General features: G+C 41.9%; 7 protein-coding genes across 15 annotated transcripts in view; 2 read left to right on the forward strand and 5 right to left on the reverse strand.

Annotated features, from left to right (window-relative positions):
* The window catches only part of GEM (GTP binding protein overexpressed in skeletal muscle), an 8,895-nt gene extending 6,541 nt beyond the window's left edge, over positions 1-2,354 (reverse strand). The window contains exons 1-2 of the mRNA XM_038129488.1: positions 2,202-2,354; positions 147-489 (exon numbers count right to left, since the gene is read on the reverse strand). Of these exons, the coding sequence (XP_037985416.1) occupies positions 147-480 (334 nt within the window). The 5' untranslated portion in view covers positions 481-489; positions 2,202-2,354. The remainder of the gene's footprint in view (positions 1-146; positions 490-2,201) is intronic.
* Positions 2,355-36,898: 34,544 nt separating this feature from the next.
* Positions 36,899-98,986, reverse strand: RAD54B (RAD54 homolog B). Of its 3 annotated transcripts, XM_038127788.1 has the most exons (15): positions 98,864-98,986; positions 95,766-95,919; positions 94,916-95,087; positions 61,070-61,270; positions 57,581-57,868; positions 55,001-55,163; positions 54,094-54,319; positions 47,809-48,016; positions 47,151-47,290; positions 46,274-46,564; positions 44,729-44,904; positions 42,285-42,546; positions 40,902-40,968; positions 40,379-40,579; positions 36,899-37,725 (listed from the first exon to the last, which is right to left on the reverse strand). In XM_038127788.1, exons 2-15 carry the CDS (start codon positions 95,901-95,903, stop codon positions 37,499-37,501), a joined length of 2,760 nt encoding a protein of 919 aa, XP_037983716.1. In that variant the 5' UTR covers positions 95,904-95,919; positions 98,864-98,986; the 3' UTR covers positions 36,899-37,498. The 3 variants fall into 3 exon arrangements, with proteins under 3 accessions (XP_037983716.1, XP_037983717.1, XP_037983718.1); XM_038127789.1 differs by lacking the exons at positions 94,916-95,087; positions 95,766-95,919; positions 98,864-98,986 and adding an exon at positions 75,899-76,032; XM_038127790.1 differs by lacking the exons at positions 94,916-95,087; positions 95,766-95,919; positions 98,864-98,986 and adding an exon at positions 62,108-62,390.
* Positions 76,353-82,527, reverse strand: LOC119697252 (fibrinogen silencer binding protein). Its single transcript, XM_038127791.1, has 2 exons — positions 82,081-82,527; positions 76,353-77,829 (listed from the first exon to the last, which is right to left on the reverse strand). The coding sequence occupies exons 1-2, from the start codon at positions 82,449-82,451 to the stop codon at positions 77,304-77,306; spliced, it is 897 nt and encodes a 298-aa protein (XP_037983719.1). The 5' UTR covers positions 82,452-82,527; the 3' UTR covers positions 76,353-77,303.
* Positions 98,987-99,024: 38 nt separating the features above from the next.
* LOC119697253 (RING finger protein 151-like) lies at positions 99,025-110,971 on the forward strand. Its single transcript, XM_038127792.1, has 7 exons — positions 99,025-99,168; positions 103,316-103,429; positions 104,389-104,605; positions 105,839-105,978; positions 107,769-107,931; positions 109,290-109,410; positions 110,375-110,971. The coding sequence occupies exons 3-7, from the start codon at positions 104,400-104,402 to the stop codon at positions 110,606-110,608; spliced, it is 864 nt and encodes a 287-aa protein (XP_037983720.1). The 5' UTR covers positions 99,025-99,168; positions 103,316-103,429; positions 104,389-104,399; the 3' UTR covers positions 110,609-110,971.
* Positions 110,972-120,891: 9,920 nt separating this feature from the next.
* VIRMA (vir like m6A methyltransferase associated) lies at positions 120,892-146,030 on the reverse strand. Of its 3 annotated transcripts, XM_038128037.1 has the most exons (25): positions 145,901-146,030; positions 143,180-143,295; positions 142,849-142,935; positions 142,412-142,460; positions 141,771-141,939; positions 140,719-140,841; positions 139,586-139,888; positions 137,712-138,864; positions 136,163-136,654; positions 135,255-135,409; positions 133,220-133,302; positions 132,681-132,774; positions 132,000-132,544; positions 131,202-131,437; positions 130,217-130,469; positions 128,470-128,687; positions 127,170-127,302; positions 126,438-126,590; positions 124,599-124,759; positions 124,249-124,345; positions 123,177-123,343; positions 122,687-123,018; positions 122,527-122,607; positions 121,700-121,843; positions 120,892-121,244 (listed from the first exon to the last, which is right to left on the reverse strand). In XM_038128037.1, exons 1-25 carry the CDS (start codon positions 145,961-145,963, stop codon positions 121,087-121,089), a joined length of 5,565 nt encoding a protein of 1,854 aa, XP_037983965.1. In that variant the 5' UTR covers positions 145,964-146,030; the 3' UTR covers positions 120,892-121,086. The 3 variants fall into 3 exon arrangements, with proteins under 3 accessions (XP_037983965.1, XP_037983966.1, XP_037983967.1); XM_038128038.1 differs by lacking the exon at positions 122,527-122,607; XM_038128039.1 differs by lacking the exons at positions 120,892-121,244; positions 121,700-121,843; positions 122,527-122,607; ... (5 more) ...; positions 127,170-127,302; positions 128,470-128,687 and adding an exon at positions 128,717-129,342.
* A 6,731-nt stretch (positions 146,031-152,761) lies between these two features.
* On the forward strand, positions 152,762-186,718 carry ESRP1 (epithelial splicing regulatory protein 1). 5 transcript variants are annotated; one of them, XM_038129387.1, is made up of 15 exons: positions 152,762-153,441; positions 153,648-153,776; positions 154,607-154,720; positions 157,163-157,277; positions 164,499-164,597; positions 164,700-164,754; positions 166,595-166,705; positions 166,792-166,924; positions 167,011-167,053; positions 168,482-168,783; positions 170,129-170,347; positions 172,267-172,465; positions 174,315-174,483; positions 183,440-183,545; positions 185,064-186,718. In XM_038129387.1, the coding sequence occupies exons 1-14, from the start codon at positions 153,310-153,312 to the stop codon at positions 183,528-183,530; spliced, it is 1,911 nt and encodes a 636-aa protein (XP_037985315.1). In that variant the 5' UTR covers positions 152,762-153,309; the 3' UTR covers positions 183,531-183,545; positions 185,064-186,718. The 5 variants fall into 5 exon arrangements, with proteins under 5 accessions (XP_037985315.1, XP_037985317.1, XP_037985316.1 ...); XM_038129389.1 differs by having other exon boundaries at positions 172,267-172,453; XM_038129388.1 differs by lacking the exon at positions 185,064-186,718 and adding an exon at positions 184,401-185,029.
* Positions 186,719-204,236: 17,518 nt separating this feature from the next.
* On the reverse strand, positions 204,237-206,086 carry LOC119698189 (GSK-3-binding protein-like). The gene has a single exon (XM_038129833.1). The coding sequence runs from the start codon at positions 205,799-205,801 to the stop codon at positions 205,196-205,198; it is 606 nt and encodes a 201-aa protein (XP_037985761.1). The 5' UTR covers positions 205,802-206,086; the 3' UTR covers positions 204,237-205,195.
* Between the last annotated feature and the right edge of the window lie 50,601 nt (positions 206,087-256,687).

Raw genomic sequence — 256,687 nt, forward strand, 5'->3', positions numbered from 1 at the left:
CTTGAGTTCAATCAGTTTTGATAATCAGACCCAAACACTTGTTACCTCTGGTTTACATTAAACAGCCTCTCTCTTTTTCTGTGCCAGTTACTACAGGCCGAGCTGACTGCAAGCAAACACCAACACCCCAGGACATAATTACCTACCTCCCAGCACCTCACAGTCACTGTCAATGCTGTCGTGCACCCCTGCAAAGATGTTGGCTAGCGAGGACTTCCCCACGCCGTGCTCCCCGATCAGCACCACCCGGTAGCAGCTGCTGCCAGACTCGGAGGAGATGACGGAGTCGGATGACTCCGAGGACCAGCTCCTTCTGTAATATTCATCAGGACTGATGGTGTATCGCTTCTGTGGGTTGTACTCATTGGAGTCTTTCTGGACCAGCAGATTCTTTCCATCAGCAGGGATGCTCCATCGCTGCTGCTGCTGGTGCAGACTGCTGTTGTGGGTGCGACGCATGGTAACATTGTTGAGAGTCATTTTTAACCCCTAGTGAAAAACAGGGAAATCACAAATGTTACCCACAAAATATTTAGAAATGCTCTTTTACTTTCAAGGGGCCACGTCATGCTCCTCTGTAGGGACCTAATATGTGAGAAAAGAAAAATTAGTTTTTCTGCACTCTAGTGTACTTGGTGATGCACAAATAAATATTTTAGTTATTAGCTAGTGAGACAGAGCCTGTTTCCCAGGGATCATACCACCCTCACATGCTGAATCCTATCTTTTTTAGCCTTTACTGTCTCATGGCTGTGCTGGGTGCAGCCCAGTCCTGGAAAGAAGGAGGCATTGCTGTGTCCCAGGAGGGGAAGGAGGGGACAGGGCTCACCACACCAGTGCTACACAGCAGCTGCAGCCCTGCCGAGAGACTGCCTGTGGTACAGGCAATGTTCACCTCCTTTTGGCACCCTGGTCTCAGTTGCCTCCAACTGCTGGTGCAGCTGGGTGTACAGCATCTTTCTCATTGACTCAGCTAAGAGCTAGCTGAAACTTTTGGGAAAGCAATAAGTCATAATTCACTGCACTCTTGAGACAACCCTGGTACAAAAAGTCATGCAAGCAAGTCTTGCTGTGATGGGGTGGATTTGGGTCTTGTCTGTGGCCAGGTAAACAAAGAATTATTCTGCCCCAGACAGTGACTTTTTGGCTGGTAAGAGAGAGAATGTAGTGAAATCCAACAGCTTTTCTGAGGAGGTACAAATCATAGCTTCTATAGGAGATACAACTGGGAGAAAAGGCTCATTAATTTATAGATATTAAATCAATAACTTCATTACTGCACAATTAATTAGATAGGTTCACTCTTCTTACATAAGCATAGCTCTTAATTACATTTGACTCAGCAAACTCTATTTTGCCTTGCTTGGAGGCAGAGAAGAGTGAGGTCATTCTCACAGGCCAATACCTACCATTTTTAGGAAAGTTACTTTGATGCATTCCAGCTCCCAAAGTGACCATTATTTAGACATTTTTCTTTTTTGCCCTATATATGGTGTTTCTTAGCTCTCTCCTCCATATCAATAAATAGGAAAATTGTCCATAAAATTCACCCAACCACTTTCAAACCTCAATAATAGGTCATGAACAATAAAAAGAACAGTAAAGCAACATGTACAAATTGTTATTCTTCTTCATACAAAACTGTCTGAAAACTTCTGTGAATAAATTCCCAGCAGGACCTTGGACAAATATATAAAAAAAGCACTGTCTGGATTTACTACAGAATACACAATATTTTCTCTGTGATGTGCAGTACTTTGGGGCAAAAGGAGATCATTTACATGGTCCTGGTCACAGTAACTTTGTCAGCAAGAAGTACATCTAAAGAAGAAATCACACACTAAGCAAAGGCTTCTTCACAAACAAAATTAAATATTTACTGCGGTTGAATTCTAAAATGCACTTTTTCCTTGCAGTATGCCCATTGAAAAGACCAGATGAAAAAAGCCAGATCTGATGCAGTCAAACAACAGAGAGTAACTCACAACCTGCAACAAGCAGTCACTCACAAAACCATGACAAACAGAGACATTTTACAATTTAGCCTCTAACAAATTGCCATCCCTCATTAAAAAAAGCCAAACGAGTCCCTGTCACACACTGTGCTCCAAGTTCAAACTGGTTTTGCCACCCCATACTGCATTTAGCTGCCTGGGTCTCCAGCACCTCCAGGAAAAGACTGGGTCCAAATCCACTCTTACTTGTGCCAGGCTCCCGCAGCCAGCGCAGTCCTTTGTTCCCTGCCCTTGTCTCTCGCTGGGCTGTGACACACTGAGCAGCTCTGCCGAAGTAAATCCTCCCCTGCTTTGGGACTGCCTCTTTAATTCTTTCTCAGCAAACCTGGTTTATATTAAGCCCATCTGATCAGAGACAGGGCTTTTCCGTGACGTGGCTGGACTTTCCATACAACAGCCAGCCCCCAGCTGGGGGAAAGTAGACATGCAGAAGAGAAAAACTTGCAAACAATCTCAAAAGACTTACTCAAAATCATGTGATTGTTTTAACATTGCCAGTAAAATAAACACTTTTGGTTCTTGCATGATGAAAACAGGAAAGTGGAACAAAAATAAATAATACATGTCATTTAGCCTCAGAGAGCTTTTAATTCAAATGTTATCAAAATTAATGACGATTTAAAATTTATCTAAGTTTATTTAATGCATGAAATTCTGTAAATGTATTATGTATCTGTTCTCTGTCTGCAAAACACACTTAACCCCCTGCTGGACAAAACATTTCTCTGGAATAAAATATCTGAATGTTATTTTGAAATTTTTTAGAAGTAGGAATATTATTCTAGGGGCTTTGTTTGGGTTTTGTTTGTTTCTTTGTTTTTAAAGCTCCGATATTAACAAATCTGTTATTCTCTGTCAGCCTCCAAGTGACTGTAGCCAGTCTCCAGAACTGCATAACCATCTCTCTCTCACTTCTGCTTCAATATTTTACTACCAAGGGCTTGAAAAGACATCCAACTATGAATTCAGTGTTACTGCAGCTGGATGTTGGCAAAGATGCACCCGAACACGCAAAGTCTGCACAAAGTCACACAGTGTTGACACTGTGCACAGGAACAATCACTATATAGTGTACATGCCACAAACCCAGGGTCTGGTCCTTACATTTTTATAGACTCATAGCTGATTGGCAGAAGAAATTTTGCCAGAAGGCAAGAAATCCAAACCTGTTGAAACTTGTAACAACATACTTCTTCATTAGCAAAGGAAGAGTGAGAAACTGTGGCAGAACTACTTGCTAGGGCTACCACAACTTTTAAATACGTATACACAAACCCTGTAGTCAGCTCCCAATTATCCAGACTCTGGATTAACTATAATGAGGTCCTACACCTTTCTTTTATATTTACATTTTAAATTTACATTTATATTTACAATCTCCTGGTCCCTGAATCTAATAGGACAAGTTCTTATCCTAGAAAGTCTGAACAACTTTGGCTTTAAACAGGGGGAATATTTTTTTTCCCATGCTACAGGCAAGCAAATCTTTAACTGACAATGTACCTTTATTGAAGGGAACACTGATGTGCAGGAAACATCTCTTGTCAACACTGCAATTGAAATCTCCTTGCTTTGCTTCCCCTTTGACTTTATTGCAGTCCTGTGTCTTTCATGAGGGTTTTCAGGGACCTCCTGAGCCAATCTCAAGTTTTAAAAGCCCAGAGCTTTTCACAAAGTAATAGGTACTCATCAACGTACATGAAAATTATGCAGATCTACCGAGGGCAGAATTGAGCAAAAATATGCTCTGATTTTCCTTCACGTGTATTTCAGTGCTTGGCAGCAGCTAAACTGGCCCCAGGTCCTGCATCTTCACCTCACCATCTCTTACTCATCAGGCTCTGGGCCTCCGCTGCTGAGTGATAATCCCAAAAAGCACAAAGTGCCACATCCCTCTGTGTAGGTTGTGCAGAGGGCTTGTAGTACTTACTGCACAAAATGTAACTACATCTCTATCCAGTAGGGTTTGTGGCAGGGGCAGCACTTTGCAAAATACCTTTCCTGTTGGCATACCCAACTGTAGCTGCTTGGTTTTGAAACATGCTGGAAACCATGAAGGTGAGTGGGTGGTTGGAGTACTATGGACCTCAGGTTTGCATAGCTCTCTGTAAGTTGTCTGTAATTTGTCACTGCTGAGTAAAAAAGCAAAACCTGTCCACTGCAGGACCAGAAGAGATTTATGGCGAGTGATTGCAGCAGAACTGCAGGCTCTAACATCTCACCCAAATGTTTAACATATATCACAGCAGAAAGTGAAGACAGAAGAAACAAACCAAAGTCAGAAAAGCCTTTGTGTTTAGTTGTAGTTACTGTAAGATTAGGAATTGCTAGATGTCATCTTTCATATCCTCTTCATAAAATTCAGGACAGACAAAGAAAACACGTCTCCCCAGAGGCACACAATATATCTCTTCCCTAAAGCCATCCAGAAGAGTTGTCCCACCATGGCATGAAGTGCTTGTACTTGGGGAACTTGCACGTGTGTTTTCCTTTGTAGTGTCTCTTCTGAGCCTACTCTGGTTTTCCAACTGGCCAATTAACTCTCCAGGTCCCATTCTGCACTACACACCCACAGGATGTGGCGTTGTTGCTCCTCAGGGAATGCCATCATTCCTCATGAACTTCACTCACTCTCTCTGTGAGAGAAACACTTTCTTAACTGTTTTTAAAGCTGGGGAGAGATGCAGCCTTTTTAGCCTCTGGGTACTTACTTACAAGGGATAACAGCAGGTCGATCACTGAAATATATGAACTGAGTCCTTCTCAGGGACAAAAACAACCCCCCAGATTGATGGAGATTGGTGCAGTCCTGATCTGTTCAGCCCTTTTGCACTCTTTGCCGGTCAACACTTCTGCAAGTCTGGTGCCTGCCCAAGACACCGGCACGAGAAGAGACAAACCATAAGGCCAGTGCTGTCGCAAAGCACACGAGTGCTTCAACGTAACTGCCTCGTGCAATACGAAAAGTCAGGGGCATTGTTTTTCTTCCATCTTATCCACTCTCTGTTTCATTAATCACATCTTAAAGGAATTCTCCCTGCAGCCAGGATGAAGTAAACATTGCAGAGTAGCAGCTCTGCAATCCTTCCCCAGCCAATTACAATTAGACCAGGTGATGCCCGGAGCAATTAGGCAGAAATTTTCCATTGGATATAAAAGCAGTGCTTTTTAGCTGACACCTAATTAGCCAGTTTGAATTTATGTATATGATGGCAAAAGTAGTTCCTCAAACCTTCTGGTGTAAGGGTTGTCCACAGAGAGGACATAAATCATCTCGGAGTGGGAGGGAAATTCAAGGGAGGAAAAAAATTTTTAAAAAAGCAGGGAAAAAAATTCAGATTTCTTTCAATGAAAACTGAATGCAGCATGTTTGAAAGTGCACTTTCTCCCTATACATCCAGCAGAGAAGTTCACCTTTATCTTTCCCTTCAGAAGGCCAGTCTGCCTTAGCAGACTGTTCCCAGCAGTGAGTTGCCTGCACAAGCAATGAATGAGGTCTGCCTCTCCTCCAGACCATTGTGGCATTTCACATTTTGCTCTGCTTCTCACATCTGGCAGTGCTGGCAGGCCCCTGGCTATTCTCAGCCTTACCTACAACAGCAGCTATGGACAGAAATTCATTTGGGTGCTGGGCTGGATGGTGCTGGACACACTGGGAGTGCCCACAGTCACTGCATGCCCTCCCTAGGGAAGCTGCTCCATTGTCACCATTCATTCCTACTGCACAGGCAGCCACAGGCAGCCACAGGCAGCTTGGTGAGCAAATGTAGAACAAAAGGCAAAAACAGATGCGGGATAAAGCAGCACTGGGCCCACAGCAGTGGGACCATTGGATTACTTACACCAGCTTATGTCCACAGCTTTGCCTATCCCAATTCACATCCGATGACTCGGTGTGAAGTTTCGTACTGACTGAAAAGGTACAAGGGATCAAACACTCTGAGACTGGGATGTATGAGGTAGGGAAATGAAGGATTATATGCCTTAAGTAAATTACTGAGAGTCTTAAGAGGGGGACAGGGCAGACTAAGACACTGAGAAATTAAGGAATACTAAAACATTGATTCATTTTAAGGGAAGCACCTGAAAGTGCCAGCATCCAATCTAAAAAATAGCCATTGCTTTTTTCAGTGGAGTAGATTTGGTGGGCCCTGTTTCTAGAGCTGCTTGCAGGGAGTACTGGATTTGTTCCGCCAGCTCCTTTCCTTCCATATTACAGCAGCATTTTTACAATTCTTTAACTGAGCACTAAAAGTAGAACATGTCCCTTTGGTGATGAGCACAAGGATAGGGAAGAAGCACCGAACTGCACAAGTTAGCTGTGAAAGCCAGCATTAGAGTTCTCAGGGAATAGGATTGCCTTTGATCAGCTGACTCATTGGAGAAGCTCTCATTAGTCTATTACTTGCAGATAATCTGGATTCTGATGTACCAAAAGGAATGTGTGTTCTATATCTGTGCACTGCAGAGCTTTGTTGACTATAACCGGGGTCCAAAGGTATTTTCCTCATTAATGCATTAAGCCAGCACAGTGGAAGAGTCAGCAGAAAATGAGAAATGAGCAGCCAGGGGAAGCAATGCAGCTCAGTTCATAATAAAATAAAAGTTACTTTTTAGTCTAGTTGACTGAAAAGAAGTGAAAACAACTGTCAGCTTTGAGGGGAGCAAAAAGAGCAATGATAAAGAGTAAATGGCCAAACTGGATTATTTCAGTAAGAGTTACTTAGCAAAAGTACTGCCTTTTCCCCACTCTTGCACTCAATGACGTTAATGAATTCTGCCAATAATTGTCCAGGGAATGGGATTAAGTCAGATATGACATAAATAAATGTGCTTTTCAATGCAAATTTTAAAAAATCGCAATATACTAATAATAGTAGGATGTGAGCTAGCCATAAATGTTCTTCAAATACTGAGCTAAAAAAACCTTTAAATGAATGGCACCAGCACAGAAGATTTTTTTGTAGCTGGGATCCTTGTAGTATTCCACAGTACTCAGTGCAATCAGGTTCAGGAGCCACTGTGTCCTTTGCAGCTACAGGATTCACAGAATTTTATACCTTGATTTTATACCACTAAGTGAAGTTAGTAATTTAACAATAGGCAACTGCTGCATCAGCAAACCATAGGTTAGAAACTTCAGCAGAACAATGATCTTATTCTGATCTTCAGACCTGTTGAAGAGAGATCCAGAAAAAGGTCTTTTGCTCCAAATGCAATTTCTTCTTCACTGTACCTTCCAAGACTTTTACACTGAGTGCAGCCAACAATAATTATCAATACTCAGACATACTGACACAGAAATACAAAGGAAGCCCTGCCAATAGAAGCAAATCTACTTTAAAAATATTCCACATGGTGGCCAGATCTTTACTTTCAGGTCCTGATTGCATTCATCTACACAACAAGCCATCCTGGGATGGCAAGAGAGCGCCACTGAGCTCTCTGACCCACCTTGGCTTGCAAAACACCTTTTGTTTTGCATAATCAAAAAATGTTTTGGACTTGTTGTCTGAGTGGAGGAGTCCCACTTCGGGGTCAAGGCTGGCGTGGGCAGGGTGGAGGAGCCCTTGGAGGGTGGGCAGGGCTGCGGGTGTCTTCAGGACCCCAACCCCCACTTGGTGCACTCCTTGAGGAAAGGTGATGCCACATGGTTGAGGCAGAGCTGGGTTTGCTTGGGCTGGTTCAGTCCAGGTCACACCAGGTCTTTCACTCACATTTGCACCTGGAGAAAAGTGTCACAGAAAAGTACATCACACAAAACACATGGCAGTGGTTAAACCAGCTCTTGCACCAAAACATTGGGTCACAGCTGGGGTGTGGTGTCTGGGTGTCATATCCTTCCCCAGCTCTCTGTATTGTGCACTCAACCAGCAGTAACAAGACCACAGCTAAATATGGTCTTCTTGGAGGGAGCTCTGATCTCTCCCCGTTTACAGTATCGTCCACCCAGTGTCCCTGGTTCAGCATTCAGCTGCCTGCTTGCCACACTAGCACCTAGTAAAGTGATGCTTCATGTGATTGCTCAGTGATTCACTGCCTTGTTTGGATTTTCTGGCTCCTGGACTCATGTTTATCAGCAAAACACACACTCTCCAGTGTCAGGCTTTAAGCGGATTGGAGCCATACAAAATGCCTTTGAGCAAGATGCGCTACACAGTCAGGCATAAATAATGTCTACTTAATTGAACAACAGCATCTCTTTTATTTACATGGCTTTACCCTTATGTCATTTATCATGTACTTTCCACTTTCCAAAATGTAAGATGTGATAATGAACATATAACTGAAGATACGTTGTTTATTTTCTTTTTGAAGATCTAATTCTTCACCTCTCTTGTACTGTGTTCATGGCAGGTCAGCTGAGCACTGGCCTCTGCAGGTAGGATTTATTTATTTATTTATTTATTATTCATTTAAACTGCTTACCTTGTTTCCAGAGCGATTCAGACAGGGTTAAGCAAGTAGCTCCAGGGTGATTCATCTAACACAGGTTGATGAATCATGGAGATGCCTCTCTCCCCACTGACAACAGAGGATTGGAGAGATGAGTCTCTCTGTACTTATGCTGATTTTAAACTGCACTGTCTGAAAGCTGTACTGGCAGTCAAGTGAAATGAAGAAATCCCTAATGACCTAAAGGCTAATTTTTATGATGAGTTTTACTGATGTCCTATTCAGGTGGGCAATAAGTAAGACAAGGTTTAAGATTTAATCATTGCACATGGTTAGAACTTTCCTCCTCTCATACAGAAGGTGCATAAATACACAAAGCAACTTGGGTATAAAACAGGAGAAACCCATACAGGTGCCATGTTTACCTCGGGTGGCAACAGGGGCCTTTTCCCAGTAGCTGTTGAGACACTTCTGGGGATGAATTACTTCTGCTGCCATCCCCAGTGACCAAGAACCAACTGCTGTTTCTTCACAGCCTCAGACATATGGCAACATGGCTTGTGGAGTTTTCTGCCCTGCTTCTGCAAGCCAGTGCATGCTGTCGGCGCATCACTACAGACACATCCTGCTCCATCCAGCAGGCCTCCTGGAAAAGGGAGATCACAGCCAGCATGTTTTTCAGGGAACATACTCAGTAAAACAGCAGCAGTTACAATGCTGTCAGCTGCAATCTTATGCTGTGAAGCCAGTTCCTTGGCACTGAAGGCTCTTGGATTCTGTGGGAGGCATAGCTGCAGCAGGATCTTCTTGAGCCCTCTAGCTAGACACACACATGCACACGTGTATGATGATGCTCGGGCATGTAGAGTGACCTCCTACAACAACTGCTAGTTTGTCTTTTGCTTTCTCTCTCTTGTTTTAATCAAATTTATTCATTTTGAAAGCAGGCAGTAAAAAGAGGAGCTGAGCATAGAAAAAAAGGCATCATTAATAACTCAAATCAACCATCTTGATGACTAGCAGAACTTTCAATAATTGCACTGCATTGTGCTCCAGTGCAAATCACATTTCTGCAAAATGTGCCTCTCTGTGATAATGTGTGGGATGACACCATCCTTCTCAGCAATGGACTCTGCAAGGTCTCTGTCATGTTCTCCCTCCTTCACAGCAATTAACACATATTTTAATACTTTCTGAGCATTTTCTACACTAAAATTTCCCATGAATAAGAGAGGACTTTTTCTCATCATCTCACTGAGAGTGCTACTGATTAAAAGATGTAAGTGACTAGAAAAGAAAATGTGTCACTTGTGTGTCAAGCCCATTTCTCAGGTGAGCTGCTCTGAACTGGGTACCTGACATGCATTGTTCTCGTGAAGTACAAAATTTGAGAAACTGGTAGGAAAAAGTTTTGATTTTTTGAGGCTGTGGAAGTAGCCCTGTTTTTCACTAATCCTCTGTGTTACTGGAAGTTTACTCAAAGGTCAAGCTGGCAATTTGAGAAGCTAAAAGCAAAACAGCTAATTCAAAGTCACAAGCTCAAGGAATGTATTTCTAGCGTGACTTATAAACTAGATCTGATTGTTGATGCTCTACAAATCTCAGTTCTGTAAGCCCCCCTTTGGAGCTGAGCAGGCGAGGCAGCTGCACAGCCCCACCACACTGTGCCCTCTCTGCAGCCCTGCTCTGACAGATTTTAAACAATTCTGTCATGCTGTCAAGTAAGGCCCACAAACATGAACTGAGATGATAAAACATATCAGAGTGAACAGAGAGAGAAGCAAGGGGGAACAATACAGACACGTCCCTTTGCAAAAGGCAGAGAAAATATTTTGATCTCCTAGTTACAAGCCCACTCCTGGTTGACTTCTGACCCAAGACTCTGCTGCTGACAATTACATCACCACTGCTGGCCAGTATAACTCTGCCTCCAGTAGCTCTTTGCCTCGTTAGCAGGGTATGCAGAAGAGCAACTTCACCTCAGTGAGTCAGTGGAGGGAAATGGGTTCCTTCAGCAAGGAGAGGAGAGCAGCTAAGGCAGGATTTGGCATTGGATTGCTTCCCATACTGTCCCTCAGTCACAGCTTAAGGAAAAGATAAAGCTAAAATGAGAAGCACCCTAAGGGTGCAAAGCATTCTTTGGTTAGAGGATCACATGGAAAAACTGTCTGACAGCATACTTGATCTTCAAATATCTGCTCCTATGAAATACCTTTCTTCTCTCACACTGGCATACATCAGAAGCCACCCTTAAATTTAGTCAGAGTCAAGCATAACTGAGATTTAAAAACGTTCAAATTATGGAAAGGCAAAACAGCAGTAAACGTCCATATGTTCCACAGGGGATGAATGAAGACTCTGTGCCCCATATACCTGCACATCTCTGGTTTAACAATATTGCACAGCACCTGTGCTGGATGCTCACACTCCTCACAGAGAACAGAACATTTCTACTGCCTTCACTACCCTGGACTCGCTCTGCTGTCTTCACTTGCCTCATTGGAGGCCTTCAACATCACTGCTGGATTATTTTCTGATTACATTGCATGTAGCTTATTGACTTTCTGTCCTGGGGAGACTTTATGATGCTGAATTGTATCCCCATTCATCTGTTTAGCTCAGAAATAAATTCTGCACCTTTAAAACTAGACCTGAGAGCAGAGGTGGGGGAGGAGGAAAAGCAGTGGAATTTTTTTTGCGGCTGTATTCAAAGCATAGAGATAAGCAGTGCCCTCGGAGTTCTCCGCTCTGCAGACAGATGGGGAGTTTTCCCTTGCTGTTTTTGCTGGTTCTTCTCGCGTTAGCTGAGGCCAGAAGGTTTTTTTGGAACTCTTCAGCTACTGTTCTGTCCGGGAACACCGGGACTGTCGTCTGTGGGGCCCCCAAACTGCGGAGAGACTGAGGCGCCCCATTCACGGACACACCCACGAAAAGGACTCTGACCTGCAAAAGGACTGTCTTGGAATTTGCCATCTCTTCAGAACAAAACAATGAAGGGTTCTATTGTTTAATGTTATTAATTTTCTCATGTTTGTGAATACTTTGCTTATTAAATAAACTGTTTTTTCCATTTTTCTCAAAGGAGGTTTATCTCCCAAACAGGTAGGGGGGAAGAGCTGCTTGAATTTGCTTTTTAGAGGGAACCTTTCGGAGGTTTGCTTCCAAATTTGCCCTAAACCTGGACACTTGTTAACCTTCTATTTGAATAAAAAAAGAAAAACTGATGAGAGAAAGAGGTCAAGAGACAGAGTGTCAGAGACACATATCCTACTCATGGAATAGACTTCTTGAGACCATGTAGATTCAAGTGTTGAATTTGCGGATAGCATATCATTTGCAGAGTGTCATTCACACTTTTTACATTGCCAGGATCCCAGGAAAGTGCTCTCTTTGGAGGCCCTTAGACTCCCAGTGCCTCAGTCTCCTATTGCTACAGTCATGTGACTATACTAAGGAACTAAGACTTCTGAGCCCAAAGGAACAAAGAGACATCTAAGTGCTGCAGCACTTCAGCTTTCCAAGGTGTTCCTCAACCATCACTAACAGAACAGTCCCTTTTCACCTTGCATACAGGCAGGGGAGTTATTTCTTCAGCTTTACAATAAACCAGAAGTTTCTCTGTGGGTGCCCTTGCACTGGCTGACTCCAAAACCCCTACAGATCCACCTGAAGGGATCATCAGCTGCTCTGCTCACGTCAGAGGCTGTGGAGCAAATGTACAAAGTCATGTGTGGGCTTGTTCAAATTCAACAGAAAAGGGAACCTGCACATTCGATTAACTTGAGCTTAAAGTCTGTGGAACTGGGATAAAGTGGGGCTGAGGATGTGGAGATGAGGACAGCCTTCATCAACAGTATTTTATCAGTGATGAGAGTTGAAAGAAGATGAGGTTACTTCTCCCTCACCCAGGATGCAGTCAAGTTTTGGAGGTATCAGACACATAGTGCAACTTTCTGTGAAGGACATGCCTGGCTTGCATGCCACTGGTTTTTGGATTTTTTGTTTCCCCATGTCTGAAGAACACTGGAAAACATTTTGCTCAGTGAGGAGAAAAGTTCCTGAATTTTAGAAAAGTGCAGTAACAAGTTGTGGAAGTGAAAGGGCAGATAACAACAAGCGAGAAGTGAGCTACTTTATGGGTCGCTCCATATCTTGAATGCACTCAGCAACACTCTGCTACTGGCCTTACCACTCTAATTTCACCTCCAGACCATACCACTGCCATCTCAGTGGCAGCTGCATGGATCACTGGTCCCTGCTGAAGATGCCTCTCCACTTTCACCAATTCAGCACCCAACACTAAGGGACCTGCCTTATCTTGGTCCTGGCTTGGTCTAGAAGCAATGGAAGTAGCAATCACATGTCATTTAAAAAAAAAATTAAATCCAGTGACAGTGACAGTCATAGTCATGCATGAAGACTGACAGCCACACCAGCTCTGTGCATTCTGTAGCAATGCAAAGGACAGAATAAACCCAACCTCCGACACAAGAAAGTAAGACATAGTGCCTTGAAGAGTCAAATGCAATGCACTGTCTCTAAAATGAATTACTAATTATATTAGAGCTGTACAAATCACCTGGTGCTGACCTTTTTATTTATTTAAAGTCTGCGTCACTACTTTAGTTACTGTCTTTCCATGATGCACTTGAGGAGTGTATACTTTCCTGCAAATGGAGCAGCAAGTTCCCAAAACCCACCTGTTTAAATACACAAACTCTCCTATATGCATTTGAGGGAAAAGTGATTTATCAAACACCAACATACACGGAGGAATTCCTGAGCAGGTTGAACAGACCCTCCTGCTTGCTGTCACCTTGCCAGCTGCAGTGGAGGGAAGGAGCTGCCAAATTCAAAGCTTCATGAAAACACTCACGGCTGCCACAGGAGCTGTGTCCTGCAGGGCTCAGGCAAGCCACGTACTTCAGCTGCCACCCCAGCCAGGGAACGTGCAGGAGGTTGCAGCTGAGCCAGGCCAGCCCAGAAAATTTGGGGGTCATCATCACATTGTTACATATTCAAGCCAATGTGGCTGTGACAGCAAACATAAAAAAGCTCAGTATAAGCTTTTATTTAATGCAGAAGTCTAAAACATCTCAACGACATAAATAACTACTGCTAATACTTGGTGTTACCCAACAGCTGAACTAGGTTATGCTATTTTCTGGTTTGATTGGGGATAGCCCAATATATAAATAGATTGTTGTTATGTTTAGCAGGGAACAAGGATTAGAGACTGGCTAAGTACAGAAGTAGATCCTGATTTCCTCTTAGGAAATAGAAAGAGATTAACTTGACAAAAACAGCAGAGCTCACACACAGTGACGAACGAGTGCGTCGTGGATTTCCCTGCTCAGGGATGTTTTCCAATGACATCTCTGCTGTTTGTGTCATTTCCTGTGCTTAAAAAAGGGCATCCCTTAAGTACTACGAGACAGGTAAATCCTCCAAGGGAATAATGCTGAAGATTAATTATTGCTGGCACTGAGTGCACACGCCAGGTATTAGAAGGCACCTGCTGAACTCCTTGTGCTGCCTCTCACAAGCAAAGCACTCCCTTCACAGCAGCAGCACTTGGTCTTCAGTGGTTGCACTGTGCAGTTTTACTCAGACATCTGGAGCAGATCTTTGTATCATTAGGTCTTTGGCTTTAAATCAGTAAAATGACACAGGCATAACACAGTTCTTGAGAGGAGTATTGGAAAAAGCACTTAAATTATTTAAAGAAATCATAACTGATGTGGAAAATATTGTTTAAATAATAATTTGCTTCAAACTGTTTAAAAGAGGACTTCTGAAATAGTTACAAAGCTGAAGACTGAAACAATTGGAAACAACATCATTATTGGTTGACATACACAGTCAGAGACCAAGCTGCATTGTGCCAAGCGCTATACAAACATATATCAAAAACATAGCCATTGTCCCAGGCAACTGTCAACTTCATTATTAAACTGGAGGCATGGGAAACAGAAGGAAACAAAGAGAGAGCACTGGTCAACAGGAAAGGCAACGGCCAGAGCAAATCAACATCACAACAGGCATCAAGTATATGCAGAAAAGTCAATTACTTTTATGCAAACTAACAGAGAATTAAATAGCTCTGTGACATTGTAGTGATCTTTTAGGCACAAAGGACAGCAGACAAAAAGATATGGAAGAATGAAAACTGTAGATAAATTCTCCTTCATAGCTACAGATAAGAGATTTTTTTGGTGGGGGAGCAGATTTGAGTACATTTTCTAGCAGAATTCTAAATAGTTTTGGGGCTTTTAGGGAAAGCCCCAAAGCTTTTACACTACTTATAGAATTTATCATCCAGTTTCAGGCCATGCTTGTAATATAACATTTGGCCTCAGACAGTCTGTTAGTCTGAGTCATGCTTGGATTTCTCAGAAATCACAGAAAAGAACACCTTGCCACTACTTAGATTTTGTCCTTTTTTATTTATTTAAAAGAAAGATTTAGAACACCTTAATCTAGGTTTCCAGAACTTAATAATTTATTAATACTATTGTACTTTAATATTTTCTTTAATTCCTTTCTTAAATCTTGTACCATAGAAAAAGGAGTGTCAAAAAAACTAGTTTCTTACCAAGCCTATTGAGCTAGGCACAAAAACCTGTGCCTGGAAACATAAAATCTCTTCTATTAAAAGACCAAAGACTTTCCTATGTAAGAGCACAATGAAACATAAAAACAACCACAGTGGAAAAAATGGAATAGATTTACAGTTTTAAAATAGCATGCATGATACAAAAGTTCATGGATCTATTTAAATTTCAACAAAAAAGTTGGAGTTTTTTTCATTACTGCAGAATGCATTCATTGTGGGTTTTTAAGTGCCTCGATTTAGAAGTTGAAGGCAATTTTTATTAATAGCACATGTAATCCCAATACAAGAGATTCCTGTGGCAGATTCATTGGCTCCTTAAAACAGACATCCTTGGCATCAGTAGAAAAAAGGGCTGGAAAGAACTGCTTGGCAAGGGGGAATCCCCATGGCAGTGGGGTCCCTGCTGGCAGTGCCACCTCACTGCTCTCCCACAGGCAGCACAGGCTGGAAACTTCCTGAGGACAAGGCACGGATGTGCATCCCCTCCCATGTGGAAGGAGATTCCACACAGAGATACTCATGAGCCACGAGGTTTCCTGGGTCTAAAACACCTGGGGCACGAAGACCTCAGGATGCTGTGCTCCTCAATAGGACAGACTGAGCCACCTGGAGGCTGAGAGAGCACAACACTCAGTGGGATGGGAGAAAGAACAGGCCACCTTGTTGGCTGTCACCGGCTGTAGCTGACAGCTGCAATCTCTTTTGAATAAACTGTGTTTATTCTAAGAACACTGACACACAGCATGTGCTGGCAGAATAGGACTGACACCATCACTGCAGTCCCTCTGGTTACTATGCATCAATTCAATTTGTGTCTGCCTTTTCATGGAAATAGTTCTTGTGAGCCAAGCAAGAAGAGAAAATATACTCTTCCCACCTTCTTGGGAAGGCAAATAGCCACCAGGAAAACCCTCTGTCCAGTAGAGCTTGACATTATGGTAAAGGTGTAATCAAAAGAGATGTCCCACAATCCACCTTATCAGAAGCCCTGGGAGATGTGTTTCCTGAACTCACAGATCCCCAAACTCCCCATCTCAGAGAAAGCTTCCTTCCACTGCACAGCCACCAAAACAGCAAACCAGCTCAGGAGCTGCAGTGGGCTGCCAAGGGTAGTCACACCTCCAAGGCAGCTGACACCTTCAAAAAAAAAACCACACAGATTTTATTAGGGAGCCCTGAGGTTAAAAGGTAGCTGTTGGTCCATGAGGCACCAGAAAACTCCTGGGTAAAATCTTTAGACAGGCAAGGAAGAGTGAAAAAAGCAAAGGCAAGGTTTCAAGAAGAGCATCACGCAATTACAGAGCAGGGGTGGAAGAGAGCCCAGAGCTGCAATGACACATCTGTCCCTCTGACTGTCCTTTGAAGGAATTTAAAGAATGCCAAAAATGGGCCTGATACTATACTAAATGGTTATTTTTCTTCTCATTATAAACTTGGTGCTAGAGTGATTTCTGGCCCTAAGAGATGAATTCCAAGCTGTCCTGAAGGTAAAAGGGCAAGAGCTGTCATTACCAGTGGAGTCTCTAAAATGAGCTACATAAAGACTAAGACTAACAGATGATAAATTCCAGCTGCTGATGCTCCCAGTACACAGCACAGAGTTGTCATGAGCTACAACAGCTCTCAGGAGAGGGGAGAGAAACAGGATTGCAGAGCCAGGATTGCAGAGCCCCTTCACATCAATAATTTTATATAAAGTTTCCAGTGGAAACATTTTGGCACATCTACCCTTGGAAATGTCCATAAAAACCTTGCATGAAATATGTTTATGCTTTTCAAACTTTCCTTTCTTTGTATATTCTCCTGATATCTTGATAATTGCCGGTGACCTAACCCCAAGGCCATTCCAGTGTTCCATAAACCAGCAAGCAGTGGGAGTGAGGGAGGCTTTCTGTTGCTGTTATCACAAAGAGAATTCAAGGTAACTGCAACTCCCTGGTAGGGATCTGAATTAAAGTGGAATTCTTTTACCTATGCTTGCTTCCCAGGCATCCTCTGCTCCTCAGCAGCACAGTTGCCTGCTCTGGTATGGCATGTATGGGCATACATATTGGTTCTTGCTTCTGAAAAGCCAGTTCTTAAAACCTGCTTTGGAGGGCCTGAAGGCACAGGATGCCCTTGTGACAGAGGGGGCTTGGGGAGAAGTCGCCCTGCAGCCAGGTCTGCAGCAGGGTGACAGAGACTGGAAAGAAGTGACAGCATAGGGAGCCCCAGGGGCTTGCTTGGCAAACGGGACATGGCGGAAGGAAAAAAGCAAACAGCTAATGGAAAAGGCCCCTCCTGCAAACTTAGCATTGCTAAGCATGGAATAGTATGGAGGGCAGTCCCTCCTCACCCAGTGCAAGAACTGGGCAGGGTCAGGGAGGGCCCTGCAGCCAGAGCACACAGCAGGGATCTTGTAGACATGACAAAAGCTCAATACATGCCAGATAAGGCCTGCAAGCAGAATAAAAGATCCACAGTGTCATGAGCATGACGCTATACTAAATGCATGCATCATTCTCCAAAGCCTTTCCAAAAATGACAAATGATCTCAATGCAGATGTTTCTTTATGTATTATTCCCTTTTCATATGTCTACTTTTCCTCTTACAGGCATTTTCAGTCACTTAGGTAAATGATTAAGTAGACTGCAGAACTGTCAAAGGCCCAGGCAGTTGTCATGATAATAGAGATTACAGATATTACATATTCTTTCATTACACAGATGGTCCTCATGGACCTCGCTGGTGAGATGAGTGTAAAAAGAATTACTGCACAATAAAACTAACTGTAAAAGAACAAAAAAATGGAGGCTGACAGAAGGTCAGAATAAATTATGTGGAACATCAATAAAATGTCACAACAGAAACACTTTTCTGTGTTTGTCTTTTTATCAACAAACATTTTTACAGGCAGTGAAATGTTGCATCCCCTGGCTGCTTCTGAACCAGTGCTTGAGCATATGGGCTTTGCATGAATTTACACGTGCAGCAGTGAATGTGTAAAATGAGATTTACACACAGAGCTATATTAGTAGCTTTTTTGGGTTTTGGGGGGATTTTTTTGGAAGGCATCTTTTTTTCCATAGTGCTAAAAGACAAGCAGAAGAGTCTGTTGGAATTATAAAATGAGACATGTAAGTGAGCTCAAAGATCTAAAAGCTGCAACTGTGGGCCAGAGGCTGGAACATATGCAAAAAAATATTTGTGTATTCATGTAGACACAGTCAAGTTTCCATTCTAACTTTTCCTATGTCAGAAAATAAAGAATTTCAACCAATTATATAGGCATTTCAATAGCTGTGCACTTCATAGCTTTACATTTTCTGTGGTCTTGCTTTATTTCATGTATGCCATTTACCACCTCCCGTTGCCAATGGTTTGGAACCCAGTTCTAGGAGCTTTCTAGTAGTTCACTGCTGCAGCAGGCACCAAGCAACAATGTTGGCTGTAACAGCACGTACACTCTAGTCATGATTCATTATTTTTGGTTCCTAAGAGTATACATGATCCTAATCAAATTCATCTGTAAGTGAGTCAAGTGTGCTTGATTAATGCTAACGAGGAAAATCTGAGGGCAGATAGGCATGTAATTTCTGCTTCATTTAAAAACATGTTGGAAACTGAAAACCTATATTGGTGCAAAGCCTATTTCTAAAACATTAACTATATTTTGCCTTTCTGCATCTGTCAGCTGTAAGTACTGACAGGCTAGGAGCACAGTTTCTCCATTGCTGCTGCAATGTGATTTTTCTTGTGGAGATGTATGCGTGCCTAGTTTTGCAGCCACATTACAGTTTGTCCCTGAGGCCCTGAAATATTTATAGGAATCCTTCTATGTATTTGAATTGCAGCAAGCAGAACAGCCCCACCTTCTGAAAAAATTAAATTTAGACATTATGTCCCCACAGATTTCAGTAGCAGGAACCTAAATAACTTGCAGAATCAGGGCTACTATCACTCACTGAAGAGGTACAAAGTAAAAGCCAGTTTGCAACCGTCTGCATTGAAAGCCACCATTACCAGTGGCTAATGGACCTCAGCAGCAGCACTGATCAGACTTCCACAAGCCCCAGCTTTGCCATGACCCTGGCAGGCAGCTGATGTCTGGGCAGATGGGCATACAGAAACAACCCAGTAGGTGCAGGTAACCACAGATGTGAAATAGAAGCTTGTACAGTAACAACTCTCTTATGCAAACCTTTTGCTAGAACCGCAGTGCCCAGAGAGAGGTGCCAGCACCAGTGGGGAAATGTGTTATTCTGGCATCAGCATAACCTTCTTCTCCTGGAAGTGCACGCGTGACTCCACAGCCTAATTTACTGCAGCTCCAGTGTCTGCTCTGCAGGTCTGTGGCTGCTGTCTCGAGATATTCCAGTAACTATTCATTACAAATAGCAGGGAGTGTCGCTGCAGGCTGAGAAACAGCTTATCACAGGAGCAACACTGCTACTCCAGTGCTGAGAGCAGTGAGAGCAGCAGCTGGGACATGATCCTGCAGTGCTTGGCTCAAAGCCCTTGGAGGGAACAAAACAAAACCTGCTCGGCCTTCCCCTCTCAGCTTTAGGCAGGGAGTGTTCTGCACTGAGGCTGCTGGGGAAGCATGCAGGAAGGGAGGTTACTGGGGTCACATCTAGCACCTGTAACCTGTGCATGACTGTGAGTGCAGAAAAGGCAGCGACTGTCCAACCTCATGTCTAGCAATGGTGCAAGGGAGAAAAATGTGTGCGTGAGTTCTGAAGTGCAATCCAATGGGAATTTGGGTGATCAACACTAGCAAAACAAGCTAGCAAACCACACCAGAATGACAGTACATCTGAGGGGTTATAGGCATATAGGATTTTGCCTTAACAATGTTCTCAGGTGTTTAACATTCTGCACTATGTGTGCCCTCAAGTGCTACTGCTGTGGGTGAGATTATCATAACTCTTCTGCTGAGAATCACAAACTGGTCACTTGTCTGACAGCCTGGTCCCTTAGGGACTTCTAGCACACATCTAAAGTACTCAGCAATATCCATTTGACAAAAAAAAAAAAAAAAAAAAAAAAAACAAAAACCAAACAAAAAAAAAAAACCCAAAAAAACCAAAACCACCCCAAACAGAAGTCATTTCTGTCCTGAAATTAATTCCAAGCGTTTTCATAGCAGTCTTGTGGACTGCAGGAAAGGGAAAGCAGTAGGTATTCCTCTCTTTCCCTGCAATGTACTCAGAGCCATGTACGCCCTGGGCTGCTGCGCTGTATCCCCAAGGAAATGACACAGGCCCCAAAGAGGAAGCTCGTGTCCTCCCTTCCAAACCAAATCTTTTGACCACTACTGTACATTCCTGCTTTCATACATCAGATCGTTTCCATGAAGATCATCAGCCCTGAGCGTGAGTTTTGGCATGCAGCTGCTCTCAGTCACCTGCAATCCTTCTATGAGCCAGAGGGTCAGGCATGCTCCTGAGAAGAGGAAGCTGCAGAGCTGAATTCCTTCAGAATATGGAGCTCCCCTATGGAAGAATGGTGAAAGGAACTGACTATTAACCAAAAGGGTGCCTTACCTTCCATTCAGGTCCCTCTTTTCATAGCTGAGAGAGAGAGAAAGATAACAGAACAGAGTGCCCAGAGGCATTAGGTGTGATCTTGTGGGTCGTTCTATTAAGGCTAGGCCCCCATGCTTCCCCTACAGTGCAGCAGAAGAGTTCACTTCATGTTCATTTTTGGATCCAACCTTCTCCCTTTCTGACACCCCCAACAAGTGCTGGACATGTTGCTGTGATTGCACTGACTTAGCTCTTCAGTCACCAGACAATACTGGAGGGGGACTCAGTGTGAACCCCAGTCTCACACAGCACTAACCAGGCATCAGTTCTGAGAAGCGTTAGGGAATTAGAGCACTCATCCCTGGTTAGGGTCATACTGAGTACAGCAACCTTGAGGCCAGTTGTCTTGAAGTTCCTCATGCAGAGTCACCTGCAAAGGGCTTTGGGAATCTGAACACTGTGCCTGCCTTCCTTTTGCACTCTTCTCAAAGAGCTGAGCAAACACCTGGCTTCAACTGAGGGAAAACTAAATATTTTTGTTTGCATAGTACACTAGCAGCAAGCTTGCTTGTCCAATGAATTTAGTCTTAAAATCATTTACAAGCTGTGTGGATTCAGTCCTCTGTGTGCATGTGATGCAGACTGTCTTGTGTCTACTACAGTTTGGAGCTTTGGGCACTCACTGCTGTCCAGTTGAAGAGACTGCTCCAAGCTCCATTAGGTTTTATCACTCTCTTCATGGATTTTCTGTTTTGTCTCCTGACTTACTGTTATCCCATCTCCTGTTGCCTTAAACCACATGGGTGGCACTGCATCAGAAAGTGACCATCTGGGCAGCTCAAACAGATACATAAAGGAGATGAAACCTGAGGTAGCATCCCCTGCTCTTGCAAGGGACAAGCCAAATCTCTTACTTGTGCACTAAGTTTAGGATGTTGCTCCAAAACCAGACCAAAAATCTATGAGCTAAATATCAGCCTTTTTAACCCATTTAGTGCAACAGGGAAGTGTTTTGGTTCAGCAGTCTCAGCTGTTTCAGTGTTGCGGCTGCCCGTGACAATGTGGACAGAGGAGCAGCCCAGAGAAGACAGAGCCTCTTGTGGGCCTCACAGTTCAGCTTTTTCCCTGTGCAGCATTTTGCAATGACTAACTTTTGCCACAACTGCCTTAATGTGTGTTTCTATATGCAAATCTGTCAGGTTGACAAGAGTCCATCACAGCCTTTGGCTTTGAAAACCTCTCCTCTGTATCAGCAATGATGGCAAACAGAAGGCACAGCCATCCTGATTAATTAATCCCCACACAGCACCTCCTAGCAACCCAAGGCTGTTATGCTAACACTTCTAGCCAGAGCTTGTAAGTGTATAACTTAAGCACATGGGAATGCACTATCTCACTCTCATGAGCTCAGAGGGCTTTAAAGGAAACCTTACCTACCTCAGCGCTTTCTCTGAGATGCCATCACTGTCTGGACACACTGCATGACCAACAGACAGTCACAGCAGGCAGGAAGAGAAGGTCTGATAATAAAATATGTAGTTAATTAGCAAGTTTTCCATTCTCCTAAAAGGCTGATGAAGCCACACACTCAGGCTTTAGTTCTGTGTCCACTACAGCAAATGACAAGGAATTCCGGAGATGATTTGCCTTCTTGGAAGACACCTAAACCATTGAACTTGTGTCAGTGAGTTTGTATAGTGTTAAGTGCTGATAAACAACTGGAGAAGAGCTCATCCAGGGTGCAGGACAATTCACAACTTCCATGGATTTTTGTCACTCTGACATACACTATCTGTTGAGAGCAATCCTCAGGCTCCATATTCCAACACCACTGGAGCTTCCACCACTGAATCTTCTCAGATGCACTGGTGAGGGCAATGTCACATCCCACCACTTGCTGCAATATTACATTACATCCCTCTGCCTGACTTGGCATCGACAGGTTTTTGAGGTGCTACTTCAGAATGTCTGTAACCTTGTGGTTTTAAAATATAACTTTTACTAGAAAATACTAGTCAAGAAAAATTAGCAGACAGAGGCATCCCAGCCATCCTGAAGTCTGAGGAGAAAAGTATCTGTCTGCAGCATTTACACTTGAGACAAACCAGGAGACTCTGCCACCAATGCTGTTGATTTGCCTCCAGTAGCTGCTTTACGTTGGTGTGCACATCCACCTGCAGTGCTGCCCCAGCTGCTGGGGGTCAGTTTACACGTTCTCTGCTGGAATTAATTCACATGAGGAGCAGAAATTTAAATAGTAATTAGTTCAGCTTCAACATGTAACATTACCAGAAAGCCCAACGAATGTTTATAACCAAGGGATCTCCAGGAAATAAGAATATACACAGAGAATATTCAAGATTAAGGCTCCTGCCTGGCACCACATACTGAAGCATGAAATTGCACCTGGTAGACTGGGACAACTGGAACAGCTGCAGATTAATTCTGTGGGCCCAGAGTGCATAAAAGGGTGTATCAGGATAAAACCACTGGTTATAAATTGATGTTCCTGTTTGAACACTTGCAAATCATTTTTGAATTCTAGAAATCTGTTTTTTTCAGTTTTTCATTTAAACATAAAAAAATGCATTTTATTGTCACTAAACTCTTCTCTGGTAATGAGAGGCATGTCAAAGTGATCTGGGAAGTGCTGGCACTCCTCCCTCCAGGCTGCACTACCTACTTAGGAGATTGGCATGGCTCCTCATCAGACTTGTCTTCCCTGAGCAGCGCATCACACCAGTAGCTGTAACGTCATCTTCTCTGCAGGTCTCCTCTCACACACATTTGCAGCAGCACAAATGTGTGTCTCCCCTCCTAAAAAATGCAGAGACACCCTTTATTGAGGATAGCCAGCCAAAAGACCGAGGAAAGTTGTTCTTTCCCACTAAGTCTAACCACTCACAGCAGCATTAGGTGGAAAACTCGAGGTGGGAGTGGGAAGATACTGGGGTGGGTTTTCACAGCGGGGTGTCAGAAAGCAGCAGCCACTGCACCTGGGCTGGGGTTGCACCAGCAGCACCCCCATGCTGCCCCCCGTCCACTGCCACGGCCACAGATGCACTGGGACATCCTCAGCAGCTGGGCTGGGGGACAAGGGGCTGCTGCCCGTGCTCCAAGGCAGTGCAAGATCAGAGCTCCTTATCAGCACAACTCACCAGCAGAACTGTTGTTCATTGCAAATCACATTCTGAATTCTTTCCATCGGATTCCCTAAGGACAAAGGTCCATATATTTCCTGGCCTCACAAATCATGTGGGAAGCTGGAGGAGGAGGGGAGAAAATACTTTGAATATTGTCTGATTGAAAGGAAGCCATTACCCTTCCTACCCTGCCCTACTCTGCCATGCCCAGGGCTGGCCTGGGTCTCCACACCCTGACCTGGGTGCAGCTCCTTGCTGGCCATGGCCACAGGCAGGAGGGGTGCTCCCACAGCCAGAGAGGGAACTGGAGAGTGTCAAAGGAGCTCAGCACTGAAACTGCATAATTTCCAGTCTAAGAGGAGCACGTTCTCACTGGAGAAACTTCTCATCCTCCTTTTCAGCTCCTGATTTTTTCCTTCCTGACCTATTTCCTTGTAAGAAAGGACAAAGGAGAGAGAAAGGGTTCCTATTGCAGACATTCTGCAGGGCTCAGCAGAAGCCTGTAGTGGGTCCAGACACATCTCCTGCCTCTCTGGCAGCAAAACCACCCTCAGCCACACCAAAACAGGACCTGCTGTTGACAGCTGCTGGTAGCAGCCAGGGGCTGGACATTGGGTAATTAATTTTTAACTTTTCATTAAACTAGTCTGTGCATCAGCCCCATTGGCAGAGACTGTCTAAAAGCTGTACTCGTTCAAACACAAGCTCTCATCAATCCCAGCTCCCCTCAGCTCAGCAGGTTCTCAGAGGTTTGGGCAAAGCAGAGCAGCACACAGCTTTGGCTAATAATGAACAACTTCTGCAAGGGATTTCTGGTCAGCAGAAGTTATCAGCCCAGCATACTGCCAAATGAAAAGGAAACAGCACCCACTTTTGTTGTGATGCACCAAATAGTTATTTGGATGCTGCACTGGGTGTTGTGTTGCATGGGCAGTTCCCCTTTCCCTCGGGTGGTCTGTTCCCTTGGTAAGGTGGTCTGTCCCTTGTAGCCTCTCCCTTTGCCCCTCCTCACTGGTGTCCCATTGGCTGCGGCCCTCCGTCCCCGCCTCCCATTCCGCGGGTATAAATGTCCCTTGGGATGGGAATTCGGTCTGTTTTTTCACCTGGATGGTCTCTGATGCAGGTGTCCCTTTCCAGCTAATAAAACAGGACATCAGAACCACGTGGAGAAAGAGCGCTTCTCATCCTTTGCTTCGTCTATGTAGGATCGGTGCGGGTTTAAATCCCAAGCTACCTGGGGGGATTTACAGCTCGAAACCCACGGATCCTTCACACTTTGACAGGCAGTTATCAGTGAGGCAAGAGGATGTTTCCCCCTGTTTAACCAGACTTTTCCCCGTGACCTTTCTCAGGTGGTCCTTCCTCAGTTCTTACAAATGTGCTTCAGATACCCTCACATTGGGATCAACCCAGTCAGTTCTGGTTTGGATGCCGCAGAAGATGTGTCTTGGTGGGAAGTGTACTGATCACATGGTGAGCACTTGAAGGTGGAGTAAAGTGGTCATATCTGAAGAGACTAAACAAGCAAGACACAATAGTTTCAGATACCTTCCACAGTAGATCAGCTGCCTGTATCTTGAATTCTGTTCTATTTGCATCTGAGCGCTCCTAAGGTGTAATGGTTCACAAGCAACAGGAAAAAAAACGTCTGGAGAATGCCAGGCTTGCTTGAGCTGACTCTGGGCACACTCATGATTCAGCGAAAGAACAAAAGGCCAAACTTGAAGCGTTGATCCTCTTCAGCTCAGTTCTTGCCCAAGGATTTCAGGAGAAGTGTGGCCTGAAAGAAATTTTGTGTGTGGTCTCCAGATTTTATTACCTAACTGTAATGCAGTAAGAATTAATTAAGTCCCATGGGACTCTGACCCTCCCAAATGAAATTCCAAGATCCTGGATCCTGATAGAATGATGCAAAGTGGCCAAATTTGGTAATGGGTAGAGGTGGGACCATCCATGGTCTTAACCACCACTGAGGGAAGGTTTGAAGGTTATAACGTCGTGATGGAACAACTTCTTCAAACTGAGACATTGTAATTTTTATAAGTGCTCAGGCTTAAATCACCTACAAGATACTACTGACTTCTGCTGGCACTGGAAATGAAAGGAACAGAGCAGCTCTATGCAGTCATTTCTACTTTTTCCTCTTGGCTTGTAACCAAACCTTGGAGAAGGATGCCAGCATCAGCCAGATGTGCAGAGACACAGATGCTCTGAAACTCAGTATTATGGCATGAAGTTTTTCAGTGTTCTCCCCATGTTCAGAAATCACAGCCCCAAGCTGAGTGCACAGGCATACTCTGCAATGCCTGCAGAGAGCTGAGCACCTTAGCTGGGGTCCACAAATGCCTACAGCATGAGCAGAAAGGAAAGACACAAGGGCATTTAAATCATGGTGCTACGTCTTTGACAACTAAACACCAACCTGAGATTATCCTCAGGGAATTTATTGGTTGGGGTAGGTGTTTAGTGTGTTCAGATGTCTGACAGCTCAGCCTGCAGCTGCAAAGGGGTTTCAGGACTCAGAGTATTTCAGTGCCTGTAGGAGAACTAGGGCAGTACTTAGGTACCCAAATTCCTTTGCTTCTGTAACCCACAGTGTCTGGACTTGTTTCCTGGAGATGTCAGCTGGCCCTGGTCAGGTGTCAGCTGCAGCTTTGATTTACAGACTCTGGTCATTGCCATCAGTTACCAACCTGCGTGGCTGGACTGTTCCTCGCCGGGAGGTATGATCCCATCATCCCATCATAGCTCAGGACAGAGCCAGTCACCACACCCAGATACCACTGATTTCAATGCAGAAACAGAGACACTGTGCTTTATCGCTGCCCGTAAGGAGCGATCAGATTCACTCAAAGTCGCCTTCCTGGTAATAGGCGCTCCCGATGCATGACTGACCTTCTGTCGCCTTTGCGAGTCCCCCGGACCAGCGCTCCGTGACCCGGGCCAGCGCTCCGTGACCCGGGCCAGCGCTCCGTGACCCGGGCCGGCTCTCCGTGACCCGGGCCGGCGCTCCGTGACCCGGGCCGGCTCTCTGTGACCCGGGCCGGCTCTCCGTGACCCGGGCCGGCTCTCCGTGACCCGGGCCGGCGCTCCGTGACCCGGGCCGGCTCTCTGTGACCCGGGCCGGCTCTCCGTGACCCAGGCCGGCTCTCCGTGACCCGGGCCAGCGCTCCGTGACCCGGGCCGGCTCTCCGTGACCCGGGCCAGCGCTCCGTGACCCGGGCCAGCTCTCTGTGACCCGGGCCGGCTCTCCGTGACCCGGGCCAGCTCTCCGTGACCCGGGCCAGCGCTCCGTGACCCGGGCCAGCGCTCCGTGACCCGGCGCTCCCGGCCAAGGCTCCGCAGCCTCCGAGCTCGCAGCGCCGGGACCGACGGACCGTGAGCAGCTGCTGCCACCCTCAGGTCACCCTCTGAGGAAACCTCGCTTTCTGCCTTCGCTGCAGGCGCTCTGGAAAGAAAGGAAATGGAAAGCGAGCACAGCAGGGCTGCTGCTGATGGGCTCCCGCCCCTTAATGGCGTGTGGGCATTGCTTACCGAGGATGTGCCACCAGGTTTCATCGAACATGTTCCATGCAAGAGCAGCAGCTGGGGGTCCTCTGACATAAAAGGGCAGAGGAGGAGGACCAGCAGGGCCACAGTCATAGAATCATGGAATTGTTTAGGTTGGAAAGACCTCCAAGATCATAAATTCCAACTATTAATCTGGCACTACCAGATACAGCAACAATAATGTCCCCAAGTGCCTCTCCATCCCTTTTCCAGGCAGACTGTTCCAGTGCTTGAGTATCCTCACGACTGAGTTTGAGGTCCAGAAATGGGGCTGCAGTGCAGACCTGCAGGCAGGGAGCAGCACAGAGTCCCTCTCTGCTGCATGATGCCTCAGCTCTCCCAAAACCAGCCCAGCACTCCTGGGCAGCCAGACAGGCAACTGCATCCAGCCTGCAGGAACACACAGCTCAAAACAAGCTGTGCCTGCCCCAGGAGCGTGATATCTGCAGGGACTGGAACTACAGGAGGGAAACTGGAAACCAGAGCTGAAGAAGAAGGTCCCAAGTCACCTTAATTCCCCACTACCAACACCCCAGATAAATCCCCAGCTGAAATTAGACACTCACACCCTTGCCCTTCTTTTCACAGCTAGAAACACTGCTGCAGCCAAAGCTGGACAAAAGCACAGCATCAAGCAACCCAAATTGCTTTTTAACAAGTGTTTTGATTGCATTTGTGCCACCAGGCACCACCTACATCAGCTTGTACCAGCTGAAGGGCAGAGGCCTTGACAAAGGTGAGATCAGAGAGCAACAGGGGAGAGAACTTCCAGTGCTGTGAGGCAGGGTATCACTCCAACGGCAAGCAACGTGCCTTCTCACTTCCAGAGCTGCTGCACTGCAGGAGGAGGGATGAGCTTGGTGGAGAGAACTTGGCTTATGGCTGTCCTTTGCAGCCAGGACTTTTACTGCTTAGCCAGTTAAACAAAAAACAACTTGAAGCCAAATCTTTGCTGTTATTGCTCTCCTGCTATACCTGTGGTCTTTTTAGCACTGTGATAGCTCTGCAATTCTCCTAAGAAGAGGAAAAGAAATTGTCTGAGGATAACTTTTACAGGCACATCTCAGTGCAGAACTAAATAAGCCAAGTCCTGGGGGAAATTTCATGTCCTCTTGATGATGTATGCTCAAGGTGAATGCTGATGAGTAAGATTTTTCTTGGAAACATCTTTCCAGAAGTTGCTTGCATGCCCAAGTAGGGGGAAAGCAGAAATTATTTTCCAAACAAGTTTTGTTCATAGGAGTGTCAAGTTCAGCAATATTTTCACTTTCAGCGTGTTCTTCCCTTCTATTACAGTGTCTGTTGGTTTCTGAGACCATCAAGGTAATTTCTGGGCTTTAGCTTTCAAATCAAAGGTGAGATTTTTTTTGCAACACTTCAGCAGCTTCTTCAACAGCTTCTCAGACCATTAAACCTTGCAACATCTTTGGGAGGAGATGCACAGATTACTATTGCTTTTGAGTTAAGCTTTTCTTTATTGTACAGCTATGCAAAACAACATAGTTTGTCAATGGCTAGACAAAGAGTAGAGTCATTGCTAAAAGCATCTTGATGAAAGCTGGTGCTACTATTTCAAGTGGCTTTTGGGTTTAGGCAATCTTCCACTCTTCATCTGCATGCCGCAGGCTCCTTGGTTAACTCTGGCTTCTGGAAGCTGCCAACACACAGTTAGTAAAAGACCTCACAACTCTTTTCAGCCTGCTGATTTCATCCTGGTCATATCCTCCACAAAGCAGGATTTCTGAGCTCTTTCATCATATCAGGTTTTAAAACCTCACTGCTCCTGAGCAGATTCTTTTGTTCTACATTTATCACAGGTTTTAGACCCCAAGGAACCCTTGACAATAGTTGGTGGCCATTAGTCAGTCACATGCCTCACAGATCTGTACTTTCTCTACATTCCTAATACGGGCCAGGAGATCACTTACATTGGAAGGAGCCTTAGGAGGTCCTCTAGTTTAACCTTCTACTGAGAAAAGCACCAACTTCAATGTTAGATCAGGTTACTTGGGATTTTGTTTCAGTCTGGTTTCAAAAACTGCTAAGGATAGAGCTTCCACAGACTTCTGGGAGGCCTTTTTCAATGTTAATCTCTTTTGCTGTGTGGGGTGGTTGTTATTATTATTTATTATCATTATTATTTCCAGTCAGATTTCAGATTTTCTCATTCTACAGTCAGTCAATAACTGTCTCCTCTTACTCTTTTGTTGTGCGCCTTTGATAAGAGCTCAGAGCCACTTTCTGTCTAAACCTCAGGTTGGATTACTGATTTCTCCCATAAACAGACAAGTGTTGCACAGAATTTGACCAATTTATCTTCACAACACTGCTATCTGATCAAGAGTTCCTCACTGCACTTATGAGGTGGAGCATAGACACTAGAGACAGCAATTAAAAGCCACAGAATCACAGAATAAGCTGAGTTGGAAGTGAGCATCAAGATCAGCGAGTCCAACTCCCAGCTCTGCACAGGGCCATCCCCAAGAGTCACACCTTGTGCCTGAGAGTGTTTTCACTTTTTGAACACTTTTTGAACTCTGTCAGGTTTGGTGCTGTGATTGCTTCCCTGGGGAGCCTGTTCCAGTGCCCAACCACCCTTTGGATAAAGAACCTCTTCCTGACATCCAACCTAAACCTCCCCTCAACAACTTCAGGCCATTCCCTTGGGTCCTGTCGCTGGTCACCACAGAGAAGGGATCAGTGCCTGCCCCTCCTCTTCTTATCATGAGGGAGTTGCAGGCTGCAATGAGGTCTCCCCTCAGTCTCCTCTTCTCCAGGCTGAAGAGACGAAGTGACCTCAGCTGCTCCTCATTCAGCTTCCCCTCAAGGCCCTTCACCATCTCTGTTGCCTTCTGGATGCTCTCTAATAATATATTGTTGTGACCACGATATTGGCTAATTTGGAATGGCTGCTATGAAATGATACCAGATTTCTGTATGTGTAGAAAACACCAATTCCATTCACATCAGCTGCAACACAATTTATTCCCAGGTTGCTGTCCATCCTCTTAGCCGGATGAAGCAAAGAAATAGAATACGTGCTCACACAAGACTTCACTGTGATGCATATGTACAAGGTCATTAAATGTCCACAAGGCAACACTAATCCTGAATGTCCACAGCTTGCAAAACAGTGTCTGTGTCCTTTAAGAGGTCATGCTGCAATGAAGGTCGCAAACTTTTTCATCTGGATTATACTTTCAAATTTCCAGTGATTCACAAATCAATAGCAAAGAAGTCAATGACGCTAGAAAGTTACAGACATGAGCTGAGAAGAAACAATTGCTTTGCCAGTGACTCCATGGGTGTATTGGGTTTGAATAGGAAGATTTTGGCAGCAGGGGGCTCCAGGTGTGGCTTCTGTGAGAAGCTGCTTAAAGCTTCCTCCATGTCTGATAGAGCCAATGCCAGCCAGCTCCAAGACAGACCCACAGATGGCCAAGGCTGAGTCAGTCAGGAATGGTGATCATACCTCTGGGCTAATGTGTTTAAGGGGGAGGCAGAAAGGAAGGGTCTGGAAATGTGGAACAGCAGCTGGAGGAGAGGAGTGAGAACATGGGAGAGAAACACATGGCAGAAAGGACAAGAAGGTGTTCCAAGTGCTGAAGCTGAGGCTCCCCTGGAACCCATGGTTCAGAACATGGAGGTCCAGAGCAGAGCAGAGATCCACCTGGAGTGCCCCAGGCCAGAGCAGGTGGGTCACTGAAGGAGACTGTGGCCACATGGAAGGCCCACATTGGAGCAGCCCCCTGGCAGAACCTCTGGGCCCATGGTGAGAGCAGCCCAGGTTTGCTGGCAGGACTTGTGACTCCGCAGGGGAACAACACTGGAGCAGCCTGTTCCTGAAGGACTGTACCCCAGGGAAGGGACCTACTCTACAGCCTGTGGGAAGGACTCATATTGGAGCAGTTTGTGGAGGACTGTGTCCCACGGGAGAGATCCCATGCTGAAAAAGGAGTCGAGTGTGAGCAGTTCTGTCTCTGAAGAGGAAGGAGAGGCATAGACAACCTGTGATGAACTGACTGCAACCCCCATTTCCTGTCCCCCTGCACTGCTGGGGAGAGGAAATTGAGCCCAGAAGAAATGAGGGTGCGGGATGTTGTTTTAAGATTTATTTCTCATTATCCTGCTTGGAATTTGATTTGCAATAAGGTAAACTGATTTCCCCAAGTCAAGTCTGTTTTGCCCATGATGGCAATCAGTGAGTGATTTCTTCCTGTCCTTATCTCAACCTGTGAGCCTTTTGTCATGTTTTCCCACCCGTCCAGCTGAGAAGGAGAGTGATAGAGCAGCTTTGGTGGGCACCTGGTCTCCAGTCAAGGTTAACCAACCACAATGAGCATTTACCGAAAGCAGAATGTGAGACCAGGAATCAGGGAGTCTATTACAAGACCTGGAGGAAAGCACTCTCAATCCTTTCATCAAACTCAATCCTTCTTTCTCTTTAGTAGTGGTATCTGATTCCAATCTTGATTTTTTTTTTTTTTTAACTTTTGTCCCCACACATCCTGCTCAGTCAGCAGGTCACCATTTAAGCCTTTGTTTTCCCAGTCTTGGTCCTCTCTCCTATCATCTCCTTGCTTTCCTGAGTTCTCTCCACTTCCTTTTCTCTCTCCATGACAATCCTGATCTCTCCAGTTTCCTTATCCCAAACCACCTTGGCTATGGTGTTACTGCAGTGAGTGGCATGGTTCTTTTTTCCTCCTGGAGGTGGATGGGATGGCTGATTTAGGACACGGATGAGACAGTTCCTTGCTGTCAACTGCGGCACTGTGGCCTGCCCAGCAGAGAGCAACTGGAATCAAGAATTGCAGAAAGAATCTCTTGCAACAACTCTGGTCAGACTTCATTTAGTCACTCTGTGGGATGTGGGGCATTCAGGGCCTGATCATTGGTCAAAGCTCTGAGGGAATGCAGCTTGCTCAAAGTGATAACACTTTGCAGCTCTGAGTCTCATAAAAGCCTAGTGTAGAAGCAATCAGGGGACATTTTAGCTGCTCGAAAGAAAGAATATTCCTACTGCCTGTTTTTTTTGCAAATATTTATAAACTGGTGCAGAAACTAAGGGGAACAGTGAAAAATATGTTAGTGCAGAAGCCATGCCTTTTCCTCCTATTTTTTCCCACCTCTATTTTAAGTCCTTATCCAAAATATAAAGGCAAGAAAGCATTTCAGCAGAAGGGTTTCCAGTTCTGGAATAAGGACAAAACAAAGTGTTTTCTCCTACCCTGTCTTAGGAACAGATCAGATATTTTTGCTGAAGGTTTTGATGCAACACAAACATTAATCAGCCTGGCAGCTAAAAATTGATGGGGGAAAAAGAGGAAAAGTTTCATAGTAGCAAAGGAAAGAGGAAAGTGGTGTATAGTAGGAAGTGCTGGCCAGCTTTAGCATTAGGAAGTACTGTTAACCCCTTCTACATTTGTAGTACATACATCAAATGTGACATTAGCATGAATAACACACAAACAAAGTAGATGAACAAAGGTTCATCTACTTAACTCATTGCTTTGGGAATTGAATTTAGATCTTGGGTCTGTGAAGTTTTGGCTAAGCCTTGATTCCTGCACAGAACTCTGACTGAAGGAGGCTGTGGAGACCCATTTGCGCAAACCACCTACAGGATGAAAACCCCTTTAAAGGCAACGTGTTCCAGGTGGAAGGAGGAAATTTCAGACTGCAATTCTATTGTTGAGCAAATCTATCCTTCAAAAGGAACCTTTAAAAGTCAAGGGTCAAGAGGGAGCTCCCTATTACATGTCATAACTCACACTCAAGGAAACTAAAATCTGGGCCAAGGTAGGGATACCTGAACAGAGGGAAAAGATCTGTGACTAACTGGCAGAAAACACCCAAAAAGCTAGCTCACAGGGGCCCAGGCTTTTGTCACACTGACTGACATTTTGCCTATTTGGAAGGAAATTAATTAGAGAATGAAGAGCATATGTTGTCAAGTGGGTGTAAATCAAGCTAAGCAAACAAAGGAGTACAGGGAGAACTCTGACATCAAGGCTGAGAGAGAAGAAAAGGCTGGAAGCAGCAACAGCTGCAGAGATGGGCATATTTCCTCCAAATCTGTTTATATTTCTACATGTTGATAAAAAGCCGGGAGAAAGGTAGCAGCAACCAATGCACCCAAGAAGGGACATTTCTAGCACAATACTCACAAGCTGGTTGCAGTGTTCAGGATTACTTCTCTGGTCCTGACTGGTGCTGCTTGTGCAAACACGTACCACCTCGCAGGAGTGGAACAGTGCATCATACATTCTAAGTCCTGTGAGTACCTGTGCCTACCAAAGCAGTCTTGCTTTTGAACCAAGGAGAAGCACACAAGGCTGCATTAAAAACCAATTCAGCTTATTCTTCAGTTACTCCATAAAGCCCAAAGTGGTTTTTCTCATTGTTCTTTATAGCCTTCCCAGATCTTCTGGCCACAAACACATAATTTATTTAAGCCACACATAAACAACCATGATTTACGTCAACTTTTCATTCAATGGAAAGCACATGAAAGAACTACTTTCCTTCTGTGTGTTACTTGCCTGCAAGGGCTGGAACATGTTTTTCCAAATTCCTGGTGGTAAACCCAAGCAGTTGTCAAAGCTTGTTCCATATTTGGCATTTTAAGCACATCCCATGATTTTTTTCCATTACAGAATCATTCAGTCACCGTTTGGCACTTCTCTGTACCAGATGACAAGTGAAAGAACTTTATGACCTCCGAAAAAGGCAGACCTTTAACTGGACTTGATGTCAACCTCTTGTCAGAGTGCAAGACATATCTATGGCAGTTGCCATACAAACTTGGATGACACCAAAGTGAATGGAGTTATAATTCAGCTTGTTATTCTTTAAGAGAATAATGATTAAGGGTCACCATCTCAGTGACAAGAAAACTTGTGCCAAGATGGTTAAAAGCTGAATCAACAAAAACAGTCACATGAAACCCATTAAAAAAAAAAAAAAAAAACTTTGCTGCAGTATACAGAAATAAATAAACCACTACTCCTTCTGCTTTTTAAAATCAGGGTTGGTCTCAGGCAGGAACACACAGTACACTTGTCTCTCTGGCAGCATGCCCTGTACCAGAAGTAATTGAAATTCTCCAAAATCCCCTCCTCCCATCTAAGGCCTGGCAAGAACAAACACAGTATTGATGGCTGTATCTGAGGGCTGGCTGACAGGCCTCCCTGCCCAGTGTGATTCAGAGACCTGCAGCAGCTATTCTAAGATTAGCAGTCTATTCCCTAAAGAGTGTGTCTTCCTGATCTCTCTTCTGACAGGGTAAGCACTTCTCACTGGGCCACTGGTGAAAACCAGTTCAAATCAGTGTTATTCCAGGGAGAGCCCTAAAACAGCCTCAGCTCAGATGGAGCACACCCTGACCTCATAAGCCTCAACATCTCACACCTATAAAGGCACTGGGTGTTCAGCTGGCACTGCACTCAGCACCTGCTGCCCCAGGCATACCCCTATACTGGTCCCATAGCACTAATAAATGTCAAATATTGGCAATCTGTGCTCAGCTGTTGTTGAAAGAATATGCTGCTTGCCACTGTGCTTACACCTGTAGTATCTGCTGCTCTTCGTGCTGCAATGAAGAGGCAATTTGAGACCTGTTGTTAGGCAGATTTGCCTTGCTCCTTGGCATCTGTCCATAAGAACTACCATTAGGTGGATTAATGCTTGCCTCCTTCAAAAACTGGAAAAGGCAACCAAGTACATTAATTAACATCAGGTATTTCAAGCATTGCACTAAAACACAGCCATTGCTTCAACATCCCTTGCCTCCCCCTTTCTGCAGAGCAAGTCTTTGATCTAAGACACTGATTTGTGAGACCGCGCAACATAAATTACATGGGGTTCTAGAGCTGGCAGCACTGGCAAGGAATCCAGAAGTTGCATTTGAGACCATCTGCTAGACCAAGCATCAGATGCTCCTGATATTTGTCTTTCAGCACCAGCCACCTTCCCCATTCTCTAGGGTTTCACACTTGTTAAGAGAAGGGGCAACATGGCACAGCTGGAGACTTGAAATCCCCAATATACCTTACTAGTCAACAGTTACATTAGGGTAAATTCACCACAGGGCCTTTTCCTAAGAGGCACTTCTCTCCTATGGGTGAAGGAATTCACATGTCCACTTGCTGCAGTCTGTATGGGAACACTGGTTATTATACTATGATAAAATGTGAGCAGGATGGGCTGGTCCCACTATGAGGGCTGTTGCAGATACTGTGAGAGAATCACAGATGGCACAGTAAATTAGAGTCTGCATTCATGCTTCCTATATTTTCCACAATGCATTCTTCCAGTGAGAAACATAATTTTTCAGGATAAATAAAATTTCTGAATCAGATTTTCAATCTGCATCACGTGTAATGCCATGTGCACCCTGTTACTGGGATAGTATTGTCTCACCCACACAACCAAGAAGCCCTGAAGTCGTGACAGGTGAAGGGGGAGACACACTTGGCTGGGAGTGACACACACTCTCAGGGTGGATGCAGGAGGAGCGTCACCTTGCAGCTCACCCTGAGCGTCACCTTGCAGCTGCCACTGCCAGAGGTCTGGGCAGCTTGGCACAGCTGGGCACAGGCAGGGAATCATACTGGAGCTGTGACTGGCATTGAGTGTGGTTGTACGGGCTGCTTTGGCCTTCTTGATTACTGTGGCTTCATCAGCAGAGGAGGTCAACACATGCTCCTGTAGACAAGGACAGGAACAAACTTAGAAAGATTTATGGTGCAGCACAGATCTAAGTATCATCAGTCTCAGATAATTATTAATTACAATAACCATCATTATACAGAGTGCCTGGAATGTCCACATTGAGATACAGAGCTGCAAACCTTGTCCTTGGTAAGTGAAATAAGCTGTGTGAACTTTGCTTGACAACAAGTGGGCACCACAGCAGCTGGATAAGCATGGCCACCACACCACCACTCACAGGGTGAAGAACGAGCTCTTTAGCAGCCAGCCTAAAATGTTAAAGATTTAAACTCTACCTATTAGCTTAATTCTAATTATTACCAAGCACACAATATGCATGCCAAAAAGATGTTCAGAATTTATGACTTTCTCAATCATTGTCTCACTTTGGTCTTCATTACTTCCAGGTGTCATCCCACATTAGAGTCGAAGGAAACTCAAAAAACCCTCTGAAATAAATATGGAAGGCAAATAGAGGTCAGTGCACATGGCTTCAAGTTCCAAAACTGCATCAAAATGCAAGGAGAATGTCTGATGATGGGTTAGGATGGGCTGTGAATTCAATACTAGTCTAGGGAAAGAGGCAGTACTAACAATAACACAGAGAATAATTTAAAATGCTTCTGAACTGTGGCCAGTTAGGATCTGTTGCCACATACACCATATATCATCATATCAAACACAATGAAGGATTATGACAATGGAGCCCTCTTCTTGCTCAAGGTTTTTCAAATTCTGTAAGTTTGTAGTATTTCTGAAAATTATCTATTCTTCTGCTCTTGTGGGCATTTCAAAGTACTTCACTTAAAAGCTACAAACTGATTTTGAATGTTTATGTCTTCACAGAAGGGTAATACAGTCATTAAAAAATATGCCATAAAAATGCTCAGTACTTCAGTTTGGCAGAACACATACTTAAAAGGAGTTAACAAAATGAAGATAATCCTGTACTATGTATGTCTGAGAAATAAAATTTATTTTCCCAAGTAAAAGCAAAAGGAGAATTTTAGAATATTTTGACACAGTATCAAGCTGTGCCCAAAGAATTCTGGACATTAGTGACTATTGCTCTGAATTTCATTAAATTGTAAATTCAACAGAAAAAAAATCTACCTTGTTATTAAGCTGCATTTATACAAACACATAACATTGTTATAACAAAATGCAACCAGTCTTGCTATATACATGTGTATAGCATTGCCTAATTTATAAAATTTGGCTGAAGATTTGCCAGCTTTACAAGCAATAAATTATTAGGATCAAATGAAAACTATAAACCAAAGTAGTAGTAATGTGCATAAAAATTAATGTGCATATTAATTATAAGCTCAAATGAACAGAATACTGGAAAGCAAAATTAGTTTTAAAAATCTGTAATATTATTACAGCAGGGATGATTGACTTAGTAATAACTGTAACTTTGTATAAACACCAGGAATCACATTTACTCAGAAACCTCACGAGAAACACACAAAACAGAACTGGGCAAAAAAAACAACAGGTAACCACACGTCAGTTGTTTACAAGGCCTATGACAAGGAGGATGCAGAAAAAGACACTCAAGTTTTATTAGGTGGGGAAGTAGGATAGGTTACATTCTGGAAAAAGAAAGAAACATTTTCTTTTATCCTTTCAAGGAAAGGATCAGCAAGAGTCTGATGTTGCCCAGAGAAATGCTTCCATTGCATCAGCTGTGACATGGAAAGTGGCTTCTTTGAATTAGGCTTCCCATGGTTTTGTTCAAGCTGGCAGCTTCTAGATAGGGGAGGCTTTTCTGAGGAAGTATCTGAAAAAAATGATGCAGTAGACTAATCAGAGAAAACTAAGACAGAAAATTTCAGTCTGAATCAATAAGACAGCTGGCGATAACAAACAAGAGAAAATAGAACAGCACATATAATCATTCTGTACCAACAAAATCCAAACATATATCCACAGTAAGAGAGGGAAGGCTGCTTCTCGCTCAGTGATTTAGGTTATCAAAATTACCACATGTTAGCATAAAGACAAATCCTTTTATACATGGATGGGAAAGGAAAGATCTTATTTGCCAACTTCCTTTCCTCTGTCTTCCTAATTCTGTGACATTTGGCCTGTTCTCATTCTTTGAGTAAATCTGAATCTAGATGTATGTTGCAGCAAAATTCATGCTAGCTTCAATTTCTTCCCAGAGCAATCACTCCAGCCAGCTAAGAATAATTTGAGTAGCTGTTTTATTGACTCAGCACACTAGATCTGTACAGTCTGTACATCCAGATTATGCCAAGTTGTTCATTATACACAATACTGTATATCACAGTAAGGAAAAGACTATTCCTGTGACATTAATTCACTTTTAAGAGAGGATTCTAAAGCCTCAAATAGCATCAGGTCATTGCAGTGCACATCACACATTGGTGGCTTTATGATTCACCTGATGCATGGAAAAAATGAAGAAATAATTTTGTATGAAAAAATTGCATCAGTACTGTTACTGGTTTAAAACATCAAATATTTTCATAGCAGTATTACGTGCTTGTTAGGAAAGACTAGTGATATGAGCAGCATGACTCAGACTATTCCTGGTATTTTTAAGTTTCTGAGAGCCCATAAAGACTCATAAACACAAAACTTTCCTTTTGACTGACACATGATGTTTGAAGTAGATTTGAAATACATTTTTTTACTGGCCAGAAGAAAATTTAGAATAAATGCATTTACAGATTCTGCCTTCCTAACTCCTAAAGTACACTATGGTCAGGTAAAACAGCAGGCTTATAGCTTTGCAGCTGATGTGAAGGGCAGCAGAATAGCAAGCAACCCATCTGCATGATCCATGCACAGGAAATATCCTCCTTTCAAGACCCCTGTAGCTTTCTAAAGATGACCCTCGTGTGAATGGACCACAGGAGATGATGGTTGTGAGACCTGTATTATATTGTTTGGATCCTCTTTAGTTTATCTTTTGAATCATACTTGCTAGAAATGGAGGAGACAAATCATTGAAAATTCTTGGCTTTTCTGTACAGCACAATCTATCCCCAGTAACCTGGAATCTAGTTCTCGATGCAGTCATTTGACAGTTTTCTGTTCTTGGGAAAGGCAAAGAGACCAGCTAGTGGTAGCTGCATTCTGGGGTGATCAAATTGAAGCCCATGACTCAGAACAATTTGACTAGGGAGACAAATCTGCCAGCTTGTCCTCTGCTCTTCAGGAAGTCAAACCTTCCCCTCACTCTATCATTACCACCACTTAAGTCTAATAATGGCCTTCAGGCTTTTCCTTGATTTACTGCCAAAAGGCTTTGTTCACTGGGAACAGGAACTACCCTTGAAAAAGTCACAGAACCCAAGAGGCCAATGTTGTGATTGAATTCATGAAACCAAAGTATGTTTAAAGCATAAGAATGCAAGATGCTAAGACAATTGCAAACTGATAAATAAAATTGCAAGCACCAGTGTTCATCACAGTAGCAACACTAAATTTCTCTGGATTTCTGCAATCTAGGAGCCACACATGCCTCACTGCATACCACTGGGAAAATGTGGCCAACATTTAACTCAGAAGGTGCCTTTCCCACACAGATCCTGTAATAGTACCTTAATGGAGGATGATAAATTTAGAAAATCACTTATGAAGAAACAGAAGGTCTAATTTTTCAGTCATTAAAGAAAGATACAAAGATGATTTGATCAGCATTTGGAGCAAAAATAAAGGAGAAAATCAAATTCTTATGTCTACAGAAGCCCTGTGCTATCACTAGCCAAATCTTCCTCATTTTGGGTAGAATGAGATGAGAAAGAAGTAAAGTCTAACCTATTACCTGGGAACATCAAGGAAAAAAGTACTGGGTCTGCATTACTTCTTTTCTTGGCCCTGTCTATTGAGAATACACACTCCTGTACACATTTCTTGAGCTCTTTTTATTGAGGTTTCTGTGTGCATTTAGAAGACATCAGTATTGGTACCACACTATCACTCCTGTAAACAGTGTACATGGATATTTCATGCCTCAAAAGAGAAACATACCAAGGCAATAGACACTCTTTCCTTTAAGAAACTAGATGAGCTATAAAAACTAAAATGGATAAGATGCAAAAATAACTTATGATCATTTATCTTTTTTATCCCTGTTTCCAACTTAAACCTATATACCTGTACACAGCAAAGTATGAAAACAACTTTGATATGCCAGAAGAACAGGAGACAGGTCCCTACAGAAAGGATAGCTGTGCTACTTGCATGATAAATGAACTGGTTGTTACTGCAAGGAATTAATCTTCTCTTTTCATGAAGGACTCCTATGGATTAGATAAATCAGCCAGTGTGTGGAAGATTCCATAATGAATCTCATTATTTCAATCCTCTTTTACTGAGAATCAAAGTTTTCTCCAGAGACAGACTATATATTAAGAATGGATTCCACAGCAGTGGCCAGAGATAATGAAAAACAAACTCACTTTGATGGTCAACCTTTCCCATACAGTCACAGTCAAGCAAGTCATGAGTAACACAGCTGGAATCTTCATGTAGAGTAAAGAGATTTTTAAGCTCCTCAATAGAAAAATGTGTGTGCTCAGATGTCTTGGAAAGGTCTACAACTGCCCCAGAAAGGTCTTGTTTGCTGATCTGTCTTTGATAAATCTTTTCTTCTATTGAACCTGTATTGAAAAGAAAAACAGATAAATTTGGATAATTTTTGACCAGTATTTACAAAGAAGTCAAATCCATTTCTTGATAACAATATACATAGGAAATGCTAAATCACTATTTTCAGTCATTTAAGAAAAAGCAAAGCAAAGGCAAGTGAATCAGTATGATATCTCCATCTTAAGTGAACACAGAACAAATATATATTTTTAAATAACAAATAATATATCTAATTTAAAGAAAAAAATATTTCCAAAAGCATTCCCTCTCTTTCTTTTATGGACAAAATGTAACATCTGTCTCACTCTGGGTAAGTTGAGCACCATGTCTGACCTGTGGTTAGCAGCCTGTAGATATGGACAGCATGTTTCTGACCATCTCTCCACACTCTAGCCATTGCCTGAGGAAAGCAAGAAGATGAAGAGCATTAACAGCCTGCTATACAAGGATACTCCACTAAAGCTTGTAGTCTTCACTGACCAAATTACCAGTTCTGCCCACTTCTTCAAAGAGATGTTGTCTGGATAATGCATTCCCCAATGACTCTCTGATTGTTTCTGTAAGTTTTCTGGTAATAATTGTAAACAGTTTTGAAAATATAATTTACTTTCTGCCATTTATGCTTCTCTTCCTTTCTGTACACTCAAGTAGGAAAATAGGTGTTTCAGTTATTTTGTGAAAGAAATCTCCTCTTCGTATTTGTTTTCCAAGCATTAACAATTATTTAATATTTCAGGAACACTAATCATTCTCCCCTGTCTCCAAAACCATGCGTTTTTTTCCACAATACATCTTTAAAAGTGACTTTTGCATTTCTATTGAAATTCTAAAAATGGTTGTTTGCACCTCCTTTATTTCTTGAACAAACAAAATGTAAAACTGAGTACTGCTATGTGATCTTTTTTATTGAAAATGTATGGGTTACACCTACATCCTCAGTATAAACACACACAACAGGCTGGCAGTCTCTGGCAACCTGTAGCAATTTTGTCTGATTTACCAGACTTTTTCAAGCAACAAGACAAGTGACCACATGAGGGTACTAATTCACCCTGGGAAGAGGAGCAAGGGCTTATTTCAGGTATTAAGGACACAGCATTACTCTACAATAAAAGGTTTCTTACTGAGTTCATAAAAATATTTTCTTAATTGTTATTTTTAAGGACTATTTTAACTGAAGACTCTTATGCCAACTAAATAATCCCCTGAGGCCAACAGTGCCCTTACAAGAATAGCATAGCATTGGCTTTCTTTTCTTTCTTTTGGCATCACTGACATGTGATTTTCTCATTCTTGCAATTCTGATCAGAGTCTCTCCCTTTTTCTCAGGGATTGCAAATCAACAGCAACGTTTGCTATGCAATCTAATCCCATTTTCCTTTTCTTTTTAGAAACACAGCAACTCTCCAGATAAAAAGACATCAAGAGACAAAGAGGATCCGTGGATCCGTGACTCACTCCTCTGAAGAAATTAGAATTTAATCTTTTTATTTTTTACTGCAAGAGGGCTTCTACTGATCACAATATATATAATATGACAGAGAAATATTTCTTCTTTTCTTCTCAGGAAGAGTTTTCCCTTGTTGTACTTGTCCAGACACAATGTGATAATTGGTAGCAGTAAGACATGTAAAGTCAGGCAATTCAAAATCAGTCAAGAATTCATTTGATGCCCATCCCAACCCACATGTACACAGTTGAACACATGTACCAGACCTGAATATCTGTAGCTGGGTTCCAGTCAATATCATACAGGATCAAATGAGATGCTCCAACCAGGTTCAGTCCCACTCCACCAGCCTTTGAACTCAGCAAAAAGATGAAAGCTGGGCTGAATTTGCTATTGAAAGTATCCACAATATGTTGTCTCTGGGAGACAGGAGTATGGCCATCAAGTCTAGTATAGGAGTATCCATAATGTTTGCATACACCTTGTAATACATTTAATGTCTGAGTGTAATTGGATACCAACACGACTCTGTCAAACAGTAAAACAAAGTCATCAACCTCGACCTCAGTAAAATTAAAGTCCAATAACAAATCACTGAAGACATCTAAGAAAACAAAATTAAGGTAAAAAAAATTACTTATCAACGTGGGGTAACTTTTACTTTCTACAAAATAAAACATTTCCAATTAGAAGCACATACCAGATCTGGATGCCTTATACTTACTGTCAAGCATTCAAGTGTTAAATAATTAATGTCTCCTTTTTCAACAGAATTTGGCATAATGCAGCTTGCAGGCATTCAGAACCAATCAAAAAGATAGATTTTTTTTTAAAAAATCTGTTTATACAAAATAACTGTTGTTAAGACAGCATTTGCAGAGGATGGTATAGGAGCTAATAAATTATATATATATATATATATATATATATATATGTATAAAACTCTACTTACTGAAAAAGCTACTATGAATTTCTACAGAAAACCTCAGAAAATTCTAACAAAAATCATAATGAAAGTTGAGTAGGACAGCAGAGATAATTTCGTACATTTTATGGCTGAGAAGAACAGGGATGAAGATTAGTGAAAGATAGACACTGATTTTTTTTTAGAAAGCAAAATCAGTCTGATCCTTTGCAGTAATGGTCCAAGCTATGTTGGTCTATTTTCTCTGAAATTTTGTCTAATTAGGTTTCAAAGCTTTGAAAATCTAGCATTCCTATCCGCCCAAATATTGAGGATGATTCTACTAAGTAGACAAATATCTTTTAAATGTAAGCCATAAGTAAAAGAACAGGGCATTTTCTGCCCAATCTCATTTGGAAGTCTTTATAGTCATCTAAACTAAATGTAATATATTTCATTTTTTTAAAAGTAATGATACATTTAATTATTTTTTAAAAATAATTTTGATTAAAAACAAGTTCTGAAGAACTAGACAAATCATTTCAGGGAAAAATGAAAATATTAACATTTTAGAAGTGTTTTAGAATATTTTTATTATTACACTTTACAGCTGAACTACATCCCTGACTTGTTTGTAAAGACTTTGCAAGACTTTTTTTTTTGTCAATCAACATAACATTCACATATTTTTCTGCACGCAAAAATAGAATATAAACTTAGATTAGGACTGAAATTGAGTCTGTGTATTGCAAAAACTACCCAGTACCAACGAAAGCAGAGAAACCAAAGAAAAATAAACATGAGCTGCACTGAATTAATGCAACAAAACTTACAGGCACAAAGTAATGCCTCAACTCAGCAGCCCCTAAAGTACTGCTACAGAGAGATACAGATTTTACTGACACTCCTGATTTTGCTGACCTACACGAAATAAGGCCAGTACATTTAGATATTCAGCTGTCACTGGTTTCAATGGATGCTAAATACATCGACTCCAGCCACAGGCTCAACTTTCTGATTTGTGAAAGTATGTTCAGATTCCATTGCATCAGTGTCAAGAGATCTGATGTGACTTCCCACTACTGAATTACAGTATGTTCTATTCAAACATCACTTGAAATAAAAGCTAAAAGTTAAAAACTTTTGGAACAGTTAGGCTTTAAGGCATGAGTCCATAAAAAATTATCCTGGGACACCAGGTCATGTGAGATTCCCACAAATCAGCAATTGCACAGAAATTAATCATGTGCACCCTATTACCCCGTGATAACCAGAAGTTTTCCTACATGTCAGGGGCATTTACCACAGGGGAAATAAGTGGTTGCTGGGCAAGTTCATCTGTGGAGAATGGTTGCCCTGAACTTTAGAAAAGGCAGCAAGCAGTGAGCAGTTAAGCATGACTAAAGAGGAAATAACTTATAATCTAGTAATAAAAATATTTCAGAGCAATTTCATAGATTAACACATCTTTTCATGAAGATACAAAACAGTGGAAAGCCTCTGCAAGTACAGGGTGCAGCACAAGGGCTGTAGCAAATGATCTTACTTGCTTTACAGTGTAAAAAATACAAGTATAACTACCTGGAGAAATTATGAAGAGTAACTTTTAAAATTATGTCAGCTGCAAATTCTAATTTCACAATTTAACAAGAAAGCCAGGACTACAATGCTTAAATTAATTTGGCACCCCTGCAAACAGCTGCAATACCTTTATTTGGAATGTTATACTCCCATGCATTTGAAAAGCAAATCAATATCCAGAAGGTCACTCCCATTACCTCCCTTCTACCTTTCTTTCACACTTGCCTTTCAGAAGAGTTGAGCTCATGGATTGCTGCCAACAACTTCACCAGCACCTGCAATTTTCCTGAATCAGTTTCACGGAAAGTGTCTGAAGTATAATCTTGTGGGAAGACATCTATTACACCTTCATAGAGGCTGGACTCATCATATTCTTCAGAGATAGGATCACAGCCTTTTTCCTGTTGAAAGTAAAATGACTAAAATTCCATATCCTCTCTAACATATTTTTTTTTAAGATTGCTATATTTTTATCACAAAGACAAAAGGAGTCATAAAAATTGCCACATAGCAATGTCTTATGTGAGCATAACAACCTTCCAACACGGGATTGAAAGCAAAGTTTTAAAATACTTATAATGTTTATTTTAGTTTACATTCTCTAATCTAAGACATTATCTGAAGCTAAGTAGAAAGATGAAATACTTAAAACTGAAAAATGTGAACAACTTCTCTACTTGAACAACCATGCAAATGTATTTCCACAGTAAAGATATATCTAAACATTGGGAGTGAGGAGAAAATCAATACATTGTGTATTCATTCTAAATCCCATAATATCTTATTATGAAACTTCCCAATCATTCACTCTGTTCAGGAAAATACTGTCATTAAGATTCAGTTATACTACAGAAATGAAGAAAAGCTGTCAAGCAAAACCAATAAAATAGTAGAAACACAAGTAATATTTTGCTATACATAGAAAATCAATGTTTCACAGGGAGGAGAAAGCCAGACCACTCAAATGCCAAAAGCACAATGGCAATAAATGATTTGCACATACAGTCCTCTCCATCCCTACATTTAATAAAGGCTTGTGTTTTTGCATATGAAAGGTTTCTAATGCTTATACTATGAAGTAAAGGCAATGAACTTTATTTGGCAGCGTTGAAAGTTACAGGGATACTGACTGTGGATATTCCACCAAAGTCATAAAGTACGAATTTTAAGGAAGATTTCTATTTCCACCCACCTTACTTGGACTTCAGCTAGTGGCCATAGAAGTTACTATTACCAAGTTCTAATTATCATACTATTTGCCTATAGGAATAAGAACATTTCTTTATGTACAATCCCAGCAGAAGTGGTAATGGAGACATCTGGCACAACTGACATCTTGAGCCTGCAGCTCCCAGTGTCATTATGCTTGAAAAAGTGAAAATATCATGTGGACAGGGAGGTTTCAGAGAAACCAGCAGACATACTAGTAATACTGGTAATATAGACTAGTAATCTCTAGTTACCAGTGTTCTTTGTAAAATTCCCATTTATATGTATTTTTACAAATATTTAGAGACAAGGTTAAGATGGAAAATACATTAAGAAAGAGAAAACAGCATAAGGCAATGGGAAACTGGTGAGATACCTTTCCTGAGAACATTCAGATTTCCTAACCCTCGTGCTTTTGAAAGCAAACTTCCTACAGCTCCTAAGTTGTATGTGAGAGTATGGAAATGACCTTAAGCAACATGCACTTTGATAACACAGTTTAGTGACCTGTGTCTGCTGAAATGACTAATTGCAAGCACACACCCCTATGCAAATAGATACCTTTATAGCTTTAAACAGAAGACATGGATGATTGCAAAGTTTTTTCAGAGCTCCTATACATATTAGGTGGGGACTGTTTTCCAGCCTGCCTTGCAGACACGATGTAATAACACGAGAACTAAGCAGTTTTCTATACAATTCAAGTTGCAGCGCTGTTGGTCGGCAGAAGATTATGCTCTCCTTTTTGGGGGGCAGAAATTTGTTTATAACCTCCTGTGTTCTTCTTAGAATAAAGAGTCCAGTGAGGCGTGTGAGTTCTGCTGCTCTTTTTTCTCCTAATTCCTTTTCCTCCTAAAAGAACAAAGCACAAAACTAATTATAATCTTGCATTTCATCAGAACAATGTTCTGTATGATTTTAATTAGGTATTTAAATAACCTTTTAAAAGTATGATACCACTTTCTGACATGGGACTGTAATGACCAATTCTCCTCCAATTAGTACCACTGCATTAGTTCTCTGTCTGGTTCCCAAAGTCTTAAACAAAGGAAAATAATGTCCCAGATGACATCCAAGGCTTGAATTATATTCTAGAATTCTATCCTTGAGATGCAGTGAAAGCATGCAGACCTCGCAGTACTGTGGAGAAGCTAAGAAGGGATGAAGTATCATCACATGGCAATGCATATGGCCTTTTGGGGAATGCAGGTTTTGGAGGCACAGTTGTTGCCTGATAATTAAGAGGTAGCTGAAATGAGGTGATTTTAACATGTGTGTCCTACTTCTGCTCTCTTTGAAAACAAGTGACTTCATGTCAAATAGGAAGGTGAAAAGCTTCAGCTACTGTTAGTAGTCTCATGCTTCACTTTGCTCCATAGAATGCAAATTTCACTTTACTATGAATTTTCTTCTATAACTGAATTTTTTAACCAAGTACCTCTGTTGCTGAAGGTTCTCTAGATCTGACAATTGGTTCCTCATATATCTTTCTATACGTGGATAAAGAACCAAGTATTCCTGGATTCACAAACTCTATTAATGCATAAAATTCTTGCAAGTCATTTTGGATCGGAGTACCTTGAAAGAGAAAAAAGATAATTCTGCAATTGGCTATTTTTTCTTGAAACTGATGGAAGTACATTGAATGCAGAGGATAATATTGACAATGTATCTTGAAAACAGATGTTTTATTTCAAGATTAATTACTCAGAGTCCTGAATTGATCTAAAACTTTACCATGAATAACAAAATACTGTGCTCCTAACTAAACAGACTGCAGATATAATTGTTCTGACAAAGGAATTTAAAAAGTCAAGTTCTAAATCAATTTTATTAAATAGCTAAAAAGGAAAACATTGAGTGTATGCAGAGTTCCAATTCACTTACAGAAGATCTAAGGCTCCTTGCTTGCCCCTGAAGACTGACATATTTTGCCTTTATGTTAAAAAAAAAAGGAAATAACCTGTTTTTACGACACCTGAGATTTCTTCATTTAATACCCATTGCCAAAATTCCAACTGATCTCATGCTTTTCTTTTACCCCAACCTAGCACTAACAACATTAAAAAATACTAAAAGTGACTATAGATACTGACCAGTAAGGATAATTCTTCTCTCACAAGACAGACTAGTAAGGGCTGTAGTTGTCTTAATAGTGCTATTTTTCAGACGATGTCCTTCATCACAGATGAGGAGGTTAAATTCTACAGCCTGAATTTGATCCAAAGATCGCAACAGCATCTCGTAACTGATTATCATAACAGAATAAAGTGGAGAACCAATGAATTCTTCTACTTTGTGGTCCTGCAGGCATAAAGGAAAATACATCATACAACTATTTCATGGGAGATCACATCCTTAAAAATCATCACATTCCTTAAAAATCCAGTAACTACAGAAATTTCTTCTTACATGACACAAGATATTTACTATGTCCTTCATGACTTTGGATTATTGATTGTTTCCTAATTTGTGAAAGAGATCTGATACAGCAATTTAGAATTTTACCACCTCATTAAAAGAAAATTTATTATTCTTTTAAGCCTTTAAATCCTCTGAGACACATTACCATGAAGGTGAAAAGCACAGAGCTCTTGTAATAGCTTCCCACTGATGGCATTTGGGTGAGCTTCAAATTAATAATTAAAGCCAAGATAATGAAGGGCCACAGGTAGCTCCTTGTACATCCACTTTGGATCTCAGCCTGGTAATGTCCAGTAGGAAGTCACCACAGTCTACCAGAATTCCCTTTGTAGATTTTAATTTAATTTTATATTATTGAATATTATATCATATTGGTATTATTTAACCTATTGAATTGGTTCTAGGTCTCAGATTGTAGAAGAACAAAGTTCAGCTTGCTGGGAGATCAGGTGGGAGGGATTCTGCAGGGAGCTTTCATGGAGGCTAAAGGAACTCCCAAGTGCTGGGAGTTTTTCAAGGATGCTCTTCTGGAAGCATGAAAATAGTTCATTCCCTTCAAAGATAAGTGAGACAGGTGAAGCAAGAGACCCCTTGGCTTAACTGAAAGCTTCTGAGGCAAAATCAAAAGCAAAGTGCACCAGCGATGGAAATGTGGAAAAGTACCTGTTGAGATCTACAAGGGCATTGCCAGGGCCTGCAGAGATGCAGACAGAGAAGCAAAAGCTCAGCTAGAAATTAATTTAGCCAGAGATGTTGAAAGCTGCAAGAAACGGTTCTCCAGGTACGTAAAAAAGAAGCGGAAACAGAAGGAAAATATTGGCCCACCAATAAACAGGAGAGGCGAATTAGTCACAGCACCTTCTTTATCTCTGTCTTCACCAGCACTGCTGGGTCCCCAGCCCTGGGAACAAAAATCCAGGCTAATTACAGACCCACCAGGGTCAGTGAAGGAAGGGTGGAGGTGAGCTCTTACAGGAGCTTGATCCCTATGGATTAACGGGCCCTGGCATTGCCCAGGGGTGTTAAGAGAGCTGAGTGACATCATTGCAAGGCCAATGCATAACTTTTGGAGAAGTCAAAGGAGAGCAAGGGATGTGCCAGAGGACTGGAAGGATAATACCCCCATCTACAAGTAGGGTTTAAAGGAGGAACTTCTAAATTATGGAATGAATCTTCATGGGAGCTATCACATGTCAGAGGAAGCAAGGGATTGGGAAAAGCCAACACAGACTCACCAAGGACAAATTGAGCTTGACAAACCTGGTCACTCTCTGTGACAAAGTAAGCTGCTTGGTTGGTGTGGGCTGGGAGGACATTGCCTCCTGGATTTCTCCAAGGCTTTCAGTATGGTTTCCAACAGCCTCCCTCTGGAGAAACACAGGGGCTGTGGTGTGGATGTGTGCTCCATGTGGTGGTGGGAACTGGCTGAGAGGCAGCGGCCAGAGGCTGCTGGTCAATGGCTCCTCTTCAAATGGGCAGCGTGGCACGAGTGGGGTCCCCCGGGATCGATGTCGAGCCCAGCACTGTTTAATGTCCTCATAAAGTGATCGGGAAGAGGGGATCAAGTGTACCACAATGACGTTTCCCAGTGATACCAAACTGAGTGGGAAAGTGGACACTTTGGAAGAGAGAGCCACCCTGCAGGAAGATTTGGGTAGGCTGGAGAGTGGCTAACAAGAATCTGATGAAGTCCAGCAAGGGCAACTGTCAGGTTTTGCACCTGGGAAAACATAACCCAGGCGTGCAGCACCATAGGGCTGGCATCTACCCAGCTGGGGAGCATCTCTGTGCAAAGGGATCTGGGGATCCAGGTGGACAATCAGATCAACACCAGCAAACAGTGCTGTGCTGGCACAGAAAGCCAATGGGGTGCTGGGCTGCATCCACAAGAGCATCACCAGCAGAGATCCAGAAGTCATTGTCCCACTCTGCTCAGAGCTCATCAGGCCACACTGGAATACTGTGCTCAGTTTTGGTCCCTGCTGTGCAGAAAAGATGTGAACAGGCTGGAGAAGGTCCAGAGAAGAGCCACAGACTGGGAAGCCTGTGACAGGGGCAAAGGCTGAGAGAACTGGGTTTGTTCAGCCTTGAGAAAAGAAGGCTTAGGGGAGACCTTATCACCATGTTCCACTATTTAAAGTGAAGATGGAGACTCCCTTTTTACAAGAAGTCACATGGAAAAGACAAGGGATAATGGGTACAAGGTTACTCCTGAGGAAGTTCCAATTGCCCAGGAGGAAAATGTTTCACAATGAGAATCACCAGCCATTGGAATAATCTCCCCAGGGGAGTGGTGGAGATTTTGCTGGAGAGGATGCTGGGCCATCTTGTCCAGACAGTGCTTTTGCCAAGAAAGGTTGGACTGCATGATCCTTGAGATCCATTTCAACAGGATATTTCATGATTATTCTGTAATTAACTTTGTTACTAGCCTTTAACATTGATGGGTTGGCCAACAAGTAAGGTCACCCTGGGATGCAGAAAATAAAGAGTCCATAACCAGCCCCAGAAAACATGTCTGTGTACTGATAGATTTCTAATCCCTGTATTACTGGTCAGAAAACGACTGCAACCATCTCCTCTCTTATATACCCCTCAAGCCCTTTTCCTTCAAAAGACACCAAGAATTTTCCTGTCTATTGAAGGAAATGCACACACTTAATAGTCACTGTAATGGGACAGAGAGCTTCCTCCAAAAAAGAAACAGCTGTATTTCTGTGCAGACTTGTAAATGTACTAGGGTTGTCTACCTGTCTTGCAATTATGCATAAAACTGGAAAAATCTACGGTGGGCATGTCCCTTACCTTTCCACTTGGCTCCAGATGCTAATTTCCTGAATGCTTCTTCCTATGTCCAAACAGTGGTCACTAACTTAGCAGGCTATAAGTGCAGCTGACAAGCTGCAACCTCTTTAATTTTGAAAACAAATCAGTCTAGAGCCTTAGAAGGTATTTTTATTTCCAAACAAGATCAGTTACTAAACACAGACAACTAAGTCTGGAGCCAGATGGTGTAATACATTGTAAAAGCAGCACAACTTAATTATCACAACCTGCCTCCTAGCAGGTGATTCAGATGAATCCATGGGATGAATCCAGCACATTAATCTCATAAAGTACCATGCAGCAGATCAGCCCACCACATGCTGCTCACAATGAGGCCCAGCACATCAGAGGAAGCAAAGAGTAGTAAGGACCAGGTAATAAGGACATGCACCCATTTCTCCAGGTGTTTGGGACTGGACTTGAGCTTTCCTGTTGTTTCCAGGACTGTAGTTAACTGCCCGTTTTCTTGTTGTATGTTTACTGCCATTTTCAAAACAGGAGCAGAGACACAGAGGAGCTCCGTAGGGAAGACCCAATGTTGTCCCAGCCCAGTATACAGGCTCCACATGACAGCCCTGAAGACAGAGGCAATGCCTCTCTGAACTTCTCCTGGCATGGTCAAGCATCAGAAGATGCCCAGGGTTCAGAAACCATTTTCTTTTTGTACACTTTCAGGCTGTGAGCTGAGATGGGGAAAGTGCTGAGGCACTGGGGAACAGCCACCAACATCCCTCCCCTGGAAAAATATCAAGTGCGCAGGACAGTTTGAACTCCTTAAAAAAAAATGGCAGAAGAGCCCCTTACAAGCCTCCTGCAGTCAAATATAATGTACTTCCTACTGAACGTAACAACAGCAGTGGTTGAAGGATGAAAAATTAAAATAAATTTACAAGCTAATTTGAAGTAATTAATTCATACTCTTAACTGGCTGCAAGATATGTCTATATTATAGCCTCCATTTTAACAATTATCCAAAGTGACTTGACAGATTTAAGTGAGCTGCCTGGAGCCACATATGGAGCAATTATCAATCAGTATTAGAGGTCCATAATGTCCCAGACTTCCTCTTTGAAGAGACCTTTCTTTGCACTAGTTCAAATCCAATGTAGCTGGTAAAGTGCAAATTCAAAAATGCTGAATCATAAAGCAATGCAGACCTGTAATTAATTTTTTTCCAGAAGTTTTGACTTAAAAACCAAATCAAAACAACTCCAGTAGGAAGTGATACTCTGCAGACAGATAAAGGATTTATTCTCTCAAACACATCGTAAATGCTTAAAATAGGAATTAACAAGACCTAAAAGCAACCTTTGTGAGGATGTCTGCAATTTAAAAGCAATGTTCTCTACATGGCATTTGCATATTAACATAATTAAACTGTAATCACATTTTAAAAGCAGATAATATCCTGGTGTTTTAAAAAGTCTGTTACTGAAGGGTTAGGATCATTTGGTGGCGTTCCAGTGTGAAAGTGAGGAAAACATTTTAAAAAGTCAACCAGTTCTTTGAATGCATTCCTCATAGACAAGAACAGAAGAAAATGCTTGAGACAAGCTCTTTCTTTTAAGTTATACTGGAGAAATAGCACTATGGTAATTGCTGTTTTTCTAGAGAAGATAGACAGTGAATTATTTTGAAATAACTTATTATACCCCAGACAAGTCATATTGTGTCTTCCTTTTGCATGACAGTGTATTCTGTGGTATTTGGGAGCACAGTTGTTAAAGCTGCTGAGCGTCCCCAGTCAAATAGGTCCAATGAGACGAGTAACAGTTTAAAAGTTATTTAAATTTAAAGAAAATGAAAGCTACTGTCATTTTGGGGCATAGAACTGTCATCCAATTCAGGCCTTCTCCCAACATTATTCATAAAAACTGCAAGAAAACATTTAATTATCTCTAACTAGCCTTTTAGGTTAAAATGTTGCCATATTGTATTTCACCTTGTATCCATTTCTTAAAGGAAATTTCGTATCTCCCATCCCAACCTATATTATATTACAGTTCCTGACAAGTCAGTTTGCTTCATTTCCACAACATGAAACAAGTTACTAAGAAAAACAAATGATGCACAATGCACCTATTATACATGCATTGTCTTCAGTGGAACATCAGCAGTTTCAAGAGTTTGGCAATACTGAGTTGAATTTAAAGAAATAATTATTGTTACAAAATTGTGAACAGTCTACCAAGAAGTAAACTCCCATTGAAAACTTCTGTTTCACCTGAAATATTAATTCTTTCAAGAAGGATAATTCAAGAAACTAAAGGCAAATCTGGTTGGTGTAAGAATTGGATAACCTTTAGAATGAAGTATTATTTGCTTCATCAGTCTACCTGTATGAAATTATTAGATTAAAAAATAATTTTGGAAGATGAATATCTTCATCTTTGTTGCAAGCACCAATGGAGGTACTACAAGCTCTCCACTTCCCTGGAACTTGTGAATGTTAATACCAGCAGGAACAGCTTCACAATAGGAGGGGACAGGGATCAGCATCATCCTGCTTCTTAATAAGATTTGTACTTGTCTGCATTCTTCTAGAGACCAGAGATAGTCTCATTACCTAACAGTGAGACTCTAGGCTTGGTAACTCTTGAGACTTTAAATCATCCCGACAGAGATCTAACTCTTGACTGTGACAGTAAAGGGAATAACCTTCTGAAGTACCCCAAAATAGGCAGCCAAAACAAATTAGAAGTTTCCAGTACAGAACAAAAGCAACTACCACAGAAACAGAGCACAAGGTAGATGCTTTGGTATGTAAACAGCGAAGGTGTGCACTTTGATATATAACAGAAAACTCCTTAAACTGAAGAGACACAGGGAGGAGCATGTCACCATTTACAATTTCAAAGGTGAAACCAGAAGAAAGGTGAGACAGACATATGCTGCATGTGAGCCTGGGTTATGACCAGTGACTGACAGCAAAATACCCATATGGACAATTATCTGAAGAAGAAATAAAGTATTACCAAATTAATATTAACAGAGAATTACTAGGCTTGGTCTCTAGCTAAAAAAAAAAAAAAAAAAAAAAAAAAAGAAGAAGAGGAAAAAACCCCATAACTCCTATATTCTGAGTCAATAATGAAATAATGACCTAATCCCCTTTTGGAAATAAATCTTACCTGATCAACTGTAAATACTTTGATCCTTTCACTTCCCAACCATTTCTGAAATTCTTTTTTCCAGTTTTTCACCAGACTCCCAGGGGTGACTACCAGTGCTCGCTTTAGTACAGGTCTGCATCCATAGGGCCCTTGGCGCAGGAGAGTCCAGACAAGGGCAATGCACTGCAGGGTTTTCCCTAAGCCCATCTCATCAGCCAGAATAGCTCCAGATCTGCCACTAACTCTGTAAGAGGTAATGAGGCGCTGGCATCATTTTCAAAGACATATCTATAACTATCCACAGCTGCTTTAGGGATTTGCTTCTGTGCTTGTTTTCTGAAGTATAAAGAACCTATTTATATTTACTATGTCTCCTGTAGGTTTTTATTCAGTTGTACTAGAAGATCTTAGAATGAAAATTCTCATTTTCTACAATAACTCATTAGTCCTCTAAAATTAAAGTTTAAATCTGCCTTTAGAACTAGAATTATCCAACACCTTAAGGAATCTATGACTTGGAAAAACACTTTTGAAAACAATGCTGTATTTTTTAACAGGTTGAAATAACATATTTTTAATTCTAAATGCCAGAATTATAAATTACATGAATAATTTTGAATTATATGAAATATAAATCCCAGATAGCAGTGGTTTTCATCATGGCTTTGATTATATCTATGTTTACAAAATTTGGTAGGTAGAAATGACAGGCCTTTTGGTGCACTAGCTTCTCATGACATCTGGCAAAATCATGGCAAGTATGATGCTACCTTTAGGTCAGAAAAAAATTTGCGCAGCTGCTTTCAGGAGAAAAGTACTAATATTAATTAACTGAACAATTGCTCAACACTTCCCAAGATGTCACATTTCAAACATGGGAAAATATTATAGGTATTAAAAGCCAAAAGGATAATTATTATCTTACCTCATTCCCATTACACATTCATATAGAAATGTAATTCCTTCTTTCTGATGCGGGCGGAGATTATTTGCAATGTAAGGATCTACAACTACATCCACCACAGGTAAACCAGCCTTATTGAACATCCTCTGATGACTTGCATTTGGTCGTGGCATAACCAGAGAATCTTCAAGTTCAAAGCATAATCAAGTATTACACCAAAGCATTACTTTTAGTCTGTTAGCAAAACCTATTAAAGTCAATGATCTAATTACTGTTAAAAATACTGTTTAATATATTGACCATTCTCAGACTGAAAATGCATTTATAAGTACCTAGATTGCCTTCTACATAAAAACATTCTATTAAAGAGGTTTTCCAAATAGTTTGTCTTTTTCTCAAAGGAAAAGGTGATAAACTGAGAAATATGAGGGTTTTTTTCTGATGAGGTGAAACTGCCTACCTAATAAAAGTTACTTGATGACTTTGAATTCATAGCGTTAAATTAGAAGAAGTTCCAAAATACTTTTGAATTGAAAGTCTAAGAAAAAAAACCCATAAACAATGACCTACATAAAATCTAAATACTCTAAATAGTACATTTCAAGGGGATATTCTTGCAGTAGCCCAGAAAGACTTCTCTGCCCAAGAAACAGAGATAAAAGCCACTGATTTGCTAAAGAAAAACAAGGGAGGATTGAGTGTAAGCTGACAAAGACTGCCACAGTGCATGAATAAAAGAAGTTGATGGGTTTGAAGACATACAGAGGCAAAGAGAGAATGAAGTATTGAGCAACATCTGAATAACAGTTTTGCTTGCCAAAATCTGTGTACAAACATTATGATTTTACTAGACAATGTCCATACTTGGGTTGCTCCTGCTGCTGCTACACACCTTCACTGAAAAATTGTATTGTCAGAGGGCAGAATGAGAAAGCAATTTATGGCTTCTGGTATTTTTATGTCACTAGAATAAAAATATACTGTCAATTTATTCATGGGAATAGGTTGGTTGAAGGCTTATGTCAGTCAGGGAGATTTTGTTTCCTACTGACAAAGGGTTGAGTTCTGATGAATTAAATCAAATTGCATGTGTATTTATTTAAAAGCCAGTGGTGACAAAAAGATAACTTTTCTGACCAAAATCTGCATGAAAATGAGGAAGAAACAAGGCTTGGATAAACACTGGACTAAAAGCTTAGAAACTGCAGGTGGAAGATGCAGCTTTACATCTTTGTCAGTGTGCTCTGTTATGCTGGCTTTCCATTCTGTAAAAGCTGCATTTTTATCAACTATAATCATAAACTTCATGATGAAGTGAAAACCTCTGACTGTTCCAATATCAAGGTCCCGGTCTTGTAAAGTATCTCAGTAACTTCTGCAAGAGGTTATGCAATCAGACATTAAATAACGTGATTCTCCTGTGTAAGTGAACCTAAAGACAGAGAGTCCAACCTATTGATGTGTTGAGAGCTCCCAAAATATGATACAAGGTATTCAAATTCTCCAGAAGTCACAGAAGACAACTGGAATAAAAAGCAACTCTTTAACAAACCAGTGCAGAAACAGCAAAGTTGTTAATTTATGTGCTGAATATATTGGCCTTTTTTGGTCAGATTTTCAGTTTGAATGCTAATGCAGCAACATCTTGCAATCTCAGGAAGGAACGTTCTTAGATAAAATGTAATCAGGCTAAATTAAGACCAGAAGTTGGTGTTAATAAGAACGCTCTTTTATAATTACCACTTGACTAAGATTTCATTGTTTATTTACATAGCAGCCAGGTAACAGCTTCAAAAAGTCTCATGGTATCAGGATATGATGTAAGAACTCGGATGGAGGTATCATAGTAAGAATGTAGAAAAAAAGCTGTATTTTTTTAAATAAGCATTGCTCTGCTTAGCAACATGTTTTTATGCTCATTTTTATCTTCCATCTGAAAGGTAGAGCTACCAGCAGAACATAGTCCCTACATGGTTTGTAGGCAAAAGAATAGCTCTGCTTAGATAATCAACACCACTCTTAAACAACTGCTTAAACAGCCTGTTCCTATACAACATGTGAACTCTCACGGCTCTTCAGCACATAATACTTCTAGCACTATAAAGCTAAACATTTATTCCAAAACATATCTGGTTGAGGTTTAGTTACACTCACCGACTGTGAACGATCAGGCATTGACAGAAGCAATTCTCTCAAAGTGGCACAACTTTTCTATTACTGATCCTCCACTGCAATTACTGTGCTGCCACGTTATGGCTGTATTTCACTGAGCCCAGTGGGAAGCTGGAACTCATCTAGAACTTCTAGTATGTGTCAGATTGTTTCAATGATCAGCAAACTAATTTTCCTTGGTAAAACTCTCAGAAACCACTCTAATGTGTTTCCACAGCCATCTGTAACAACTATGAAAAATATTATTCAGTGCAGAGTGTTTTACTTGTTAGAAACACATATGACAAAATCCTAGCATGGTTAGATACCAGTACTGTATGCCAGAAATACTTCAGTAATACATTGAGGAACACAAAAATTTTGGTTACACATTCAATATTTTTTGAGAGTCAGAGGATGTTTAAAGAAACTTTAAAATTTCAATCTTACTTGTAGCATTTGGATCATGGCGAGGTTTGCAGCTCTGAGAATCCCTGAGCATATTCTCTTTAGTACTGGGTTGACAGACATTTTTGAATGGCTTACAGAATGGTTTTGTATTAGTTTGAGATAATGCAGTTGCATCTGTGTCATGAGTCCCTATTCCAGCCTGAAAACACCTGCCACTGCTGAAATCATCTGCTGAAATTACACCCATCACTTCAATTTCTTTTCCGCCAACCATCAGTGTTTGGCCTTCATCGAGGCTGTCTAGCTCTTTAGCTTTATATCCAGTACCTAAAAGAACATAAAAACGAAATAATTAGGACAACACGGGAAGTATTTCTTCCTTAACACCAGTACTCATCTGCAGGAAGGAAAAACTGTGAAAAAGTTATTCATTCTGAAACATTTAATTGCTACACATAAACCCTTTCCCTCCTTAACAGAGTGATACATGAGTGCTAATAATCAGAATTAGATAGCAGAGTATATAAGCAAAGACTCAGTCATCCTCATCACCAACCAATCTCAAACAACTTTTCAAGACAGCTTTTAAAACATAGCTCCATGTGGTAAAATCCAGAAGTATCCCTTAATAACCATACTAAGTCCTTTTCCCTTTCTTTCATGCTCCCAAAAGAAGTCTCCTAACCCCTCTTGCTATTGATCTAAAAGTGTATCCTACTTTTTACATAATTCTACATTCGTTTTCTGACACTTAAAGATTCAGATGCCTCTGAAATCTTCACTTCTACATATGCTCTGGAACATGGTCTGATTACTGCCAAGACTTATGAGTAAGTTCAATAGTTGTTGGGCTTGGTCAGGGGAGCATTCTCACTGCAGCTACAAATACAATTACAAAACACAGCTACAGCTGGTCTCATTACAAAATACAGCTACAGCTGCCACTTCCTTTTAAGACAACAGTGTAGGCAAGAGTGGGGGTTCCCTGTTTTAGATAGAATTCTACTTGTTGAAGCTCTCACATAAGAAAGAAAGGACATATCATTTATTTTCTTAACTCAGAGAGGTCAAAGCCACATCTCTGTTTCAGAATTCTTTACCTCAGTTGTTGAATTTGTGTAAATTTGGATGAACAGGCTTGGATCCTTAGTGAGGCCAGCAGAAAACTTACAAACAAACAAACAACAATGATAAAAACAAAACCAAAAAAAAACAAATTAAAAAAAAAAAAAAAAAAACAAAACCAAAAAAAAAAAAAAAAAAAAAGAAGGCCTGACTGTGTAGCCCAGCAGTTAAATCACTCAGCTGTGAAGAAAGAAGCAGAAAGAAGCAAGGCCTCCCAAGGCACATTTTATCCAACAAAAACCATATATAAAGTATAAAGACTCCTGGAAGCTGTTTGCAAAGCTTGGGTCTGCTGCTTCTAGGAATGTGAAATATTGGAAGGTGAAGCTCCGCATTTGAATTCCTTTAAGAGGAAAAAATTACTGAGGTGTTTCACAGTCTAAGAGTCCAAGCAAGTGCTAAAAACCAGGCTGGCCAAAAGGGAAAGGGAGATACTTTTCTTCCTCTCCTCTGACAGTATTCAGAGAGCACACAGTGAACCTTCTTTGGCTCTTGAAGGAACACTTGCTTTCAGGAAAGAGCTAAAGATGCCTAAACACAAAAGAATACATGTGTCTTCCTAAATAGGATGCTTAGGGAGGGCATTTATGGTCCTCTTTGCTCTGCATTTTTATTTTCTGTTATTATCTCTAGATAGCTTCAGGCTGAACATACTGAATGCAGATGTATCCCTGTCAGAAGAGTCAGAAGAGTCTAATTCTAAGACTGGATGGGCTTTAAGGGTAGATGGAAACTGAGAAGGCAAAAAGCAAAACTACAAAGCTCAACTGTTTATGCAGCTACCAGAAATAACTGTTTCTGTAACATGCAGCAATTTACAAGAGAGCACGTCCTAAATTCTTTGCAATGCATTATTAAGGAATTAGGACATTGCAGAGGAGAACAGTAACATGTTCTGCTGCCTCAAAAATGAGCTATAAGCTGTGCTGATTTTAGGTTCCCTTGTGCCATCCTTGATCCTGCCCTGGTAAGCCTAAGGAAAAAAAGAAAAATTCTTCCTTTGCCTTTTTCTTCCTATTTAAAAATAATAATCCCAAGGGCTCATACACATTCACTATAAACTTCCCAGTATTACATACAATTTTGGAGGCAAGCACCACTGCTGGACCTTTCCTTCTCACTCAGTGAGTTAAATAATTGCAGAAATTTAAGACTCACACTGCTTAAATTGGTCAATTTATTATCTTCTTAGAATCAATATGAATTGAAAGCAACTCTGAATGGGCAAGTTAGCACTAATGGCATTGGTATTGCGCTCTCTGACATCATCAAACACGGTAAAAAAACTTTTAAGTTTTTTTTAAGTTTTAAGAGAAAATCACAATGTTCATTTTTCTATTGTGTTTGCTGCTAATTCAAGAAGACAGGACTTGAAAAAACACAAGAACAACAGGGTGGTGGCTGATGCATTCCAGGCATTACTCTCTTTCACTCTGCCTTTTTCAAAAACAAGCAAGTCTGTACATATATTGCTTTGCTATAAATAAATTCATATTAACTTCTAAATCACAGACTGATTTGCAAATCAAAACTGCCTGGTCCTAACAAGGCTCACAATGTCATGAGATCACAATGTCATGATTGTAACAAAAGAGCAGAGAAGCCATCTCTGACCTAAAATAAATCAAATTATGCTTTGCAAAAACATTGTCCAATCCTACTCCCTTACAGAGTATCTTTGGCTCCATTAGCAAAGTTAATTCTTGCTTTGCTTTCAGTAAAAAATTACTGCTTCAAGTTGATGGCAGCCTATGGTTTGCAAGTCTTATTTTTAACTCTGATATCAACCCAAACTATGTCTTACAGCAGCAGCTGCTGCTAAAACTACAAGACTAAAAATTGCTACGCAGTTGACTTTGGCTGGGCTGGAAAATGTTGCTGTTTGCCTGTCTTTCCAACAAAGATAATATTTTTAGCTGTTTGACTGGCTGAAAAGTAAAGATCCAACGTCTGAAATTCCTGATTGCCTTAGTGCTGTCCGGAATATCTACAAGAAACTCACCTGTGTCTTTTCCCCAAATTTTAACTCCTTCACTTCTGCATTATGTGAGCAATCAAAGCTGTCACTTAGCATTTCTGCTGAATTAGTACAGCCGTTCATTTCCAGATTCTCTCTTTGGACTAGCATTTGGTGTTTCTGTGAATTATGTTATTCAGCCTGCTCCAGCCTCCCCCATGCATCTGCCTTATATGTAATAAATATAAAGCTGTCTTGCAGTCTTCCCCCCACCCTGAGAAAAAAGACAAACCAAAAGCAAACCCAAAATCTCCACTGTTTTTTCATCCTGTGGTCAGCACTGGAATGAAGAACTAAAATATCTAAAGAGCTGGGTCTCTGTTAATTCAAAGCACAGTGATTTTCTGCCAGGTGTTCCTTTGAGCAAGTATGAAATTCTACAGTACCTCTGCCAATGTCTTTGCCTTCCATATCTTTCAATATTACTGACTTTCCTTTTGTAATAAGAATAGCATCGCCTTCCCACTTCTTGTGCTTTTTCTTTGATGCCTTACACCACACGACACTGAAATATTTCACAAGGCAGTCAGGTGCTTCCTGAGCTGCTTCTTCCTTTGCAGTCCCTGATGTTGGCAAATACAGTGCATCTAAAAGGGAAATAAAATAACAAAGAATATCTCAGGTTCTCCTGATAAAGTGTACAGTCTTTTGCATTTCAAAAAAATCAAGACCAATCTATAAATTTTGTCTTATAAAAACAAAGGGGTATATTTCCTGTCCTTATGGTAAATTTGGATTGAGATAGAACACCACACAAGGACTAATCCTGAAAAAAAACCAAAACCAAAACAACATTACATTGTTTCAGAAAGTATGTACTTCCAGGGAAATCAGATTATTTGTTGCATTAGTAAGTGACCTCCTAATTTGACATACATACAAAACGATACCAATGGAAAAAGAATAAAAGGAAAGGCTGAAAAAAAAAGCAAAAGGTTAATGACCACAGGAGAAAATGAAAACAGGGTCCTCATGAGATGGTGCTGGGCAATTTTCTGAAAGCAAGGACAGGAACACAGAACTCAGAAAAGGGAACAAAGGAGTCCAGGAACCAGATCTGGAGCTGAAGTCATCTGTACAAAGTAGCAGAATAACTATAACAGTAATAATACAAAATATCATTTCAATTTCTTTCCTTGCACCCTTCAAAAATAACTAATTGTGCAAATCTTGAAGCAGACCATCTCTTGAGTATGCACCAACTCAAACACTGTTACTAGGCTTAGATTGATTTAGATTTGTCAGCAGTTACCCAGTTCCAAGTGTCATGGATGTAAATATTAATAGGCAATATTTAAGTTAATAAGGTTAAGAAATGATAACAGAACAGACAGCAGTTGATTATAACACTGATTAAGAATAAACACATGCTTTCAAGAGTTAGCAATCTGAGACAAGTATGGCAGAGAAGTCACCAGCATTACCTAAAGGAGTATCTTTAGCATTCCTTTTCAGCACATGCACAGCTTCAAAAGGAGAATCAGACTAATTTTCATTAAAATACCCTTGCATGCTGGTTAAAAGCTTAAATAGGCTTGCTCCTTTGATTCCATCTGGGATTCAACACTATACAAATCTGTTACAAAAAAGCGCTTATGCCACAGACTAACTTTTCCAAAATTTGCAAGTGTGCTGGTATTTAAAGGAGAAGCAGCAAGAGGAAATTCTTGCTCACAGTAACAGACTGACAAAGAAGCAGCTTTACCACTTCTACATCAAGTCTACATATACCTAAAACTGCAAAATACTCCTAAGTTACACGCCTAAAATGAGTTCAATTTTTCAGAGTAGTGTTTACTAGAAAGGTATTATCTAAATGAATTTTCTTTCCAAAACACCCCAAAAGTTGTATTGTCTGTATAGAACTCTATGCTGACACAGTGCCTGAAGCAGACAGGATTTTCCCTCTGTAGATGTTTCTCCAGTGCATTAGCCAACATCTGTAGTTTCACGCAGCAGATGTGTCCCCATCTCCAAGGAATAACAGAGCAGCTACTGAACACTGGCATTTCACAGAAGGATAAGAATATGGAACACAGTAACCCTTTTTGAAATGTAGGGAATTCTTTGTAGAATCTTGGTAAATGAACCAGACAGTAACAAAAAAATCCTTGCAGCTCTGTAAAAGAGTTAAAAGGGTCTATTGGATCTTCAGTAATCACAAGTGGTAAGATTTAGAGAAGTGAAAGAAAGAGGGGGAAGAGAGGAAACCTGAACCCTGCAAAAGATTAATTTTATTCTATATTGAGCTTCTAATTGTAAATTGATTCAACAGAAAATGCAAGATGGTTTTCTTTTTGTTTTTCAAACTGATTCTCTTAGTTTAATCAACAACTACTTTCCTTATATTAAGATTTTAAGCTATTACTGCAAGAACTAGAGATTTCACTGCAAGATTTTCTTCTTCTCTCTTGAAGGATGGCCATCCATAAACAAATGACCACCTCTTTGTCTCCTTCACTGACCTCCCACATGAGTTTGGTGACCCCTGAGATCTGTGTTATGGTCATTGCTCTTTTGCTCAGGGCATCCCGGATGGTATTATCTGAATCATCAGTAGCTTAACTTTCATGTCAATAACAAGTGTTCAAACTTTTCTTATCCCTGCTTCATTTAAAATAATTGGAAAACAAATAATTTAGAAACAAAGCTGGAAATTGACCAGCCTCAGGAAGGTGATGATTTACAGAAATCAGGACGGGATCCAGGAGAGGGGACAGGGAGCATTCCAATGGCAAACCAGTTTAGCCTTTTGTTATAGTGACTTTTGCTGAAGATTTCCAAAGAATCCTGTCCCCAGTAAGAAGGAAACTGGGCATCAATATTCCATGCAATAATGCCATGTTTCTATGGGGAAAATGAAAAATTATAGCTTCTGCAATGTTCAGATTTCTTCCCTCAATTTGTCTTCTGAATTAACATAACTTCTTTTTACAGAAATATTCAATAACAATTTATTTCTATGCTACATAATTTATCTTCCTTTTACCAATAACTAAAGTATATTTTCAGATAAAAAATATAAGGGTTTTTTAATTAAACATTTTTATGTAAAAATAATTACATCCTCTCAAAATTATCTTTTACATAATTTCCTTGCATAGAAAACCTAAACCTGTTCACCAACAATGCTGATTAGGTACTTGCATTCAACCTTCTTTTATCTTATCAGCTTTGTTTGTATTCAGCTTCACACCTATTTAACTTTAAAGATTATTCCAGTGCAATAGCAGAATATTCAAATTCAATAAATACAGTGTCATGAGCTTTTCAGGAATTGAAATGAGAATGGTATGGTATGCACAGGAACTAAGTTCAGTGCTTGATATAGGGGTACAGTGAGCAGCAGATTCAACAGAATCCCCTTGCTGCTCAGAGACCATAGACAGTATCTGAAATAGAGCTAGGTTTGCTGAGACCCTGCAAGACAAACTGCAATTGTACCTTCTGGCTCTGTTAATCAGTTCAGAGTGAAAATAATAAGTAACAGCAACCAGGCATACCCTGTGGTATGAGAAACATCAGGAAATCATGCCCACTCGTTTCTCTCCCAAGCAGCCAAAAGCCCAGCCTGGCAGTGAGGTTTGCTTAACCATGAAGAAACAGTAGCAAGAGGCATGGCTTTCCTCCCAAAGGAAGGGCTTGGGAACTTTAAAGACATGGCTAACAAGGCTTTGAAAAGCTTCCACAAATAAGCTTTTCTCTGTGGTTGAGAAAACAAGGGCTTAGGTTTCAAGATATAAACCATAGCCTCGCTGATATGAGGAAAAGTTTCAGCAGCCTGGAAGGTGATGATTTACAGAAATCGGGACGGGATCCAGGAGAGGGGACGGGAGCATTCCAATGGCAAACCAGTTTAACCAGTTTCTGATGAGCAGGATGTAGAGAAAATGCATCGATTAAGTGCATTAGGTTACTCCCAATGCAGCAAGAAAGCAGCTGCACCATGAAAGACTAGCCAAGGTAACTCCAGTGTTCATTTCCAGGGCACTGGGCTGCAGCGCCGTAAGCGCGCGCGTTGCCCTGAGGAGCGAGGGGCACGCTCCAGTGAGCCAGGCACTGGCACCTTGGCCTGGGTGCGGTTTAATGGATGGCTCAACCCCATCCAACTGCAGGCTGCTGCCAAAGCCCGTGAGCTCACCTTTCCTTCCCTCTCCTGCTCTGCTTCTCATCCCCCAGCTGCAGGAAAGCCCATCACCATGAAATGAATCCCATCACCAACTACAGCCAATACAGGGAAGGGGTATGTGCAGTTTGGACCAAGGAGACTGGGGGGCTGCCCATCTTTTTGTAGCAGCTACAGTTAGGTTGGGGTGATTTTTAAACCACGGGTCCTGTGTTACCCATCACCTTCACACCCGAACTTCCACGACGTAAGCATGTATGAAATGACAGGCGAGTTTTCCCTCAAAGATTGCTCTGAATCTTCTCAAAAAAAAGCACTGTCACAATGCAAAAATTACAGCTTAGAGAGGACAATGTCGATTCAAGTTGCACTCTATAGCACTAAGGAACAATTAAGAAATAGAGGGAGGCAAATTAAAAAATCTGAACTGCAGTAAAAGAAGACTGGGGCTTTGAATGAATCACAGCCCAAACTTAATGCCAGTGCTCTGCTGTACCCTCTGCAGTGACTCTGCTCAGGTGCCATCAGTCTGCTCCATGGAGTCTGCACCATCTCCTTCTTCTGAGCAGAGGAAGCAATCGAAAAGCTCCTTAATTAATTTGTAACATTTTGAGAACAGACGTTTACATAGCAGTTAAATGTCTAGTTGCCTGTGGAAGATCTATATGTCACACACTCCTAAGATATCCCAGGAATATTTAAAGAAATATGAGTCAGATAGCATTATCTTTCACTTGCAAAGCTATTTCAGTCTAATAATAAACTTAATACTATGCTAGCATGTAAATGTATATCAGTGTGCCTCCAAGATGGAAAAAAAAATGTAATAACTGTTCCCATGGCACTTCTGTGAGACCTCAGGAGGAGTACAAACAGTAAGAGTCAAACTGGCTTGCCCTAAACCTACAGGAATCAATGACAGCTGGGATTACATTTCAGAGTAATTTGATTACAACCCAATGCTTTGTACCTCTCTTTCCAAGACAAAATGTATTAGTAATTCACTTCTCATGCATGAGCATAGATAACAAACTCACCTAAAGACTGATATTTCAAGCAGGAATATTTTCTTTGGAAAACACATCATTGTTCTAAATTCAAAATTATTTTTAAGGAAAAATACAAATGATTAAAAAAAATATTTTTAGACTTCTGTTTCAAAGTTTCTTAATAATCTGAAATGCCAATCAAACTAGCCTCTAGATTCCTGACCATGTGATACTATGGGGATTTCCTTTAGTAGATTTTATTATACAAAGCTAATAACTTTGCCAGGCCTCCATGAGTCCACAGTACATCTTCCATGCTAGCTGTCTCAGTTTAAGCACACATATTCACACACATGCACAATGTTCAGAAAAACTGGCAGTGATAGTAAAATCACTACTTATAAGAAAAAAAATCACAGATTAATCTAGTCTTAGCCACAATGAACTCTTACTTCTTGTAGAAGCTCTACTAACTCAATGCTCTGGCAAAGAATCTAAAAATCTGTGGAGGAGATAACACTTTTTTTTTTTTTGCTAAGCTAAAACTTTTTCCATTCCTGAAAGCTAAAAGCTTTTAGAAATAAATGCAGTTTGTACAGTATCTACAGCTTAATTTCTTGAGGATAACACACTGGACATGCTCTAACTGAGGTCGAGAACAGGTTTCTCTGTAGTCACAGCTTTCACTCCTCAGACCAAAGCTGAATTTCTTCCACAATTCCAGCAGGGAATTTTTCCACGGCCCTCTCCTTCAGACCATGGTCCTCTCTCTTGGCACCAAACAGGTAAGGATGGCAGAGGGGACACAGACCAGCTACAAGGAAAAGCAATTTTGGACATGAAGCCTGAAAACAAGAAAAGACTATTGCTGGAAAGGAAGGCTGAGGTTGAACCAGTGGAAAATTGGCAACTGGGTAAAAGACTGGAAGTCTGAGCTGGAAGCAGAGCATGAAGGGAAAGGCTAGAAACCAGACAGGGAGTAAAAGAGTAAGAAGACAACAGGACACGTTAGAAAAATGGTTAGGGAGAACCACTCAGGCAGACTGGGATTGGGGTCCAGCATAAGAGTCAAGGACGAGACAGAGCTGGAATTTTCTGAGTAGGAGGCGGTGCAAAAAAATCCCCAAAACTTACTGCATCTCATCTCTGACCCTCAAAATGCAAGATTCACTATGAAAATGTATAGCTGGAAAACACTGAGGGAAATCACAGGACACCTTGGGAGGAAAACATGAGAACAGGAGCTGATTAGGCAGTGATAGGGAAAATAGAAGTGGAAAATGACAACAGAAGAAACCAACTAAAGACAACATGGTCTTGTCACAGAAGGGCACTGACTGCACAAAGACATGAAGGCACTCAAACACAACGTCCTGGTAAACAGGGCAGACTCAGGTTTGGTAGCTGCTCTGCAGGTGAATAGGGCTGCAATGGAAGCTTTAGGTGCAATGTAAGAGATGGAGGTAATTAAGCTCCTGAACCAGATCCATTTCACAGATCATTCCCTGCAAGACAAACCCAAATGAATTCTGAGTTTAGGACCAGCAGAAGATCCAGAATCAGACAAATATCTTCTAGTGGACAAGTCCACATAGGCAAAGCAGGAGTTAGAGCTTGAATCATCGTATCACTTTCCCTGAAGTGCCCTCAGTACCTCCTGCTCTTCAACACAAAAAATTTTCGGTCTTTCAATTTCTTTGCTGTCATCAAACTTGGGCAAAACTCACCGGGCAAACCACTGCATGCCTTGATATTAATGGTGTACACTGAATTCAGTGATATCTTAATGCAGTCATTTGATTTATTACTTTAAAGGGGAAAAATAAGGTTTTCAACCCTGCCTTACATAGATGAAAATATCAAATTATATGGAATAATCTATTTAGAAATGTTAATTTGCTCCAAAACCCAAAAGATTAACAACCTCATGGTAAGAAATTATGCTACCTACCTGCCCATCACCCCTATGACCCATCTTCATCAAGCGAATAGTTCTAAGGTTGTGAAGTCAAGCAAAGTTTGAAGATGTCAGAAATAAGGTGCTCCAGTGACCTGATCTGCCCCACTGTGCATATACATCCATGATAAAGTCTTCAGTGAAAGCATGCTGCACTACACTGCCATGGAACCTCTTGTTCATTCAGTGCAGGGAACTGAACTGCTGGAAAGGCGGGAACAGGGGCAGGAAAAAAGGCTGCTGTTGCCTCTGCCATCCCTGCACTGCTTTATTGTAAATTGCAAAAGGTGTGGGATGGACAAGGCTGCAAGGACAGATATTCAAATCTTGTGGTTAGATAAGATGAATAATGCCTTAAAGAACTGGACTTTACTTGCAGGTCTTCTAGAGTTTCTCTGTGATGTAAAGAAAGTAATTTAACCCCAACTTTCAGCAATAAATATTTGTTTGAGCGCCTGACTTGTGATTCAGTCTCGTTTGTATTAATAGTGAACACTCATGGGTGTAACTGGAAGTTGTGGTTGGGAAAGATTAACTGTACAGTATCCTAAAGCACTGAGACAATGCAGTCCTCCATGATTCAGTCTGCACCATCCACAAAAGTAGGGCCTTTTGGTGTTATTCTCTCTGCCTCAACTCACGCTTTATCTCCTAGAAAGTGGAGGTTGCATCAACTTTTTGTCTCACAAGGATGTTGTGAAACGTAATTACATCTCGTAAGCACTCAGATACTATCACAATGAGCACCAGAGGAAAAAAAATTAGCTAATTAATTCAAAATAGTTTGAAAAATGTGCTGAGAACAAGGCGTAGCTCTGTAACTGAACAAAGAGGTTGAAAGAAAATACTGAATAATGACTCACTGAGTTGACACAGTCCGTTCTGTGAACTGGCAAGGAAGCCCACAGAAATACAGTTATTAATCATGTACCTAATGATGATACCCAACAGAATGTGAAAACTGGGTTCAGGTTGTTTTATTTGCGAATTTATGAACACTTGAGTAGTAACCTTTATTTTCAAATAGGAGCCTTCTATATACAATAACAGAGCTGGTAGATGTACTTAATTCAAACCTGTAGGAACAATCCTCTCATCACCATTTAATGAAACATTTACCTCTTAGGGGTATCAGCTGTAGAGGAGGATGGAGAGCACATACTTTCAAAATTACAGCTCCATGGCAGAAAACTATTCTTCCTAAACCTCTCAGCTGTCTAAAAATCCAACTGACTCCAGCTTTCACTGTAAAAATTTAATGAACTAAGCTGAAAGCTTCTGTCAGGTCTACAGAAATAGATGTGCAAGTCCTATTATCAAAGGAAAAAGCAGCATCATTGAGAATTCTGAAAGGCTGCAGGCATCATTCGGTGCAGTGAGCCAGATCAGCTTGGTAAAACACTGGAACCAGTCAAATGCCATCCAAATCGACTGTCTACTGTACTTTTTAATGTTGCCATCCACACTGAAAGTTGTTTTGATTAATTTGTCAAGTAAAGGAGTTTTTACTTCAAAAAATAAACGCAGAAGTGAGACCCAAAAGCAAAATTTATTCTTGGGTTCTGTAAATATTGAATGCTACTGCGATAAATTAGAGTGTAAATGTGATATAAAAATATTCCAAATATTTAAATTACCAAAACCCCCACATTACTAAAAAACAGTTAATAGACTATTACACAATCACAGGCTAATTGTAGCCTTCTCAAAAAGCAGTCATTTTTGGAAGCAGTTCGCAGAGATCTAAGTGTTCATCCTTTTGTGTTTAAATGTAAATGGAAGGTACTCAGCTAAACCCACATGTGGTACTTTGAAAATATGTGGTTTGGCATTCTTTTAAGCATTTCTTATTACTTCTGTCACTTTTTTAGAAAACTATTAAGACAACTATTTCTGTACTGTACAAAATCTCTGTTTCTGAAATGCAAAGACTTAGATCTGTAACAAAAAGCAAGCAGGCAGAAAGGGATTTATTAAGATTACACATCATGCATATTAACATCTGTTTTAGCACATACAGGAAGTAAAAACACTTTTAATGTCCTGTTTGTGTTTGTTAATGGCCATCTTTGATTTTCTTGGATTGTAGTAAAAAGTCCTTAAAATACAAGTAATCAACAAAACTTATGCCCACTGTCACAAGCATGAAACACAACATATTCCTGTCCTAAATTATTTAAACAGGACTGTTTAAAATTTATGATATTACCCTGGGAAGAGGCACACAAAGGATGAGTCATATTTTTTAGAATTTTCATGTGTTATGCAGCAATGATTACTTGCAGAGTGGCTGACGAAATATTTGGAAAGGGGAAAAGTAATCTTTCCAAATCAAGTTACATAACTTTGATTTACATAAATGTAATCCATTCAGTAGTCCTAGCAGAAAGTAATATTTATGGACCAAACATAAAAACCTAGAGCTTTAGTTGTAATTCTTACTAGGAAAGCAAAATAGAACTGAGAAAATGAAGGAGGGAACAGAAGAAACTCATCACTATGGAGAAACCAGGTGTTTACTGTGCTGCCTTTGTTGGCTCTGGATGTAAGAAAATTGAATACTACTTAAATTGCATAGAAATCCCAATGCAAATTAATAAGATGATTCCATGCAGGAAGCCTTAAATTCATGATGCCTTTAACAGACCCTACTTTATGTCAACCCTGCCTATTTTTGGTCCTGAGCTGACCACTTATATAAGGAAACGCTAGAAGACATGGAGATGTGGCAGCTTTCCATCAGCAGCCCAGCTCTACTTGCTATTCCCAAAGGACTGCTTTGACCCTTGGTGTCACTGGAAAGCTGCTGCAGCACGTGCAGCTCTTCTTCCCAACTGCCCCTATATGTACCTCGCTGGGTGTATGTGTGCCTACAAACCTAAGTGCACAGGCATGCTCATGAAAGAAGGATGAGATTTAGAAAAAGATTAAATTTATTTCCTCTGAAAACAAGCTTTAGAGATGCCCACTAGATCTTCAGAGCTGAAGTATCTGAAATTCTCCGAGTAGATTTAAGTTCTGCACTGCTGAAAAACATCTTTAGTGCCATCTCAGAAGTTCAGGAGATTGTGTATTTTCAAAACTCAAGTACAGCAAATTAGCACATACAGTTACATAACAAAAACTATTCTGAAAGGAATAGATTTTATCTAGCAGAAATAATTATAGCAAACAGCAAAGGCCAAATTCCCTAAACTAACTTCATCCAGTCCTTTTCTGCACACACACTATGCAGCACTCTGAATCACAGAGCTACAACCCACATTTTCCAGGCTATTGCCAGTCTTTCTGCAAAAGAGCTGGGCCATCACCCATCCAGCTGGACAGCCCAACAGCTCTGAAATCCTTACTGCCTGCCCCAAAAGAAGGGTACCTGCACTTGAGATCCTTGTCATCTGCAGCCCTCTGGATCTAAACAGTGAGCCACTCAGTGAGTGGCTTCCTCACTGAGGCTGTCTGTCCCATTATTGGCAGAACTACAGACACATTTTCTTGCTTTCACTCAAGGTGTTCACAGCTGAGAACTCCCTGATCCATCCTCAAGAGTGCAATGTGCTCAGGCTGGACAAGCTTTCCTAAGAATCAGTTGTTATGGACTACATCCAAAGTGTAACAAACTTGTTCTGAAAATGACCACCTTCTGCATTTGTTAATGACCTACAAATTAAGACAAACTTGAGTGAGGTTCTATAGGAATGGCTAAAGACCAGCTTGATGCCAAGTTTCAAGTACTTTTTCAAAAGCACAGAGAAACTGGAAGACGACAAAGGGAAGATGATAAAAATTCAATATATGCTGAACAGAGTATTCTCCCTGCAATTTGCTTCACAGGAAAAAGATGAGTCATCAACAAATACATATATAGAACACATACACTCTAGCCTGAGAGGAGGTAACAGCATAAAGTAGCTTGATCAAACTGACAGTTAATGCTGCTAAGGTCATCTTGTCATGTACAACCTACTGCCAAAGCCTCCTCACAGTGCAAAGCAGCGCAGACATTACTTGGGTGAAACCTGCAGAGCTTACAAGTCAATTTTGTTTGGGGCGGCTCACAGTGCAGCCCCATACACCAAACACCATATTACAATGGAGAACACCACAATAGCAATATAACATACTGGTTTTAATCCTGTATCTCTGTTACGTACCACACATAAAAGCTTTGACTTTATAAAATGGTATTCTTTATAGTATCAACAAGCGGCCTATGTAAAAAGTATCTGCAAACTGCTGCTGAGTTATGATAAATTACTTCTTTCACATGACATATTCAGTGATTAATAACAAATACAACTTGACACTACTGCAAGTTGTTATGTGATGCCATGCAGGACAAACAATCTTGTAGCAACTACCCAAAGGCAGTGCAACATCCCTTCTCCCCATCCCCAAACTAGATAAACACTTTGCCCAGTTGCTTCTGCTAAATGAAAGCTAAAAAAGTTTAAAAATCAGTCATTTATAAGCTGGTTTACTTAATTCAAGCATGTAGAAAGTTCCAAACTTTGAAAATGGACACATTTTGAGAAAGTATTAGCAATACAGACAAGACTTTCAACAACACACAAAGAAAGGAAATGGCAACACAGAATAGTGTAAACAAAATGACAGCCCTAACCAAACTGGGCCCTGAAGTCAACCAAATCTGGAGGGACAATGTAAGCCAGTGGAATTGTTTTTTCATTATATTTATGTCAAATTATGCTAATTATTGTGCCTAACTATAAATGAAAATCAAGAGCCAAAAGGGAATGGCCAGAAAACAATGACTCCATTTCAAAAAATATATAATTGCATGTGTAAAACACAAAAAAAAAATCAGTAGCATTTTCCAAGTCTGCAGTTTTGTTAAAGAGCAAATAGAAATCATAAACTATGTAGAGTAACTGCTGATTAAGTATTCAATTAAAATTACATTATATTCTTCTTGTGTGAGTAATACAGCGTCAAACAAGGTGTTATACTGAAGAAATATTTGGATACATCAACAAATGATTCTGTGTAATCACTGGGAAAAAACTGTGAAAACTCCACAGCATGGAAGAAAGGCACAGGTAGTGGGGAATGCCAATGCCTACAGATGGTTGAGCTTTCCTTGGGTTCTCTGACCCTCATTCACCTCCCCGCATACACAAATCAAAAGCAAGGTTTTCAACTATGTTAACACTGGACAACTGTAGGTTTTACAAGGAAGAACCCACATTTTGTTAGTTAGCATTTAATGGAACTTCAGGAAACTGCACCTTTAGCTGGAGAAAAACTACCCAGACAAACTGGATGCCATTCAAGAGCAAGCATCACTACACACAGGTTGACACCAAGGCAAATACTTTTGGTTTTACCAAGAGATAAAACACAGAAACAGAGGTCACAGAATGATTGATTGAAATTTAGTCCTGTATTATACAGACAGCTAACAGACATTATTTTAACCACTGTAAACAGCACTCTTTCTTTTTTTTTTTTTTTTTCCTCTAAGACACAGGCAGTAAGATTTCTCAAATTATTTAAGACCTGGATATTGAAAACAGAATAATGGCCTTACTTGTTAGGCCTACACACACTGAGAAGGTGTATTTAATGCATTTTAATGCTAAAAGTGTTCATTTTAGAGGCTTCTTTTTATTTTCATAAGCAAAATGGACAAGTAATCAACATCTTAGGAAAACATTTTATCATCTTCTTGAGTAACAGTTTTATTGTTTTAGTGAAGTTAAAATTGACATGGAAGCATCCTAAAGCACTTTAAAAAAAGACATAGGAAATTTTAAAAGACAGCTTAGCCAGGCAGCCTGGGTAGCACAATTTCTTGCTTCTTCCTCCCACTCAGAAACAACTATCATTTAATTGTAAGTAACTTAATGGCTTTGACTATTGGAAATCCAGTGAGCACAAGTTTGCCCAAAGAAGACAGTATGCAAGCTCAACTTAATGCATTTTAATTGCGGGGGGGAACCCCAAGTCAGAAAATGTGTAGAAGTATAAATGAAAGAAATAAATTTAAGCTAGTTAAGTGGAAAATATTAGAAAACAGGGGTAAGACAAGTACAATTAGCTAAAAGCAATCTCTCCCAGTCTTGGAGTGTTCTCTCTTACCATTTTTACCTGATAGGAATTCTCATCTAAGGCAAGCATTTCACAGGAATCAAAAGTTTACAGGGGGAAGCAGGAACAAAAAAAGCAAGATAATGAGGTAGCAGCAATGAAATTATAGACTGATTGCTAACCAGTTACTTGGATAGATGAAATTACACAATATGCTATCACAATTATCACAAAGTTACAGGTACAATTTTTTATTCTAATCCTAAACATAAATCCATTAGATGTTTGGAATGAAGTTACTCCTACAGCCTGTTTATTGCAGTTATCTTAGTAGAAGGACATGAACATATGGTAGAAATTTGTCCTTGCCTAAAATTACTCTGCTTGTACTCTGTACATTTTAAACATGCAGACAGGGAATGGCACTGCCAGATGTAGCAAAGGGAGTAAGAGGATAAGAATGAGGGTGAAGGAGGGAAGGGCTTCCTACCATCCCTTTCACACATGCTAGCATTTGCTGGAACAGTAAAAATTCATAGCACTTCACGGTCCAGCAGGACCAGCCACAGCTGTGGTGCATGTACCCAACATTAGGAATACATGGAAAAAAACCAGGAACAGGCGCGGAGAAGTGAGAAGTCTGACTCAGAAAGATAACCCGATACAGTAAAGCAGATGTGGAGTGGGAAAGAAATGCAAATCCACCAACACAGAGAGGTACAAGATAGAGTCAGCACCACACTGAACTGAGAGGGCAATATAACGGCACTGAAGGAGGAAACACCTCTCTAGTGAAAGGAAATAATCATCTCACTAGTAAAGGAAGAAGCGAGCTCCATGGGCACTCAAGAGATGTCTCTCCCTTTTCCAAGCTCTCCAAAAGTCATAGGAAACAAAACTCAGAACACAGCAAATGAGGAACATGAGATCTCTGAACTAGAGGTGCTGCTTGCAGATAAGAACAAAAGTCTTCCACTAACAAGTGACACAAAGTCAGAACAACGAAACACGGAAGAACACCAACTATAAGGGGACAGTGCATTTTATTTCTTCACTCACTTGCATCCTTCCCCTTCCAACATCAAGAACACAAGGAAGACTTTGCTCTATGCAGGGTCCTATTTTTGCAACTACTTTGCCTGCCAGTTGAGAAAAGACTATAAGCTTTCCAAGACTGAAAACTCCTCTAGTTCTAGTCCTTGAAATAAAAATACCATGCTAGTAGAAACCCTGGAAGTCACCTCTTCACATAGCATCAGAAGAAAACATCCTAAAGTCTCCAGAGCATTTTGATGGTCAGTGTTAAGAGCGCCTATAATTTAAAACCACTGCAAGACAATGAGCCGTATGGGAATTATTTTACAAACTGTTCAAAACTTGCTCATTTGCATAATATATAAGAACAGAAACTAGAAATTAATTCCTTATCCTTACCACCAGAAACCAGAATTCTGATTTTCAACTGAAAGGATAAGATCATACATTTCCAAATTACAAGACAAGGGCAGATAATTTACTGCTATTTCCCATTTCTGAGAAGCAGAACAAATAAAATCTATATTTATTTATTAAAGCAAGCATTTTGATTCTTATAAACTCAGAGAAGTGAGTATCTTCTTGAAGCATTTCCAGTTACACAAAAACAGATCAATGTCCTTGAACTAAGAAACACAGCAGAAAGCCAAGGACTGTACTGGAACAAAGGCCACTTATCCAGGCATCATCATTTTCAGTACACACAAAAATTCCCAGAACACTTACAGTACTCTCTTCTCAAGAAAACAACTGAAAAAGTTTGAGGAACTCCAGATTGTCAACACCTGTTTTCACTGTTCTATAGTTTTCCTCAGTTTGTAAATAAAAGACTTGCTTCCCTTTACTTTTCCTACCTGAAACTTGTTAGAGTTATCCTGGGCAGTGACAGTCAAGATTATTATATCAGGAAATTTAACTACAATTCTTTAAGCTCCATTAGCTCCTCAACTACACTTACATGCTTGCAGTCTTCAGTTTTCAGTAAGTATCTACCCCTGTGGTATCTGATTTACTCAGAAGACCAACAAGGAGATGTGAGGCTTGGAGGTGTGAGGCTTACCTCATTGAGAGTCTGCTGATGAAGACCACTGCCCCATGCTTGCATGCAGTGGGAGTGGAGAAAGAAACAAATTTAGGAAAACAGTGACGACAGGAGTGAGGAAGAAATAGTCTCCTTCCTATGCTTTTGTTCATTCTGTTGTTGGGGCCCTCTGAGATGGGAGGCACCAGAGGAATTACATTTCCTTTGTTCTGTCTTTTTCCTTGATGCTGTCCTTCATTTCCTCTTCTTGCTGCAATGGTTACAGGAAGGGGAAAGCATTGTTACAGGGAATAAGCAGCCAGAGGTCTAAGGCAGCTGTGGATCCATTCACAACAGGCAGGAGAGTAAGAATTATGAAGAAATTAATCATCTGGGACTGATATTTTCCACGCATTTTTCTTCCAGTTACGAACATTGATCACAACTACAGAGGAAACAGCTGCTACCAGGATATACAGAAGAATCAATTTCATTTTCATTTGGGGCTTTTTATTTGAAACTAATCGAAAGATCGGAACAACAGGATCTATAAAAGGGACCCAGAATAACACAATCTTCTGTTGATTTCAAGTCACATGTTACTTACATACAGAAACTATTTTATTTCAGTAGCTTATAGTCATAGTGATATTGATCAAAGGCACCTGCAACTGTCTTGGTTGCACATGCACTGCAGTAATTATGCATGCAAATGAGCAAAGTAGATATTTATGTGGTTGATCACCAGTATAATTACTATAACTGAATACACAATCATGGTAACTGTACACACAAATTACACATGCATGCAGTTTTAAAAACCAAGTGTTGCATTCATTGTCTCTATTTTGATAACATCCTATGGAAACACTTCTCCACTGGAAACAATTAAAAAGTATTAACTTTTAAAAAGATGTACATTTATTCAACTGTTTACTGAACATTAAAAAAATATAACAATCCAGTAATTTTGTTTTCCAAGCTGATATATCAGCAAAATGTCACTACTGTCATAAGATTTACCAACTTGAAAAGAATAAAACATTTAAACATGGCCTATTATTTCTCCTTCCTATATGCACTTATTTACCTGCAACTTCATTAGGATATTAAAGGTGATTATTTGAAAAAATAATGTATATGACCAAAATTTTTAACAAGAACTGAATTGATTTCCATTAGCTCATCACAACTCTAGAGATAAGTGGAAATGTTTTTAAAGTTTGTATTTTTATCAATTTAAACACTTAAACGTGGATTTGACTACACTTTAGACCAGAAGAGTTGGTGCATTCAAACCCACACGAGGTATTTTTCTAAGGTACTTAAACAACATATGCTTTCATGTCTCAAGCCCAGATTTTGATCCATCCATATTAAATGAGAAACAATTTTGCATTTATTATTAAGAATTTCAAAGAATATGAGAGAAGTGATAAAATATTTAGATATTGCTGTATTCTGGCAGATCACGGCGTAGTCGTATTGCCTTCAGCTTCTCTACTTTGATTTTTGTTCGCAACAGTTCTTCTTCCAGTTGCTGCTTTCTTTTCAAACCATCCCTTTTTTCTTGGACATAAAGACCGATTTTTCTTTGGTTTTCTAATATTATTTGATGCTCCTCTTTCAGCATTTGTAACATCTGTGGGTCATAACCACACATTGGTCTAAAGCGTTCTCCAACCTCAAGCCTAAAAAACTCATCTCTTCTTGGTACAGGGGAAGGAGACATCATCACTCTCATGTCAACTGAAGACACTGATGTTGAAGGAGACCTTTCCATAATATGCACCAGCTGGTGTTCTTCCTCTTGCTCTAAGTTCTCATTTTGCTGTGAGTCTATAATCAGAGAAGGAGGAGGTTTGACATCCTCTTCCGACTGCAAGTCCATCATGACTGTCGCAGGATGGTGATCCAACATTGCCTGTGGTGAACTGGTACCAGCAATTGTTTCTTTATCGATACTAGCACTAGAACACACAAAATCATATTTAAATAATCCATTAAAAACTATTTTAAAATGCATAGCTGTAAGTAACCAAACTTCATTTGAATACTACTCTGCTATCTATGCCCGGGACTCTATTCCATTACCGGCATACCACTTGTGCCTCTCTTTCTACCACATAGACACAGCCCTGTCTTACTCAGCTTTTACTGCTCTAAAGGCAGTACAGAAAATAGACACCTCATCTGGTAGGCCTCTCTGACACTGAAGAAGCAAGAAGGGCTATTAATGACAAATGAAAATATGAAAAAAAAAAAAAAAAGCAGCACCAAGTCATGCAAGTAACAGAGGAACAAGTTTATATAATATAAAAGGTGATTTTAAAAGGACATTAATTTAGATGGAATGGACTACGGCAGAAACCTTGCCATCTCCCAGACTTGTCTCCCCCTGTTTTAATGTGCTCCCTGTTTCTGATTCATGCACCCAAGCATTTAGGGTTTTTTTCCAACATAAAATATTCACTAAATAAAATTACACAAAGAGCCTTGGGAAAAGAAACCAGAGCCTAAAAGACAACCCTTGCCAGCAGATTTGGGAAGCAAGCTAGTCCTTGCTCCTTCTCTTTGAATCGTCCATCTTAACACTGAAGCTTCAAGACACAGAAATGTTTCCATTAAGAACAGCCTATATTTCTGTGCATTTCTTTTTTAAAGAACAACACCCACTTGACTCATCTGTCTTTGTGTAAATCCCTGAGTCAGCAGCATCTCAAATCATGATTTGGCATTGCACGGGCTTTGATGATAATAATGGCTCAAGCTGTTCCTGACACTTGTCTACCATCAGTTGTGTTTGAAACCCTACACTTCTGCACATCACTCCTTTATTCAGGTAATGCTTTTTTAAGCCAGATCAGCTTCTTGATCTATTACTGTACAGATCTACAAAGAATACTTGCAGCATGACTGGGATGGCAGTATAGAGTTACATGGGAACACGAATATATTAACTTGGGATTGACAGCCAAGTCAGTGCACTCTCAAGGCCAGGACTTTCTAAAACAGAGGCTATAACTGATGGTTGCAGACTCAAGACATTTCTGAACCCTTCAAAAACTGCTGCTAGCAGTCAAAGGCAGCAAGTGGATCCATGATTAGTGTAACGTTCACAGATGCTCCCCAGTCCTGGAGGACTTGAGTCCCCGTTTTAAATCTGGGGGTGAGCAATGGAGTTTTTCTACACCTTAAAACCTTAAAATGCCTTCAGAGCCCTACAAGCCACACACTGAGAAACTATCTGATTATTAAAACACCATCCTGGTTAGTAAGACGTGGGCTCAAATTCCCAGAAGCAAAGAAGAAATGTAATTTATGCATCCTGTTCTCATATAAATGCACTACCTCCTTAATGAAAAGGTAGCATGATCATAACTTCTGGTTCTCAAATGGTATTCAAAACTCTGGGTTTAAAAGAAATAAGCAATCATAGTTGCAATTTCTGAAGGACCCTGACCTAGCCTGCCATCCATTAACATGAAAATGCATTTTCTATGATAAAAACATGAAAGTTTCTCAATACTCAGTTGCAAAAAGGCCCAGGAGGGTCAGAGCAATATATTTTCCAAAAATAAAGCCTGTCAACCACTCAAACTATTTAAACTTAAGATTCTTTAAAAACTACTGTCCATCTGAAGCAGGTAGGAAAACTGACCTTTCATTAATCCCCTGAAGAAAAAAACCAAGATAATCTTAATTCTATTGACTGTTACCTGAGCTGCCTATAGAGTATCAATTATATCACCTTACTCCCTTCTACCTCATGTCACAAAGCTTCACTTTTTCCTACATGCTTCTTTCTCACGTTGTTTTAGTCCTCTCAGCATTGGAAGCATTAACCTGCACACAAATTTTCACTTGTTTTCCCCTGTGCTGAGTGTGATTCTGAGTTTTCTCCCTCTTCACAACCACAGCTTCTAAAAAAGCTTCTCTCCTTCTTATTTCCTGGCTCCTGGCCAGCTTCTAGTCTGAGAAAAGTGGAAACAACCAGCAGGAGAAGCAGGTCATTCTGACAAAAGGAAATGGAGAGAGAGCAGAAAGAGAAAGTAAGAGAGGTTATACAGAAGAAAGAAAGGTGAGATTTTGTGTAGCATAGACTAAAGGCTCTAAACAGTGGAAAAAAAATCCAGCTCTTAATAGTGTAATCCACACAGAACTAGAAAAATTACCCGATCTTCAGGTAACTCTGATGAGGCTAGTTGTTTTCTTTTTTCCTTAGTCAGCCTCTTAAGTGGAAAACAATTAGACAGCAAAGAGAAAAAGAAGGAATTGAGAAACAAAAGAGCTGCCTGTATGGTGGTTACTAATGTTGTTTCTGACAACTTGACTGAAAGAAAGACAAACAACAGTTACCACAATTGGGGCATGGTGTTTATAAGCCTGCAGGCACCCATGATTCACCAGGTTTCATTTAATCACAGCGAGCTAGAAATTCCTTAAAGGTGCGATTAAGAATTTGGGCTCGTTATAAGTCATATTTCCCTCCTCCAAAACCCAAGTCATATCCTGGTGAGTTAAAACCCAACACTGGGTTTATAAAATTAAAGTAAAATGCAACTCAGAGAACTATCAAATAATTATGTATTTGGGCAGGGAAAAAAATAATCTTGTAAATTATGTTCTTTTCCTTCAGCCCACAGTGTAGTGGCTGTTCCTAGGAACAACCATTTTGGGTAAGCAGTAATCAAGTCAGTGTTCCCAGACCCATAAAAAACTGCAAAAATTGTTTAAATTACAGGAGACAAACTATGGAGATCATTAGCTCTTAATCATTCAGTAAAAGCATCAGTGCTTTTTATAAGCCGATCTACAAACTGAAGTTCTCACACTATGGTTTTTTCCCCCTCCTTACAAAAGTTGGTAGTCAAGACACTGCAACCTTTATTAGCGCAATTAAAAGCCTCATTTTGTTCCAGAGAATTCTTTGGAATGGTTCCTCCAGGGGCATTCATCAGGAGCAGCAGCACAGTCCAGTTGCTTTAGACTTCTTTACGCAAAGGACCCACAACAGAATATTTTTAGAGCATCTGGCATGTTGGGATTTAGACAATTGTTACCATTCAGCTCAACCAGTGGCACCATGAATCCAATTCAGCGAGTGTGCGCATGCCAGCTTTTCTTAGAGTGTTACGCTGCTGCACTCACTATCAGTATATCTGATTAAAATACGGAAAGTTCGCTTCCCATTAATCTGCTTGGGAAAATAAGAAAAATCAGAGCTTTCTCAGGGTTGCTGGGGAGTTATTTGACTTCCCTCCCCCACTCCCTAGCTTAGTTTTCGTATCTGGAGGAACCAAAATCCGACCCAGGCATTTTTTGATCCCTCAAGGACCAATACAGAACCAGCAGAGTGTTGCAAGTCAGATATGAGGGGCATTAGCCAGCTGTGGGAGAAAGCCTGCACAGTGCCTGCCTGTATTATGTCTGGCTCAAATCTAGACAGTGTGTCTCACTTTACTGAGCAGTAAAAAAAAGAAACCTTGCAAAAAAAAGAAAACTTCTAGTGCTGCACCTCTCTGTTTCTCTCTGTATTTAAACTACCTCACATACGACACAGAACTGCTTGGAGTTTAGACTGCAATTAGCTTTGCTCCAGCTTCAGGGAACCATCGTCAGTACAAGAAAAGTATAATTTAAAAAAACATTTGCACTCACAAAGGCACTGCAGTGTGGAGAATCATTTTTTTTTTCTTTAAAGGGTTGGGATTAGCTAAAACATAACATGCAAACACCAAAGTAAATGAGAGAAAAAAGGTGAATAGGGCTTCTTAGCTCTGTGAACTAACTTTATTAAAAATCCTATATAAACTGGTAACAGTTCCATATGTTGCAAAATGACTGCAGTATTACCTTAAATGGAGGAGAATAGCCATCACTTTGCCAGTGTTTGAATAATCTGCCTATTAAAAGGTAGGGGAGGGGTAGAGGTTGGAGCTACTATTTCTCTTTGATTCTTTCTTAACCCTCACTTTCCAGAGTATGACAAAGACTCTGAAACAAGATTTGAAAGAGCTGAAAAAAATGAATGCAATGCTAAGTCAACATAAAGCTTCTCATAAAACAACAGCAGTATTATTTTTGTCATTGTTTCCCATTTGGGAATTTTCTCTGATAAACACTTCCTTTAGGTGCCTGAGCACAAGCAAAAGCATTACAAAGTAGATAGGAGGCGCCATAATTTTCATTCAGTAACAAAATAAAAAGAATTGTCTCACCTTTGAACACCGCTCCTGTCTCTTAAACACACATTGGAAATCTGTGGAATCATTTCCACAACTTTCTTGGTTGGCTCGGAAATGCTGCTTTTACAGTCTGAGTGAGTCTCCTTTTGCTGCAATAGCTCCTGTTTGGCATATTCTTTGAGCCTCTTGTACAGCGTGCGCAGGCCCTGTGCAGTACGAGGAGGGCGATCTACTCCGATGGCATTGTAGTTATCAGCTATAATATCCCAGCATTTGTTTTTTTCCACTATTACAGAATGCTTATTGGTATGTTCCTCGAGAATTTTAACATACGGCTTCACGAGTTTTAGCAAATCGAGCTTTTCAGATAAGGTAAAATTAGAAGATCTGGCCTTCCCAACCATTGTTATCTTTGAATTAAGGAAGCCGTTCCTGGAGCCACCATGCAGTCCCTAGCTCTGCTCAGCTCTTTTTCACAAACAGAAAAAGATCAGGCTTAACTAGGCTAGTCTCATTTAGGCCCACGCCTACAAGGGAGGGTTTATTAAAATTCCTTCAGCTTAAGCTGACGCAGGTTCAGGAAATCTGCTTAAGCCAAGCCTGACCTACATAAGGCTTCAGACTGAAGAAGGCGAGAAGAAACAAGCAAAATACACTTTTGTATGAAGAGACCAGACATATGCAGGATTTAAAAACATAAAGGTTTAAAGATTAGCACGTTACCCAGCTAAAAATTACCTAATTTAGCTGGAGTAACAAGCTCTGACACATCTCCCAGCTCCCTCACACAATCTCAAACTGAAACCGTGCTGGAGATGATTTTACGTGTAACGACGTCCCCCCCCAAAAAGCAACAATTGCTTTGTGCGAGGCAGGGCGCGTTACGGGGAGCGGGAGACGAGAGGCGGCGGCGCGTGTGGAGAGAGCCCCGGCAGAGCCCCCGGCGCCATTTGCATAGAGCTGGTCCTGCTGTCAGTCACTGCGGGGCGGCATCTCCCCCAGCCGGCTGGTTACGCTCGGGCTTCGCCGCAAAGCTCGGCTTCTCCCGCACTTGGCAGCCGGCGACGGCCACCGGCACGGGGGCTTCTTAAAGAGCCCGCTGCGCTCCCCGGCCGAGCTCCGGCGCCGGAGGAGCGGCACGAACGCCTCGGTGCGAGCGGGCCCCGAGCGCCGCCGCGCCGGCCCTGAGGCGGCTCCCGGGCGAACCCCGGCTTCGCCCCGCGGCCGGGGCTGCGAGTCGGCACCGCAGGGCTGGGGCTGCCCGCAGTCGTGACACATTACCGAGTGCGTTACAGCGTGTGGATACGGGGCTTTCAGAACATCCACCAGCAAACAACTGACTTTTATTATTTTTGATCCAGGCGTTTTTTCAGGATTAAAAAAAAAGTCTGATTTTTATTAACAAGATGTGCCTCCATTTCTAATGTTTGCTCAACAACGTATCACCTTAAAGCAAGCCTTCACATAAAAACGCATGCAAGGGTTTAAATTTCTGTGGTCTAAACTAAAGCAACAAATTGGAGAAAGAGAAAACACAGTAGATGGAAGGAAAGGTGTTCTCAAGTACAAAAAGCAAAAACTAAGTTTGAAAAATGACGTACTCCACTGAAAGCGTCCGGAGGGTGGAAACAAACACCACTTGAGATAGTGGCAACAGCTTCCTAAGCTTAACATGTCCAGCCTTGAAAACAAGGGAGCCTAGAAGCAGGGGGAAGGAAAGAGAAATAATTATAGCTTGAAATATCCTAAGGCTATAAAGATCTAGGTAGAAACTTGTTTGCTCTAAGGGGAAAAATCCCAAAGCAGACACAAGCCGCATTCAAAACAAGAAATTCACACTAAACAAAGGGAGACTTTTAACTGCTAAAAATCAATTAGCATTTAGAATAACAAGCACTTTTGGAACCATTTCTAAGACTTGGCTTGTCAGTATCACCTAACAAAATTGTGACCAGTCCACTTCGCTGGCATTGCTTTCAAGCCAAGATTAAATAAAGCACTTTATAGTCTGAAGCCTATTACACTTAAATTTGAGAAACAAAATACTCTTGCGGTTAGAAGCACTGTATGAAAACCATTACTTATAAACACCTAATCCTTTCCTATTTCCCCTCACTTTGCACTTTACTAATATTAAGAATATAAAGCTGATGGTTAGAGTTTTGGGTTTTTTTTTTTAATTTATGTTCTTAGTTGTTCTTCAGTAACTGAACAAAAATTGGATGGGCTTCACATAGTTTAGACTCTGGCAGTATCAGCATTGAGGAGTCACAGGTGAGCGTACGCTGCACCCTCCACTGTTGGAGCAGTTGTGCAGTGCCTACCCAGACTCCTGACTTTTTAGAGACAAAAACAAGTCAGTGATTAAAGGCTCCTCCCCACAGACACAAAGAGCACAAATAAACAGTGTGGGGCAGAGGAACCCCAATAACCCAAATGAAAGAAACCAAGCCCTAAGTCCAGCTGCTCCCAGGCCCAAGGGGCGACAGAGACCCAGAGTCCACAGGAGAGGCTCTCTCTAGACCACCTCACAGACACAAGGAGGGGGTTACTGCCCACTGGTATGGCACTCATTGTGAGATGCCACAAAGAGTCTTTTGGGATTGCAGAAGGCAGTACAGGATATTCAGAAGAAGAACCGAAGGCAACACAAGGGACAGTGAACCATGGAAGTGGTTTGGGAAAGAGCAAGCATAGGAGGATACTTAGGGGGGGAAGGGGCTAACAGGGGCCAGGTGTATGTAATGAAGTGGCCACCCAGTATAGTTGTTCAGCAATGCCCTGGGCCTGAGCACGGCAGATTGTCCTGTCTGCTTGTTAAACCACATTTGTAACTGTTTCCCTGGGTGAGGGGAAATCTCCATCGGGTGTGACCATGCCCAGAAACACAGATGCCAGCAGCTGGAGCTGTACCCCCAGGGGTCGCAGGGGCCCAGGGTGCTTGAGGCACCAGAAGGCAGAGGCCGGAGCCCAGGCACAGGGCCTGGATACCTGTGCCAGCGTGTGACCTCGGGCAAACTCCAAGCCAGACTAGCCATGCAGAAGGCTTGGGAGCCAAGCAACCTAATAGTCTGAGATTTAGCTACTGGAGGGTCACCAGGACACCTGGGGCCGGGTCAGACCAGCACCAGAGAGACCCAATGCATGTTTATCAGCTGGGAGACCAGGGGGGATGCAGGGATCACTAACTGAGCAGAGTAAGAATTTAAGGCCGCTTGCTGGAGGATCCATGTTGTGTACATAAGAATTTGCTACAAACAAGCTTTCTCCACAGCCAGTGAATGGAAAGCATGAGGCCACTGAAGCTGCTTGTATTTGTGTGAGCACTGAACTTTTTGATTCTGTCACTATATACACATTTAGTGTGGACATGTGCCTCTTCAAGATACATCCCTGTGGTCCCAGCCACGAGGAGCTGCAGCAGTCTCCTCTATAATGGGCTACCAGATGCAGCAACTCCCAATATTAGACTTATCTAAACTTGTATTACTTTATTACCTTAATGCTTAATGTTGCTAGAGAGACTAAGTTTCCACACTAACGCAATTATAGCAAAATATTGCTATAAAGTTTTCTTTTGAGCAAAATATGCCTGAATTGCATATTGTTCTCCATGAGTGTAAAATAACCCGTGTAAAAAATGAAGCTGGCTGCCAACCAAGATTTTTTTTTTCCTTCTTTTTTTTTCCCCTTTTAAAAATAGTTCTTCTCATCAGCCTAAGGTTATATCAGTGCTTGGATGAGAAATCACAGAATGTGAAAAGCCTGGATATTAATGACACATATAGACATCTTCGAGCTAAAACAGTAGGTGTAGCTCCAAGACAATTACAAAAACCAAAGATGTTGCCACAATCCACCCATCATCCTACACCTTCCACCAACACTTGCACTTAAGTAACACAGTGCACAGCCAGTTCAGCAAGATGATCTAGCTATAGAATAACCTATTTATTTTGCAAGTATAAGAATTTAATATGAATTTAATAATTGGTTAAGTCAACATAGATGTGGTACATTGTCAAAACAGTCATTTCTGTCTCCCCCCAACTGTGTCATGTTCCTGCCCCTTAACTGTGCTGATATGAGCACTCACAAACCTGGACAACTCATATTAATAATTTTCTTCTGAGCTCGGTTAGTTTTAATCACCAGCAGTTCCCTAATCCAGTATGCCACAGGATGAATAACTCACAGAAAGAAATATATTGAAAAAGCTTCTTCAGACTCTATTTGGATCATTGTAGGGTGAATTGCAAACCATATTCCTAAAGACTTGTATTACCACAACTGAGGGGACAGCAAACCACAGGTAGCAGGAGAGAAATTCTGCTCACCACTGAAGAAAATAAACATACATGCACCCCCTACATCACTTCACTGCCTTCTATACCTCCTGGTTTTGCTGTGAAAAAGTCTAGATAGAATTAATACCAGAAAATTATACAAATAGTGCATCCTGGAGAACTATTGAGAGGAATGGATCACAGCCACAATACAGTCAGGAGTTAAAGTAGCCAAATCACTATGGATTGCTGAAAGAGCACAATGGCCACAAATTTTACAAGTGATAGGTTTGTATCACAGCCACCAACTGCATCAAGTGGCCCATGTAAATTTTAGACATAGAACACCCTGAGAAGGAGAATGTCTTAAATCAGGGGAGCATTTTGGAGGGAGAGGGAGGATCTTTTGTCACACAGAACTGAGGAAGAATCTCTCCATGACAGACTTAAAAAAAGTATCACTCTAAGGTACATGAGACAAAGGCAAAAAAGACATTTGAGAAAACTGAGGATGCCCTAAGAAAGAATGTGTCTTTAAAGATGCCATTTGGAACAGAGAACAAACATGAATGTTGAAAGGAATGACACCATTTTAAATGATTCAGGCTGGGACCTTCTAGTGCAAAAAATACCAAATCACCAGATTGCTAAGCCCTGTGAAGGTGTTCTGCCCACAAAGTGGTAGCCGCAGGGTAAGTCTGAAGGGCTTCTGTTCCTATTTAGTAATACGCAAGCAAACCAGCTCTGCAGAGACCTGGAGTTGGCATTTGCAATCACCTAGGAGCCTGAAAATCCTTGAGAAGAAGAGGATGATTGCAAGATTTGAATCAAAGCTAAAATGGAACCGTGGAACTCCTCTGCTTACAAAAAAATGTAGAAAGATTCAGCAGCTAGGATGGGATATGTTACACATCACTGAATATACTGGGCTACTATGGCAGTGGAAACATTTGGCAAGTATCAAGGCAGTTGCTTACCCTTGCAAATGAATTTGGCAGCTGCATAAGATAAGAGTGTCTATAGGTAATAAGGGCTGCAAAACTTCCATTAGGTCATCATATAGTCCTCTCCACTGACATGACAGCAAGACAGTGCCAAGTCATTCGATCTGCCTGTCTTTAGGAGCCTGCTGAGCAAAGGGTGGATAAGAAAACTTTCAACTCAGAAGGTTTCTCACAGGGACGGTTGTTTCATGAGCAGTGTCTAAAGGTAAGGGTTGCAGGCATTAATCACTAAGGAGAGAGTTGAAGATGACAAAGTTTTGTGAATCAAAAGTTGTAATATAACTTTACCTGGAAGTTACAGTGCTTAAGTACATTTGCACCAGACCCTTTAGAAATAGTACTTTTAGGTCATTTGTGTTTCAAATGGCTTTCTCATGTCACTTGATTTCTTTTTCTAGTCTTCATCAGCACTTTCACCATCAGTTTTATATTTTATTGTTCTTATCTTTGATGTACCTGGACCTCTCAGACCATTCCTTTCCTTTCTCCTGCACAATTATTTATAAACCTCTGTCCTGCATGGGATGTGAGACAAAAAAAGGCAAAGCTTTACCTCTTTTCTTTGTCCTGCATCTGTTTTTGTGATCAGCATCTAGCAGGTATTAACTTCCAACCTCTACCAGTTCTTGAAACTGCTGCAAGAACAAGGGTTCTAGCCTCCTTCAGAGCTCTTATCAGCTAAAATTCCAAGCATAAAAGATAAATACAGTTCTGTCCCCTCTGCTGATATAAGGCATTCTCTCAACATTTAGCCCACTGAAATTGGGAATATATGAATTAGCCAATTAAAGTGCCCTCCATGCCAAATTTTAAAGAATTTATCTTCATCTCAATGTGCCACTCCGAGACCCACTCATTCAGATCAGTAACCATCCTTCAAACTAAGTTTAGCTTAAAGCTACAGAACTCTATAGTACTGTGTGACTGTACAGCTCCATGAATTAGCTCTTCACTTTATAAGCTGTGTCCTTAAAAATAGAAAAGCTAAGAGCCCCATTACTTACAAATTAAGAAATGCATCCATTCCTAATACATGCTTATACCTTCTCTGATCCTCTCTTCCAAAAAGCTTTTTGATGACTAATCAGAAGCAGCTAAGAAATATAGAAAGGTTTGAAAATATTATTTTCCCAGGATATTTTCCCTAAATTCTCACTTCTGCACTAGTAAGATAGCCCCTAGGAAAAGAAATAGTGTAAGAGAAGCCAAGTTTCTACAAGATTCCTGTTTATTTCTTAGAGAGATTAAAATTTTGGAGATTATGCTTTTACATACTATCCTGAAAATACTACCATGTGCACTATTCCCTGCATTTGACAGAGAAACAGCTTTCTCCATTCTTCTCATCTTGCTCAGTGAATGTTTTGAAGACAGTGAGATAACGATCTTATCATTATCTTGTTGGCTCAAGGAAAGAGTCATATTGTGACAAAGCTTCTGTTTCAAGGAAAACTTAAGGCCCAAAGCCAAAAGCTGGGACTGAACTCTAGTTAGGCTGACTTGGCAACAAAGGGGATCCAAACAATGAGCATTGAAAAGAAAGATTTGACACAGAAAGACCTGACAACTAGCTTTGAAGGCATTCAGGCCTAGTCTGTCATAATACTCATGATAGCTCAAAAAGAACCCTCCCAGTTCCCTTCAGTAAGGCATTTCTTGCCCCTCCACCTGATAGCTGCATTCCCTCATCTTCTCTTAAGTCCACCTTTGTATCTATTGGAGACAGGAGAGCTGGGAATATACACACTCACTAACTCCCCACATTCCAGACTAGAAAACAAACGGTGAGAGAAACGAAGATAAAAACATGTGAGAAAATGTGAATAGCCATGTGTTTCTTTTTTTTTTGCCCATCTTACATTCATATAGCCCGGTAACAGATTTTGAAAATCAAAAAAGAAGTAAGAAGAAACTATGTGTACAGCTCCCCTCAGAATGAATGAGGGAATAGAAAGAATTATTACTGATAAACCTGAATTCTTTAAGATCATCTCTATGCAGGGTATTTTTAAAGTGCCTCATTTTTAAAGTTACAGTATTAGAAAATTTCTTTTTCTGTATTTCGCAGACTATATGTTGTAGAGCTTGCTTGCTCTAGGGAGCTAAATTGTAATAAATATATTGGGATAGTAAGTTCATTTCCCAACATATCCCCTGCCAGCCCTTGGAAGGGGTATTTGCTTTATATCTGCAGTTTCCAAGTAGACCTCTCTTTCTGCATGAGTATTTAGGTCTTTCTTCTTGTTTGTTTATAAATTTTTACTTTCAATAACTTAATACCTTTTTTTAAAAAATGCATGAAAGACTATCATCTTTACATGGAGCACAGCTTTCTTCAATAGCAGATATATCACTGCTCAAAAGTAAAGAACCTGAAAATTTATATTTTTCATTGTAAAGAAGCAGCCACAGTTCCATTTAAGAGACAAGTTACTACTGTGAAACTTTCATTTTAATCCCTCCAATTTCCTTGGAAAATGTTGAATATCTTACATCTAATATAATTATTTTTCTTTATTTTCTGATCATGTAATACCTTTCTGATTTCTGGCTTCCTTCCCCTCTCCTTCATTATCTTCATTAGCTCAAATGCAAAGCACATTTAACTGGGGCAAATGAAAAGTACATTTCTCCGCCAGTTCACTGCTCTTTTTGCCAATGTGTGAATATCCTGGTTATATCATCTATAATTACATAAAGCCTAGTTATTCTTAAGACAGCAAGATATGATCATACCAAATTATAAATTAACTGTGGAAATATCCCACCAGAATTATGCAGGTCTGGATTTGTTTTACAGCAGCATTGCAGATGGCTGCCCCATCCAGGAAAGCAGTTTTGCAGTTGCTGAACATTATATGAGATGTTGCCTCTGGTGGTGAAGCTGCTGTAAAGTTCCTTCTTTCCATCTCACTCTTGGCTGCTAATCCTACTAGCGCTGTGTAGCTCAGCATTCAGCTGGTGGGCATCCCAAATTCAAGATGAATAAACACGGTTAGGAACGTGACAACAGCCCAGGGGAACACTGAGTGTGCACAATCAGCAGGGGAAACACCAGGGAAGGCCTTAAGACAGCAGCAGAGTAGAAGACATCATTTCACACCCCAAGGTAGAGCACCAAGTAAAAGGTGTTGTCTTGAGGAGATGTCAAAGAATCCCAAAGCTACAGAGCACAAAACACAAGACCCACTGTGACTGATGCATAAATGAACACTTCTGGAACCAGCATCCAATCAGATACGGACAGTTTATCTTACAACGTATTTACATCAGTCCAGTTTTATTAACCAGTCCCCATCTCTTGAGATGGACTGATCAAAGAGGCACAGGTGACACCTAAACAGTAAAGCACCTATCCTGAATTGAGAATAAACTTGTAACAGGCACAGATGACACCTAAACAGTAAAGAAACTATCCTGAATTGAGAATAAACTTGTAACAGGCACAGATGACACCTAAGCAGTAAAGAAACTATCCTGAATTGAGAATAAACTTCTCTATAAATTTGTCTGTTCGCTATTATAAACTATTCTTCTAGAAAATTGCAGGGAGATGGAGAATATTTTAAATCATAAAGATCTATCAGAGTAATTTGATACTATCTGGAATAAGAAATTACAACAAAATTTACAGACTTGTAAAATATTACTTGCAAACAATGCAGTAATAAGTTACTTACACTCAGGCATGCAGTCACATCTTAGCTGTTCTAAGACGTGCTCGGTAATTATTGAGAGCTACAGATGATTACAGAGTATCTTTTACCCAAAGATTTAACTGCTTTACCAGCTGTTTATAAAACATTTAAAGGACACAGAACTGCAGCTACACATGCAGCTCCACCACTAAAATACTAACTGAAATATCTTTTTTAGTTCATCTGTGAAGTGCAACAACAAAAGTTAAATTAATACTTGTACTTTTGCAGATATCAAAGTAATTCTAGGAATAATCTGCTTCATTATGAGATGCCAGGCATGAATGTTTTTAGTTCTGTTACTAGAAACAATAAGTAGGCAGTTAGACTGAAACTGGACAATATGAAAGTCCTGAAAATAAAATTTTTAATCCTCTGATTAAAAGTGACAGGTAATTGATTGCTGCTGTCATAAATGAACAGTGGATTTTCTCTTAAAATTTCACCTTATTTGTTAAAAGGACTTTATTGATATCAAGTGATAAGAGGTATCAGACCTGTACAATGTTCTAGAAAGCTGAAGGAACCACATTATGAAAAATGAAGCTTGAGTATGCAAAGCATCCAAACCTTACAGACAAATGTAGTCAGTAAACATTAACATTCCAGAGAAGATAGAGAAAATATATCCAAAACTGTATGCAAATAATAAGTAGAGTTGATATCATGAAAGACATTCAGAAACATCTATTTAGAGACATAGGGTGAGCACATTAACCCCGTTATGACATACAGCTGCACTTTGTCCTCATTGTTAGCTCAAAGATAGAATCTGACCATGACTTCTGGCAAAGTTCCTCTTGGAAGATGCATTAGCAGATGTTAGTGATGGATGAAAAACAAGGTACTCTTGAACCAAAAAGCAACCAAACAGGTGGTGAGCTGTAACAGAATAAAACTCTTTATCCATTCTTTCTGTTCACCTACATCCGGTGCAAACAATGAAATCTCAGTCCTACTGGAATGCTGCGTCTAAGTGTTCAGAGGAAAGAGCTGCTCATTTCCACACACAAAACAGTAAGCCCAAAGGGCAAAACATGGCAGCATTCTCCTAGATTAAAAGTACCAACAGAAAGTAAGCTGTAAACTCAGACAATAAACATAAATTAAATTATGTTTGCTTTATACAAATAAAATAATATCTATTAAATCCTTAAGTTGAAGGCAGTGTGGGTAAAAACCTCAGTTCTTGACCATCCCATTCACTAGCAACACTGAGGAGATACTAAGTACACTTTAGGGATCTGCCTGTCCATTGTTTCTTCAAATTCACATTATTTGTATTTTCTTGTTATTGCTAATAGAACCTCAGAATGTCATGAGGACAAGTAGAAACCGAGCACTTGAGAGGTACAATAATATCCTTCCAAACACATTCATGGTTTTGTTTTCAGTTACTGGTAAATAGTTTAGGTATGTTAAGTAATTTTTATTTTTAAAGAGCATACACAATTAACTGAATTCTTTGGAGGCATGTGAGAAAAAGTATTAATGACAACGTCAAATAAATCGCCTCCCTCCCAAAGATCCATTGTGTGAACAAGTATTATATTGTGAATACAAAACAAAGGTACCAAAGAGATTGCCATGTTCATTCCTCTTAAAAATAAGCAAATATCAATTCTTAAAGGAGTAGTAAAGTTCATTTTCCAACAAAGAAACGTGTAACATTATTTTCCAGTATTCAAAACTTATAATCACAGCTCGTGAACTGCCGAATGAACATGTTCAAAATCTTACAGTTCAAACACTCCTAAAATGACAACACATACATAGATTTCATTCGACTGTTTCTACAAACTTATTAAATGTCCTGGAAATACCTCATCTCACAGAATTTCAGAGTCCCTTGCACTTCAGTTTCATTAATGACATTTTAGTGAAAAGGGTTTTTTTAAAAGATGCTTAGAAAAACAAATATTTTTTAAGGCAGATATGCTATAATTTTAAGATTGATTCCATCTAGTAAAATCCTTACTTGTCTGCTCCAAGAAATGGACACCGTGTGTCAGATAACTCAATTTTGTTGGGTTTTTTGGTGTGGGTTTTGGTTGTTTTGGTTTTTTTTTTTCAAAGAATGCACAGCATTTTCAGGGCTGGGTTTCAGAAAGATTAGGTCTATGAACAGTGCAGTTGTCCAATGGTTCACAGGTGTTTCAAAAGAATTTCAATGGAACCTAGGGTATTTATTTACACATTCCACTGCTGCACTAGAAACCCAAACACAGCAGCTTTGAGTGTAATATAAACCTATCAAACTGTTTATCATCTGCATTAAATGATATGGAGACCAAATAATGCATACACACAGACTTTTTCAATCTTAAAATTATTTTAATGCCCCTTTAACAGAGAAGTATGAGGCTCCAGAGCCTCACAGTCAAATATAATTCAATTACAATATTAATAATAATAAAAACCCCCAACTGACTCTGGCTTTTACAACTGGTTTCCATTACTTCTGAATTTCAAACCAAAGCCAGCTTTGACAAAACAATTTAACTTCACCCTACAAAGAAGGTTATGATTTACATAATCAATGTAATCACTACATTAGCTGTAATGAATAGCAGACAAAAATGACGTAAAGGGTAGAAACTGTCTTGGAAAAATCTAAGTTATTAAAAAATTACTTAAGATTTAAGGAAGACTCGATACAGGTTTGTTTTCTCACTACAGTGCTCTCATCACCAGTGAACCTGAAGACAATAACTAACATTGACATTAAGACTTCCTTCTTTTATACCACATTTCAGGACAGATTTTCAAAGGCTTTCAGAGTTAGCCTCATTCTGCACACATAGAAAGGGCTTTGGCACAAAATGCCTTGTTCAGAAAGGCAATGGCACATCAACAGAAGCAGCTCACCCAGTTTCACTCCACAACTTTTTGGTTATTTTTCTGAAGTCATCACAGAGGACTCTTAACAGCTGCACCCAGAATTCATGACACAGAAAAGACATTTAGTATCTTTTCCACTTCATAACATTTTTAATTAAATGAGCCTTAAACCATCATTATCAGTGTAAATAATTACAAAGAAACAACAGTGAAATAACAGTAAGATAGGTGTTTAAAATGCCTGAGCTGGCTCCTAAAAGAGCGATCTTCATCCATCAATGTTAGTAACCCAGTTCAAGTGCCAGGCTTTCAAGGTGTACTTGGCTCCTGAGGTCATACACTTGCATTCACATAGAACTGTGCTGCATCTGTGGTCAGGGCACACCAAGACTGGGAAATGAAGACACTCAACCCCACAATGTTGTTCAGGTCCATCCAAGTACACTTGCTACTGTTCAGACACCTCAATGTCTTTGCAGTGCTTACTACCCTGGTTTTTCAGAGGCATTCATTACCAGGGCACAGCTGATGAAGTGCACACCCACAAATGAGCAAAGCCAGTTCTCCTCTGGGGCTAAAGTTGGCTTAAATCTTAAGTGCCCACTGGAGACACTGAAGAAAAGAAAATCTCATTAATTCTTAAAAAACCCTGAATCCATTCAGAATGGTTAGGTTTCTCTGCACAAAGTCAGCAAAGTCTCCAAATTACAACACTTTCCCACTATTTAAAGTATTACAATTCTTGTATTGCACCAACTGTAGATTAGAGTGAGTTGACTATAAGGTTCTTCTGGAAGACTCCAACCTGAATAGCAACACTACCAACTGGCTTCTAAAACACCTTGGTTCTTCCCTTTTTTATTAAAAAAATTGTTTAACACTTACTTCTTTCACTCTATCCAGTATAACACCAAATAATGCCACCACTGCACAATGCTTATAATAGTACTTCACAAAAGTTTAGTATATGCAGTCTATCATTCACAAGCTTTAAAATTCTGTTATGGTACATGGTAGTAAAAAAGAAAGAGCATCTTACCAGCTTTGGGCACATTTAGTGTTTTCTTTTCTGCCTTGCTACACTTGTCAATGCTGAAACATGCTTTTGTCTTTACTTTTGCAGTTGACTCCACAGACTGTGTACAATTTTCATTTTGATTCTGGACATTTATTTTAGACAGCAATGCAGCACCTCCCTCTTTCTCATCTATCTGCAAAAGAGAAATAAGTTCACAATAGCACTTCCTGCATGCAGGTGAAGAGAAATAGAGAAAAGAGCAACAAGAAGAGATTTCAAGACATACTAATTGTCATTATCAAATTGTTACATAAATACATACATCTCTGCAAAACTATATGCATCACAACAAAAAGCGTGCGCACACAATATCAAACACTTGAGTAAATAGTTTATGAATTTAGTTTAATACAAGTCTTCTGTAGATTAATAAATAAAAATTGTGCTGCTTTTCTGTGTCAATATTAAAGGTTTCAGAGAAAGTCCCTTTGCAGCAGAACTGCAACTCAGCATACTGAGACTTTACGACAAGTATCTTGGCTTTTTAGCTGCTTTTACAAAAAAAAAAAAAAAATTTAAAAAAAAATCCAATAAAACCCATGCCAAGATGCAATCCCCACCTCATTTACACTAGAGAATTGCATTTGGTCTCAATATTAATTTATTTTATTTATTTGAAAAACTTTTTCTGCAACCACTCCACAGTGAGAGAAGCCTAACCTGAGAAGCAAGGTCAAAGGTACTGACAGCAAAGCTGTCAAAATTTGTTCTGAATAGATTTTTTAAGCAGAGATTGCTTGTGGTGAGCTCAGATGTTATCTTTTAATCACAATACTGTACCAAATACATGTTAGTGCACTGTTCGGTTTACCTCCTTTAATTTAATTTCTTGGTCCATCTCCTTAGTTTCATTCTTGAGACAAGCAGCAGTACATTTTCCTGGTGGTATAAACCTTGGCTTTTTGCCAGCATTTCCTAGGACTTGACTGGGAGCTGCAGATCGCCTCATATTCAGCTGTACTGCTCTGCAGGGTGGACAGGAAGGAAGGAAGCAGATAAAGACAACTGTAGTCAGGATAGGCTTTAAATATAAAAATATATCCAGAGATGACAACAAAAGCACTATTTAAAAATATAAAAGAGCATACAAGATCTTCAAATAACAATATTAATTCACAAGCATAATGACATTTAAGAAAAAAGAAAGAGTAGTATTGTTGCAATGCTTTGTTTAAGTAGTAAGAAAGATCAACTACAGCAAATTCTGCAGCTGAACACCTCAGTTTTCATTTAAAAAGCCACTAACGCAGTTCCCAATAGCAGTAAATGCTCTGGAGATGCACAATATAGGGCTACTTAGCAAACTCACACCAGTTTATAAAAAGAAAGACAATTTCAAGCAAAACTTACTATTCTATACACTGTAAACATAATTTTGAAAAGCCCGTTATTAGTGCACAATGAACAATGAATCTTGAAGGTATGTCTCACACCTGGGACAAGCATTTTGCATTAAGCAGTCAATTACATTGGTCATTCAGGTTCACCACAATAAGATTAACATTCAGCAGAAAATTACCACTGAATTACAGTGGATATAATTGCTCCATGTTATGTCCACTTGAAAAGTGGAAGGAATGTATTATAGATTTTCCCTCAAAATATAAGACCATTATTCCCCTGAGCAGCCTTAGGGCAAAAACCAAACATATGTCAATGTTAATATGACAAAGTTTACTTTGCAACCAATAGAAAAACTGATTATAATCTTAATGTTTCAAAGTAGTAGACAGAAATCAAGCAAAAGAAGAAAACTCCAACAGAATGACACAGCAGCCAAAATGAGGAAGGCAAGCACAACTCACACTACAGTTACAGGTTTAATTCCCCATTTACACACATTTATTTTAAATGATCCCCCCAGCTACTGGGTTAAAAATAAACCATAATGCAGACTGCAGAATCAAACATCTGTACCATCTCAAAAGCATGTTTGCATCCTGCTGCAGCAGACTGTGTGGTTCTGCACCTTTTTTGGTGCTACTCTGCACTCCAGTGGATTCCTGGGGCACAAGCACCGTTCTTCCCAAGGTTTGCACTGAAGCAGTGACAGAGCACTCCCAAAACGCTTTGCAAACACACAGAGACTGGAAGCGGGAGTACTGCTCTCTCTCCATATCTGCACAATTAGCATATATATGATGCTGTTACTAGACATAAATCTCAGGGGCAAAATGGTCACATTGTCACTTCCACTGTGGCTGTTATTAAAAATACAAGGAAAGAAGCCTGTGTCTACAGCAGTTCCCTTAGGTTGGGCTTACCTGACAACAGTGATAGCAAATGAGTTTTAGTTAACCCTGTGCAATAAGGGAGTAGCTTGGTTATTATAACAGGAGCATCTGTAGCATGAAAAGCCACAGTGAACACTGCAAAGGTGTCGAGAACCTTCAGGGGGAGCAGACTGCGAGTGCCAGTGCTCGGCACAGCCAGCTTCAGGTGCCATGGGAATGTGAACAAGCTCTCTACCCAACCCTACACTGCACAGTGACACTTGGGAAGACGACACAGGACACCCCAGGGTTCTGCATGAGGACTGTGCATAGCATGGCTGCAGTGCTGCACTAACCCTGCCCACTGCACTTGAGGTTCTGTGGGACAGAGAAGCTGCACAATTCATAAATTGCAAATATCTATGATTAAAGTGTTCTGATTTCCAAATCCATTTGGCCATTGCATTGTCATTTGGTCTAAAACCACAAAAACAGGCTCGTTAGGAGATTTGAAAATTACTGAGACATTTGAAGACACTATCCTTGATAACTCAGTAACTTCACTGTTACCAGGATTACCTACTTGCAACTACAAAGACCCTTATGGATTTGTGGGTTTTAAAATTAAACATTGCATCTAGAAATACATATTTGTCTTTTAAAATACAAGCTTTCATAAAATATAATAAAAATACGTTTAAAAAGTTGTAACCAAAATGTTTATATTTTGTCCCTTTACGCTACTACCCAATAAGAATAGAACATAAGGGATGTGCAGCAAACCACTGATGCCAAAACTTTCACATCAGAGATCAGAGCGAGTGTAGCAAGGCAAGGAACAGCTCCAGACTACAACTAAATGAAAGAATATGCAAATATGCCCTTTCCTCAGAGACAGCACCGATACACCAGGGTACCTTGCACCTGCCTTACTGCTCGGTCTGGCTGCAGGGAAAGAGCTGCAAGCAATGCAGAAAGCACAGCTCCTGGCTGTTATTAGCAACCATGCCTGACCAAACCCAGCGCAGCACGAAACCACAGCCCAAACCGTCTCACGGCTGCGTCCGGTTTGTCAGGCATTGAATTCGGTGGTACTTTGGTCCTTAAGGGTACATTAGTAGCTGCACTGAAAATTAAATATGCATACAAAGAATGTTTCAAGATTTTACACATCCAGCTCAACACGGTGTGCACGGAGCTCTGCTAAAGGCAGCCACAATGCCCATCTCGGCCCAAATTACCAGGCTGCTCCCGGAGTGTCTGAAGAACAGGGGCCGTGGGCAGCTGCAGAGACGTGACACAGCATCAGCTTTTACTCAGTTGAACTGCAGGCTGCGAGTGCATCGCCTTGAACACCAACATTACTGAAAAATCGCTTCAGATCAGGAGTAGCTGTAAGGAATTTTTACAAGATCATGTCGTGAAAGGACACGGGGGAATGGCTTCAAACTGAGGGAGCGGGTTTAGACCAGATGTAAGGTAGAAATTCTTCACTCTGAGGATGGTGAGGCACTGGAACAGGTTGCCCAGAGAACCTATGGATGCCCCATCGCTCAAGGCCAGGTTGAATGAAGCTCTGAGCAACCTGATCTAGTGAGAGATGTCCCTGCCCACGGCAGGGGAGTCGCAGCTAGATCATGTTCAGGGTCTTTCCCAGGGCCGCTTCCACCGGGCCCGCCACCCGCGGCTCCCGTACCTGCGCTCCCGCCGCCGGTCCCGCCTCTGCGCTCAATTGTCCCGCCGCGCTCTCCCGGCAGCCCTACCGGCCGCACCGCGCGTGCGCACTGCGCAGCCTTCCCTTCCCGCCGGGCGCGCGTGCGCGGGGGCCGTGCCGCGGGACGGGACCCTGACAGGCGCTTCCCGTGCGCGCATGCGCAGCGCCGGGCTGCGGGGTCTGTGCCGCACACAGCATGGCGGAGCCGCTGCCCGCCGCGCCGCCGTCAAGCGAGAGCGGCCGTAAAGGGAAGCCTGGCTGCGCGGCAGCGAGCGGCGGCGGGCGGGGTGAGTGAGCGGGGCCCGGGCCGGGGCCGGGGGCGAGCGGGGCCCGGGCCGAGCCGGGCCCGGGGCGGGAGGCGCTGCGCGGGGCTTGTGCCCAGCGGTGGTCAGGGCCCTGCGCCCAGCCGGCATCGCTGCCGTGTGGGGGAGGGAGCGGGAAGGGTGTGTGCAGCTGGAAGGGTGTTTGTTGCTGCCTGAGGCAGCGCGGATGCTGTTTCTTGGTGTCGGGTCGCTTCTCCAGATGTTTCCAGGCCAGCTCTGTGCTCTGTGACCAGCATCGTTGTCCGCCCCTGAGGCGCCTTCCCAGGCCCAATGCGGAGGCCTTTCCCCTGTTAGCTGTACAGAATTCCCCTCGCACAGCTCCGAGGGGAGAGGGCTCCTCTGACCCTGGGCTTGGCTCGGGGCGGCAGAGCCCGGCCCTGCGCCGCCTCGAAGGTGGTCACAGTATTAACTGGGTTGGAAAAGACCTCTGGGATCGTCAGGCCCATTCCAATGGCTGACCACCCTTTCTAGGAAAAAATTTTTCCTGCTGTCCAACCTGAAACCCAACCCCCGGCACGGCGTGGGGCGGTGGCCTCTCATCTTGTCGCTGGTCCCCTGGGAGAAGAGACCAGCCCTCGCCCGGCTACAGTCTCCTTTCAGGTGGACCGATAAGGTCCCCTCTGAGCCTCTTTTTCTCCAGGCTAAACAACCCCAACTCCCTCAGCCGCTCCTCATTGGACTTGTGCTGCAGATCCTTCACCAACTCCATTGCCCTTCTCTGGACTCTGGTCTGTGCCAGGCAGGAAGTGAATGGCACTGTTCTGAGTAGGTTTTGCAGCACAGCAAGTGTTGTGCAAAAATGTTGTGTGTCAGAATAGCTGTAGTAGTTATGTAGCTCCTGGTAGAAGCCTTAAATTGGCTCATAATTTTTATATAAGCTTTTTTTGGAAAAAAAAATTAGATGTTTGTGTAAGTGTGAGGTGGTGTTGCTGTTCATTTTTTCTGGCCCTCCTGCTCCTTTTCTCTTACAAGAATGTTCATCCAGCTCCCCAGTGTTCCAGTCTGGGGAGCTGAGGGAGTAGCATCCCTCAGCATCCTTGGCCACAGACTGCTGCTGTCTGTCTTCCTTTCCTTTCTGCCCTGGCTGCAGTTTCTTATCCCTGGTCATGCCCTGCTTACACAGTCCCTAGAGCTTTTGCTGAGCCATCTACAAGAAATTCTAGCTTAACAAATCAAATCAGGGTATGGTTGTCTGTATGGTGAGTTGCATGAGCCAGTTCAGGAAAGGGGCAGATTAAATGTTCTCACTGATTCAGAGGAGGAGGTGGAGGGAGTTGGGGAGGACATTAATTTGTGGATAGATTGGCTTTGGCTATCATAAGAAAACTGCCACAGTTAATTTTTTTTCCCCAATTCAGTCTTAAAACAGGTCAGTTACTGAGAGTGATGCATCAGGTGCCTGAGAAACCACTTGTACAGTCACAGTCAAAGGGGTGAGTGTGCTCCTTTGGGCCCTGATGCTGGATTGAAGTGGCTTACAGTATCAGAGTGACAAAAAACACACTAAAACATTGTGTCTGTGTAGCAGGATTTGTGAAAATAAAGGCTGAAGAAATGTCTCAGTGTCACCTCGTCCCTGGGCCCTGCACAGACTCTGTTCCTGCAGCATTTCTGAAAATGCTGTCTTAGCCATGCACATCGGTAGTTCTGTCGTGGTTCACTCCAGACTTTCAAACAGTTATGCTTTGTTTTGTCACATGAAAAACAAGCATTTTTTAGAAATCAGAAGCTACTGCTGATGCAGAAATGAAGGTCACTAATTTCTTTTCAGTGTCCTGACTTTCAGAGTGGAATAGCTTTGATTAGTGCCAGGCATTTAGCACGCTACATGGTGATGGTGTTGGGAACTACATCCCACCTGTATCCTCCCTGTTACCATATCCACACCAAATCTCTGTTTGAGGACAGTGAAGTCCACAACTCAAGGCTGGTTTTGGATGTGCATCTGCCTGGCAAACAATGTGGGATGATGACTGTTGAAAAATCGCTTGAGACCTGTGAAGTCTGGGGGAGATTTTTGCTTGTCCAGAACTGCAGGGGAAAATAAAACATATGAAACAATAAGAAGCAAATAGCGTGTCATAGTTTGTGTGCTTTCTCTCCCAAACAAAGAAATCTCTGCACAATGATACCCTTACAATTTATGCACCCTCCCCTACGTGCTCTTCACACGGCCCTTGTTGTCCAGTGCTGATTTTTGGTCTGGGGTCTTCTAACAGCTTATTGGATTCTCTCTCCCTGTCTGTGCAGGAAAGCTATTAACTGTTCTTATCTTGAGTTGCAGCTTCTGCTGATGACCATGAGCTCCTTATCTTCTGGTTGGTGCTGCTTATGCACCTGCTCCCCGGCAGAGCATGGGAAACTAAAATAAAGTCCTAGACTTAGGATAAACATTTCTTAGCAACAACTAAAACATTGGAGTGTTGGCAACATTCTTCTCATTCTAAAGGCAACGTGCAGCTCTGTGGCAGCTACTCTACTGGGAAAATTGCTAAGGAAATTAACTCAGTTCCAGCCAAAAGCATGTCTAGGCAAAAAGCCACAGCTTTCAGCTGAAGGCTTCCAGCAACCCAAGCTACATATGCTAAACAAGTAGATATAAGCAAGCAGCATTCTAAACCACACAGTATTATAATTCTAACTGACTTATTCCATTTAGAAGTTACTTGCATAAGCTAAGCAAGGGACATCTCTCAACAAAATAATGTAATTTCTAGGTGCAATCAGAAAAGGAGTGTGACAACTGGTGAATTGTAGTCATCTTGGGAAAATAAGTTTTGAGGCCAGATGGAGAAGAGAGAAGTTTCTCGGGATAAGTAGAAGCTGAAAATTATTTTGTGGTGAAAATACTGAGTAAAGTGATCTGTACTGCTAAAGTGCATGACATTGATCAGATGCTCTCCCTCTGCTTGTCTCTTGACTAAGGTGCCTCTCTTGAAGTTGATAGAAAATAAAACATCTCTGGTTCTTCAGGTCAGGAAACTTCTACTGGAAGAAGGCTGGGACTTCAGTAACAGCTGTTGTCATAGGTCCCAGATCCATGGCCACAAGGCTTCCAGCACTGTGTTTTGCTGCTCCAACATGAGTCTTCAAAATGTCCTGAAGAATCCCCCTTGATTGTATTTTTTGCCTCAAAGTTCCCATCCACTCTTCATTTGAACTTCAGTTTGGCTGGGGCTTTATATATCCATATATATTTATATACACATGCATATGTTTATAATATATATATTTTGTTGTTGCTGTTGCACTTAATTTCTCTGTTAAACAAATAAAGTTTTTTTGTTCCCAATTTGTTCCCCTTCTTGCATTTTGTTAGTCTTCAAACTTGCTAAAATATGCTGAAGAGTGTCTTGAAGACTTGGTCCTCAGGGACTAGCTGTCGTTGTGCAAAATGTAGCTCACAGCATCCACAACTCCAATAGATCAGAAGAGTAGAACTCTAGGACAGTAAAAGTGCTCTGTTTTTCTCTCTTACCTGTCCTTGAAAGTTTTCTAATAGCAGAATCCTGTTGGATCCACCAAACCAAATCAAAGTGTTAGACTTGCAGTTCATATTACCTAATCTATATATGCAGTTTAAGTCCTCTAGCATAACTTAAGGGGTTTAATAATGACATATTTTATGATGTTTTAAGTGAGCAACCCTAGTTATGCTGCACAGCAATGATATTTGCCAATACAACAAACTTGACTGTAATAGTTTTATTTTAAAAATGAACTGCCTGTCATGACTGGATTAGAACAGGTCAATAAGGAACTTCCATCTTTTTGAGGAATATAATTTTATCAGATTTCAGTTGCTACGTTTCAATAATACTAATTCTGTTGTCTTCAGTCTTACAAACAAAACTGGCTTCAATATTGATCATTAGCAAGGTGTTCAGTTTTGTGATAAATATCTGCATCAATAGTAATTGAATCAGGGACTGATGATTATTTTCACCCTAATCTAAGTTCTTCTGTGTTGAATTGTAGGTTTTCAGTGGCTTGATTTGGAAAACTTGGTTTTAATGGGCTGTTAGGACAGCGTCTATTCAGTAGCTGGCTTGTAGGACTCAGTAACTTAGGAAACACTACTGAGCCTTACTCTTTCTAATTTCTCTCGTAGGCATTATAAAGCAGTGAAAAGAAACTGAAGGAAGCATTACATGTCTTACTGATCAGAAAACTGTTTGTGAAGTATTTGAGCAAACTGCATATATATGTAGTAAAATCTACAAAGGTAAGATATCTTCCTTTTCTATTTTATTTAGAAAACCTCACAACTAATGAAAACCTCTTTCACAAGTCTCAGTGGGTTTACAAAAGTAACTTTATATGTGAAGGAGCAACGTGGAGCCTAAAACTTATTCTTTTAAGCAAGTTCTGTGGGGTCTTGCCAAATTCCGCAAGGTTTTTCATGATAGGATTTAGATGAAGGCAGATTGTCCATTAAATGTTCTTCTTCACAAAGCATTCAAATCCTTTTAAAAGCTTCTCAGTTTTATAAAATAGATAATGTAGGAAAAGACAGTAACTCTTCATGATTTCAGGGTTAGCTGCAGTTTTGGCTTCTTTTACTTCCCGAATATTAAGTGTGTCTTTAAGCATGTGGAGATTTCATGCTGTTCCCTCTGAAATGGAAATCTACATCGACTAGAGAATCTTTTCTTCAGTATGAAAGCAACATCTTAAGTGATGTGCAGTTCATCAATCCAGGATTTGCTAGCTTAAAGTGCCGCAGCTATTGTTGGTAAGAACACTGTTTTGTAGGTTTGTTAGGCATTATATGAAAGGTATTAAAATGGAAAGCAAACACTTGCATTTGAACTTGTGTGATGCTTCTGCTTCAGGTAGAATTCATGTAAATAGAAACTGTGTGTTTCACAGTGGCTGCTACAGTTATGTTCAATAACAGCATTCAGGAGAAGCGTAGCTCCACTGTGTCAAAGTCTTTGCTTTCAGAGTTCAGAATTTCTTGATAGAAAATTGTGATTCTGACATCTAGCAGTACAATTCTCAATTTCACTTAAATCTGAAAGTCTCTGAAGGGTGTGTTTGTTTGCATTCACACATTCACTTCTTTATTCATTTTATGGTCTCCATGTTTTTAGAATTGCTTTCAGGCCTCTTTGTGGATCTACCCATACAGATTCAGCACAAAGATTGCTTTATTTCTGTGTGTTGGGGGTTTCTGAACAGGTGTGGAGAGCATGGGTTATGATATTGAGCGCTTCGTGGGCTATGTTAATGAGGGGCTGTTGTGCTCCATCTGCCGAGACGTGTTGGAAGATCCACTGCAGGCTCCTTGCGAGCACGCTTTCTGCACTGCCTGTATCCATGGGTGGCTTGTTCATCACAGTAACTGCCCTGAAGACAGACAAGTGATTGATGTGTCTTTGCTACGACCTCTGTACAGGTATCCAATAATCTTGCTGTGTGTTGAAATTACATGAATTTAGGATTTCTCAGTTTTGCTTGCACAGCTTCATCTCCTGTCGATTCTGTCGCTCAGGCTGTCTTTATCCAGTATGCCTGTGGCAGCACCAACTACTTACATTAAAGCATTAGCATTTTCTATTTATTATAACTGACTGTTAGGGTGTTAGGATTTCAAAACTGAGAGGACACCGAGTTAGTTCTCCAGCTTTTTATATCTTGAATGCTGATTCTAGATGCCTGTCTGGATATTATTCTGAATGTTCTTTACAGCATCAAAACTTTTCCATACTTGATTTTAGAGAAAGCAAGCAAAGCGACTCTTGATGACGGTCACTACACACTCTGCATCTCCTTTCTTTTCAGTCTTACTTAGATGCTGTAGTGTGGTTTGTAACTAACAGTTCCTGGAGATATTAACCAAATTTCTGACCTTCAAATCCTTTTTAAAAAAAACTTTAGACATAGGAATGTCTGTTGTGAACCACCTTGTCATGTAAAGCAGACTGTTCTCACTAGTCCCTTCTATAACTGGTCAGGCAGTTGGACCATATGATTGTTGTTGTTCTTTCCCAAACAAACTGTTTTATTTTAAACTGTTAATTCTTGCTAGTGTCAGAACAAAACAGTTTCAACAGTAGATGCTGCTTGCTGTTTAACACCTGCATTATCTAATCTTGCTCAGATTAACAGTTATGTATTTGAAGTCTCCAGCTACAGTCTATTTAACTTTGTCAGTACTCATAACGTAATTTTTCATGCATGAGATTCTACTATCAGGAAGTCAGCTATAGTGTAGACAGAGCACTAGAGTTTAATTTTTAGATTGTTTTGTCTGTACTCACTGTAGTCCTTTCATCTGGCATGTTTAGAAGCACAGAACTTAAATGGCAAATGAGCAGCCCTGGTGTTTGTTATTGATAATATCTGCTGGGCCAGTGAAAAGTCACAATTAAAAACTATTCAAAAATAAAGATTTAATTTGCACATTTAAATTTGCAGACTGAATTTTTCATTAACATTGTTTCTTTCAAGCTGTTTTTTCCTGATATGGTCACTTGAATTCTTAAAAAAAGAAATAAATTTAGCTAGTTACTCACAATTTTTCTTAATGGAGATTAGAATCTTGCTTTTTTTTTCCCCAGAAGTTGAAAATACAAATTTTTCAATAATGTTCCCAGATTTAAGAACAAATTCTTTTCTTTGCCTGTAGATATATGAAAAATGATTTAAACCGTCTTCAGCTACATTGCAGAAACAGAGAGTATGGCTGTGAAATGGTTTGTTCTCTGGAGTCTATAGACAGGCATGAAAGGGAGTGTGAGTACAGTCAGATACCTTGCTCCAATGCTGGTGAGTAAAATTCAAAGAAGTTGAATCCTTTATATTAAACAAACACGTTTGTCATCTTCCCGTCAACAGAACTGCAATAATAGCCATTATTTTGTAACAGAAATACAAAGCTTTGGCACAATCTACACTTTACAGCAGTGTTTTTGAACAAAATATAGCACCAGTTTCTGGCAGTCATGATGATTAGCAACTGTTTCTTATCCAAAAACTAACCAAAATGAATATGATGCACTTGGAATGTATGAAAATGTAGTAGTGCATTAGTTTTGCTTTCTCTCAAGTTATGAGTTTGTTTTCCAGTTCTGACTGCATGTTTTGATGTTTGAATGAATGCAGTAGTCCCTGCAGAAAACTTGGGGATCATAATTTATTTATAAAACACCTGGTTGCCTGGTGCATGTGCAGCTCTCAACGCTGTGACATAGCTTTAACAAAAACATATCTTGGAAATAAGAATTATTCTAAGCTGAATTCTCGTTAGAATTGTTCATGTTGAGGTTTTTATTTAAAGCAAGGCTACACCTCCTGAGAAAGAAACATGCCTCTAAAAAGGAACATACTGTTACAATTTCCCAGTTGAATTCATTGGAATGTTGTCTGTTCCTAGATAAAGTTAAAATCTAATTAATGATGCTAAGGACATAGTTGAGTCTGCCATTGTAATTAATTATGAGATTATTAAGGTACTAGAATTGCTCTGCTAGAAGTTATAATTTTTCTCAGAAGTGACTTCTGCAGATCATTGATTCACCTGTTCTCCTTCCTACAGAAACAGTAGTATTTTACAGATTTATGTATTTTACAGTGTTTTACAGATTTATGTTTTTACACTGCACTGGGTGTCTGGTGTTTGGATGTGAACGCTCTTAAATCTCTTCAACTCTTTCCCAAAAATACTCGGAGTGTATTTTGAGTACCTCAATTACAAATCATTACACTTATTAGTAAAGCTCTTCTAGAGAACTCATTTGTCATTTTCTGGCTTGGTTTATTGGGAAGTTTCAATACTCCATTGTTTCAGTTGCCTTAAGTTGATAGTCTCTTCAAATTCAATGCAAGTGTGTATTTCAACAGAGTGAGCCTCAACAATTACACTGCACACTTCCTAAGTTTGACTTCGTAAGTTGAGACTACAAACTTCAAGTTTAGAGAGTTGAATATAGCAATAACTTACATAGTGCTTATTTTTGATTCTTTACACTTTACTTTTAATCACTTCAGAACTGCAAAGTTTGTATCCTAGAATTTCTGTGGAAATATTTCTATTTTTGTGTGAGTTATTAAATGTTCATAAATAAATGTTCTTACTTATTATTATGGTCTAGTACATTAGGGACAAGACCAACAAATTGTTTGGAAAACAAGTTTACATTCCATCTCAACCACATCTTTGGACTTTCTTTAAGTTTGATAGCGTAATATTTTTTTACAAATGTGTATTCTTTGTAAATTCCAGTCATTGCAATCTATGATGGTAGCACAGGCAAGCTGCTAGTGTCTTAGCTTGGCATCAGGATTGTCATTTCTGAAGTTGATTTAATGCCAGACCAGCAGTAGAAGACTTTACAGAAAATACCTCTTTCCAGCCTTTCAGTATTTTCAGTTAGTGGATAAGTATCTCAGTAAGACCTCTTAACAGCGTTGTATGACTAGCTACGAATGTGTAACTGTCATATTTCATATCCTGAGGAAATCACTCCTCTCAGCTTCCTTTCTTGAGTGTTTTTGTTTGGAATTACCCGAAATGCTTTTGTTGTAGATGGCTGTCTTGCCTTGCTCCCCTTGCTCAGGTTGTACCGTGCAGATTGAGCGGCGGAACCTGGACGGGCACCTGGCGGTGTGCGAGTACCGGAGCCGGGAGTGCCCCAACGGCTGCGGCTACACCATCCTCAGCGCGGAGGACACGCAGCACAACTGTGTGGCAGAGCTGAGGACCGAGCTGGAGCTGCTTCGGTACTAAGCTGCTCTTTCTCTCGGGTCTGGGTTGGGCTGGGCTCCAAGTCACTGCATGAAGCACTTTGAAATACTAGCACTGGATTCTGCTATGTCTAAAATGGTCCATTAATTACTTGATGCTAACGGGCCAGAATTTTATTATAGACTTTAAATTCTTGCTGTTTTGATTCTTTTGTTGTTGGGCATTTTTTCCAAGTTACCATAAATCTTAAAATGCCATTGCTTGCAGTTGAACAGAATTGCAAGCTTACTATTTGAAATGAGAAAAAACCTAAGAAAATGGAAGCTGGCAATTTATTTTTTCCTGTTAATTGGCCTGTTATACAGACAAAGCCACATTATTTAATAATTGCACTTAGTTTATGTTTTTACAAATTGAGACAATAAAAATCTGTAATTATTTTGGCAGCTACAGGTAGATTCAACCTCTGAAAGTCTAATTTTGATTTTTTTTTTAAGTTCTGGTAGATAAACAGTCAGTGATTATGACTCTTCTTATCAGAATCATTGTTTTCCCCTTACAAAGGTTTCTGTAGCTTTCCCTTTTCATTATATTCCAGTTGTACCTTTTTTTTCCCCACTCAGGCTCCTTCCCACTTGTATCTTTCACCTCCTAAGTGTTGTGCTTTTGAACACTGCTGTGAAGTCAGGCTCAAATATGGTTTAAATGCATGGAGACACAAGCGATTCTGCTACCTGGTTTCTGAACTCAAGGTTAATGTAGTGCCATCTGGTTTTGGCTGTGGAGCTCTGTGAGTGACCAGGCTGTAACAGTTTACTGCATACTGTCATTTAGTGTCCACCATAAAAGTGAACAAGATTACACAGAACCCTGGAGTCATTTAGATTGAAAAAGAGCTTTAAGATCATTGAGACCAGCAGTTAATCCAGCACTGCCAGGCCCACCACTGAACTGTGTCTGTAAGTGCCTACCATGTCCACACACTCAGGCTGTCTCACTTCCTTACATGTTTAGCAGTACCATAGGATTCAGGCTTTTTATCTTGCCTGCCTCTATTTCATAACACTCAGCAAGCACATACTGTAGGCAGACAGCAGAAAATCACTTAGAGTCATAAATACACCTTCTTGAGCTCTTGGAATGTTTTATTTGAGGAATATGATATGATTGTCCCTTTATGGGCTCCTCATGGGCACTTTAATGCCTCTGGGCACAATGCACTTCTTTATGCTGTTTTTCTTTTTAAATTAACAAATCACGCCTCTACTGAGGCATCCTGTAGAGCTTGAAGGGAATCAGTTCAGTCTGCTTGGCTGCAAGAAGGCTTTCTGGATTTTGAAGATCATTCTTTTCTCTGCTTACAAGACTTAACGAGGAGAAATAAACTTTTTAGGTCAGAAATGATCTGCAGAGTGGAGGAGGCAAAACATGAGATGGAGTCAAGGTTAGATTCACAGAGAAGGCATATGGTCCAAAAAGAGAGTATTCTGCAAAATGAAATTGAAGAACTAAAGGTAAATACAATCCTTTTTTTTTTCTCTCTTATCAGTCTAGCTTTTTGCTTTTCCCAGTATCAGTTTCTTATTTTGTAAATAAAGCCTCATACAAAGGAAAATGGCATTAAGTATGGGAAGCAAACCCATCAAACCATCAAAAGCTTTGCCAGATTAGCTCTGTGGAGAAGCAGGCTGGATGCTGTATTCCTGTGGTTTATCTGCTTCAGGTTCACTGGAGCTCATCTGGGTACTCCACCCGTGTTCTGTGCATGCATAACATTGTCAGCCGATCAATCTGAAACTGATTTCAGTGTCTGAATGTAGAGCATACATCACAAACTGGATGTAATTAAACATCCAGCTCCATTTTAAATTGCTGTCCAAAGTGGCTTAGTCCAGAGCTAACACAGAGCCCTACTGCCAGGAGTGGTATTTGCACTGTGATCACAAGGTTGGAAAAGTTCACAGTAAACTTCATCAAGTAACAAGCAAGGCTGTCTTATCCTTTTATTCATCCTCTTTTTATTATATCACAGAAAAATTATTTTTAAAGCAATAGCTTTTAAAAACTTTATAAAGTTTTTAAAAGTTTATAGTTTGCATTTTTATTTTTACTGGATTTGGTTTTAAATCCTTGAAGAATGTATCTGAACATAACCACAACCGTATTTTGTTTGGATTCTTGAAATAGAAAATAAAAGCAGCATGTGGGCAAATTGGCTGTTTCTTATCATACTTCGTAAGAAACAAAATATGAAAACAAAATGTTTTTGAAAAACATATTGGAATCTTTAGAACAAGACCATCCCACAAGGTGAATGCTGGATTGTGTCTCAAGTTGTTTACATTTCTTGCACTTTCAAAAAATTATTTTGGTGGTTTTTATTCCAAAGACTCCATCACCCTACATGCGTGGCCAGTTTGACTTCATTGCACCATCATTAGGTTTGTTTCTTGCAGTAAATTTGTGTTTGCATTTCAGAGTCAGATGTCACGAATGATGTCAGATGTGCGGTCTCTGATGGCTGCGGAGAGGCAGCACCGTCAGGAGCTGGAGCAGGCAGAGCTGGAAAAACGAGAGTTGATGGAGCTGCTGAAGGGGCTGCAGAAGGACTGTAGATTAACCACTACAGAGGGAAGCAGGAAGTCAAATTTCCGTCCTTTGACACGACTAGAGAGTGTAAAAAGAAAACCTAGGGAAGTTACAGTTATCTAAACAGTACTAAGCTCAAAAAGCATTCTCTTCAAATACTGGCTTTTGGCAATCTACTTTTGAATGATTGGTAAACTTCATATAATTTCTGATTTACTTGGGTTTTTTTGAAGTCTAAATTACAACTGTATTTCCTTTGGGGCCATAAAAACAAACAGAAGATTTTTTTCCTGAGGGAATACTGGTCATTAAAACCAGTAATTGGAAGACATATTTTTAGCTAAGGTTTTTATAAGAAGGGAAAGGAGACTTGATTTGTTCTCTCTTTACTGCATCACTTACAGGAATCTTTCAAGACTGAAAGCTACAGCTTGTTAAAGTCAAAGATATTACGAACCAGGAAGAAAAAAACATTTCAGTGTCTCTGTTTGAAACAAAAAAGCAAATGTGACCATTTGGGATGTACTTAATTTGGGGAAAAGTGAATAGTAGAATTAGTAAGTCAGTAATAGAAATTAATAAGATTTTGGTTTTTTGTAGTCAGTAGAAGGTCTTATTTCAAAGGTGGAAAGCAAGCACTTTAAATTGTAATTCTTCTGCTGTGTAACAGCTTTGGGTGAGGTTGACTGTTGCTTTAGAGCTTCTCGTTTCCGAGGCTGATAACACACTTAAGAAACTAATACTAAAGCTGGAGGTAGTAGAATAACTTAAAACCCTTTAAACAGATGTGTGAATAACTTTGAGTTTGTGGGAATGGATCTGCTTCTTACTTAAAAATTTGAAGCTTTTATATGTGAAACTATCAGGTATTTCTACGGCATCTTTTAAGCATAAGACCAGTCATTTGGTACTCAGTATCTTTAAAGTATATATAAATACCTAGAGTATCCTTAATTTTCTTGTGGCAGGTTCAAGGCTACTTGATATGCACAAGAGATGAATATTTGCACAGTCACTTGGGCTTCAGACATATGTGTTAGTGCTCAAGCAGGCTTCAGGGAGTGCCAGAGCCTGGCACTGTCATCAGAGGGTAACAGAACAGCTGTGTGAGTGCAGGTAGCTCAAGGGTCTGCTCTGCTTAGCAGTACAGCTCAAAGTGGGGGTGGAAGGGTTAAGGGACGTTAGAGCATCTGAGGAAGAGATTGACTCACAGAGCTGTTCTCCCCTGAGGCAAATGTCCCAGTCAAATGCGCCTCAGATGTGGAGGATCACTAGAGATGAAGCTAGGGTGGCAGGTCTGTGATGCGGGCAAAACCATTGGCCCAGCTAAAGTGCATCTACACCGCCACACAGTGTGGGCAGCAAGCAGGAGGAGCTGGAAGCCATTGTTCAGCAGGAAGATTTTGATGTTGTCACCATCACAGAAACATGGTGGGATGACTGTCATCATGGGAGTGCTGCAATGGCTGGATATAAGCTCTTTAGAAGAGACAGGCGAAGCAGGAGTGGTGGTTGGGTAGCACTGTACAATTGGGAGTGTTTTGATCGTATTGAAATTGATGATGAAGATGACAAGGTTGAGTGCCTCTGGGTAAGGATGACAGGGAAGGTCAGCAGGGCAGACATCGTGGTGGGAGTTCCTTAGAACCACCGAGCCAGGAACAGGCTGATGAAGCGTTCTACAAGCAGCTGGCAGAGGTGACACAGTCACCAGCCTTTGTGCTCATGGGTGACATCAACTTGCCAGATGTCTGCTGGAAATACAGCAGAGAGGAAGTAGCCTAGGAGATTCCTGGAATGTGTGGAAACAGCTTTCTAACTAACACAATTGGTAAATGAGACTAACACAGGAGGGGCCCTGTTGCTTGTGGGCAAAGAAAGACTGGTGGGTGGTATGATGGTCAGTGGCCACCTTGGGCAGAGTGGCCACAAACTGTTGGGGTTTTCTGTGCTGGGTGAAGTAAGCAGGGGCACCAGCAAAATTTCTGCCTTGGACTTTGGTGAGCAGACCTTGGCCTGTTTAGGACATTGATTGACCAAGTCCCTTGGAAGTCAGTTCTGAAGGGCAAAGAAATCCAGGAAGGCTGGATATGCTTTAAAAAGGAATTGCTAAATATTCAGGAACAGACTGTCCCCATGTGTGAAAAGACCAGTTGTAAGGGAAAAAGACCAGTGTGGTTGAACAGCGAACTTAAGCTGGAACTTAGAGGGAGAAAAAAGAGAATATATAACCTCTGGAAGGAGGGTCAGGTAACTTGGGAGGACTATAAGGATGTGACAAGGTCATGTAGGAAGAAGATGAGACAACTAGGCAGCCAGCTAGAACTTGCTTTGGCCACTGTAGTTAAAGACAACAAAAAAAGTTTGTATAAGTATGTTGACAGCAAAAGGAGGGTCAAGGAGTGTCTCGACCATTAGTTGAATCCAGAGGATGGTGTAGTGACAGGGGCTGAGGAACAGGCAGAGGTCTTAATGCCTTCTTTGCCTTGGTCTTCAATATCGAGATCAGTTGTCCTCAGGATACCCAGCTCCCTGAGGTGGAAGTTGTTGATGGACAGATGAGTGAAGCCCCCATAGTCCAGGACACGATGGTTAGTGACCTGCTGTGCCAGTTAGACACACCCAGGGCTATGGGCCCTGGTGGGATCCACCCCAGAGTAATGAGGGATCTGGCAAAAGTACTCACTGGCACTGGTGAGGCCGCACCATGAGTACTGTCCAGTTCTGGGCCCCTCAGTTTAGGAAGGACATTAAGATGCTTGAGCATGTCCAGAGGAGGGCAACAAGGCTGGTGAGGGGCTTGGAACACGAGCCCTGTGTGGAACGACTGAGGGAGCTGCAGTTTTTAGCCTGGAGAAAAGGAGACTCAGAGGTGACCTTACCACTCTCTACAACTTCCTGAGAGGTGGCTGTAGTCAGGTGGGGGTTGGTCTCTTTCACCAGGCAGCAACTGACAGAACCAGAGGACGCAGTCTGAAGCTGTGTTAAGGGAAATATAGGTTGGAGATTAGGAAGAAATTTTTCATGGAAAAAATGATAAAGTGCTGGAATAGCCAGCCTGGGGAGGTGGTGGAGTCACCATCCCTGGATGTGTTTAAAAAAAGACTGGATGTGGCACTGAGTGCCATGGTTTAGTTGAGGTGTTAGGGCATGGGTTGGACTCAATGATCTTGAAGGTCTCTTCCATCCTAGTCATTCTGTGAATTTGCCAAAACACTTTCAATCATCCATCAGCAGTCCTGCTTAACTGGAGAAGGTCCAGATAACTGGAGATTAGCAGATATAACAGCCATCTATAAGGATGGTTGGAAGGATGATCTGGGGAACTACAGGCCTGTCAGCCTCACCTCAGCTCTGGGCAAGGTTCTGGAAGAGATCATCCTGAGTGCCATTACATGGCACATGCAGGATAACCAAGGGATCAAGCCCAAAAACATAGATTGAAGAAAGGCAGGTCCTGCTTGACTGATCTGATCTAAGATGACTAAGTGGCCTGCTGAGAAGATGAGGGAAGGGCTGTGGATGTTGTTTAGGTAGACTTCAGTAAAACATTTCACACCATCCTCCACAGCATCCTCCTAGAAAAACTGTCTGCTTGGGACTTGGATGGGTGGACTCCCCAGTGGATAAGAAGTTGGCTGCTTGTCAGGCCCAGAGAGTGGTGGGGAATGGAGCTAAGTCTAGTTGGCACAGCTGGTCACTTGTGTTCCCTAGGGCTCAGTATTTGGGCCAGTCCTGTTTTAACACCATTATTAATGATCTGGACATGGGGATTGAGTGTATCCTGAGTAAATTTGCAGACAACACCAGGTCAGATGAAGTGTTGATCTGCTTAAGGGTAGGAAGGCTCTGCAGACAGTCCTGGACAAACTCAATCAAAGTGCCAAGGACAAGTGCACAAGGTTCAGCAAGGCGAAGTGCTGGGTCCTGCTCCTGGGTTGGAGCAACCCCATGCAGTGCTACAGGCTGAGGGCAGAGTGGCTCGAGAACTGTTCACAGAAAGGGACTTGGGTGTGCTGGTTGACAACCAGCTGAATATGAGCCAATGTGTGCCCAGGTGGCTAAGAAGGCCAGTGGCATCCTGGCCTGTATCAGAAACAGTGTGGCAGTGATTGTCCCTCTGCATTTGGCACTGGTGAGGCCACACCTCAAGTTGTGTCCAGTTTTGGCCCATCACTTTAAAAAGGAAATTGAAATGCTGAATCGTGTCCAGCAAAGGGCAACAAAGCTCATGTAAGGTCTAGAAAGCTTGTCTTGTGAGGAGCAGCTGAAAGAGCTGGGTTTGTTAGTCTAGAGAAGAGGAGGCTCAAGGGAGACCTCTTCACCCTCTACAACTCCCGGAAAGGAGGGTGTAGCCAGGTGGGGACTGGTCTCTACTACTGTGTCCACAGTGAGAGGATAAGAGGAAATGTCCTTAAGCTCAGAGAGGGGAGATTCAGATTAGATGTTAGAAAAAAAAATTCACTGGCATTGGAATAGGATGCTCAGGGAGCTGGTTGGAGTCACCATCCCTGGAGGTGTTGAGGAGTTGTCAGGATCTGGGGCTGAGCAGGTTTAGTGGTTTAGGGCTTGCAGGGCTAGTTCTGGGTTGACAGTTGAACTTGGTCTCTTCCACCCTTGATGATTCTATGGTTCAAAGTTTGCAGTAGGATTTTTTAACAGACCCACAAATCAAGGAGGCACTTCTCTATAAGCACTGCATGAGAAATCTGTTCAAAGACTTTCTCCACACTTTTTACACAGCCTGTTCATGTTGCTTTCAGTGGTATAATTATGCCATATTCTCAGCTCACCAGTGGACTAACTATAGAGATACCTGGCTTTCTGTTTACTGAATGTATTAAATCAGTTTTGGAGGCTCAGGAAGATGTGTGCAGGTTCAACAACCTGAATATGTTAATTTTATTGTTTAGAAAGCAACTGCATTACTGTGCATGCCTTGCTGTTGGTCAGAGCAATGCTTTTATAGCTAATAGCATAACCAAAGAGAAAGGCAGCAATCTTCTTTAGCACATAGTCTATATTATGAAGATTTGTGGTCAGAGCTGTCTGAATTTCAGGCATTAATAAATCCTTCTAACCTGCTCTTTCTTTAGTACCACTGAGGCAGATGTGCACATATTCAGGTCTTGTGTATTTAAAAACTGACATAAATAGCTCTTCTGTAAAGTAATTGAGAGATTTGGGGCACTAGCAATCTCACCAATTCATGCCATTGCACATCTCTTAAGCAGCCACATTTAATAACCTAAAACAGTAAACCGGTAGCTATAATTTGGAAAGACCTTCATTCACACTAAATGTTAGTGGTCAGTTCACTTACATCAATGTGTGTATTCAAGCAATAGGTAGAAAGTAAGAATGCTGTTACTCGTGTTCTGAACAAGCAAGCTGTGAGTGTCTGTGCTCTGCGTGACATTATTGCAGCATTCATGCTAATTTTCAAGCTTTTTCGCAGCACCAGATTTCATGCTATTAGATTCAGTTAGTGCTTTTCTGTGTACTGTAACTGTGTGGTTGTGATGTGACTATCTACTTTGCCTAATGTAGTGAAGAAAATTACTTCAAAATGCATTAGAACTTGATGAGCTGGATCATCTTTCCTGAGTCAGAGGGCAGTAACCCAATCTCTTCTGTTCTGACCGCAGAAGAAAGCAAGATATTTGCTCTGTGCATTCCCCATAATGGGATCTCTGCATTTGTTTGCTTTAGAAACTTCACCCACACATTTCTGACTAAATTCCTCCTAGTATGAGAAATAGGGTTTATTTAATGTTTACCTAGCATTTGGCCTCCTGTCTTTTTCCTAAGTGATGGACATGAAACGGTGAGAAAACTGTCCTAGGTGGCAAGGAAGGACTTTCTGCTGCGCTGTCAAGCTCTGACAGTCTGAACTTCCAGTGTGGAAATGTGCAACGCTTTGGGTCCACCAGCTGCTGGCATGGGCTGTCAGCTTGGATTTCCTTTAGCAGCAAAGAAGCACTTTCATAGATGTTTTAAATAGGCACACAGGAGCTAATGGCATCAGGTCCCTCTGGTGACTTTAATCTTTATGCCATTCCTCTGGGTTGGTAACGGTTCCGCACTTCAGATTTTCCCCTGCTAATGAACCCCTCACAGGGTGGCATTGCTGAAGTATCATCATCATTTGACCTGTCTTACAATTGACTAGACTGACATTAAATAGCCCATTATGTTAATATTTCATCTAATTCTTGCTTTTCCAGTCTCATGTATTATGCAGCTCTTAATAGCAGTTGGCAGCAGCAAGGGATTTCTTTTTTCTGTCTTTCAAATAGTCTGTTAATCCTTTTCACAAAAACTAAGACTCCAAATATTGTACTAGATTTGACATTCACTTGAAAATTATACTTCCCTAGTCATGATCATACTTTAGCATTATATGAGACACTGCTGAAAGTGCATTACAGGAGGATTCCAGCATGGAATTACTGGTATTACTATTCTCATACTAAATCACACTTTAATCAGTTCCATTTCCTCACAAGTGGAACTGCTGCTCCAAGTGTACCAGTAACTGTGCAAATTGTTGTATTTTGAATTGCTACTTCTGTCTCTTTGCAGCTGGAAGAGGGAGAGCAAAGAGAGAGAAGTGTGGTGGGACTGTTCCTTTAGCCCAAAAGCAGAAATGTGGCCTCACCAGCTTGTGCCACCAGCCAGCTTACCAGTGTGAGCTGCCAGCGTGTGGCAGGGAGCTAACATGGCATTAGAATTAAATGGAGATTAAATCTTTATCCACAGTTAGGTGGGTACACAGTGTCACAGTACCAAGCCTGGGAGATTCAGAAACAAAACTCAGAGCAAGTGGTTAAGTGAGGTGTGTGGAACTTGCATATACAAGAGTTTCTTGGCAGCATAGAAGGGAAGGGAATTGCACAGTCAAGCAAAATACCTGCTATAACAATGTATTTTGGCTGGCCAAAAGTGGTTTTATCTCAACTGTTCTTAGGTGTTTGTATGAAGTAGTGTTTTAATAGTCCCTGGTTGCAAATAGTTCTTACAATTTCTAGAAATTGGTAGCCTTGCAAATGAAATTTTCCATGTGCTGTCCTCTGGGATGTTTCTGGCATGGTGCTTCTCTACAGCCACTTTCCTTAGAAGTGCTGGGTAGTATTGACAAGAGCAGTACTAGCCTTGCCTTTCTCCGTACTGTTGTCAGATGGAGTACGGTAGGTCAGGGAGATTTTACCACGCAGAAGATGCCTTTATATAAAGACCTACAATTCTATGCAACTTTCTATTAACTGAGTAAACACTGAACTGTCTTCCAGCATTATGGGTCGCTGCCAGTCTATTTACATTTTCTACCTTTATATGCACAAGGATAAACCAGCACTTAACAGATCCGAATCTCTAGTGTGTATAAGAAATGGTAACACTTTGTATCACTTTGAAGTACACTTTGTATAAAAGCTGAACTAATAAAGGGTCTACACCATAATTAACACACTGGTTCACTTCATTCTGTTCAGAAGTTTGAGTACCCTCTTTATCAGATGGAATAGCAACATTTAGGTACACTGGCCTGCAGAGCACAGGAGTCACAAATGCACCGCAGTCACAGGCTTGGTGCCCTGGAGAAGGCAAGGCTGCATTTTCCCTCCTCGAGGAAGCAATAAAAGCAGGTGTTCAGTCAAACTATCCCTTCTCCAGATTTCCCTCCCAACTCACAGATGGGAGTTTCTGAATGGGATGAGCTTGGAAGGCAAATCACTGGCAAAAATTTGAGAATTCCTGGAGTATGACATTCCAGTCCTGAACAAACAACAGGACAATGAAGGGGCAAGAAGGAAAAAACTCTATTCTCTGTCCATCGACTGCAGGAATCTTACTCCTAATGCAATTTTTTTATGGCCACTGCAATTAGCCTGGTGGGAACACGTAAAAAGAGCAAAACAACAGAGCTGTTGTACTTGCTTAAACATGAGCAGTCTGGACATGGGGCACTCAAGCAGGAATTTGCTGCATGCAGTCCTCTGCCTTCACCGACTAGACACATCCTCTTACCAGATGGAGGAGTTATTCAGCAGAAGAAAAAAAGGCTGAAAGCCAACATGGCACAACCAGAGACCAGCCCAGATCTGGGCTGAAAACCCAATTATCTCCTACCCCTCTCCATGTGCACCTGGCCCTCAGCCACATTACAGGCTGCACAGCAGCTAAAGGCTTTGGAAGCAAAAACAAATGCACGCAACTTGTGTGCACACCCTTATGCCACACACAAACTGTGCCTTTGTCTGTCTGTGCTGCACTGGAGAGCTCTTCTGCCTCACTCACCCTCCTGCCACTGTTCTGCTCATCAAGTCAGCACAGGAGTCTCTGAAGTTAGCCACTTCCTGGTGTTCCAGTCAGGAAACAGAGCTTGAAAATGTCTTTTTTTTAGCCAGAGTATCAAAAGCAAAATTGAACACTTCTTTGAAGTGTTATTTACTCATGGCAGCAATCCCATTTTAAAAAGCAAACCGAGTAGCACCTGAGTTTTAAACAGCATTATTTCATGCTGAATTTATCTGTGAAAGGAACCACTTTGTATTGAAGAGTCACAGAACTAAATTCAATAGTAAAAAAAAAACCAAACAAAAAACAACCAAAAAACATGATATACACACTCTTTTTTCAAGTTTAAATTTACACAGCTTTTGTACACCAACATAACCAACCCTTTATTTCCTCCTAATTTGAAAACTACTAATGTGACATGCTGTATATTTTAAATTCTGAAGAACCAGTACTGAATATTTACATATTTATTCCATGCTTGACACTTTACTTTTTTTTCAAATTCCCTGACAGAAACCAAATGATTTATATCCCTGCTAGTTCTGAAAACAGTAAAATTTCTAAAAAAATAAAACCACCTTAAACACATGGTATAAAGGAGTGAGTCAGCTTTAAAAATATTTATGCAATACTCCTTAAAAAAATAGCATTAACAGTAATGCCTGTGAAAGCTCCACCCATTTTAGTCATTATTAGTAAAATTACATCTCCCTCTTATTTTACCATTCAGAAGATTGATTGGCTTCCAATCCAAATCTGTCCGTGTTATTTTAAACAAGGTTAAACCCTTTAAGAACTGATACTGTTCCCCGTAGGTGCACCCAGTCAATTCATGGACGTTTCCCACTTCCATTGGTTATTCAATCACCTCCCAAGCAGTGGGACAGTCTCAGAGGCTCCACACAGGAAAAATACAGCTACTAGGGGCCTTCTGTGTATCAAATGAAAAACCTACTTAACTTATTCAGGCAGTATAAAGGTAAAATAATTTCAATTTAAATATTACCGTACTTTGGAAACACTTGAAATACAATACAGGCAGTATTTAGGTAGAGTAAGACCCCTCTATAGCACTTCTGTAGAGTCAACAGACCACGCATAAGTGAAAAGCAAACTAAGTCTTACAGTGGAGCTCATTTGCAAAACTACATGTGGCCTTTAGGCTACCCCCACGCTATCCAAAAATCCAATGGCTACTGAAAATCTCTTAATTCTGTGAAACCCATGGAGCCCAAAGGAATGCAAACACATAAAACCTTACTTCACTGAATTCAATATGAAAATAAATTCAGAATTCAATTGAGTAGTGATATTTCTTTATGAATTCCTACTCCTCCTTTTTCTCTTTGCACTGTGTCTCAGTCTAATCACAGGAACAAAACTCCAGTTCTTTACAGAGCAGGTTTAACATCAGTGCCTGACTATGTGTTGGCTCAGGTTATACACCTGTGCTCTGCCCTCTCCTCAACTATGTTAGGCAGAGGAGAGGCAGGGAAGAAATTAACTCCAGGTAGTCTAAGGGTATGAGTAATTGCTTTTTAACTGAAAGTATATGCTGCTTTCCAGTGAAATAACTCCTGTGCTCCTCATGCATGAGCTGGAGCTACTGTAAAGTGATGGAATGTTGACTTATTCTCCCTGAAGTTAGTGACAGATTTTATTCAAATTTTACCTGGTGTGGGACTTAGAAGTTTCTAATCTCATTTCCCAAGATATACAACAAAACCTACATAAGTTACATTTACATTTGTATACTTTAACAGATTCATTATTTTCAGTTATTCTTCTATCATCGGCTACTGCAGCTGCTGGCAGACACACCTCATTCATTAATAACCCAGACTGGCTAACAAAAAAACAAAGGAAAAAAGGGCTAATGGCTCTAAACCTGAGAGAAAAAAAAACCAAAATTGCCTTACATACATATTTTTTAATTTTCTTGCAGTAATAAGTCACACACAAAACACTTGCACCTTTCTTTTGGCACAATGAATATTTAAGAAGTCCTTCAAGTCTTAACTCAAAGAGGTGCTTTACTGAGTATTGTCTACTGGAATCCACAAAAAAATTGAAACATTCTTTCAAAAGGAACAAAAAATTTACAATTGTACACAAAAAGTCTTGAATTTTATTGAAATTTCAATTCTTGTATCAAACAAAAGCTTTTTCTTCAGACAAAAATATTCTCTTGGTGTCCTCCAGATACCAGAAACTCTGAATTGGTCCGTTAGTGACGCTGCTTGCTTTGTCATCTTCACAGAAGTCCACAAGGTTGAGCTGTTCCACCATTGGGTCTTATTTTATCGTGTGAAGGAGCGTACATGACGACCTCTTCCACTGCCTCCACTAACAAATTTCCCTCTTGAGCCACCACTGCTACTACTATTAGCACTTGTCCAAGACGGTCCAATTCCTCCACGGCCTCTGGAAGCACGATCGCGAGGACTCGGTCGGTAGCCTTAAAGCAAAGAAAAGTATACTCAGTTGGAAAAAAAAAAAAAAAAAAGCCCTAGGCGGAGTAGCTGCTGCGAAAGCGTAAGAAACAAAACCAGGATGAGATACAAACAGCGTCTGTTTCCTCCTTTTAATTTTCACTTTTCTTTTAGGCAAGCACTGCTGCTTTAATTGCGCTATGATTACCATGGAGGTACGAAGACAATCGAATGACAAAAGTCTGAGTGCAAAATTAAGATTCTGCGATCAAGTGTTCAATTCAGCAAGTTTTATGGGTTACAGGGCAGCTCGTACGAAAGCACGTATTTGACACAGTCTCACTGACAACTGTTCATATATGCTTAAAACATTTGCTGAATTTCAAGGTGTCTGCAGCATCCTTGCATGGTTTCATTCGTAAAGCAAAAATGAAATTCAAGGAATTCTCTATAGTTCGATGCCCATATGAATACCATGTACCTGCTGAACTTAATGGTCTCAGTGGTGGCAGTGGACCCCTGTTAAAATTGCTTTGACCACCTCTACTGTCATTGTAGGTTCCCCTGGGCGTACTCTGTGCACTCCAACTTGAGCCTCGAGCACCTTCACGACGACTGTAATTTCCTGGATAGGGAGAGAAGAACCACACACTGTTGAGCAATCATCACTAGGTTTGGGGTTTTTTTCCATTTCATTCTTCACAATACTCAGGGTGGTAACAAAATATTTATACAATTCAAATAGATAAAGGTACTCTGTATCAAAATACCTGCAGTATTCCAACTTGAAGTCTACAAGTTACTCTATCCTGCACAGAATCAGGGAACAGATCTATTTATCAGACAAGGATTAAAGTTGAAAAGAATTCCCATAATCTAGCATATCAAGACAGACTCTTATGCTTTCAGATTTTGTGGTGAAATAAATCCTAGTATTTATAACTTTATGAATAGAAGTATTTTCTGTTTCTACTTTGCAAGGACTTGCCCTAATTATGGGATGGAAGGAAAAGGAATGCAATCTTGACTATTTATGAAAAAAATTTAACACTCTGTAGGTTACAATCTCCAGGTTCACTGAAAATTGCATCTTATTGTTGTCAGGATCTCCCACGCTTTTATTCCAAAGCCTCATTTAAATCCAGAGATGTACTGTGGAGCTTGATTTCAGGAACTGCATGTCACAAAAGGCAGGGAAGCACTCCAAGAGTTACTGAAACAGCTGACTCCTTTTGTAAAAAGAGAGGCAGAAAGGCAGCATGGGAATTCACGGCCTTGTTTCAATTGTACAGCTTTGGAGGTTCTCACCTTCAAGAGAATCTTTCCTGGTGCTAAACAACTCATTGCAACAACACTGCTTCAGGAAGATCTCACACCGGGGACGATGAACTGCTAGGAAATTGGGTTGGTATTACTGAAGCAATTTTAGCATGCATCTACTCCAGTTCTAATACAGGAACCAACATACCTTTTGAAGCAGGTGGTGTAAAGAACCTGTTCTGACTGTGAAAAGCTCCTCGTCCTCCACGATTCCCTGAGAACCCACCACGCGAAGAAATCTTCTGTGACACTTTAGGTGGCCTTTTGGCTGGTGGTATCCCATCTGGAGCAACCACTTCTTTGCTCTCTGCAGCAACAAAATCATCCACATGCATGGAGGGTGGCCTGCTTGTGTTCTGTTTCCTCTGACGGAAGATATCGTGTGGTCGAATTCCTTGTCCAAATCCTCCCCTTCCTCTTCCTCTGGGTGGTGGCACAACATGAGCTCTCTTTGCAGGCTCTATGTACTCAGATTTCCCACTGTCATGACAAACCATGATTTAGTTAGCTCATGAAACACTGCACTACTGATGGTCAGGCATTCTCCATACTGGAGATGCAATTTGAAAGGTATCTGACATTTTGACAACATACAAATCAATGCTGAGGACACTGTTAACTCATTAAGCTCATTTTACCTGGAAGTTATGAAGGTCTCATGCTTGTGCTTGCCGAGCTTGAACCCTTTTGTGGTTTTTGTGCGCCCAGGAGATGATGGTTCTGACAAAAATGACCTCTCCAATTCAGCTTGCAAGTCAAAGTCACTGCAGCCCTTCTCTGACAGCTCAATTAAGTCAACTTTTACCTTCAAAGAGAGAGTTTAATCAAAACAGTCATTACTAGCACCTCCAAAAAAAAAAAAAAGAGCAGCAGTAACAAAAGAAAAAATGCAGCAGAGCTGCAGCAAAATTATCTTGACAGATCTGAACAGAAAAGGAGTGAAGGGCATAGCTGTCAAATATGAACACCTATCTTGTCACTTAATGACCCACAGCGGGACAATTCTCTTGCTTAAGATACAGCTCTATAAATTTGTTAATGTCACTGTTATACAGTTTTGGTTTTGCTGAAGAAATTAAAACATAACTATCTTTGCATGTAAATTAAAGGAGTAAAACTAGAAAAGAATTAAGGCAATGAAGTCAACAGAAACTGATGGTTTCTCACACAAGAAATTAAGACTCTGCTAATTCCTTAGTTCCAAAAAACCAAGAATGCTTGTATTTTTCACTATTAGCATTAAAGTTTAGATTATAAAAGTTTCAAAAACTGAAGTTTTTGTGCAGGGAGTTTCATTTACTACTGCCATGTTTCCCCCTTGTGTCACATCAGAGCAAATATTTAAATTTAAAAAAAAGTGAAGCTATCGGGCTCTTGTGGATATTAATGCAATGACAGAAGACCATCAAGGAGAAGAAACTAAATCACATTCTTTTCTACATTTAATACAAAGTGATAAAAAGCCTCAACAGCAGTGCAAAAGCAGTTTGGGACTGACACTGCAAAAGATGCCAATTTTGTAGCAGCTTCCAAGTCAATCTGAAGGCATTTGATAATCCCTTTAACAAATGCCAACCTCTCTGTCTGGGTTAAGTTAGAAAGGTGAGCTCAGGAAAACAAACCATTTGGCCACATGAATTTCTGATGCTACTAGTTCACGTTAACCCTCATTTTTAAATCCACTTCAGACACGTTAATGAAGCCTTTTACCATATCCAGGTCAGTGTCTATTTCTTCAGCCTGAAAGGGTGAGAACCACATGGACTTCAGCTGGTCATCCATCACATCTGCCAACACATATGTAGTCCTACAACAAAACAAGGCCAAAGGCCTGTTTGGTTATGAACCACAACCAATTGCAAGCATGCACAGTACCACAGGCCCTGGGGTGAACACTGCCGCCCTACCCTTGATACTCACATGACATTAAATACAATGGGACTCATGGGCAGTAGTGACAACAGTGCTCTTTACATCCTGTTTTTAATGTACTTAATTTACGTATGCATAAAACACTCCATTTTCACAAATAAATCACTGCTGACACTCAACCATTTTACCTGTTGTTAAACAAATTCTGAAGAGAGTCTGGTGCAGAAAGAGTAGGCTCAACATCTTGGTCACTCAGTGGACAAGAATCACCTGCTGATTCCAACATCTGCCTTACTCCAACAATGTTGTCCAGTAAGGATTCAAGGCCATCATCTTCCTTAGAACGATCCTATGCCAACACAGAACAAGTCAGAATTTTTTCCCCGCTGCAGAGAAGGAATGATGTTTTGCTTATTCACTAAAAAAGAGGGAGGTACCATACAATAGTCTACCCAGCCACAAATAGTGAAAGTAAGACACCTGAGTAAACGAACAACAGCAGAAAGCTCCTAGGGGGGTACTAAACATACCATGTCACCACATGCACATTCTAGGTTCCATTCCCAACTGATGCAATATCCTTTATAACAGTCCCAAGGAAGACACTGTCCCAGGTTTTATTTAAGAAGCTCTCTGTTAGAGCATTCCAATGTCCTGTGTCTGCTGTTCCTCATTCAGAACAATTGTGGCTTTTAATCTCTTAGCTAATAGATGTAGGCAGCCAGGGAAGGAACAGGAGGGAATACAGCACTTGAAAGGCATTTGTTGTCAACAGGCTGTGGAGCAGCTGTTTCATGGACTCTCTTAAATTACCCATCTACTGCATGGCTGCCATCAGTTACATGGAATCAGATTTGAATATCAGAGTTAAGTTTGCAATTACAATCACAAAAAAGCTGGATGCACTGAATTCTGTATGTCCTCTAGTCCATTCTCCACCATCACTGCTGGAAGCAGGCCTATCATCAAAGCCAGATAAGGTCAGCTATCCAGTCATGTCTAAAAACAGCTCCAGTGACCTGGAGAGCCCACAGCCCTGCTGAACCTGTTCAGTGCTTCACTTCTCTCCCAGTGACTTTTTTTTTTTCCTAATGTCAATCTGAACCTCTGAAGCCACAATCGGGGGGGGGGGGGGGGGGGGGGGGGGGGCATTGCCCCTTGATTTATCATCTGGAATTACAAAAAGAAGTTTGATTTCACCATTTTTGTTACTATCTTCCCAAACAGCTGTGGCAAACTCTGAAATAGTTCCTGAACTCTCTACTCTCTTCACCAGGCTAAACTTCTTCCTCTTCTCTCTCTAGCACATGTGCTGTAGGTCCCTGACCACCTTGGTAGAACCCTCTCCAGTTTCCCCAGGTCTCTCTAGAACTGGTGAGAGGGCAAAGCTGGTCAGAGGTGAATAGAACACTCACATGAGAGCTCAGCAGCATCCTGTGGTGGGAGACAACAAGGCCCCTGGATGTGCTGACCATGCTCCTTCCAGTATGGCTGAGAACACACACACTCATCTGCTTCTAGTGACCCTTCACTGTTGGCCCACACTTTACCCATCAACCAGCATAACCACCTGGCCCTTGTCAGCCCAGCCTGCAACAAGGCATGGGATTAGCCTGCTTTCACTGCAGACCTTTGCATTTTTCCTAATGAACCACACAAACTTTCTGCTAAATCAACCCTAAAGCATTTATTGAGGTCTCTCTGGATTGAGGCTTTGCTGTATGTCAGGTTAGTCACTCCACCCATCCTACTGGCATCCACAAATTCACTGAAAAGGTATCCATTGTTCAGGCCTCAGATGAAAACATCCAACAATATCCAGCCTCCAGTATTAATTCCACTTACCAGTCACCAGTAACATCAAGCCACTGCTAAGCTGAGGCTCATGTTGTTTATTACATCAATAATCTGCTTCACCACTACCTTACACCCTTTGCTTGTAGGCATGTGCTGCCTTCCCTAACACCATTAACTGCCTGGGCTAACAGAAAACTGCAACATCAACTTGGTTATTTGAATTCTTTTACCATAACATGTTTCTCCAGATCAAGAAGCAGGCTTTCTGGGGTTTCTTCTTTGTTCTGTAGTAGATGTTTTAACTCTGCAGTGGTAAGACCCAGCGTTCTGCCTGAATGGGATCCATCTGTTTCCATAAGGCTTCCATCATCTCCACAACATCCCTAAAATATTTGACAGTTGGGGAGTAAGTACTCATAAATGTTCAATACTTCTGGACTGCAAACCCCTTTGAATTCAAACACACATTAGAGCAAATCTAGCAAAATGAGTTCTCTTGATTTGAAAACATATGATGTAAATTATTTTAACAAAGTACACTTCAACAAGCAAGTTTATATACTGCATCAAGATGAATGCAACCCTTTCCTGTACTAGATGAGGTCGGTATCACAGATTTTATAGTTCGTTCTACACATCAGTACAGCAGCTCTCTAACAGGACGCTGTGAATCCAGAAGTGGGACACCACTTCTATACTATTCACTTAGGAAATCAGTGTGAACAGATATGCCTTTCTTCCTGCTGAAGAAAACCCTTCTTAATTACTAAACATACATCCTTGCCCAGCTTTCACAGATTTCATTAAAAACTAAAGATGGCACTAACATTACTGATGGAAAAGCCTTACCCAGCAAACTGCAGAATCAACTGCTTTCAAAATAATTGTTCCTGAGCATGTCTCACACTGCAGATTTCAGAGAAATGCAGCTGAGTTTAAGCATTCAATACATATTCACTTACCAGCGTATCAGAGTTTAGAATCTGTCGCATAAAATCCAAAAATGAAGAGGCCAGTTCGCCCGTGTCTTTGCTGAAACTAGTTATTACTCGCTTTAATACAGTGTACAGAGCATTGCTGTGTTTCCTTAGAGAGCTGTTTTCAAAACAAAATGAAAAAGTACTTTATTAGTACATACACTGTGACCATTCCACCATAACTGGTTAGAAGAAAATGGCATATATGCAAAATAAACCTGTCAAATTTTACAATTATCAAGTTCAGCCTTGATTACAAAGCTGGACCATCATTATTTTCTCCGTACTAGACTCCTGTTTTCACCAGTACTGTCTGCAGATATTTCAGAGTGCACATATACAGCTATATATACTACCTCCAAAACATTCAAGAAATTACAATTTCATCTTTGGCAGAAAAGGGACTAAGTACAGAAATATGTGCTCACACAAGGACCTTATGTATGAAGCAGGATCATGCTTGCAGCTACAATTTCACTCCATGCCCTGATGCCTAACTGCAGAAAACAAACTGTAAAGGCAACATGAACAGGAATAGCAAGGCTGTGCACTGAAGCTGACAGCTGGACACATGGGATTCAGCATCTCTAAGATGCAAAAACAGCATCTGTAACTTGCTAATTTTTCATTGGTGGTTATACGGCTTCTTGCATCCATGACTTATAAAGTGTTTTGAACAACCTCATATTGACAAGGTTCCTTTTTCTCTCTGCAAACCTCACCTTTTTGCCTCTGCACTTCAGCAAACAAAACAGGTCCAAATATAGGACAAAGAATCAAGTGTCAAAACAACATGCTGTCCAATACATGTATATATTCTGTTCAAAGTGAGTGAACAAAAATAGTTTGGAAAAAAAACAACTCATTTCTAAAGCCTTAATTGTCTGGAGGTCAGAACACCTGGGGAAGTGCAAACTGAATCCCCTAAAAATAGAGGAATTACAGACAGTTCTCCAACGTTCCAGATGAGAGCTCTTTGAGTGTCTCAAAAGAGAAAGAGCACTACATCTCATTCTAATCCTCCAGCCTTGGAGTGGGGAAACAGAGTGTACAAACCTGTTTCCAATGCTTTGTCTCGCTCTTGGAACTAAGTGCTTCTGTATGCATACTACAGAAATTATTCAGAGTGTGAAGGAAGACCAAAATACTGAGCCTGAAGCCCCAAAGTGAAACAAAAGCTTAGATGCCTTACCCTCAACATTTTCTACCAAACATGTAAAAAATTATTTCACACTACCGTTTTTCAACACTTTTAACCTCTCAGTGATATCATAGAATACCATACCTCTTCAAGTGGTAGAAGCCATAGTCATGCTCTGTAAGAAACATCATCGTTCGGATGCATGTCAGCAGACAACTGTAACTGCTCTCGGAATTTGTTAATGTTTCCATCAGACAGTCACAAATTAAGGGCATCAGCTCTTTGCTTGGTAAGGAGTTGGAAAGCTGCTCTGATTCTGACACAGAGCCTTCTGATGAACTTGGTAAAATAAGTGCAATATCCTAAAAGAATTATTATTATACATATAGTAAAAATGCATTCTGTATGACTGCAGTAAAATAAACCATACATGAAGTCAGAAGCACTGGGTTCTTTCACTATCCCTTTATCATCTTATTCCATTATTTCAGGTATTACTGACCAGCAAAATACTAATCTAGAATATGTTTTTTTTCAGTCCTGTTACGGGTTACAAACCATTATTTGTTTCTAAAACATAAAAGCTTCAAATTCTGCAATAACGTAGCAGAGCTAAAACGAAAGCCAAATAGTCATTGGATAACATACAGTTACCTGCCTAGGAAGTCAATGTGTCCCTCAATCTCAAAACACTGGTCTAAGAGGCTGAAGTTCCTTGGCTGGTTCAGCCTGGAGAAGAGAAGGCTGAGGAGTGACCTCACAGCAATCTACAAGTGCCTTAAGGGGAGCAGCAGAGGGGCAGGTGCTCTCCTCCTTCTGGTGACCAGCAACAGGACACAGGGAGATGGAATGAAGCTGCACCAAGGGACTTTCAGCTTGGACATCAGGAAAAGGTTCTTCACTGAGACTTGGTCAGTCACTGGAACAGGGTTCTCAGGGAAGTGATTAGCCACCAAGCCTGTCACAGTTCAGAGAGCATCTGGATGACACTTAGTCATGGTTTAGTTTTAGATATTCCTGTGGAGGGCAGGGAGTTAGACTTGATGATCTTTATGGGTCCCCTCTAATTCAAGATATGCTTTGATTCTAAGGTTCTGTGAAAACTAAGAGGCTGCAGACACCAGCTGTGAAGCTTAGAACCCTCTGTCACTTTCATACTGTACATAAAATAAAACAAGAATGATTTTCCCTAAGAGTTTGTAAGGACAGAGAGATCTTGTTTATATGCAAGTGGCTGACTATCTCTACTGACCAACAACATCCAAATGTCTTTTGTGTAACTGAGTAAGCACTAGATCAAATAAATACATGCACTAGTGAGACAAATAATGGCATGCTAATCTGTGCACACATTAATGAGAAACTACAGGGCCAGTCCATGAATCAACTTTCAACTAGCATTTCTTGCCTTGCTCTAGCAACTTCTGCTTTTTTTAATGAGGAGTTCTACAGTACCAGCATAGCATACATATCTCTTTGCATTTGGAATACATTTTCAAGAGGTTTCAGTTAGACCACTAAGAGATACATATTTAACTAGGTAAGAAGTGAACAGTGACAACTCAAGTTTTGGCAGTGGCCCACATGGAGAAATGGTATCCCTCTCTCAGCTGATGGGACAGGAAATCTTTGTGCCATTCAGTTTCTGGTCTCTAATGAGCTGCCAGAACAGTGCACATAGTGCAGAAGACATGTCACAGGATGGAAAATATTTACATTCAAGAACAAGAAGGCAGCACATCTGCCAAAGCAGCCAACCATGCACACTTTTTGCATTTTAACAATGTTATTTTTATAAATTTTGGAAAAACAGGGGTACTTAAGAAACAAGCTCATTTAATTTGTCTCCTACAATAATCAGCACACATTATGTATTAAATATAGCAATTACCTGATCACAGAGGGACTGCAAAAGGGAAGTTACATATTCAGAACACTGTTGATGAGTGACATTGTCCCCAGCTGATCGCATCAAAGCCAAGAGCTCCTGGAAAACCTCTCCATACTTTTCATCTCCTTTAGTAGTTCCATTGATAAGATGCAAAATAGCCAATTTACAAGCTTTATGTGAAGCCAGGGCATCCAATAAAGCAAGCAGTCGAGTGGTCTGTCCAGTGTACTGTTTCTCTTTGTCTTCTGTGTTGCTGAAAGGGTAACAGTGCACTGTGAAAAAGCTAGTTTAAAGTGATCTAAGAAACTATAAAAACAACCATCATAGGAGTCATATAAGTCTGCATTTTAGAAAAAAATCCACCTAGTTTGCATACTTAAACTTACAGTTCCATTTACTTTTTGAAAACTGCTCAATTTTCAGTAAAGAACTTCTGGTCACATCATTAATTAATCTACTGTGCATTTAATAAATTGTAGGGCATCTAGTTGTATAAGATAAATATGCTGTTATGTAAACAGTATCTAAGTGGATAATTATGTTTTAAAGAAAGACACTCAGTTTCAAAACCCTCTGAACCTGTAACATTCAACTTCCACTAGTTTACAAACATCTATACACATACGTAATCCCAGCACAGCAAACTTTACTGGCCTGCTCTTCTTATTTGTGTCATACAGGTCCTTAAAGTACTTTATAGGCAAGATGAGGCTTTGCAAAGCCAACCTGAAGAAAATCTTCCTAAAATACTTACCATAAACATGCAAGATGAAACTCTCTACATCAAAACCTAGAGGTATGAGCTGGTTCTCTGGCAACCTTAAGCATTATCAGGACACAGCATATAGCACTGGAATTAGTATTTGTTCAGCCCATGATGAATAATATTTCCAAAAGTATTTTCCTCCCGCTAAATCTACTGCACAGAGGCAAGGGGAATTCAGCAGTTCATCAACAAAATCTTTGCAAGAGAAAACAGAAATACCTTTGCAGGTCTTCTACAATTAGATCCAATACTGTCCTCATGATGAGAAGAGCAGTAGGTGAAGCCAAGTCACACAGCTGAACACAAATCCGCCTCAACATATGCTGAATGGGCTGGCAGGAAGAGCCAGAGAAAGATCGAACGATCTCCTGGATCAGCTTGGCCTGCACATGGAGGTGCATACTCCACAGCTTCCTGGTGTTGAGTGCCACTGCAATATCATGGGCTTCAATTACCTGCAGGAACAGAAGGGCAGGAGGGCTCTTCCTGTCAATTTCTATGATAGAACCTGAATTCTATCACAATGTATAAACAAAGTACAACTGCTGTCATCATTAAAAACATGGAATGCCATTTTCATTGTCATCAAATGACAGTGCGTGAGCCAGCAAATTAGGTATTCCTTCAGGAGCATGGATTGTCACACACCTTTTATGCTTACTTAATAAAGATCACAAGCTCAAGATCCATGACAAAAGAAAAAGAGCCTTAATATACCAAGTTCAGCATTCAGAGTTAAATTAAAATCTTCAGAGACAGTCATTTAAGTAACAGAACAGGAGTCTAGATAATCTCACAAGGGACAAAAGAACAACATATGACTGCTAACTTAAAAAAATGCTCCAAATAATACCAATTTTGTTTCTGCTGAAAAAGACTTATCTACAAAGAATCTGTATAAGCCCAAATGCTTTACTACAACTTTAATTCATCCTTTCACATATCTGTTCCTTCAACCACTACAAAAATGGTCAAAGCATTATATACAAATAATAAAAATTCTTTAAAAACTTATACCTGAGTAGTCTGCATGGGTAGTGGAAGAGGCAACAACTCTGAAAGCAGTATAAGTCCAGAGAAAAAGCCTTCAGGAATTCTCAAAATTGATGAGAGAACTTCCTTCAGCATTAAAGACCAAGTATTGTTTGCCAAAGTTTCCTCAGAAATGGTAAGTTTTTCATTAACACCTTGTGTAAAAGTCAGTAAGACATCAACAATGTCATTCTGGATTTTCTGTTCATCGCTATCTAAGCGGCCTGAGAGAGGAATAGAGCAGAGGAGCATGTGTAAAGAAACAAGTGCTGCAGGAACACGCATGTCCTTGAATTCAAAGGATCCACCCCTCAGGAGTTCTGTCAGCATTGTTTTAAGGAGAGTCAGTGTACAGCGGGCCATGGAAATAGTAGTGACTCTGTGCAGCGTGGTGCCCATGTTGACATGGAGTCGCCAAGGCTGAATGAGGATGCTGTTCAGCTTCTGTAACACCCGGATGAAGGTGTCCATTCCCTCGGAAGAGAAGAGCTGAATAACTGCAAGGTTCCATTTAAGGTCTTTCTGTTGACCTGTACAGAAAAGAAATAACATTTCTGTATTTCTAATTTCTCCTGGGCAATCACAGTTATGTTTTAGCCAGATTTAAGTAGAAGACTCAGAAAATTAAGATTTGTACTTTAATCTGTACAAATACATCAGCCATACCTTCTACCATAGGCGGTGGACATGCAATATGACAGAGAACACGAAGTGCAGTGGGAAGACCAACTCCATCTGGAGTCATCAAACTGTCAATATTCTTTTAGGGGAAAAGAAAAAGAAAAAAAGGAAGCCTGTATTACAAGGAAGGACTTTATGAGTATACTGCTTGCTTAGTATTCAAATTCTGTATTTAGTTACTGTAAGTATGTCACAAAATTTAATTATTTCACCTTTTGGTAAGCAGTCATAAATAAGGCAGAAACAAAAAAAAAAGCATCAACATTTGCATTGTGATTTACAGGAAGCTAAAATATTTCAATAATCAGATCTTTGCATCATATATTTACCTTATATTTTGTTTCAATAAATATAACAATGCAAGACCCAGCCTAGATCATAAGCTTTAATAGAAACATCTCTTATGGATAACAGTCTTTATTTTTAAATGTGTTAGTACATATCTAAGACAAAATATCAGACTACAAAAGGTCTAAGCTTATAGAACATAAATAAAAGACAGCATCTACCTATATTTTACTGACCTGTTTGATATATTCAATAAGATTTGGAATACAATTTATTTCAAATCTAAGATTTTTCAAAGGTTCAAGCCATTTGCTGAGCTCTGGGAAAAAAAAAAGACTTAAGTTAGTGAATTTGTGATCATAAAACCTTTTTCAATCAAAATGTATGTAATTTACACAATAGGCACTAAAGCCAAGTGCAAAATTTGCGAGGCACACAGTGCAGTTGTAGCCAGCTGAAAAGCATCAACAAAAATAGAACTTCAGGACAGGCAATATATATTATGCACCCTGACAAAATTTGGCTCAGGTCAATCTGAAGACAATTTTCATCTCATTATCTGCATTACCTGTAATCAAATAATTTTTTACAAAAGACACTAAGGGGCACTGTCAGCTAAAGAAAAGAACCAGAACACATTCACCTTTATGTACAGCATAGGTTATTACAAACTATGTACAAAACTTCTATTAAGTGCCCAAATAAAGCCAATCTCTGCCCTGCACTCCACTCATGCTAGAAGTCCTTACAGATTATCAGTCTCTCTCTTAGTCTAGAATAACCTGAAAGTCCCAGGTTCCTGGGATAAGATATTTAAATATTTAAAAACCATTGTTTCTGAAAATATTTGTAAAGACATGAAGATCAAGTGTATATGAATTGATGACTCAGACTGATTTCATGATTTGGTTTAACAGGCCAGCCCTGCTTCTCATAAAGTGGTCTGATGATCAGGTGAGCAGCAAAAATAAGAGCATGACAGAGGAGAGATTTAAACTATAACTTTGAAGAATTCTGATTTCTTTCAGTGCATTTAAGTTTTGGAAGAAATTATTGTCTACATGAGTCGGTTAACCAGTGCAGAGCACAACTTTGGACATCAGAGTCTGAATGTTCAGGTGTCAGAATAATCCCCAGCAGGATTTTTCTGAGTGTCCCAGGCCTGATCTGTAAGTCAACACAAGCTGGGAAGACACCAAGACACAGCTTGGAATGAAAAGATGTAGTAACAGGGTAACATGGACTATTCCATGTCAGCTGGCCTAGGTGCCTTAAAACAGTCCCAGGATTATTTAGAAGTATAGATTTTGTCAGACTACATCACTGTCCTGGTTCCAGATGGGATAGAGCTTGTTTTCCTCCCAGTTGCTGTTCAGAGCTGTGTTTTGGATTCAGCATGAGAATAACACTGATAACACACTGATGTTTTGGTTGCTGCTAACCCTAAGTCAGTGCTTACCCTAAGTCAAGCACTTTCCAGTGTCTCATGCTCTGTGAATGAGGAGCTGCACAAGAGGCTGGGAAGGAGCACAGCCAGGAGAACAGACCCAAACTGTCCAAAGGGATACATCCATACCATGGGATGTCATGTTCAGTATGAAAACTGGGACAGTTGCCTGGAAGGGGATGATCACTGCTTGGGATGGGGCTGGGCAGTGGTCAGCAGGTGGGCAATTGCACTGTGCATCACTTGTTTTCTTGGGTTTTAGCTCGTCTCCTTTTTATTACAATTATTACTGCTGTTATCATCAGTATTATTAGTATTACTATATGCTACTTTTTTTCAATTATTTAGTTTCTTATCTCAGTCCAGGAGTTTTACTTGTTTTTCCCTGATTCTCCTCCTCATCCCACTGGGGGTGGGTGGCAAGGTGAGCAACAGTGATGTGGTACTCAGTGTCCAGTGAGGGCTAAACCACAGCAATAGCAATAGTAAACAAAAATACGACTCAGCTCACTGACTCATCAGTCCACTTCTACAGAAATTTGCTCTCCTATTATCAACACAGTTGAATAATTTCAAACTTCCTGTAATTATCCAGAATTCATGGTAGCTATTTTACTGGAAAAAAATTAACTATAAGTATTTCCTATTTAACTCTCATTAACAGAAAAAAATTGTGCATTATCTCAGTGACTCAACTAATCAGATGCAACTGCAAAAGTAATTTCATTATCCAAGCCAGACAACTGTAAAGCACCAATTATTCACATAAAAAAGATTTCTTCTATACATTCAAACAATTCAGTTGATAATTACACATACTGTACCTTGCAACTTGGTGTTATTTTCGTCTGCTTTACAAAGCTTCAGCAGAGGTGCTGAGTGCTGTTCCAGCATTTGGACATCACTGGAAGATTGTACCACCAGCAAAACAAGGATGCAGGCATAATTATAAGCCACTGACTTCTTAGACTTTGAGTCTCTGAAACAACAACAAGGCCTTTCTTTAGATCTCAGCTAACACAACTGGGTATCTGTTAAGATTTTCATTATTTGACCCCTAAAAATCTACCTACAGAACTTTTACCTTCAACAAGGATTGCCCCCTATAATTATCAATTAAAGAAACCCAAACAATTTCCTCCTATGTTTTTTGGCAAGTGAATGCTTTCTGCCACATTATACACATTCACATTCATTTCAGCATCAACAAACCATGAGATCCAGTCAAGTGGCATGCAGTTTATTTTTATGTAACTTCATCTGTTTCACAAATCATTTTTACATCACTGCTGCCTAAAGCAGTACAACTGCCTGTCCAGAGAAAACAATTACTGTAATTAACATCTACATGAATTTGAAGAATTGAGCGATTCCCACCCCAGAGTAGTGTGCAGTACTCTCCGTACCAAGTCAAACCTTTTACTTGTTTCACAGGCAACATTTTATGCTTGAATAAAAACTGTCTACTTACTGATTTTTTCACATAATCAAAAGTTTGCCCTACATATATTACAAGAACTTTGTTGATGACCTACACAGATTTGGAGTATTAAGTACTTGATTACAAATTACAGGCCTGATTTGTTATTACATGCTTCTACTTAAAAGTTGTTTTGGCTTTAAATAAAAACATCAGGATCTAAAGGAAAATTTAGATTTATGGAATTATTTATAAAAGATAGATACTTTTAAAATTAAAAAACTAAAGGAAAAAAATAAATGCATACATTACCCTAAAGCTTCTTTGGAATAATACTCCATTAAAGTAATAAGACTTTGGAGATTTTTTTCCAGACTGAACACATGAGCCACAGCAGATCTTCCTACAGGGTTAAAGGTGATCAAGTAGAGGTTGTGAAGTGTTCCCAGCAGATCTGAGTGGTCAGTCTCCTCGTTGGCTGTGCACCGCTGGAAGTGGCAGAACAATTCTGAAATGCACTGTAATGTCTGTGTTGAATGCAGGAGCCACAGGGCAAAAGTGTCCTCATTGGCACCATCTGACTGCAGACCTTCCTCTTGATCTGGATCAGAAAACTGACAAAGTGCTCTAACCAACAAGTTTGTTGCTTCGTGCTCAGAAATAAAGAAAAGAAGACCCTTCTGCGACTGTGCCAGGAAACGCAATATATCTCGGATAGCCTGAAGCACACCTGGATGTGCACCTGTCACTGGAAGAGACAGTAGCAAAGTAATGCATTCCAAGAAATGGTGACTATGAAGATATCTGAAAAAAAACCAAACCAAAATCAGGAAAATAATCAGCAGTGCTACCAATATTTGTCAACAGTTTTATATAAACTATGTACCTCCTAGCTTTAGTACTTACAGTTCTGTGGACTATGAGAAATAACTAATTATGAAGTAGTACAAAATTTAAACCCTACAAAATGTAATAGCTATATTTACAAGAAATAAGTCCTAAAATTCTGATATCCATTAAAAAACCCAAACAATAAAAAACCTCAACTATATCTACACACAAAACAGGACACTATATTTTATTGTATTTGCTGCATCTGAATCATTATCAGTGCCAGATTCAATGTTTTAAATGTGCTAGAAAATCAGTTACAGCATACCTAGCAGGCAATTTTTTAAGACTCTTTGCACATAGATACTTATATTCAGCCATGATCTACACCATTGCTACCAAAGAAATCCATCAGCATTTAGAGAAATACCTTCTAGACAGAAATTTTCTAACAGAGAAAGAACCCATGAGCTGTTTTAATTTGCTGATGGCAGGCAGGCCTCAGCTCCTCTGCCTGTGCTGCGAAAGTGAGCACAGTGACACAACTTCATGACCTCTTCATTAATCTGAGGCCAGATTGCCTCTTGCCACCTTGACATCCAGACTAAGGAATTCCAGACTTATTTCATCCATACACATATTTGTGTTCCAAGATGACAAATGAAACACTCTACATTTACAACCATTTCAAACTGGACAGCACTTAGCATAACCAGTCAGCTATGAATGCAACTATCTATGAATGCAATTGAAGGGCGAGCACATTACCAGCAATAAGGAGATTAATAAGGAGTAATAAGGATGTTAACTTCTGGCTAGGTGCATTCTAGGTTGATCAAAAGCCAACAAAATAACAGGCACATTATTTTATCAAATTCTCTCAGACTTTATATCCACAATCTAGAATCTTCAAAAAAAAGAATTAAGTGAAATATCTAGCAAAGTTTTATTCAACAAAGTCCCCCCTGAAATATATTTCTATCAAGCTGGAGGAAACACACTCTAGAAACTGAATTCACAACTGCTGTACCTAAACAGGACAGGGTAAGGATCATCCCTTTCTGGAGGGCCCGTAATGCGTGCCATGGTTGGGAAAGATTTCACAGGGGGCTGAATCATTGTATGAGGAGCAGTTTCCATCAAATGGAAGATCTCTTCAAGAAGACTGACAAGTTTTTCCATCTCTCCTTCGCTTATATTAGAAGATTCCAAAAGATGATCCATATCCATAGGAGCCTCCACATCATTTTCATATTCTTGGTTGGTTCTTTCAAGTCCTGCCAACTCCTGGTCCTGTTCTGACTCTGTGTGATTAGGAAGAGGAGGAGTGTTCTCTGCTAACTGATCCACCACCTTTTTAATGTCTGACAGAATCTCGTAGAAGTGACATTTCTGGAGAATTGCAGAACCAGCTGTAACAACTCGCACAGTCTGATCTAACAGTATGAGTTCCAGGAGTTTCTGATAACCACTTTTTTCATGTACATCTGTGCCACCTCTTAGAAACATTTCCATTCCTTCAGTCATACTAATGACACTATCCAAAGCTTTAAAAGCATTAAGTTTAAGGGACGATGATACATGATCTGCAAACAACAGTTCAAACAACACATTAATAACTCCTGCCTGCAAGAGTGCCGTAATTCCTTGAGTCCCACATTCTGCTAAAGAAGACACCAATTTTGTCCCAGCTTTGAGCTGTCGAACGTTCAAAGCAATGGGCTGTTTGAGAGCCACCTGAAGGTTTAAAGCTTGCAGGGTCCAGTCTACTAGCTGGGTAATATAGTCTTGCTTTGTGTCTTTCACCAGCAGGTAGCTCAATTCTTTAACTATTAAACTTGGAATTTCTTCTAATGCTGTGACCCACTTTGCACCCCTTTCCTCTTGATATAATTCCAACAGTTCAGTTAATTTAACTGAGCCTTCCACTGCCCCTGAATTTTCTTTTTCTGTGTCTTGGTCCTTTATTTTAGCAACTTCATTTTCAAATACAGTCTTGTAAGGGCAGCTGAAGTATAAAAGCGGTCCAAGCTCCTTTTCAAAAGGTTCATATGTCACAGGAGGCACAGATGCCAGATCCTCGGGAGTATATTCAATATCAAAGCTTGGATACTTAAATGTTTCACGTTCTAGATCAGCAATTACATCTTCATCACTTGAAATCTGCTCATAGCCATCATCTCCTAAAAAGAGAAAGATTAAATTACCAAATCAGTTATGAATAAACCAGTTCATAACTGCAGAGAACATCTTCCAAATACAAAGTAGTGATTCATTTTACACAAATATTACTAGATAGAGAACAATCACACACTAACATACAAAAAGTCTTCTCTTTCAAGATATGAGTGAAAGCACCACCTGACAGGGTTTTTTTATGTCATAATGGAGTCATTTTAAAGAATGTATAAATCAAGAAGTTTAACTAGAATACACATTACTACAGCTATATTCCAATTTTCTTCCTGTGATTGCACCTATAAAAATGCTTCTAGCCTGCAATTTTTGCACAGACACAAGTGGGATCTTTAAATAACATAAGAAGATGACAATTAAATATATTATATAAACAACTTCACTTGGTTTTTACTTAAGAAATAATCTTTCACCACTTTCCTACATTTTTAAACAAAGATTGAATGTTCATTCTCACCTACACAACTGTATCTATTTTCCTCTATTTATAGAAAGTTTTACTATAAAGAAATAAATATTCAACACCAAGATACTGTTTTATGCTTGAATAAAAACTTAAAAATAAATACTGCTCTTGAGAGATGTCAGGACCACAAATAAGGCAATGTTGCAATAACCAAGGGAAAGTTCCTTTGCACACACTCATCACGAAGGTACTGCCATCCGAATTTCATAAACCTCTATTTTTTTCTAAATTCTAAAACTTACCATCACCTTCTTCCTCCTCTTCACCCTCTTCTTCATCTTCGTCATCTTCCTCCTCCTCCTCTTCTTCTTCATCAGCAATACTCTCTACTGTATGACCATCATCATCATCGTCGTCGTCGTCATCCTCATCCTCCTCCTCCTCAACATCCACGTCATCATCATCTTCCCCTTCTTCTGGCTGATCTTCCTCTACCTCCCCATCATCCGAATACTGGCTTTCTTGATGAATGGACGTTCGATCAGGAGAAATCGGCTCAAAGTAATCCTCCCTATGGTCCACATCATCTTCTTTTTCCCCAACCACTAAAAACAGACACAAAGTTTCAGAAATAAGAGCACTTTTCTGAAATCCAAAGATATTAAACAGGACTGGCCCTATGAATAGATCCCATCTGGCCCCATACACTCGGCCTGACCATTCCCTCCTTGATTACTGAGGGTTCATTCAGCTCTCTGTGCCTGTCTTCCAGCCCAGGGTACCTGGAGATAACTGCTTTTCCTACTAAAGACTGAGGCAAAGAAGTCATTTTTTTTTTTTACACATCCTTTGTCACCATGTATCCCCCTGCATACAATAAGAGAGATTCTCCTCAGCTCTCCTTTCTTTTTTTTTTTTTTTTTTTTGCTAAGGTATTTATAGAAATATTTTATTGTCTTTAATGGCAGTATATATGTTTTAGGTTTCTGCATCACAGATACTAGAGATGCAAAAAAAAAATCTTGAAAATCTTGTCATGATTTGACTGAACACAATCACTTAGTTCAGCAAGACTATGAAGACGTAGAGTTCTTGGCACTTCTAACCAATACAGAGACTGGGTAACTTGGCAGATGCTGCAGAATAATGCAGAAGGACAATGGATACCAGAGTCAACAGAACACTTATATAAAACATGAGCAGCATGTTCAATAGTGCATTGGTTAACAGCCAATATTCCCAATCTACTATCTTTAAAAATGATGCAAATGAACAAACCCAAAACTTATTTTTCTCCAAATCCCTTTACTAAAACTGAATCTGGCCAGCAGAAGTAACAGCAGATAAGAAACTTCACGCTGGGCAGGAACACAGAATTCTGCCTCCTCGAAGCAGTGATATGCAGCAAACAAAACACAGTCTCTTCTCATTCTACCTGACACTGGCATAGGTTCATCCTCATCATCATCAGGAGGAGGAGGGCCTGGAGGTGTCCTTGGTCCCCTGGGCTGTGGTCTTGGAGGACTTCCATTGAATTGGTCTTCTTTCTCTCCATCAACTACATTTATTGGGAAAATAAAAACTTGCATTTAATGAAACCACAGGAATAAAAGCAGAAAATTGTTGGGCTTCAGGGCTGCTTTTGACCAGGGTGCACCATTGCTGAGCCTTTATCTATGTTCTGCGTTACATGAGGCAACTTTAGAAAGTCACTTTTGATGAAGTAATTTTTGATGTAAACAAGAACTACATCAATAAACAAGCTTATTAACACTATTGATTTTTTATGTAATACTTGTTTAAAACTTATATGAATAATTGCCAATTTTGGTTTTGACACTACTCATACTCTATACTACTCATACTGTAACTCTATCAATAATATCTGAATTGCTTTAAAAAAAAAAGTTCACATTTTACTCAACTGGCTTTTACGGTTTACAACTGTCTTACTGCACACAGTATTCAAATTTTGCAGACTTCCAGACACACTTTGAACAATAAAATCTAAAATCAAAATTGAAGCAGAAACTTGACCATGGATTCTATTCATGGCTGTTCTAAAACCAGTGCAGAGCACTCTTCTGTAATGTATTTTACACAAGTCAGATAAGCAAAGTTAGCTATGACTGTGAAATTTTCTTGTGACTTTAATACTATTCTAATCACTTTTTTTTTAATATTCCAATCATCCACACTGTAATGAGTTCACACAAGTTAAACTGCATTTTTACCATCCAAAGTAACTAGCAACACATCAAATAAACCACTCTCATAAAAGCACTGGATGATAATATGATTTATATCGAAAACCATTCAATATAAATCTAGAAAAAAATATGAAACATATAAATATAAAGACACAATAAAGAAAAATAAAAGCCACTGTAATCTAAAATGTGGAAGAATTGGGGATTTGTTTTTCAGATGGGATACTGTAACAATGATTTGTAAAAGAAAAAATCTCTGTCTTCTCCCAAGACTCACCATGTTTTGGATTCCTTTTCAATCCAGGCTGTTGCTGGGGAGGTGGAGGCGGCGGGGGTGGTGGAGGAGGTGACTCTCTCTCATGAGTTATTACCCGGTCAACTGAGCCATATATTGCCAAAGTCAGACAGTTGTACCACCCTCTAAGAACCAATCCATCCGTGTTGACCTGTTGGTTAAAAAAAAAAAAAAAAAAAAAAGTAAAAGCACTTAAAGACAACTCCAAAACAGTTATTCTAGCATCACTGTATCAGTATCTGCATAAAAGCCAAAAGAAAAATCCAACATTAAAATACCTCTTTATCCCACATTTTAAAAACTGAGAACACATTAAGCACATCAACCACTGCAACAAATAATCTTTCTCTAAAAGCATTAAATTCCTTGCAGTATATACATTGAATACATAGATCCCTAATCTACTACAGCCTATTAATGAAAAAAAAACCAAACAAAAAACCAAAAGACAATACAAAAAACCACAAGAAAACTCCAAGAGTATCTAAACTACAAGCAGGTTTTAGGATAAGGTTTGAAACAAAAAAACACTTTACACAGTGCTAACACATCACATGAAACCATATTTACACCTGAATGACAGATATGCAGGGAAAGAAGAGGTTTAAATTGCACAGCATTACCTTTGCATTGGGCCTGAAAATAATTGAAGTGTTTTCATCATATTCAAGGCTGTTAAATGAAAGATACAAAGTCATTTTTTCATTAATATAAAGCAGAAGTATAACACAGCAATACTAATCACACAAGCCAATAATAAAACACTGAACAAATACATACAAGAAAGAAAAATCACTTCTTTCTACAGAATTCTTTGCATTAATATATATGGGCTCTGTAAATTTAAAAATAACAGAAATTTTTCTTACTTTAAGCATAAACCTCTGTCCTTCCACACTGATCAGAGAAAAACGACAAGAACACAAACTAGCAAAATCCAAACCAAACATGAAAGTCACGGGAGACACAGGATTTTCTATCGCACATTCTCTGCACTATAAAAATTTTCAGGAGGAAAAGGTAGATAATGAAGTCACACACTAATCTTGAAGGAACTTACCTGCCCAGCCGATCAAAAACAGGGGCACTTGGTTTGCTGACATTGTTGAAAAACAAGTCCAGTTGAAATGAATGGGGGGATGTCTCTCTAGGAACAGAATGAAAGTAAAATTAAATTAGATGAGTTCCTTATCAGAGTAAGCAGGACTACCAAGGAGAAAAAAACCACAAAATTATACTGCTTAAGGAATGCCCCAAAATAATTAGAAATTCAGCAAACATATAAATACATTTTACATTTTTATGCAGGAAGTTCTACTGAGATACGAAAGTTAAACAAAAAAATAAGAGGAAGGTTTTCCTGAGTCTGATACCTGGTATCTGTCACTTACCCATAAGCCCTGTTGTCAGGCAAACTTGTGTGAGCTCTCACTCCTGGAGGAATGACTCGGACTTCATTTATGTAAACCACGCATGGAAAACGAACCACATCAATATTGGTACTTTGCTACAAAACAAAGAGGAAGCAAAGTCTAGGAAACGTAAAACACAACATAATGTACTTGTATTCTCTACTAACAGAACATGTGGCAATCTTAATAATACAGTTCAATTCTGTAACACACTGATAAACACTGTTACACAGAAAAATAAGAGTTTTTAATATAATCTCGGCACTTTTCATATATTTTGACACTATTTTTTCATAGAAAGTGTTACTGGTTCATTTACTTCAATTACTACCTTTATTTGCAAGGATCTTTTAAACAGTAACAGTTTTTTTCCAGACAGAAAGTATTCGTGATGTAATTCTAAGCATTAGTAATTTTCATATTTCAAATATAATATTAAAAATTATAACAATACTGTAATTCAGTACATCTGACTTACAAAAGTAAGTACAAAAATCTGTACAAAATTTCCTTACGATGTTTATTTTTCCACTTTTGCAACATCAGAAAACCTTTAGCAAATATCATTTCTGTTTACCACACAGTAACAGCAAGTATAAAGAATTCTTCCACTCTCCAAAAAGATGTTTGAGCAAATTAGGAAGTTATCAAACTTACAGTGACTTCCCATGTAGCAGCTACTAAATAATTAATGCTGGACGTCTTCTCTCACTAAATTCACCGCATTAGATCTTACTACATTCATCCATCATTTTTATTGTCTATATGCTCATAAAACAGTACACATATATAACTTCATGTTCAATTGTAAACATACAAAGACTTTCTTAAGAGAAGCTCAGAATCACATTTCCAATTAACAAGCTGAATCAGCAGACTGAGAGGAAAAAAACCCAAGCCACTGATCTATTAACACAACTAAAAAATGAAAAATAAAATAACAAGTTGATCTGCAGTCAAAATGTATCTCTTTCACTACAATCAGAAAGCAAATGAAACCAGCAGAAAGCAAGTACTAAAATTTTTAGAAAGCTAGTAAGCAATGAAACAGTTAAAGTGGAGTTTTAAACAGAGTTTTTAAGATACGGTTTTGGGCATGTGTTACTGTCCTCTAAAAAATCAATGCAGACATTTTTTAGCACACAATACAACATCTTGGTCTGTGGGCTGATGTGTTAGAAGCTGGATGGTGGAACCAAAGGAATCCTGCTAGGACAGGGAGCACAGATGCACAAACAGGAACAGGCTAAGCGCAGCCTGCATGGAACAGCGGCTGTGGGAGCTCATCCGTGCCTCTAAAAAACATCTGAGTCATGCAGGAGACTCAGAGTTCTGGAGGAAGGGCTGCTGTGGGGAGCTTCACCCCCAGGAGCACCACCCAAATAAAGACACACTCCTCTTTAAATGATGCTGCCTTATGTCCCGATAGCCATGCATCAACATCACCAAAACAGCAAGTGAATTCAACCCCCTTCTCCCACAAAACATTAAAAAAGACCCTACATCAGAACTACTCAACAGCAGCTAAACTGCACAGCTAAGCCAAATAAATAATTTTATTCAAAACCACAGCAGCACTTTTCAAGAACCGTAAGTTCCAGTGTAACGCTCACAATCCACAAAGTGGAAGAATCAGTGTAACATAAAGAAGGCTTTCAAGAAACACACAAAATGCCTAAGGTTCAGGTTTGGACCATCCCACTGGTAAGAATGGAAGTGACAGAAAATTATTTTAAAAGATTAAAAATGTTCAACAAGAGAACACAGGGTCCTAGAGAGGAATAAGAATACCGACTGTTTCTACCCGGGGGGACAGCACTGGGTAGCACTTCCCATCAAACATTGTTTTAAATAGTGGCATTAAAAACACATTTGGGCCTTGCTAATCTGGACAGCTGGAAAGCTCCTGAATAACTTTTCAATTGCATTTCACTGCAGCATGAGCTCAAAATACTCCATTTTCTCTCCCTAATGCCTATCCATGAATGCAGTCCAGTTATTGTGTGAATTTGAAACGTCTCTGTCATGTTACAGTACAAAATCACTTTTCCCCTAACAGTCCCATTCCTTCTCCCTGAACAGCACATCGAACTCAGCCCCAGACAAATCTGCTGCAAGACCAGAAGTTTCAAAGATGCTCAGCATCCCAACACCCTCAAAATGCAATATTTGCAGGATCTACCACTGCCAAAAAAGCATGACATACTCATTTTGGGTAAACGGAATAAATCTAAAGGAATACCTCACAAACACACAAATATCCCTCAGCATCATCAGCTACAAGAGGATCAGAAATCTCACAAGCGGCAGGAAATGGCCCTCTAGCCGACTTCTTGCATTATATCGCCTTCTCGAAGCACGTTTAACTTCTTTGTTCTCCTCTCTCCTCTACTCCCCGTCACCTCTAAATCCCCGCTGTATTCCCTCTACCCTCAGCCGCCTGCCAGCTGCACATCGGGCTGCCAGGACAGCGGCTCGAGAAGGCTTGGCGTCCGGCGAGGCGGAAAGGGAGAGCAGCCCCCGCTTGAAGGCACCAGCCCGGGGCTGCTCCTGCCCGACCGCCGCCGGGGCCCGCCCCAGCGGGGGCTCCGCACGACCGGGAGGCCCCGGCGCGAGCAAGGGGGCGCCGGCAGCAGCCCAGGAGAAGGGAGAGGAGGGGAAGGGAGGTGAGAGGACAGGCGGACCCAGACCCCGCTTTACCTCCGCGCTCTGGTGCTTGAACGTGTCCAGGAACAGCAGCTCGGTGGCGGCATCCGCCGCCATCTTGGCCGGGCCGCGGGGGACGCGCTTCCGGCGCGCGCGCCAGCGCTTCCGGGCCGCGCGGGGCTGAGGGCGGGACGGGGCTGAGGATGAGGGCGGGACGGGGCTGAGGATGAGGGCGGGACGGAGCTGAGGGCGGGGACGGGGCTGAGGCTGAGGGCGGGGACGGGGCTGAGGGCGGGGACGGGGCTGAGGCTGAGGGCGGGGACGGGGCTGAGGGCGGGGCCGGGGCTGAGGGCGGGGACGGGGCTGAGGGCGGGGACGGGGCTGAGGCTGAGGGCGGGGACGGGGCTGAGGGCGGAGCCGGGGCTGAGGGCGGGGACGGGGCTGAGGGCGGGGACGGGGCTGAGGGCGGGGACGGGGCTGAGGGCGGGGACGGGGCTGAGGGCGGGGACGGGGCTGAGGCTGAGGGCGGAGCCGGGGCTGAGGGCGGGGACGGGGCTGAGGGCGGAGCCGGGGCTGAGGGCGGGGACGGGGCTGAGGGCTGGGACGGGGCTGAGGGCTGGGACGGGGCTGAGGGCGGGCTGAGGGCGTGGGCAGGGCGGGTCCTACCGCCCCCTGCGCCGTCAAGGGAGAGGGAGTCTGGGTTGCTTCAGCACTCACGGAGTCACAGAATGAATTAAGCTGGAAAAAACCTCTGAGATCGTCGAGTCCAACCTTTCACCTGCTAAAACTCGGGCCGCAGTCGGAGCTGTGAGCAGCGCGGCGGTGCCCCTGCTCTCCACAGACCCCAGTCCCCGCTGGGCGTCACCGCAGCCCGCGCCCAGCCTTTGCCTCCGCTCGCTTTCACGAGCTCGGTGCTGGTTTGTTTCAGCCCCGCCTAAGAAATTTCCTTTGTAGCTTTTCCCATGCTTAAAGCAAACTCTTTTCAGGTGAAGAACTTGTCGCTTCTCTCAAGTTCGTGAGGCACAATTCCTTTCAACCTTTCCGCAGCGCCAGATGTACCCGTTTAGCATGCTTTGCCCTTCTGCAGCAGCAATCAAGTTGTACAAGCACTGGGGACACCACGAAGCCAAAGCCAGCTCGTGGCCAGGAGAATGATGTGGAATTAATCTTATGCAAGCGGTGCTGGTTACACAAGTTTTCTGTACGAGCTCTGTGCCTGACAGCAAAGCTGCACTATGTGCCTGCCTTTGGAGGAAACTGTAAAAAGATGTGTTACATCTCTGGAAGGAAGCCTCAGCCAAATACCTGCACTTTTCTTAACGGTGATAATTATCCCTTGCTATCTGCCTCTTGTGTCTGAAACAGCTGCTTATGAAATACCCTGGTTTATGTGTCTATCAGGACTTCACAAGCCGCTTTTTTGTTCCAGTAGCTGAGCTTGCTGCTGTCTCAGCACTCCAAACTTTCACTTACACCAGGAGCAGCAGTCCTCCAGGTTGTATTCCACATGAAAATGTTGCATGACTTTAAACAAGGCTGTGGTTCAATATATCCATTTGTGGTGGTGAAACTAGTTCAGGAAGTTCCCGTCCCCACAGCACGTGTTGGGAGCCAGCCACAGCATGCAATTCCCCAATGAGTTCTACTGGCACACCTGAAGAGGTGTTTTGTGGCTGTGCAGGGATACTCATCAGCTAGAATTTCTTCTCAGTTCACTGAAAACATGGTTCTGCCTCATGCTATTCGAACAGATGCAGTAAAAGTGCAAATCCCTTTAAAGAAATATTTCGCAATTTGAAAGCCAAGGGGCATCCTTCACCATGCTGGCAGATTTGCCTGCTGTCATTCTTGCCCCAGCATGGATCCCTGTCTCATCCTGATCAATTACCAGATCTAAACTCCTGAAGTAAAATACAATATCTTTATGCAAAAAAAGAAGAAAAACCCCTTTGTATGTATTTTACTAAAGTAGCACAATGCCTTTTGACACTTGGCATAGCTTGTTTTGATCACGTTTAGGGGCTCTTTGGAGATTTCTATTGGGCAGTAGCTTTGCAACTACTCCAAACATGGACATCACCGTGTGTGCCATTGTGCCAGAGGAGCGCAGTCCCTGTTGGATGACTTCTCTGCTGGGGTAGCCTGCAACAGTACTGCAACCAGGTCAGCCAGTGAGAGTCTTTGATAACTGGCAGGGGAATTCCAGCCCTGTGTTTTTATCCTCAGTGACTCCCTCGCTGCTGGGAACAGCTGCAGCTCTGGATGTGAACAGAATCAGCTTTGCAGGATTCCATTTAGATGGCTCTGAATGCAGTGTCATTGCCTTCAGCACATGGCTGGGCTTACAGGTCAGGCATTTCCTTGCTGCACGAACAGCAGTGCTTGAATGTCGCGCACAATTGCACAATATCAAAAAGCAATTTGGGTATTTGGGGGGGGGGGGGGGGGGGGAATTTTCTCCACAGATGAAAGTGGAGACAACAGAATTTGGCTAGAATTTGGAACAGCAGTTATCTTGGAGACATAAAAAAAAAAACCTGTGGTAAACATTAACACATTCAAAAAAGAATTATAGAGCTGATTCTCCAATTTCAGTTGTGAGAAGTTGATATTCTGGAAGGAAACTGGGGAAAAGTGATACAGGTGGGATACTTGTCAGAGGCCAAAGGTCTGTGCAGGAAAGGATAACAGTTGCAGGTGGTACTGGGGTGAAGACCCTCCTGTAGAGGAACAGAGCAGGGCAGGAGATGCAGAACTGGCAGAAAAATCTGGACTTATTGAGAAGTGCAAAGTCACAGGTTGTTTGTTTGCTAGGAAGGGGATCAATGGGTGAAAGAAGGAAGCTTCAGAAAAATGGAGGAAACAAATAAAAGTACACATGAGTCTCTTGCAGTGTTGGGGGCGAGGGTGTGAGCTCCTTGGCAGGAAGAAGGGTGTGAGTTATTTCAGAACTGTCCTGTTACAGTAAGTGGAACAGAAGGACACGTGGTGGGAAATCACTGGAACTAATACAAAAATGACAGAAAAACGTTACATTGAGATTGGCAAAAGGGCTGGGCAGACAGACAGCAGGCAGGAAACAAAAGGATTGCCAAAGAGGACATGAGTACAGCAACAGTGTCCTGGGAGGAGCCCTGAGAGATCGCCTTGCTTCAAAGCACCCCAGTACCTTCCTGTAGATAACAACGCCCGTGTCATCTGGAAGGTGACACTTCATGCAAAGACTATGCTTAACCAGTCCCAGGACAACGGAATGGCCTGGGACAAGCAACTGGAATGGGAGTACACAAATGCCAAGAGCCTGGGCAACACAACACAGGAACCTGACCAACTGGTGCATGTTGTTAGACCAGATGCTGCAAGCATACAAGAAAGAGGGTGGAATGGGAACTGTGACTGGAAAACAGGTATTTTAGGGAACGTATTGGCCAAGAAAGAGAAAAATAAAAGGTAATGGCTCTACAGTGGCAATTTGTGACAAGCAGCTTCATAAACAAATGAATAAATAAATAAAACAAGGATTAGCAAGTAACCCAAAATACATAATAGGAATTAAAACTACTTTCAGGGTACAGTTTCACTTTTGAAAGGGGTTACTGTACATAATGCAGCCTGCTGTAGCAATAATTTGGGGACTCTCATGCTCCTAGATGGAGAGAGACATAGGATGAAACAATAAGGCAGAAGAGAGAAGAAAAAAAAGTGAGTAAGCCAGAAACACCCAATCACTAGTAAAGGAACAGGTGCCCATCCAAAAATCATTCTCACAAAGACAAGGGCTGCATCTCAAAAGCCAAGCTGGCACTGAGAAAGAAACTGCCTAGGAAAGATGATTAAGTTTCACTGAAAGACGAGCAGCCAGCCAAGCCAGAACTCTCTGTCTGGCATGCTCCATTGTGAAGTAATTTCAGAAATGTTCGGGATTTTTGTACTAAAGTATAAATGTTTTTCTAAGAAGTTGCAGTAAACTAAGACCTGAAAGGGAAACTGCACAAAGAAATCCTCTGCCGTTGAACCCTTCTGCTCCTGGCTAAGCAGAGCTAATCACAAAGCAAACTCCCTGTGTGAGGACCAACGTCACTCCTCAGATGCTGAGTACAGATCACCTGCAGCCACTACTGAGGACAAACACTCCAGACCTTCACTTCACAAATGTTTTACTGAGTGCATCAAAAGTCTGAAGACAAATGCACAAAGAAAACCAGGTGCTCTAAACCTCGGACAAATAGGGTACAATTATCTTAGTTGTTTTCTGATACCGATTCACATAGAAGATTTCAGCTCCTGCTTTTAAAAACTGGAGAGATTAATTTGACATTTTAAGCCCTTAAATTGCAGTCTCTGCTACCAGTGAATGTCAATTTTGAAATATTGGACCAGAGAGAGTGAAAATTACTCCAGCCATCATGTGTCATGTTGGAATTTGGTAGCAGCCCCCACAAGGACAGCCAGGCTGCACCAAACCACAGCAGGGCAGGAAGAGGACGCCAGGCACTATGGGGACAAGTCAGTGGCTGACAGGATCTCCAGCAGTGGTGGATCACATCTGCTCCCTTCCTGACAAACAAATGTGTCTGTGCTAATAAAAGGTGGTGCAAGCTGTGAACCTGCAGCAGTATAAGGAATAGTGATGAAGAAACACACAAGGCACACCTTCATTGAAGTGTCCAGTGCACAGCTGAACAACCAGCTGACACGATGGGTGAGCAGCTGGCTCACAAGTCAGGCGCAAAGAGTTATAGTGAATGGGGTGACATCAGGCTGCCAACCTGTCACTAGTGGGGTTCCACAAGGCTCCATCCTTGGAGCCATTATTTTCAATGGCTTCATTAAAGACTTGGACGTGGGACTCAAAGACATACTAAGTAAATTTGCCGACAACAGCAAATTGGGAGGAGCTGTCAACTCCTTTGAGGGCAAAGAGGCCCTGCAGAGGGATGTTGACAAATAAGGAGAGATGGGCAATCACCAACTGTACGAAGTTTAACAAAGGTTAGTGCCAGATTCTGCACCTGGATGTACAAACAGCCTGGGGAACGAGAGGCTGGAGAGCAGTGCCATAGAAAGGGACCAGGGGGTCCTGATCCGTGGCAAGTTGAATGTGAGTCAGCGGTGCCCTGGCAGCCAGGAGGGCCAACCCTGTCCTGGGGGGCATCAGGCACAGCATCTCCAGCAGGGCAAGGGAGGGGATTGTCCCGCTCTGCTCTGCACTGGGGCAGTCTCACCTCGAGTGTCGTGTGACATTTTGATCACCACAATATAACAAAGATATAAACCTCTTAGAGAGTGTCCAAAGGAGGGCCATCAGAATAGTGAAAGGCCTTGAGGGAAACTTTATTAGGAGCAGCTGAGAAGAAAGGAGGGGCCTGAGGCAAGACCTCATGACTGTAATCAACATCCTCACAAGGAGCAAGTACATCTCTCCTCATTCTTGTGACCAGTGACAAGAACTTGTGGAAACAGCATGAAGAACTTGAGGAAACAGCATGAAGCTGAGTCAGGAGAGGTCTGTGTTAGATATCAAGAAAAGGTTTTTCACCCAGAGGGTTGCTGGGCACTGGAATAGGATCCCCAGGGAAGTGGTCACAGTACCAAGCCTTCATTAGCTCAAGAAGCATTTGGACAATGCTCTCAGGCACATGGTGTGATTCTTGGGTGTCCTGCACAGGGACAATAGTTGTACTCAATGATCCTGATGGGTCCCCTTGTTGCCTATTTCCCAACGTGAAAATGCAACTCAAGATAATTTTAGTAAGGAGGTAATATAAAAGAGGATCTTTAATGAAGGCCTTCAGGGGCAGTTATGGAAAATGTCCACAAAAAACCATCCCCTCCAGGGGTGAGCACATTTCTATAGGTTTAAGGAAATTAGCAAAATTTATAAAAAGCACTAATTAGAAGGACAAGTGGTGATGCAATTCCCCCTCAGGTCAAGCCCCTTCTCTGGAGCGCCCCTTTCAGCACTAGTTGTACTATGTCCATGAGAATGTATCTCGAAGAGTCATTCTCAGCCTTGGTTCCCAGGAAGAACCAAGAACCAGAACCGCTGGGGCCTTGTACCCCCTGGGGCTTAGAGCCCTGGAATTTGTTTTGTCTTTCTGCTTAGGGAAAGGCCATGGAAAAGTACTGGGAAAACTAGCTACTAATTCAATAGGTGACAGAGTTACAAATGTATGTGTGAAGAACACAGAGAATATGTAAAAGAAAAAAAGGCAAAACCCAAACAGCATCCCCCTCTAACTCAGTATATTCCATGAGTCTGTGATCTCAGCAAAAATTTCAGGAAGCAGCATCTCAATGAAGTTGGAAATGAGCAACTGAGGTCCTAAAGAATTAAGTATATTACAGGATTTCCCAGCAGAAAGTTAGTGTTGTTTACTCTGTGATTTGTCATGAAAAAAAAAAAAATTGTGTTGGAGAAGTATGCATTTAAAAAAGAGATTTTAAAATAGAGATTTCACCATAAAACAAGAGAGATTTTCCAAAGGGCCAAGATCACCAGCTCATCGAGGGAAGGTTGTGACAGCCAAATCAGCCAGCTGTTAACGCACGCCTTGATCCACCGTGCCAGAACCGTGGAGAAGCTGCGATGCCTCTGCCGTAAGGACGACAGAGGAAAAGGCTTTACCGCCCTGAGCCCCTGGTCTCCCTCGGAGCTGCTCCCGGGGGCAGCCGGCCCGCACGCCGACACAGCGCTCCCTGGCACCACACTGGCCCCTCCGGCCCCCGACCAAAGCGGGGGACCCGCCGGGGCTGTTACGAGCGGCGTGGCATCTCCCCTGCCCTTCTGTGCGGAGGATGGGGCTGCTGGAGCAGGGCAGGAGCAGAAGAACTGCCCTCTGCGACATGTCCCGGCAGGACCGGGCGATCCCGCCCCGTCGCTGAGGAGTTGCACCATCCCGGGGCGGCGCAGCTCGCCGGCGGAAGGCGCGGCTCGGCAGGGTCCGGGCCGCCGTCGGGGCACGCTGAGGCTCCTCAGGGGCCCGGGGCTGCTCCTCCACAGTCGCGCCCCTGCAACATCTCCGCAATCCCGGTCCGCGCTGGGCGTCCCGCCCGCAATCCCGGCCCCGCACTCCGGCTGCCGCCCCCGCCGCGCTGCCACGTCCCCGCCCGGCGGGGCCAATGGGCGGCGGCGCCAGGTGTGTGTTACCTGCACCACGTGGGCCGGGGTGGGCAGGTGCTGCCGCGGCCCCGCGCAGAAAAGCTCGCAGCCATTGCGCCTTTCCCAGGAGTGCAGTTAGTGTGGGAGCGGCTGCCACCCACCTCGGGGAAAAGGGGGTGGGAAAGAGGGGGAGCCGTGCGCCTCCCCCACGCCAGGTCCTTGGGGAGTGAGGCTGCAGCTAGGGGTTCTACCGCTTGGGTCTCGCTTGGAAGCGCCTGGGGCAAGGAAAGTTTCCGGCTTCTTCTCTTTCCCCGCTTCTCCCTTTCCTTCTTTTTATCCTCTCTGCTGGCCCGGTGGCACGATGACGGCGTCTCCCGACTACCTGGTGATTCTCTTCGTGACCACGGCGGGCACCAACGGGGCAAGGTTGGGCTCAGACGAGCGAGAGCTGCTCCAGCTCCTGTGGAAAGTGGTCGACCTGAGGAGTAAGGAGGTATTTTCACCCGACAGGGGAGCCCCCCGACCTGCTGCTCCCCTTGGCGCCTGCCATGCTGGATGCGGGCAGGACGGTCTCGGCGCTGGGCTGGTAGTGGGTGTCCCAGGCTGGAGCAAGCTCTGGTGGAGGGTCGGGGCTGGTGCTGCAGGTGGGGACTTTCAGCCCGGAGAGCTGACTCACCCCCTCCTCTGCTTTCTCTGGAGCTGGGGCACCTGCATGACGTGCTGGTCCGGCCTGACCACACAGAACTGACGGCTGAGTGCCAGGAGATCACCCAAGTGGATGTGGAGAGCCTGGCACTGGCTCCACCGCTGGAGCAGGCATTGAGACAGGTGACACCCCATAACTGGCCGCGAAGTGCCGGTCTCCTTTGAGAGCTCCCCCGTGGGGTAGAGGTGGTATCGTCATCGGCTTATCCCCACCATCAGAGCAGTGGAGCCTGGTACGGGAGTAACACAAACAGTTGTGGGCCAGGAAGCCTCTAAGTGTAGGGCTTTGTGGGCCTTTCTCCCTTGCCTTTTCTTTATTTGCCTCGGGAAGACCTGAACCCCAAGAGAGGAAGGTTAAGGTTGGCTATTTCCCTACCCCACTCTCCTGCCATGCTGGACCCTGAGTTTCAGCTGAGGGTGAGCCCTAATCAGTGTAGGAAGAAGCCAGCTTTAGGTGCCCCCTGTTAAGGCTTGTGCTCATCAGTCCTGGGAAGATGATGGTACTGAAGCCTCTAGATAAACAAGGAAGTGTATGTGATTCCCACTGAGGATAGGGCTGAAAGCCTGTCTTCTTTCAGACATGTTTGAGTGTCAAAAAAGCTCTTCTGCCCCAATACTGCCCCGAGTCTTTGCAATCAGCTTTGTCTCATTGCAGTGCTCCTGCAAATCTTGAAAAGGATTTTCTTCTGTGGTGTGGGCTGTCTGTGCAGCCATATCTCATTAGAAGGGGGGAAAGGGGTGGTTTTCTTGTGAAGAGATTTATCGTGGAAGTTAGCATGTGCTTAGCTAGTAAGAAACAAATCTATAGAAGTGAAGGAGTAGGCTAATATGAAGAAGAATTCCAGCTCTGTGTTCCTGCTGCCCAGGAATAAATGTTACCAACTGATGACACTGCCTAGGGGTGCCACTCTGATCTCTCTAACATGTATGTATTTTCTTGTTCCTGCCAACAGTTTAATCAGTCCGTGAGCAATGAATTGAACATTGGTGTAGGTACTTCTTTCTGTTTCTGTACTGATGGACAGTTGCACATTAGGCAGGTTCTACACCCTGAAGCTTCCAAAAAGGTATGTAGTTGTAGCTTGAGTCTTACTCTTAATGTGCTTTTTATGATTTCTTGCTAAACAAATCAACTTCTCTCTAGTATGAGGGAGGGTACCTCCACACAACCATAGCACAAACATTGCTCATATGTAATGTGCTTACAGGCTAAAGAGCCTGTCTGTGTGGAAGGCATATACAGTGCCCTGTCCTTATGTGGTCTTGAGATGCCTCTTTAAGTTAAATCAGAAGGAAGAGGCTCATAAATGGTTGGAAAGGAGCAATGTATTGACAGTACTTGTAGCTTCTACAGGGTTAACAGGTGGGATGTGGGATTGCTGCTAAATAATTAAGCATTTTAACCATAAACTGTTTTTTGAAGTTTTACATTCATGCCTAGTTATAGCAACTTTCAATCTCTGGGTATTGAGTTGACACTCCAAGGGCGGTGTTCATATTTGTAAGGAGCTGAACAGTAGTGTGAGGCAGGTTGTGAGTGATGATTAGTCCCGTAGTCTGGAGTTTTCCATAACTTCAGAGTTGCCAAATCACTAATAGTGTTGTGAAGTCCTGCCTGCTTTTTGTTAGTGATAGGGTTGCAGCAATATGTGAGTCTCTCTGGTTCTGAAATAACTGCCTCGATATTAATAACACCTCATTTTGTGGTTTGGTATGAACATGCTTTGCTCTGTAACTGAGCTGTTCTGCTCCTCTCATTGTACCTGACTTCTGTGCCCATCAATTTGCTGCCCCGTCTTTGAAGGGACACTGCTGCAGGTCTGTGCTCTTACAGAAGTGACACTGAATGAGCTTGGTTGTAGTACTTGTTTGTGCTTTAAGTATTGATAGTTTTGAAAGCTTAGAAGAGGAACAGTGAGCATTATTCACAGTGAAGGGACAGTTCTTATATATGTAATTTACCTTCTATGACATAAAACATGAGAAAATGTGGAAACGGATTTTTAAAATACTTTCTTCTTGGCTAATAAATTAAAACTTGTTATCCATTTAAATTATGTGAATAAAAGAAGGGACACATCCTACAATTATTTTAGTTGGTTCCGTGTCAGGGATCCTTTTTCTGTATCATAACAGGGTCACAGACAGGCATCAAATCTTTATCAAAAATCTTCTGTTGCTGTTTTGTTAAGAATGGCTCATTTGAAATTTGCTTTGTGTGCCTGTAGATTAAGTAAACCAGATGGTTGAGCCTTGTAATAGTTTTTTGATGAATATCCTAATGCAGGGATTGGAGTGTGGGCTCACTAAGATCTGGATAGGGAGAAATCTCTAGGCTCTTGAGAAGATGTTTATTTCTAAGATATCCATTCTGAAGCTATCTAGCAACTCCTTGTATTCAGAGAATGTATTGGCATCAGACATTCCAAAAGAACATATACGAAGTACAGAACTTCATTTCACATCAAGGAAAAAAATCATGCTAAAACCAGAGCAGGAAATGTTGGCAAGCCCATCTACATTTTCATAAGTCTTTAAAGAGTATCATTTGCCTAATACACCTGTCCATATGCTAAGATAAGCTCTAATGTTCTCATAGTAGAATTTGTTTTAGAGCCTAAACTGTGTTCTTTGGGCTCCCAAAATGTGCTTTCACATAGGCTGCCATCTGTTATAATGCCAACATGGTAACTAGTTGTTAAATCCCAGAAAGCCTTTATCTGCAGTCTAGAAAAGCCTTGCAGGCAACAAACAGCCAAAAGGAATATGTAGTATTCTGTCTGGGGTGAAGAGCTAGCTGAAGGAGTAAGGGTTTGCATTGGTTTTAACAGCTGCCCCCAAGACTTCTCCATGTCTTCTCCTTTCCGCTCCCAAAAAAATTAGAAGCATGTGGTAGATGTAGTGGTGGAGCAAGAGGGGTTTCATTGACTTCTAGTGGGCTGCCTAACTTGCTTCTGGCTTTGTACGCTGCAGTTAAAGCAGTTACCATGCATAGGCTGACAACCTCTGCACCATGTCAAACCCTCTTCTGCACAGTCATATTTTTTATTTGTTGGAAATAAATATTTGAAATGTGACTATTCTCTGAAAACAGCCTTTTCTATAAACTAAAATATCTGCTAGTCTTGTGAAATTTGCGTAATTCTACAAACTGAACTGACTACTCTCTGGCTTTATACAGTTAAAATTGCAATCAAGAATTGATGATAAATGTTGCAATAAGAGGCATTTGCTCTACTACATATATATTGGATTTGAAGCTCTAGTAATAATGGCAAATGTTTCTCTGGCAGTGCAAAAGCACATTTCTCTTATTAAACAATATAAAGAGAAACTTTTTTTTCTTAAACAGCTATGACCATACTTACCTGGCTATGAAGAGCAATCTGTAGCAAAGATTGTTTGTGTTTCCTATCTATTATAAAGATATTGTTAGAAAGTTTTGTACCTATACACAACATAGGTTAAACTCACCCTAATTGACAGTGGTTACTTTGTTCCTTTTACAGAATATTTTACTGCCTGAATGCTTCTACTCCTTTTTTGACTTGCGGAAAGAGTTCAAGAAGTGTTGCCCAGGCTCACCTGAAGTTAGCAAACTCGATGTTGCAGCCATGACAGAATGTATCCTTTTAAAGTGATGGTGTCTGCTGCTGTTACAGTCTTGGCTGAATTTTAGGACAGAGGTGTATGAGTAATGCTTGCAACACATGTTTAGGGGTGGTATAATTTTAATGAGTGACTCGGAGCTGTACTTAGTTTTCTCACAAAGATAAAGATAAAAGCATATGAGGGTGAATGCTTCCCTGGAGAAAATCCTGTATTTCTTCTTGACTTCTGTATGTTTTCTTTACCATCTTTATATTTGTCTGTCTTTAAACTTCACAGTTTAGTGTAAGCAGCACTTTTTTTTTTTTTTTAATTGCTGTTGTGAATTGTAATATTGAAGTCTGGGGGTTGAGTTTTATAGCATCAGTTAGATTTTTATTTTATATTAGGCAAGAGCAAATGTTAGGAGACCACCTTAATTTTCAGGAGAGGAGATGGTTATTCTTGGTGTGACTGAATAGTGAATCTCTAACACAGGGATGCTGTTGCAACATGTGGTATTCAGTCTCATAGAAGGTGCACATGCTACACCTCACAGGATGAGGTTTGGCTGGCACCAAGATGCAGTCAGTAGTATGTTTCCATTTTCAGTGATAGAGATGTCTAGAATTGAGTTCTGAATAGTCTGAAGGGGTCTGTAACCCCATCCTGTCTGGCTCTTTCCTAGTCTGAACTTGAGAGCTGAAGCTGTGATCTGGCCATGCCTTTTTCCCTGGCAGTCTCCCCTCTTACTGCAAGTTTCAGTCCTTATCCCAAAAATATTGCTGGACACAGAGCTACTGAGCTATTGAAGTAGTGGTCACAAAAGTCAGGTATCAAGGAGGAATAAAGGAATTTGAGATGTTCATCTTTGGTATTGGTGGTTGATGTTGCTGCTATTGTTTTTAATAACTTGTCTTCTGACTTGCTTATTGTGTCCATGGAGTGGTTGCCATTAAGAGGTGATGTCTGTGGCTTCAGGAAATTTTTAGGCTTTCTCTGCAGAACTAGTCTTGCCTGGGCTTTGTACCTGTTGGGGGCATGAAATACTCATATGGGGTGGATTTTTGTGTTTAACCATTCTGCTCTGCTTTGTTATCTGCAAATTAAGATTACTCTTAGCTAATGAAGGGGCAAAAATTATTTTCCCCCATATTCTGAAGGAAAGCAGTACACTTAGAATAGGATTTTGAATCTTTATGTAGAAAAGTGAAATAAATGCTGTGGTGCATTGAAACTGGATGATGGAACCTTCTTGAAGTTATGGTCAAAAACTTAATACATTTTTTAGGGAATGCTTTCACATGATCTGGAGAAAGAAAAGACAATGAGCTACTTCAGCTGTTTCAGAGAGTTGCCCTTGTTTTCTCCTTATGTGAATGTCTGGGGTATGCCTTTCCACTGTGGAAGGAGTTGTATGACTGTAGCTGCCTGGAGTGTCACTGGTCAGCTAGGGCATGGTGATGGACTGTGTATTCCCTGCCTGCTGGGAGAGGGGGGCAGACCACCCTGTGTTACCTGACTGTCAGGAAGTCTCTTGACAGTCAGGTAACTGTCAGGAATTAGAGTTAGTGCTGCCTGAGAGTAGTTTTGGCAATTGCCAGTAATATTTTCTCCAAGTTCCTAGAAGCTTAGTCTATTCAAATGCACTCAGCTTGAGTCCAAGTTCTGGATAAGATAGGTTTATATACCTTAAAAAGCATAACTTCATTCTGGTCTTGCATTTATTTTTGTGGCTTATTTTGTTTTGTAACTGCTGAGGCTCTTATTTGTAAACTTGCTATGTTTATGCAACATGGCTAAAATCAATTGTCTCTCCCCTATTATTGTGGGACCAGAAGATGTAGAGACCAAAAATAGTAAAACAAGTTTTGTTCTTCTTTTTTGATAAATATGATAATTTTCTTTCTCCTCACCTTGCTGAAATGTATCAACCTAATCTCCTCGGTGTCAGAAGCTGCATAGGTTAATTGCCCTTGTAGGCCTGGACATGTATGTGATGTTTAGGATAAAAAGATTGTTTAAGCAGGTGTGGGGTCTAAAGACTAGTTCCATAAATTGTGTGCAGAGTTGTTTAGTTCTTCTTCCTTCATGTATGGATGTGCTGCGGTGTGGACAAAAAACCAAATCAGAAATAAATACAGTAGGTCAAAATGAAGCTGCGGATTAGCACATAGAATCTGATCAAGCTTTTTAATTCTTGTAGAAAGTGCAACTTCTTGGCCTCATAGCTAAAGAGAGTCTATGAATCTTCCATGATTTCTGCCACAGGAACTATAGTGTGCCAAATAGATTAGCATTTGGTGAGGATGGAAGGTTTAAGTATGGAGCTAAGGTACTGACTAGATATTTGAGACTGGCATTTACAGACTGGTAGAAGCATGAATAGAAGGATTTTTGGGCACAGCCCTTCATGTACTTACATCTCCATTTATATGTGTGTAGCCTGGTTCTGATCAGTAGGAGGAAACTTTTACTGTATGAAATAGCTAGGAGAAAGTTGGGTGTTAATCTACAGTCATTGAAGTTACTAAATTCTTCAACAGCTTTTGTTTTGATGGGTTACTTTTGATCAAACAACAAATTACAGGTAAATGAGGAATGTACACAGCTGTTCCCAGCTGTCAGGGGAGATAACTTCCTACTGCACAGTCAATTCCAGATACAGATTTCAGTATACAGTACACTGGATTGTAGGTGCTTGGCTAAGTATTTCTTGCAGACAAGGCAAGCACAATCTTGTAAAAGAGCATGGAGGTAATAGACTGAATAACTGGCTGGGTTTTTCTTCCTTTAGAAAGTACTTTGTGGACTTACTCTTTCATGAGGCTACTTGAAATTTGTGTACAGCAATGAAACCATGCCAAACTTAAGAACTCAGGTGAAAGCTTTACAAATCTTTACTCCCAATCCCTGCAAGAAGTTATACATTTCACAACAAACAGCCACTCATTTATTTTAGATAAAAGTAATGTTTAAAATGCTATGAAATTCAAGGGACCAAGGCAGAACTGAGACTAGTTGTAATTATCTCTGAGTACTACTGCTGCCTAACTCAGTGTCAAAACAGTTCTTGTGTATGAGACAGTTTTCTGGCAGACTTTGTCAGAATTGTGTAAGTGTAATGACAGCAGGACAATTATGTGAAATTTTGAGTAACAAAACTTGAGGGAAGTGATCATGTTCTAGCAGAGAAAAGGACTTGGGTCTGTCGACTTTTTTTTTTTTATGTGTAAGCATACAAAAGGAGCAGGGTTGTTCTTGCACCCTCTGTACCTCCCATACTTGCTACACTTCTTGATTTGCAAAGCTTGCTGAGCCAGTTTTCACCCTGTGAGTGCCTTCAGGGTGGAGTGAATAAAGCTTGCATGACTATTCCTATTAGGTTTGCAGAAGACTCATCCTTTGCCTCGAGATTGGGTGTGCAGAAGCTATTAAATGGCAAATAGCTCTTGCTTCCTCCAGTACTTGGTTTGCTTCATTCACTTCTGAACTGGATGTGTGAGGGTAACTTCTTACTAGGAGTATCTGCCAATGTTGTCAGTAGAAACTCAGGGGCACTCCAGAACAGCTTGTTTAATGTACTGGGTATTGTAGGACTGAAACTTGATTGATTTGTTTGGGTTTTATTGTTTGGTTTGTTTTTATGTTTCTACCTGGGTGTCTTGGAAACAATGTGGAGCACAATTATAACCAATAGTGCTTAATTCTGACAATAAAATGCCCGTAATTGGGTATTAGGTGAGAATCTTGGATATTATTTGTATTTCCTGTGATAGTACTCCAGAGCTGGGTAATAATATAATATTACCTTTATGCAAAGTTTTATGTAGAAAGATGTAATCTTCTGTCTAAAGGGACTTTAAATAAGAAACAGAACAAAGGGGAAAGGATCAGTGCAGAGCACAATTGTAATGATGTTTCATGTCATCTCAGGTTAAGTTAGTTATTCAATGAGAAAGGAGTTAAGAGACAGTGGGAAGGAACAAGTCTTGAAAGACACTGGCAGTGAGTGAAGCTGTGGTGATACATCTGAGGAAATAATTTAGAAACTTCTTCCATGTTAGAGAAGATATATATTCTCTATCTTCCCTAATATAGAATATACCTTTCCTTCCTGCTCCCTTTAACTTGCTGAGTGTTGTGGGAGGTGGTACCACAGCTGCACACCAAGATTAAGAAGTTCCTTGTTTCCCATCCTGCCTTATTTGGGACTGTCTTTTGCTTGTTGCTTCATTAAGAATATACATGTAGATGCTACTGCATATATTAGCTCTGGACAGCCATGTCTGGTTTCTAGCACTCCTTTAAATGTGAACTTGGATTATCCCCTGTAATTGTCTTTCTTCAATTGCCCAGGAGAAGCATCCCTTAAATATAAATGTACAGAAACATATATGTGGTCTCCTATCCCTTCACGGAACAATTAATGGGGTTTATAGACTGTTTCATTTATATTTTTTCCCAAGTGCCATAATTTCTAGTACCTCTGTCCATAGGTGTCTACCTCTGTGTAGTCAATCTTGTTCATTAAAGAACATGCTAAGTAAAAAATCTATATTCTAAACATGCAGAAAATGATCAATTTTCTTCTCCAATCTTGCCTAAAAGCTTGCTTCTAACTAATCCAAGGTGAAGGTGTGAGGTTATGCCTGCAATAATGTTGATGACTTACTTCCTCCTCTCTGCTGTATTTATATTTCTCTAGAGTTTGGCACAACTGACTCCCTGTGTCTGACAACTGGTACCAGCTTCTGTTGGCACTAGAGCATTTTCAGGAACTGCTTCTCCTGTGGACCAGTGTTTTCAGAAAGCAGTTTCACTGAAGAAAATTATTATGGGGTGGGGTCCTTGTTTGTTTTCCTTGTGTGATGGCTTCTCTTTAAATTCCTGCCCCTTTCACATTGCTGCATTCACATTCCCCTCTCTGAAGGGGAATGATCACTTGTAGGGATCTTTGGCTCAGCACAAAGGAAATATTGAAATGTCTTTTCAGTTCTGACTGCACAGTCTAACAGCCAAGCACATGTGTATGCATGTCCCCTGCTGGAATAGCTATTGAAACTCCTGCCCCATTTCTGTTGACTTGTGACAGAGGAAACACATTTCCAAAATCTTCGTAAAACTTGGTCAGGCAAGACCAGGGTTCCAACACCTGCACCATCATCAGCTTCTGGTTCCCTCTATGAATGGCAGAGGCTCTGCACAAGCCCAGTGTGGAGCTGGTAAGTGCTACAGGGGGAACAGTGTCAGGAAAGTGAGGAGGAGCACTACTCTGCTCTGATACACAAGGTGCCCATAAACATCTGTGTGGTGCTGCTTAGGCAGACTCTCTGTCAGAGTCTGTTTGTGGGTTATTTTTCTTTCCAACCCCCGCCTTTCTGGGGGCAGAGGTGGTAGTGAGCTTGAGCTTGTTTAAAGCTTCGGAAGAGAGACTGTGATTAAGAATTTTTTTGTTGTCATAAATAGTCGTAATCTTTTAAACCATGCTTTGGAGTTGCTCAGGCTTTTTGGCTTGGTTTTTAAAAAAACTATTTGATGTTTGCAGTGCTTTACCCCAAAGAAGGTACTAGGAGGGGGGAGGGTAAAGGCAGTGACTAGAAAACTATTTATAGTACAACAGTTGGAGGAGAGGAATCACTGGTTTTTAAACCAAAGTATTCTGGTTTTTAAACTAAGATAATTCACTTTAACTTCAAATGTTCTTCTAAGACTAAGCATCATCCTCTCACATACTCCAATGCACACTTAAAACCAACAAAGCTTCAAAATCAAATTAGCCTGAAGTGTATTTTGTTGGCCCAGTAGCTTTTCTTTCCTTGCTGTGGAAGAGGAATGCATTAATTCAGTTCAAGTTATTTTTCATCTTGCAACAAGATGACTGTTAAACAGTTTTTAAAAAGTCTGTTTCTGTAGGATGTCTTGCTGTCATCCTATGAATAATAGGGAAGACCTTATCTCACAAAGAAATTTGTGCTGGCTCACCTGTTGATGAGATGATACAACAAAGCTGGTATGAGGTGTTTGTTTCTAACATAAACTGTTCTGTTCCCTGCACTGCATGTAGGCATCTGACAATCAAATGTTGCTCAGCTCTAGGTGGAGAAAGCAGGTTTCCTCTTAAAAGAGGAATGCTATCTTGGACTATGAAGCAACCTTTGAACATCATAGTGAGGGCTCTGGTGCATTTGAAATGTATTTAATATAGTCTCTGGGGGGCATATGGGCAAATTGGTGCCCTTGGCTGTTTGCAATGCGTTGCATTATTGTACCTCTGTGTCAGTATGGGTCTTGTTTAAGAAACTCTCATTTTTGCTCTGAAGTCTTGATGCAAACTAATAAAGTAAGTAAAAAGTGCAACACTTATTCCCAGATTTCCTTATTTTTTATTCTTGATTACATTTTTTACCATTCAGTCCTCAAAGAAAAAGAGTGAAGGGGACCTTTTTAAAAATTTGCTTCATAAATAATGGAGTAGAATTGCAAATAATCTTGCAGTCTTGTTGCCTGGTGTTGGAGAGGGGCAAATATGATGGAAAGCAGGAGATACCATAGTAAACTGTTTACAGTTGTCTGAAAAAAGATGGTCTTTCTAAGATGTTTCTGGAACAGGATGCTTCCTGCTCTCTATTGCAGTCATTTCCACAATCCTTTGGACTGAAGCTATGGGTTGTGGGGCTCTGTTTTGCCCCTTGAAAAAACACATGACTGGTGGACTCTAACCAGATTCTCAAAATGCTTCTGTGCAACAAAACTTGGGTTGCAACTTCTAATAGGCAAGGTTTAGACAAGGTGTCACTTATGAATTTTGTTGAAGTGGTAAGATACTTACTCTGCTTTGGGATTTACCTGGTCAAAAAGCATGTGGTATATCCCTCAATTTCTGGAGCTTTTAGCTGATTGTTTGCTTCTTCTCCTGCCCCAAATCTTCCCCTGAAGATTAAAGAGGATGTTGATTAAGGAGGACAGGGCTCCTGTCTCTTCCACATGCAGCAGTGTATCTGTCAAACATATATTAAGGACATGTATTTAATATGTGAGGTCTCATGTCCCCAGACACTTTCTCCAGTGACCTTACAGTCCCACAGGTGGCAGTAACTAGAGGCCAAGGCAGAACAGCTAATGTATCCCAGCAGGGAGATGGATTAAATATTCCCCTAAGAAGCAACATACGAGGACAACATGAAAGTGTGTTGCTCTAGCAGGAAACCAATGAGTAATCTGTTTGGTGATGATTGACTTAACTCCAGCAAAAAGATTTAAATCTTGACAAGAACAGTCCAGCATTTCCCTATGGAGCGTCTCAAGTTGAAGATATGGGGAATATTATTTTAACATTAATATCTGAACCATACAGTAAGTGATTATGATGAATGAGTTTTCTTTGTTCCTTCTTTGATTTTGCTGCCTGTCCTGTACATGGACAAAATAGGAAATAACTTGTGCTGTATTTCATAGATCACCGATTTTCAGATCCAGAAAGGGTGAACTACAAATTTGAAAGTGGGCCTTGGTAAGTACTTTCTCCCTCTTCTTGTTGCACATGTTTCAACCCCCACCAGTTTTTATTTAAGGTGACTGTTAGGATCAGCTGTACTTCTTTCTTCCTAATTTGCCGATAGCGGTTACCATTATATTTATTTACCTTCCCACTGCTATGGGAATTGATTAGATCCTTCAAGTGGGAAAGGGAACAGGCAATCTATGATCAGATGCAAACCTGTTTTCTTGTTAGGCTTCAGTGTTGCCTGTTAGCTGCTGAGAGTTCTGTGTTCTGCTAATAAGTGCTTATAATGGGTACTAAGTGTGTTGTGCTATTAACAAAGAATGTAAGCAGTGTTTCAGAAATAACCCCCTTAGTTACTAACTCTTGCACTCTTCCTGCAATTTACTACACAGGTACTGCATATACATATTTTTTTTTAATAGGGAAGAAACACTTTCATAAAGATTTTGTGCCAGGAATACTGTGCTACCACTCAGTTGTTTAATCTATGGTGATTCTTATTCCCAAATATGTTTTAAACATAAAGCTTTATCTGCTTTTTATGTTTGCTTTGTTGCTTGGGTAATTGGTTGTGGTTTGTTTTTAGTGTAACTGTTTTTTCTGTGCATAAATGTGGGGTTTTTTCAGTGGTTTTCTCAATGATTTCTCTGCAATATCACAAGATACTAGTGTTAAACTGACCTTATTTATATTCCCATCTTATACAAACACTTCCCTCTTTCAGATTAAGGATCTGTCATAATGGCAGGTGATGCTTATACTTTTGAGTCAAAAGTAAGAAAAAATGCAACATTGTCAGAAAGTATCCAGAGCTATGTTCAGTCTTGTTCTAAGCTTTTTCCTTTTCACTAACAAAATTCTGGGATGAAGTGGAAGATGCACAGTGTATTTGAGATAATGAGAAGTACAGAACTAGGAGGCAAGGGGGAACAGTTTGAGACAGACAGCTACAGAAAGGCCACCTGAGAAATTAAAATGTGGGTGAGAAACATGACCCACCAGGCATACCACAGCCCTTTTGTATGTGGGAGTCCTCTACTACTGAACAACACTTCATCTACTTAATCAATCACTTAAGCTCTTTCTGCAAAAAAGCTGTTCCTGCGATAACCAGAAAGGCAGGCTTGGGTAGCTGTGAGGTTTTGTTGGACTTGACACTTTCAAGAAATAAGAGAACAAAAGGGACTGTAGTAATGACCAATTAAACCTGCCTTTCTGTGGCTAAGCTATTCCCATGCTAAGCAGCCAATGTAGCCTTTAGCTATGTTAGTCTCTAGTGGCACAGTGATGGCCTCAACCAGCAGTGTTAAGACTTGACTTTTCAGGCCAGAGTCCTATGTGTGCTGAGTACAGCCCTGGACAGATTTGGTCTTGGCTTGTGACTAGTTCTTATACACTGTCACAGCAGAAATAATAAGCACTAATCTCTGTTATATCTAATTGTTCTGCTTCAATTTCTACCTAGCTAGATTGGAACTGCAGGTACTTGATTTTTATACAGTAACCCTCTTCAGATAATGGAGAAGAACAAATGATGTCAGGAAAGGGAAGTTAATTGGGAATGTGACTGAAGAGATGACAGCTCAAAGAGTAAATGTGGTAAAGCAGGAAGGGGAACTTGGAAAGGGGCAACTTAACAAAGCAAACTCTCCCTTGGAAAGACTTGTACAGTAGCTTTCAATTGTTGGTGCCACTTGGGCCTCACTGCCTTGGCATCGCTATCCAGCAGACATGGAGCAGGGACAGAAGCCTGTTCCTGGAGTATAAATGACAAGCAGACAGGTTGGTATGTGGCAGATACTAGAGGCAGATGTCTCTGCATTGCTACTTCTTTCTGTGCCTGCAGCAGCAAGATGGAACTTGTGGATGACAATGCTGTTATCAGAGCAAGAGGATTGCCATGGCAGTCGTCTGACCAGGACATAGCGAGATTCTTCAAAGGTCTAAATATTGCCAAGTTAGTAGTGAAGAATTTACTTGTACATTTGTAGCTCTTCAGCTGCATAGGTCATGGAATTTCATCTCATTATTTAAATCTTGCAGAGGCGGTGCTGCACTCTGTCTCAATGCCCAAGGTAGGAGGAATGGGGAGGCTCTTGTGAGGTTCGTAAGCGAAGAGCATAGAGATCTAGCACTACAAAGGCACAAGCATCACATGGGGAACCGATACATAGAGGTGGGTGACATGGTGGGCTTTGAAATCCTCTTCTCGAAACGAATGCAAATTACATGCCAATCATGTGTTCCTTTTTTTCTCTTTAGGTATACAAGGCAACAGGTGAAGACTTCCTTAAAATTGCAGGAGGTAATTTTTAGGGGATGAAAAGGGATGGTTTGTTCCATCAGCATCTCTAACTTCTGGCTGCAAACTGCTCCTCTTGAATGTGGCCCTTTTTTCCGTCTTTAAGCAAGAAGTTGGCTGGAGTATTGATTGTTATGTATTCTGCTAGCATCAGTCCAAGATGTTCCATGATTTATCCATCTGCCTCTCTTCCACGTTCTTGCCGTTTTCAAGCAGCCTGTCAATTAGGATTTGATTGGGCAAAGTGATCTTGTGTATGAACTTGATTTGTTAGGTCATCTTCATGATAGTGGGATTCTAAATGCTATTGATTGTTGAAAAAATGAAACTGGAGTAGTTTTTGAAAACAATGTAACTGCTGTTGCTGTGGAGGCTTGCACATAAGAACAAACAGATATCACTGTGTAAATACAAGGGATTTTCTTCAAATCAAATCTTTGCCTCAGACTTAATGGGGAGAATTTAGGGGAAATACTTCTTTAAGGGGAATCTTGAAATATTTGCTGACAATTCAGAGGCTGCAAAGTTTGCTCTTCAAACTCTCTCTTGATCTCTTTTCCTTCCCCTTTGTCTGCAAGCATACAAAATTTGAATTATGAGCCAATAAGCCGTTTTATTTGCAATACTACTTTAAGTTCCTCTTTGCTTCCTGACCAAGATTTGGGCTGAAGTTTGTAAGTGACTAACTAGAGATCTGAGGTTGAGGTTTCAGAGTGGGAGATGCTGTTAAGCTGTCAACTGCATAGCTAACTGATAGGTTTGGAAGTAGTAATGCCATTCAAAGGAAAGACATTGTACAGTGACATTTGTGAAGAGTGGTGTGTCTGGTACAACCAAACTTTGCAGAATGAGAGCTGTAAGTGAAAGGACTGTATTAAGATATGAATTTGGTTAGCAGCTACCTTTGAATAAGGTAGTGTTATTAGCATCACTGGTCTTCTGAAGGTACTGAAAGTAGAATTGTCAGACTTTGACAGTTCTGTTGGGATAGGATGAAATCCCTGAGCTGTTTTCAACCTGCTCTTCCCAGCTTTCTTTCCCAGGATAATGATCTGGGCACTTAGTTGCCATATATTGTGGCTCCAGGGCACACCAGAGGTATTCCACAGTTACACAAGGGGCACAATAGTACAAGTCCTGCTCACACAAGAGATTGACAGATTGTGCTTTCCTTGAGCTGTGAATGTTGCAAGTACTTCCTATTTTTCCTTTGAATAAAGATCAACCTCCTCTAAATGATGGGGTAACATTATTCTACTTTAATGGGAGGTGTCCTTTACAATATATCTGGTTTATCAGAGGGTCATCTTTCCTGACTTTAGAGGCAAATATTGTTCTGCCTGCTCAAAAAACACTTGTGGAGAGGATGTGGCTCTGCTCCTGATTTTTATATACTAGACTGAAGTGCTTCTGTCCTTTTTCTTGTTAAAGGTACTTCCAATGAGGTTGCACAGTTCTTGTCAAAAGAAAACCAAGTGATTGTCAGGATGCGAGGTCTTCCTTTCAATGTAACAACAGAAGAAGTGCTGTCTTTCTTTGGCCAGCACTGCCCTGTAACAGGAGGAAAGGAAGGAGTCCTGTTTGTCACTTACCCTGACAGCAGGCCAACAGGGGATGCCTTTGTCTTGTTTGCTTGTGAGGAATACGCACAAAATGCACTGAAAAAGCACAAGGATTTGCTGGGGAAAAGGTACATTGAACTTTTCCGGAGCACTGCAGCAGAAGTTCAGCAGGTAGGTGCAAACCTTTCAAGCATTGCCTTTTTGTAGTCCAAACTTCTATGCTGGCAGTAGAGGAAGAAAATAATGCTGGGCCTTGACTTGAAAGCTTCTTTTACCTTTTCTCACTCTTGACTCTTGCTGGAATGAGTATTGCCTGAATTTCTGTGAGACTCTGCTTCCTTGAATTGTAAGATCTTACGGTATAGGGAAGTTCTCAATCATATACAGCCTTTGGGACTTTGGCTTCCAATAGCTTTGTAAAATGTGGATGTGGGTCTTGTGCTTTACACTATATATTCTGAATTTGTCTAAGTCCAGTGATGATCTATTCAGAAGTGTTTAGCATCAAATCTAAGGTAAAAGAGCTAAAAGATTTATCTTTAGTTAGTGACACAAAAAAAACAGCGGACTGTTTAAGTCTCCAAAAATATTTGCAGAACTTCAGTTGATGTACATACCTTTTAGAATCATGTCTAGAAGTTATCATCTGTGATGCAAATTGTAACCATGTCATTGTATCCAAGAAATTATGCAGCTCTGCTCTCCCTAATATGTAGAGCTTTCAGTGTTTTGTTTAGAAGGTGACATTAGTGATTAGAAGGCAGAGCCACTGTGCTCACTTGTCATTGCATTTTTCTCAAGTACTCTCATATGTTTTTGTGTAGTAAAACCTTCTGATAGCTGTATAAATGCAAATAAATATTAATCTTGCTCAGAGAGAGTTCAGGAGTAGTGATTGAATATTCAGGCAACTTTTCACCAGACAGGATTTTTGCCATTAAAATTATTAACAAGAAATCTCAAAGTGTAAGTGTCACGGGGACTGTGACTCAGTGATGCTCCTAATGTTTCTTGAATGGACTATGGCAAGCACAGTTAGGGATGTGTGGAATGAAGTGAAATGTGCTTCTAGTTCCCAAACTCTCCTAAATTTTTGCAGAGGGGATGTTTTTGGATAGAAGTGTCATCATGACTCGGTAGAATGTTTTAGAATAGTTTCACAATAAAAATACTGTAGATATACAGGTTTCATGTTCTAAGATCTCTATTCAGACTTGCATTATCTGTTCCAGCAAATTTCCCAAAACAAAATTGTTTTTCAAGAAAAAAAGAACCCAAAAAAATTTTAAAACAATAGCATGACTATCGTAGAACTACCATAGAAGTCTGCAAGTGTCTGAGCTTAAACCACAGCACAGTGCTTAGAAATCAGATATTTTACAGTTAATATTTATATCTAGCTCATTTGTATCTTAAAATACTCTCCAGAGTGAAAACAGTGGCATTGGGGTTATGTTTACTCCTAAATTGAAGAAGGAGTAAGGAGGCTTCTGTAATCTGTTTTTGTTTTGCACAGGTGCTGAACAGGTACTCTTCCACACCACTCATTCCTCTCCCAACACCTCCAATTCTTCCAGTATTACCTCAACAATTTGTGCCTCCCACTAACATCAGAGACTGCATACGTTTGCGTGGTCTTCCCTATGCTGCTACTATAGAGGACATTCTGGAGTTCCTGGGAGAGTTTTCTACAGATATTCGGACCCACGGAGTTCACATGGTACTAAATCACCAGGTTGGTAGGCAACATGCTTCTAGCCACTCTGCCAAATGCTTGTATATATGAATACAGTCCTGATGATGATATCCATAGGGAAGCACCTTTGGGACTAGCAGTAATTGTATTAATGTGCCTCCAGCTCTCCTCTAAAAGTGTACTGGCAATAGATGACTTGAACCCTGCTGTGCCAGCTGCTGCATTTGCTGTAGAGTGGTTTCTTTCACTGAGATCCATGTGCTGAAAGCTAAGCCAGTCTGGCTTGGTGCTCCCAGAATAGCAGCCATGATCCTGACCTGTGGGAGGCTTGAAGTGAAGAGTTGCTCAACAGTGTGCATGATTCCTCTTGTACCTGGTGAGAAGTGCCATCAAAACACAAGTGTGGGCAATGTTAGCTTTCAAAGGAGTGGTTTGTCCCTGCCTTGCTGAACAATGTGCCACAAGTATATTTGTGGACAAATGTGACTGCAGCCTTCTAGAGACAGGAATTCCCTTGTCAAAAGTCAGAAGGTTTTCTGTGTTCTTGCTTTCTTTAAACAGTCACAGCTAAGCACCAAGATTAACAGCTCATTGATGTGTATAAAGTGTCATTTGTGAATGTCTTTGCCATTGTTTTCTGGAAGCAGTTTCTAAGAGAGCCTTTTAGACAAAGGATCTTGTGCATTCTTCTGATCTTTATCTTTCTATTCTTGTGACTCCATGGAGATGCTCTGAGTGGTTCAATGGAACAAACTGATTAAAAAACTATATAAAAATTATGGCTCTAAATTCAGCCCATTTAGCTTGGGCTGAATGTCAATCAAAACTAAAAAATAGTTCCTGGTCCCAAGTAGGACTTCTGTGTTTCAGGAATATGGGAATGGAGAAGGGACTGTAGTTATTTCAGTACCTGTCGATCTAAAGACATTCCTGTGTCTGTGGGTACTTGAACTAGACAAGGCTAAAAAGCTGTAATGAATGTGTAGTGCTGGGAGAGACTAAGGAAAGTGCAGATATTAAAGCACAAGTAATGATTTACAGTAGTATCAGCCCTTGACAGCACTAATGAAAGAACCTGGATGAAGAAATTGGTGTGTGCATATAACCCCAAGGGCTGTCTGCTACCCTTGCCCTGCCCAAAGTTATCAGACTTTTTTTTCTCCTGAAATACTGCTTTTGCCTGACTACTAGATTTTTATCTTTCTCAAAGTTCCCAGGTTTCAGCCCTCTACTCATAAACGACTGTGTAAAGGATGTGATAATGTTGTTGTCCCCTCCAAAACGAGACAAACTGGTCCAGAACTTGAGTTAGAACCAGCTTCAGATCTCTCTCTAGTTTAGGCTTCTTCAAATCAGCAGCTGCATGTGGCTGAAATAACTCCTCCCAGTGGTGTGTCCCACTCATTTACACATAAAGATGTTTTTTTTCCTCTCTGCAAGCTTATACCACATGTTAGGCTAGTTAGTACTCTACTAAAACATCCCAGCCCACATTGGTCTTCAGAAAATAAAATTAAAAGAAATTGTTTAGCAATGAGCACTTGACTGTATTTATCATTGGATTTTAAAAATCATCGGTAATAAATGGGGACTAGATCTTCCAATTCTGCATTCATAGTAAATTTGTAAGAGCAGGTCTCAAAGCACCAAAATAATACTGAAATACTGAATTACAGTCTCTCCCATAGGTGTATTTTTTTTTTTCGATATAGATGGAACATGTTACAATGTAGCTTAATCAAAACAGGTGAATAAATACAATTGTTATCACAAGTGGGAAAAAGTTTAGAGAGGAGAGCTTAAACATGCTGATGAGTGCTCAGGATGACTGACTGTACTTGACTTTGGAGATGAATGTATTTGACTGAAGAGACTTCTTATAACAGCACAAATTATTGCTATGCTGCTCCTTCATGGAACCTACAGAAACATTTCTTTTTTGTCTGCCTTGTTTGTAGGGACGTCCATCGGGAGATGCTTTCATTCAGATGAAATCTGCAGATCGAGCTTTCCTGGCTGCACAGAAGTGTCACAAGAAGACTATGAAGGACAGATATGTTGAAGTCTTTCAATGTTCTGCTGAAGAGATGAACTTTGTATTAATGGGGGGCACTTTAAATCGAAATGGCTTGTCCCCGCCACCATGTAAGTTACCATGTAAGTTTTGCTTGGGTCTTGCCACTATGCTCTACACTGTGCGGGTAGGTATTGGAGCTGCTTTGCTGACTCTTGTCCTGGTTCTTGGCTAGCATTGTGAGATGGGGGTATTACAATAAGGTCTTTTGTCTTCAATCATCACCAGCTTGCAATCATTATTTTTCCCTTTGGTTGTAAATTATTATGACTGAAGAACTGCTTTTGCTTTTCCAGTGGCAAATTTTCCCTCCCCTCCCTGAAACTTTAATTGGTTGGGGTGAGTGGTGATTCTGAAAAGTAATTTCTTAGCCCTGCCTGGACATTAAAGAACTGTTTTGTATTTTAGCTGATCTGTACTTATAGCTTTTATCATTGCTCACAATGTATGTCACGTATGTCCGAGCATGTCAAGTAAAAGACCTTCCCCTTTCACTTCCAAAACTTAATTTGAAAAACCATAGGTAATGCTCTCCTTTGAGACTTAATCACATGTTCTGCTTTTTGAACTGCAACTGACTGAACTCTTCCTTTACGTTTTGCTGTTCACATGAAATGAAGGTTGGCTTTGTGGGAGTGAAATACACATGGCTTCTGCCTCAGAGAACTGCAGAATCTGTATTTCCTTTTAAATTTTGATTCTCAGAGCTACTAGGATGAACACTGACTTCTATGCAAACTTTTGAGGGAAATAAATACTTCAGGAGCTTAAGGGCTAACTTGCTAAGCATCTGTGCCACATAAATCTGAGCCTATGGGAAAAATAATAGTTTGCTTCCAAAATCATAAATTGCGAGGTAGTCAAGTAGTAGCTTTCCCTGTGTCTCTTATGCAAGTGTATTATTTTTGGTTGTAGATTTTTTAAGAAATGTCCTCTATATGCTAGTCAGAGCTGCCAGCACAGCAACAAACTTCCTTTGGGGTGGTTTCTTTTGAGTGCAAGTAGACCTTCAGCTAATCCTTGGGAGAGCTTTTTTCTTTCAACAAAGTATCTTGAGCAGGGGTCAGCAGTGGATAGTCCTATATGTGATGGCTGTTCCAGATGGGTTGGACCTGAGAGCTCCTAGGACAGGCTCTTGGGCAGAGTCATAAACTTTTGGAAACACACAGGTCAGTGTTCCCATTTCCAACTACAAATGCCTGTGATGTATTCCTCAGATAAGGCCTTTTGGCCCTGTCATTCCACATTTTACAATACAGTGAGATGCTGGCTGTAACTCTGAACAGTAGAATTAGAGATTTACTTTATCTAAAGCTTTATGTTCACTTCTGTGGCAATGGGGAGGAGAAGAGTTAAGCAAAGGAGGAGGATGAACTCTCATCAGTGAGAATTCATTTAGGGCCTAACATCTTGTTGAAACAGCACAAAGTACATTTTTGGCTTGGTTTTTTTTTTTTTTTAAATTTAGTGCTAACACTTCAAGCTGCAAAGCCATGACTTTTTTCACTCTGCTGTTGATTACTTGAGGAATAAGTAATACCAGGATGAAAGTCTTCTCTCTTTTGTTGAATGTTAAACAGATCTTTGTCACAGAGACTTTCTTCTTACTGTGCAGAAGTCTCGTAGTTCTTGAATGCAGACTTCATTAAAATCTGAGCCTAGACAAGCAAAATTGACCTATGTATCAGAAAGGGACCCTATTCCCAGAGCAAGAGGTGATTTTTTTGTGTATTTTTGATTTTTCTGTAGGCTGGAGGCTGGGTGTAACACTTTGTAGTCACACGCGCATTGGTGGCTCACATTTATTTTCTGTGGTGAATAAGGATGGGAAGATTGTGAAGGTTCCTGATGTACTGTGGAGTTGTGTGTGTATGGTCTTCTTAGGTCTGGAATTTCAGAGGTTCTAATCTATTTTCCATTTGCTCCCTGTAGGCCTTTCACCCCCTGCCTACTCCTTTCCAGCTCCTGCTGCAGTTGTGCCAACAGAAGCTGCTCTGTATCAGCCATCCATGCTTCTGAACCCACGAACACTCCAGCCCTCCACAGCCTACTATCCTGCTGGGGCTCAGCTCTTCATGAACTACACAGCATATTACCCCAGGTAAAGCAGAGGAGAACCCACGCAACAACGAAGAAGTCTTTTTTTTTTTTTTTTTTTTTTTTAATTGTCTCCAGCAAATGCACAAAACTTACAAAGGAACATTGTCTGCTCCGCTAAGGACTTGTGATACCAAGAACAGCATGTTTGGTATCGTGTTCAGGGAAACGATTTCAGGATAACTAGGGATTTTCCAAGTTGTAGGGTATTGCAGGTAGCAATGTTTGGGGGGCAGGGAGGCTGGTTAGTGTGTTTGTTTCATTGTTTGCTTTGTTGGTTTTTTTTTTAACCTAGGACACACATTTAAGTGGGATTTTTTTTATTATTTTTGTTTCACCTAACATTCCTCTCAAACTTACTAGTTTGCTTTGTTATGCCCTCAGTGGGAATTGACATGTGCAGAACTCTTTCCCATGTCCATAAAGAAGCCTGTGGCCCCTCTTGAGAATGGGTGGACTGGGGTCTGCCTTAGCAACTTCTGAAATACTGCCTCTTTGTGTTTGTAACAAAGTAACTTTTGACCTTTATGATGAAAACTGTTTACTTCTATGACTACATATTGTATTGAATGTATATGTAAAGCATATAGAGGCATGTGTTCTTCCTGTCCTCTTAAACACCTCTCACAAAGGGCTTTTGATTCTTTTGGATGTATTAGCTATCTGCTACAGAACAAAATCTCTGGATACCTGTTGCCCTCTGCAGTCATGAGGCCTTGGAAGGAGCCATGTTCCCTTTAAGCCATAAACCATTTCTCTGTTAGGAAATCTGCTAAACAATTCAAGTTTTTTATCTCTGCAGCAGGGACCAAATAGCTACTTAGGAAGATGTTAAGCAATATGAGCACTTCAATACCTGTAAGATAACAAAGGTTTTCTTATTACTTTATCTATATGTCTGTGAAATTACTGTTGTTTTTTTTTTATTAAAACGTTTCCTTCACTCATGAGTTACTTTCCATAATGCCTTCAATATCTGTTTTATGGTTATGATATTACCAAACTTAGCCTTGTTAATGTAAGATTAAGAAAAATAAAATTCCAAACTTGCACTGGCAATATAAAGCAAGGTTCTCAATAACAGTTCTATATTTCATGAAAACATAGTAGCAGTCATAGTCTGTGGTTACTGACATGTTTTACTTCTTAAAATTAAGAATGGACTGGCCACTGCAGGCTAAATGTCAGGCCCTAGTGATTTCTCACTGAGTTCCCACGAGTCTCATCACTGGCTGCTTGGGCTGTGGGGCATGTATGTTGGTCACAGACTGATCAGTCCCAAGCCCCAAAATATCCTTTTTGTATTCTTATCTAACTGGCAGTTGTTCACTGTTTTCAGGAAACCGTTATAGCTTCTCTGCCAATTACAAATACTGCCCTTTTAAAGAACATAAGGAAAAATTTCTGGACTCAAGTTGGGTTCTTTGTTGTGAGATTCGGTGTTTAGGTATTGCTTTTCCATCCAGAATGTTTGATCTACAGACAGTTTGTATATACTCCAATAGGTGTAGTGATTCTTTGTAGAGGATGTTTTTGGTTTGGTTTTTTGGGGTTTTGGTTTATTTTGGTTAGGTTTTTTGTTTGGTTGGGGTTTTTTTGGGGTTTTGAGGTTTTTGTTTGCTTTTTTTTGTTTTGTTTTGTTTTTCTTTAATACTTACTGCTTTTCAGGCAAAAAATAGAGTCCATTTGAAGTAGCAATCAGAACTCTCCTAAATGTAGCTTTCTGGTTCTGAAGTTTAAATCAAAAATTGTGTGCAACAGGAAAGAATGGGGTATCCTCTGTACTAAGTGTTCCATTTAAAAGCACATCCAGGAAAAGTAATATAGAGCTGGTAGGTAATGATCAGACAATGGTTCATAAATCTAACTGGTGAATATTTATGGAAATAAGGAAAACTTACTTGAGCTGCTGCCAAAAGCCTCTACAACTTGTGTTTTGCAAGGTCAAGTTGCTTTATAATAGTCCAACTCCATTTTCTGCACAGAAATCCACTTAAATGGTGGAAAGGAGGGAGATATTGGTTTGGTTTTCAGTACCTATCAGATCTCCTGAAACTCTCAGACTTGTCTTAATGCTCTTACAGGTCTGGTGATGAAACCAGTGGTGTAAAGAAATGGATGCCTTCTAAGCTATTAAAATAGCTTTAGTGAAGTCCTAATGAAAAGGAGGGAGAGCAAGTTATTCAGGATCTGTCAGTCTTTGATATCACTGTTCAGCTTGTAATTATATCTGGCAACATGTTCTGACAGCAAATCAGTGGTCTTGCTCTCTGCCTAGTCCCAAGCTTTTAAGAAAGAACAATGGGATTCATGGGAAGGAGGAGTTTTCCTTTATCTAATCCTAGGTGTTCTAGGTGCTGTATGTACATTGGAAATAACTGCACTACTTGGCAATTGCTAACACATCCCATAGAAACTTTTTACCATATACAAACTTGAAACAGGGTAAACAGTTGTAAAACAAAGTTGAATCTTATTGGATTTATTAAGTTCTGATGCTGTTGTTATCACTTTTAAGCAGTGCCTTTAAAGCCTCAAAAGTATCTGTCAAAATCCATACATGTAGTATTACATTTATACTTTTTACTTTTTTAAAAAGTATTTTAAATAGCATAGTGGAAAGAGGAGATTCTTAATTGTAGGATTCATAGCCAAAACATGATATAGAAACTGAAACCTGGTGTAGGTTCAAACAAACTGGATAAATTCCATGGCAGGAAATTCATTGTGAGTTAGTGAATACACAGAAACCACACCTGGCTCAGGAAGTCCTTGAACTCAAAATAAGTGGAAGAGCGTTCTTGTGTTCTGTCCCGTATGGTAAATTCTTGTGCTGTTGAACCAAGGTGGGTAGGTAAACTTGTTTGTTCACACCTTTGTGGGACTTGTCTTGAGAGATACAGGTACTGCTTGAGAGTGTGGGTCTGTTCCAGTGTGTTTGTCTGATAGTGGCTAAGCTGCGGTTATCTCTTTGTTGGGCCAGTGTTTACAGTTCTCTCCAATGGAGTGGTTTTAGTTAAAAGGCCTTTTTATGTGCTAAAGGTATGATTTTGACACTTGCTGCACAGGGAATTACAGGGTAATGTCTCAGTGTTGTCATGTCTGCTTATGTCCCTTCCTGCTCTGGATAAGGTATGGGTTTTCTCATTATACCTTGCAGAAGTATATACATTAGAACCTTGCAGAAGTATATATATGTGCAACATACGTATAACGCTAATATTAATGTATGCATACATGCAGATGTATGTGTAAAAGTAAAATGACGAATCTGAGCAATAACCAAGGTTAGAAAAAAGTCTTACTTGTTCTCTGTGATGCATCAGATTCTCCATAATGATCATTGTGGGGAAACAAGAGTCTTTTCTAAACATGGTTATTGCTCAGATTCTTAATGAAGCACAATTAAATTACAGGGAATTTAAAACTGGCAAACCTAGGAACAAGTGGGCGATACCATTCAGAGCTGCTGCCAGCAGCTTTGTTTACATATCTCTGTGTCTGGCTAACCAGCATCGCTTGACAGAACTGGGTTAGGAAACAACCATATGTGTATTTAGCCTGGGAGCTCTGTCACAGATGGAGAACAGCAGCAGCCAGAAACAAAACCTCTTTTAGTTGTACTCACAGCATCACGTCAACACTCTGGACCACATCTCTTAAACTCTTGTGATTTTGTTTTTATTATTATTTTTATGCTAAGTATGTCAGCTTGGATTGCATGAAATCACATCTGCAGTGATGGGCTCACTGGATATAAAAGCTTATTGGTGGCTTTTAGTTGCTCTCCAGTAAATGGAGTTCAAATGTTTTAAATCAAGTGTCTGAATTTGGGACTTTTCATTACCTGTCCTTGTTCTGTTGAGCTGCTCTCCATCATGAGTTTGTCAAAAAAACCTTAACTCTTTAGTTAAAGCCACAAACTTGTCACCAGAATGATTGCTTGGGGGACGCTTAATTATTCACTTTCAAAATAAATGTAGCTTGCCAAGGATTAGAACAGCAGGGATGCCTTTAACTACTACCATATTTCATTGGACGAGGAGTGCATTAGCAGGAAAAACTAATTGTTGCATGCCTCCATAGGCTGTCATTACCCCTCATTCATAGGTTTTAATTTGTAAAACTGCCATGGTGTGTGAAAGCAGCTGAACAGTAATGCTCTGATCAACAGCTATCTGGATATCAGGACAGCAAAATTATTTAAATTAAAAAACCAAACCAAACAAACCCCACCTTTCTTCAAAGCTGGTACATCTGTCAAAATGTTGTTGCTGGTAGCAGTGTCCAAGTTTTGACTCAGCCCACCATACAAAATGCTGCCATGGCGACTGGTGGGGACTTCTTCCTTTTGTTTCCTTAATATACTCAATGACTTGATTTTCAGGTAGCAGCTCTTACTGTCATCTTCTGACTGTTCCTCTGTTAACTGGTAAAACAATTGGATTTGTATGAGGGATTAACAGTTACAGCAGCATTGTGCAAGCTTGCTGCAGAGATCAGTATGAGTATAGTTTTCCCTTTTGTCTATTTACAACACAGTTCAGTGGTGGGAGAAAAGATCTGCCTGTTGTGCCTGAAGGCATGTGTGTCATCCATGCAGGTGGCTTTTTAAAACACTTGCAATGAGCTCAGGTTATTCATGGCACCAAGGTACATTGCTGGATGCTTCACTTTACTCAGAAGCAGCCTTCTACAGGGGTGTGTTGAAAGTCCCAGCGCTACACAGGGGCAGACTATTGCAGTCTTCTGTGGCAGAGCTTCTGGATCCATTCCTCCTGCTTATTGTTGTTGTGCTACCATGACCTTATCCAGCTGGGAAGCTGATTTCAGTAGGTAGAGTGGGCAGCAGGTTATCTGGTTAAATGTGGGGAAGGGATCTGTATTGAAGGAGCTTTGTTTCCAGGGATAGGTGGAAGGAGGGTTTTTTTGAAGGAGGATGTTTCCAGGGATAATAGAGCTGGGTTGATCTTGGAATAAGACTTCTTGTAAGACTATTGGGACCTGAAAGCTTTTTTTTTTAATTTAAAAAAAGTATGCCTTATTGAGTATACCATCTGTAATATTCCTCCATGATTATATGGTCATAAGGATCTAAATGTTTCTGTTTGATTAGCAGGTGACCTGATGGTTTAGTGCTCCTACTTCTGCTATTTGTCAAGTTATGCAGCTTTTTTTTCTTTAAATGTGGATGAGCATTCCAATCTTGGAACAGGAAAATTATTCTGGCTGTGTAAATACTTTTGCTAGCAACATGTCTTATTAGTTTTTGTGAACAAAGTACCGTGTTAAGACTTTCAACTTTGGTGATTATGCCACAAAACTTACTATTAATGTTTGTATGAAGCACTCTAAAAAAGCTTTATACTGAAGCTGCATTTCCTCATGGGCTTCTTTGCAGTAGTGAACACTATAGACATTATGCTGTAAGCTTGTGTATATGTGCACATTATAATCATGTCCCATACCAGCCCAAGGAGTATTTGAAAATCCCTACAAGTTTCTGAAAAGATCTGCTCTTCTCCGAAGTCTGGGATCATCTGTCAATTTTTTTTTTTTTTTTGGGTTTTTCTGAAGGCTACTTGGTAATGTGTGTCCTTTACTTTTTGTGTTCCTCCTGCTGGCTTCAGTCAGAGGATCTCACTTTGAGGTGCTGCAGAGGGGCTCTGGGTCTGCTGAGCTTCCTAGACCTAGAAAAGAGGGGAAATAACTTAATGGATGAGTCTGACAAGTTCTCTTTTCACTGCTAGTGCTCCTCTGAGTATTAGAGTAAGGGATATGAAGCAAGACTAACTTGCAATCAGGACCTGTCTTACAGTCCTGAAATTAATAGAAGCTGCCAATCAGTAGCTTGATGAAAGGATATTGTCAGTATTTGTGACAAAGCAGACAACAGTTAATATACTTCACAAACAAAAAAACTTTCAGGACTACAGATAAAAGTCAAAGGAAAAACAGGGACAGAAAATCTGCAGGGAGAGAACTGAAACCTCTAGATGGTGCCTATGCACATATTTGTTTCTATGTGCAAATAGTGCTGGGTATGTTTGTGGTTCTCTTGATGGACCTGCAAGATACTTGGCAGAGATCTGAAAAGCTGCTTGGTTATGTATGCTGACTGCTCCCAACTCACACCCACTTGTAATATAAACCACAGCTTCCTTCTGGGTATTGGTATCTGTTAAGCAAATGTATAATGGAAAAACTTATTAGGAAATCAGAAGAGACAGTGAACCTCAATGTTTCCATATAATATTTTAGTGATGAATATTTGGGATCCCTTGAGGTATATAAATGCTTCTTGAATGCCAACATCAACCTTTAGAACATGTAAAAACTTGTTCTTGCATCCAAAACTGATTTCTGAAACTTAATTGTTTTATTTTGAGATTCTTTGGAGAATACAACAATCTCAGAAATACTGATTGGAAAAAATCCAATCCTGGCTGTTTATGAGATTCAAGAAGAGGTATCAGTTCATAAGGAAAAAAGGTTTGCATTGGGAAATGCTTCATATCATATTTGATTTCAAGAACTAGACAGATATAAGAAGAGTTCAAACTCTTGCACTCCATCATTGCATAGTTGTATACACCTACTAAGAGCAACTGTAGAAATTCTGTCTGGCCTGATGTAAAACATGCAAGTATTTGTTCCTGAGGCTTGTTTGATTAGAGAATATAGGCTGGAATGCTTGTCTTGTATGCCTGCCTGGACACTTTCCACTACATTTTCATGTGTCTTCTATTGACTTCTTTTCCATCTGGAGACATGACCACTCTAAGTCACTTGCTGCTGTTCCTCTGGGAGGTTGTCACCCCTCAGAATGAGTGAACATAGAATTGGCTGAGAACAGTCCATATGTTATCTTCTCTTAGGGGGTCAGAGCAGGTACCACCCTTAGCCTTTGAGAAAGGCTATGAAGGACCTGAAAAAGAATAAAAACTTTGGTTTCTAACATCTACAGATTGAATATTTTGGGCATAATAAAAGATTTTTCTTTATTCCTCCTGAATAAATTATATTATTGTGGCATTAATATTGCTTTAAAACAAGACAAGCCTGTTGCTTCGTGGCACTAACCTCTAAAACCTGGCAGTTGCCATTGACCACAAAAGATGCTGTGTCTAAACAGTCCATGAAACACAAGTAAATGGAAGTAAATGCTGCCTTGCTGGCAGCTGTGGGGAGCTCCATCCCCAGATGTATTTGGCAGATAATGACCTGGGGCTTGCATCCAAATGTGGATGGGCATATCTGCCATGGATTCATATCCTTACTCTATAGCTACATTTAAAAAAAAAGGATTGGAGACAGCATGTGATGGCTGTAAGTTCTAAAGCTGAATGGTGCACTGGTGGGGAAGACTTATTTTTGGCTTCATTAGTGTCACAAGCTGACCCCTGGGTATTATGTTTGAGAATCTGAGCTGTACAAAGGTGTATTGACTGTGGTAGTCTTTTAGGGATTACTATGACTACTACTGTAACAGAAAAGGCATGCAGGAAATGATTAGTGGCTAGTGTTGTGGTAAGTTTGTATGAAGATGGTTCTCTACAGCATGAAGTGTTACCTTCCTACAGCTGTCTTTTCTGACAATAGACTCAAAATTGACAAAAATTATTACAAGTGTTATCCTTGGCACCAGGCTATTTCTGCTATCTAGTAGAACCACCAGTGAAGATGTTGTCATAAAGGGTACCCAGGAATGCAGTTGTGGGGATAAACAAGCATTATAAGCACTTTCTGTGGAAAAAGGAAAGGCAGGTTTCTTTCTGGGCATGGATAGCTGTTCCCTGTAGAAGCAGCAGTGTTAAACCTCAGTCAGTTTCATTCACTTCCTGAAACACTTCAAGAGGTTTCTTTGAAGGAAGGCTAAAAGCATCTATATATTGTGTCCAGGAATGGCTTGCCTGCTGGATTTACTTGTTACCTGCTATGACAAAATTCTTCCCTTCCATGCTCTGCTGCATAAAAATGTTTCAGGGCTTTGCAAATAATGGGAACTCGGTGAGATCAAGACTGAAAACTGTTGAGGACATATGCTTGGGGGCAAATGTGCATACTGGACTTGGAAGCTACATATGTACTCAAGACTATGAGCTTTAATTTAGGGAGGTGGTGGAGGGAGGACTCCTCCACAAAGCATCTTAGAACAGCAACCTTTGGGCTAAACTTAGTCTTCATGAATACAAACTTATCTAAGTATTGGAACACCAATGTAAAGACACAAAGGAAAGACTGATAGAGCCCAATAGAATTTTTTTCATATTTTTATAGCCTTGAGCTGGGAGAGCAGAGTGGCGATTGTCTGGGAGCCACCTCTCTAGCGTGGTTTGGAGAGGTTATCCCAGGTCTAAGGAATAGCATTGAAATGGCAATGGAAATGGTTAGATGCTTGATGCCATGCTCAGGAGATAAAACAAAATTATTGAGGTAGCTTTGAGCAAGTATGAGCTCTTGGAGGAGTGAGTTCTTAATTTTTTTTTTTTTTTTACTTTCATAAAATTATAGAGTAAATAAGAGAAGCCAGTGACATCCTTCAGTATTAGCAGAACTTTCGGAGTGAGTGGTCTATGCAAATCTATTTAGTAGTGAGCGTGTTAACTTTTCCTTCAGAGACTTTGGTTGTGTGTGCAGGAGATGTTTGTCTCCAGGGACACTCTCTTGAGGTCAGTTAGTTGGGGCTGCCAGAGTCTGGGGACAGTGGTCCTCAACAAGATCCTTTGTGTACAAATGTGTTGTGCTGTTAGGAAAAGCTGATTACCCCAGTGTTGTTTCTGTTGTTGAATTGCTCTTAATGCCATGGTGGTGGGAGCATTATGAATGTCTAATTCTGCAGCCTGAACTTCAACATCTGCCCAGCACTTTAGGAAAGGTTAAGGTTGCATAGGCAGCTGCTGGCTCTTTCCTGCACTAGTTTGGCTTCTGATTGCTTCTATCTTAACTTGTGTTTGTAGTATGCAGCAGAGGATGGACTTGTACACACAAGTGGTGCGGCCAGGACAGTGTACAAAGAATGGATTTGCATTTAAAGGCCCCAGCAGTTAGACTTCCTTAGTGAAGGTAAGGATAACAAACCCCAGGAGGTAGGATTTGTGGGTATCATAGTGTTTTATTCAGATAACCACCATACAAAACATAATTTGGCATTTGCTGCCCTGAGAAGGTGGCTACACTTTGCTGTGTCCAGAATGTCACACTGCAATATGTAAAACCCTATGAAAGCCATAATTTAAAGGATTTTAACTACTCCAGTCATCTTAAGGGCTGCTGCTTTGTATGTTTCCCAGGGCTTCAAATGCATGATACTTCAAGCCTTAGTAGCAGTACGTAGCAGTACTGAGAGCCTGCAGAAAGCTTCTCAGAGCTAGTTTTGTCTGTGGAGCAAAGTGTGGAGATGATGTTACTCTCCTAGCAATGCACTAAAATGAGGTGTTAGTTAGACCAAACAAGCCACTTTCTTAGGTAACTACAGAATCCAATGTCTAAGCTTCACACTGATGTAAAATTGCAGCAATGAAGTAGTTTGTATAATAGCAGCTACTCTCTTGCTTTTGTGAGCTTTCTGATCAGGCCACTTCAGCCTTTCAAGTTTGGTTTACTTGATCTTCTGTATAGGAACAGTCAAAGGGTGAAGTCACCCAGAAAGCATTTGTGCAGAAAAATGCAAGTTAAACTGCAAAGCAGCGTATTGATGGCCCGTGAGACTTATCGTGTCGTAGTCTCAGTGGAAGGTACAGAAATGTATTTGGAAAAAGTGCTTCTGTAATCTCTAGTCTTTGAAAAAAATATGTAGTCAAAGAAGTGATTAGATTTTTTTTATCCCTGTTTCTTTCCTCTATTCCTTTTTTCAGCTTTCCCTCTGAAAAATAGCAACAAAACTGTCTGGTTTTTCTAATTCTTCTGCTTTTGACACAGACTGGTGTAATCTACTTCTGGTCAAAACCTTTACCTGCAGCATCACCTCACTATCATCTGCTCCAAGTGTGCTCCTTTTGCATGTCTATAAGTGACCGTCTCAGCTTGTTGTCTAACAAGCTGGCCTTTGGCTGGATTGATGAAGCTAAATCCTCTCCCTGCACTGACAGAGAAATAGTTAGCTACTTAGTGGACTCCTGGCCTAAACTATGCTACATCACCTCCCATCCATTTATTGTGTTGCCATCCAGTGACTAGATCAGGAAGCTTCCTGATCCAGCTGGAAAAACTCATGGGTTTGTCTTTGTTTTCAGCCAGTTTACAGCTTAGCAGTGATAGTTGCCTGTGTTGGCCCAGGGACAGGAAAGTAGAAGTGGCCGAAGCAGGCACTGAGAAATAGGAATGGCATTGCCATGTTGGACTTGATTTTAAAGCTTCACCTCCAAAGGTAAAAAGTCATGTAATAGTGAATTAATTTGGGCATACTCTTAGTGAAGCACTCTTAACTTCAGTAGAAAATGTCACTAAAACTGTGTGTGTGTGTGTGTAAGGTGAAAACTAAAGCTTTTGATTCTTCTGTAAAGATTTTTAATGTAGGAAATCAAGAAATTAATATTTGCTTTTATCATGGTGTTCAGTGACCTGCACAACTCTTTCATGCAGATTCCTCTACCCTTTCTGATGTTTTGAACAAACACAGCAAGCCTAGATGGAGATTTTGATTATGTTTACAGCTTTACTGCTTCTCAAGCCAGTTGTGCTCAAGAAAAAAAACCACCAGAACTCTGGAAGTACCAGATGGATCTGTTACTGTTTTAAAGTTCATGCACAATTTTCAGATATGGACACACAGACCACTGAGCCCTTCACTGAGAGCACAGGTGCTGAAATTGTGCAAATCCTTGAGGGTTTCTGCTTGATAAAGTATTAAGCTGCTCTTAACACAAAAATTGTTCAGCCTGAACCTACAAAGTCTGATCTCTTTGGTTCTTTGAAATAACAAAAAACTCTTTTTTACATAATTTTGCACACAGTTTAAAATAGTTCTTTTTAATTAAAGTGTTTTACAACCTCTAATTTTGCATTTGACATTTTAATAAAAAATCTTTTGTCTTGTATATATTTGTCTAATCTCTGCAGAATAAGCCACTGTAAACTTTATATGCAGGCATATTTTACACAGTGCAGAAATAATTAGGAATGTAAAATGGATTATCTAAGGAAAAAAAAAATGCTGTAACTTTGTAAAAATATGTGTGGGGTTTTAAATGCTTTGTCTCTGATTCTTATCTTGTAGGCTTTTCCTATGCACTCAAGTATTTAAATTTTAAAAGGCTTACAGGAGTAGGCATTTTCAAACTTGGATCACACACTGCATACTCAGAAAATGAGAAATGTAGTTAACCTCTCTCCTGTGGCCTTACTTTCATATTTCCACTTCATGCTCTCCCCACCCTTCTTGGTGTTTGACTGTCTTCTATGCAAGGAAAGTAATGTGACCTGTGGTTAAGACCCAGTGCCTTGTGTGCTGTAGGAGAGGGTCGGTCAGAGCTGGTAGTTTGAGCTTGGTCTCTCTGGACTGTAGGCAGTAACCCAGCACCACAACTGTCACTCTTGCCAGAGACATCAGATGCTGTACATGCTCCTAAATAACTGCTGTCTTTTAGCAGCCCTGGGCCTCCCTGCCTGCCCTGGGCTTCAGGCACAGGAGTAGATCACTACACCTTTCCATGGCAATTGAAATCCTCATTTGTGCTGAAGAAAGGGGGAAGGAAACCCTGAAACAGAGATGTATAGGCTAAAATTGGATAGATTCTTAGGCACGTTCAAAATAAATATTGCAGAACTGAGGAATACAGGCACTTTAGGTAGGTGGTGCTGTAGGAGTTTTTAGTTACCATGAACCCAAATTCACAACAGTGCCTTGGTATCCCTGACAGTAAGTACTAGGGAAGAAAGAATGAAAGAGGGGGTAGGGTGACAAAGTAGAAAAAGTCTTCCAGATAAGGCAAGTGATAATCTCATTTCTAGTATCTAATTAAAAAAACCTCCATCTTTCCCCCTTTAATTCTTCCTTTATTTTTGCCCTTCTCTTTCCTTGGTCCAACCTTCCCCTGTTCACTCCAGCCATAGTAATGTAGATTTACATTTTATCCTGGAAAACTTCATACTTTACAGTCTAAAGTATTTGACAGGGCCTTTTTTTTAAATCACTGTTCTGTAAACATGACTACCTTGACCATGATTAATTGATGCAAGATACTTTTAAATGGTATTTCCAACTTTTCTGTCTGGGAAAATGGTTCTGCCTTTAATTATGTAGCACAATTACAAATTGGTATTTATGCATAAGGAAAATTAGCCTATTTAAGCCACTAGGGAAGCGATGGGGGAATAGAATTTTTGCCTATTAACTGTGCAGGAATATCTCAAGTGTGCAAATAGAGACAGACAATGAGGGGATCGGAAGCAGTAGGCCAGAAAAGGTTTGGTAATATAAATCACAAACTGAATGCAAAAGTAATTAAATACTTTTGCAAAAAAAAACTTCATGTTGGGTTGAACCAACAATTTGCTCAAAAACTGCAAAGAGAAGCATTGTGAAAACAGCTCCCCCAGGCCTGCTGCAGGCACTAGTGTTGCTTAGTTTGGTGAAAGGAGGCTGAGGAGAGAGAGGTATGAGAACAGTATATTAAAAAATGTGGCTATGAAGAAAGAAGGAATAAATTCTTCCCATTGTGCATGGGCCCAGAAGTGAGGGATGGAGTTACAGGCAGGGATTAAGGGTTCAGAACGAACCTTCTCCTACCAGCAGTAGTTAAATATTGATCTGAACTGCCTGGGCAGGCTGCACGGTCTCCACCCTGGTAATCTTTTGGGACTGGTTGGCCAAGCACTTAATCAGAAATGGCACTGGTATAACTGGTCCCACTGTCAGGCACAGATGTGGACAAGATGTCCTCTTCAGATGTTCATCTTTGTGATGATAGTGCTTTTTTCTTAGGACCCTGGCCTCAGATATTATAAAGTTAGCTGTACATCTTAGCTCCCAACTCAGATCATATATATTTTGCTATTTTTCACAAGCTCTCTCATGTTTTGGAATTTTTGTACTCTATTTTTCAGAATTGAATTCTTTATATTCCTTTTCAATATATCCCTGTTTAAATTCATTACAACATTAAATATAATTTAACCTAAAGCTGAACAGAATATTATTTCCCTGTTATAATGTGTGTATGGTTTAAAAACAAACTAGAAATGTTTCCTACAGAAGGGGGAAATGGGTATGTTCTGTTTTCTTTCTGCAAAATTAGTTGGTGAATCTCACAGCTTTGCTATCCCTTATTATCTCCATTATCTCAGGCAGGTTCTCAGCTAGAGGCAATTTTATTATTTAAGCAGGAAAGCCTGATACTCCATCAGTAAAGATGAAAGTCCAATTCTACAATGTAACTTTTTTGAGGTTAAGAGTATTGATTGAACTTGAGATGGGAATCTATCGCTCATGTGTTTCAATGCATAAAGAATTTATAATACAAAAGTAACTAGAATTAATCTGAAAAAAAAGGTGAAAATACATATACTTTCCTAAAGACAATATTTAAATTTATTGTGTTACATGGAGAAAGTTTTTCTTTCTTCTCTTTTTTTCTCTTTTTTTCCCACCTCTGCCCTGTTCTACTTTTCCTAGAGTCACCTCCTTGGCCTCTCTGGAGCTGGGAATAGGGTAGAGTTGGGCTGTGCCCCTCACTGGGAGGGAAGGGGATGAGAGGAGACCCAAAGCACAACCATTCTAAACAAACATCAAAGTGCTGCCCTAGAGAGAGGATGACAAAGGGCAGGCATAGTCTGCTCCCTGGCATCTCCCATCCAGACCATGTCCCTTTCTGGAGCTGTACTTGGGAAGGAGCCTGTGTCTGCTGGGCTTTCCAACCCCTTGAAACAACTGGTTATTTCAGCATGTGCTCATACAGGCAAGGGCAGCTCGTGGAGCCACACAAACTCCTTGCTTTGTTGTCATTTAATCGTTAATCACTTGAATGGAGACGTAAACAACTGTGCTCTCTTGTACCCTCACCTAGAAAGGAGCCAAGTGCTCCTTTTACACACTCTAGGTGACTCTGGGCAGTCAGAGCAAGTGTAAGCAAGATGAGTTTGCTTTCCCCCACCATTGCCACCTCTGCCCTGCTTGGTTTGTGAAGCTGATGGAAGGTCATGCTGTACTAAAGGAAACAAAGGAAAAAAAATTGTTTTCCTGGTGTAAATGGAATGTGGTGGCTCTGGCATTTTGCGTGGCAGTTCCTTGGTGTTCCATGCAGTTCCTATCTGCATCTCCCCAGGGAATGTGGTTCAGGTCTGCAATGAGACACTGCAGTAACAGAGTTGCAGCAAACCCTGCTGAAAGGATACAGCCAAAACACTGGCTACAGAACCAAGCTGGAAAACAGCTGCAAAAGCTGACTGTGACTGCACTGAGAAAAGTTATTAAATACCAATTTTACTTCTTCATTTACTCCTGTGAGAAGTGTGGCTGCACACATCAGCCTGGCTGGACTCAATGGAGATGACGACTGAGTGGCCATAGCCGAGCAAGGAGCCCACATGAACTAGAGTAAGCCCCGCCCTGACTGCCTCTCGCTGCCCAGGACAAACTGTCTGAAACACAGAAATATCGTATCATCTCACACCTGAACTTTGGGGGTTTTTTTCAACTTTATCTCTTCGGTTAATGAAAGATATCACTTCTGCCTACAAGATATGCCCCTAATCATATCCTGAGACCATGATTTCATAGTATGAAAGCAAACCCCTTTGAAAATCCCTTCTCCCTCACCCACCAGCCATGCTTGCACCCAGCCCTGTGCCACCACACACCACCTTGGGTCCTGGACATTACTCTGTGGGCCCAAGGGTATTCTTAGACATGGAGAAGCAACAGAGATCTTTAACTACTCTATAGTTGGCTCTTACTGAACACAGTTTGGAGCTGGATCAACAATGGTAGCTGCACACATAAGAGAGCCCTTGCCAAGCCAGGAATGAGCAGAGCAGAACCAAGGAGCACCATCAACAACACAGGTCTGTCACTAGAGAATCACGGGATCACAGGCAATGAAACAGGGAATTTGGGGCAGGCCAGCTGGAGGCTCTCACCCTGATGATAGCACTCGCACATCAAACCATCCCACACTCAGTCAAGACTTCCCGTGACGGGCAAATGGGGGGAAGACACTTTTCTCACCCAGATTTGTTGCACCACAGAAGAGAAATCAAATGCAGGAGTGGTTTGGACCTCAAAAGCTACAAGCCTTGTCTGCCCAAGCAATTAATGACTACTCTCATGCTGATTTGTGAGCCTGACTGGTAATAAAAGAATGGACCTGGGCTCACCACAGTCAGGGAGCCTGGACAGGGAGTGCTGAGGCCCTGCTGTGAATTGCTGCTGGTGTTTGGGAGGTTTGGGAGGCTATATAAACTCAGCTGCAGTGAGATACTTGATGGGAAGGGACAAAGGGAGAAAGGGACAGAGGAGAGTCTTCTCTCAGTGGCTGCAGTCACATTTAAGGGCACTTAGCAGGGAGAGCCCACCATAATAGCACAGGAATGAAATGAGAATGTACAGAAATGAGTGCAGAGAAAATTAAAGATGGCCTACATTAATCAGCAAGCTGGTTTGCTTTTTAGAGAGCTGCTACACATTGGTGCCTGCAGAGAGAATCTATCCATCATTGTATAAAGAAGCATCAGCAGCAGAATGGGATTTTGTGAATGCTTGCTCTGAGATCTCTGACATCAAATCCCATGTCTTGTGTCTTTCCATGCACAGGAGCAGTTACATGGGCTGCTGCAATCCAGAGGCTGCTGGCTCTGTCCATGCTGTCCATGTGTCCCTCTACCTGCCCTTCTGGCTTCCAGGAAACAAAGGATCACCCATGGCTTTGCTTAGCTTCCAGTCTCAGCCCCTACACCAAAGCCAGCATCAGGTTACAGAGGAAGGTGCTGCAAGCTCCCCAGCAGTCCCAGCTTTCTGCAGGCAGCAGCAGTGTCTGGCATGTGCTCTGCACATGAGAAGGCACACAGCAGGGCTTCACCTGCATTTTTTAGGAGACTGATGTGTAACTTGGAGTGCAAGATTCAGGCCAAATACAGAACAAAGCAGACCATGTATTAAAAAGTTTCAGCCCATGCAAGTCTGCCTTCAGGTGAAGTGGGAAAGGATATCATATGGAAAAAATGTCACTTAAAAGCTATCACAAAGTGACAGAGTGACATTACTAGAGCATCCACTGCTTGTGAGCCATCCCTGAAATACAGTTACAACCAGATGGGAAAAACTAGTAAGGTAGAGTTGAGACATGAGCTTTAACACTTGATTCTTTTTCTGACAGCAACTGCAAAAATAGTATGGAATGGCATGACATGTTCATTATTTCTTTCTGACTTCAGGTTAAAAAGCTGCCTATGTTCAAGGAGACCATAGCCAAAGCTTCAAACCCAACCTGATCTCAAAGTCTCAGGCAGGCTGGGCCTCCTTTCCATGTGTGGTCACCAATTGCAGCTGCTCTGCAGGTTCAATAACACCCTCGCTGGTGCCTGGTGAGGGCTTCTGTAACCTTGGCTTACAACCAGCTGGGGAGCTCACGGGCTGTGGGGGCCCTTGGTCTGCAATGCTGCTGGAGCATCACACAACATCTCTGTGGATGTTCTTCCCCCCCCCCCCCCCCCCGCCCCACTGCTCTCCAAGGGAATCAAAAAGGTATAATGAGGTAAAAATAAATAAATACTGACAATGTAAAACTGGGTGCTGTGCTTAGCTGAACACCTCAGGGCAGTAACAGCATATTTGAGGTCATTACTCAGATCTTCATGCTTTGTCAGGAAAAAAGAGGAAAACAATGTTTGGGGAAAGCTGGGAGCCTCTGGCACAGCCACCCCATCTTCATGGGCAGCACCCTGCTTGGCAGAATCAAACCACCCACTCAGCACTGTGTGGCAAGTGGGAAAAACTGCTTGAGGACAAGCTCTTGGCCACAAAAGGTTTGAGAATAAACTCCACTTCTATTGTGCAGGTGATTTTCTTCACCTCCCAACTCATTATAAAACCTATGAGCTGTGACCAGCTTTTTTTGTTGCTACAAGCAAGTAATTCTGCTATTGACATCTCTGTCTGTGGCACAGTGAGACCTGGCATCGCCTCCACCAGCTGAGGCTGTGGCCACAGACAGCACTTCCCAGCCCGAGAAGATGGAACCTGGCAGATGGAAATACAAAAAGGCAGTGTCTTCCAAATCTATCTCTGTATGTGCTCTGGGAGAAATGTACAGCAGCTGAACCAATTGGAAGGAAGGCCATTTCTGGTTTAATTAAATGAGCAGACTGAGGAACCAGATGCAAGAGTAAAGAATAAAGAATAAAGAATAAAGAATAAAGAATAAAGAATAAAGAATAAAGAATAAAGAATAAAGAATAAAGAATAAAGAATAGCTGCTGCTTCTCCAGGAGGGAACTTCAGAGCTGGGGGCTGGTTTGTGGATGGGCCACTTTCTCCTGCTCCTGCTCCTGCTCCTGTCTGTGAGAAAACCACTGCATTGTCTTGGTACGTAGATGACTTGAACTGACATCAGTGATGATCACACACTTCCACTGGAGGGGAAACTGAGCTTTCCTAGATGGCAGACACTGGCTCTCCCTGCAGTGCACACCAGGATCACCTGACAAATCCCACCAGGGTGATGCACAACACACTTTGGGTACTGACAGATTTACAGAATGCTGCTTAAGGTAGAAGGCAGCTGCACAGCAGCTGTAAAAGCCACCTGCACATTCTTATTTTGTTGTGTTCAACTCAACTGCACTAATAAGACAAAAGGCAATTTCAAAGCACCTTGCAGATTACCTTGTCCACGAGTTTCTTAAAAGCTCACACAATTAAAGTGCATTTGATATAAAAATAAGGCATCAGTCTTGACAGTGTGTACAGCTACAATGTTTTAACCCAGGAGAAGCGGCTCTGTTAAGTGTATCACGTTTCAGCTGCTGGCACCTGGGAATAGAGTTTGTGTTTCTGGGTCAGTCTTTCAGATCTCCGTTTGTCAGACTAGAAGGGACTGAACCTCTCCTACCTGGAACATAACAGCTCTCTCTGCACTGTGCACTCCAGTACATCTAATGGTCAGCAACAGTGCAACAGAAGTCACGTGTGCAGCTGCTGAGAGCGCTGGTGTCTGTGATTTAGCCCATCCTGAAATCAGTCTCTGGCACCCCGTTTCACTTAGCACAATTTGGGTGCTACGGAAGTGTTTGTGCTGCTGAGCGAGTTCTGTTGTTTCAAACCTGACAGTGCTCACTCTGTACCTCCTGCCCCAGCCTGCAGAGCTTACCCTGGTCCCGCTCTCTGGAGACTCTGGGACAGCAGAGTCTGAGCAACCGCGGCTCTCAGGGAAGCTGAGTTTCACCTTACTCTTTGCCAGCCTAGTGGTCTGACTTCTCTTGGGTTTAGCACAAGATGGCTACGAGCATTATCTATAAGCAAGGGAAAGTGCAAACAGCTTTTATCTCCACAAAGCCAGGCAGCATGTTCCCCACCGGCTTGGGGTCAACAGTGACTATCTGAGAGGTTAAAAACTAACAGCCTCTTATCTACAAAACCTCTTGCAACACAGAGACCTGAGATATCTTGTTTTCTGGCTCTCGAGACAGAGATGGTGGCTTAGGTTGACACTTTAAAGTTTCATTTTGCCAGTTGGGAGTTTGCAGGGCTTCGTGTGTACCATCCCTGGCCAAACAGCCACATCACGGGGCTGCTGTTATCACAAAAGTGAAACCTATTTAAACTGTCATCCTGCTATCGAGTATCCCAGCCCCACTATGTCCAAGGAGAAGCAGGTAGTTAGCTACAGCTGTTTGCTTGATAAATATTGATGGTGTGGAGCAAGGAGTATCGCAACACTGCAAAAGGTCCTTAAAAATGTTTGGAGGATGAAAATTGCTGGCACTGTTGTGATTTTGAAGCTGAAATAATAAATGATTCAACAACTGTACAGTTACCATGGGGATGAATTCTCATTGAGCCTAAAATTACCAAGCTGCTGACAAGGAGCTATTTTTAGTATCAGCAGATGTGTATCTTTAAGAACATCAGCACAGACCTACTACTGTGTGTTTGTGTATGCATGCCTGCTGTAATTGAGTTTTCTCATGCTAATAATAAAAGCAAAAATGACTAAATGTCTGACCGCTGCAACAGACAATGCAGTGATTTCGGCTGGGGATGATAAGTGGAAATTGCAATTAATACCTGATAAATAAAGCATGCAAAGAGGCTAGATTGCCAGGATGTAACTGAACTAGTAAGCAGAGCCCTATCATTACTGTCAGCTAGCATGCTGCAGTAATGGAGCATCTATTTTTGGTGTCTGTGAGTATCTAACGGGAAGCACTCATCTGCCCTGTCAGAGCCCCACGACGCAGGAACACGGAGGCTCAAAGCTGACACGAGCCGCTGGCGCAGATCCCGAATCCCCACACTCGAAGACGGCGTTCGTAGGCGCTCTCCCTCTACTTCGCGCTTGTGGGAGGTGCAAGGATAACCGCGCAAGAAGTCCCCGGCTTAGGCGAGGTGTGAATCCCCGCCAGCCGTGACACAGCGCAGCCGCTGCGGTGCCCAGCCGCGGAGCGCTGGCTGCCGGCGGCGCGGCGCGTCCCGGTGCTGACTCACCGCAGCCCGGCCCGGCCGCCGCCGGCCCGCCAACGGAGAGGCCCCTGCGCCGCCGACTTGCGCTGAGCCTTCCTCATTAGCTCTAATAGCACGGGCTGGAGACCTGCCTTTTTTTTATATAGCCTCATTTTGCTGAGGGAGAGGCCAGAGGGTGATTCTAATGACATCTCGTTGGGTGCTAAGAGGATTGGTTCGGTTTTGCCTAACACGTAGCAGGATTGCCGGATCTCTGCTCGCCTCCTGGCACGCCAGTGCAGTACATATACATGCAAAGGGGCTTGCTAGCAAACCGGCCAAGCAAAAATCAAAAGCAGTACATTGCAGCCGGATGGGATAATAGGGCATTACAGGAGACGGTTCAGCAGTTTTGTTGAAAAACCAAACAAGCTCTTCTCGTTTCTGAAAGGCAGGGATGGGGACAAGGGAGAGGGCTGTGGTGGTTCAGAGCAGGCAGCAGCGCTTCTGCCTGCACTGCCACGTCAGGCTCTGGTCACGCCTCGCACAGAGAGCAACAGAGAATAATGGCATTTCAGATAAGAGGGAGGAGAAGAATTAAGCATCGAGAAAAGCCCTTGTGTCGAGACACATTTGGAAAAAAATGTGAATTGTCTACCCCAGAGTAAATTATGCAACAGGCCTGATTAAACCATCCAGCATTCCCCATTTTTGATATTTACTTGGGAAATAATGGTTGGTTCCTCAGAGCTGGCTCTTGGAGATGTGTTGGCCATATACATTCTGCTCTGGAAGCATGCGTGCATCTGTTACAAATGTCTGACTCTGCTAAGAAATACCACAGTGTTCTGCCACCATAGAAAACTACAAACACACACACACACACACACACACACACACACACACACGGGTTGTTTTTTTTCTTCTTAATATTTGACCTTATATAACTGAAACCTTGGGGGAGTTTCGTTTGACTTTGAAGAAACCATCCCTGTGGAAGCCAGCCAACCAATATTCCAGGTGAGATTTAGAGATGCTGTCATTCAGAAAAGCTGAACAACTTGCCTATGCTGTTGGAGATTATAGTGAGAGCTTCAGGAGAGCTGGACAGCTGAACTGCCGGGGCTGGCCATGCCCTGTTAAGATCATACATGTGGGCTTTCTTCTGAATTTCCTAATGCCCTTGCCAAGAGAAGAACAGGAGGGTATATGCTGGGTAGCAGAGATGTACAGGGCACACAGATATGTCTGAAAGGTGGTCTCAGGCTCATGACTTATCTGAAGCAAAGGATGTGAATTTGATTATGTACCAAACAAAAGCTTGACCTCAAATTTAACTTTCATCTTGAACAACCAGAATTGGAGTGGTTTTGTTGTCCAGGCACAGTGATCAGAAACACCCACACAGGCACCAGCCTAGAACAATTTCTGAGATATCACTGGTACACAGGAAACTGCTTCCTGATACAGAAGGTGGTGTCAGCTCTTGTCAGGTCCCAAGGCACTGGGTTTACTGAAACAAGAGCTGCCACTATGAACACAATCCTAAGAACACAAGGGACTGGGTTCCTTCAAATCCAGGAAAAGACTTTTTTCTTGGCCTCTTAGGAATAACCCTTGCCCTTGGGCACACATGAACATTGCACTGGTTTGTTTCCTCTTGAGTCCAAAGGTATGATCCAAATGATCCAGGTGTGAGCCATGGAGGAAAGTAAGAATGCCCAAACTACAAAGATGACATCTGCCATCCTTTCTGGCCTTTTTGTCTCTCTTTTCTACTGCTGGAGAAGAAAGTGCATGTGTCTGTCTGAGCAGTATCAGCAGAACAGTGGATGTCCTGCTGGCCGTAGATGAATAATCAGTGCCTGGGGAAAGGATGCTGCTGCTTTTGAAGTCTCACAGATTTCAGTGAGAAATACCAGAATCTAGACATAGAAGAAACTGAGAAGAATGGTCTTTTCAATCATATAACCCTAAATGAGAGTAGTAGTCAGGGTGAATGAACCTATGGCAGGAAAAAGCCTTGAAATTACATGCTTGCTAAGGACTACATTCACGTAGCCTGGATTCCTTATTCCTAGCTGAGATTTAGGGAAACACCAGGTGAATTCCATGTACTGGATCAGAAAGGAATATTTTGCTGCAAGCAAATGTGCCAGCTTTGTGGGATCATAGGATAATTCAGGTCAGAAGCATCTCTGAAGACATCTCAAGTCCAGAAACCTGTCCAAAGCTCTGAAGTTAGACCATTTTACTCTGTGTTTTCTCCAGTCTAATCAAACCCACCAAGGAGAGAGACTACAACCTCTGGGCAACCTGTTCCAGTGTCGGGCTGTCTTCATGGGAAAGAGGTTTATCCTTATATCCAGGACATAAGGATACGGTAAATTATATAATCAGCTTTGTTGTGCCCCAGAGACATCACCAAACTGAGTGTGAGTGTTAACAACTGAGTAACAGCAGTTATTCAAGGGAAGCTGTTGATGCCAGGAGCACCCAGGGCCATGAATTTCAGCTGTGACCTATAAATGACAACGTAAGTGCTGAAGTCTTTGGTACCAACAAAATTTTGTCATCATTGCTGAATGTACAGTAAAGAGAGCAGCAAGCCAATAGATATTACTTATACTTAATTTCATTCACTGTGACACGGGTCAAAGTGGCAACCAACTAACTTAAACAAAGAGGAAAAAAAAAAGCAAGTTAAGAGGAAGGTGTAGCTGCTACAACTCCAGTGCTTTCAAAATCACTTTGCAACAACCAAGAGTCAATAACCACACAGGTTGTTTTATAGCCACAATTATAGAAATCAGACTGGGCAGTGCTGTGCTTCTCCCACTTCCCCACAGAGGCTTCTAAGTGGAGCATTAGACAAAAGGTTCAGATCTCAAGTGCTGGGGTGTTGTGGAGTACTGATGCAGGGCAAGCCCCTAAACTATGTCTGTCTTGCCATCTGTCCTGCAAACCCACAATCCCAGAGTCAATCAGTGACAGGAAAAGGGTAAATCCCACCTCTGTGAAGTGCTGTCTCATCTTCTGTTTCTCTTTTTGGTCAGCTCCAATGTGTCCTGAGGGGTCTTTCATTTAGAGCATGACTTGCAGTCCCACATTCCTCTCTGAAGGCAGCTTCCACATCCATTCCTACTCTTTGATTGTCAGCCCTCAGCATTAAATGCAGAAGTCAGGTTTGATGGGCTGGCCAGCCCCTCTGCTTCTCACAGGGAGAACCTTGCTCCCTGACCATGTTGATCAGCCTCCCACTGCCATCCTCAGAAGGCAGCTTTGAATCTGAGCAGACACAGGCCACACAGCAGGGCAGCTCTCCTGCCTCAGAAAGCACTGGAACACGCACAACGTCATGCAGAGCTATCAGGAAAATCAACTGTAACCATAGCTAAAGCTCCAAAATCCAACAGCATGGAAGGGACTCTAACCAAGAAGCAGCCAAACTTCCAGACATCAGGACCAGAGCTGCTGGGGGCTATTCCACCCCACAGCAGGTGATATAAAGCAGCTGACTGGCATCCAAGATATTGAGCAACCCAGAGCTCAGGTCTTACCCACTATGACAGTCCCTACAGTTTTAAAGGTTTACTTATGATGAGATGATTCTCCTCCTCTGCTCTGTTTTCCTGAGACCTGGAGTACTAAAGGGGGCCTCCAAGAAGGCTGGAGAGGGACTTCTGACCAGGGTGTGTAATGACAGGACAAGGGGGAATGGCTTTTTCTTTGCTGTGAGGGTGGTGAGGCACTTGAACGGGTTCCCCAGGGAAGCTGTGGATACCCCGTTCCCAGAAGTGTTCAAGTCCAGGCTTGATGGGGCTTTGAGCAGTCTGGTCTAGTGGAAAGTGTCCCTGCCCATGGAAGGAGAGTTGGAACGGGTTGATCATAAAGGCCCCTTCCAACTCAAACCATTCTGTGATTCTATGACTATCACTTCCAAAAGACCACACTTGGTGTCAGTTTACTAATCCCCTCTGCTGATTCACAAGAGCTCAAATAAACTGAACAACTTGGGGAGTTGAAATCATCCATGGAATATCAGTACTGTATTTAGGTTTACCATTCAAGTTATCTTCTCCTCTCCAATTTAAAACTTTCTCAAGTTCATGAAATTAAAAGTAGTGCCTCCTGGATAACACAAATTCAGCTTCAATGTGTCTGCAACCATATTTAAAATTACTGAAGCCAAAATAATTGACTTTCAATAACAGATAAACTAAAGCCATTGCAATAATAAGGCAGATCTGTATTATGCTGGCTGCAAACTTAGTTCACTCCTGCATGAAGACATTCTTCAAAGAGTTATTCAGCATTGATATATACCTTACAATAAGGATTTTTGTTATGTTTAGGAAGAAGCAGATAAACCAAAATCCATTTGAAATTCTATTTTTTACAATAATTTGGTAGTTCTGGTAGGGTTTGCTCTGCTTTTTTTAGGATAAGACCTGTTCAGGAGCAGCTATCAAGGAAAGACACACAGGACATAAGCAGTATTACACTAAAACACATTTACCTTAACTTTTACAACCAGACAGAAAGCAAAACTATATTCTTCCACAGATTTTACTAGATTTTTCCCTGAAAATTTAGTTTTATATCTATTTATTAGCAGTCCTTTGTATAAGTCTACATTTATTCTTAGTGTCAATAAAACATCTGCACTTTTGATCCTGAGCACAAGTACTGTTTCAGCCAGTCACATCTGATCCATGCTTGTGTGTGCACATGCACAGCACCCAGGCTGAGAATGTTTGCTCTTTAGCCCCAAAGTATCTTTGTTTCACTGCAGATTGGAGAACAGGACCAACACAAACCAAATGTGCTGTGAAAGGCTTTCCAGGAACACAAGGGGGAAAGTGAACATAGGGGCTGTGGATCACTTCTAAACCCCTACTGAGGTAGGCAGTTTGATTTCCAGAGATTCTTGATGTCTGTGGCCTCTCTTAAAAGGAAAAAAAAAAAAAAAAAAAACCAAACGTGGGAGAAGAACAGATCTATACAAATGCAGATGTGGAAATTCATGTTTCTTATTTCCATCCTACTACCAGTCTGGCACACTCCAGGCTGACTTACTCCTTTTTTACAGGAATAATTTTTCTGTGTCCTGTGATCCAGAATCCAGCCACAGTTCAGGTCAGAGCTGACAGCAGCTGAGGAAGTTTGCATCAGAGGCATTGGAGGAAAGCAGCTGTCAAAGCAGGCTCATGAAAACTAACAACAGAGCAGAGCAGCAAGATGGAAAACATAAATGTCTGTTTTTTTACCTTCCAAAACAATGTTGAGATGAGATATCACACCAGTGGGGCATATCCATGCACTGACAGATCAGTATTGCCGGAACAGCCAGTGCCAATGCTGCCTGCTGGCACCAGGAGAGGATTAGGTACCTCCTCATCTTCCATTTAGCAGGAGAAGCTGGGGATGTACATACATGCATTCAGTCACCTGCTTCAGCCCTGTGTGGTTTCCTCTGGAACACTAAGTTAGTCTTATAAACAAGAAGAGGCATTGCAATGTGGATTTAAGAACACTAATAACCCAAATTTGCACTTTAACTGCGAGCCCATGCTTCTGTAGATTTAAGCCTTGAAACTAGGACAATTGTTGTGATGCGGGTAGAATAAGCCCAAATCTCTTATGGTAAAATGCTTAGAGCAGTAAATATTTACTATTAAGCCAGCCAGGATCCATTTCCTCTAATTAAAACATTTTTATCCTGGTGCTGTTTCATCTCTTACCACCAAACGAAAAATGTATTTAAGTCAGCACTGCTCATGAAAGTGATCCCATTGAGCTGGAAGACTACAACTTCCCTGGACTGTAAAATCAACCAGAGATCATCTCCTGAGGGGCAGCTGATCATACAAGCCCTACAGTGTGCCAGGGAGCAGTGAAGTTCCTTGGATAAGGACTGAAGCACCTACATGGGAGGAAAATGAAAGCAGGTCCATTAATTCTTGAATTTACCACTTGGCTCCCAAGCTCAAAGCTCCAGCAGGATTTTTTTGCCCCTAGCTTTAAAATTGTTGCTGCTATAAAATATGTTCTTGGGGTTGGAATTGAACGTATTAAACTTCTCCATATAGCTCAGGAGCTTACAGCCTATCCTTGCACCTCTTCATGAATGAAGTCCTGCCAAGTCTGTAATTACAAGCAGGACACAGAGACATGGTGTTTTTCACAATTTCTTTTGATTGCTCATGTCCTACCTAATGCCTGCAGTGATGAAGAGCACCCTTAGCTGGCTGTATTACTCCACCAGACACCACCATATTATATAATGGGAAGCAAAAATAATACAATTTAAATACAGGATATTGCATAAGGAGCAGCTAATGCTGCACGCCTCTGAATTTATGGTGCCTGATTTCCTGTAGCTTCCTCTGCTGTGGACTTTACAGTGTTTACTAATGCAGCTCGGGCACACTGCAGCCTTCCTCTCTCTATGGGCACCAATTCTTTTCCAGCAGCTGCCTTTTGCCAAGGAAATTGCATAATGGCAGTTCTGCAGCTTTGACAAAGGTGACTGAGGTTAGTCACACAGCTAAAACATAATTTTTAGAAGAGAAAAAGTGAACCAAACTCATTGACTCAGGAAATGAATGTGCTGATGTCATTTTTGTGTCCCCCCCAAAGGTGTTTATGTAGTTATTGTACTACTTTAGGTGGTATTTCTTAGCTACTTCTAAAAAAAAAAAATTAAAAAAAGGAGGAAATTCCCATAGAAGTTGAAAATAATTTTTCAGTTAACTTCATCTGTTCATTTCATTGCAGCTAGGATTTCTCCTCTGATTTCTTCCCCATGCTGTACAAACTGAGGATGAAGGACACTTGTAACTTGCCCTCCAACTCACACTGCAAGGTTTGTAAGGAGTTAACCAGACTGTGGCCACCAAGAAATGACTGAGTGACAGTATTTGAAAGTCAAGTGAACAAGCACATCAAAAGCACCCACCAAAAAGCAACTGAGGAGAACAAAGCTACTTAATACTTGGGAAGAGTAATATGATGTGGACAAAAGACATGTAAAAGTGAAATACTTCAACCACAAGCTGAAAAAAAATGGCCTGGCTAAGGCAGGGGATGCAGGGTGAAAAGACAAAAATCATGGAGACTAGGGACTAGGAGGGAATGAGAGATGGTTTTTTATATGGAGCTGGAGGAGAAGTCACCAACACTGGGACTGGCCCCAGCTGACCAGAACTTAAATTGTGCATTAACAGCATAGATCCTTCTTCTCCCTCCAGCCTTCCATGAGATGCGCTTGCTATTTGCTTGAAAAGCTTTTTTAAACCTCATTTTAAGGACTTAGGGTGGAGTCCCTACTTTCCCACCATGTTTATCATGCCAAGTACCATGCCAATGTAATTTTTACAGTAGATTCTAAGTGCTGGTACAATACACAGTAGTGAGCTACAAGGGATATGGGTCACATGAGGGAAATAGCAGACAAAAAACATTCTACCTGCCAGACTTCTGGCTAAATTGAGGTACTTTTAAGAGCTCAGGGAACATGGGAGTACGAAGAACAAGATATAACTAGGATGCAAAGCTGAGTTTTGGGCAGTCAAGAAAACAGTTGTCCAGTCATATAGAGAAAACTCAGGAGGAGTTAAGCAGCAATGTAGACCACCAATGAAAAATCTGTGGCAGCCAGTGCCATGCTAGCACAACACCACAGAGAGGCACACTGAAAGATGAGGTTGTGAGTCTTCAGTGCATTTGTTTACATTATTTAAAATCAAGTTTGCCCTCACAACATATAGCCCCCTGCAGATATAATGAAATTAGATTTCTTTCCCAACGCATTGAAATGTTACTTGTTACAAAAATCTAAACGGTTTACTTTTGATTCTACAGTTAATTTCATCCACTGCAAAATCTGTGTGATTTGAACAATTTTTTTTTCTTCACAGTACAGAAAAAAAGAGATAAAACCTAGCTAAATGCCTATCATGAAAACACAATTTTATTCCAAATTTAAACCTGTAAATAAACTTGCATTTTCATTCATGAATGAAGAAAGTTTAAGCATACTGTAAAGACCAAATGTAATTTCATTTTGTTTCTCTAGAAACAAACAACTGGTATGAGAGAACTGGCACAGACTCAATATACTAAAGAAACCCCACCTCTGAAACACAGATTATATAAAGCCTAGAAAAATTATTATTTTCCCAGTTTTCCATTATTTTCATATCACAGTTTGTATGCTTGCATAGTGTAGCACAAGGCGAAAAAAAGGAGAATTTGCAACCAATCAACAGAAACCTTCAGGCAATACTTCATTGGTCCAACATCTTTTAAAATGTGTCTTCCAAAACGGAAATGAGCCACGTTCGATCCGTTCCCTCGTGAAGGAGTGACATGTTCTGCATTTTGAAGAAGACAAAGACTTATATGGAAGATGCAAGTGACAAAGATGTGTCAGTGAGTTATGCAAGTTATCTGAAACAAGGGCCAAAATTCCTTTTACTGAATCATCACACTCCATAACGCTTAGCTTCCTATAACCCTGTTCATACATACATCTCCCAGCCTTGCACAAAGGAGAAAGCAAAAGCTATTTTAGAAGTAATTTAGGAAGCTTAAAAACCAGCCAGTCACAGTGAAATTTATTAGCATCTTTTCTACGCCTCACTTCAACTGCCACTTTATTGAAAAGTGTTATTCTAGTAAAATCCTTAAAAGGAATGTCTCGAGGCTTTCAATGACTACAAAGGACACTTGTAAAGTTAGCTGTTCTCATTAGTATACAGGGGCTAGGGTTTGGGGAGGAGGAAGGAGGGGAGGGAAAGGAGATGCAAAATCGATGCATAATTATCAGTGGCAAAAAGTTCAAGTCAAACTCGCCAGCTTTCAGAATTCCAGCTGACCCCCACCTGTGTATTTTTAACCATAATTAACTATTCAGGCTCCACCAGCTGTGCCCAGCTTTTAGCTTGTTTCCTCCAGCTTTTTTTAGTAATTAAACTACTCATCCCAGGGTTCCAATTCAGCATCTGCACAGCAAAATACCTACCTCCCTGAGCATCTAAAGGACAAATACAAGAATAACTAGTTCTTCAGTTGTGGCTAGTGGTTATATTCTTTGTATCTGCTATTGAACTTTTTTTCCTGGAGAAAGAAACGAGAAAATTGCAAATTAAAATTCATTTGAAGGATAACCTACACAGTACATCATTGTATTAGAGAGTAAGAACTAATGGCAGATCTGAATCTTTTCCAAGTTGTGCAAAATGCCACGAAAGCAGCCCAAGTTATGAGAAAAAGGACTTCAGATGTTAGTAATTAAGGAGGTTCTAAAATGCACTGAACTTCTTTTTTTGCATTTTACATGCTTTGATATGGAAAAACCGCATTCAACTTATAAATTAGTCAAGATAAAGCTAATAATAACATCACATAGTGGTCCTAATGCAGGAGGAATTCAGTGAGACATCATAAAATGCTTCAGCATCAGTTTCTAGTAGCAGCTGTGGCAGAGAAAGAAATCTAAAATATTTTGTGGATTTAATGTATTCATGAAAGAACTAATCACACAAGTAAACGTAGCTGCTCAAATTGCTCTCTTGGACAAAGGCAAACATCTTCCATTTTCTTTCATGTGGGATTGCTACCTTCTTCAAAGGAGAAGCTTTTACCTCAAATTGAGTGGGGGTTGGGAGATTGTTAAGCTCCAGTCTGTCTGATGTGCTCAGTTCTCATCTTGAAGCTCAATGACTCCTAAAAACCCAACACAGGATTTTACAAAGGAAGCTATTCATAATAGGTATTCAAACTTAATGACCAGCATCGAATTATCAAATTCTGGTTAACAGATTTTAAAAATTTTTTTGATTGCTGCCTAGACCTCTTCTCTTTTTTCTGGTCTTTTTTCCCCCCTCTATCCTCAGAGAAAGAAAAAAAAAAAAAATCAAAACGACCCAAACAAGTGACCAACGCAAGCCACGTTCCTTCCCCAGTACAAAATACCTAATTTTGTTTCGCTATGATTTGACTTCTAAATTCCAGCAGCCACATTCTCGGCTGCTCGAAGGGGCGTCTCATGGCTCACGAATCAACGCTGCTGGCAAACAAAGGGGCTCAGTTGCATCTCCGTGCATTAATAACCGGTGTCCCACTGCATCAGACTATGCGGATTGTTGTGGGGATTTTTTTTTTTTTTTTTTGCTTGCAAAATGGAGATCTTACAACTGAAAGAAGACCAAGGGGGAACGTGCCTACACAGTTTTGTTCTCAGGAACCAGAATTCATTTCCCCTTAACAATGAGACGCAGACCCAAAAATAAAAACAAGACCACGTTTATTCAATACAGACAGGTTAATTAAGACAGTAAGTCCTGTAAATCAGGAACACATTTCAAACGCTCCGGTACGAAGTGCATATATTTAAAATCAACAGCTGCATCTTGTACTTGAGCCATTGAGTTTGTCGGGGAAGGGTGGATTCAGGGTTTTTCTTTTTGGTAGAAAAAACTTGTTTCGGCTACCTTATGTGAACAATGCATCTCAGGCTCCATTCACTCATTTGTTATTAAGTCCAGCTGCCTTCCAGCTTTGATATTCACATTTTTTAAAACTGCTTCATACAGTCACAACGAGAAATAATAACAATAAACGTTAAAATAACAACAAATAAACCCCCAACAAAAAACCAAACCAGCCCGGGAGGGGAAGGGAAACACCTCCCGCCGGGGTCAGCGAGGATTATTGCAAATGGCTCCTGGGAGACGGAGGAGCTCCGCGGCAGCGGGGGACCGGCGGCGGGGGGGTCCGCGGCCCCGGCCGGGTTGCCCCGGCGGGGGGAGGAGAAGGAGGAGCTCCCGGGGAAGGCAGAGCAGGGCGGGGGGCACAACAACAGCTCGGGGCGGGCGGCGTGCGCGGCCTCGCCGGCCGGGGCTCCGCGGGGTCCGCGCCGCGGGTGACCTTGGGGCGGGGGTGCTCGGGCACCCTCCCGCCCCAACCGGCACCGGCCCGGGGGCCCCGCCGCCGGGACACACTTACAGCCTGGCGGAGCCCGCACCGCGCTCCCGCACCCGCCCGGCGGGGGCTCCGCCGCCAGCGGCCGCGCTCCTTCGCCCCGGTCACCGCCGCCGCTCGTCCCCGCCGGCTACTGCAGGGGCTGCACCGCCGCCGCCGCCGCCTCGCCGTCCGCGCCGCCGCTCCCCGCCGAGGCGCTGCCGCTGGAGGCCGCGGATGCCGCTGCTGCCGCCGCCGCCGCCGCCAGCTGCAGCCGCCGGACGGCTTCTTTGATGAGGTTGCCGGAAAGGATGAGCTGCTGCAGGAGCCGGTGCGGGTCCTCCTCCTCCGCCGGCCCGTCGCCCGGCCCCGGCGGAGGCTGCTTCCTCCGGCGGGCGGCGCTCCGCAGCCAGCCCCGTCCGCACAGCTGCTTGGTCACCCGCTGCTGCCCGCTCCGGTCCGGCCGCGGAGGCTCAACGTGTTGCGAGTGAGCTTGCGGCGGGGCCGGTCCCCGCGGCGCCAGCAGCCCGGCCCCGGCCCCGCTGCAGCACCGCGGCGAGTAGGGGGCGGCGCGGTCGCGGGCGCTGCCCGGCCCCAGGTGCTTGGGGGCGCGGGGCGGCGGCGGCGCCCGCTGGGCGCTCAGCTGCAGCACCTCGCCCAGCTTGGCCACCAGCGCGTCCACCTCCTTAGAGCCCGCCTGTCCCACGGCGACCGGGCGCTCCAGCAGCAGGAAGCGCTCGCCCGGGCGGCACGGCATCTCTGCCGGGTCCCCGCCGTGCCGCAGCCGCCGCAGCGGGACCGGGGCCGCCGCCCGCCCGCCGCCCCGCGCGCGCGCGAGCACACGCGGCTCCGGCGCTGCGGTCGCGGCTGGAGCTCGGCCCGCTGGCGTTGGTTTGTAAACAATGGGTGACGCGCGCGCCCGGGCGCCTCCCACTGCGCCGGCCGGGGGGGGGGGAGGGGGGCGGCCCTCCGGACCAACAGCTCGCCGGCCGCTCCCGGGGCCGGCGCCCCGCTCGGGGAGAGCTCGGCCAACAGCGCGGCGGCGGCTTGCGCCGCCGGCCGGGCGAGGCCGCCCCGCGACCACCGAGAGCGACGCTCCCCGTTCCGTCTCCTTTCCCCCCCACGTCTGCGCGCCGCGTGGACCGGCCCGCTTTCAAACCCCGCACCTCGGGTCTCGGGGGCGGGGCCGCTGTGATTGGCAGGAGGGGGAGGGTCCCGCGCCGCCCGTCGCCTCGCGGCGGTCGCTCGGAGGGGGCGCGAGGCGCAGCGGGGAGCGCGAGCGGCGTCCGGTGACCGTCCCCGGCCGTCCCGTGGCCGCCCGGCGGGCGCCCGCCCGCTGCCGCTCCCGCCCCGCCGCTAACGGCCCGCGGGCCGCCGGTCCGGGCGCGCGCCGGGGCCCCCGTGAGCGCCCGGCGGTTGCGCGCGTGCGGCGCTCCCGCGGCGCCGCGCGCCTGGAAGCGGAGCTGGCGCTTCCCAGCGGAGCGCGAGCGGCCCGCACCGGCCTCTCCGGGAGCGGCCGCGGCGGCGCGCGTCATCCCCGTTAGCCAGCGTGGTCTCCCGCAGGGGTCCGTGCCGGGGTCGCGGCGCGTTCGTTCCGCGGCGCCCGGCTCTGCGCGCTCGGCTCGCGACTTTGCCCTGATCGCTGCGCCCGCTGGGTGCCCGCAGCCGGCAGCGCGCTGCTTTGGGGTTGAGTTCCTCGGCACAGAAACGCCTCGGGAGCCTTACTGTGCATCGCCAGAAGTTGCGCACGCGAAGCAACTCTGTGCAGGTGTTCTGTCGGGATTTCTCTCAGCCTGCGGTTTACTGCATCACCTGCATCAAGGCTCTGCCCTGTCTCTTCATGTCCCAGTCCCATTCCTTCCCTTGCTTCTGACACTGCATCATTCAAGCAGGGGCTGAAATTTCTATGATGGGCCTTAAAAAGGGTTTTTTGGGTGTTGGAACTCTGGGGACATAGTCCAGAACACGCTTATTCACGTGATGGTGCATGCGGTCGGTTCCGCTGGGAACAGCTTGTAAAGCGTAAGTTGCTCATACACATACCTGCTCTCACCACTGTGCCCTTGATTAATCAGTAAGCGGTTGGCAAAGGAGAGGCCATGTCCTTTGGTCCGTTTGTCCTCATGTCCTCCTGAGCTACTTCCACTTGGTGTACAGAGCAGGAGACCCTGTGCATAAAGGCACGTGTTTGTGAGCATGCCTGCTGTCTGCACATGGCACTGCTCACGCCAGCCTAGGTGCCCAAGCCCATTACTATGTCCCCTACCTGGATTTGTATCAGCTGGGCATAAATCATGTTACCTAACTGCATATTATTTATTCATGTAATACTTTTTCGTGCATAATTAAGGTACTGAGACTTCCTTATTTTCAGCACCTTTTTGGTAACTGTCAATTAAAACTCAGATCACATTTTTCTACAGATGATGAAAAAGTGAGATTTTGTTGCCCCCTGCCCGCTCCCAAATATTTTTAAGAAAACACTTTCACCTTTATTCTTTATTTATGCGGTACCTATTCAAAAGCAATAGAAGCAGGCCTGCATAGATGCAATGGATGGATCTACCTCAGCTCCAAGGGAGATCTATATTCGGATCACTTCTGAGTAGGTAATCTGGTATTCTATACAAGCAAAACTGCAATAAACCAGTACAGTTTATTCCAGCCTTTTCTTCTCCCACAAAAGCAAAATAAGCTATACCAGCAAAAGCTCAGTGCTGCTTGTGATTACATCTACACCTGGGGCTTTCATGAGCCCGGGAATGATAATCACAGATCGTGCTTCATCGCATCCCTAACCACCGGCAGTGCTGGGAAAAGCTTGCAGGATCGTGCAGATTAGTGCCACAGATAGGGAGCTCGGAGCACGGTCATTAGCAGAATCCTGATGTCCTCAGATCTTTTTAAATGCAAAATTTTAGTGATGACTGGTTGGCAATGGACTGAGTATCTGCTGAGAGTTTTAGGACTAAACATACTGCAGATGTTTTCACTGAATGCTACTGATCAGGTTACCAGCTGAACAAAATGAGATTTGTGGACATTCGGGGGAAGGGTGTTTCAGATTGTCCTCCTAGAGGAAGTGGGAACCTCAGCCATTACTTAGGTACTATCTGCTCTTTTCACTGGATGATGAGAGAAAAGCAAAAATGCTGGAGAAGATAGTATATCCTATATCTGTGGTTCTCCCTCAAAGATTTGTTTATGTGGGAAAACTGTACCAAAGAGGGCTCAATATGAATTTACATCATAATCATGTCTGTGGAATGGATCTCAGTCTGTCAGCACCCAGAGACCTTTCTGGGACTAAACCCCAATCCATGCTAGGGGCAGATCTAAACTGTCTGCAGCCATTAGCGGGTGTTCTGGCAGAAACACTACAGCGCTTCATGAGCAGGTAGCTGGTTGCTAGTGCCTCTCCACAGAAATGAGAACAACTTCAACAAATAAAGGGGTGTCATGGGTGTCCTGGTGTGGAGTCTGTGAGCATAAGTGACAGGGTTGGCTGCCAGGTCAGCCCCAAAGAAGCTGAGGCCTCGTCAGTTGTAACTATCAGGTCATTTGGCCAAGTCCTGAGTAAGCTATTCCTTACTCACTGTGTTCTCTTTTTAATTAGGAGAATCACAGCCTGGTTATCCTACTTGGTCTTCTACCACTGGAGATGAGCTCTGCAGCACTGCTTTTACTTTAGCAGTTTACCCCAGTAATTGCGATTAAAAACATCCCCAAACCCCCAAAGCATAGAACACTAAGGATAGGGGGAGGTTCTTCTTAAAATAGAAGTATAAAAGGATTGCAAAACTGTTGACAAAATTTTTCTGACCCCTGACAGTATTTTTATGAGGAGAAATTTGATAATGACCATTGCTGCTGGGTGGTTTTTTTGGTTTTTTTTTTTTTGTTGTTGTTGTTTTTGTTGGGGTTTTTTGTTGTTTTTTTTTTGTTTGTTTGTTTTGTTTTGTTTTGGGGTTTTTTTTTGTTTTTTTTTCCACATGCATTTCTGTGTATGGTCTGCTGGAATTGCCAAAATTCTCATGGCAACTTGTTGTCTAAGTCATTCTATTAGCAAGACATTACAGTTGAGAACAGTCATTGGTCCCTTTTTATGATTATTGTTCACTTGCACTCTCACTTTATCTGTTGAAATGTTTAGAAAGCAGTCTTTAAGATACTTTTAGTAATACTTGTCTTTCCGATATTCCTAGCAGAGGACAAAATCTGAGTTTCATAAGCAAGTACTAATTATATTAATTATGTGTCCATCTATAAAAATTTGACATAATTTTATTGTGTTTTCTGAGGATACATTTTGATTCCAGAATATAATGGTCAATTTATGTATTTTATCTTTTGTACTGATCCTGACAACATAGACAACTGGATGTGAATTCAGAGCTTTAAACCTGTTAAAGACAAAGAAAGAAAACCCTTAAATCCTTTGAAGTCTGCATTCCAGTGTAATCTCAGTCCTTGGACTACATGTTCAGGATCATGCACATGTTCTAATCTCTTATGGAGACCCTGTAACCCCGTCAATGTGAAAATTATAAATAATAGTTCATTTATGCAGGTGTTTACATTTCTAACCCTTTTGCTGGAGCTGCATGGTCTGTGATCTCAGACTTTGGCATGTGTAGAAATGAATCAGGTTGATAAATTCATGATAGAGACTATGTAGTGTTGCATCACAGTGTTAAAGTATTTATAGTGTTGTTTACAAAACAGTAAGACAGCTTTGAACTGGGTGAACCCAGTGACTAGGAGGTCCTTTCCAGTCCTTTCTTTCTCCAGGCATTTCTCACATCCTTTACTTTCTACAGAAACTTCTCTAATATTTGTTAAATATGCAGAGCTTCTCTTCATAACAATAGTGTCAATGAAGGGTGCTTGTGCAAAGTAAATTATTTTCCTGTGCACAGTTCAAATGCAGAATGCAGAGAGGCCAGAACACCATCCAAATAAGACAAGTTTAGATTCCCCAGTAATTGTTTTGTAATCTGCATTTATAATAGATTTCCAGGAACAAAAGACATTCCTGTAGAAACAACTGAGGTTGCTAAGTGACACAAATGTATTTACTGTGTCATAACTTGCAAAAGCCAAGCACATTAAAACAAGAGCTTTAATAAGCAGCAGTGTCATGAATCTCACTTTGACTCCCAGAGTAAATATAAACCTGTTGGCCAACAGCTTTGCATGGTTTGGGATGCCCAGTCTGAGACCTTAATGGAAACAGGAAACATTAGTTGTTTTAGAAAATACAGACTTTCACTCATAAGGAATTGAAATATGCATACTTAGTCCCAATGAATATTTGGGATTCGTTTCTTTCGTGTATTGTTTCTGTTTGTCCTCTTTCAGTCACCTAAGAATTCACATGTAGGGATACTGCTTCCTAACAAGGCTGGAAACTACAGTCAGTAGTGAGACTGAGTTACTTCTTTTTGCTGAAGTTATCACTGTTTCTTATATCTTTTTGACACAAAAAACCCTCTCCAGTCTTTTGGGGACAGCAAAAAGCTGGCACCTTCTTTTGTCTTCTCACCTTCTTCTCGTGTGTGACGCAGCAAACTGCTGTATTTCAGCTTGTCCAAGCAGTCAGCACCAGGGCCCCTTTGGAGGGACCACAGTAACATTCCTTTGGCCTGATAAGCTGATGCTTCTCTTCCCCTAAGCTGCAAAACCTCCTTTTCCTCCTCTGATACACACAAGATGCACTCCCTGTGCCTGCAGCAGATGTGCAGAAATGGACAGTGCAGGAATTGCTTTGAGGAGTGCATCGAGCTACCTGTTCATTAGGAGCTGCCAGGTTGCCTTGCACAACAGCCTCTGCTAGTTTAGGAATGAGACAGGAGGCGTGGGAAAGGAGCCTACAGACGTCTCAGGGATGCACTAAACTACAGGGCAACCAAGTCTTTGTTTGTTTATTCAAATAATTGACTCACTTCCAGCTTTCCTAATAACTGGAATGTATTTTAATGGTAACCTGTATTATAAGTAATGAACTGGTGTAATCCATTGTGTGGGCTCTCATAGGTTTTCCATATAGGCAATATTCCTGAGAATAAGTTCCATTTGTTCAATCTTTACAAATATTGAAATATAGAAAGCAGAGATGAAAACAATGTATTGAACCACTCCTAAAATGTCATTAAATGGACTTTAGGAACATCCCTTAAAAAATACTGGATTCAAGAGAAAAGCCCTTTCATCTTTTGTCAAAATACCCCGCACATTTCTGTATATCCTGGCAAAATCCCTGTGCTTGTTTCTATACCTTCAATTGGTAATTGTTTGTTAAGCAGACATGTCTCTTGACAGTTCTGTTAAAACAAGCCTCTCTACAGTGAATACTGAAAAGCCACGATCAATAAACTAGTATATAATGATTACAAGTAATATGTCTCACTCAGCATGTAGGGCAAAAAAGAAAAAAAAAAAGACTCCTGTCTAATTATATTTGAAGTAGACTTGTCTAAAATTAAGGGAGCACTTGTCCCACAAGGACTGCAGCCAATTCCACTGAATCAATGGAACCTGGGCAGGACTGCCAGCTTTCTTCATTGAAATTCCTTCTTCAAGCATACTTTTGGCATTAAGCCATTAGAAAAAGATGACTGTTACTTAAAAAGAAAAATGAAGACCAGACACCACCTGGGATCTGACAGCTCCTTCTTGTTTTGAGTCTGAACTGTGCTGTTAGTGCGACTTTGGCCCTGGATTTGCTCCTCACAGAAGCATGATCAACCTTCAGGTAAGAAACCTCTTGGAGCAGCTACAGTGGTTATAGGTATGGTCACATTTCCTTCTTTTGCTCCCTGACCACAGCTCACTTTTTTTTTCTTCTTCTCTTTTTTTTTCTTTTTTCTTTTTTTTTTTTTTTTTTTTGGCAGTATTACTCATGTCATTGTGAATTCCTCAGTTTTCCTTCTTAATCTAATCCTGCAGAGCACTGTGATGTTCACTTGTGGCACTCAGTATGATTTTTAATCTCTGCCATTTTTCCCTGTGAGAGAGATTAGTAAAAGATTTTAAACCAACAAACTTCATTTTTCTCAAGACTTATTAGCCCTCTATAACAAGACAGATGGATCCAGCTTCTTGGGACACCTTTTCTTCTTCTCTTTAAAAATATTATGTCCATGACAGCCTGATTCCACTGCACATGCTCCTTTCTGTTTTACCTAAAAATCCTTTTGATCTGTTTACAGTCCTTTTTTTTCTTTTTTTTTTTCTTTCTCCAGTAACTTCTAAATATCCAAACACATTTCATAGAATCATGTGATGGTTTGGGTTGGAATAAACTTTAAAGATCATCTATTTCCAACCCCCCTACTGTGGGCAGGGGCACCTTCCACTAGACCTGGTTGCTCAGTTCCATGCAGCCTGGCCTTGAACACTTCCAGGGATGGGGCATCCACAGCTTCTCTGGGCAACCTGTGCCAGTGCCTCAGCACCCTCACAGTAAAGAATTTCTTCCTAATATCCAATCTAAACCTGCTCTCTTTCAGTTTAAAGCCATTCCCCCTTGTCCTGTCACTGTATACCCTGGTCAAATGTCCCTCTCCAGCCTTCTTTTAGCTCCCCCTGAGGTACTGGAAGGCAGCTCTCTCAGCCTGTCCTCACAGGAGAGGTACTCCAGCCCTCCAGCCGTGTTTATGACCTACCTCTGGACTTGCTTCAACAGGTCTACATCTTTCTTGTGTTGGGGGACCCAGAGCTGGATGCTGTACTCTAGGTGGGATCTCACAAGAGTGGAGTGGAGGGGCAGAATCACCTTCCTCAACCTGCTGGTCAAAGTGAGAGGAAGAGGCTTATTTTGAGGGGTTTGGGGACTTTTGTTCTGCTATCTGGGTATTTTATCTTCCAACCATCTATTAGGTTAGCCTGATTTTCCCTTTTTAAAATCAAGTCTATATACTTAGACAGAATTTCCCAGTAACAAAGTCAACAAACAACACCCATAAATTATTACACAGTAATAATTCCCATCACATTAACAACTGTGTTTTCCTGTATATTTTTTTAGGTCTAAATTCACCCTCAGTGGATGATGAAAAACAGCCCTTTATGTTGCAAACCTTTCAGCATATAAAGTTCATCACAATAGATTTCATGATTTCCTTGGGTGCTCTCATACATGCATAATTTAGAGTAAGCATCACAGGTCATGTCACTTACCTCCTTCTGGTGTAGGGTTCTCAAGACTTTTGTATAAAAAAAGTGTTTGGCTCACAACAAGAGACATGGAGAATGTTCTTGCCTCATTCAATTTTCCTCTCTCCAGGGTCCTGCTGAACCACCACAGTTCACAGCCAGGGGCAGGCACATAAACTGGCCATGATTTTAAATTGTAGAATCATAGAATACAGGTTGGAAAGAGCTGACCTCAAGGAATGTTTCATCCAACCTTTCTTGGTAAAAGCACAGTCTAGACAAGATGGCCCAGCACACTGGCAGCCAAATCTCAGGAGTGTACAGTGTTTGGGATCCACCACTTCCCTGGGGAGATTATTCCAATGGCTGATTGTTCTCATGGTGACAAGTTTTCATTGTGCGAGTAGCTGTAACTTCTCCAGGAGTAACTTGTACCCAATACCCCCTGTCTTTTTCAAGTGACTCCTTGTAAGAAGGGAGTCTCCATCTTCGTAGCCACCCATCAAATAGTGATCAAATATTGGAACATGGTGATAAGGTCTCCCCTAAGCCTTCTTTTCTCAAGGCTGAGCAAACTCAGTTCTCTCAGCCTTTGCCCCTGTCACAGGCTTCCCAGTCATTTGATCATCTTTGTGGCTCTTCTCTGGACTGTCTCCAGCCTGTTCACATCTTTTCTGCACAGCAGGGACCAAAACTGAGCACAGTATTCCAGTGTGGCCTGATGAGCTCTGAGCAGAGTGGGACAATGACTTCTGGATCTCTGCTGGTGATGCCCTTGTGGATGCGTCAGCCTGGATTTTTGGTCCCAAGGCCAGGGGCCCAGTAGTGCTGGTGCAGACAGAGGTGAAGGAAGTGTTGAGAACCTTTGCCTTTTCAGCATTGTCAGTGACAAATTCACCTCTCTTATCAGTGGGACAGTATTTTCTTTCTCTTCTGCTTGTTGTTTATGTATCTGAGGAACTGTTTCTTTTAGTTTTGAACAGACTCAGAAGCCCACAGTTAACCTGAATTTTAATATTCCTTTATAGCAAGACTTGGATTTGTGGCAGTTCTGTAGCTGCAGAGGAGCAGACTGAGTTGCCCATGAAGCAGGAAAACTGGGCAGTGCAGAAGTGGTGGGGAGAAGCTCTTTCAACCATCTCAGTGAGAGCTTTGCCTTCCCACTTGGGCTTGGAGGGCTGTGTTCTGATTGAGTGGAGACCTCTGGAATGAAGATTTACAGGTAAATCCTTAGGGGAGCCACTGCTTTTTTGCATTATCTGAATTGTCCTTGTTGGACTCCCACTGTTGCTTTAGATAAATATGCTCTTCTCCCTTTGAAAACATTTAACACTTCGGAATAATTCCCTCTCTTTCTTCTGTATAGCATCTTTTAAACTAAGAGCAGCAAACCAAAATTCCTGCCAACTATGAAGGAAGTTTTTCTATGCTTTAGAGCCAGATATCACTAACTTTCCTCTCTCACTCTGTGTTTCCTCTTCCCTACACTGCCTGCTACAAGACAACTATGATTGGACATTTTGATTCCTGTGTTACATTCTTTTTGGTCAAAGATATGACTGTATTTCAAAGGAGTGAGTCATGGGGATTAAAGTGGGTTTTCTGGTCAGGAAAATTACAACACCCCCCCCCCCCCCCGCCCCCAATACTCCCTGAGCACTGGCTGCATTTTTTGGGGGATTTAGAAGTGTTCTATATGCTCTTGCATGAGCTTCCTCGAGCCTCTTGCTAGTTTATGAGGGGGCATTTGCAGCCTCTGCCCCTGGAGCATGTCTTTATACCTTCCCTTGTGTCTCCTGCAGTTGTCACAGCTTCACAATGCCACATGTTTTGTGAAAATATTGTTTTATGCTTTCTGACCCTGCTTGCCCCCTGCCATGCCCCTGTTGCAGCCCTCATCGTTGTGCTGGAGAGGTGTGCTGTGCCACACTAGGAGCCACTGAGCTGGTCTTTAGAAATGTATCTTTTTCAGGACTCTAAAAATACTGGATCAGCAGAAACGAACAATGCAGGGGTAGAGGAGGGCAGGACTGAGGAATGATGTTGAAATGGGAACACTAAAAGCAGGTTCTACCCTTAAAAAACTTCACACCATGAACCCGTGCCCCAGGATTTCTGCCAGCCCTAAAGGTTCCTAGCAGTACCACAAGCTGGTGGTGCTATTCATTCTGAGGCAGGCATGAGCAGGAGGCCTTTGGCAATAAGGAAGGAGGAATGGAAAGGCATTGGAAGAGTAATATCATTCAAGTGGTAGAAAAATGTCCTCATAGTACAGAGTAGCTGACAAGACAGACTAGTATCAGCCTTTATCCTCCTGTTAAACTGGCTGCCTCAAATCAAAAGCAACCACAGGCTTGAGTTTCATGTTTTTTGTGTAGAAAGGATTCCAGTTATACCTGGAATAACTTACAACTCAGGTTAACTTTGCAGTGAAATTCAGTTCAAAGAGCTTATAAACAGAATTCTTGACAACAAAATTGATTTCAAACTGTATAAAGTAGTTCTGTTGGCTCTATGCTATTTTAGCAAGGACGACAGGACCCCTAAGGCAAACATTTCTAAGGCAATTTGTCCAAGAAAGAAACCTCTTTTCAGTAAATGAACCACTTTATAAAGAACTTAATATTGTTAGCTTTCACTGTAACTTTCCTATAAAATACATCTTCAGCTAGGAATCCATCTCTTAGATTATGTACCATTGGCATCGTGAGTTCATATATTTTAGAAGTTCCCTCCTTAACTGTTTTCGCAAATTTACCTTCATGATCCATTTCCAAATGGTCCCTGCCTAAAGTTTGTGTTTCTTACTGAATGTCAAGCTGCAATAAGAAAACTCCACCACATTTACCAAAATTCGTTGGTGTTGCAGCCTGGTGGCTTTTATTACTTTCCTTTAACGTTCATTTGAATAAGATAGTAAATTGGGCAAAGCAGTACTAAAACCAGAAGTTGCAACATGGTTTGTGAGGACACAAACTTATAAATGAGCAACAAGCCAGGAACCAGGGAAACTAGATATCATCTGTCTACATGCTTGAGTCTACCTTTCTTCTAGTTCAGAATCTGACTTGAAAGACACTCACCTGACTTGAAAGACACTCATGCAGCAATAGAAAAAAACATTAAAATATCAAAACAGTAAACAGCCATGGCAGTTCCAGCTAAGTGATTACTTTCTTCCTTATGGCTTTCCTGCTCTTCATCTTTATCAGCACTGGGCATTGCAGTCTGCTAGAGCAAATTGTGTTCCTACATCAGAGTAGGAATTGCACTGTAGAAAATAAAATGTTAATGATGATGATTAAAGTTTTCCTGGGATTCCCATGTGCACTCATTATCCCTGCTGCCATCATTCACTCTGTGCTGTGCTTATTGAAGGCTTTGCAACTGATGTAGGTAGGATATACTGAAACTGAAATAATTTCTTGATAACAATGTGAATCTAGATTCATCTTCCTTCACTAAATAATTCTGAAAGAACGGTGCAGTCCCGAAATCCCAAAAGAAAACCTCTTCTAAGATACCAAAAGAGGAAGTTGGTTGCATTGCTCAATAAGAAACCCCTTGAAAATGACAAGCAGAAGGGAGTGACCACATGAATATTTCCTGTGCTGAGGTATCCCAGCTTTTGCAGGGGTGTTGTAAGGTGACTTGTGTAACTTGTGGGTAGTCTGGATGGCACCTCATCGTGGAGATGGCATTTGATAATGACCAAACCTGACTAAGCCAATATAATGCCAAGTTGCCTTTGAAAGCCCTTCCCCACCTGCTTGCCTTTCTGGGTTTCTAACACATCCCTTGTGCTGTCTCTGGTGCTCTTTGGAGCCACAGGCAGTCAGAATAGAGGGTCCAGACAGCAGAAAACTAGGCCTACAAAAAAAGCATTGAGTTATAGATCAGTTTAGCTTTCTGCTCTGGATTATTATGGTTTGATGTACATCCCTAGCAAAGAGCTTGCAGAAAGCCTGGCTGGCAGGCAGGAGAGGGAATGGGACTTCTTTCAGCTACTAAGTCTGGTTTACCTGAATCATAAACCTGCAGGAGAAGTCTCCCCAGTACACTGACTTTGGGAGTGGAGCTCTTTCAAGCAGTGCCTGCCATACTCCAGGCCCAGCAGACCGCTTTGCTTTTGTGCTGAAATTCATCACCTCTCCAGATGGGTCTGTGAAATCAGTCTCTGTGGAGCTAGACTCTAAACTGGGCTGTGGCTCAAGGTACATAACTTCTGATGCAACAGCAGAGGTGATGAGCTGTGGTGTAACACCAGGAGTGAGTAGCTGGAGGTCACAGGCAGGAACTTTACCCACATGGTTGCTGGAGCCAGTCTCTCATGAAACTGCATTTGGAGTGGTCTCAATGGCTCATGTTCCTTGAACTCATCAACACCTACAATTCTGTACTTTTTAATTAAAGAAGATGCACTGTGTGGCAGCTACACTAGTGGATTCAGTGTTTTTCCCAGAAAACAATCTGCTGAGGGAACAAATTACTGCATAGCAATTGAAGCATTTCATTGTGGGTCTTGTATAGGACATGATGGTTATCCATAATTCAGAGTTGCAGCATAGACAGGCACGGCAGAGGGGACACTACTTCAACAGCAGTGCTGTTACTGGGGCTTACTGGTGTCACAGAGCTCCTTTGCAGCATGGAGCCATGCAGATCTGCTCAATATAGACTCATCAGCTGATGTTACAGATCTTCAAAATCCATTGCTTTTACCATGATTTAGGAATAAAAATAAATCAAATTTATTCAATGCTAGCAACAAACCATAGGTTACATTGGGGTTAAAAAACACCTGTAAGAGTGCCTATATTTAGCCTTGGTCCAAAGCGCCTGAAGGCATGGTCTTCATGGGCAATCTCACTGTTCCACTGGGAGTTTGCATGCAGTCAAGTTCCAAAAAAGTGTGATTCTATATGCAACCATATGAATTGCATAATTGGTGTCAGAGGCAAGGACCGGTGACAATAAACATCTATCTCTGTTGTGGCTGGTGTAAGGGATGAGTAAACTTTTTGAACTTCTCTGTCCGAGAAAACATTGCAAAATACTTATAATACATTTTCTTCTTGGACAGTGTGTCAGAGTTCAAACTGCTTGTCCACTATGAGTGGACTCTTTCTTTTGAGTGAACTCCTTGGCTCTTTGAATTGCCCAGCGCCCAATGGACGCCTTCTCTTATTACAGCCAAGACAAAATGTGTAATGGATTTTAGCAGATCCCTTCCCACCCCTGCCAATAGGTAAAGGAGGCTAATACTGCTTGTGAAAAATACTAATAATGCATATAGTTTCTCATTCTGATCACAAGGCAAAGCCAAGTATGATGGAAAGCATTTTCCCTCTGAATTGATTTGTTGTATATATATTACTGTTTGCAGCAACAAAGATGCCATTGTAATGTAAAAATGTCAGTCATCAGGTTGAATTTGTAGTTGCAGTTATCTGATTACATTAAAAAATGCTGAAGAACTGTAAAACTCTCAAATATTTATTCAGCAAAAAAAGCTGAATCCTGTAGACTCTTCCTTCACCATGCACATGTGCATGTTTCCTGTATACTATTTAGTGTGTACTGCTTTTTATAGCATAGTTTGTGAAATTTGTTAGTTTGATTTACTGTATTATTTCCTGAGTATGGAACAATCCTGAAGTAAGTGCCATTTTGTGGGTAGCAAAGTATTGGAGCGCAGCTCACCACCTCCAATGTGTCAGCTAGATCTATTGCACAACTATTAATGGCATGTTCAGAAGAACTTTTACACTAATATTGAAATTCTTTTAAGACCATATTTAGCTTTGGCAAATGTTTCCCACATGTCTTTGAGTGGCAGTCCATCTTTTGATGTTTATATTTGCCATCTGGATATGTCAGCTTTGTGCAACAGAAGTATGAAATGGTGTAAGTAAATCTCAAGAAGTGGAAAGAACATTTAAAAAGGTTTACAAACAAATGTACCCATAAATAGTATAGAAAAATGAATGCGTAATGGTGTGGACATGCTTTTTTGGCAAGTCACTCTACAGTCTGGCTTTTTTTTAAAATCTTATTGCTACAGATATCCCGAAAGGAATTTTAAGGAAGTTATATAAGAGAAAGAATATACATTGTAGCTTTTAGTTTGTAATTTTATGCATGTGATCATATGTTTGGTATGATCAAGCTCACATTTCTTCCAGTACTTCATATAAAAAGGAAGATTTCCTGATTTTCATGGATTTTTCCCCACAACTTCTGTGGAAAATATTTGAGCAAAGGATAGACTACATATAAAACATTAAAAAATCCTTGGTTCCTTGGATAGGCAAATGCAAGAGTTATGCATTATGCTCTTGCCATTACTCTTTGTACTTACAAGAACTGAATGCAGAATCTGTTTTTCCTTGTACTCAGCTACAACTCAGATAAGCATCAGGAGAGATTAAATATAACCGTGTAAAGGACGTAACCTCCTGTTACGCTGCAGTAGGTTTGTTTTGCCACCAGCTTCTGCAGGATAACATGAAATTCAGATCTTGGCAGGTAAAACACGTCTAGTTGTACTTCATAATTTCTGTAATGTGGAATATTTGAAGCCATAGCCATGTTAAGTATAATTAGATGCCAATGGTTGTATACCACAGAACAATTAGAACTCAATCCCTAGAAATGTGTTAAAGTTCTTTCCAGTTATTTATGCTGTTAAGATAGGCAGAGCCATATACAGCACTCAGAAGTGATATGCATTCATCTGTGTTTATATCACCAGGAAAGGCACTGCCATCTGCCCTTAGCAATTCTCTCTCTACTCTTTGCTCTTTGTAAGATGAGCCCAGCTTCAACGTCATGTTACAATTTATTGCTAGTGATCTGCTTCGAGTTGTTTTCTGGTCACCAGTAGTTTGTTTGGATTCCCTTTTTTCTTGTGTCATTGTCTGGTGTCACTGTGGGACTTGGGCTTGTCAGACTTATTTTATACATCATTAGCTCAGCAGTGCAGGGGATGATTATTTTCTCATAAAAAAGTAATTCTTTCTCAGAAGACATGTGTAAATCTTGGCTGTTGACACAGTGCTTTCTTGCAGATTTCCTTGAAAGTTGAAAACTCAGGATTTTATTCTTCATTGCCTCACACCTCTTGCTGCCATTTAAACTCCTGCCAAAGAACATCACTGAAGCAGCAGCTCTGCACTCTGCGTCTTCCAACCTTTGAGACTGCTGCTTTGTAATCTTGATGTCCTTGTACACAAGTCTTATTTACTTTTTTTTATGTCATCCCAAGTTCATTTCCTTTAATGATCAAAAGTCCATGGCACGGTTTAGCCTGAAAAGGACTGATACTACAGCCCTCGCTGCGTTGCTGAGTGTAACTAGGGCAGAGGCCAGCTGGGCAGCAGCCAGTGCCTGGCTCCGGCATTTGAGAGCTGGGAAGCTCTAAGGTGAAACATTATTGGACACACTTGAGAACTAGAGGCTGTAAATAGAATAAAGCAAATAAAAACATTCAGAAAAATGAGAGCCGTAAGAACTGTGCTCTTTCCAAACATTCTCCCTATTTTTTTTTTACAAAGTCTTCATTTCGTTTGTAGGGTAATACAAGTTCTAGATCTTTGTTCTGCCCTTTCCACAGCACAACATGTGCTCAATTCTTCTTCTGTCCTGTTTCTTCTTGTGATGTAGTTTGCTGAAAGACTCTGGTCCGTAGTTGTTAAAGTTCATGGCAATGAGGCTGGTGGGGTCAGGACACAGCAATTTTACAAGTGTATTTGGTGTGCCTCAGTGGTCATCTGCCATTTGTGCACCAGGGGACTCATTTTCATAACCTGAGAGCTGCTCTGTCATTGAAACTTGTAACAACTTGGAGCATTCACCGCTGCTCCATGTTTCTCCAAAGAGAAACAGTCAAAGTTTATTGTAGAATAATTTCTCCAAAGTCCTGTTCCGTTCCTGTTTTGCTGGTGGTCTACTACTACAGCAGTGTCTGCTGTAATGGGGAACTCAGGCTCACAGGGAAACAGGTGCATGGTGGCAGCAGCAAAGTTGTCAACCATCACTCCACAATCCAAACTTGTCAACAAGCTTGTATTAACCAAGCTGTCAGCCTAACTCAAAGCCTTTTCCATTCAATTTTTATGTCCTCTTAATTGCTCAACTTCATTTTTCCGCACTGAGCTCTGCCCATCATTATCAAGAGCAGCACTTCCTGGAGTAATCTGGAAGAAACTTTGTGATTCCTTTGCCTTCCATTTATAACATTTTATTTTAATAACAACTTGATTTTTTTTTCAATCTCCCTGCACTGTAGCAATATCATTGAAGGAATGTGTGTTCTACTCAGGTAGGGGAGAATTGTTCCTCCTATCATTTATTTGTGAAATTCCAATAGTGTTTGCTTTATTTAATTGCTGCACAAATTACCTCCCAGGGGAGACTGCAGATTTAATAAATCTTATGTCCCTCAGCCTAATTATCTTCTGTCTTGGTTTCTTGTTAGCCATTCGTCCTTGTGCAAGGTGTACATCCACTATTAGGAGGAGTATATATTTGGGATTCAGAAGCATTTTACCTTCATCCACAAAAACCTACAGTGACCCTAAAGTCATGCCAGCAATACTGCACTTCTGCACTTCTGGCCAAAGCTGTCTTTTGGTGTGACCCACTTGCAGGGGTGACTGGCATACCTGTAGTGTAGAACTACACAACCCTTCCAGATGTGCACCAGCCCTGCAGGAATAGACAAGTCATAATGGAGAATCAAAATCCTTACCAGTGGAGACCAAGCTGGAAAGACCTAGAGCAACACTTCCACAAGCACTTCAGAGAAGTTTACACCCTTAGGTCCCCATAAAGGACTTTTGTGGTTGAGATTTTGAAGGGGACAGAGAGTCCCTTGGTGGAATTGTGTGGGAGTGAGCATACATCATAGCCAGTGGGTTCCTACTGTGATTTTTCTGTGATGGAAACAGGTCTCAGACCACAACTCCTTGAAAGGAATCATCAAGGCACTGATAACTGCAGGTATTTGCATCTCTGACATTTATCTCAGCCCCTACCAGTGCTGCTGCAGGCTGGCCCCTTGGTCTACCAGCTTAAAAAAAGTAATTCTGGAGGTTAATAATGTGCTGACTTTTCAAAGCTGGACCAGTTTTTCAATCACTCCCACAAAGAGCTGGGTTGGCTTCCTGATGGAGTGTTGCGTTGTGATTTGGGGACTGGAGACTTGTGATCAAGAAGGATAGAGAAGGATAGAGAGGGGCTCTGCGGTTTTGCAACCCATCTTCTTGGTGGTTATGTTCCAGATATGGAAACGTATTCTTACTGAAGCAGATTTACCGGGGTGCTCAAGAGAGAATGACTGTTCTGCAGTCTGTGTGTAAGGGTGAGTTACCACATAACATGCACAGGAACTACAAAATGAAATATCCAAATGTATGACTGCCTCTGTTCATCCTTAAAAACACACTTTAAAATATTACTTCATGAGAGGCTGCAAGAAAGAAGCCAGAGCAAAAGGGAAAACTGGAATAATTCACAACTGTCAGTTAGAAAGTGATGCAGTATGTCAAAAAAGTAGAGACTTTATGAAAGCCAACTACGCACTGCAGTCATTTATGCTTAGTAAAGCTTGTAACTATTGCTATACGTAGAAGGATAGCAAATAATTAACATAAAATTGGTTAGTTATTACTTGGGCATGGAGCCAAAGCATGTTATGGCTGATTTACTGTAAAGGCTTATCTGCACTCGGGCTGTTCCCACCCTTGCTCTGGTACCAGCATGGCTTCACTTGTGGTAACAATTGCAGGAGCTCTTGTTCGACCAGGCAGGGGCACTTTTACTGCCATGTGGCCTAATCTGCTTGTGCAGTCATGTGTGCAGGGAGCAGCATACGGGTGTATGTTTTACAGCCTTTCCTTAGAAATGGCTTTAGTATGCACATCAACAGTCAGCACATAAAAATCATTTCCATCAAGTGATTTGGGGATATAGGAAAGACAGATTTCAAGGCTTATTATTATGCTACTGTGATGGGCTTTAAAAAGGAAACATTTTTCCTAGCATGTTATAAATATCTCATCATGCCATTACAGTCACAGACTAGGAAACCATCACGGCTATGCATGAGAAAGGCAACACTGCAGTAACATAAAATCTCTCACTCTCTTTTGTTTTCCTGGTGGATTGTTGCAAGAAGAAAAACTTGCTAATGTCCAGACATTTTCTTGCCCTTTTATAAAAATCAGAATTTTTTCTTGTTTACCTTAGAAACTGGGGCTTTGTTTATGGTCTGTTCTGTGCTGTGAAGCACATGGAAATACAGGCAGTCGCTGCTTGAGCAGGCTCCTTATTCACTGATCTACTCCAAGGCTACGTACCCACAGGGGACCTGGGCTTGGGTTTGGTGATTAACCCAACACATGTACGTGTCTCAGAGGACTCAGGCATTTGAGAACATAAGCTTAAGTTTCTAAAAGTAAGCAAGGAGTTAAACAATAAACCATATCAGGTAGCCTGTTTATTACCACATGGCCATTTCCACTGCTGTTCCCCATAAAGTTGTGCCAGCACTCTCATTTTAAACATTGTTTTTCGTTAGTTTATATAATACAGCTGTAAATATTTTTTCAGGCTCAAACTTGGAATTTAAAGGGAGAAACTAGGAAAAAAAACCCCACCCCTGACTACTCTGCTTTTGAATGATATAAAAGTGAAACTGCTGGGAGTAGGATGGGTATGTCCACGCCAATAAAAGCTTTGGATTAACAAGTGGAGGATGTAAAAAGCCATCCCTGCAGATGTCCTCTATGAGGCAGATGTCCTGGAAAAGGCCAGGGAATGAGCCTGTGTGTTGAATCTTGAACTAGAATGGAAGAGCTCAATAAACAAAATACCAATATAGTAATGCTGAAGGAGTATAATTAGTCACCACATTCTTGACTTGTGCTCTCTGGTATTTCCATTGTAAACATGGATTGTTTTCGTCAAGCATAAGAACAACCGTGGATACAACTGTGTGTCCTGGTGTAAGTGGCAAGAATCAAGGATCTGATCACTGAGGCTGACATCATACAAGACAACTAAACCATCTAACAGCCCAGTAGGAACCTAGCCTCTTTTTTACCCAGCCTGCCTAGTTTCTGCCAGGTTAGTGAGCTCAGTTACTCTGGTGAAGCCTCCAAATGCTGGAGCCAACACAAGTGAAATGGCTGAAGCAAAGACCCTCTTGACAGCACCTACTGATGTAAGTCAGTCTCTTTGCATCAGCAACCTGGGAGCATCTTCCAAGGGGGACATTTTGTTGGTAGCAGTGCTGATCAGCTGTTTCTCCTTCCTTGCCCTGCGCCCCGTGCCACCTGTCTGAGGGGCTGGCACAGCTGTTTGTGCAGCCAGGCAGTGAGCTGTGCCGGGGAACATCCCTGTGCTGGCTGTTTCCTAAGGCACTTTACTGCATGGCTACACAAACTGTCGGGCTGGTGCAACTCAGGAGGCTGCAGGGAGGCACAACTGATCAGCTGATGGGGACAGGGTAAACAGCAACTGCTAGAGCCAGTTCCAAAGCAGTAGTGAGACCAAAAGCCAAACCACGGGCTCAAGTTATTTACAGTCCTTTCCATTGGCTTCAGTGAACAACAGTTAGTCCCCCTGTTGCAACCCCAAATCCCAGTAAGACTGAAATCAGTGAACAATCCTTTTCCCCATGATTTAAATTGATCTGTATTTAGAGTAAAAAACTTACTGAAGTTTTGATGTTATCTATGAAGATCCCATCTGAGGGCATTTGGAGTGGGTACTAAAAGACCGTTTGGGTAACAACCCATAGATTTTTGTCCCACTTCCTGGCTCATTCACCATGGTCTCTGTTGTGACTAGGGATGATGTGAAATAATATGAAAGCAAGTTCCTTCGATCTGAACCACAGGGGAAATAAAAAACCATGGCTGACAGAGGCCCCTATGCATCCAGCTCAGCTGAGAACACAGGCTGGGAAAAAAAAGCACCTGATGTGCGGGACATGTCCACTGAAAGAGAGCATCCAGTCTTCTTCCTCATGCTAGACCACATAATCTGTGATGGTATTGTTTTAGCAGTTTTGCAGAGAAAGTCCCATGCTGGGTCCCTAAAAGTCATCATGGACTTGACCATCTGGGTAGATCAGTACATTAATAAAAAGCCTCTTGCTTCAAACTGAAATGAAGAGCAACTCTCCAAATCCATCAAAGGAAGTCCAACACGTGGGTGTTAATACAATAGGCCCTTTAGGTGCGTAGCTCTTGTCTACAGCAGGATTACTAAACCTCATTTATTTTTGACTTGTTTTGAATCTAGGTGCCCACTATCCAGTGCAAGTATCAAAGTTTTGGCCAGGAACGCCCTAGGCGTGGAGATACCAAATGATAATTCCTGCATGAACCTGTGAGGGCTTGGTTCTTTAGAAGGAGGTTTCAAACACCCCTAGGAAAAAAAATCATAGAAAACAACTTGATGTCTCTGGCAGGAAGACTTGTTTTGCAGTCCCTATATCTGAAAAATGCCTACAATTACACCTAACCTAACAGAAAAGCTCTGAGGCTTGATTAGTGTGTGCAAAGCCCAGTGTTTACACGGTGAAGTCTATAGCCCTGAGAAAGGAAGGAATGAGGTGGCCCAATAACTCTGCAGTGAGTCAGTAACATTACCTAATCTATAGTACAGCTGTGCCACATGGGATACTCTCTATAAACACACTGCCTTATCACCCGTTTGTTGGGAAGGGTGAGCTAAAATAAGAACAGGAATAAACCTGTGTGTAACTGCACTTCCATCTTACCTCCAGCGTTATGCTCCAGCGCTCCCTGTCCTGAGTGAAATGAACTCCCAGAGGTTTTTTTTCCCTTGAAGTATTAATTATTTCATTGAACAAAAGGAGGGAGGATGAAAATAACCCAAAGAAATGGGGTTTGTGCAGTGTTTCAGCCAAGGTTTCCAAGCTGATATACAGCAATAAATATCAGGGACCAGCTGCTTCCTTTCTTACATGAGTCCACATGGAGATGGCGATTCCCTCCAGATCTCCCCTGGGAAACACTGGATCAGAGCATGATTTAAAAATAAATAAAGGATGTCAGCAAACAGAGGTGGACTTCACATTATTCCTGTCTCGTTTTCTCCTTTACAGTCCACCAAGTTCCATGGCTGCATTCTTGGGGGCTCATGAAACCATCTGGCCCACGGAGGCTTTGCTTCCACTGGAGTTACGTCCTGCTTCCCACCACCCTGCGGAAAGAAGGACACCAAACATTGAAGCACAGCACAAGGGCTCAGCAGATGTTGGTTCTCAAGTCTGTAGGGACATGTTGTGTGTCCTGCGTCACATCACTGTTGCTCATGTGTGGTGTGAGGGTGAGAGCACCTTGTCACCTCTGGAGGGTCCTCCAGGCTCCTTGGAGCTGGGTAGGTGGACGATCACAGAGAGAGATGCTTAGGAAGTGCACGACTCCAGACATCTTATGACTGCAGGCAACGAGTGCTTTATGTACTTTTTTGATTATTGTATGGCATTTTTATATTGCAGGAGTGATCAGATGTGCTAGAAATTGTACAAACTGATGGGGTAATATGGTCTCTGTCACTAGGGAACATTTTTAAAAAATAAAAGATGAGATGAGTCTGGGGGAAGGTAATACTCTGTCTTACAAATACGTACCAGGGTAATGATGAGAGTTCTTGCACATGCTCATAGATCTCACCCAGAAAAATACACTTGTAGCAGAATTGTTAATCTTGGCTTTCCTGCTGGGTTGTGTTTTGTTTAGAAATCCAGTTTTTGAATCAGAAACAGCTCATCAGAATAGAAATGAGAAGGAGGAGAAGGGCTAAGCAGTAAGGGGATAAGAAAATAAGAAGATGGGAATAAAGAAGGAACAGAAAGAAAGAAGATGAGTGCAAGAGGAATAGAAAAGCTTATCATTTGAGAACATTAGCATAGGGAGATTACAGAGTACAGAGTTAGGAGAAGTGCAATGTAAAGCAGGGACAATTGCCATTGGTAGTTTAGGAAAAAAAATTAAAATAGCCAGAATTTTAAACATGTGTAAATAGTGGCTTCATGAGCCCTAGAGGCATCAGAAAAAAACTGGTGACCAATGGGACTAAACTGGTGACTCAGGGGGACTACCTGAGCAAGGACAGAAAAGGATGCTGCTACCCCCTCCCATCAGCAACACCCTTTTGTTAAGTCTATTCTTAGAGCAGTTGCTCATAAGACCACCTGTCTTGATCCAAGCAGTCTTGCATTCCAGTGCTGAGAAATGTGCAAAATACAGAGTAAATCCATTTGCAGTTGTCCTTCATTTCAGTGAAGTCCCAAACCAAATCTGGGTCTATGTTTGAGTTTTAAGAGGAACTGATGCTAGGGACAGGCGTTTCTTAGGTGTATTTTTCCTCACTTATTAAATAGCTCTCCAAAGTCATTTTTCCCTGAGCAGTGCAACAAAGCCAGGCCTGTCCTTCCATAAAACACCACTCCCAAATCTTAGTTTCTTCCTTACTTCCACTAGAAATGACACACCATCCCTTCCCTGATTTTTCTCCTTTCTTTGCATTTCCTTTGCACATGCACCCTTTGGTCTGTAATCAGTCCTAAAAAAGCTCTTTGTACTCAGTGGTGCCTCCTGCTTGGATCACTCTGCATCCCCACTGCCACTTCAGAGGTGTCATTGCCACCACTGTGGTGCCAACCATCAAGAAGGAATAGGAAACTGCTCCAGGTGTAAAGCAGTACTCTAAAACTGGGAGAGTGGGACAGGGGTAGGAGAAGCATGGGAGGAGAATCCATTTTAACCTGGTTTGATTCCCTTGCCCACTCCTTGCTGCAGCCTCACAGACACTTGGATCAGTGGAGCAGGCAATGGCAACAAACTGGTGGGTGGGGGATCTGTGCTGCTGAATGCTCCTTGCCAAAAAGACAAGGGTGGCGTATGGACGTGCTCTGCCCTGCTCAGCCCATCCCTGCTGGCCAGCGGCTGCTGTTACGCTTCTCCAAAATGAGCCTTTCCTTCCTCCTTCCACGTGGGGAGTTCACAGCAGCTGGAGTTGAAAGGTTTTAATTCCCACAGAAAGCCGGGGGTGTATAAGCTCAAGGTGACATTGTTTTAGCTGAGTTGTGTTGGCCCATCACACAGATGAGGGTGTGTTTGACTGTGCTGCCTGCTCTTACAGCTTTATCTTAAGTTTTGTGATATCAGGTGATGTTGGTAGGGAGCAGTTGTTGGAATCAGATGATCATATGTTAATCCCAGCTTTCTTTTTCCTTTCTTAAAGCAAGCTTGTGGCAGCAAAATAAGGGAAGCCTGACAGCATGGCACAAAGCCTGAAACATTTGAAGGCCCATAAAACACACTTCAAATGAACACATTTTGTAAAATCTCATTAGTTTTTGAGGCTTGATTCATGACAGCTGAATCCTCAGGACTGGCAATATTCATATAATGTAAAAGAGCTATAAACATTAAAGAAGTAAAAATGCACAAAGCTTCTACATCAGTCACCAGCTGCAGCCAAGCTATGGCTCATTGGAATTTATTGCAGCATCTTCAAGCGGAGCAAGTGGTGAAGTGGTGCTATTACTTCTGATTACAAATGGACTGGGTAAGAGCACTGGTGCTATAAACACCCCATTAGAGAATGGGCTGCACAGTACAACACCCACTATATTAATAACATTCAATGCTTCGGATTCAAAAATAGTGCTCTTAGGAAGAAAAGCAATTGCATTCTAGTCCGACACCTAAAAGGAAATGTGGGAAGGAAATAACTGTAACTGGCACAGCTAATAATGGATTATGATGTTACCCTCCTGGGAACTGGAGGGAATTGTCCTGCACTTTAGATTGGAACTAGCCTGCTTTCTCAAACATAAATCTGTGTTAATCCTTCTAAAAGCTAAAAAAAAACAACAAACAAACAAAAAAAATCCCAAAAAACCCAGGTGAGCTTCTGGTTCCCATGAAGCTCCCCTGTGCCATTTTGATGAAAGAAAAGGATCAGAAATCTGCCTCTATGGTTCATGTGAAAGCACCCCTCTGACAAGGGAACCAGAGACATCCCTGCTACCTACCCCACACACAGTGTCTCCACACCTGCTGACAACAAGAAGAAGCTGGAGCAACCTGCCCTTTGGTAGGCTTTACCGAACATAATGATCCCTCAAGGCCTTTGGCAAGTCAAAGATTAGAGGGCTCAGCTGAACACAGAAGCTGCACCAATTTAACTTATATCATGGCTTTGATTTGCATTCCCAGAGCCAGTTCAAGGTGTGGTTTCACAGGTTCCTAGGTCTCTGTTCCCATCCCCTTGCCAGAGGTCTGTCTCTCCCAGCAGAGCTGGTGGTCATTGCCCTGGGTGCTCATCTCAGCTGGTTTTGTGCAAAAAAAGCCACAAACCTTCCCACACACCTGCCTTCATCAGCCACCCGTGGGAGGACACTGGACTTTTGCCCTGGAGGAACTGGGGCACAGGGAGGCTTGTCTCTGTCAGCTCACAGCAGGATGATGACGACAGCACAAGCGCTGAGTAAACACCTGAGGAGGGGACTCCTCCAACATAGCAGCAAGGGTTGTCAGACTTTGTCAGTCAGCACAGCTGCTCCACAGCCCCAGGGAGTTCAAACCCTTCCTCTCCCACACCCCAGCATTATGCCCAAGCCACATGACTGTGGGATAGCAGGAGAGGAAGGGAACGCTCTCTGTCTCATCCCATGATTCTTTAACTTCAGGGAGGAGGAGCAAAGTGAGGCTTTAGGTATCACTTCCCACTGGTGGATCTCAAAGGGGTTTTGGAGGTAGATAGTTTTAAACCCATTGCATAGACACTGCACCAATAGCATTGAGTAGATGGCTTAGCAAGCCATCTAGCAAGCAAATTACAGCACTGGGAAAAAATGTTACCTTAGACCCTTTCCAGTAACCCACTTACTTGACAGTGCCTCCAGCTATGAACTCCTTTGGCAGAGACAGAGCATAGTTAAATGCGTGCATCTCCCTCCTATCCCCTATCCAGGCATCAGGTTTTAACCACACCTGTCCTATCCCTGCCTAGGCCCCCTCCCACCACCCAGATCATGCACAGGGGGCCTTACATGACTGCACTCACCTTCATACACCCTGGACAAGCAGGATGGGACACATTCATGCTTTTAGACACACCAGTTTATTCATCCCAGACCAACCTTGCATCTTTGGTTAAATGGATGAGATGTTACACATGGGCTACAACAAAGAACCCCATGACCTCTGAGAAATAAATGTGTTGAAGAGAGGCCTAAAGGTTTGTTTAAACCTTTGTCCTGTCATTTTTTCAGATTAAGTTGTACATGAGCACAGCTGAAGATCCAGCCTATTTTGTAGCAAGTGTAGATTTAATAAATCTGTCTCAACTCCAGTTGTACAACAAGAAGCTGTTATAATGGGAGGAAATCAGCTGAGCTCATATTCTTCCCCGAGACAAAAGTTCTGGGCACAGCTAGATGAGAAAATAGCTACAGCTTTTTCTAAAGAGCCAGTGAAATAAAATCACTGGAGGAAGTACTCCAAAACCCTTCAATACAGCAAACTATGTAGGCAAGCAGCACAAGAAAGATTACATCATTGCCAGAAACAACCAAATAGCCCCATCAAGGTAATTACCAAGTACGAGGCAAACAGCTGGATCAGGGTATGGGTAAATATTGCTAAACCAGAATACTGAACATGTTATCCTGGAGAACAGAATGGGAGCATTTCAAGGCATATGTTAATTCATCAGCTCTCACCATTATTCTTGATCAGAAGTGCTTGTGTTTCCATAGTGCCTTGGGAAGCTGTGAACATCAAAGCCCAGGCATACACACACACATCCAGGTCCACCAGCTCGACCAGGCAGGTATGAATCTCCAGCAAGCAGATGATAGCAAATAGCAGGAAGCCCATGAAAATACATCTTAAGCCAGCTCTGGGAACAAGAATCAAAGGCACAGTTTAAGCTACTTTGATTCAGCCCCTGTGTAGAGACTAGAAACTGAAAATCAAAGTGGGGCTTGGTACCTTTTTAAAGGAGCCAATTCACCACAGCCTAAATGAAAAGAGTTAGTAGCTCCCACAGAAGTGCAGGCACAATTCTCAGCTGAGATGTGAGAAGCTCTTTTCTCTTTTCAGAGCTGGTAACACAAAGAAGTTTACTTTGAAACATGTGGTGCCTCAGTGTAATTGCTTCACATAAACTAGTATGCAGGAGCAGCTTCCAAATGAACACACGGCTTCTTCCCGAGTCATTGTTTCTGCTTGGAGAAAAAGAGTGAGGATGCTTCAGCTGGACACCAGGGTACCTGGTGGAGTTGCCAGGCTGTGGGATAGCTCCAGTGGCACCCAGTGGGGCAGGTGACAGAGCATTGCCAGAAGTCACAAATTTCCCCCCAGATGTTCACTCCATCAAATCTCTGTGATTCACCTTTTGGGTGCTGCCATTGTTCAAGTTACCAACAAATCCCTATGAAGAAACCAGCTCTCCCCAGAGTAACTGGGGGTAGGTGGCCATCACCATGGGGACACTTGGCATACTAGTGCCAGACAGCTGCAAGGTTTCCTGACAGGCACAACTCTTCCCTGTAATTTTAGCTGCCATTTTCGCAGCTTCATCTTCCTCACCCAGTAGCAGTGCCACAAGTACAAGGATGCAGAGGAGAAGCAGGAGTTCTCCTCTGGTTCTCTTCTGGTAGAAGTACATTTCATATCTCTTCCCTCCTTGTCATGAGCTTGGGAGAGTGGAGAGGAGTATGCTGAGGGCCACCACTGGCCCACAGAGCATGCTTCAAGGTGTGAAAAGGCACTTTTCCACATGCAGTTACCTGAGAGATACTGCATCAGCCTGCCTACTCAAAAGGACACAGTCATCACCATCCAGAAAGGTGTTGTCCGGGCAGCATGTGGAAATCCCCAGGTCTTGGAGTGTTGTTACTGTCACCTATGAGGGTCCTTAATTTCACTGGCCTGGCACAGCCCTTGCTGTTCCTATGCCTGAGCCAAGGCTTGCACTTAACAAATACAGCCAGGTACAGGTAACTGGGTGCAGCCCTGGCCTCGATGGGGCAGACCACCCAAGAACAGAATCACTCCTGCTTAGCTGGACCAGCCCCATCTTGGGCTATGCCACTGATGGTACCTCAAGCCCCACATTTTCCCAGTACAACTTCACCTAGGAGTCATCTGCTCTGCTTCAGGCCTTCTGAAAACCTCAAAGAGATCTCTGCTTTACAGTGTATGCAATTCACCAGCTTGTCACCTGACTCCACTGCTGGGGAAAAAGAGGACTGACATTCCACTTAAGAGTGTCATTAGCACTGCCAGGGTTTCTTCTTTAGTTTCCAGAAGGTTCTGTGAGCACCTTCCATGTGTGGCTCCATAAGGTATTGGTGGGACATCTGGACCATAGAAAAACCCATTTGATGACTGCAGGAGCAGAGACAGGCCAGCAGCACAGTGCAGTTCCCCACCACCACAAGCTGTGCGGAGACACCAGCCAGGCTCCATGAGCTGAGGGCAATCACTCCCCTCATTGCACCAGAGAGAGAGGGACTAGCCCCAGCTGGAGACAGGCTTTAGATGTCATAAGGCTGGCTTAGCAGCCTGTATTTATCCACGAAAATGGCAGTTTCCAGAGCATGTGTCAGACAGCCCTCCTACACTGATGCTGAGAGCAACACCTTGGATGCAGGCCTGACATAATACTGGGTATATTTGTCATGATTTATGGTATGCAGTGTGACTAATACAGTGACATGACCTGATGAGCTGTGTGAGACCTCTCCGTTGCTATGATGTGCAACTTCTGCATGCTTGGCAAGCTTTTATTAATATTAAATAAAATGGGGGATGTCAATTAACTGTGGGAAATATGTCAGCCTTTGTTAATGCACTTTGTACTCCTTTATTAATTTTTCATACTGCCATGGATGCGAGTCTGCTTGGGGGAAATACCAGTCATACACAGTGCATTTCCCTGCAGAATCCTGTGTTGGGAGGAGGGAGTGGAGAAGAGGGGGAAGCTCTCTGTTATTGTTCAGTAAGATTTTCAAAGTGCCTGAGTACACTCATGAGTGTATAAAACTGTGCAACTTGTGCATAATCAGTTTAAGTGCCTGAGTGTTGGCCTGTGGGGCCTCTCTCCCTGCCTGCAGCATCATTCCAAAAGCTTAAGCTTTTTTCTAGGTCACGATCAATTTCATATATTGGATTATATGTTGGATAATGCTGGTGCATTACAAAAAAGGTAAAATTCAGCTTTAAAATTACAAATATTAGACAAAAGTTTTTTCTGCCCGGAAAGTGCAGTGCTTTAATGCTGTGCAAGCAGAGCAAAGGCAAGGGGCTTAATAAAGGACAAGGGAGATTCTAATATACAGAGCTGAGTGCTCCTGGCATGCTGTGGGGAGCCTTCCAGTGTGTGTGACCAGCTTTCCTTTCCAGGAATCTTGGGAACATGTGACATGGTGTGACGTGGCTCTGTGATTTGCTCACAACATCAAAGCAGGATCCACCTCCATGAACAGTTTTTGCACTGGTTCTTTGACAAGGGAGAGATCTGTCTTTCATTCCCTGGACTCTGCTCCTCCCAGAGCATCACACCCCTGTCCTGCACATTTCCACATTTCTTGGGGCTCAGATAAGGTCACCAAATGTTTCTTTCTTTGTTTTTCCCTTTCTTCACTCTCAGGTCCTCTCAGGCCCAGGTCTTGAGATCTGTGATCTCAAGGAGAGTGAGCCTGGAAAGAAGCAAAGTCAAAACCATGAATTTTGCAAGAGAGAACTTCCAGCTCTTTAAGGAGTTGGTGAATAAGATTCACTGGGAAACTGTCCTCAAGGACAGAGGTGATGACCAGTGCTGGCAGCTCTTGAAGGCCCCTTTTCTTAGAGTGCAAGAGTGCTCTTCCAGTGTGTAGGAAATCAAGCAAGGCAGGCCAGAAACTGACATGGGTTTGCTCCTCAGACTGAGCAGTAAGACAGAAATGGACTGCCAGTGGAAGCAGAGACAGGTGACCCGGGGAGAGTACAGGGACACAGTTCATATGTCCAGGAATGGGGTCAGGACAGCCAAGGCAAAGCTGGAACAGGACTTGGCAAGAGATGTAAAGAATTACAAGAAGGGATTCCATAAGGACATAGGTCAGAAAAGAAAAGGCCAAGGAGAGTGTAGCCCCTGTGATAAGCAAGAAGGGTGACACTGATACGGAGAAGGCTGAGGTACTCTGTGAGTTCTTTTTCTCAATCTTCACTGACAGTTGGGCTTCCCACTTCTCTGAAGTCCCTGATCCCCTGGGTGGGTGGGGGGGAGTGAAGCCCCTCCCTGTATAAGAGCAGTTCAGGATCACTTGATGAAGCTGAATAGCCACAAGTCTATGGGGCCTGAGGAGATGCATGCCAGGGTCCTGAAGGAACTGGTCAATGTTGTTGCTAAGCCACTCTCCATCATATTTGAAAAGTCATGGTGGTCAGGTGAAGTCCTTGGTGACCAGAAAACTGGAGACATCACTCCCATTTTTAAAAATGGGAAAAAGGAAGATCTAGGGAACTACAGACCAGCTGATTCTGGGAACACCATGATGCAGAACCTCCTAGAAGATCTACTAAAGCACATAAAAGACAGGAGATGTCAGCCAGCACATCTCTACTGAGAGCAAAACACGCCTGATCAGTCTGGTGGCCTGTGTTGGAGCGATGATGGCAAGAGTTGATAAGAGAAGACCAAAAGACATCAGTTATCCAGTCTTCTGTTAGGCCTTTGGTGTGGTCCAACATGATTTTTTAATCTCCAAATTGAAGAGACATGGATTTGATGGTTGGGCCATTGAGTGGATAAGGAATTGGCTGGATGAATGCAGCCAGAGAGTTGTGATCAATGGCTTTAGGTCTAGGTGGAGGCCAACAATGATTTGTGTCCCTCAGGGCCCTGTCTTGGGACCAGTGCTCTTCAACATCTTCATCAGTGACACAGACAGTGAGGTCAAGTGCACCTCCATCATGTTTGCAGATGACCTGAAGCTGAGCTGTACAGATGACACAAAAGAAGGACAGGGTCACTTCCATGGGGACCTGGACAGACTGGAGAAGTGGCCCATGAGAACTTCCTGAAATTCAACGAGTCCAAATGCAAAGTGCTGCACCTGGTTCAGAGCAATCCCAGATGTAAGCACAGATTGGAAGAAGTCATTGAGATCAGTCCTACAGCAAAGGACTTGGATATTCTCAGGGACAACAGCTGGGCATGAGCAGGACATGTGTGTGCTCACAGCCCAGAAAGCTGACAGCATCCTGGGCTGCCTCAAAGGAGGTGTGGCCAGCACATCAAGGGAGATGGTTCTCCCCCTCTACCCTGCCCCACCTGGAGTACAGCTGAGAAGAAAGATATAGACCTGTTACAGTGGGTCTAGAGAAGGGCCATGAATACGGTCAGAGGAATGGAGTACCTGTACAACAAAGACAGGCAGTTCTGCCTCAGCAAGTTGGAGATAGTAAAAAATTTGGGAACCCAGAGAAGGCACAGTGCTTTGGTCACCTGAAATGCTGCCTACCTCCCTTGCAGCTCTGCTCTGAGTCCAAATGGCCTTTAATGCTGCTTTTCAATGAATCTGAAGGCTCATGGAAGTAACCTTATCAAAGCCTTACCAACAGGACTCTGCGGGATATGTCCTTCTTGGACTCCCTACACTTCTTCTGAGAGAGAAATGTCACTTAAAAATTGTTAGCAATAGGTAAATGGCACGACGGGGCAGTGAGATGGCTCAGGAGGGTGAATGCCAGAGCGCAGGATTCTGCTTTCACTCAACATGGAGGTACGGGAGGAGGCCCCTCTCCCTGTGGAGGAGGCCCACAGGGAACCACCCGTTGCCACAGGGCAACTTATCCCAGAGGGTTATTCAGGGTTCTCTGAGATGTGCTCTGTAAGTACAGATACCCTCCTGGCCCCAAAGTAAATATGTATCTGTAAAAACACTGTGCATTTCATAGGTGGCATTGCTGTAAGGAGCCATGCCTTTCAGAGTTGTGCAGTGCTTGGATAGCCCAGAGAGCTGAGAGATGCTGCACAGCCTGCCCTGTGAGGGGCTTTGTGGCAAGATCTTTAAATGTCCTGGCCTCTCCACGCTGATATTTAAAGGTCAGTTGTATTCTGAAAAGTTACCTTGATAGGCACAGTGAAAATTTGTCTTTCTAATCATCAAATTTGCCTAGCTAACAACAGAATATGGTAATTTCCAGATGTGCCAGTTCAGGCTAAGTTCAGCAGAGAGAGCCAGAGCAGCTTTTTCTGTGTCCTCAGTAGCGAGGTCTGTGTAAAAAAGGCTTCCAATTCTGCAAATGTGACTGGAGTAGAAATGTGCTAACTTGGGTGAAGAAGCTCTGTAGCCTTAGCTGGCATAAAATGTTGCAAATCCTTATTTTAGTGAGTGAATTCCCCAGATGTGCCTGGGAGCAAGTCAACTGACGACAAAAGATCTATTTATCCACCATGACTATTTAGAGTAAAACTGCACTTTGAAGTTTGGTAGGCACTTTTGCAATAGAGGGGTTTGCCCTGATGTCCTTGGCCAAAAATAGTGGCTTATTTTTGTCCTTCTAACACATGCCAGCTGGCTGCCACCCTCCATTCCTGACGCAGCTGCATTTCAGTTCTGCTGTTTATGTAGAGTTTGTGCAGTGTGATTTAGGGTCCTTTGGGATGAAATGTACTATGTAAATATAAACTCTTATTTCCAATGTCTTTCTGTAGCCATTGAGGGCCTAATTCATCCCACCACGCAGGGGTTTGCACCAAGACTTGGCCAAACAGATGCAGATCCCAGCATTGTCTGGCACCTAGTGTGTTCAGTGTCTGGAGGAAGCTCCCGTGAGCAGCTTCTGGAAACACCACAGTGCTGCTCAGTGTCCCAGCACTCAGCCCCAGCTTGGCCCAGGATTTGGAACATCCAAGTGGAAGACTCTTTTGAAGACAAGGGTTTAGTTTGGCATTTTACTACATAAACTTGTTTGTTAACAGTTTGAAATCTAGATTTGGAGTTTTGCATATTCCTTCACACTAGGCTGTAGGATAGTTTGGATCCATCTGGTTAATTTACCAATACAGCTGAGCAAGTGATAAGGAATACGGTGTGCTACAGCTGCTCTTGCAAGGTCAGATATCCCCATAATTGGGAATAATGTGCAAATATATTGCTTTCACAAAGAAATAAGCCCTGCTGAGGAATTGGAAGAACTGTGAATCTGGTCCAGTTTGATTATATCTTGCCATCTCTTGACAAGTATGGGCCTATCCCAGGCTATATGCAACACATATCCATAATTCACACTGCACAATACCAAATGCAACATTTGCAACATTGCAAAGCAGATGATCTGCAAGATATAGCTGCCTATTTAAATAGTGTTCTGAATATTTACCCATAAGAATTTCCATGTCACTTCAGCTGTAGAGAGAGTGAAAAAATGTGGGAAAAAAAAAACCAAACCAAAAAACAAAAAACGTAAAGGCAAAGTTTGAAAGTCCAGAATGGAAAACTCAAGGGTCTAGGATCACATGCCCACCACAGCCTCCCAGCAGTTTAGTCAGGGATGTTCAGCATCTGACTGCAGCAGAAATGACATTGAATTACAAGAGATTTCCCATAAATTTTAGAAGCTACAAAACATGGAGCAGGCTTCATGTGCCTTAACAGCAAGTGAAGTTGAAATTTCACCTGTGCCCAGCCAGCACCAACTTCTGCCAGCCCAGGCAGAGCCTGTGACATGAAATCACATCCCCATATTTGTGAGTTGATGAGCAGAATAGTTTTTAGACTTTCAGCTGCACCTCCTGTAGATGATTCAATTCAAGTGAATGTCTCTGCCTCCAAGAGCAGCAGAGTGGGGCAAACCTGAAAGTGGGTCTCTTTCCCCATAAGTCTCTCTCCTTTGCAATTAGTTCAGTTTTCACATGTGCAATAGCAGCAGCACATACTCTCAGGCTAAGCCTTTCATGTGCACTTTGAATTGGCATTGCAGCCACACAAGGGGCAGGAAAGGAGAGCTGCCTCAGAATCTCCTTGTCAAAACTCAAAGACAAAAGGACACTTGTGGACTTCTGTCTCAGGCAAGAAAAATTCCAGTCAGAAGGAACTTGGTATGGCTGGTATGAAATGCTGAGAGTTGCTCATTGGAGCAGGGAGGTGAGGTCTGCTCTGCCAGTCCTCCTTGCTTCTGGGAACACCTTGGTCACCCATCCTTGTAAACATTGGGACACCATTTTGAAGATGACCAGACACCTTTCTCAGACAGGCTACTGGGACTTCAAAGTGGGTGGGAATACTGCTCCAAGAATTAAAACCTGGAGCTGCTGAATTTACAAAAACCAGAAATACTAACCTGAACATTGAAAAGGCAGAGTAAATATAATCCAGATCTCCAGGCCAGAGATGCCATCCTGCTGCATTTATGGGATGATGCAGACCCATTCCAGCAGAACCTGTCTCCCTCCTGGAGATGGACCCACTTGTCAGAAGGCAGAGGAGAAACCTCCCATCAAACCTGGATCAACCCCATCCCCAACTCCACCTGCTGTCAAGTCCCACCAAAGCCCATGTAATCACCTTTTGCAGTTTCCTTGAGCCTGACTGGATTCCCATTGGGCTCCCACAGTAGGTGCTGGAAGGTGAGATCTACTCACTGTGCTATTCTCAACCAGCAGGACACAGTGTCTCTTGTTTTCCCCTTGCAAATTCAGAGAAAGAGGAAAATGATTTCATTTCTTCAAAGGTGCCCAGGACTGCTTGAGGCTACCTGATCCCAGGGAAGAAGATGGAAGTGTTCTGTATTCTTTCCCATTTTCCTCAGTGTCTCCATGCCCATTACTGCTGCACCAATCTTAGAGCATATTAGCTAAAAAGGAATTGCAGAGGAATTTGCAGAGGAGCTTAGGAGACTATTTTGAGTGCAAATGAGCTCAGAACCAGTGAGGAGCAGAGACTGGCTGCAATGGTGATGCTCACAGACCTCCAGGACTGGGGTGACTATGACCTCCATGCTGGTCCTTTGGCTTTAATCCGGCACTGTGAAATGTCAACCGGTCCTTCACACAAAACAAAAAAAATTAAGTATTGCCAGAACCCTGTCATATCCAGAGAGATATGAAAGACTGTACTGCACATTACTTGTGCCTTGCTGCTACAGAGGTTGCTGCTTCACTCACGGTGAGCACATCACCATCACTGAAATTCAGGACTGGTGCCAACATGAGACAATTTTACCAGAAGTGCACAAAAGGGAATTATCTCTTAAAAAAAAAAAAAAAACCCTCTTCCTCTCCCAGGAGCAATCCTACCTCATTTTTGTCTTCAGGATTCCCTCTCCTCCTTACACTCACAATGTTTTTACCTTTTTTTTCTCCTGTTTGGCAAAGAAAAGTTGTTAATCCTCACGGGAGTTACAGGGCAGCAGAAGGTGTACCAGAGGCTGCCGAAGGGGCAGTGCTGTGTAGTTTGCCTGTCTCTGGTGTCAGCTGGGTTTGGGATGAGTCAGGAAGATAAGTTAGGTAACAAACAAGTGGGAGAGCTAATAGACCAGTTGGTAGCGTGGCAAGGGTGCGTCCGCTGCTGACTCAGAGACCTAATCAATGTCTTATCATTTCTCACAGCTTCCAGCTCCAGCATCAAACCTCCAAGGGTTCTCATCAGGGGATTAATTCCTCCTTCTCATCTTCATCAGGAGCATGTACTTGAGCCCTCTGCGTGGGAAGTAGACACATCTTCTCCATGAGGCAGAAACACCCAGCCATTGATGACGCCAATCAGCTAATGGATGGACACGTATCCCAGCCATTGTACCTAGGTACGGAATGCAGATTTGTTATCCCCAGCTGCAGGCACTATCAGGAGCCCAAGGAATTATTGGATATATTTTATAATGGAATAAAGAGATTGTAAGGGAAATGGAATCTCAAAGGAAGAAGTTCAGACATCCTGAAGACAACAAGCAGAGGTACTTAGGAGGATACATATTATGCTTAAACACAGTCCATCAGAGGCAGCTGAATCCCATGTCACAGGATAAGATCATCTCTTGGTGTCATTCTGTGAGACCTGTGAAGATTCACCTGAGGATCCATTGTGAAGGCTGGGAAGTCATGTTGTCAAAAGACTTGTCCTGAGAAGAAAGACACAGGATGAATTCTAGCCCAGTGCCGTGCACGTGAACCTTGCTATCTGGAAGGGAGCCATACTGCAAGACTCTCCAGCACCAGGCTCAAGTAGGGCCCTCCTTGGCTCCTTGGTGGCACACATGGGCACCTCCTAAGGCTCTTGTCTTGCCCTTGTCTTTTTCCTCACCTGCTCTCTGTGGCCCTTCACTCTGGGCAGGGTTATGGTGATTGCTGGTTACTGCTGGTCATTTCAGAGAGACTTTTTAGCTCCCTCAATGTTTCTGCCCCATCCTGGACACGGCTATGAATTATGTTCCTTCTTCAAGTCTTGCCCCAGCTTTTGCTCTATTTTCTCTCCCTCTCCCTCAGTCTCCAAAGTGCTTGGTATATGTCTTTCATCTACTTGGTGTGGGCTCCATGGGTATGCAATGGGCACAGAAGCTAATTAGTGACTGATGGGTTTTAAATTTAACCTCATGGTGCAGCCATGCCTTGAACGTAAATAAGGCACGTGCTTTTGGGTGAACATGTGGGGTCCTTTGACAGCACTTCAGAGGAGACCAACCTGCTGCTCAGGACAGGTGAGACCTCTGCAAAAAACCTCTGAAATACTCAGAAGACCTGATGTGTGCTACTCACACGCTGCTTTGAAAACTTCCCCAGCCCTCAGTGCTTAACTACTTGCAGCAGCAGAAGTGCACAAAAATGTGAAAAGTGCAAAATTTGCTATGAATCTTTAGAAAGGAATCTATGGGCAAATTTGGAAGAGTTGGTCAAGCTTTTAGATGACATCTATTTCTGACACCCCTCTGGCCCTATTTACTAAAAGAAATTGAGTTTGAATAAAGGGAGTAAAATCAAGGAAAAGATGCTTATAAGTGAAACTATTAACAATAAATAAAATGAGAAAACAAATCAGAATAAAGTAAGTGCATCAAGATGATCTCAATAATCTCAACACAAAACCAGTTAATCCTTATAAGCGTTAAGAGAGGCTCTTCAGGAAGCAGCTGTCCCTTTGGTTACAAACACACTAGAGTCAATTTAGCATGGAAACTGGAGCTGCTTAAATAGTTTACTTTTGAGACATTACTATCTAATGTTCACATCACAGAGCCAGTTGTAAAGCTCCCGTCTTAGATTTCCGTTCTCACATAGAAGGTAACCCTTTCCTCCCCTCTGCCGGCAGATTCCAACAGATGACAGATTTCAACAGAACAACTCTAATAAACAGAATTTTGACAGGTCATATTAGCCAGAAACTATCTGGGGCAATGGCAAGGGCTCTTTTAGCACAAAATATTTTTTTCTTTATGTGCCAACATTTAAATCTAAAATATTTTCTTCAGAGTACAGATTTTAGGGCAGACACAGCAATGCTTTTATGGCATAGAGGGAAGTCTAAGAAAGTCCAGAAATTTCCCAGACATCAAACACAAACAGCAAACATCGATAAAGATGCCACTTCCCAGAGGACTGAGCCTGGAGCTGCAGTCACGGACACAGCAGATGTCCTCTTGGCTCAATGCTTCTCCTGCACAGAAGTTGTTTGGGCGCTAGCTGGGAAGCAGGAGGCAGGGACAACAATCAGCAGAGTTTTGACAATGTCTCTTTAAAACAACTGTATTTGAGGGGACTGGAGAGCCAGTCTTCTCTCAACAGGCTCATTGACCGTAAAGGTGAGATTTCCCAGACTTGTCCTTCGGGTTCGTGAACTTTGCTTACATGGCCTTCCTCCCCCGGCTGCAAGGAAATCTGCTCCAAGGACTGATTTGGAGCTACCCCAGATTTGAATTTAGCAAGTGGCAGGTTTGGGAAAAGTCCCATTTATGTCCCCAGAATGAAAAGCATTTGGTGCCTTATAGAGCAGACACTGTATGTCTGCAAACGTTTTCCTAAGCCTTCGTTTCCCTCCCTCTCCCCTGTTTTGTAAGTAAAACAAATTAGCATGCAAGATGTTTCCTGAAGATTTTGGCATACTCTTATCTGGATAAAAGGTCTCATGATGACTCTGTTGCCAACTTATAGAAATTTCAACACAAAACTATTCTATAAAAATAGCTGCTTGCCAGGGTTTGTTTGTTTTCATCCCAACCGCTGCTTGACATTCCCTCATCTGCAAAAATAAACGTGTACAATTTATTACTTCTGTCATCATTCTTCTCCTAAAGAAGGCAACTTACAGTCAGCGTTCTATTTTGGAAATAAGCTAGAAGTCAAGCAGTTTGTCTCTTGTACGCTTTGAGAGTAGCAAAACTTGCTAGTTATTTCTTTGCTGACTTAGCCTCTGAGCAGTGCTGGGCCTGCTGCCTGAAGCTTCCACAGCTGATTCCAAACCTCTTGTACCTCACCAAGAACAGTACTTGCAGTAGCCCTTTGCAGAAGGAGTGGTCTTGGTGTTTCCAAGGGGCTGGGATCTTACCACCAGCCCCTGAGGAGACTGGCCTGGCTGAAGGGACAGGGAGCAGGGGCTGAGCCCTGAGAGCTTTGCCCGAGGGTGATGCTTCCTATTCTGGGCACAACCCTGCAGATGGGCAGGTGAGGCAGTGTCACCCTGTGCCCCATTCTGAGGGAAAAGCGGAGAGAGAGAACAGAGCCGTCATGTTTCCCCCTCCACAGCTGGCTGCCCTGCTTTCCCACATTTTGGAGAAGCCGTGATGATAGCACCACTCCAATGCTGTCATTATACTACAAAGTAATAAAAATGTTTATTCTGTGTTCTGGAATCCTACGTTCTTGGCCTTGCCCTGCAGGATAGAATCTTTGTTTCTCATCCAGGCATCTTGGAATCTGAGGGTGAACAATTCAGTGGGTGTGGGAGGACCCACTTTTCTATCCTCCATCACAGACTCTTTTTGTGACAAGGAAAAGATGTCCAGAGCTACAGAGAAGTGCCCAGTTGGCTCATTCTTTGAAAACCAGATCCTAAAGCTTCTGGCCCCGAGCTTTCCATCTCCAGTTAGTGAAAGAAACACTTCCCTGTGTCCTGTTTAGAAATGTATTCAAGACTGAGGAGCACTTGGTGGTGAGGACAGATGCTCCCTGTAACCTGGGGTTTACTGCCTTAGAGTGTCTGAGTGCTCTTGGTGGGTCAGGACCACCCACACTGGTGGGCACTGAGCCCCTGCTGCCACTCTGGCTTTGTGGGGCACGGGGAGCCGAGGGCTTTGGCTGGGTGAAGCAAGGGGCTGGAGGTGAGCTTCACCCAGGGCTCGTGGCAAGAACAGCTTCAGCAAGAGGAGGCAGGCCCACGGCTTCCTCACACCAAAGGGGAGGGAAAGAGAAGATTCAGACCCAGTCACCTGCTATAAACATTAAAGGGATTTTGCATGCTTATATTTTTTTCCTCAGAGAAAAATTATGCTGCTTTGGGTTGCCATGGTTTCTGGTTTCCCTGGTTACCTCTCAGTATGGAGTAGGGGATGAGAGATGAGGGGAGGGAAGAGGAGCTAAAAAGACAGGGGCCAATTACAAAGATCCTGAGCAAGGCAGATGATGTCAGCAGCCCTTTTTCCCGGGAAAAAGAACAAAAAGAATGGATGTTTCTTGGCCAGGATGGTGGCTGTGTTTTGTACCCTTTGAAGTGTATAATTCAAAAGGGGGAGAAGATCATACAACAAAATTAATCCCCAGTGAAAACCTACAGCCCAGTGTTTAGTACCTCCTTAAACTTAGAAGCAAGAGGATCATTGGTGAGAGAATCATGATGGAAAATAAGAAATAAGAGCAATGGGACCATGTGCAGACTGGGAGGCAAGGCCAGGCTGCTGGTAAGGGTTTTTGCAATGGACCATTGCAGCCAGGCAGGAGAAAAGTGTTGATTCAACTCCAGCTCCAGAGAGCTCCAGTACAGCACTCCTGGCCAGCCCCACCTGCAGAGCCTCATGCGGATTATCCCCTTCCAAAAATCAACAGGACAATGTATGCAAGAAAGGCTTCCTTACATGGCCAAGTCCCCAATCCTTAGTGAAAGTCCCATGCTGTTTTCAAGTGGTCAAGCTTTGAGTATGGACTAAACCAAGCCTGTGTGAACCCTCTTTATACAACCACATGTTTCAGTGGTTGGACAAGAAATCCAATCTGATCCCAGTGGCAGGGCGCCAATAATCCTCTCACCTTTCTCTTAATATCCTGTGACTCAGTGATATATGTCAGGCCATTTAAACCCCAGCAGCAGAGTTCAGGTGCTGTGCCAATTATATTGAGTGGATGGGGAGATATGCTAGTTGAACAAGAAATAGGTCAGAGAAACGATTTAGCTAATAAATTATACTAATGAAAAGTTCTTTTGGGAGTTGTTTGGTTTGTAGTTCTGTGGAGGAGAAGAGGGTCAGCAGGAGCAAAGAGAAAAATGGGAGGACCTGGCAGTAGACCTCAGTAGAGCAATGAACAGGCAACAGAGAAGATGGGAAATAGGATGAACTGAGCACGTCTGGTCCTTGTGGCACAGACCCTGCTATAATGGCACTGAACAGTCTCCACATGTCACAGAGGGGCTTGGGCTAGCTGCTGGGGGGCAAAACTGCTGCTTCTCGTAAGGGCTACTTAGCTGGGATTCAGTGTCTAACCAGCACGAGCAATATCAGCCTCCAGCCCAGGCTCACTTAGCACTGGGCATCTTTGTACAGTGCTTCACTCATCCCACAGAAACATCTACATCCCTGTCCACAGTCTGCTCATGTCAAGTCTTTCCAGTGCTGGGCTTTGAATCAAATCCAAGTGTGGTGTCTAGATATAGAGTTAGAAAAACTGAAGTCGCTGCCAGGAGCAGGTAGAATCCTTAGGTTGCCTTCATTACCAGCTCACTTTGAAATGATTCCTAAGGAGTATTTTGTTGTGTTCTAATTGATGGGGTTTGGAAGTGGAGGGAAGAGTTTCTCTGCAGAGTCCTGCAGCTGCGTGTGCTCCACCTGCAGATAAACCAAGACAAAACACACCTTCCAAAGGTACTAATGGCAATCTACTGAATGTCCTACAGGGAGCGCAGGACATTACTGCATGTTGGGCAAAAATTACAAAAATTAATAAACAAGGTATCTTTGGAGTTTTGTTTCTGTTTGTAATAACAGAGATAGCTTCAAAGTTATGTTGTCATCACTGCAAATGAAGGCATAGAGATTGGTGACATCTAATTTTAGGTGTTTTGAAGTTAGAGGACTGTTGCCAGCCAGAGGCATTGAGAGGAGGGCAGCTGGAGCTGCGCACCTTCAAGCTGTCTCTCCTGGGCACCTCTTGTAGGATGGGATAAAGCCTCTCCTGGTGGTGCCTGTTTCTTTCCACCATTTTCAGACAAAGCCCAGCAAACTGATTTTAGTCATCTGACTGCTGAGTGCACCATGTCAGATGTACAAGGTCCACCCGTACTTTCTGTGATGGCTGTTGACAAAATAGCATCCCCTGTCCCCAGAGCTCCTGCTGATTATGCCCAGACCTGAAACTCCTCCTGGCAGCCAACGGCAAAACTGATGCTGGCAGGAGATGAGCAAGGAAAGGAGCACCTCCCTACAGAGAAGACATTTTGGATTTCTGCTTTCTCTTTTCTCTCTGCCATACAGCATGCAGTACACAAAGTTTATTGCATATTGTTGGTGAATTTAATTTAGGGCTGATGCTGAGCGAACCACAGAAACAGAGCCTTCATCAGAGCACTTATTTTTGTAGTAAGATTTGAAGAAGTAGTTTGAAAAATAATCTCCAGCATTCATGAGCTGTTATAAATTGGTTCTTTTATGTATTAGAGACAGGGCAATAAATGCCAAAGGGGATTTACTGGTTATTGCTGCTCTGATAAAAGGGTCATTAAGAGTTGTAAAAGCCTAAACGATAATGGGGAGATGTTGTAAATGCTGTAAGTGAATAGAATGAAAGAACATGATATACCCATCAGCTGAGGTCACTTCCTAATAGTTTATAACCCTCTTCCAAACACTGAAGAGAAATCTGGGTTTGTCCAGCCAGGCAACTGAAAATTCCCATCAGTCACCTCAAGCTGAGCTCCTGGAGCTTCCTAAGCAGCAGCTGACTGACAAGCATGCTGAAAAAGCCCAAGCCTGCAGAGTAAGTCTCTACACCATGTGGGCACTGCTCTCTGAAAGGGCAAGTATGGGGCACAGGGCACAGGGCTGTGTCATATGTGGTACAGCACCAGGGGATGTTCTGAGAAGGGCCCTAAAATGGTCGTGAGGAACAACAACCTACATGCCCCAAATCTTCACCTCTGAAGCAGACAAGCCTCATCCTCCTCTTAACCAGCAGGTCTGCCGGCTATTTGCTTTATCTGCCCTGCACACAGCATCTAACCAATAAGTCCCATCAAAATTTAAATGTGAAAATCATTTTAAAATGAACACCATCAATTCCCACAGCTTATTATTAGCAGCGCTGCTGAAAGCATCTGTTATTAAGGCCTTCAGCACATCCCTGAGGAGCCTTGTTTTCTGTTGTTTATGATTTTGTCAAACTTGAACTGAAATTTTTCATTCTGAATCTCTGTTTCCTACTGAATTACTGTGGAACATTTCAGACAGAACAGTACAGCTGTGAGGCTAGAGGAAAACACATAATTTTTTCTGTGTTTCTGTATAAGACACTAGTGGCTTTTTCTTTGAGGAAGGCTAATTTCTCTGTACTCAGAAGTCTGTCATGATAGCGTGATTTCTTTTCAGTGATCTGCTTTTCTGCAATTTCACAGGTAAATCAGGGAAATCTGGTAAGTTATGTTATTTGTCAGTTAAAAAATCAGCAGTACATAACATTTGATTTTCTGGGTGTGCTCCAGCCCAAGGTGGCCATGACCTTACCTGCAGATACAGGAGAGAATGTCATTCCAGCAAGGGCTAGGTGTCAGATCTAAGGGGAGATTGTAATTTTAGGTCCCTAATACAAGCTGTGAATGTGACCATGAAGAAGAAGTTGGCCAGTATAAATGCAGAGCCGTGAGAGATGTAGGGCCTGATTTACAGAATATAGGTGGGATAACTTGTGGGAAAAGGGAGAGGAGGTTTACATCAGGGCAAGAAATTGTGGATGGACATGGAGATGGAGAGTCTATGCAGGAGGCTTTGAATTTGCTGGTGAGTTGGGTGGGCTTCTCTGCAGTAGCACCTGAGGGAACTGCCCTTGGTTTGCCCTCCCCACTCCCTTGTGTGGGTAAAACATCCCCTCTCCTGCCCCTTGGGAGAGTTATTGCAATTGTCAGGTCAAACATCTGCAGATGGGAAATGTTGAGGACTCCGCGCATCTTCTATTTTGCTTAGCTGTTCCAGCAATACACTCATATGAAAAATCCTGAGTAGGAATAAGTAGCTGTCTCCAAATCCTGAGTAGGAATAAGTAGCTGTCTCCAGGCTTTGAAGAGTGTACACTAACCAAGGGCTGGGCACAGTCAGCACAGAGTAAACAAACAGCTCATCCTGAGCACCAGGGCAGCAGAAAACACCAGTGGGTGATCATGTGGCTAGAGATAAATGTATCATAAATAATTTGCTACCAGGAAACAAATGTCAGTTGAGTAAGCATCCTAATTCTGGCATTTCTTAAATTTTCAGTGTTTGCCTTTGCAACCTAATCATGCTTTTGGCTTGTGTGATACATTTGATATCACTGCATATTGAGACACTGCAGACTGTCTCTGACCTAGTAAGTGAGGCACGTCAGATATATTCCCATAACAAGACTTGAGCAGGCACACTGCAGACCTGTTCTCTGCAGCAGATGAGCTAAGGAGCTTGGCATTTCACCTGGCCTTAACTCCCCCAGACCAGTCAAGGCTCCTTGTGACACCTGATGGAATGCAGAAACTCCTCGGAGCCCAGCTTGGTTAGTAATTTGTGTGCTCTGGGAGGTACTGTAAGTAGCTTGAAATATCGATTTCACTCACGTAAACTAATCTGAAGAGGATTAAAAGATTGGTCGGCATTTGAGCAAACAAGAAGGATAGTTTCTTTCCTAGGGGGATCGGGGTCTATGAGTTGTCTTTTATTTCACAAGACAGACAACTTTCAGATATTAAAATACATCTTGAAAATACTTCTAAACCCTTGACTTATTTTAATCCAAAGAGAACCATTGTTGACTATACCTGGTTTTAAATGTCAACCAATGTTGACTATACCTGGTTTTATACCTTTTCATGTTTTGGTCAGGAGCAAGTACAATGATGCATTTTACGGCTTCACTATAAAATATAAGGAATAAATAATTGCTGAATGTCACATGAAATGAGAAGTTATGCTTTGAATTATTTACAGAATACTCACAAATAAGGAATTTGTGTAGAGAAAATAGGGACAACTGTGCATACACAATAGGGAAGAAGTTTGTCAATAAAATAGTATGAACAACTATAAATTGTAAACAACATTTTAAAAACAAGTAACAGTATCAGAGGTTTCTCAGACAAATATCTTCAAGTAATTGACTAATTATGACATTAGTCATAAAAAAATGAGACTAGTCCCAGCCCAGCAAATTATCAGCATCCTCAGACAGGATAGCCTGATTTCCAGGGCACCACAGAGAACAGCCAAACAAGCTGGTTCTGTTTTACATTTAATTTTTGTTTTCTTGTTGTTATAAATTGTATGCTGTTGTTTTGGTTTTCAGTGCTTATGGTTACGTTACTTACAAGCAGCATGACTGTAACTTCATCCAAGAAAATGATTGTGGATTTATTTACAAGATATTCGTTTACACTTGTGTAATTGAGTAGAGAATTCTCCTCCAACCTGTATGTTCTCACCTGGCATTCTTCCTGTTTGCTTGCTTTTAATTACTTCTAATATGCATACTAATACTCTTAATAACTTGGCTCATGAAATCTACATCTGCAGTGGGCTTTTAATTTACAGCTTGAGTGGTATTGTTTTAATTTTCTTCTTTCGAATAACAAAGCAGCTACTGATGCTTCAGATGCAATCAGAGGATTTAAACATTCCTTGGGTGTGCAATGGGATGCTCGTTGCTATACCAGTACCTTCCCTGGAGTGAGGCTGGAACACGCACAGGACAACCCTGCACTTGTAGTGGTCAGCACTTCATCCACTGACAAGCCTTGAGTGCCCTTCTGCACAAAGGAACCTTGTTCCAAGCCCTGTTCTCTTGATAGTTCTGCTTCTTGACTCCCGTGTACCTTTCCTTTTCCACATTTAAAACAATCTCACAACCTTCACAGAAAGCCATCTGCCTGCCACCTCTATCCCAAAGCCTGCCTGTGACTGCTGTTTGTTCCTTTACTCAGGGGGCAGTGTGGCTTTCACAACTCCCAGCAGAGCAGGAGCCTCCCATGCACCATGAACTCATAATGGGGATACATTTGCTTTCCTGGTTTCAAGTCTTTCCAAGTTTCTATCTAATCATGACGGTTGGGAATTTGCTTGCATTTTTTTTTTTTTTTTTGTTTTTAAACAGAAGGCAAATCAGAAGTATAACTGAGATTATTCACCAGGCACGTGACTTCTGTGAGTTTAAAGCAAAACATAAAATGAATATCATGCTTTAGAAGCCAAGAGAAGCAGAACCGCTGCAAAGAATATTTTGTAGATTGCTTTTATTGTGTTACACAATAAATAATTAAGAAAAGTGAATAAATTCTGAGGTCACATAGCAAATAATGATTGTGACAGATAATCTACACTGCAAAGAGTTCTAGGTTTGGTCCAGATTTTTAAAAATAAACTAGTTTTTCTGAGAAAAAATGTTTTATATACATGGACTTTAAAAGCTCTTTAACTCTGCTGTACTATGTGGAGTAAATAAAAATCAAGCTCTGAATTTACATACACTGAATGTGCACAGTAATGTGTTTTGAGAGTTAATAATGCATGAAGGGTGCTCAGGGTAGAGGTGGAAGTTTGGCCTCTGGTTGCTGAAAACTTCTGAGATGCAAAGATGCAGATGCAGATGCAGATGCAGATTTAACTGTTACCTGAGAGCTTCTTCTGGGGTTTGCTGGTTTGTTGTTAAAATTCTTTTTTTCTAAAGTTTTATAGAAAGCAAAATGAAAGGTTTCAAGTGAAACAAATACCAGCTTAAAGAAAAATTATACCACAATTTAACAAATTTATATTTATTTAGCTTCTATATTAAATATATTGTAATGAAATAAAATAAATCTCTTAAAAATAACGGAGAAGATGTTCATAGAAGCTTTGTGAACTACTTCATCAATAACATACTAGACAATCCACACTGTATAATCTCCTTTGTCCCCTATGTTTTCCCTGTGTACCCTTGACCAGCAATCTGTGCTTGCTGGTGTTAAGTCTGTTTCTCTCTTTCTAAGCCCCGAAGTTGTGCTCCTCAGGCACAATTGATGTGGTTCCTCACACCTTTCCCAGCCAGCTCTCTCAGAACGGGGTGGATGGCCCCAGGAGACTCCTCTCTCTCTCCATTTGCTCAGCTGGAGCCGGGATGATGAGCTGGAGCAGCACACAGGCACTCATCTCAAGATAGGAGAGAGGAACCCTACCCCTCCTCCCAGTAACTCTCATTTCCTGGTTTTCCCAGGATTAAACAGTGCTGAACTGTTTGGCCCCAGAGGAAAAAGGAGGAAACAGAACAACAAAAGAGAAATCTGATTCCAATGGGAGCTGTTGATGAAAAGCATTTAGGCAGAGCTTTAAAAGGGAGGCAGAAATACTCACTTGTGTCTCACTTCAAGTGACACACATCAATAAAGCAGTGCGACAGCAAAGGGATCTGCTGACCTTCAGAGCAGAGCTTCCATGGGAAACACATTTCCTGATTTGGCTCAGGTATGTCAGGAGTCATTAAATCAGGAAATTATAAAACTGAAGGCCGGTGCTATGGGGAATCAGAAGGGAGCACAAAATCAGATGAATTCTGTAGTGATCAATTTCATAAAACAGTGGCAGTTTGAGAGCTGACAAGCAATCAAACAAGATCAAAGTTCTCCCACAATGGCTGGCATCAGATGGGGCATGGTGTTTGCTAGGTGGGAAAGGCTGCCCTGCCCTTCTCCACCGGGAACATGTTTGTGGACAAACATATTAATTCAAGGTCCCAAATGACTTCAGTATTTCAGGCCACTAGCCTGATCCTCAACTCCTATTGAAGCTTTGTTTATCAGTGCTAACAACCTGTTTCGCAAGGCCAGCCTTTATTTTGGCTGACATACTGTATTCCCAAAGGCTGATGTAACATGGGTCACAAATGTCTGGTGACAAATCTCTTCCATCCTCTCTAATTTCCATGTGAAATCAACTTGCATGTATCCCAGATTATATACAGCCAAGCAAGGAGACGGGGTCTCGGCACAAGCACGTTTAAATCCCCCAGGTGCAAGGAAGGAGAAACAAAGATTCATTACAGTAATAATGTTTCAGCCTTCTAGGGATGAGGTCAAATGAGAGCAGCAGAGCCCTGGCAAACAGGAGAGCAGATCTTATGTACACGGGAGCTGTCACTAAGCCTTCTGACACGTGTCTGTTGAGGGAAAATATCCACCTTATCACTGAACATTTCACAGGGCAAGAAATGTTTATTGGACAGTGTTGCATGAGTAGGATTTTTTTTTCTGTCTAAATTTGCTTTCTTAGCTTATTTACCTTTGAATCTGCTCAGCTAGTAGTGAGTTCTGTCAATCTGTATGTTTACTCCAACTGAAAAACGCTGTATTATTTTGGCACTTAGCAATTTTGTATTTTCTGAGAATCCTTTCTTTGTAATGCTGGAAATTCAGTGTTTAGGGTAGGAACTGTTCACTGGAGTCAAGCCTGGAAACTGCAAGGGTGCACACCAGAATGCTGCCCACTTCTTTAGAGTCAATGAAAATGTGCATTCTCCTTAATACACTACCACACATTAGTATGGTTTTTACAGACTAAAAGCTGCTGCTGAAAATTACAAAGCAAACTGAAAAGTGCCACTAATATCTAGGTTGCAACATGTTGCCAGAACATTCCTGAGAAACTGGAGCCTCCTGGGAGCAGTGTAGGTGGCATTTACTCACTTTGGAGTCCCAATGTTTATACCAAATTGCATTTCCCTGCCACTGCGCATGCCAGAGCCTGCCTTAATTTAGACTCTGCCCTCATAAGACCCTGAACTCCCTCCACTGCTCCCTATTGCAGGCACAAGCAGCAGCCAGAATCTCCCAGGACTGGTCTCAAAAGCCTCTTTTCCCTTCACTCAGCTCAGCAGAATTTCATGACGTACACATTAACTTGGATTTAATTTGGTCCTTCTCCAAATGCCAACTGTGAAAACAAGGCTGAGGAGGAGGAGGAAGGAAGAGAACTCCACAAGCTAGTGTGATACCTGCAGGCCAATAGTTCCATTAACCTTGTCAGGGAAAGGCAGGCACTCTTGTTTTCTAGCAGTCTATCCGTTTTCTCCCTATTTATATATGTACTCTTTGCCTAGGTCATAAAGTGTCTAAATGAAAATTAGCTGCAGGGACTGGCTATTGATTTGCAATCCTGCACATCTGGAAGACATGATCCTAAAAGAATGTCCATTCTTTGAACTAATGAAAATTTAAACTCTAGCATAAAATAAATGGCTTCAGGATAAAATTACCTGACATTTTGAATGAACACCATCAATGCTTGGGTTTGTTTTATAGGTAAATCTTCTTTACAAAATACACCAGAGAAGTTTCAGTGGTATTTGTAGGGCTGATTGAATTCAGTGAAGCCACACTGGAGGCTTACAGCAATAAATTACACCCTCCTAAGTATATTGCAGGGAATGGTTACATGACAGCTGCTTCAGGGGTCCCTGATGTCAGTGGGATGGATACTACAGTAGTCTCTCTTAAGATCCAGAATTTTTTCTGTGAATGAAACAAGCTAGTCCACGACCGAGCAATTCAAGTAAACTCTCCCTCTGGGAGAGAATCCAGGTTTCTCCCTCTGTCACTTTGTGTTTCATTCAGTCATATCTCTGCCAAAACCACAGAGTTCAAGGACTAAGCATAAATTTCCTGTCAATTCCTGTCCAAGTCGTTGCTGCTGACATCCTGACTCATTGAAGAGGAAGATATTATCTACCTTTGTCAACAAACATCATTCTTCTTGCAATTCCTAGGGCAGGATCAACTCTTCGCCTGTAAGGTCAGAGTTATATAAAGTTGGGAAGGATATTTAACAAATTAACATGATGTACACAGGAAAAAAACAGTGCAGCCAGCTAAGGCCAACCACAAAGCCTGCTTTCCTCAGATTGTCCCATCACAAGAACCTTACAAACATTTGGCACTTTCGCTAGCACTGTGCACCAACATGTTGACTCTTTGCTTATCTGAACTGCACATAATTTAATTTCGCCACGAGTTTCTTAATGATAGATCTTGTAGAAGCTCAAGAAGAAATATTCAACTACAAAAATGAGCCCAAGGCGAGTGGCATAAAGGGAAGGAGGGGGATATTTCACATGGAGGAGGAACAAAAGAGTCAAATCATGGCTTGTATGCTTAGATTTGTTACCCCAACTGATAAAAATGCATCTGTCAAGAAGAGGAAGAATCAGTCTGCAAACAAGCAAGTGATATTCTAATAACACTATGAGATTTGACAAGTGGAGTAAATCATTCCACTTCTTAAGACAACCCAGTTTTATCACTGGATCTATCTCTCATCTTCATTAATTACTATTGAAATTGCAAGCAGTAATCCATTTACCATAGAACAAGCAGGAAACTGAGTATTCAAAGTATGATGAATCAGTGCTTTAACTAGCCAAAACATGACAGGCAAAGCTTGCTGCCGTCACTGGTGATTCCCCAAGAAAAGCATTTATGTAACTGTACAGTTATACATAATTACACTGTGACAGGCATCCTGCTCACACACTAGGTCTGTTTGTTCTCTGCATTTTTCATTGTGCCCTGCGTCTCCTAAAAGCAGTTATACAGGCTGACACAGGTAAAATTAATAATTTCAAATGGAGCCATTCAACTCAGACAATTCCTGGCTTGGAAAGCATCAGCTCTGGAAATGAAGTCAAAGCCTGGCAATGCTGGCCGGGATTGAAGAAAAGTTCAGGAAACAGAACTGCCCTTCCTAGAGGAATCACACTTCTCTGTAACAAACGGCCTGGCTTATGTTTCCTCCTTGGAAAATTTTATCAGAACTGTTTCAGAGTCAAGAATCTGCATCCCAGATGGAAATTGCATCCTTCCATCCCTTGCCAAGTATAGTCCCATCCACTTCTTTTTCTGCTCCCTAGGAAATCCTAGCAGACAAGCAGTAGCTTGGTAATAGCTAATCTGCCTGGTTGGAGTGCGTTTTGCCTGTGCTGGAGTCGTCTCTACTCAAGCCAGTGAAAAGCAGCACCAGCTGCAGAGGGCTGCTTCAGCCCAAGCTGTTTTAATAACACTAGATGCAGCTTTTGAGAAGGGATCTCATGTCTGCTTAGTGTTTGGGCTATGACTTGTATTACTGATTTATAATCTTCAAGTATCAGGCCAAATTGCTTCCTGCTTGAAGTTGGAAACCCATCAAAAGCAGTGACATCGCCCTTTCTTCTGCCAGCTGTAACATGGTCAGACAAGAATGTGGGGCTAAGACTGCTGGTTGCTATGTTGGGATGGGAGATGTGCCTGACTAGTGTATTTAGTAAGACATTAAGACACATTAAAGATCATATTGCTCCACTTCTCTGAAAAATACTTATATAAAAAAGGCCAGCACAATATTCCAAGAGCAATTTCCTGGATGTAATCAGTCATTCCTGCTGATGTCAGTACCAGGGATGGGGTTTCAGTGACTCTTGTCATGCTAGGCCTGCCCTTCAGGGACAACACAACGCCTGAAAAGAGACCTGAATTCTGGTGCTTGCTTTGCACCAGTGTTTGCTAAGCCCTCATCATCAGCATCTGTGTGATGACACCAACTCTGCCATCACTCAAGGAGTGTTACCAGGGATTCCACTGGAAGCTGGGGAATGCACTGCTCCTGGTCAAGCAGCTGATGAACGGTGAGGATGCTGCACGGGGAGGCAAGGGATGAGGCTGCCTTGCCATGTTGGCAGGCCAGACTGTGTGGGGACCTGCACCTTCACCCTCAGAAATGCAGCCCAAACAGCTGGGCACCAGAGACAAAAGAGTCTCCAGACTCTGAAATCTGCAGGGGATTAAAAATCCAAATGGTATCAAACCCAGGAAGAGGGAGAAAGGGGAAATACAACTCTGACCAATCATACAGAAAACAAGCACAGCTCTGACCCAGCAGAAATGACAGTGAAATCAAAGATGTGGGCAGCAAGGGTTGTCGTCATTAGCAATAAAAAAAACCAAATTGCAGCTTAGTAAGAGCTGACCAATATACTAGGTAGCAAAGTGTGAGTCAAAGCAAGTGCATAGCTGTGAGTCATCCACCTCAAAGGGCTTTATCCTTGGATAAAAGTCAAAGAGACAGCTCAGGGAGAAAAAAGGAGCGTAGGAAAGGACAGAAACAATAGCAGAGGAGTGGGCCTCCTCACAGAGCAGAGGCCACGTGGAGGGCAAGGCAGCTATATGCTCCCTTACTGTTATTTCTGTATATGTTTCACAAATACAGGGCTCAGCCTCCTGCTCTGGGGAGCTGCAGCACAAACAAGAACTGGAGCAAGAGCAGAAAGAGGGAAGTGGTACAGAAAGCAATTCATATCACTAAGGGTGTGTGTTTGTGTGTGTGTGTGTGTGTATTTAAATGAACAAACGTTTATCAAGATTTTTCTCCTGCAGTCCATTTACCATGACTTTACTACTGATACAGTGTTCTGCAGGAGCAATACAGCAATTAGTCAGCTGACATGGCTTGGTCTTATAAAGTAAGATGAAAAGCAAGAAACTAAATTACAAGTCAGATGAAGGCAACTGTGATAAGGATCAATGCCGTTCAAGAGGGTGAAAACACAAAGAATGAACTCTTTCAGGTGGGATGGAGAGAGGAAAAAAAGGGGATGAAGAAGATGATGAGATGGTTAGAAGGACGTAGAAGAGAAAGCGTACAGGATGAGAGGCTGTCGAGCATCACACACATCTAAACACAGGGTGACATGAGTTACTTCTAGATTACAGGGAAGCACAAGGAGTGACAGGAAGAAGCAAAGAAAAGGCATATGCAGGATCTCATGCTGCTTCAAGGACAGTAAACACAAGAGGCAGGGTAGAAAGAACAGGAAGATGGTCATGGCAATCACATCTGTAGTGTCTTCTATCTGTGGAGGAACACTGTTTAAAGAAATTCCAAAGGCCTGAGGAGAAATCAAAGCACAGATTTACCACCAGAGGATTGAAGCTAAGAGAGAACTGAGCCAAAGCATGTTTCCATGTCCCCAACTCAGTTTCAGAGTGCACATCTAAATCAGTTCCCTTGATTTA

Source organism: Motacilla alba, chromosome 2, assembly GCF_015832195.1.
Source record: "Motacilla alba alba isolate MOTALB_02 chromosome 2, Motacilla_alba_V1.0_pri, whole genome shotgun sequence".
Lineage (NCBI taxonomy): Eukaryota > Metazoa > Chordata > Aves > Passeriformes > Motacillidae > Motacilla > Motacilla alba.

What these genes read in the sequence shown, in the direction of transcription:
- LOC119697252 (XM_038127791.1), bottom strand. Translation starts at nt 82,451, where the DNA reads ATGGTTGGGAAGGCCAGATCTTCTAATTTTACCTTATCTGAAAAGCTC. An exon ending in GACAGGAGCGGTGTTCAAAG is followed by an intron (nt 77,830 to 82,080) that starts GTGAGACAATTC and finishes TGTGTGTTCTAG; the next exon opens with TGCTAGTATCGATAAAGAAA.
- LOC119697253 (XM_038127792.1), top strand. Translation starts at nt 104,400, where the DNA reads ATGGGTTATGATATTGAGCGCTTCGTGGGCTATGTTAATGAGGGGCTG. An exon ending in GATACCTTGCTCCAATGCTG is followed by an intron (nt 105,979 to 107,768) that starts GTGAGTAAAATT and finishes CCCCTTGCTCAG; the next exon opens with GTTGTACCGTGCAGATTGAG. An exon ending in ATGAAATTGAAGAACTAAAG is followed by an intron (nt 109,411 to 110,374) that starts GTAAATACAATC and finishes TTTGCATTTCAG; the next exon opens with AGTCAGATGTCACGAATGAT.
- RAD54B (XM_038127788.1), bottom strand. Translation starts at nt 95,903, where the DNA reads ATGAGGCGATCTGCAGCTCCCAGTCAAGTCCTAGGAAATGCTGGCAAA. An exon ending in ACTAAATGTGCCCAAAGCTG is followed by an intron (nt 61,271 to 94,915) that starts GTAAGATGCTCT and finishes TTTCCCTTTTAG; the next exon opens with ATGCACTGTATTTGCCAACA. An exon ending in CTACAGGCTGCTAACCACAG is followed by an intron (nt 40,580 to 40,901) that starts GTCAGACATGGT and finishes TTTTCAATACAG; the next exon opens with GTTCAATAGAAGAAAAGATT.
- ESRP1 (XM_038129387.1), top strand. Translation starts at nt 153,310, where the DNA reads ATGACGGCGTCTCCCGACTACCTGGTGATTCTCTTCGTGACCACGGCG. An exon ending in TGTTGCAGCCATGACAGAAT is followed by an intron (nt 157,278 to 164,498) that starts GTATCCTTTTAA and finishes TCCAGCAAAAAG; the next exon opens with ATTTAAATCTTGACAAGAAC. An exon ending in ACATGGTACTAAATCACCAG is followed by an intron (nt 170,348 to 172,266) that starts GTTGGTAGGCAA and finishes CCTTGTTTGTAG; the next exon opens with GGACGTCCATCGGGAGATGC.
- VIRMA (XM_038128037.1), bottom strand. Translation starts at nt 145,963, where the DNA reads ATGGCGGCGGATGCCGCCACCGAGCTGCTGTTCCTGGACACGTTCAAG. An exon ending in GAGACCTTCATAACTTCCAG is followed by an intron (nt 123,019 to 123,176) that starts GTAAAATGAGCT and finishes TTGTCATGACAG; the next exon opens with TGGGAAATCTGAGTACATAG. An exon ending in GAGACCATTAAGTTCAGCAG is followed by an intron (nt 121,245 to 121,699) that starts GTACATGGTATT and finishes CTTTGCTTTAAG; the next exon opens with GCTACCGACCGAGTCCTCGC.
- LOC119698189 (XM_038129833.1), bottom strand. Translation starts at nt 205,801, where the DNA reads ATGCCGTGCCGCCCGGGCGAGCGCTTCCTGCTGCTGGAGCGCCCGGTC.